The sequence below is a fragment of the Eupeodes corollae genome, chromosome 2, assembly GCF_945859685.1.
Source record: "Eupeodes corollae chromosome 2, idEupCoro1.1, whole genome shotgun sequence".
Taxonomy (NCBI): Eukaryota; Metazoa; Arthropoda; class Insecta; order Diptera; family Syrphidae; genus Eupeodes; species Eupeodes corollae.
This window is the reverse complement of record NC_079148.1, coordinates 147,721,422-148,009,779: the sequence shown is the minus strand read 5'-3', so window position 1 is coordinate 148,009,779 and position 288,358 is coordinate 147,721,422. Positions and strand designations below refer to the sequence as shown.

Here is a 288,358-nt window from a genome sequence, read left to right as displayed (position 1 = left end):
CCATAATAACTTCCAATTCCAACTCCCAACAACGTATACATTCGAGTTAACGCAAATATGACAACTCCAAAAGTGCATCTGCTGCCGATCTACTCACTACACTCCTCATATCCATATAAACCTTTAATTCGAGGCAGCTGACTCATTTTTAGTTGACCACAGAAAAGACTCCCAAGAGCTAAAATGTAGTCAAATTTTATTACCAATTTCTTGGTTCAATTTAACGCCACTTAGCTTTGTTCGTAGACAAACAGTGCACCCACTCGATTGTGGAGTTTATTAAGTTTGCTTATGCCCGAACCACCACCGTAGAGCCTGATCTGGCCGCCCGCCCCATAAGCGTTTGGTAAAAACCATCGATCGTAATAAAAATAAAATGCGCCAGCAATTACCAGCGCGTTTATTTGCCTCCATGCCACGAATAATAACCGAAAACAAATTATTGTATCCACCCACGCGTTCGAGTTTTGCACACTATCCCGTGCGATCAGTCCTCCCGGGCTGGAAATCCGTATATTTCGTGGTGTGCCTTAATGCCAGCCATTCAGTAGTTGAATCGGAGTTGAATTTGCCCGATTGGCAGGCAATTTTCATAAATCGCCACACGCGTCAAAATATTCCATTTTTTTTTTCACCACAGAAGTCCAAGATCCAAGATCGAAGTGGCGCGATGGAGCGATGAAGAGATGGAGACTTCAATACCAAAGATTGCTTGGCTGGCCTATCGCACCTCAGCTTCGCGCTTGGTCTCTTGTCGAGTACGAGTTAGTAGCTCGCTAGAGGTCTCTGATCATGCGAAGAAGCGTGCCCACTTCTGAATACACAAAGTTATATACTCATATGAATCTATACATGTAAAATCGATGCGTGCATAATTCATATCATGGTATCTTTGCGATTGGATCTACATGTCGGAGGTTTTGCGGTTGTGGCTGCAACTGGGAATTGCAACGATCCGAACGATCGACGATGACGACAACGATACCAATTGATTGTATTTGCAAGTCTAGCTTCAACTTTAGCTTCAGAGAGCTTGCCAAGCTACAATACGGACACTCCTTTGGAATAGTGTTGGCGGCTGTGGGCTGACAGGTGAAAATAATAGATCGGGCTTAAATTATTACATTTGTAAGTACGCGCCGAATTGGTGTTTTTGCAAGTTGCTTCTGTCTTCCATCTAAAATAACACCTATAAGCATCCAATCTAATATCATGTTGTAGTGTTGCCGCACTGTAATGATTCATCAACAACTTGTTGAATAAACAACTTTTTTTTATAAACGTCAAAATTTGACGTATTCATTTTTCTTTTCGGAATCTTTTTGAAGCTAGCTAGACGTAGCACCTAAAAAATATTAATTCGGTAACAGTGTTGCCACTGCAATGCTTCTTCGACAACTTAAAAAAAATATTATTTTTATCAAAACGTCAAAATTTGACGTATTCTTTTTCTTTTTCAGAATCTTTATGAGTTTGACAGTACTGCAAATCACGCAGTGGTAGTTTTTAGTTTAACCAGCGACAAGATAATTTGAGTATAATTCGGTAACAGTATTGCCACTGTTATCCTTTTTTATTATAAACGTCAGAATTTGGCGTATTCTCTCCTTTTCAGTCTCTTTATGAAGCAAGAGGTGAGTTTGACATACCACCGTCAAAATATTGTGCATCTTATCCGGTAACAGTGTTGTCAATGTAATGCTTCATCGACAACTTAAACAAACATTTTTGTTTTTACCATAAATGTCAAAATTTGACATATCCTTTTTTGGTCAGAATTATAATGAAGCTGGAGTGAGTTTGACAATACCACAAACCACATAGTGATACCCAAACAACCGACAAAATAATCTGAGTCTAATCCTAGTATGAGTGTTGCCACTTAAATGCTTTATCCGCAACTTAAAAAAAAAGTTGTTCTTTTTATCATAAACGTCAGAATTTGACATATTCTCCTTCGTTTCCAGTATCTTTATGAAGCTAGAGGTGAATTTTTGAATACAACTTTTAAATAAACATTTTATTCTTTATTAACGTTAGACATTATCTTTGTCTTTCAGATTCTAGAGCTAGAGGTGGTCTTTACAACTACGACAAAAGGTGTTGTAGGAGATACCCAACTTTTAACAACTTCGCAACAATCCTGGCTATGTCTTGCCTTGGGCTGCATAGAAGATCGTTTGTATGGGTTTTATTATAAGTGGGCAATATCTTCCTAGATATAATGCAGTTGGGTAAATTGCTCCACCTTCGGTTTGATTTAGTTTGGTAGATAGAAAATATTTTATCCTTCATAGCACCAAGAGGAATGTTAATCATTTCAGCAAGTGAGCTATGAAGGGCCGATCCTTGCCTGGCTAGCTCGTCAGCCCGTTCATTTTCCACAATACCACTATGGCCCGGAACCCAGATCAGGGTGACACCGAGGTTAATATTCAGGCTCGCAAGCTCATCGGGACATTGCTGGACCAATTTAGATGAGGATATGACCGAGTAAATGGCTTTGATAGCTGCCTGACTGTCTGTAAAGATAGCCGCATTTCGGTTTTAGTTTTTGTTTTGTTAAAGTATCTTACATGCCTCCATTATTGCCAGCAGTTCAGCCTGAAAAACGCTAGCAAAGTCAGGAGCCTAAAGGCTATATTTAGGGACTCAGAAAAGATCCCAGAACCAACTCCGCACTCCATCTTTGCGCCGTCAGTAAAGATGGTTGTGTCGAAACCTATCGACACGATGTCATCCTCCCAATCTCCTCTGAATGGGAAAATAAACTTAAAACCCTTACTAAGGCTCAAAGTAGGTGTGAAGTAGTCTATGTACTTAATAAAAAGGTCGATTAGTAGAAGATCCAAAATAACGTTTAAGGCGTCTGTTGGGCAAGTACTCATGGCCCCTGTGGTGCCCACGCAAGCTGTTCTCTGAACCTTCTTTAGCTTATCAATATTATAGGCTTTGTTAAGAGCAGTCCCCCACAAAATCGAACAATGTGTTAAGATTGGACGTACTACGGCTGTGTACGTCCATAAAATTATTTTCGACTGAAGTCCCCACTTTTTGCCGAAAGCTTTGCTGCAGGCGTAGAAGGCAACACAGGCCTTCTAAACCCGTACTTCAATATTTAGTTTCCAGTTTAGCGGCTCGGGGTTATCATCCTCGCAACCCGGAAAGTGCGTCTTCATCAGGAGCTCAAGAGATTCGGCTCGAGAGGCTTCATCCATCAGGCTTTTTTAGAAATGAAGGATTACATTGTTCCTTCGATAAAACTTTGCGGAGTCCTTTATGTCTTCGATTGATTGACAGTATTCTCTCCAGCCTTGTCTTTTGGCTGATGATAGGGCTTGCTTGTAAATTTTAAGAGAATCTTTATACGATTGGTAAAACTTATGTTTGTGGCAGATATTGAAAATTGTCCTCGTCATTTTCCTAAGACTGGACAGTTCTTCATTCCACCAAGAAGGAAGGGTTTTACGGCTATATTTAACTAGGCAAGAGACTCTTAAAGCTTTACTTATAGAACTTTCAAAGGTTTTTACCTTTGATTCAAGGTCTCATATCGATTCAGTGAGTGACACATCACACAGTCTAGTGTGTCTTGTCCGGTAACAGTGTTAATAAACGCCTGTACACAATTTAAAATAAGTTTTGGTGTTGTACTTATCGTTCGATGGATTTGACGTGGCTTAAAGAGGAAAACAAATATTTTCCATGGAATACTGTTAAAAGGAAAGTTTGGCAACACTGCAAATCATTAAGTGCTAACCACACCGTCGACAAAATAATGGAAGTCTTGTTTTGAATAATTTTTTTAATACTTACCAATGAACGTTTTAACGGTTGATTTATTTAAAAAATTATTTATCTATTTATTATTGACGGGTCGATGTATTGTTGTGGGCAGGATAGATGGCGCTGTTTTATAGGTTCTACTTAATTAAATGGTAAGATGTGTTCTGACTGATATCTAAGATATGATTTGAGAAGATATCAAGTAACTTCTTGATCCATTGGCAAAATCAAAATCAAAAACAAAATCTTGAATAGATTGAAAGTTTATTTAGGATGCAGGAACGAAGGAACAACGAAGGATCGACTACGTCGAAAGTCATAAAAAATCCTCACATCATTGATTGAGACTAATTCGTTTTGAATTTATGTATGTCTTCCTTAAAAACCAATCCGACAGACACCACCGTCTGTCTATCCGTCGCCGTCGTCCGCTGCAATCGATGGATGATTGCCATCTTATGACCACCACCGGTGGTGAAGCTGTTCTCTGGACCAAAACTGCTTTTGAAATCCCTTCTGGGTGTTGTCGTGTTGTGTATACAATTCTGAGGCTGATGGTGCTTCTTCTGGATTCGGGGTCTAAGTCCATCCCCAACCAAATGAATGATAAACCAAGTCGAGTGTGGTATTTTATCTTTGTTTAATGTTAAACACTTGAGTGCTGATGCTGATGGTGCTTGGGCTTGGGCTTGAGGAATGGAAATAAGAAAGATTCAAGATTGGAGTCTTGATATAACTAAAGTTAATAAAATTGTATTTCGATTTTTTATATTTAAAATTCTTTATCGAGTTTTTATATACCTGAAGTTTTTTTTATTTGAATACATTTTTGGGTGGGCCCGAGCCATATCAATTGTGTTAAAGGGATTGGATTTTTTTGTAAGGTTCTGACTTTGATGAAGTTCGAATAACGATACAGATTTGAATTTAAAATTGCTTTAATCATTAATCTTCATTTGATATTTGGAAATAGTCTTTTTTTGTTTGTTTGTTGTTGTTTATAGTGATATAAATATCAAATTAGAATGGGTGGCCTTTGAGAAGGAATGTTTTATTCGATTATTTGCCCTTTGGGTTAACACACGATATGTGAGGTCAAAACCTTTTAAAAATGCATTAAATGATAATAAAGAAAAGAAGCAACCAACAAGACAGTAATAAATTTGTGTATTTTGTTCTTGGACTTTTGATAGTTTGAATATATTGTATAGGAAGTTTATTATGAATGATATTCTTTTTATATTTAGAAAATTTATTTATAGCAGATTTTAAATGGTCACAAATTAGGGAGGCTTACTGAATTTTGTGTTTTCTCTATGAACTCTTTTTGGAAGCATTCTTTACGTAATACAAATTTTGTAATTAAATTAGTTTGTTTTTAATTTATTCAAACAAAGGTTTTTTAAAGCTGCACGTTAAATGCTTACGTTAAAAATATTAACTTAAGTCTAATCTTAAAACTAGCCTATTCAAATTAAATTTAAAGCTAGCAGATTTGGCACTTGTAAAGCTAAGAAGTATAGGGAATTTACTGATTAATTGATTAAGAGGACTGTTAGCGCCATGGTTGGATCTGCTAAAAATAGTTCATTTTTTCTAAAGGTAAATTGTAAAAGATTGTAATTCAATCGACAGAGAATAGATGGACATGAAATCGGTCCAGAAAAACAACTGAAGCCTTTAAGTGTATTAAGGCAATAATGGCTGAAATACAAAAACGCTTCGGCTTCGTCTGCGTTACGTTGGGCCTGCTTCGCGGTTGCTTTAAATAACACTTCCAATATGACATTTTAAAAATGGCACTTCTGCATTAGCATCTGTTATTTTTTCTCAAAATGAAAAAATATGAGTTTTGAAATTGAAAAAATTAAATTTATGGCGGAAGTAGCTTACATAGCCTATAATAACCATTGGGAATCCCTCACAAAGTAAATGCATTGTGTTTGTTGACTTTTTTACAGCTATTGAGCTGTCATACAAAGCAAATGTTCAGAAAATTTGAACTAGAGCTTTCGTTTGGAGTCACATAACGTAACATTACGTTATTTCCTTACGATTGTCAAATGAAACGTAAGGTCGAAGCTTTATTGTGATAGCATGCATTGAATTCCTATATGGCTTAACTCGTAAACGTCAGGCGAAGCCGAAGCTGATGCGTGTTTGTGTTTCAGCCGTAAAAGTCTATCAGGCCAGAAGAAAAAACCTTAAAAATACGTTGAATACTTTCTATTCTTTCAATATGGAAGGAATAGTATATCACCAATAAAACTCAAGCGTGTTCAAGAATTGCCCTGACATCGATCTTTCGGGGAAATATTTTGACTAAGTGTAGTTCCCGTGACATGATGGTTAGTGCGTTGGATACCAGAGGTAACCATCTTTTTAATTTGATGAATCCTTACAGCTTTGAATATGGCGTCGACCTGCTGGCTACTGAAAAGCCATCGTATCAATGAAGTGACTCCTTTCTTGATCTTTTGCTGTACGACAACAGACTGACAGTTACAGACAAAGTGGGTAATCATCCTCCAAACTACAGTCGAGTACGACAGTGATCGCTGCGAACTGGCTGCTGTAATGCAGCTTCCAAACGAACGCGTGAAGTTGGAGGAATACGTTGCAACGCATTCTTACAATTACAGTAAGATGTGTTGGTCTCGTTCCATCAATGACCTAGCGAGAGAACTTCGTTCGAGTGACATAGCCCACCAAACAAAAGAAACCTGACAAATACAGAAATTGACCAAAAACTTGTACAGACGACCTACAGACCCACACGACTTGGAGGTTAGGACACTGAAGTTGTCAATAAAAAATGACAATCTGTTGATTATGAAACTTCTACGACGAGTATTTTGAAAGTGCACGCTTGAGCGGCTTCATTCCACAAGAGGTATTCCTCTTCTTAGATAGATGCGGTCTGATACAGGATAGATTGTCAGTTTCGCTAATCTACCACCTCAGACGACGATAGGAGACTCCTGTACAATCTGGACGTCAGGCGGAGCATTGCTCCTTCGGTTCAGTAGGGCTGTGTCCGAACGGGACGGACTGTTGAACCACCTTATTTATTTATTTATTAAGCGTCTTGTAAACTTTTCTCATAACATAATCATAGTGATCAGTAAAAATTAATTTTGAGTCTAGTACACCAAGGTCATAAAAACTGAATTCTCTTTTCGAACGTGACGTTGACTCGTAGTAATAATTTATTATATTATTTTTTTGTTATTGAGATCTTCGTGTAGCTCTTTAAAATCCTTGACTAAGTTATATATGTATATTTAAAACAGAAGGCAATTCATTAATAAAAATTAGGCTTTGATACGATCAATTGAATGTCAATATCTTCTATATTGTCCACGAGATATCGAGAACCGAACAACAGTTTTTACCAAATTTTCGTAGATTTGTATACAAAAATTAATAAATGTCGAAAACAATATTAATAGTTTGAAGCCAATATTTTTAATTTGTCAAAAGATATTTGAATCAAAAGTAAATTGTTACCAAGTTTTCGTATTGTTTTGTTTAGGTTTCTATTTTTTGTAAGCAAACTATCAACTCGATTTTTCTTAAATTTTACCGAATGCTGAAAACAATGTTTCTTATATATATATTAAATTAGTTTGAAGCCATTATCTCAAATTTTTTGACAATATATTTGAGTCAAAAATCAATATTTTTATATGTTTTTATTTTTTGAAATAAAAAAAAAAACATAAAATATTCGAGATAGCAAATTTTTTTTTGTTTTTTTATAAAAAAAAACACCAATACGATTATTTTTATTAAAATTTAATTCAAGCCTCTAGAGTAAATGGTTCGTGAGATATTTTGCGTTAACCAAAATTTTCAATTTTTTTAAAATTGTTATGATAAAAAAAGCACTCACTTCATGTTTTTAAAAGCCTGTTCCGCATCTTTCTGCATTATTATCTGTACAACAAAATTTATTTGAAGTCAATATCTCTACTGGATCTTGAACTATTGTCGTTGTTGACTAAAATAACTTCGCGAACGCACTGACGTGCGAACGTACGTGCACACGCACTCACTGAAATCTCTCCACAAATCTTTTTTTCGACTCTAGGGAAACATCGAGAAATTTTAAAATTTTTAATTCGACAAATCTGATCGATTATATCCTATTTGAAATTTATAATATAAACAGCAATGAACCAACGTAACTCCCTTGAGGTACACCAGAATCGACTTTAAATTGACATGAACATGACGCTAGAAAATCCATCTTCAAGATATGTCGAAATTCACATAACGAAAAGGTCTACAAGTCCAACTTTGCTACATTAATTATAGAAGAATTTAATGACTTAATTTGTCAAATGCATTGATAAAGTCTGGAAAGATGCAATCGATTTAAGTGTTTCACAAAACATCGAAACAAAAAGTATAGAATTATAATAGATTTGTAACTGTAGAGATTTTTACACAAACCCATGCCGATTTTTAGATCTAACAGAAGAACAATTAAAAGAAATTATGTCACATACGATTTAGGAATAATTGACAGACAATGGAAACAAGACATAAGACACACATTTGTTCAACATAAATGAGGGTATTCTCTTAGGACCAAGACTGAAACATTGTTTAGCTTTAAAATATTGTCACGTATAGAGCCTTCAAAAATCGAAAAATTTAATGATGTGTTAGGATTAATAAGAAAAGAAGTATTTGCAGAAGAAAAATATTCAAAAGCAATATTGAAATAATCATTTTTGAAATTGAAATTGAGTCTTTGATTAATTCTGACAAACCAGCAACACTTGAATAATTGGAGACCATACGGTCAGGTTTAATGGACAAAATAATTCAAAATTGGACTGTTAGAAAGGACTTTCTTTTTCGTAGCCTCAGCGTTAGTATACAGGAAATCATATATAAAAAAACTAAATGTCAAGACATTATATGCCAGAAAACTCATTACAATAATATTTCTTTCTTGCATTCATTATTATTTGTAGTTCTAGGTTAGGTTAGGTTGGAGTGGCTGTCCAGATGTCATTGACTCACCTAGACCTGAGGTTACTCATGGGAGAGTAATGAACTTAAAAACAATTTTGTACTTTTATGAAGTTAGAGACACATTTTGTGTCAATCGTTGCCAGTTCACTGGTATTATCGACGAAGGGATTTGCGAGAAAGTTATTCCTTCTAATGGAGAGTGCTGGCCATGTACATAGAAGGTGTTGGACTGTTTCCTCTTCCTCCTCGTCCATACAGTTTCTACAGAAGTCATTTGTGTAGACCCCTAGCCTCAGAGCATGTCTTCCTATTAGTCAGTGTCCTGTTATTACTCCAATAGAGCTTATACTTTGTCAGCTCAGGGATATCAAGCTTTTTGACCGTTTTAAGTATATGCTTGGTTACTAGGCAGGTGGTACTCTGTGACCATATAGCATTTGTTTTTTCTAGAGCATATTCTTTGAGAAGATATTTGCATGTAGCAAGTGGTGTTCCTATGTTATGTTTTTGTCTAACATTAGGCAGAAGTGTTCCGTTTTTTTTGTAGTTCTAAAGCTCTTAAAAAAACGCTCCTTTTTCAGGAATACTTAAAAGGACAGTTGTCTTCTATGTAAACAATTTTAAGAAAGTCTCTTTTTGTTTTTCAAATCAGAAGAACTAAAAGAAGACCTGTCAGAATATTAACAAAAAAAACACAAATTGAAAAAAGTTTTGTCAAAATCAAAATTAACTTCAACAAAAAAAACGAAAAACTAATAAAATGGACAATTTTCAAGAAAAAATGGTAAGAAAACATTTGAAAATTGGGGTTCTATAAAAAAGAAGGGGGTTTGTTCGTAGACCACTACATTAACATGTGGTGTTGAAGCGAGCTTGAAGGTCTCCTCAATTCTGTATATACGTGTATCGAGTTGAAATGAGCTTGATTCCCGGCCGGAATCGATTCAGAATTTGTGAAGAAAAACCTGTGTGGAGGAGTTGGTTTTACAGATAATGCATAATGGTCTAATACAAATGTTTGTGTACAAAAAAAAAGTTTTGTTTTAATCAAATAAAAAAAAATTGCACATGGAGTAGGTAGCATATTCTTTTATGGTCTTGAACTAATCAGTCCTTCATTGTTTAACACGAATCAAACTATTTTAATTGCACTTCATAAGAAACATCAAAAAACCATTTTTTTTTAAATCTTCTTGCGCAGTGGAAACACCAACAAAATTTATTTAATCTAAACTGAGATAAACCTTTGGTGGAAACATAGCAAAACTTAATTATCCTTTCTATTGTTTTCTCTTGCAAAATAATCCCAGTCAGTCCATTTTCATTAACAAAACTAAATAATATCAACAGTAACAGATTGATTTTTTTCCGAATGGAAAAAACATACATAATTCCAAATGCACAACTACTCAACGAACACAGCTATTGAGATACAAATGCAATATTAATCGTGCCGACATTTGAGAACGAGATCACATAAGATCCATACGAGACTCGTATACCGCAGATATTGTTTCTATAATGTGTGTAAAATCCAACTATACTATTGATAGATTTTCCAACGAAACACGGGTAATGCGCCCTAGGAACTTAGTTTGCACGAAACAGTGCGCCGATTGTCTCTTCGACTTTGAAGAAACAAGACTTAGATTTCAGTGCTTGCTTTTGGTATATATTGAATCAAACCTACAATTGCACTGGATGAAGGTTCAGAACTGTGTTTTTTAAATTAAAAAAGGACAGAAAAAAAGCGGTGTTATTCATGGTGATGGCTCAGCTTGTACAATAATCTATCACGTCCTTTTAGTCCTCCTTTTTACATGTTATTCATATATACATGAACTTGCAATTTTGAAGAGCTTGAAAATTGGTAACACGCTGGAAAAATATCGTATTTCAAAACAAAAAAAAATATGAAGCTTCTCCCAACCAAAAAACAACAACTTGATATAATGTTGATGCTTAAAGCCTTTTATTAAATGTTAGGTGGCAAGAATGTCAAAGATTTCTTGTAACGATACCGAAAATACCGACAACGTGACGCTTTTGAAGCTCCTGCAAGATTAAAATCCAATCAGGCAATTAATACTCCATGCATTTCTTAAGCAAAAGGTCAAAAAACTCTTATTTTTTCATTTTATCAGAAAGAAATATCTTAATAACTTTATCCATTTTATAAATCTTCGAATTCCAGTTAATCAAAATTCTTAATCGTATCGTAATTCTTTTGCGGAGTACATTTTTCTTCAAAATCCTTTCCTCGAACTATACGTCAACAGGAGGATCAGATCTTTCTGAAAAGTATATTTAAAAAAAACGGACCCAACGACCTCTTTAACTGATCGACCGATTAATTAACACAAACATTTCCCAAATGAGCGGAAAACATTATCCACTCCTTTTTTGCTTCAAGGCACAGCTTTTAATCTGAAACACTTTTTCTACCTGATTTCATGCATTTTATTAAACCATATATAAAAGATACATAAAAAGGACACCAGCCGTTAACACCGATCATCGTCATCATGATGGTTATTTGGTAATTGTCCTTCAAAGTGAATAGCAAACAGGATTATCGTGATCAAAACAAAGCGTTAAATTAAGGAGGACGACTTAAGGAACAGCAACAGCGGCATGTCGACTTTAATCATTGCTTTTTCTTTTGCTCCAAGTACAAAGAAGGGATTCTTCGTCAATCAGGATAGTAACTTCACAATCTGACCTGAGGACATAAGGGTTAGGGTATAGGGATATATTTATTCCGGGCACGTATGGTGTGAAGTGAGCTCATCATCACCCCAGGTATAGGGTCACATCTCGGGAACAAAATCTTCATCCAATACAGAAGAATATCTGGGAACTGCTGCTGAATGTTGATGAACTTTCTCACTTGCACTGTTCTGTTGATGTCGTTCTGTTCCGCAAAGATGCATCCAACTACAAGCAAAAGCAAGTAAGGTATCCAATCCATCCATCCAGCGTGTTGCGTAGGCCCAGCAAGTCAGATTCAGAGTCGGAGTCAGAGTCAGAGTCAACCCATCCATAACAAAACGACTCTAACAAAGTGCTATTGAGATGGCAAACGGAAGATAAATCGCTGCAAATGGATTCACAGTCCTGTAATAGTACGCGATGATGGTGATGGCTGGGGTTGGAGCTGCCGATGTCGATGGCGATGCCGCCTACCGCCTACCGCCTGCCGCCTCAGGTATATGTAGGTACATAACGAGCAAAGCAGCAAAAGAGATAAGCTTAGGTGAAGCACCACCAAGAAAACATTCTCAGGTGTTCGTTCGTGACGTGAAAAGAGCTCTGCTGCGCTGATTCACTGATTTACTCCCGATTGAGATTCCAAAAGCGTTTTCAAAAAGGAGAATGTGGGTATCTGAATGTATGTCTAGATATAGTAGAAGTATAACCCACACGTCTCGCTCTGTCTGTCTCTTCTTTTTTGAATTGAGTTTCGCTTTTTGGAACTCGCCTACCATTGATCCTCTTTAACGTCTTTTTAGTCTTCCCTCTTTCGCTTGATGATGGTAAAGTGAATTCCAGGTATTCGCGCAAAAGATATGATGAAGTGAAAAGATGAGTTAAGTTGATTTCCAAGAAACTCATGAATGCTGATCGCGGTCAAGGGAATATAATATTGAATTAGTTAGAGGTAGAAAATACACACATTTTTCGGTGATGGTTTCATTTCATGGTTTCTATTCAGAATATTCCCTTTATTGGGCCTTGAGCTGAAATATTATCTCAATTTGTTTAAAAAAAATAAAAACAAAAACAAATGAAACATCATTTCGGGCATTTAAAGGATCTCATGTTGCTTTTTCGAATTCTTAGACCGTGTTCACATTGAACTCATTTGCACGATTCATTTTGACATTTCAGCAGTTAAATCTCTTTTTCACTTGACAGTTAAAAAGGGTCAGGGAAGTGAGGCAGGAATTTTTGATTTAAAAAAATGGTGAATGTCAAAGTGCGTTACCTCACCTTGTAAACGAGTTCTTAAATTTTAGTTCTGACATTTGGGTGGAGAGACAATGGATGTGTTCAATATCAGATAGATAATTCAAATATGGCATTTCTAATATAGGTCTGTTTACGAAAGGCGACATCTAGGTCGCATTTTGTTAAACAGTTAGTTAAAAACAAACTGTCACCTGTTTTAAGGTGACGTTACACATATATGTATTTGGGCAGTTCATATTCCTAAGACTTTCGAGAATTTTCTCTTTCAGAATGACAGAGCGGGAGAATGAAATATAAACACAATTGACTTCTCATTCACACTTAGCAATCAATCAATTGTTATTAAATTTCTTTATTTTTGAATTGCGCGATAGAAAATGATTGAATAAAAAACCAAATTGTACAAATTCTGTTTTCAAATTTTTGACAGCAAAAGTGAGACACATTTAATACTCGTGAGAGAAAACAAATATCTGAGATCTTGGAAATATAAACTGGCCAATTAAAAAAAATCTAGATTATGTCAATTTTCACACAAAGATCAACGAACAAAGCTACTTTTTGAAAATTGGTTCACAGCGCTGTCTACCGGAAAACTTATACTTATAACTACTACACATGAATAAAGCTAACGTTATACCAGCATACATATATTATGTAATTTTAAAAATCTTGCTAAGTTCTTACATCAGTTGCCACTCTAAAGTTGTACGACCTCAGCTAATTTTTGTTTTATTGGTTTATAGAGCCATCTACCGAAAAACTATAAATTTAAACCATTTGAGATATCAACGTACTGACACTTATTTAAAGGTGACGTAACACAGACAAACGAGAACATGTATTTTTAATAACCTAAGTGATGGCTTGTCAGTTGCCATTTTCATGTTCTACAAACAAAGCTAATTTTTAAAAAATGATTTTAAGCGCCATCTACCAGAAAATATCATCAGTGGGTTTCTTTTTCAGTTTTAAACGCTATTGTATTTATAAACGGTGTTAAACATAGGATTAAAGTACAACATCTGCTGCAGATGTTGCATCTTTTTGTTTGCCTACCTATAAATCTACAGTTTTAGCGCCCACTAAATTAATATTTCAACATAAAGGCTACGCTACCCACATCAATTCGTGACAACACTCGCCACCACTGCCCCACCTCCGGCAGACAACGCCGCCACCGTCGCTTGGTTTGTTTTGATAACTTCCTTTAAAATTTGCACCCACGCAGCTTAAACACACAACTCCTGACCAGGTTCTAATTGCAGACAAACCAAGAAAAGACTTCCCATCAGAACCGTTTTTAGGGTTTTAGAGGGATCCTTCTCCGATCCGCCCTGCCACGTCCTCCCTCTGCAGTTATAATGCGGTTGTTATTGTGGAGCAGAAGTCTCCTCAGATTATATGAAGCTCACCGAAAACGCCATATGCCAATGATATTCATTAATAATTCAATCTCGACGGGCGAGCACAAAGCTCAAGTCGCCTTTGTCTTCGTTCGTTATGGACGACGACGACGACCACAAGATTCTTAACAACTAACTAAAAATATAAAAGGAAGCGGAGCTGCGCAAAGAGTATAACATCGCTCCTCTGACAAACATATAAATAATAGTTAGCTTAGGTGGTGGCTTCGGCTGCGACTTGGCTGCATCTTGGCGGACAAGAGCTCAGAATTGGAATGCCGTCTGGCGCCATTGAGTCTGGAGAACACCTGCACGATCCAGTTGGTTCTAGCAACAGAGTCTCTGCAGTCTCCAGCCTCCGCACATGCGATAATTTCTGTGTCATGTTCTATGTTGCTGGCAGTGCAGATCGAGTGGAGTTCTTGTTGTTTGCTTGCTCTTCCGTCCTGGAGCCACAGAGCTCTGTTTGTTTCTTCATTGCGATCCGTGGCACACGGATGGCATAGAACCAAGTGTTTCATTTAAGACCAACTGCTTGCAGTTGTACTTAGATATATCCTTACAGCCGTCTTCGACGTCTTTGGCAACGATATGCGACGCGACGCGACACTGGCCCTTTGCTTTTACGTCCCCTTGAATGCTTATAGATTTTGTTTCTACTGCCCACACATGGCACAAGGATTTTAATCAGGAATCTTATACTCCTCGTCGTTGCTTGGTCGTAGGATGCGCGTCCGCTTTGGACGTATGGAACCACAAGAGTACCGCCCGCATGCTGATACAGCACCAGAATGCAACATCAAACGTATGTAGGTGTTGTTGCGAATGCGCTCCAAACGTCCACATGGGATAATCCGATTTTGCCATCTACAGACGCCTGGCTGACCATATACAGCACCAATAAGGCTATGAAGCCTGCTGAGCAGTCTCGGAGAGCTAGAGCTGTAACAGGAGGCGAGATACCTTCTACCACTGGATTTTATAAACGTCTCAAGCCATGTCCAAAGAAGCAAATGAAAACACCTGCAACAAGGATGATGGCAACCGAACCGCGCTCTGCAGCTTTTCGTTGCCTGCTTCAGCATCGGCATAACATCAGCAATCGCCACATATTGAAAGCAGTAATCTTGTCGAACGATTCTAGGAGCTATCCGGCCTTATCCCCAGCCAATTTAAGGAGGCATAGGCGGGCACTCCTCCTCCAGTCAGCAACAGCAAAAGCAACCAGCAGCAGCAGCCGCATCAGCGGAATAACTAATGGACCGAACACGTCTGTATAGTTTTCGACGGTTTTTTCCACTTTTATCACCGACATGGAAATGTAATTACGCGCATTCGGATCCTTTATTGAGAGTGCCTAATGGCAGTTGGCAATTTGGGGAGGAGAAATTGTTGGTCATGTTTAGTTTTAGTTCATTGCATGCAACGCAGCGCTTCTGCGTTTCCAGCGAGTATGGAATGGATATGGTTTTTTCTGTTTCACATCGTCATCGCGGTACATGATTGCTGAGCGCACAATAATGCGGAAGATAATAATTGTACGAGAGTAATCTTATATAGGGGAAGGCTTTGGACTTTTTTTGTGTGCCTTGATTGGAAGTAAGCTTTGCTCTATGATATATCCTACCTTACCTACCGGGCGCTGCTGTCTATAAATTATTTCTACCTTGTTAGATTGTGGAGTGATTTATGGATTTCGTTGTATTTAAGATTAAATTGCTACCATCAGCAACTTGCAACTTACCCTGATGATGCACAGAGCGGTGGAGTATTGCATTAAAAATGAAAATAAGGTATACTGCAACCTTAATGCCGATTGAGTTCGTTTAAGTTGCAAATAAATTCAAATCGTTTTTCTATATGGTGTTAAGATGTCTGTCAAGTTTTGATGTCTATGGTCTGACAGTTAAAAATGTCAAACTATGTTGACATTTCTGTTCAAGGGAGTTTGACAATTCATCAAGAATCGTTTAACGGCAGTACAATTTCTGAAAATTTGCTTTGAAAACAAAAAGTTCCGTTCAAAAATCTCAGCGACCACTTCTTCCATTTTACGTACGAATAAAAGTTTGTAAAATAATTTACAATTTGGGATTTAAATAAAAGGTATTACAAATCATGTGCAACTGTCACTTTTGAAACTGTCATCTTTTGCCTTTTTACATGGCAAGTAAACAGTACGCAAGTGTTTGAACTCACTTAATGTAACAACATTTTAAAGAACGTGTTATTTCTTGGAGAGGTATTCAAAATTGCAACTTTAAACTTTTTTGTTGGGTTGAAAGATAAGGTAGAGGGTGTTTTTTAAGAGGTATATAATTTTAAAATGAAATAAAACAAAAGATGTTTAAAAGTTGACATGAAATTTACTTTAATCAGAAGATTATCTTTTGGCATTATACTTTCAATATGCTTGTTTCAGACTAGCGACTTCAGAGCTGTCTTAATTTATATCAAAATAAACTTGCACATGGGCTGCGTTCAATCTCGTGTTGGATAGGGTATCTTGGATAGGTGGATTTTTAGATACCTTGTTGAACGAGTTGGATAGCTGTATTGAGATAGCTGTCAAAAAATAAAAACAACTTTCAGCTGTTCACAAAAAGCAGAGAAACATAAGACCTAGCAAATTGGTCATCTACAAAAAAAGAACAAAATAAGTCAATTTTGAAATACAAAAAAAATACCTTCTAAAATTTGGAGGCAAATAGCTTCTTCATTGTCTATTATGTACAGAACATCCTCAAATACAATTTCAACATTTTGTATATTTTTGTTTACCAACAAATACAAAAAGCTGAAATCAATTTTCAAGTTTCTTGAAATTCAACCATGTGTTGAAACAGCTGTTCTGTCAGATACCTACACACACCAGCCATTCGTGTATACCTTTGGATTCCTTTTTTGACATCTCCGTTTTTTTGGTCAGCTGTTATTTTACACGTAAAACACTAACAAAAAGGTATCCGGATACCCTATCTGTCTGAGATTGAACGCAGCCATTTTGGAAGACTTATTCAGACGTCAACCTATTCATGTTGAAATGTCAAACGAAACTATTAATAAATCAATTGACAGCTAACAAAATGGCCGCCAGTGAAAATATTGTTGCTGACTTAAAGTCAAAAATACTCCATTACCAAGATCGGAATCTTACACTGACATTTCGGTTTGCGTGCGTGAAATAATGAAAAACCAAACACATTCTCACATTTAGTGTTCAGGCCCATCAGAAAGCTTCATTTTAGTCACATCTAAATGCTTCATTTTGGCCTTTGTTCAAAAACGAAACAATCCGAGCCAACAGAATCTGAAGTGCTGACATGGTCTTAAATTGGAAGATTAGTATAGCTTTTTAATTTTAACCCAAATAAATGTTGTAAATGTATATTGAATAAAATAAGATTGACCAAATACATATTTAATGATTTATTAGTGTTGTTTTGTGTTCATTTTAATTATTTGGGAACGCAATATGAGCTGCAACTGGTTAAGTATAATTGGAAATGGAAAAAAATGTAACTCAATATTTTGTAAAACAACAAAACAGAACATTCTTTCAGCTGTAATTTGCTTAGAGCAGCTTATAGCTTTTTTGTTGACGAAGTTAGAAGTTCAGGTGGAAACAATAGGCGGGTGAACTTCCATTGCCAACTTTAGCTAGTTCAGATAATCAATTAGATTAGTATTTTCATCAAGACCAAATTTTAGTTTTGATTGTTGTAGAAATATTCCTGAAAATTTCTTTCTGAGGGACTATTTTAGAGAATTTAGTTTGTAGTTAGATTTTGGAATACAAATTTGAGGGAACCAAGTCTTAAAAATAAGTTCCTTTGTGTAAAGCATCTTTAAGAAATAGGCAATATGGTTACACACAATACCAACTAAATGAGTGCAATAAATAGAATTAAGTAACATTTTTTCTTCCAATATGAGGAAACCGAAAACCCAATAATTGGCTGCAATTAATGCTAAATTTTTTTCTAAAAAGTTGATAAAGTTGTCCGAAGCGGAAATTTCTTTAATTAACATACATACCTTAAATATTATTGGCTTTCTTAAAAATATTTTTCTAAGCTGCTTTATATCTGAAAACAATTGTTTATGTGTATTTTTTCTATGTTCTGCATTTATAAAAAGTAATCTACGGTAGTATTTATTATATTAAGAAAAACAAAAAACATATATACGTAAAACTCATTAATTTGTTTTCATTATTAGCAGAGTTTTTACTAAACATACCCTTCAAACAATAATAAGTAAACTTGAACTTTGGTAACTAAACATTTTTAAGGAATGAATGAATATTGTATTTTGCGTTAAACTGTGGGAATTCACTTAAAGAAAGTTCTGTGCGTCAACATAAACATTCAAGTCTATTGAATGAGTTGTGCATGAATTCAGACCGATTTTTTGACGTTTTCATTTAGTGATAAACGTCAAAATTTGCATTTTATTTACTCTGCATTTATTCAACAAGTTCGCTATAATCGTTCTGGTTTTTTTTTTTAAATATTGGTGTTCCTTTAAAGCATAATTTTTTTTCGATATCAAATACATGTATGCTTCCATCAATCAAGAATGTTTTGGATGAGATATTTTTCGATTGCTCTTTTTTTAAATTTAATATTTATTAATCAAAATGGAATTGAAAAATTAATTAAATTGATACAGATTTTAATTACTTGCAAAAAAAAAATTGAATTCAATAAATTGCGCTCGCACCCTTAACTTGATGGTTCTTCGAACGCATCTTTGATACAATAATTCGAAGTTAATTATTTGTTTTTTTTTTCACATCTATTCATGGACTAATTGTCAAAATTACAAATATTTACAACAATGTAAACAAACGGGTTTTGGAGAGTGAAACGTACGAAAGATTCCGACCTTGGTAAATGGAGGATTTTTACTTAAAGTCCTAAATTGACTATGTTTATTTTACACTCATTCCACTTTAAGAGGAAATTTATATCTATATCAATGGTTTTCATCATTGGAACCAATAATTTAAATTTGTTTGACAGATCGGTTATAGCGATCATTGAAAGTATCTGCCATTAATAAAATCCTGATTGAAACATGACATTTGAAAACAAAACTGACAGGGTGGGATATTAGAGAAATTGGAAAGCCTTTAGTTAAACGATTTTTACTGCAACTCAATACCTTTTATTTTGATACCAAATAAAACAATTTTAACTTACTTTTTCGCTCTCGAATCTCGAAACAAAATGTTCAATGGTAAAAACCAATCAAGCTAAAACTGGCCACTTTCCACATTAGAATCGAAGCGTGTAAATTTCGACTTTGCCTTACAGCTTACAAAATTAGCTGCATAAAATTGTGAAAATATATAATTTATTATTGACCTTTATTTTAAAAATATCATTTAAAAGATTGAAAACAAAATCTTAAACAATTTTGATCAACCATCGAAAAAGCTCAAATCACACGTTTAAACTTCTTCTAAGACCCATTCGAGTCTTTTTTTAACACATTAGGTTGTTAACATCATTTATTGCTGTTAAAAAAAAGCAATAAGACAAATTAAACATACTTCATCATAGCAGCTTGTTGATGAAATAAGTTAGAAGAAAAACTACCATCCTATCAGGTAAGGAAAATCATGATTAGCAACCTCCTACTTTACAAATTCTCGAACACTTGTTTCGGGATATTCCTGTTTCTATAAGCTATGGTTAGCCTCCAGCTGAGAGTGTTAAATTCTAATTTCTTGATTAATGATAGGCATGCTTCAGAGTGTAGTCCGCCTTCAGGTTTCGTGTGAGTCGGGACGGGATGCGTTCATAAAAGTATATAACACACACAAATTATACCCATCATATAGCGTTTTAGTGTCGGAAGAAGCCTACATCACCACACCGAGGTGTTCAGAGCTGGAAGAAACGATACCTACATATCCAACGCCATATATCCACAAAAGAAGTCGTAAAAGAAGAAACGATGCGAAATCTTCTGGGAACAAGGAAGAATACATCCGTGGAGTAGGTATGTCTGATTCTTGAAAGAATCCCGAGAAACTAAAAGTACACAATATCCTCTCTTGCAACATTCTCAGACAGAACTCAACGGGGTGTGGCGCCATAGATCCCATCCCCACCATCTCCACAAAAACAAAAACAAATCTCAAACACCTGCAACAATTTCAGAGGGAGCTCCACGAAAACGCGTCGGCGTGAGTTGAAGGTTGAGAAAGGCAGCCCTTGGTAGGAGCTTGAGCTTGTGTTCTACTTGATAAAAATCTGAAAAGTCATGAACACACCTTTCAAAATTTTGTGTTAAAGTTGGATCGGATCAATAAAAAGCTGCGATTTCTAGGTTAATTCATTTTTATTCAAAAACCAATTTTTATTTTAGATCTGTAAGTAGAGATTGATCGTTTGAACGCACGCGCGTATTTAATTGCTCGATCTGAGTCATAAAGCAAGCGATGGTGTGATGGAAATGAAAATTCATTATAATGTCTTTAATTTATTGCTTTGGGAATAGGTATCGCCGCAGCGCCGCCGGCCGCCGCCGCCGTGAGAAAACATGACCATTCCAACTCCTGCTGCATGGTCTGTACAACACTCTCAGCTCAGCTCAGCACAAAAACATTATATTTTATGGCCAAAGATTAAAGTTGGCTAAGCGAACTCTGGCTTATCAGATCGGGCACGCAATGTTAACGCAAATCGATCGACACTGCCTGCCGCTTGAATGTGACTCTGCTCCGGAGACTGTGACTCCGGTGTTATGGTCACATAAATAAAATTGTCTTGAAAATTGTTACTGATATGGAATTACGAGGCTTTTAATTATATATATATGCACACTGGAGTCTTGTGTCATTGTGATAAGGATCACTAGGGACATTTTTTATTGCAAGCGATATAAAAGTATAAAGTGCTTTAATAATGATCATACCTTTTGTAAAAAAAACAAGAAACTTTGTGGATTTATAAATTATCACGTTGTAACTTATATTTATTTTTGGTGAAAGGCCTTAAAGTACAAGTATTGGCAAGTGTTGTTACTTTAACTATACATACTCGCCTTATTTACGAAATCCAGGCCAACAGGTGCTTAAATCGAAAAAACACGAACAACGAAGATTACTTGAGATTTATTAAATTGAACTTTAAAAGTACGATACTATATTTTTATCAGCTTAGGGTGATGTACGGGAACATAAGCCCATGAATTTCAAAATTTTGTAATAAATTAAGATTATCAAAATAATATTGAATTCCAAATAATGTCAAAAAAGGGATTTTTATACTGCTATTTTTGTGTAGGTAGTACTCACTTTTTGACAACTGGTCGACGTACCGGAAACTAATGGAGATTTCCATTGGTAAATATTGATATCAATAAAATTGTTCATGACCAATGGTACACAACTAAAAATTGATTTATTTTTGCTTTGCATTGGTGATGTGTCAGTGGACTTGTCAACTTTTTAATTCATGTTCATCATTAGTTTTAACGGGCCAGTTATAGTTATCATAGGTTTTTATCACTAAAAGAATCATCGGAAATTCATTGTCATTGAAAATGTCTGTCATTGTTAAAAAATTCCCGATTTTAATCCACTACAATTTTTTTTATGACAGAAATCTGAGATTGGAACAGTGTGAAATTGAAACACAAACCAGAAGAACTATTTGTTTCATTTTTGGACATGAACTAATCAGCTGCTCAGTAAAATAAGATTGTACCAGAAAAATAGAAACATTAGTTCTTAACGCAAAATAATTACGTAATTAAACTTTTTTTTCTTAAAACAAATTTTGTGCATTACATAATTTGGATTTCTACACAAAATTAAACTTCTTATTGGAAACCTTGTACAATATTCTCAATCAAATTAAATAAATTGTACCACGAGTGAAATACATCCTTTTGAGTTTTTAAATTAAAATCAAAATTGAAAACTTTTTTATTAGTTTATTTTTATTTAGATCTGTCAAAACACTTTCCTTTGTTTTTGAATTCCTTGGGGCAAAATAAATTGATTTAAGATCAAATCTGCAAGTTAAAAACAAAAAAAAAACAATTAATATTTGATCTATATCTGTGAAAACATCAATTTTCCCTGTTTTTGTATTCCATGCAGCAAAATAAATTGATTTATTTTTTGATTTAAGATCAAATCTTTGAACTAATAATAAACATATATTATAAAAAATCTTGTTGCTGTGAATTAAAAAGCTCTATTGCATTTGTTTAGACGTACGAATTTATACTAATACAATGACTAAAAAGAAAAAAATTCCAATCGTGTTCCATGCGCCACAAAAAAGTCAGAGTTTGACATAAATTTACCCATGAAAACCCAATTAATATATATAACTACCAATCCAATTTCTGTAACTTTGGTAAATGACGTTTATGATAAGTTTAATTGACATAATATGGAAAACTTTTAAATGGTGACATATATCACGCTCATGTTTTACGGTGTATCAAGTTAAAATAATACCAAATGAAAATTTGACAGCTATGTTCTACTTTCGAGAAAGAAAAACAACATAAAATCAATTAAAAATCTTGTTCCATTCCCCACTGAAAAACACATTTTTCTTCTTAAAATTTACAAATGGGACCATTTTTTGCTTTTAAGGAAAAAGTGTTTCAAGATTTCAACTTCCTCAAAAAATATTTCTAACACATTTTTGTTACTTTGAGGAAATTAACTCGATCGATCTCAACTCGAAAAATACGTATTTTTGCTTTAACGTACAATTTTCATCTGTCACTTTGAATAAACTCGCATAGCTTTAATGTGAAAATTGTTTCCACTATATGCACTTTGCAACTAGTTATTTGATATACATACGTCAAGCTCATCATTTAAGTTATATCCAGTAAAAATAAATTCAAATGAGGATTTGACAGCTACACCTAACAATGAGATAAAAAACTTCCAGTTTAAATCAAAATTGTATTCTATTTTTCTATCCACTTTGTTGACTGTTAAATACAACATTTCATTCTTCAAAATGTACAATAAACTCACGATGTCTTTATGGCGTGACAACTAAAGTGCCTGTTCAACACTTTATAAACCTCGACCATGATTGATAACCAAACATAGCCAAAAGGTTGAAGAGATCAAATTTGTTCAACATGTACGCCAATCGTTTTCATTGTTCATTTTACATACTCTTGAAAAATAAAACGCAACCGTATCCACTCGATAATACAAACAAAAAACGCAACCAATCGTCCTACTCAAGTCCACTTCATAAAACGTCATATATTCTATGTGCATGCAGTTGTGAATATGTAAACTCTGACAGCATTGACAAGGAAGGCGATTTGCTGACAGCGAGTGCAATATGACAAAGAAAAAGAACTGAAATAGGAACTGGATTTCCTCCTACTTGTATTCTTGTATGAATTGCTGATCTAAAGATCAAAAGTTGTTTAGAGCAAAATGACAGTTAAATTCTAAATGTAACGAAGTTTCATTTCAAGTTTTTCCATTATTAAATTTGGAATTTAACAAACAAAATTGATTTTTTGGTGCCAAATAAAACAAGTTTGTTGGTGTTGCTGTCAAATTTATATTAAGATTTGTTTTCGATTTATGTACATAGCTCATAATTACAACAGAAAGAGATGAGCTTGACATATCAATACATTAATTTCAAAGAGCTTCAATTAAAATCAAACTTTAAACATACTTTTTGTGGATTGACAAATCAAAAATCATTAAACTGACACATGAAAACTTTGTTCTATTGGAGTAGATTTATATTTTCATCTGCAAATTTGATCTCAAATTAAAACGTAAAAAAAGATAATTTATCGTTTTGACGTTTTAAATAAAAAAATAGATAAATTGAAGCAGTGAAAAATCTCGTAACTGGTATTGAGTTACGTTTTGGAGACGGAATTCTAGAGAGATGTCAAAAAAACAGAAAAAGATTATCAATTAAATGTCATATTCCAACTGACTGATAGCTTTTAGTACTCTTTGACAGCACCTCAAAATCACTTCCTAGTAAAAACGTCTTATGTCATTAATTTTATTTTCTTCTTGTGAGAACTTCTGCAAGTAAACTATGTACATATATCTAGCGAAAAAAATCAAAGTAAAAAAATTAAGGCTTTAACATATATGGTGCCGCTTTTGCAACAAACATACCTCTTATGGAATTGCCTACATCATGGTTAATTGCTTATATAGTTTTCCAAGAACAGAAGTTCAGATTGTCCCTACAGTCTCTATACATATATTTGTGAAATACAATAACAACAACAACAAAAAAAGCCACTAAGCAGCCAAGCAAAAGCCTCCTCATTCTCGATTTAATCTAAAGACTTGTTGGAAATTAATTAAAAGCGGTTATGTAGCATAAGTTAAGTCGCTTCTTCTTCGTTTGTCGGCTCATCGGTTTTTGCACACAAAGTACCTTACCTATCTTCCTTTTCCTTTGCCAACATTCAACCAACAACATACCTAAATGAAGTCTTCGTATATCGCGATATGTGCTTCTGAATATGCTATGCAATTAACATGCAAGGCGGTGACGCTGTCATCAATTAGTCAGAATCTGAAGTTGTGAGTAATGATGTTTTGCGTCACTCAAGTTAACTAAATCGGAAATGCAATAGTTTGGTGTGGATGTAATTTAACACAATAAGACTCCCAGGCTTGATTCGCAAAAGAAGCAAAGATCTATGTTCTGATGAGTGAAAATCTAACATTTTTCGCATTTATATGTCCAACATAAAAAGCTGTCTAACAAATCTGCAGAAAAGCTGTCAAAAAGATCTTCTGTCAAATTTGTAAATCATTTAATTTTACGAATTTTTTAATTGCTAAAATACATCAATTTATTCTTAATTTTAAATCTGTCAATGTGACATTTCGCACTTATGTATGTTCCACTGTTCAAAATAAATTGATTTATTTTTGCAGATCCAAATTTTTCTTAACTTAAGAACTTAGTTTTGCACATAAACAACTTTCATCTGTCAATTGTGAATTCTTTGGTTTACATGACTTCTATTTCCTCGTTCTGTCAATTTCATTATTTTATTCATTACTTGACAGATTTTTAACACAGACATTTAGAGAACACATGACATATGATTTGATGTATAAAAATTGTGTGTTTAAAAATAGTTCCGCTTAAACTATGGAAGCACAGAAAACTAATATTTATACAAAATTGACATCGTGACAGAAATTCAATTTTAAATAGTATTTCTGACAGTAAAAATGATTGGCAAGTGTCAAATCATTATTAAACTCAAATAATTGCGAAAGCTGAAACAAAATCTTCGAATCAACCGTCAAATACATAGTACTAAAATTTGATGTACTATTTGGAACAGTTTTCATCTGTCAGTTTAATGAACTTTTATTTATTTAATGAACATAGGCCTGTTTATTAGCAATTAATTATATATATTTAACTATAATTTTTTAAATAACATAACTTTGACCAAAAAGCACTAAAAATCACAGACATTTTTGGTAACGTGCATCAAGCGAAAACAAATATGAGTGAAAGTTTGACACATTGGAAAAAAATCAATTTTCAATTATATTTTATTCGCAACAAAAATTACTTTTTGGAAATCTGATTAAATCAATCATATTCCATTCTTCACGAATAAATCATTTTGTTCGTTGGACATCTTGTCAAATGACAGCTGTCAAATATTCTGAGGTACGATGAACTTTATAAGAACAGACTTACACTGCAGAAAAATCCTGATCTAAGTTCACTCACTGAGAAAGCACAACGTCAAGATACTTAAATATTAAGACTTTCAATAACTTAGAAATAAAAAATAACATTTATTTTTTGTCTTTGTAAGTCTAGAGCCTTAGGAAAGAATATAATTTTCTTGTTTATTCTTTTCGTGCCTCAAGAGACTTAAATGCCACTTGTGTCTTCCTGAAAAATAAATCAATTCAATTGGCAAAAGGTCTCTATTAAAGTCTTAGACCCGGTTTTTGGAATTGCTGTAGCACCACCCACTAAACGCGAATTTAATTGTTATCTAACAACCGCTTTGCCTAGAGGCTGACTTTAACTCTAACTCCGACTCCATGAAGTAGAGAACACTCTTGTCGTGTTGCATGAGCTCTGCTGCAAGACCCGCTAAAAGAAATTATTACCAATTCAATGAGTGAGGAGACGGTGAGGCAGCGGCCGGCGTTGGTGGCGATGGCGATGGAACACGTCTCTGTTACCAGACTGTACAAAACACTAAATTTGAGTCTGGCTGTAACTCAGATAGGTCTACAAAGCGGGTGCCCATTAAACAAACTGCAACCATTCAAATAACATGCATTGCTGCACACCTTAACTTGCTACCAACTTTAGCAGACTACATAAAATCTATGCTTCAGCAAACCAAACCAAACCAAGCCAGAACCAGCTTCAGCTTCAGAGCAGGCTCCATAGTCCATACTACAAAATTCGACTAATGTTTGGCTAATAAATATCAATTGGTAATAAACGGGTTTCGGTTGTCGGCAATAATAAAATAAAAAATCTCAAAACACTATCGCTGCGGCAGATCTACCTCGCGGAAATCGCTTTTCAATATCCATTTTCTGGCCCTGGATGGTGCAAAGTGGATATAGTTGGAGGTGGCGATGGTGGTGCTCCAAGTGGCGGGGTGCGAAAGCGCATGATACTTTGATAATCGAGTGATTTCGTTGTTTTTTGCTTTCAATGACAGCGATCAAATTTTTACTAATTAATTTACAATGTGTCCCATTACGGGTAATGGACTGTATGCATACAACAACTACAGCAGCACTGGCAGTAGCCCTGTCCCGGCCCGGTGCGGCCGGCGCGCGCGGCGTCTATCGGCATAGCGTCGCTTTTGTCGATCGCTTCGTCACCTCTCTGCCACCGCTGCTGCAAAACGCTTCGTCAGAGGAGAACTTGGTGACCATATTATTATTACATTGATCTGGCTGGTGTTTGCGCTTAAAGCGACCTCGTTCGGCAGTGCGCAGGAGCTGCAATGGAAATTATTTCTTTACCACTGTTGTGACGTTTTGTTTGGATTTGGATTTAGAGTTGGATTCGGATTCGGATTCCAATTCGAATTTTATACTCTATAAAGTGACTGGCAACATGGGTGTGAGGAGAACTTTATGTTTCAGCTTATCGGCTTTTTTTATTTGAATGTTAATTTGCCAACAAGCTTATATGAGAGCGTTTGGCGCGGCTTTATGGGTGGAGTTTATACTCGTACTTCGGACAATGATCATTACTTTGCTATGGAATTAATGTTAGTTTGTAAAATAGGAGTTGTAACTTGCTAATTGCTTCGAATAAAATAAGATACCAGGAAGAGTTGTAGGACAGATAATTTTTGTGTAAGTGGCCATTAGGTCTATTAAATGTTTTAAGATTGTTATAGGATTGTTAAGGGTCATAATATAGGAGAGTGAAAATATATTGTAACGAAAATACTTATTATGTACATCAACTTGTTTTTGAGTACTTTTGGCAGCGGTTTTGATTTAATTATTTGGTTAATTTCGGAAAAAACATAAAATATATACAAATATTTTAGCTTTAAATTTGAAAAAACAAATCAAAATCATCGCTTACGGAATACACCAAAAAGTAATACTTGTTGTAAACTGAAATCAATTGGTTGAGGACAAAAAGAAACTTGTCTTCTAATACTTTGTACGGCTATAAATAAAGCCGTACAAAGTATTAGATTGTTCCAAAATTGATGGTGATATGACTGACCCATTGATTAATTTTATAAAAAAGCACAGCTAAATGTACTCTCTGTATTTAGAAAGCGATGGAAGATTTATGAGCGTGAGCCTATGATTATACGTTGGAAGTTCGAGCCTATTGGACCATGAAAAGAAACGGAGTCAGAAGCGTATGAATCTTCTTTGTACTCCTTCTATTCTGTTCATATGGACTGAATAAAAGGGAGCCCATATTATGCAGCATTATCCCAAAATTGGTCTTACAAATGATATATACAAAAGTTTAAGAATATAAGGGTCACGAAAATCATGCGCAAATCGTTTTATAAATTCGAGTGAATTATTTGCTTATTTTTATAATAGAGTCATTTTTAAAAGTTAATTTTGAGTCAAGAATAATACCTAGGCCAGGGAAAGTAGAGAGATTAGTCAAATAAGAAGAGTCTAATTGATAATTGAAAGTGAAAACATTTTGTTTACGTGTAAAACATATTGATTGTACAAAATAAACAGTAGAGGTTATAAGTGGCTACCTTGTGGTACGCCAGAGTTGGTATAAAAATATGATGACCGCTCATTCCTAAAAACTACGCTGTATGATCTATTATGTAAGTACGACAACTAACAAGTTTATCTTTAAGGCATTGGGATTTAAGTTTGGAAGTCAATGTTTTATGGCACAATTTATCAAAGGCCTTACTGAGGCATAATCAACTTGTTTCCGTTTTTCAAACGAATCTAAACAAAAAGAACTGAAATGAAAGAGGTTAGTAACTGTTGACTTGTTTTGAACAAAACCATGTTGACTTTCACAAATTAGAGACTTACAATTAAACGATATGGCTTTACAAAAAATGGTATCAAATAACTTAGGGATGAGGGACAGTTTTGTAACGGGACGATAATTTTGTATTTTATTTTTACTACCCTTTTTATGTATCGGTGTTATAAACGAAGTTTTCCAAATTTCAGGAAAAATTGAAGAGGATAGGATAAATAGGATGCGCATTTTTACAAAATATAAGAAAGTACACCATCTGGACCAGGGCTATAACAAACATTAAGTTCTGAAGCTTTGCGAACGATTTCATCTTCAGAGATCCAAAAACTAATTGAATTTAAATGAGGGATATTTTTTGAAAGGGCCAATAACTCAGGCGTTTGACAGGAGTTCGCTACTTCGAAAGCATCTTTGAAGAAAATTACAAACATAGTTGAAATTTGTTCAGAGTCATGGCTAAGTTCGTTGTTTAAAAAATACATGCAGTTTGAATACCAAAAATGTTTTGGGTTGTTTTTTATGTCGGTTTCAGTATTTAAAGTAAAGTCATTATAAAGAATATCTGAATGGTCGTTAAACATATTGAGATTTAAATCTTCTAAGACTAGTAACTCTTCTTGTGGCTCAATTTAATCGTTTGTTTTGTCTATACCAATAATTAAGTTTTCATAAACGTTGTTAGGAGTGCTTGGAGGTACGAGTATATATGTGGCGATAATGTATAGAAGGCCTGTCTCAGTTTCAACTTTTATGCAAATCATATCTACATCAGATTGATGAAAGTCGTCAACCAAAGTGTATATCAAGCAATTTTTAACCGCAAGCAAAAGTCCACCTCCTACAGTACTGATGTCATTTAAGCAGTGTCTATCACGTCTGTACACTTGATAATTCGAATCCAAGAGTTCCGTATATAAGAATGTATTGTTTAGCCAATTTTCAATCACTTTTTGTAGACCTTATGGCTGAATCACAAATACTCTTTAGCTCTGGCTTCATCTGCGTTACAGTGGGCCGCTCTCGAGGAAGCTTTGAATGACATTTTTATTATTTCATCCTTCCAAAGGGCAAATATTTTGTTTGTTGACATTTTTTTACAGCTGTTGAGCTGTCAGGCAGTCACATTACGTTTTTTTCCTTACGATTGTCAAACGAAACGTGAGGTCGAAGCTCCATTGTGATAGCATGCATCTAATTCCTATGGTTGAACTCGTAAACATCAGGTGAATCCGAAGCTGAAGCGCGTTTGTGATTCAGCCATTATTGATCTTTGTCCGTAGTCCGTTGACATTTTGATAACAGATTAGAAAGTTATGAAGATTTTGTTTGTAAATTTGAATTCCAACAAAAAGAAGATTGATTTTTTGAAGCTCATGGAATTTGATTAAAAACTGAACTGTTTGCCACTATACTGGCGTTCTTTATTGTCAATGATTTAGACATCAGTTCTGCTGTCAAATATATTTGTTTTGTCTTGATGCGCCTTAAAAGTGGAATAAATGAACAAATTGAAAGTACTTTCATATTGCAATCAGAATTGTTTCTTTGAATATAATATTGACAGTCAAATCACATATACAACAAAATGACAGATTAATGCCCATGATCTGCATTTCACTTATTGTGAATACACTTTACGAAAGTCAATTTGGGTGTTCAACAGTTCGTTATTGTGAATTGTATTTTCGAACATGCAAATGGATGTTCTGTATTTCGGTTTGTTTCATTTTTTGAACGCATTCAAATCACATTTTTTATTTCTGTGAATTGATCTTTGATAGCTTCCTTCTGCTACAAGTTGGAGGGTTGCAGCAAGTTTTTGAATTGAATTAATCGATAAAGGTATTATAAAAGGTTCTATTTCCCTTAGAAAATATAAAAATGAGTCTTTGCTTAATCTAAAAAACAATAAAAGCTTAAAAGAGAAAATCAAGAATTTACTTTATTTATCAGAACAATTCTAAATAATTTGTTATGAATTTTTTGTTCTAGATGTAAGCTACCCCTATTATAATTTGTTGTTCTTAATGTAAGCTACTCCTCAATGTTCGAAACGTCAAACAATCGACGATTGTTTGACGTTTGGGACAGACAGTATTCCCCACGATAAACAGATATAAGGTATGCTCATTGTGTTTTGACAGATGTAATGTGACGTCATCGTCATCTGGTTCGGATATACGATGGAAGAAAAGAATACCATTTCATTGTATTGTTTTTATTATTTTTCTATCCTTACAGTTAATTTGAGTTAAAAATAATTTGTTTAAATGCTTAATTCTAAAATACAGTCTACACTTAAAAAATAGTTTTTTTACACTTATATCTAGAGGCACAGCTTCAGCTTTTTTTAAATGTTTTTCCATGAACTTCCCTTCTGTGTACAGATGTTCCTTATTGTATTTCATAAAAATACTTTCCAAAATTGTAACATTTTTAAGGAATGTTTCGTTGGGTTTCTTAAGTCCACCTTCCGACTTTTGATCCACCCAAGTAAAGCTGCAAGATGTATAAGGATCGTTCGGCACTTTACATTTTTTTATAAGAAATCCTGCGAGGTATTCAATAGCGTCTTCTTTCAACTCGTCGAATTCAAGTGATGAAATTTCTTCCTCTTCTGTTGGCGATTCGTCTTCTTCAACATCAGCAGCTTCTGGATTCATTTTTGATTCCAACACTTTAGAAAGCATTTGTGCTATTAGTTGATTATCGTCGTAGTGGTCCTCGTCTCTTCTTTCGACGTTGCTGTAGTCACTCACTTGTTGCGTGGCATCCGACCTTCCTGAAAAGATAAGTTAACTTTATGTTAGAGAATAGCAATTGTTTGTTTATTTTGTTAGTAAGTTATATTATAAGGTACATCATTTTGTTAATAAAACTTCCACCAACTAATAACTAAAGACAGCACGAACATATATGTTTTATTGAATATAAAATGCTTACCCAAAATGCAGGAACGTAACCTATACTTAAATTCTAATGGTGTTGGATGGTCATGAAGACCACCCTTAGATCTAATAACTCCAAAAAAGAGCTCTAAATCATCCTTATTAAGTCTATTAGTAATTATATATTTTAAACTATGATTAAAACTTACGTAATCTAATAGAAGAGGCAGAGATGCATTGCTTAGCAAAATTCCCTTTTGAAAAGGGAGAAGTGAGCGTCGAGTCGGTGTTCGCATATTGCGTATATTTTCAGTCATAGTGTTAATTATTACCCGCTGGTCATCTAAGGCTTATCCAAAAGCTCTCATCCTTGGCCTAGAGTCAATGGATGGACATTTTGAATTGAAAATATCAAACCAGTCATTAGTAGCCTTCAGAAAATCAGCACACTCTAAGGAATTAGGTGGAAATGATTTTCCCAAAGTTATACATCGTCTTATGGATGCGGAAACTGAATGTGAAAACAGCTGAGTGGCAAATTTAACTTTCTGCCGGTCACTACGTCGTACCTCAAGGTGCTTATTAGAAATTTTGAAGCAAATTTTTAAATCATCTTTTTCTAAGCCAAGGAGTTTTTTAACTGGTTCGACGTTAATTATTTTTCCGTTAAGGACAAACCCAGTATCAATGAAATGATTCCTTAAAAGTTTTATCATATATGGAATATCTGCAAAGAAAAATATCTTTTTCATAGGGTTGCATGGATGAAAAATAAAAGGCTGGTTTTCCGAAATGGAAAGTTCTCTCCACAAAGAAACATTTGTTGGCCCCATGTCTGAAACTACAGCTATGACTGTAAAACATATTTCTTCTAGCTTAGAAATAATAAATTTTAAAATAGTTGCAGTCATGGGTGCATCAAGATCATAGTAGACCACTTGCTTTCAGTTTTTGACCAGCCCTCTTACCATAACAACTTGTGCATATTTTTTCGGACACATCGCAATGTCATTAGCCTTGTCGTATTCATAAGTTGATTTGATTTTAACTTCGTCAAATGAGAGCACGCATAGCCGCTCATTTTGGTCATAGTCCCACTTAGACATCAATTGAATTATTTTGTTTAAAATACCTGGTTTTATTTCGATTTGTTTGGCCCATCTACGCAAAGTTGAAGGGGCGGGCAGGGGGAAATTTCGTTTGCGGAGTAGCCTGTAGGATCTGGCACCAGCTGAATATAAGGACATTGCTGAAGAAATATCCTCAGCTTTCCAGCGTGCCTTCTTATTGGGATGCTCCAATTGATCTGATTGGGTAGATGTAAATATCCTTTTTAAAGATGTCCTCATAGCCGTTCTCATAGCCTCATCTTTTTGTGCCTGCTGGTTCTTCCGCTTTAGACTGTTCTTCAATCTGCGGACTTGTCTTTCCAGTTCCATAATTTTGAGTTCCTTGCTGCAGTTGTATTCAACTCTTTTTTTAAAAAACAGAATAAAATAAAATAATATTTTAGGTAACTTAAAATTATTCCCAAGTATATCTTACTCTGTCTGAGTGCTACCATTTGTGTAATACAAGCAATTTTCCTGATCTTGCTCTTCACAAAATTCTTCCTTTTGTGGACTTCCCGGGACAAAGTTACTTGTCGAGGGGTTTTGACAACTGTATTGAACATGATTAAATAAATAATAGCGATAAGAGTTTATTTCAAATTACTTTTCGAAAGCAGATAGACAGTCATTAACGATCCTTTTGCTTTCTCGTATTTCTTGTCTCTTGTCCCTCGCAGATAGCTCAAGTTCATTAGGCAATTTTTTTGACGGCACAGATTCTTTCCTTAAAGCTCTCTTATGCATAGGAACATTTAAAAGTATATCTTTAAGTGTATAGTCACTCTCAATAAAATGCTCGGAACAAACACGACTGTTTTTTAAAGAATATTCTTTTTTGTTCCCACAAGCACTAATCCACAATTTGCACATTTTAGCGTCTCTCGGGAAATAGTGATATTTCAATGTTTTTTCATTGTTTTTTCTGTCTGGTGTATTATTACACCCAAACACAGCACAAACAACCATTTTTAAATTTTAAAATTCAATTTTAAACCGGAAAACAAATAAAATAGTAAAAACCAATTGAAAATTTCCAATAAACGTACTCGCTTGTCAAACTAGCAGATGACGATGACGTCACAGCATAGGCAAGATGGCGAATTCGGTGTATCTAATGAGCATACCTTTTTGTTTTTGTTTATCGTGGTATTCCCTCCTTTTACACATTCTTATTCTTCTTTTCAACGAGACTTGACACGCCAATAAATTGTTAAAGAGATAAAAATTCAATTAAAAAAATTAAAATAAACCTTAACCAAAAGTAATATCGTTTTAATAAATTATTGAATATATTTGATTTTTCTCGCAAAATTCCTCCTCTTATTTTTTCTCTTGAATTCTGCTTCTTTTTTCACTTAAAATTGCCTATAATATTGCATCCATCTTCAAAACAGCAAATATTTTACTTCAGAAACAAAATAAAAATAAATGAGCCTTCCGTTCTGACAGTTTGAAGCAATTTCGAAATTTTTGAAATCGATCGAATTCAATTTCATTTCATGTGAAATGGAAAAGCGGTTCCAATTCACTTTCGATCGAAATTCAGAACATGGGGGTAAAATTCAATTCAGATTTATTTTTGTTTCAAGTACCGAAACAAAAGAAATTATTTATAATAATTAATTTGAAAATGCTTTTATATTGTAATCGGAATTATTTTTTAGTTATTAAAATCAAATTATGTTCACTGAACTAATTACGAGGGGCATATATCAAACTGACAGATCAAAATATAGGAGTTGGTGATTTATGATTTAGGGGCCAGTTATAGCTCACATTGGTTTTTATCATTGGAACCAATCTTTGGAATTTTTTTTATCAGGTTGTTAATAGTGATCATTTTAAATGTCTGTCATAGAAAAGAGTGTCTTGACTTTTCTGACAGCAGTTCTGCATTATTTTATTTTAAGTCTTACCAACAATGTATTTATTCATTAAATTTCATTTGACTGGTCTTATTAGCACTTTGGTGGCGTTGTATAGCGAAGACATATGGTTAAGTTCTCTTCGTTATCATTATATCCCAGAGGAAAAACACATCCATTTCAACCTATAGAGGTATTAGTCCATAATAAAATTTATTACACTGCGATAATCAGTCTCATCATTCCAGAGTCTCAATCGGAACCATCTTCTCCATGCTCAAAATACCATAAGCTCTGTGGCTCTGCCTTCAATATGTTCGTTTGTTTCGTTCGATGAGAAGGAGATATCTTCAACTAGACATGCACTGCACAACATTTCCACAAACAACGTCGGTCGTCGTCGTCGTAATTCAGCGATAACCTTATTCGAAACGAAAGGATTGAAGTAAAGTGTCTGTGCACCGGCTACATGCATTCAAAACATAAATTTAAATCCCAATCCAAATGATCGCAACTCCATGCAATATTCTGAGGCTGATACTCGATGTTTTGAGATGCTCTAAAGCTGCTAGCGCAAACCTCAATTAATTACCAAGGCAAAGGAGTAGCATGCGCCGATCTCGTATCTTTTGGAAAATCTTTGTTCGTTTCATTTGCCGCGCGCACTATGTTTGGATTTTTTTGTTGTTTTTCTTACGCTGGAGAAATAAGGATTCACCATCAGTCCTGCTTTGTCCCGGGAGAGTTATTTTATGGACCGCAGTGTAATTAAACAATTATAATTTATGGTGTTTTTATTACCGAGTTCTGATATGAGCTCCAGTCGACGACGAGACGGCCAGCGCGTTGCTGTTTTTGTTGAGTGTATATCTCTTTCTCTAGTTGAGCATAAGATGCACTTGAGGTTAAGATTTTGTTAATGAACAACTTGAATCACGCACGCACAACACATACTCGTACCTATAAATTTTTGTATATTGTGCATCATGTTTTAGCCAAAATAACATGATGCGATGCAGTTGAAGAACGCTTCAAGCGTAGATCATTTGCAAACGAAAACATTCACTGATTGCATCCAGAATGCAACCCTAAGGGTTTCTCTCTCTCTTCAAGCTTCTTATAGTATCTTTCTTCTTGTATAATTTTTCTCGGACATAAATTGCTGCGTTAAACGTTTTAATTTTGGCCATAAAATTAAATGGCTCTTCTGATGATGGTTTTTCTTTTTTGTTTTCTTTATATATATATGTACAATTTGTATGATGAATGATATAGCATATTTGTCTACCCTTCCTCCTTAAAGGAGTGTTCCTGTGCGTTGTACTTTAATTTTCAGCTAAATTAAGGGTTTTATTTTATTTTGTGCCAAAATGCAGCAATTATATTTTTTTTTCTCTGTTTTAAAAATCATAAAACAAAAGAGGTTTAATGTAGTTAATTGTTTTATGTTTTTGTAGCCCTAATGATTGATAATGAATGTATAACGACATAGGGGTCATGATCATGCGAAACAAATCATTTTAATAATATCATCAACATTAAGTAAATTGGTTTAAGTTTTTTTTATTTATAAACTTTAAAAAGGAAAACAACAAAGAAGAAGACAAGAAACATTTTATCTTAAGTTGGGTTTAATAAAAATTGAAAGAAATTTTTGATTAACACCTTTTTAACTATAAAAACACTGACCCAACCAGGATCCAGGAGATTATAAGCTCTTATAATGAAAAATGTCGATTTTAAAAATGATCATTTATGAGACATCGACTTGAACTTGACAATTTTAGACATGAATGAATATGAAACATCGATTTTTGTTAATTTTAAGATTAATTAGAACTTCAATTTTCAGTTTATGTTTAATATTTTAAGAATTGGGCTGAAAAAAATCAACATTCCGATCCATTTATGTGCAAAACTAACCTAAACAAAAGAGCTGAGGTTCGAACCTTTTTTTTTTGTTAAGGAAATTTTTACTTGTTTGCCTCTTCTTATGGCAAATTTTCAATATTAGAACGTATAAAACATTTTAAAAGGAAGAATCTTTTAAAGTAAAGTTGCAATTTTCTTTCTACACAATTAATATTAACTCGCTTTTCTCAAATTTCATTCTTAGATAAAATGTAACGTAATATGCGAAGAACTGCTGTTATTAGCACGTGTTCCGTTGATACTTTCTTCCAAAACAGAAGGTCTATCGAGCTTCCAGAAGTTTACCAATCTCTAATTACTATACCAACCCATCCTACAATGAGAAATTAAGTCCTGTTGAGTATGCTTCCGTTAACGATTTTAATATAAGCAGCAAAGAAGCAGGAGAACTTCTTGTATTACATTATTATCCTCGTCGTCGTCGTTGATATATCAAATTTCTTTTAACTACTGCCCGCCAAAAAATCTCTGCCGTTTAATTAAGACATCATCATTGGAATTCCATTAGCACCTTGCATCGTTCATCATATTTATGTATATACTTATGTACGTTGATAGTAAAAAAAATATAAACTGGTCATCAACTGGTTTTTCTATAATGTCTGAATTCTTATAGTTATATCTTTTCCATTCCAACAACTTGCTTGATTCTCAAATTACCGAGAAGGATGTGGTTGGTGGTGAGCGCCGAATAAAGATTCGCTTTAAAGTTGAGTTGAGAAAAACAAAAAAATAATCGATATGAATTTTTTTGGCAGAAGATGAGCATCCAGAATACCAAAAAAGGACATGTCTCTTCACGCAGGCATTTCCAATAACAAGAGATGCTCGAAGAATACAAAAAAATATCCAAAACCAAAACCAAAACCAAAGCCCAAAGCCTATCTTAGGACGAACAACAACGCAACGACAATCACGAATGGAATGCTATTCGTATATTGGATGCAGGTGTTCAGCCGACATTCAGTCGCCATTGACGTCATCATACTTCGCTAACATACCTATAAGAAGACCACGACGACAACAACGACGACGAGCGACGATCACGGCGGCGATGGCGATGATGGCGGCGGCGGTGGCGATGGTGGCTAAAGCGACGCGACATTCACTGACAATAACGAGAACGACGACGCTAGCGACGGTCATTTTGCTAGAGGCTATGGTCCAGAATCGATGAGTCTTTAAATTGATACCAAATATGACTTTACTATGAGCCATTTAATGTGCAGAAAGCTTCATGTATATGCAACCATAATATTTATATATAGTAAGAAAATATATATATCGTATCTAATTTATGCTTCAGCACTTTTAACTGCCAACTAACTCTTTGTGACTTCATAACACACCACGGAGGACAGCTGGGGATTTTGCTTTTGCAGCAATTGCCATTTTGCGGACACCTAGCGATATAATAGTCATCGGCTCATTGAAGTTAAAATTAATCTGAATGCAAATAGTATAACGGGACAGCAACATATGCTAGCTGGGGCGCAATTACTTGACATATAAAATGAGACGCTTTAAAGTTAGACACTTACTCAAAAGATGTATAAAGCAACAATGTATGTGCTCCATGGTAGAGTAAGGCACGAGTTTAAAACAGATCGAACCGAGTAGGTGGTCTTTTCCGCACAAACTTCAAAAATGAACATATTTCATATCACGATGATGGGTTTCGGACATCAAAGAAAAACGAATTATTTCCTTAACAGCCAGATGTCCTAAGTGTAAAGAAAGTTGAAGGTGGGAGATTTAATCCAATGGTTGGATACCGTCATATAAAATTTATTGATTTTCATTTTGTCACTGTGGCGTATACGTAACTTTTTTGAATAAATTCTTTCTGGGAAGGAAGAAAAATAGCAAGAGTTAAAAAAAAACATTAAAACAAGTTTTTTTAAATCTATGTTTTTGAAGTCTTTAAGGTTCAAACACTTTTGTCATTGATTAGAAGAAGCGAGATAGGGGAGAGAAGAATTAATAAATTAATACAAAACAAATGTGTAGGTTCAAATATATTGCATTGCTTTTTAGTTTGTGGAGATTATGCCAAGTAACTAAAACTTAACTTTAATTTATCAAGCCTTCGATCCATCAATCTTCTCTGCTGAAAATACGATGGTCTTCCATCCTTTGCTGTCCCGAGCACGTTTCAATCAATATCAACACATTATATCAAAATAACACAAAGAACAACAAATACCTTCCAAGATGAATGGTAATTTTATATTTGTTGAAACTAGTTTAAATTAGCGGGAAGTCTAAACGAAGCTCATAGAAAGCTTTCAGTTTGTTAAACCTAGCTTATATTGCAGATAAATGCGAGGTATAAAGTACTCTTCACTCAATCAGCATATCTTTGGTTTAAGTCCCAGAAAATGAATTAAGTATGTAAAATGTTTTTTAGATAACAGAAAAAAAAATTAATTAAATTTTAGAAGAAACAAAAATTGATTGGAACTTTGATTTATAAAAAAAAAATATACCTATATATATATTAAATTTTTGTGTTTAAATGTATTGCCTGTTAATTGCAATGGGAAGTATAATCTAACTGCATTTGTATTGTGTTTAAACATTGTTTGATACTGCTTTAACAAAGCTTATTTACCTTTTATTAACTTTAAAAGCCTTTTAAGCTTGTCCGAAGACCATTTCGTTAGAACCTAATTTAAGTAAAATTATTACTGATGGTTTGATGGTTCGTTCTTTAAACTAGAGATTGGATCTCGAGAACCTTGACGCTTGGATTTGAGGATTTTCTTAGTTGGATTATTTAATAAATTTCGTGATATAATTATTTGAAAGAGATTCAAATCATTGTACAGCTCATAGAGCTCGTAGTTATATCCTCTTTTCCAAAATATATTACGAAAAATTGTTCTTTTTAAAGAACTCAGCAACAGAACTTTACATCCTATCAAGACTAATGACGATATGAAGTTTTTTTTAGAGCATGGGCTTTGTCTTTCAGGTGAGGAGTTCCTAAACCTACTTTTTGCAGATATTTCATCTCATCCTATACAAGCCGCCCGTCCCTGCTTCGCACGGGTAGACATAAATAGGTACAGATATTTAAGTTATAAGCATACTAATTAAAACAACCATGAATCACTTAATTAGAATAAAATTGTATGCTTATCTGAAAGCCTCAATTTATACTACGTTGGCTGTGGTATTTGTAGGTGGCAACAAAACGTATTGATTTGCAGGTGATCCTTCTCGAGAAAGAGCCACATACAATTGCCCGTGGGAAAATCACTCTTTCTTTAAATCGAGACCAACTATGGAAAAAGTTTGTCCTTGGGATTTATATATAATTAGGGTAATGGATATTTTTAAAGGGAACTGTAACCTTTAAAAAGAAGTAGGCTATCTGGATCAGCGGAACATGTGCGAGCTGACCGGCCGCGGGACCCGTAATGATAGTTGCTACAATCACATTATCTCTTAATTCATTGGTCAATAGTCTTGTACCATATCACACATATTGGGAGGGCTTAAATTTCTTACAGGCGTATCTATTTTTATTTTAGTTCATGAGGTGGCAAGCCAGCCAGATTGAGGGAATTTAAAAATTCCTGTGGGTAGTCTACTTTATCTTCGATGTTGCATACATGACAACAGATTTGTTACATTTAAAATCACCTGGTACTTTTTCAATAATAATTTTGTTTATCTCATTTAATGAGTCGTTTCTGGGTGACAATATCGCTCTCGAACAGAGCCAATGGTAATTTCTTACTGTAAGATTGTTGATGTCGGGATAGATTATGTCTATAAGAATTTCTAGGCAATGAACAGTTTGAGCCAATTTAATATCCAACAGTACTTGGGAGCTGTTTGCAATTGGAATAGTAAATTTTGTGTCTCCTAATTTAAGTATGTTTTCGGAGAAATAACCACCGCAGTTATTGCATAAATATGCTCTCATATTCGTGAGCAAATTGAGCGTTTTAATTGATAGCCACAAAGATGATGATTTGAGGCACGCTTTAATAACGTCGGCACGTGTACCTTTTGTTACAACTGGTAGAGTTTGGCAAAAATCTCTAGCGAAAAAAAAACTTACGCAACTCATCATATTGCATGAGTTTCTTATATCTTAATGCTCATGGTGCACTCATCCCAAATATTAGCGACGTGTCCTGTAAGAGCTTTCCCAGTGGACCATTTTTATGAATTGAACATACAGACTGTTGATCTAAAGAAACAACCAACGGTAATTGTAACGTAGAGTGAGCCGTTTTCCCATCATTTAATAGGATTGCAGCAATTCCTAACGATACCAGTGATTTTCTTTCGGATAATCGTACTTTTTACAATACTAAATTGGCAGGAAAGGTTTTACCCGTGCCAACGGGCGCGTCCGAAAAAATAGTTGACCACTGTTTTTTTCCAAACTTTCTATATATATTCTATAATATTGTCGAACATTTGTTCGTCCTATCATTAATACTCTTCGCACCTTCAGTTGGTTTTAATGGGAATTTCTAAAGATTGTTATAATAATCTAGTACTAAATATAGCCTATTTTACTCAATAATAATGTAGCTTTCTAATAAAAAAAAGAATTATTAAAATCGGTCAAGTACTTTTTGAGTTTATTTGTTATATCCAAAAATACAAATCCTTCCTCTTTATAAAATAAGTCCTATATAATTTCATGACCAACTAGATTTGCTTTTTCTTTAATCATCGTGAAGGACTCTGATGATGTCTATGTTAACAGCATATTGTAATAGATGGATGAATCGGTTGAGCTTAGTATGCCTTCTCTATCAACCATTGGCCTATTTCCTAATTGCGCCTTGCATCTAGTGATTACTCGACACAACTAGATTCGTTTTTCTGGGATCCAGTCTTTGGCTATTCCATTAAAAAAAATGTAGGCGTAGTGGCATAAAACTACTTCGAACCATTCTCATGTTGAAAGAAGTGTCAGCGATGGAAACGACCTATCTATTTGTATGCTGGTTCTAAAAGCTTAATTTAAGATATAACTTTTCAGGACAGGTATAAGTATTGGATGATTTGTCAATTCCTCGCAAAAGACAGCCCGTAGCATGACCAGACATAGGCAGGAATTTAATCCAGACCTCTCTCAGTTTCACCACAGAAACTCCAATAAAAAATATGAAACAAAGTATGTTAAAAAATGATGACTAATCCTTGCATTGAAAAAAATAAAGCATGAAAAGCCCAAAATGTTGATCAGTTATATGTAAAACTAATCTAAACAAAAGAGCTGACGTACGAACCTTTTCTTTTGTAATAATTCAATTTGCACTTCTTTAAGGAACGCACTTACTTAAGGTGGCACTACAGTCCGGGGCGAACCCGGGCCTCAACCAACCTGCATCTTCAGCCAACTCAGTCCCTAGCTAGCTGTTTCCAGTTTCGCACGCCAAGTTGGTTGAGGTCTTCACCCACCGGCGCGCCGCGGCGTGCGCCACCTGAGTCACGATCTTCCTCTACTGCACTGTCCCTCGGGATTGGTATCGAAGAACTTCCGGGCTGTTAGGTTGATGTCCATTCGTTCTACATGACCTGCCATCTAATCCGTTGGACTTTAACTCTCTTAACTTTGTCAGTGTCGCTGTACAGCCTGTACAGTTCGTCGTTATATCTTCTCCTCCATTCTCCATCTATGCGTACGGGACCAAAAATCACCCGAAGAATTTTTCTCTCGAAGCATCCTAAAACGCTCTCATCTTTCTTTGACAGGGTGCAGGCCTCAGCGCCATAAATGAGAACCGGGATGATGAGTGTCTTATAGATGGTGATTTTAGATGCTCGAGAGAGGACTTTACTACTCAATTGCCTTCTAAGTCCAAAGAAGTAGCGATTTGCAAGAGTTATTCTTCGTTTGATTTCAGCACTGGTGTCGTTGTCTGTGTTTATAGCGGTACCTAGGTAGACAAAGTCCTTAACTACCTTAAAGTTATACGTTTTGTGCAAGACGTCGTCGCTCAGTGTCCTTTTTTGATGACAGCATATACTTGGTCTTGCCCTCATTGACCACTAAACCCATCTTCTTCGCTTCCTTCACAATGCTCAAAAACGGTCCACTGACATAACGCTTTGATCTTCTAATTATGTCAATATCATCTGCGAATCCGAGTAATTGGATGGACCTTTGGAAGATTGTGCCTCTAGTGTTGACGGTTGAGTTTTGCACAGTTCTTTTTAGAACGATATTAAAGAAGTCGCATGACAGTGCATTGCCTTGTCTAAAACCTTTTTTGACATCAAATGCATCGCTAAGATCTTTTCCGACCTTGATAAAGCAGCGTGCATTCTCTATCGTCATTCTGCACAAATGGATAAGTTTGACAGGGATGCCAAAACTAGACATTGCTCGGTACAGCTCTTCCCTCTTTATGCTTTCATACGCGGCTTTAAAATCGATAAAGAGATGGTGGGTTTCGATTTTAAGCTCCTGGGTTTTTTCCAAGATCTGCCGTAGTGTGAATATTTGGTCAATAGTGGACTTTCCTGCTCTGAAGCCACACTGATAAGGACCAATCAGGTTGTTGACGAATGGCTTCAGACGTTCACATAATACGGCAGAGAGGATCTTATACGCAATGTTAAGGAGACTGATGCCTCTGTAGTTGGCGCAGTTTAGAGGGTCTCCTTTCTTATGTATCGGGCAAACTATGCTGAGATTCCATTGGGCATACTTTCTTCTAACCATATTTTGCAGATGAGTTGGTGCATGCTCCGTACCAAGTCATCGCCTGCTGCTTTAAATAGTTCAGCAGGGATGCCGTCAGCTCCAGCAGCTTTGTTTGACTTAAGTTAAGATATAGCTATCTTCACTTCGTCAAGGTCGGGTAGGCGAAATTGTTGATCTGCGTCGCCGAGGTTGAGTGGTTCTATCTCCTTTACAGCGGAATCCGGTTCGTCATCGGCGTTATATAATTTGGAGAAATGATCTTTCCATATTCTCAGCATCGACTGCGGTTCTACTACGATGTTCCCCTGATCGTCTTTACAGTCTTCGGTTCGTGGCTGGTACCCTTGGCTAGGAGGTTTTTTTGCCTTTTGGTAAAATTTAAGAACCTCATTCCTGTTGTGACATCCCTCTATCTCCTCGATCGCGCGCTTCTCATGCTCTCTTTTTTTCCGTCTAAAAAACCGGTGTTCCTCTCTCCTCTTCTGCTCGTAGAGCTCGCGAGCAGCTCTAGTCCTTTTGTGCAGCGCCGTTTTGTATGCCTCTTGTTTCGCTGCGTGAGCTTGCCGACATTCGTCGTCAAACCAGGGGTTTCGCTGTGGTGGCCGTGTGAAACCTAGCACTTCAGAGGCGGCATCTCTAAAGGCTGCAAGGCAATGTTGCCACTGGTTTTCAATGCTTAATGCAGGCAGCATAGGACTCCTTAAGAGGTTATTAGAGACTCGATCGGAAAAGGACATGGCAGTCTCTTGCGATTGTAGCCGTCTAACGTCGAATCTTCTCACTGTACTTCCTTGTTTTGGCTTGGATCGGGATATCCAATACAACGAGGTAGTGGTCCTAGTCAATGTTGGCCCCTCGGAAAGTTCGGACATCCTGTACACTGGAGAAGTGTCATGCGTCGATCGCAATGTGGTCAATCTGGTTGACAGTTGATTGATCATGAGATTTCCATGTTCACTTTGCTTAAATCTGGAGCCCTGCAAAGAACAAAAAATTATTTGTTTTTATTCTGAAAAATTACAAAATTGTAAAAAAAAACTTATATTTTCCTCGGAACTGCACAACTTTAACCAGTTTCCACACAGATCGATCCGAAATTGGAGATCGAGGACCATCGACTGATTAATCGAAGCCTTTCAATTATAATCAACACTCGCAATATGAAATAATGTAATCGACAATCGACAAAAGTCGATCATCGACCAGATAATCGACACTCTCAATTAGAGCCTATATTTCAATTTATTTTCCTGCTCTTCTAACCCGCTGAGCAAATTCTCTGATATCTTAGAAATATAAGTTGATAAATGTGGACAAGCTATCAGCAACTCTTGAAGGATCGGAAGCCAATATTCAAACCATCAATTATGCCATATTGGAAAAGTAGTTAAGGCTCGGATTGATTGAATAGGCTATGTTACTTGTAGTATAGCAGCGGACATACGCTGAAAATAAACATATTTTAAAAATAAATCTCTTGGAATCATCAACCAGATTATAATAATTCATTCCAACAATATTTTCGTCGTGTATTATAATTTTAAGTATTCAATTAAAACAAAAAACACCCGATACTATCATACCCGATATTAAAAACAAGCAATTTAAATACCTCAGCAGCATGTTGCTTACGCCCAAACACCTAACCTGAGCTTAATAACCTCAAACTCAATTAATTTGTCTTATCAATAATTTCAAGACCTGTTCGTTTTCCACCTCAAAAGCTTGCTACTGCCATTTAAAAACTTCTGAAATGCCATTCAAATGTAAAGCGCTTCTGAATATTTTGTCTTGTTGGTTTTTTCCTTTTTATTCGGCAATTAATTACCTTCCATAACTCTACACTGCTTGTCATCAACGTTACTATTTAATTACATTTGATTTTCTCGATACTCGTGTAATTATCTGCTGTTGGTCATAAAATGTTACCAATGCATGTTGGACTGTGGCAACTTTGACAACGAATTCCATCGCCAATCAGGATTTGATCTGCAAGAGTAAAAACAAAATCATAAAACAAAAAATTGGAAACAATCTTGGTAGCAACAATTCTGACACTTAAATCTGTTGAATGCAACATATAACCAGTTGCATGCGTTGTGTTGTCGCATTGTCACATTGAATTCAATTCAATGCAAGATTCAGTGACCTTCGAATCTGGTTAAACTTAGAACAAGCATCAGCAAGTTCGAAGTGCTTCCAGTGTTTTATACATGACTTAGCCTCAGCCTTAGCCATCATATAAAACCGGATGTTGATGGGAATGGTTTTATATTAATCACCTTGATTCTCCAGTTTTTGTGGATGTTTTCTTTGAGTGTCAATTTAGGGTACCCTGCACCCCTGAACTCGCCTGCCTTGGCGAGATATCTTTTCCTTTCCACACCGGATAAAAATAATTAAAAATTAAAAAAAAGCTAAATATAAGCACAGTCCAGAAGTAATGATGGTGAGAAAAAGAGCAATCCCATGCGGAGTACTGCTGGAATATATGAACTAAACTGCGAACAGGTGCTACATATCCAGTTCTGATTTCTCTAGCCCTGAAGATAGATCAATGAATATAGAATGACTTGCATATATAGTGACTGTTAATTATGATGACGGGTTATAGCATATAGGGAATATATAAGAATATTAAATGACTATGACTATGACTGCAAAAGCATCCCCCTTCCCCATCTCTTCCTCTGTCTCTGATGTGAAGTTCTTATTGCTAAATTCCATTCGGAAATTGATCTACGAACAGGTGCAAGTGGTAACGATGCTCTAATTCGTATAAGACTATAAAAAAAGATTGAGTCGAGGGAACGAGCTCTCTTCTGAGCCCAGATTTGATGATATGAGTTTCCTGTGAACTGAACATGTTTTCTAGAATATGTCTCTGATGATGATGCTCATAAGAGGATGCGAATATGTTTATAGCTAGCAAATATAACCAGATGCATAACTAATTTACGCATTAATATCAAACAGAAGGGTGTACCTGTACCCCTCTTGTACCACAGGTAATTTTTGCTGCTTACGCACCCAGAAAAGCGTAAGAGAGTTAATATGTTTTTTTAAAGATGTTTATCTGGTTTAAGCATACGTATCTTCAAGCGTGTATATCGGTAGCCTGACTGCTGTAGATATTATTTATGTTCAAAAGAAATATACTTTGCATGTCATATCTTTTATATATCAGCATCAGTCCTCGGAACAGAACACACAGGAGTATGATCCCAAGACAAAGGAATGTTGTTTTTCTATTCGAATGATTCCAATTAATTATTTGTTTAAAACGAAATAAGAACTAAACATCTTAAGTTTTTAGCCCAGTAGAAATAAGTGAGGGTTTTGAAATCTATAGTGCGTCCTTTAAATTAACTTCAAAGCGATACCAACCATCTCTTTTTCGATTTTAAAGCCGCGTATCACAGCATATATAGGGTAGATCTCTATAGAGAAATGTATAGTTTTGGCATCACTGTCAAACTTATCCGTTTGTGCAGAATGTCGATGGAGAATGCACGCTGCTCTATCAAGGTCGGAAAAGATTTTACCGATGCATTTGATGTCAACAAATGTTTTAGACAAGGCGATGCACTGTCATGCAACTTCTTCAACATCGTTTTGAAAAGAATTGTACAAAATTCAACCGTCAACACTAGAGTCACAATCTTCCAAAGGTCCATCCAATTACTCGGATACGCAGATTATATTGACATCTCTAAGACACTCATCATGGCGGTTCTAATTTAGGGCGCTGAGGCCTGGACCCTGTCAAAGAAAGATGAGAGCGTTTTAGGATGCTTCGAGAGAAAAATTCTTCGGGTGATTGTTGGTCCCGTATGCATAAATGGAGAATGGAGTTAACAGAATTAAAGTCCAACGGCGTAGATGGCAGGTCATGTAGAGCGAATGGACATCAACCTTCCAGCCCGGAAGGTCTTCGAATCCAATCATGAGGGACGGCGCAGGTGGGTGAAGACCCCAACCAACTTGGCGTGCGAAACTGGAGACAGCAAGCTAGAGACCGAGCTGGCTGGAGACGCATGTTGGTTGAGGCCCAGGTCCGCCCCGGGCTGTAGCGCCACCTTAAGTAAGTACGTAAGATTTAGGCAAATCTCGACATCGCCAAGGGTATCTGTGTGAAATACCAGGCTCGGCAAAGGTTGGAAATGTTCGCCCTGGAACTTATTGGCTAAGGTCCTCCAATGCGAATATGGGAGAAGTTGCTGAAAGTTTTGATAGACTTTAAATTTTATGTAAAAAAGAAATTGTCCCAAAAAAAGCCACTGGTGGTGGACTAAATAAACTGCATAGTTTCAGCCCATTTGGAGAAGCACTTGTTAACATGTTGAATATAGAGACCGTAGCGGACCCACTGAGAGTCCAAAGTTGTGCGTCGACGCACGCAAGAAAATCTAAAGCTTAGTGTACACGATTGCCAGATCTGCAAATATTGACAGATCTGCCACTGAAAAATTTGTCTCGAATGGCTGACAATCGTGTACACACCAAATTAATTTGCAGACAAATGGTTTGGCTCCTAATTTGCAGACAAATATCTGCCAATTAATTTGTAGATTTCTGGCAATCGTGTACACGCAAGCTGACAACCGTGTACACACCAAATTGATTTGCAGAAAAATTTGTTCATCAATCATTTTGAAGACAAATGAATTTGCAGATGTGGCAATCGTGTGTACACAAAATTCATTGGGAGATCACCAATTTTTTTTAATTTTCTGACGTTTCTGCAAACGTCTGAGGAACATTTGCAAATTTATTCATTGGCAGACAAATTTGGAGAAAACTACAAGGTAAATTTTGAGTTGTTTTTTTTTCATTTCAAAGAAAATGTATAAAAACGTTAACATTTATTTAAAATTATATTGAAAATGAGAGTGCTGAACATGTACAGCCCATTACGGTTGAGGCATTTACACGGTCACCGTCGCCTGAAAACTTGCCCAAAAAAATTAAGAAGTCGTATCGGAAGAGGGTAGAGAAGGAGTGGACCCATGAAGATACGATGAAGCTTATTGAAGAAATTGATATGAGGCGGAGTTTGTGGGATGTCGGATGTCCAGAATATAAACTGCCAAAGAATTATTATGGCAAGAGGTCGCCGACGCCACAAATATGACGCCAAACAATTGTAAAGGCAAGTGGTCTAATTTAAGAATAACATTTAATGCCAACCTGGAAAACCAAGAAAAAAAAATCAGGTCAGAGCATCAGTGAAGGAATACCTATCACCTAGAAAAATTTCCAACCAATGTTGTTTTTGGAGTCAAATAATGTTCTAAAATCAACAAAATCAACGTCCTCATATGAACTTGTAAGAATCCCCAAGTTCACAATATCTAAAATTGTTGTATAAATGCACTTTTCTTTTTTTTAGAACTCTGCCATTGACGACGCGTCGTTTTTAACGAATCTCGAGGAGGAACTGCCTGTTCAACAGCCAAACAGGCGTAGGACTAACGTCTCTACGTCTTTTGATAGTGACACCAGCAAACCGTGTACACACAAATTAAAATTTTCAGCTCATTGTCACACATTGTCAGACGTTTGTAGATCTGACAATGATTATCAGACCTGGCAATCGTGTACACTAAGCTTAACAGAGCTTACTACGAACACCACCAAAGCCAGAATTCGATATTCATTCTTACTTGTTCTCAAATTTCTAATTGCTAAAGTAAGAAATTCGGGTAAGTAGTTTTGATTATATTTCTGAGAAAATGGAGATCTTAGAAACATATACTTTAAACGCATTCTGTAACTAATGCGATAACTTTTTGCATAGTTAAAAAATGAACCATCTCATTCCTCCCTGAACCTCCATCTGCAGATTTGATCTTAAATGGGAAATAAATCAATTTATTTTGTCCCATGGAATTTAAAAAAAGGGGAAATTTGTGTGTTACACGGGTCCAGACCCATGGAAAACTTCATTAATAATAATAATTATCAAACCACAAACAATACCATAAAAAGTTTCCATGCTGTTAACAAAAAAAACTTCTATTAAAAAAAAGCTCTCCAAAAAAAAACTAAATTTTATTAAAATTAAAAAATCACAGATTTGAAAGTGTCCAACACTCGTTGCATTCAATGGTGCCGCTTAGATACAATTTATGACCATAGATCAAGCGCATTTGATTTTGGATAGCGTCTATGATGGCATTGTAAGCCGTATGCCAATCGCAGCTTCCAAAGCGATTAATTATTCTGCAATGGAAAAAATATGAAAAAATGAAAACTTGTAAATTGCTTTTTGAATGAAAACTATTAACCTGCACAGGTACATCAAAGGATCATAGAGATCGTGAATCTTCTTGGCTCGAATAAATTCCGCAGCGTGTTCACATATCAATTCGATGTCATAGTTGTCTGGTACCGATGAGCTCTTCACCCACTCAAGAAGCAACTGAATTGTTTCCGCCTGATCGAAGATGTTTTCAGGGGAAATTAGAACGGCAGCTGAAGTAGATGGTTTCTGTTGGTCTGTGGAGGCAAACGATTTCCCCAATTGCATTCCAACTTCCTTTTGAAGCTCTGGTGGCATTGCCTTGAGAAATTCTTCTTCCATTTTTCGAGAGGTATTTGCTTGACACTTCTTTTTTGGTGATGTCTGTTCCTTAGCTACTCTGGTCTGTTTCCGAGCATGATCACGCAGGATTTCATTGCGAATGTCATCAGGTAACTCGGCGAATACTGTGGGATCAATATCGTCGGGAAGATCCGATGCCGATTGAGCAGCTCGTTTAGAAGTTGTAGCTGCATTTTTCAACATTCCCATGACATCGGGCATCTTGGCAGGCTTTTTACGAGGACGACCTTTGGATTTACCCTTCGGAACTGCTCCAGTTGACTTCTTCTCATTGACACTACATTCAGGTACTTTCGTTTGCTTTTCATCTAGTTTCGCGACAGCGACGGTGGTTTCTGGATCCTTTCGTGGCTTTTCCAATTGTTTTTCAGCCACCTTGCTGAACATGTTCTTTATGACATTCTCTTTCTTTTCCTTGGGCTCGTTTGGCTCATCCAGTTTGTTAATTTGGATACCAATTCCTCTGAGCTCATGGGGAGGAACATTCAAGGCCTTTGTTGTGGCAAGAACTGTCCGTGTTATGACCTCGAGATCACAGGTGTAATCTGAAAGTGACACAGCTTTTGTGAGGTTATCACAAACTCCATGGCCCATAAACTTGGAGGTCTCCACAGGTGCTTCCTTGGCTCGTACCATCATTTTCAAGGTTATACATTTGCCTTTGCGCTTGATATTGGTAAGGCGACTGTGAACCTCCGTGCAGAGCTGCAGCAAAAACGTCTCGAGCTCGGTTTGTGTCTTGAACCGGATGCCATAGTTCACTTCAGCCGAAACTGACTTCCTAACCTGACCATAAACCAAAGGACGAGGGTCGATCCCCCGACAGAATTGGTGTAGAGTTTCGCCAAACTTTTTGCCAACTGCTGTCTGAAGTTTTGCGAGTGAAACCATTTGAAGATCTCCGCACGTAACCAAGTGCATCTCCTTCAATGTGTACATGGTGCTGCTGCCGACACCTGGGAGGTCCCTTATAGGAATATTCGACATGTACTCTTCGACCTTATCGGAGCCAAGGAAGAACTGACCATCGGGCTTAGCCTTCTTGGTTGCCATTCGTGCCTGGAGTCTATAATTTATGAAGGAAATGAATTTTCAAGAATCCAAACAAGGGTGAAAACTTACTTATTTTCTCCAACCCCTGCCGAACAGGGACATGACGTCTTATCACGCACCTCCTGCCTAACATAGGTTACAAAATCCATAGGATCCACTTGAAGCTCATTGATGAGGTCAGTTAGGTTGACAAACATCTCATCGCAACTGACAGCCTCGATGTCCAGAGTGTACTTGGCGATGGTGTTGTACAAAGTGTACGCAACTTCTTTGTACCCCTCGAAATCGTAAGGAATCGTTTTCAGGTTTGGACAAAGCTTCAAAGCGTGACCCACAAACATACCGTTGCGGATGCCCTTCTCTCGGGCTTCATAGCTGCACGAGGCGATCTCAGACAGCGACTGTTTGCCTTCGAAAGCCCCACGCACCTTATCCGAGAGGATGTTGTTGTGAAGCTGGTTTTCGAATTTCTTCGTGAACAGATCCATTTCGACTTTTCGATCGGCACCTGGATGGACAGGCACGTCACCACCTCCTCCTTTGGAATGTGTCACTGCAATGGGTTGACCTCGCAGGTGTGGATGGGAACGGAGGCCAACCGATACAAAGAAGCAATCCATATCGATGTGCATGATTATTTGTCCCCTTTTCATGAAGTTCTCCAATCGATGGAGATTTTCCGATAGTTCTTTTCGGTCTGGAAAGAGCCCCGAGTGAGCCTCACGGAGATCGGATACATATTGCTTAAAACCTGCTCCCAACGTGGCTATATGATGGAGTCTGGAGTTATTGTAAAACTCAGAGAGAAACTTTGGATCCACAGCAGTCATTGCCACACCGCGGGAAGTCGAGGCAATCGATGTGTCAGGCTTGACCGTTTTTGGTTCAACAGGTTGTTGCTTCATCTTTGCATTTAGATTTTCAAGATCCTTGAGTATACTAGAAACTTCACTTTCCTCAGATTCAGCTGTTTCCACCTTCTCCTTGACTTCTTTAGGCTTTGAAACAGCACCAAAGGATATCTTTGGTTGTGCTCTGTTCTGATTGTTGTAGAGCAAATATTTGGTGTAGTCTACAATTTTCTGCTCCTTCAAACAATCCACAACCCATTGAGCACTTATAATCTTCGATGTGTCCATATTTCGGATCTTTACATCGGGAAGATTCGAGGCAATGATGTAGGTTGTGTGCGACCGTTGGTATGTATGATAGGTGCCTCCGTGCACCATCATTATTCTCTTTAATTCATCCGACGAGGGATTCGTATGACCATTGACAAAGATCGAAATTCCAGCAAAGAGATTCGTCACACGAAATGGATCACTGGCAGCCGCGAATTGTTCCTCCAATTTCGTAATTTTGGCATCCATATAGCCTCCCTTTTTTTGGAGGGACAATTAAAAGTGATTCAAATAATTGACATGATGATTTAAGGAGACTTACCCATTCCTCAAAACCATTATTTGGCATTTTTGTTAATGTTTTAACTTATTTATCTTTTTAATTCGAATTTTTGGGACGGATTTTGTTTTCAAATTTCAATTAGAGCGTATTCTAAAAATCCAAATAAACAACAAAAATGCCGAAAGATGAATCAGCTGACGAAGAGCTTTTAAAAGTGATGCCATAATTACTAATTTGACAAGAGTTAGGCCCCGTTCACATGAAGAAAGTAGTTACTGGAGATTATTTAACATTTTTCTTTTATGAAGTTTTCCAATAAGAGTTTTAATGTAATGTAATGTAAAAAAAACAATCAATCTCAAAAGAAATTAATTAATTTGTATTTCATTTAAGAAAGGAAAGTACTCCATTTACAATGTAAAACAATTTCAGCCAATGGATGTCATCACAGCCATTTAACTTAATTTTCCATGAAAATTCCCAAGAAAAACAATCGGCAGTAGCCAGTTTTTTGTATTTAAAAATTGGTACAACTGAAAGAAGATCTGTCAGAATAATAATTAAAAAACATAAATAGAGGAACATTTTGTGAAAATCAAAAGTTAAAAATAACTTCAGCAAAAAAAACTTACTAAAACTAGTAAAATGGAAAATGTTCAAGAAGAAATGGTGAGAAAACATCTGGAAATTGAGATTCTATAAAAAAAAAGTTCATTTAACAATTGCTTCAAGGAGGGGGTTTGTTTGTAGACTACTAGACTAATATGTGGTTTCGAAGCGAGCTGGAAGCACACCTCAATTCTTTATATACCTGAATCGCGTTGAAATGAGAACTTGATTCGAGTCAATTCCGGTCGGAGATTGGAGTCAAGTCAAAATTTGAGAAGAAAAACCTATGGGGGGAGTTGGTTTAACAGATAATGCATTATTGTCTGTTTATTTGCATGTTTGTGTACAAAAAATATAGTTTTATTTTATTAAAATAAAAAAAATTTACATGGAGTAGGTAGCATATTCTTATATGGTGCTGAACTAATCAGTTCTTCATTGTTTAACACGAATCAAACTATCTCACTTGCACTTCACATTTCTAAAACATCGAAACATCATTTGTATTTTAGAAAGTGCTGTCATACTTAATCATTTTTAAATCGTCTTGTGTAAAGATTTATTTAATCTAAACTGAGATAAACCTTTGGTGAAAACATAGCAAAACTTAATTATCTTTTGTACTGTTTTTTCTTGCAAAATAAGCAAAGTTAGTCCATTTTCATTAACGAAACTCAATAATATCAACAGTAATAGATTGATTTTTTGTCCAATGGAAAACACAAATGTTTCCAATTGCACAACTACTCAACGAACACAGCCATCGAGATACAAATGCAATATCAATCATACCAACGTTTAAAACGAAATCAAATAAAGGTCTTGAATCGATTGTGGAGAGTAGGCATAGACCTTATCTTATCACGTGGCTCTAAAGAAAGAAGTGTATAGCTAAGATCTTGGTGTAAAATTTTCATGCAAAACTTCAAATTGTGAATACAATTTTTGCCCATTTTTGTAATGTATTTAAACAATTTAAAAATGTAATCGTACCGTGCATCATTTCATTTTTTTTAATGTTGCAGATCTTGAATTTCAAAATGTGACAGTTTCAAAAGTGACAGCTACCTTAATAGCAGGCTATTATAAATGAAAGCTATAAATAAATAATTAAGTGGTGCAACAGTCCATGACGAACCAGGGCCTGGTGACTTACAACTCTCAACCATTCCTGTGTGCGAGTAATGCTGTTAGAGATCCCGTAACGTGATGGTTAGTGCGTTGAACTGTCATGCAAGGGGTCTTGGGTTCAATCGCTGCTGGTGCAACCTAACTTTTTTCACAGGTACTGCCTCCTGCAAGGAATTGACAAATCATCCAAGAGTAATTCTTGTCATGAAAAACTGCTTCGCAAAAAAAAATAGACGAAAGCTCTTATTGGAAATAGTCACTGCATAGTAACAAACAGTTGGCAGTTGTTGTAACTAAACTAATGTAATAAATTGATAGTTTAAAGCGTTTAATGAAAAGTTGCGCCGTTTTGTTGGAACCAAATGTTGTAGATGTAAAGATTTTTAGTTTTGGAAAAAAAAAAACAATCACACCACGTAAACCAACACGAGCTGTCAATTTTAATGGATGTAATGGAAATTGGTTGATAATATGGTGTCTTGTGATATGGGTCTAAATGTCACGTCTTACACTAAGGTAGACGTCCGAGGTGTTCAAAATCCAAAGTGGAGTCAGACAGGGTTGTATACTGTTACCTGATTGTTCATATTGGGTATCAGTGATATGCTGTGCCAACCTTGAAAGGAAAAGGAGGAATAACATGAATTCCGACAATAAACCGGCAGGCTTAAATCAGATGTGGCATTTGCTGCAATTGAATAGAAAGGTGGCTGGCTTAAAGATTAACACAAATAAGACCAAAATAATGACCACGGGCCAAAGCACACAAGTTATTCTAAGGCACGGGACCATAGAGGAGATTGAGCAGTTTAATTATCTGGAAAGTTTTATAGCTCTCGATGGCGGAACGGATGGATGTTAACACTAGAATAAACAAAGCCCGTAGTGCATTTGGAATCCTTTCTCCTGTGTGGAACTCTAGCAAAATATCACAAAGCACCAAGTTAAAACTCTTCGAATCCAACGTCAAATCAGTGCTGTTATATGCTTTTGAAACATGGAAATGCTCTGCCAACATCTCTAGCAGACTACAAGCTTTCGTTAATCATTGTCTGCGCTCTATTCTGAAGATCCGGTGGCCACAAACCATATCTAACGTTGAGCTGTGGAATAGGACCGGGCAGAAAAAATTTACCGTAGACATCATGCAACGGAAATGGCGTTAGATAGGCCATACACTGAGGAAACCGGACGACAATATAGCAAAACAATCGGTCCAATGGAATCCCCAGGGTAATAGACGCGTGGGAAGACCAAAGTCAACTTAAAGGTCATCAGTTTTGACGAAGGCTCGGTCTCAAGGTATTCAATCGTGGCCAAAGCTGAGGTCAGTTGCGTTGAATCGAGATAGGTGGTAGGATCTTGTTGCTGCCCTATGCTCCAGGAGGAGTTAAAGCACTGCTGTACTTGCAGCCGGACAACATATATATTTGTCCGTAATTTAAAGTAGAAAGAAATAAAAAGCCTTTCCATTTGTCCTCCTTTTTAAATGCTGTTAATGATTCTTCAAAGAGTTGTGTTTTCTTAGAAAGTGACACACAGCTGATTTCATGACGGTTAAATAATTAGATTTCCCTATTTTGGTACTTTCTTTTGACGTAAGCAAAATGTTTTATGGATACGAATTTATGTTAAACTAAATAGAAAATACCTACAAACGTTTACACATAATTTTTTGCCTTTATAACAAATTTTATTAAATAAAACTCTACCGGAAACATGATTGGTGCTATTTCGAAGTGAACCTACTGAAAAGTGCTCAATGTGGTCACTTACCTAATGAAAATTTAACAAAACTCAAATTTATTCTGACATCCCTGCTCAAAAAGCAAAGCTCTTTTCTCCCATCTGTCAAATATTTGTCATTTTGACATTTCTCTCAAATAAAAACAACTTGCGCAAAATTTGTAAACAAAACCACGATTTTTGGAGGCGATTTCAAAATTTCATTTAAAAAACCGTAAAATTTCTAAATTTCATCGTTGGCAATGAATCTTCAAGTCTTGCCTCTTTCTGATTTACAATCGTTCGCCTATCAAAAATGCCTCATACCTCAAGAACTTTTTCCAAAACGTACTTTGCCCGGTGCATTGGCCAAGTGCAAGTTATCCTCGGGAGCAGAATATATTTGTAATATTTACCCCATGACCAACCAAGCACCTCCATATTTCTGTTGGCTAGACGATAACCTCAAAGTAGGAGCCATAAAGAACACCATTTCCAGCAGGTTAACCTCATTGGAAGTCCTCAATAATAGTCTCCAACCTGCTTCCCGGATAAATCTTGCCTTCACCATAAACGAGAAACTATTTGAGATCGATAATATCAACAGAGAGTTCCTGATTGACATAGCCAAGAAAATTCTACAACCATATAACTTCGTGAATAACAGTTTCATTGTTTTAAAGGAACTCCAAGAAATTGGAATCGCTGAAATTCACGTCCAATCGAAGGATTCCAATGTCTTCAAATTCACCGACACCACGGAGGTCATAGTTTCGAATGTGAGATTACAGACCTCGGGAGAGGAATGCCAATTTAGTAACTTGGTTGCAATGGAAGAACCTCAAGAGGAACTCCAACAACTAATAGAGAACATGTCAGTCTATGAGAATCTCACGTGGAAGATGAAGCCGTCTTTGAATGCTCTCGTAATCGGTCCAACGGGCTCTGGAAAAACTTCGATATGCATGAACTTTGTGGTGGAGAATAATTCAAGTTGTTACATAATCCGATCGGGAAATATTCTTGGACAATATCCTGGTGAAACCGAAGCCGAACTGAGGAGGATTTTCCAATCAGTGAAGCTCTTTATTGAACGATTTCAACCAAATGGTATTTTCAGTGCAAGAATTGTAAGGTTTTCTTTTGAACTATGAATTTTTTACAGATCCAGTGGTGATCCTCATTGAAGATCTTGACTTAATCTGCCCAGGAATCATTAAAAACTCCACCGACTCTGGGAATTCAATGCGAGTTTCAGGACAATTGATTTCCCTACTCGATGACCTACGAAATTCCATGAAATCCTCGAAGGTTATCGTCCTTGCAACAAGCTCTAGACCAGAGGCAATTCTGTCGACTTTAAGACGTCCCGGTCGCTTTGGAATCGAGATAAATATTCCTGCACTTAACGAGAATCACAGACAAGCCATATTTGCATCGATGGTGAAGAATTCATTCTATGGAAGAAACTTTGCGCTCAGCGATGAACTTCTACACACTGTAGCTAAACAGACTCAAGGTTTTGTTGCCGCAGACTTGGAACTTCTTATTAATTCAATTGGTCAGGAATTATTACGCTCTGATATGACACTTGAAAAATTCACAGAGATTCTTGGAAGATCCTTAAAAACAGTTAAAACACCTTACATTCATTTTTTGTACACCTTCAATTGATTTGGAATCATTTTAGATGAAGCCAGCATCATTCCAAGGAACCGATGTGAAAGTCTTCAAAACTGATGAAACATTCAATTCCATCGGGGGAATGGAACATCTCAAGAAAACCCTCGAAATTTCTGTTCTTGCGGGTCTCAAGCAGAAAGCTGCATTTGATCGATTTGGATTGTGTCTGCCGAAAGGAATCCTCCTATATGGTCCTCCAGGATGTGCAAAAACCACCGTAGCCAAGTGCTTAGCCACCGAAGCCAAAATGACCTTCATCCCGACATCAGCCGCTGAGGTGTACTCTCCATATGTGGGAAACTCTGAGAAATACATATCGAAAATTTTCGACACCGCAAGGAAGAACTCTCCTTGTTTGGTGTTCCTCGATGAGATTGGTAAGAGTATTCCCCTTTTTTTAAGAATCCTTTAAAGAACCTTGAATTTCTTCAGATTCTTTGGTTGGGAAGCGAGCTGCTGATGCTAAAAGCGACGTCCAAACTCGAATCCTCTCGACCCTTCTCACTGAAATGGACGGTATTGGGGTTAAGTTGTTTTCTTCGACTCCTGGGGGCAACAGTATTCTAGTAGTTGCTGCCACCAATCGCCCTGAAATGATTGATGACGCTTTGATGAGACCCGGACGTTTTGATAGGCTTATTCATGTCCCAGCGCCCGATAGAGATTCTCGTTTGGAAATCCTACAAATTCATGCTCAAAAGATGCCCTTCCATGGAGATGTTGAGCTCGAGGAGATTGCTGACGCCACTGAGCTGTATTCGGGAGCAGATATGTGCAATTTGTGTAATGAAGCGGCTATGTACGCCTTCACACAAAATATCGACGTGGAAGACATAAAAATGGAGGACTTCCAAAGAGTTTTGAAATGCCAAAAGTCTTCATTGACTCAGACACAAATTGATTGGTATAAGAACTTTGAGGGTTGCCATAGAAGGTGATGAAAAAAAAAGCTTTATACAATTATAACGAATTTTAATAACAAAATAACAGAGTTTTATTTTTATTGTGATGTTTGGTCTCTGGGATTCTGAAGGTGATTTTAATCAATCATCTGGATCTCCAAAAGTCTCCAGTAACAGCTTGTATCGCTCGAAAACTTCGTCCACCATGTCCTCCGATAATTCTCGACCCTCTTCCAAAATATCTGAAAATATCGAATTGAGCAATGCGTCCGAGCTCGAAAAGCCCATAGCGTCTTCTTCCTTGCAGAAGAGGGTCTTATCGGGTTTTTCTTGAAGTTTATCCTTCTCGACTTGGACTGTGCCAACTATTTCGCCGGCCCTTCCAAATACAAACAATTCTGTTAGTTGTGACTTTTTTTGGGGACTTGAAACATTTTTAGTTTGTGTTTTTTTGGTGGGTGTTGGGGGTTCTTTTGCTTGCTTCACTTCTTGTATATTTTCTTGTTCTTGTTCTTTGCCCTCTTCTTGCATTTCTCTATCTTCTTTATTCTCTTGGAAGATATCTTTTTCTTTCTCCTCTTCTTGTATATTTTCTTGTTCCTTTCCATCTTCTTGCATATCTTCTTCTTCTTTATCCTCTTCTTGTATATCTTCTTCTCCTTTATCCTCTTCTTGAATATTTTGTTCTTCCTCAAGGGAATCCACGGAACTCACAGTCACAATCTGCCCGACTTCCTCAGAATCCTCGCATGTTTTTGACATGAACATTGTGTAATTGCATGCGGAAGAAGCAGCTTTGGCATTTTTCCCTTGATCTTTTGTTTGTTTGGAGCGCGCAAGGATCTGCCTGCATGTGTCGCATGTGTAAATGTTTTTAGATATTTTATCTCGGCCGCATTTGTTATGCACTCCTGAGGCTCCACACGTACAACAGACAATCAGTTTCCATGGACCCCGAAAGAATTCGCGACCTTGTGGGCATTGACAAACTTTGGCATCACACTGAGAGTAGCCTCGATGGAGATCGGTGTAGCGAAGAGTTTCGTTGTTGTCCCAGATCGCCTCCCGATCGGGGACAAACACTCCATGCTTCCGGACGTCATCGCGAAACGCCTTACTTGTGCACCATAGACATGCCAAATGATAGCCTGCGGTGAGGGCGTATTTACGCAGACAATGACGATGGACATAGCCATTCTTACAGCAGTACGATCGGAGAGTTTGGGTGGGGCTGAATTCGCCCAAGGCATCGTGGCAAATCCAGCAAGTTGAGGTATTTTGTTGAGGGAGCATTTTTTCGTTCCCAAAGGGAACGTGTTTGTGGCAATAGGAGTGGAATTCATTGATAAATTCAGAGACGCAGCCGTTATTGTTGGCGCAAATGTTGTGGAAGTATGTTTTGCATTTGAAGCATGAGATGGAAGCATTTGGTTCCTTGCAATAGCAACAGATCTGTGAGGATTTTAGTAGAGGGAACTTGTTAAATGTGGAAAATTAGTTTCGGCTAAACTTACCTTCTCTGCACATTTCTTTATTTCTATACGGATGTCACGTAGAAGGAAGCCTAGAATCCCAGAATAGTCCAACCCCTTTTGAGGTAGATTGGTGGAGAGAAGCTGCGTTTTTTTTTTGAAATTCGAAAATAAAGCATTTCGGGGACAAGGAGCAGAGACCCTAACTTACCAGGCAGTAATAGTGGACACAGATATCGGATCTCTTCATAAACTCGCCATAATCTGTGGGATTGTCGTCTTCCTTTTTACAAACAGAACAAACTTGCATCTTTATTTTTAATTAGATTCTTTTTTATGGAGAGAAAATAATGAAAAAGTTTACGACTGGCAACTGATCTATTTATTAATTCGTTTAAAAAACTCTTAACATAACTGCATTTTTGTTTTCTTTTCGAATTTGATTTCTCTAGATTTTGAAGTATTTTATTTGAGTGATGCCAAAACTAACTTTTCTATTTTGTGCAATAAAAAGTGGATGTGTTCAGCGATTAACTCACAATTATCATTATTTTGACAGTTGTTGTAGTTCTGAACAGTGCATTGAGGCCGAAAAGAGGTGCCTTATAAAGCCTTAATAAGAGCCTATAAACAGGATAGCTATTCCCACATGGAGGTTAGGTTTTGTAAAAGTGGTTGTCCGTGATGGAAATGAATACAATTAGGCCAGTTTAATGGCTCATTGTGATACCACATGAATCTTGAGGCTTTATTCTTAGCTTAATGTAACCAGTTTAAATTCCTTACGAAACGTGAGAGGCTGATTATGCTGATATGATTTAGATCGCTTAGATAGTTAAAGAAGAATTCTCCAATATAATTCTTGCGTTTTTGAGTTAGAGCATGGCATGTACAGTTTATTAGACAGTGTCCGGTTATGACACCTATTATCGAGCTTATATGCAATCTGCTAAGAGAAAGCAAGTACCTTGAACGGAAAAAAATCCTCTTTCCCTGTTTTTATTTTTTTCTGGGTCAGTTGCAAACCTTTTTTATGGGGTTACCATTTTCGGACATGTTTTTTTGTAATTACAAGATTTTTTCTGAACAAACGGCTGGAAATGTTTATTTTTTTTATTAAAACCCTTTTTTATGTTGATTGCCATCCAGATAAACATATTTTAAATGTATTTTTAGAAAAACATACAAATATTAAAAAAAAATTGAATCGTTTACAATTGGATTGGTTCCCAAAGGCTCTGATCCAATTGAATTGGTCGTGAATGTCCTGGCTTAGACTTGTTGAAGCTATAAATGTTCATGGATTTGTTTTGTTTCGTTTAAATTCAGGGTGATTTTACAAATTACATAATTCCTTATTTCAATATTCAGTTAAATTACTCATTAAGTGTTTTCCAACATGGATGGGCCTATTTTGAAAACTTATGGTGGCTATATTATTGTCTTAATTATATCAATGACTAAAGTCAAATCATCATGACAAGTTACAGCGTCGAGCATAAAATGCAAATGATAAAACTTTATAATAAAAATAGGAGTTCTCTAGAAGCCCTTTTTATGGGGTACATTTTCGACTTTCCAAGTCTTCTGTTCAACGGTTGGTGCCTATTTTCAATTCCACCAGCTCAGTGAACAATCAGCCAATACTCGTACGTCAACGAAGTGGTAGATCTGCCGTAAACATCACCACTGTTTGTGAAGGTGTGCAGCAGATCTCCGTGTTGCTCAAAAGAACTTGGTCTTTCGCAGAAAACAACAGGGTAAATTGTATGTCGTGATGTGGGCCTGCACCCATACAAAATCCAATTGACCTAAGAGCTGAAACAAGTTATTTCCAATTTTAGTCAAAAATTATATTTTAACGATGGGGCCCATTTTTATTTTTGGATGAAAGGATACGTGAATAAGCAAAATTTCCGGATTTGGGACGACATACACTAAGCCACGTCACATTCAAGAGGTGCCAAATGAGAATGCATCCAAACAAAGCTACATTTGTTATAGGTCGATGACCACCATCTTCTTGTGGCCAGAATTGGATGATATGAAAACCGAAGAAGATGGACATTCAAGAAGATGGAGCTACGTGCCACATAGCTCGAAACACAATAGATATTCTGAGCGGTTTCATGGCATTGTTATCTTGCTCCGATTTGTGATTTGACACCCTTTGAATTTTTAATGTGGGGATTTTTTAAATCACAAGTCTGTGCAAATAAGGCACAAATTACGACGGTGCTCAAAGACAACATAACCGATGACATCGGTAAAATTCAGTTTGATTTATGCACCAAAGTTATCGAAAACTCAAATAGAGATAAAACCCTGTTGATATTTCATATAAAACTTGTTTTATTTAATTTTAAAATCGACTTGCTTTTAATAATCTTACAAAATTCACTACATTCTAGTCGTTGACTTTTCAAAAAGAAGTCATCATAGCAAAAACGTTGCACAGTCGACATTTTGGAAAAAAATTGTTCAAAAATATAATCATAAGTTAATAAGTATTTTAAAGTCATTTTCTGTAATCTCGATTTATTTTGTAGTATTTCTGTAAAATAAATATCTAAAAGGTCTATTATTCAGCCTCTAGGGTGGCCTAGACCTTTAAGAATCTGCAGCTTTAATAAAATACATTATTTTATTGTAAGCATTTATCCTTTTTTATTTTCTCACAAATTTTTCAAAACAAAAAAACTTTTCTTAACTGAACTCTGTCATTTCCATTTCGTTCCTCATTTTTAATTTTTGGCATCACTTTTCATTGACATGACAGACAGCGGCGGCTACTTTTTCATTTCTCCTCCTTCTACAAAAACTCACAAAAAAAAAACCAAAACCACAGAGAAAAAAATCTCTGAATCTATTGTGAAGTGTGTGGCGTGTGCGGGGTAATTTTTCTTAATTTTAAACGTGTAAATTGTCCCAAAAATCATTGAAAAACAAATCAAATTTATTGAAAATTAATGTAGCATCAATTAGAAAGTTGAAAGGTATTTCTTTCGAATATTTTCTTACGATTTTTTTGATATTTATTTGCAAAACCAATTCCCATTCAATTTTTTGCCACAGCGTACACAAAAGAAGTGAGTGGAGAAGGAAACAGAAAAAAAGAAAAGAAAAACCGACAAAAAATGGCCGATCTCGATGCCGTCAATCTCGGCCTCGACGAAAATGAAGCCGACATAGCCGAGGAACTTCAAGATTTTGAGGATTCATTTGATACACGGAGTGAAGCGTCTGCAGCCAGCTCAAGCAGTTCGGCATCTCAGCCCAGTATAAGTTCAGTGAGCACTGCCGATTCGTCTGTAGGTGGACCGAAAAGCAGGCGTGGTACCGGAGCCGGAGCAGGAGGTAGAGGAGGAGGCGCACGTAGTAAAGGTGGTAATGCAAAAGTTGGCGTCCGTCAGAAACGCGAACGTTCCAAAGGCAAGTCATCGTCAGCAGCTTCCAATCCGAAGGCTAAAAAACTTAAAACGAGCGAAACTGCAGCAGCAGCAGCAGTCAAGTCTAAAGAACAGTCGGACAAGAAGACAGCAACGATTGAGAAGAAAACTAGTATCACCCTGAAGAAGCCAAAAATCGAACCGGCTAGCAGCGACAGCGACAGTGACCACCATGACAAACTGGACAAGCGGAATGGACGCAAAGCACCAAGCAAGAGCAAGAGTAAGAGCAAGAGTCGCTCTCGGAGTGCCAGTAAAAGCAAGAGTCGCAGTCGTTCCGGTAGTCCGTCGGCTAGTAGTGACAGTGACACTGGCAAACGCAGGAAACGAAGCACTAGCAATGCGAATAACACGAGTGGCAGCAGTGCCGGCGACGGCAAGCCAGCCAAGACATCATCCAAGTCCTACGACTACATGACGAAACTGAATTATCTTTTCAGGGACACGAGATTCTTTTTGATAAAATCAAATAATGCTGACAACGTAACTCTGTCCAAGTCGAAGAACGTTTGGTCCACACTGCCGCAGAATGAAGCGAATTTGAATCAGGCATTCAAGGAGTCGCGCAATGTTTTGTTGATATTCTCTGTAAATGAGAGTGGTAAGTGAGAGTCTGAATACTTATATAGTTCTATGTCATTGCATTTAAATACCTGTTATGCTTGAAAGTACATAATTTGTAAGTTCTAACAAAAGAGCTTTCTTTTTCTTCTTTGTTAATATGTTTATACGTGTGTAGCATAACAAAGTTTCAAGGGCTTCATATTTATTATACATTTTTGTTCAGAAAGAGCTTTTTACTTTCATCCTGACAAAAGAACTTTAAAGATGTTGATAAGAGGTGTAGGTATTTTTGCAGGTACATTTCACCTTAATAGTGGCCTTACTGCAATTTTACTGAAAATGATTTTAAAAGAATTAGAAACTAACCAATTTTTTTGCATTAATTTCTTTTAAATTTTGGAATCGAGCCTGTAAATGTGGCTATCTCTTTTAAACTTTCTCTTAAACTAGGCTAAATACAATTAAATTAAATAATTGAGTGCAACAGTGGCCTATTAACCATTTATCGCTCGAATCTTTGATTTTGTGTTTGAAACTTTGAGTTAGGCCAATTTGCAATTTCCTATTTACTTAAAAAGTTGCATTGAAAAGGAATTGACTACGAAAAAATTACCACACAAAAATTTGTCGACTTTAAGTGACGCTAGGGTAAAATGGCTTTTTTTGTGGAGTAATAACTGTGAAGCCCACTGTAAACTAAGATCCTTTTTAAGTTCGTTTCCCGCTAAAATTTTGTTAGAAATTTGTTAAAAATGATTCCCTGAAAACGTCAACAATAAATAACTCCCATTATAGAATTCGGTGAAAAAGCTAAAGTGAAAAAATTTTCAAACTTGCTATTACCAAATCCGACGAAAGAAAGTTAAACAAAAATGTTGGTAACATGCCCTGCCGCCTGATTATGGGATTCGTGGCGAATCGTTTAGATAGTAGAGTTTGCCATTTTTTCGATAACTGCTTTCGCTTTCGCCTTCTTTGTTTCGAATTCGACCAATTAACGAATTCGAAGGCGAATTTGAAATGTCATAATGTGACGGATTCATAGGCGAAAAGTTGATTATTATTATTTACTGTTCGATTTCGTGGATTCTTTCTTGATTGTAATTATAGAAAAATGTGACACCCTTAATCTTGAGGATTCCTCCCTTTCAGAATAAATACACCATAATTGATTCCATTTTTTTAAATTTAATACTGTTTATTTAATAAATTTCACAAATTCAATTAAAACAAAACAAAATTTGTGGAAAGCTGTCGAACCAAAAGTAAGAACTATTTTAGCTTCGCCGCGATTTCGTTGTTATTATTCATATTACATGGGGACTGAATCCGTATATGGGTACAATCTAAAGCTGCAATAACTCGAGGAAACTTTGCAAATTGATTTTCCTTTTATTTTATTTTTCCCGAAGGAGGACAATGTGATGAGAGACTTTTACAAATTCTGCGAGGGGATGATTTCGATACACCACAAAAATCTCCGGCAGATATTGAATGGTCCCTGCAATCCAAAATAATGTAGGCAGAATTCTTCGACATTCGAAATCTTTCAAAGAACTCCAAATCGTCCCAATAATTAAAGTGATCTCTTCTCCGATGAATGCATCTTTCTCTTCTTATATTGACAATTAATATAAAGTTATTCTCGTCGCTGATATCTTCAAAATCGCTTTCACAACTCGATAACATTTTTAAAGCACAATCAATATTTAATAAATAATATTTCCTGAAAAAAAAACTAATATTTCGCGACGTTGTAAATACTTTCTTTACAAACGCAATTTATCAAATGGCAGCTGCCAAATTAAAATGTCACCTTGGAAAAGAGTTCCAAACGCTGAACTGAAGTTTAAACGGCATAATACTTTCGGTTAACTTGAACTGCAAATTGAACTGAGTTTAAGGGGTAAATGAAACTGTGAAACCGAATAAGTTCTTGAACTGAAGTTTAAACCGAAAGTGGAGTTTAAGCTTCCACTGTAAATCTGGGGGTAATTGTTTTACAAAAGGTATACCACATTTCCGTACGATTTACCATTGCAACTTCTTCGTAAAGCTAATACTGAGGAAAACCCATGTGTTTAATTCGAACGTAAAAAAAAAGGCCAGAAATGTTGTCTATCAAACTTCTCCATCTATCTCGGTCTCTAGCTAGAGGTCTCCAGTTTTGCGCTCCTAGTTGGGTGAAGTCACTTTCCACTTGTGAGCGCCACCTGATCCGCGGTCTTCCTCCTGTCTTGGCTCAAAGAAAACGTGATATCAACATCTGATATCCGTATTTTCTCTGACAGTCAGGCCGCTATCAAATCTCTGGACTCTGTCTCTACAAACTCTATAACAGTCCATAACTGTCGATCATCTCTAATGGCCAGGCCATAGAGACATTCCAGGTAACTGTAAGGCAGATGAACTTGCCAGGAACGGTACAGTACAGCCCATCCTACCACGTTTGGCAAGTACTGGCATACCAATCGCTACTTGTAAACTGCTACTAATGCAAGACGCTGCGAGGAGGGCAGGCACCAGGTGGACCAACATCACCACGTGTCAAGCCACAAAAATATCTGGCCAACACTGGGTTTAAAACGTTCAAGGTGCTTGCTCTCTCTAAGCAGATCGCATATAAGCTCGATAATAGGTGTCATAACCGGACACTGTCTAATAGGAAAGCACGCCACGAGACTAGGCGTATTCTCAAATGACTTTTGCAGAAGCTGTATAGACGAGGAAGAGGAAGAAACGGTTATTCATCTTCTCTGCACATGCCCTGCTCTAGCTCGAAAACGCAAGGATTACCTAGGAGAATTCTTCTTTAACGATCTAAATCATATCGGTATAATCAGCCTCTCACGTTTCGTAAGGGACTCAAGCTGGTTCCATTGAGCTTAGGAGGAAGCCTCAAGATTCATGTGGTATCACAATGGGCCATTAAACTGGCCTAAGTGTGTCCGTTTCCATCTTGGACAGCCACTATAACCTAACTTAACATAACCCTTCTGGCTAAGTCTACGTCGCTGTACAGCACGTCGTTCCATCTTCTCCTCCACTCCCCTTCGATGCATACGGGACCTTAGATCACACGAAGAACTTTTCACTCGAAACGACCCAAGGTGCTTTCATCCGCTTTTGTCATAGTCCATGCTTTTGCAAAAAAAAATTGAAACTGAGAATAACGTTTTTGACATTTAGAAACATTTTTGGGAAAAATCAAATCGACAGTACCGAAAATAATACCCCTATTACCATTAGCAAGGCGAATGAATAAACGTCTGAGTGTGAGAAAATTGTATTACCGTTGGCGAATTGAGAACCGTTGATTCAACTTAAATGTCATATATTTTTCGAAGATTGGTCTGACTCTATTGTTGCTATCGAATGTTGGTTCATTTGAACGTCATTCGTGTTATTATTTGTCGAACGTTCATATTGTGTGAGAAAAGGTCGAAGTTTATGTAAAAGAAATGTTGGAAAATAAAACAATATACATACATAAGTTCATATGTATATTTCATTTCTTTTATAAAATAACATGAATCAATGTATTTTTATTCAGCTGCAAGAGAACTAATTAAAATCAGTACGAAAAGGTAGTCGAACTGATGGAATCGAACCCGAATGTATCGCAAGGTGTTGAAGAGTTTGGTTCTTGAATATTGGGACCAATTTGCTACAACCATCAACTCACTTGGGCCACCTACTCGCAATGGAAATGAAAAATTATTGAACGACGAAATAAAAATATAAATACTACCAAGGAACATTTAACGTTCTCCTCTTTGGTACCACGTTTCAAAAACTGACTTAAGATTACTGGAGTTCCATACAAAGGAATCATGGGTTGATCCAGGATATCTTGAGTCAACATAACGAATACACATTTTATGGTCACACGCCTTGAAAACTTGCACTGAAAATCAAAAGCTACTCTCGGGGAAAAAACTTTTTATTATGTTTTATTAGGCTCTTTTGGTCTTTTTGTTTTTGGAATGCGAATGAATAAAAAACTTTATTCCATTCTTTTACTCAACGTTTCGTAAGAATTCCTTACTTCCTCAGGGGATTTTTATTCTTTATTCAATACTTGTATTAAATCACATTATAATTGTTAAAAACTCCGTATTGCATCCTCCCGACAGCACTGACACAAATTTAAAATAAATAACAAATACAATATAAAATAAAACAAGCAAAACAAAAATATAAATTATTAAACTAGACGAGAAAGACATTTATATCACAGCTTAATTTTCAGGTACTTGATGTTAAAATAATGATGTAAAGATGATGTCTAATTGAACAATGGAGATCGAATTGTTGTTGTACCACTTCTATTATTCAAAATCGAAAATTAATTTTTAAAATTTTGCTTACAACTTTTACTAAATCCACTTTTCATAAACAAACATTTGCAAAAAATTAAAGTAAAATTATTGCACTCGATATTTCAAAAACATTTGATAGAGTTTGGCATCAAGCCCTCTTATCAAAAATGTGTGCTTTTGGTATTGATGAATCTTTTCATTCTTAGAAATTACCTTTCGGACCGTTGAATTCAAGTAGTATTGGACGGTTTCATTTCTGATATTCACAATATAAACGCTGGTGTGCCCAGGGCTCCGTTTTGTGTCCAACTCTCTTCCTTATATTCATAAATCATCTTTTGTCTCAAACTTCTAACCCACTACATTGTTTCGCTGACGACATTACCCTCCGCTTCTCATATTCGTTTTTAGATTTGCATTCTGTTCTTCGGATGTGGACTACCAACGGCAGCTTATGATTGTTCAATGGGGAATCAAAAACCGTGTAGAATTTAATGCTTCGAAAACACAATGCTGTCTACTTTCACAAAAGCGTAACCCTCCCCCAATGCCACAATCCATGAGTGGTACTTGCATCGAGGAGAATGAACAGGTTTCAGTCCTAGGTATGTGCATTACAAACCACTTGTTAAGTGTTTAGGTTTTCTCCAACGATGCAAGAATTTTTTACCCCTTCTGATCTGGCTATAATTTGCAAAGCTTTTATTCGTCCAAAACTTAAGTATAACTCTGATATTTGGGCTGATAACGTACTTGAGCCTTCTGGATAGAATTGAAAAAAAAAGCACTAAAAATGATTGAAATCTTACCGAGACATTTGCTTTTCTTGAACACCGCCGGAAGATCTCACATCTGTCATTGTTTTATCGTTATTTTTATAAACAATGATCTATTGAAGTAACCAGTTGCATTCCTCCCCTTAAACAATTCAACCGTAATACCCGTACTGCTAGGAATGCCCATCAGTTTAGCCTAGAGCCCAACTTCGGACGTACTGTTAAGTAGAGAAATTTTTTCTTTAGCTGCACTACACGAATGTGGAATGCTTTACCAGGCTCAATATTTCACACTCATTGCAATGTGCGGACATTCAAAACCAATGTTCTTCGGTTTCTCCTTTCTAATCCTATCCTCCTTTCCTAATTATTTGCACTGTGTTTAATCATTATAAGGGTATTCATAACCCCTTTAGTGTGCGCGTAATATAAAAAAATGCAATGGAACATACACTTTTAAGTGTCTAGTACAGTTAACAGTTCTTGCCCTAGGTATAAAGGGACATCTTAATTTTCGTAATGATTTAAACGAAATAGAACTTTTCTCCAACTTTTTTTTCAACTATAAAAAGTTGCGTCTTATTAGCCCAAACATTTTAACTGAGTTACACGCTTTTAAAATAAAAGTAATATGGAAATACCAATTTCATTCAACAATATTCACAAAAAAATTATAAATAAAATATTATGTTTTAATATTATTCTTATATCAGTTATTATTATTATTATTTTTCCAGGAAAATTTGCTGGTTTTGCTCGTATGAGCGGTCAATCTCGTCGTGATATCCCCCAAGTGGCTTGGGTTCTGCCACCCAGCATTTCTGTTAAAGCTCTTGGTGGTGTCTTTGAATTAGATTGGATATGTCGCAAAGAATTGTCGTTCACATGTACAGCGCATTTGTACAACATTTGGAATGATGGAAAACCCGTGAAAATCGGACGAGATGGTCAGGAAATCGAACCAAAAGTTGGAGCAGAATTGTGTCGACTCTTTCCCGAAGATGAAAATATTGAGATGACTCCAATATTGCGTAAGTCTAAGGAGATGGCTAAAACAATGCGCGAAAAAGGTATCCGAATGCAGTACAAGCCACCAACGCGCGGTCTTTCGTCGATGCGTGGTGGTGGCCGTGGCAATCATTCGAATAGCTACGGTGGTGGTGGTCCAATGCGTGGAAAGCGACCGAACATCTCGAGTGGCCCTCGTCACCATAATAAAATGAGTGGTGGCGTTCTCCCCTCGGGTGGCGGAAGCTTTAAACGCTCATCGTCGCCGTACAACCGCTCAGATCGTGTGCCTCCATGGGAGAGGTACATGACATCTGCTGCCGCAGCGGAAGCATACGTCGCTGATTATATGCGCACCATGCACGGTCAATTGCCACCGTTGCCTTTTGTTCCTCCATTTTCGAATATGATGCCCGGTGCACCCGCTATGCCCGCATCACTACCACCACCCAATATGCCGCCACCCATGTACGAGCAGACACCGCCGCCAGTGCGATACTACGATGGTCCTCCGCTGCCGGACTATCCACCGCCGCAGCAAGCTCGTCCTCCCCCACCGGGGGGCTACGAGAAACACTCGCCCTACGACGAATCCGTTCCCATGTGGAAGGGTGGAGTCGGAGAGCGAAACAGCATGCCCATGGGCGTTTCCCCCTCAGTTCATCCCTTCTCGATGGGTTCCAGCGGAATGCAGTTCCCCGGCGTCAATCACAAAAACAACAGTAGCAACGGCAACGGTCCTCCACCCATGCCACCCAACTATCGTAATCGCGAATTCACAAACAGAAACCGCGAACGCGGCGGCCGCGATTACCACCGCGGTGGCGGCGGCGGTGGACGTGGAAGCGATCGGGATCGCCAATTCCGTGATCGTAATAATCGCAGTAGCTATAGAGAACGTCGTTAACTGCCCTAACTGTTGACAATGGCCTCCAACCATCGACAGTGTCGTCCCTTTTTACAAATTTTTTGTTTCATTTCAGCTAATTCAGTAGTTGTAAACGAAAACAAAACCTAAAATTATAAATAATGTGTGTGCGTACCGATCTTCAGTACTAAAGTGGTTAATAACAAACTACTCTCCCAACATTTTTTTTTTGTTACAAATTTACCAATTTAAAAATTTTAAAATTTAAAATTTTTATTCTACTAAACGATGCAGTGACCATGCTTCATCTTATACCTATACCTACCTAATTAATTATTCAAAACTTTTAAAATGTAGTTTGACCATAATCATAGTGACAAAAGAGCAAGCAAGCGAAAAAATAATGTAATCCTTTATTAAAAATACATAAAAAAAAACTTATTTAAAATATATAAGATTATTAAAATAATTAAACAAAAAAAAATATTAAAAATATAAAAAAAAATACATGAACTTTGTTCTTTTGTAAATCGATGTGTTGTGGAGAGAGAAGAAAGAGAAGAAGATGAAGAAAAGAAGAGAGTCGATTTATTGAGGGGGTTGAAAAATTTGGACTGACGGACTTTTCTCTAGATCCCATATTGAACTTCAAGTTCTGTGTTTTTTTGATTTAAAAAAAAATCCTAGTGCTCCAAAAAATGTGATTATATTTTAAATTGAAAAAAGAAGATAAATTCAAAAGTGAAAGTGATAAAAAGGAGATGAAGAGAAAAATAATATTTCTATATTCAATTCCCTCTCTGGACAATATACAAATGGACAGTTTACTCTCTCTTAAAAGTGTGTTATTAACCCAACAACAACAAAAAAAGAACATTCCCTTAAAAAAAATAACAAAAATAGTTTCTCTTTCAAAATTTGTTGACTGTGGATTCAAGCTCTTAACTTATTTCATTTATCATCAAGAGCTTTTGAGTCTACTCTCTTTGTTTGTTGTTTTTTTTTGATAATCTCTTTTTTTATAATTAATTGTTCTATTCTTTCAGACCTGACCAGCAATGGCAGCTTAAACAAAAAAGAAAAAAGAAAACATAAACAATTGTTTGCTTCACTGCTTTTTATGTGCGGTGGAGACTTATTTACATACTTGTATTTAATGTGCGCTCATTCAAGCTTACACCTCTCATATATTTATGTTTATAAATGTTGTAGATACAAAACTTTTCTAACAGTTCCTTAATTTTTGTATGGTGTTCAAGCAAAGTGAGTTGGAGAGCAGCAAAATGCCAAAAGCCAAAAGAAAACACACTGACAGATGAGTCTCTTTTTTTTTACAAAAAAAAAGCTATGATATTTAAATTATTTTAAAATTTTATGTCTGTGATGTCAAAACTTAACTTTGTGGACAAGAATATAACCATTTCGACCTTTTTTTCTTGTAGGAAATGGCAGAAACAGAAGATGCAAGAAGGTAATCTTTTTGGTATGAAATGAATTCAAGAAAAAAATACAAGATTATTCTTTTATCAGTTAACTGATGAACCCAACGTTCATACTGTCGTACCAGGGGGAATCGCATTGGACTTAAAGTCACAAAATATTGTGTGTATACAATGAAAACAGATTCATCATAAGAATTATTTTTTTTTTTCATTTTAAGAGTAAATTTTGAAAGCGGAGTACTGTGTTCAATTTCATATTCGTACCCCTTTTATTAAAACTTTGAATGTTCCCCTGATCCTAAATGTGTATTCATGGTTGATACATTTTATCAAATTTTCTTAGTTGGTAAAATCATTTACTAAGTAAATGCTAAAATGATAAAAACAACTGTAAAACTAGATCAATTTCGTAGTCGTACGTTAAGTTGCATTTTTAATCAAGTATTGTGAAGTTATTTAGAATTTTTAAAAGCGTTTTGTACAAATTGTCTCCGAATTTAACAATATAGGGCAGAAAAGCAAGTGAAACCTCTAAAGAACTTCGAGAACTCATCGTAAAATACCACCAAGAAGGTAAATCTTATAAATAGATTTGATCTTTAGTTAATCGAGCTAAATCAACGGTTCATAGTATTGTTAACTGGTTTATCAAGAAAAAAATGATTGAAAACTTGCCTCACAATACGACAAGAAGTATTTTCAACACGCAGGACAAGAGGATTATTGTGCGTGAAATAAATAAAAATCCAAAGATAATTCCATAAAAATTGGCACAGAATCTTGGCCAATCCCTGGAAAAACACCGAAACATTTTTTTCAGCGGAAGAGTACCGGGCAAAAAAACATTTATTAGTCATTTCAACAGGCTTAAACGGCTTGAATTCGCCAAAGAATACCAAGCAAAATGCTTTAACTTCTGGAATACTATTATTTTCTCAGATGAATCAAAGTTCAATATTCATGGCTCGGATGGCAGACAAATAGTTTGATGCAAAGTGAATACTAAATAACTTCCGCAAAACACTCAAGGGACCGTTTTTTAGTAGCTGGAGTTGGAAAACTGCACATAGTTGAAGGAATTACGGATCACAAAATGTGCATCGATATCCGGAAGACCAATTTAAAAGATAGTGCTGCACAAATTGGTACAGAAAACAACTTACTTACTTTTTATCAGGATAACGACCCAAACCATAAGGCGAATGCAACCCGAATGTGGCTTCACTTTAATTGCAGTAAGGTTTTAGAACCCCCCACAATCACCAGACATTAATCCGATAGAGAATTTATGGGACGAACTGGGCCGTAGAGTCCGCAAATGCACCATTAAGGACAAAAACGGGCTTAAGGAGAAAATTCTCTATTAATAGACACAAATAACATCGGAAACAACTGAAAAATTGTTAAGGTCAATGCCAAGACGATCGAAAGCTGTAATTACTTCCAAAGGTTATGCCACAAGATATTAGAGCCAAATTTTTTGACTGATTAAAATAGGGTACGAATACGAATTGACCGAGTATTATTGTCGTTTTTTCTTTTCTTTTTTCATTTTTTTTTCACATTTTTCAAGAGATATGAACTATAACAATTCTATTTAATAAATCAACAATGAACTTACTTAAATTGCACTTTGTTATTACTTTTGTATCTGAAGTCATTTTAGATCAAGAAAACATTCAAACTTTTTATTAAAAGGGTACGAATATTAAATTGATACACTGTATGTCAGAAAATAGTGTCAACCACAAAATTAAAGTGAAGAACCTAATTTGTATACGAACTATTATTTTAGAATTGCAAACCTTAACGACGACAACGTGCGAGCGTTTAGATCATCAAGATGAAATGTTATGAAAAATCAGATTTGGAGAATATCTCCTGTCGTTTGGCATTTATTTTATAAGTTATAGAAAATAAAATTGTCTAAAAGGTTTATTTAGAGCTTTTTTATATGAGAAACCAATGGAGGGCGCAAAGTGTAGTATAAAGGAAAAAAATGCTACTATTTTGTTAGTATTCATTTTATTTAAATATTTAGTTTGTTGTAATGTTAATGATTGTTTTGCAATCTTCTACATAATCCTTAGGAACAAGGATTTGCATGCATTGAATTCCTATGGCTGAACTCGTAAACGTCAGGCGAAGCCGAAGCTGAAGCGTGTTTGTGTTTCAGCCATTAGTCATAAGTAACTTTGTAGACTTTTTTCGGCAAACGGTGTGGTGTTTTGATTCAAAAGCAATCGCGTTATGCACATAAGATACACACTTAACACTTACTCTCCTTAAGTATAGCTTCATTCTCCAGCTCTTTTTGTTACCTACTCTTTAAATTCCAGAGTACTTATACTCTGCATCCTTTATCTCATTACATCGTTTACGAATAGTTTTTTTTAATAAATATTGCAGAAAAGTTATTCTCGAAAACTTTTATAATAAGTTCCAAGAAAATAAGAAAAAAATGATTTTCAAGGCCTTTAAACTTAAAAAGAACCATACTAGGTTTTTTAAAGCAGTATAAATTCAAGAACCAGTATTTCTTTCAATAAAACGTTTGATAATTTTCCAAATCCAAAATACTATCTTCAATTATCATTTTAATTATTTTCAGTATTTCAAAAAATATTTTTAAAATTATAATTAAAAATATTTTCTTTTCTAAATCCTGAAAAAAGCAATGAACCATTGAAATTTTAAAGTGGTTCATATTTATCTAATTTGACTGTCATTTATGAAAAATCAACTTAGCCAATTCCATCCCATTTTTCTGAACAAGGATATCAAATCAAGTTTTTGAAATATATTGAAACAAATTTAAAACAATGTTAAGAAATGGCATTTTCTAAATATAGACACATAACTAAATAAAAGTTTAGATTCGATATCAGCACCAACAATTAAGAAAAAAACTATTTTTTTAAAACCATTAAAGCATGATTCGAGTTTTTTTCAAAACCTCATTTGTTTTATAAGGAATCATAACTTATTTTCGGAAACAAAGTAAAACACTAATTAAACATTTGTACTTCGGCAAAATCATAAAACGAATTGTTGTTAATAACTGTGTCTTGTCAAAAAGCAAAATTTATTTGCCAAGCGCAATTGTTCCTTAAAAGGTTTAAACAAGCCAGGAAGGCCTGCAACGCCCAAGGGACCAAATTTTTGCATGACCAAACAATGCAATGTCCCAAAGGCAGTAAGAATTTTTGGTCATTTTTAAAAAAATACATGAGGAATTCTTCCTCTTCCTCGGTTCCTACGCTTGTTGTCAATGACATTCCTTTAATTAGCTCTATTGATAAAGCCAACTTGTTTGCAAGACCGTCCGCCGAAAATTCCACCTTACCAGAAATTGTCATGGCTCCCCCAGTTCTTGAACGCTTAAATGATTCTATTGCACCGATCTTTTTTCGTACTCGTACTGTGGCGAGAGTTCTTAAAGATCTCAACATTCATAAATCCGCTGGTCCGGATAGTATATCCGCTATTATTCTGAAGAGGTGTTCTTCCACGCTAGGAAAACCACTGCGTAAGCTTTACCATCAATCCTATTCTTTTGGGCTCGTTCCGAGTGGTTCGAAAACTGCATTTGTTCACACAATCCCAAATTACACAATCCCTTTCTAAAGTCATGGAAACGCTGATTAATTATTAGCTTAAGAAATATCTTGAGGAACGGAAACTTCTTAACGACCGACAATACGGCTTTCTTAGCAATAGGTCCACTGGTGATCTCATGGTTCATCTCACCGAACAGTGGAACAAATCTTTACATCGTTTTGGAGAAAGTAAGATGATTGCACTTGATATTTCAAAGGCATTTGATAAAGTCTGGCATCTTGCTCTTTTATTGAAAATGTGTGCTTATAGTATTGACGAATCTCTTCTTCGTTGGGTTAGATATTACCTTTCAGACCGTTCCTTTCAAGTAGTATTGGACGTGTTCAAATCAGGGCTCCGTTCTGTCTCCGACCCTATTCCTCATTTTTATACATGTTCTCCTGTCTGCTACTTCCTATCCATTTGTTTCGCTGACGATAGCAATCTCAGCTTTTCAAATTCGTTTCCAGACTCACAATTCGGATGTGGAACTGCAACGAAAAAACCTACACAGCATTGTACAATGGGGAATACAAAATCGTGTGGAATGTAATGCTTCGAAAACGCAATGCTGTCTTGTATCGTTAAAGCGACATAAACCCTCTTTGCCACTATCTATGAGTTCCATTTGCATCAACGAAACTGAAAATCTAGACATCCTTTGAAAAATGTGCATCAGGAACCACGCGATGTCGCCAAAAATGCCGCTAGATGTCTAGTTTTTTTGAGACGATGCAAGAAATGTTTCTCTGCTTCTGATCTGGCTACAATCTACAAAACCTATATACGTCCGAAACTTGAATATAACTCTCATGGGCCTGTGCTCCAGTAACTTATTTAAGGTTCTTGGGCAGTGTTCAAAGAAGAGCTTTTAAATTGATTGGTGACATGAACATCCTCAACTCGATTGCGGAATTAGGAATGCCCATCACCCTTGAGCCCAACTTCGGCCGTAAAATTATTTTTTTAACCGTACTACGCGAATGTGGAACGCTTTATCTTTCCCTGTCATTTCAATGTTCAGAAATTTAAAATCAATGTACACCGAAACCTCCTATTCAACCCTCCCCTCTTTTCCTAACCACTGAGTCCATAAATATGTATATTTATTAACCAAAAAAAATAGACCTGTGAAATGTAAAAACTAATAAGTTTCTAGTATCAAAAAACACAATCATTTAGACGCTGCTGTTTTATATTTTTTTTGTATTCTTTTAAAACATTTCAAAATATTGCTCTTCAAAAATGTTATGATATACATACATTATATGCACATATTTCTATTTTTTTAATTTATTAATTTGTTTAATAAATTTTGTACTTCAAAATGCTTAAAAGAAGAATATTTTAAATCAAACCGATTTTTCTCTTTGAGTCTATTTAACAAATAACGAAGTTAAAAATTTTTACCATACACAATATTGAAATACGTATTTTTGACTGTTCAGTGTTTTGTACATACAGAATTTTGAAATACAGTATTATGACATAAAGTATTATGAATACATTTTATTATTATTTTTATTTTTATGATCCATACTGTGCAAGGAACTGGTCAAGTGGTTTGATTTCAGCTTCTTCGTAGACTCTTCGATTGCTATAGTGCTTCGGTCGTTGACGGTCAAATCGTAGATCAGTTCATATCCTTAGTATCTTCCTCTCGAAGACTTTAAGTTTTTCCATTGCAGTTTTGGGTGTGGTGAACCATATCAAAAAAATGTTGATGATAGCCAGTCTTAGTAGCTGTTTGTATATCAACAGTTTCGTTGGTTTACTCAATCCTGTTTACTTCTTCAAGAGAGGATAAACTCGGTGGAGTGCAATGTTACTCTCGTTTTTACAGCCTTAGAGTGTGGGTTGCAGCGCAGCAGCTTATTGAAGTGTATTCCCTGGTATTTGGCGTTCTTCTTGGCTTTAATCCTTGATCCGTCCGAAAACGTCAAAACAAAGTTTCGGACCACTGCCGCCGATCTACAGCGGCTGATGTTGGTGACGGGTCTCCGGAAGCACACCAGTTCCGATTTGGAGGTGTTTATCCTTATTTCCCATTTCTGGTAGTACTCGTAGAGTCGGTTTTTGTGTGCTTCTACTCTTCGGGCTGCGATCGTAGGAAACATGGAAAACCAAAAAAGCAGGTTCTCACAATCCGCTAGCACTGACTAGTCAAATGTCATCAGGCTGTAGAAGAAACAAGTTTTGATCCTTGCTCCAGCCTTTAAGTCTCTAATTTTTGACTTGCAAAGGTCGATTTCTACGAAGATGTTTCGGAAAGAAAGAAAAGAAAACAAAATTTTTATTATTGGCTGTGGAATATTAAAAATGCGGAGCTTATGGATCCATACGCTATCGAAAGCTTTCTCGACACCCAGAAAGCAACCAACTGTGGCTCGGTGGCTATTAAGAGCGGCGGTGACGTCGGACTGAATCTTAAGAAGTGAATGGATTGTTGAGTGAGCTTTTCAGAATCCAAACTGCATGTCGGGGAGAAATATATTTTTAAATAAAAAAATGTAAATGTAAAAATGCGACGACGCGATATTTGTAGACGTTTGTATTACTCTTCCATATTAGGACAAACAATTTTCTCAAAAAAAAAATTCTAATTATTGTTCTCTTTTTATACCAAAAGTTACTTCTTGCATCTTAGTGTTCCCTGCAGACTTTTCAAACAGTGCAGACAGTTTACTACAAAAAATAACTACTTCACTTACGATAATCAAATCTTGGGTTTTTAACGAATAAACTTGATGAACTGGCAATTTTGATTGTCCGTTAATTCATATGATAATTTGTATCGTTTTATCATAAAACAAAAATCGACATGACCATTTTTTGTATATTTTACTACGTACCACCTCAAAACTATACGAGTAAACTACTTACATAAATAATAATCTAAAGACTGATTAAGAGAACGAACTGACGACGACTAAATAACTTATTTCTCATTTTCATGAGTTGTTTGCGTCCTTTTCAAAGAAAGCACTAGAGATAAAAACAAAACGGGATATATTGTTGTATTTTGTATTGTTAAATAAAATATTTCTTTTAGTATATTTTTATTTACAGAGAACGAAAATCCAAACCATAAGATGTGGATGAAAGTACCGAAAGGATTTTGAAGCTGTAAAACATTAAAACCAAATTAAAAAAAAAATCGAATAAATATAAAAAGCTAATTTATTTTGTTGTTGATTTATTCGGAACTTAAAACAAGGAGAAATTTGGACAAGAACCCAGAATTGTTGAAATTTAAAACAAATATACTCAGACTTAATATGTCAATTTTGAAAGCATTTCATAAATTAAGAGGAACTTCGGGACAAGTATAGGAAACATTTGTGTTTTCTAAAAAATGTTTAATAATGCATTAAAAAAAGTCGAAAAGTTTCAAATTTTAAGAGATGACTGTTATTTGAGCATATAATTAAAACAGTTTATTTAAGTTTTCTTATACTTCCAAATAAAAGTAAACAAATATAATTGCATAAATTTGGAACATAGTCAATGCAATGTTGGAGACAACGAAAGCCTCTCGAAATCACCAAATATTAAACGGTTTCAAAGTAAAAACGCTATCATATCAAGTTTTTGAAATAGTATATTCAAAAATATAATCTTGAAAATGGGAAAAATCGGAGTTCGTTTTCGAAATGAACTTCAAAACTTATTTTTCAAAACCATAAAAGTTTCTCAAAAATTTATTGTGAGTCAAATGATTTTCGAGAAAATATTAAAATACTAAGCGATTTAAACAGCATTGTAGATAAAATAAAAAATCTATACTTTGTAAAATCATCATACGGTATATTGTTCATAAATATGTTGCGTTCTACTTTAAATTCAAAATCACCGTTTTTGATTGTTTTTAGCATTTTGAAAAGGGCATATTTTAAAAATCTGATGTGACAGCAAAATTATAAGGAATTCAGGACATTGTAAAAAACTATTGTTTTGCTTTTTTGTTGAAATGAGCAAAATTGTCATTTATCTTCCGAAAGTACATATGTAACCAAAGATTGAGTATGGAATACTGTTTTGTTTTTTGAAAAGAAAGTTAATACCAATATTTTGTATATGTAATTTTGGAGTCTCTACCTATCCTTATTTTCGGTAACTTCTTCTGAAAATTATTTTTTTAATTTTAAGTATTTTCTGCAGTTTTTTATTTTTGCAAAAAAAATCTTAGGTAGATATTCCTGAAAATTGTACCATATGGAATTAACACTGGAGTACACGCGCCCTATTTTTGTACACCAATGCATGCGTGGTCTACTATGGTAGACCATTTAATAATGTTAATAAAACCTACTACAGCCTGGTGGTCGGGACAAATCCATTTGTGGTAAGTCTTGCACCATTTTTTGGTGGATCTATTTCGGGCCCTGGGACATTCAGCGCATCTGCCCACTCGTCCCATCTTTGGTGGTAGCTCGTGCTGTACCTGTTGAGATTTCCCTAAAAGCATCCCATTTCTAGTCCTTAGTTGCCTAGGAACTGTTTCAATCTATAGCCTGTTATTTAGTAACGGTTTTATCAGATTGTATGACAAGTCCTTCAAAAAGATACGCCTCATAGTTTTTTCATGGCTAACGTTCATTTCGTTGATAACAAGAGCGTTGATACCAGCAATATTCGTCAAATCAAAAAATACTGTAAGTGGCCATCGGCGGCAGTTCCGTAGAACACTGAACATCTTGCACATTTTATCAACAACGTCAACACCACACTTCGTACTATTATAAAAAGTAATTATTTCTGGTTTGCATTCTTCATGCGTATCAAGATCAATTGCTGCATCGTAATGAATTATTGAGAGTAATGTAACCGACTTGTTCCTTTTCGGGACAAGTGTCGCGTCTTTCTGAAAGCCAAAAATTGAACTCTTGATTTCTCTAGCTTTAGAAGCCTTAAATTCCTTAGGTATTGCAGGTCTATTAGCTTTCATTGTACCCACAACAATGATTTTCTTCTGCAACAATTCCTTAGCTAGAGGTAGGTTTGTAAAATAATTATCCATTGTAACATTACAACTCAAACCGTAAAGTGGCTCCAGAAGTCTATGGACAACATCATTCACCCTGTTGGACTTTCAAAACGGGTGTGGTCGAAGCTAGATTTCAAAGTTGTACAACAACAAGGTTCCGTACCTTGTATCCACTACCATGATATTATCTGCTTTGTTCGGTATATCCATGATAAATCCGCAACGACCTCGAAAACACACAAGTGAACAAAATTATTGCGGCAATTAACAGTGAATAAATCTACAACTTTTCTTATTGGGGCCAATTTATCAAATTATCGGTGTTGAGCTCTGTCAGTGACGTCATCAAATCTTATAGTTCTCAAAAGAAAACGAAATCTATTTATTGACATCGCCGTGTATACTATTTCTAATCCCGTGCCTTGAGATTTATTCCAAAAATTTTTGGGTTCCGACAGCCATTTTTGGATACTCCAATAGCATACAACAAGACCAGAAAAGCTCTCATTTCAATAGAATCGGTGGGTTTAGCATCCCAGTTTCTTTGAAAGTTGTCTTTTATTATGCCAATATATATTTTAGTGCAACTTACAAGAATATTCATAATGTCCTATGTAAAAAATAATTCAAAACTCGACACCGTATCCTTGGCTTTCCTAGCTGCTTCTCCATTTGGGCCTGATCCTATTACCCGAATGTTATGGGCTCGAATTCGAGTAGCAGGTGGTACTATTTTTGATCAAATTGTACCATTTGGACATATGTAGGCTGATGGGCTTCTACCAAACAATTCCGCGGGATTTATATTATCTGATTCCGAAAATTCGTCAGAGTCGTCCAATCCAGTTTCGAATTCTTGAATGTCCGCCTCACGCTCACGCACCAGGTTTACAAAATCCGGTAACGGTCCAAGTTCCTTTTCTTCACTGTCAATTGGATCATCAAAGACATCATCAGTCTCCATCTCCAAAAACCATCTATCTAGGTCTGAATTACTCATGATGAAAAACCTTTATTTTCTAAGAAAACAGAAATCAAAACAAATTGGTATACGAAAACTCGCGCGGACTGCTTAAGCTTACCTAAATTTGTACACGTATATTCGCGCGGACTACTATTGTACACAAGTGACTAGCATTTAATTACATAACAATGCAATCGCGAACACGTGAAGTGAAATACTGAACTGTTGACAAATTTAGTTGATGAGGCTTCAAAACTAAATTTGTCAAAAACCGAAAATGTCACTGTGGTCTACTAAAGTAGGCCACGCGTGCACTCCAGTGTTAATAGCTGTAACATTTTCCCCTAGCTTTTATACATTCGGCTCATCGCACAATAGTTAGGTCCAGACAACATAAGGGTCTTCATTTGCAGTCAACTTCATTCTTTGAACGTACATTTTGACCAAGTTTACTAGTTTGTTTTTGTAAAAAACTATTGTGTTTTATTGTGTCAGAAATTTCATACTTCGAACTTTACTAACTTCTACTTTTATTTCACCGTATAAAAACTACTAAAAACATAATCTTCTAAACACCTAAAAGAAAAACTACTTATATCTTTTCCAAATTAACAAGGTACCTTTTACAGAAAGCATTTAATGAAGTTGTGCATGAATAAATAAATCATAGAGTAATAAAGTTCAGCTTTCAGTTAAATGAAAAACCTTGATCAACTGTCATTTTGACAGAAGTGGACTTTTATTGATAGTTAGGGAGATTTTTCTTGGCTAACTTTCCAGTCTACTTTCATTAAAAGTTGCCTGCATTTGGAAAGCAATTTTTGGCAGCTGGCCAATCAGATATTAGAAACTTGCTTAACTTTCAAGTCGTCTGAGCCTGCCAAATGTCTCTTACATTTAAGACGGTGTCCATTTCGGATTTGGTATGACTGCAGTCGATGATTATGTGATGCAGCGTGTTTTTAACACTTCTGTAACCATTTCAATTTAAATGTACTATTTCTTATCAAGGAGCATTTATTATATCGCGAAGGGTTTAGTTTTGATGTTGTTGGTTAAGTTCAGCATTTGTTTTTTTTGTACGCCTTTTTGGTTGGATCTCATAAATCTTCAAAACGTTTCAGTACTTGCTTTGTTCTGAATAGATAGGTCAGAGTTCTTTTCTATAAACCAGTACATTCTTCCGTTTAGCTTTTTTGAGTTTTTGGATTTATAATATAGAATAAAACAGAGAACAAAAATGTCTTTCAGCTCTTCTTTTTGGTTTGAACGGAGGGATAATATTTTTAACAGAAAATAGATTTTAACTTTTCGTTGCCATCAGAAAAAAAGACCAGGCTAGTAAAATTAGGGAGAGTACGACAAAGTTTAATGACGGATTTTTATAGAACACTTAAAAACAAGCATTTTTTACTATGGGAGTAGATAATCTTGAAGTATTGAAAAATTAAACTTTAAACCTTTTTATAACTTTTTTTACTCAAATTTTGAGTTTAAAAATACTTTTTCAAAAACTACACATAGTTTTGATTTGATTTAAAAACTGGCTAATAGAACAGAATGTTGGCTTTAAAAAAATTGTATTATAGGGGAAACTGGGGCACATTTGACACTCAATTTTTAAAATTCTGTTTTCCCAAGATTATATATGAATTTCAATACTTTTTTATTTATAAGATGCATTGACTATTCTAGATAAGACTCACAGGTACTTGTTTACTGTTATAACAACTGCATCAATTTTTTTTTAAATTAAAAAAAAAAAATTGATTTTGTCAAAAGTGCCCGGGTATGGGGGACCTTTGACTTTACGCGGGGAACATTTGACAATTACAGTTTTATCTCATGATCGTATGCATAAAAAGGATTAGCGGGTCTATTCCGCCTAGTGTTTGAATGGAAAGAAAAGTCGAAAATTGTTTTAACGATTTATTTTAACAATATAACATAAATCAAAATAACACGTTATGAAACTTCATTTTAAAAACGATCAGTCCATATGGTCGTTAAGAATTATTCATAAGAACATTTATAAATATCTTATTTAATATAGAGATTGCGAAGTCAACGCCAAATAAATATTTTTAACGACATCGAGAAGTTAAGACTTGATTTGTGGGTTGTGGCAGTTTGAATTTGATTTCACTCCTTAAAGTCAAAGAAATATCTTCAACTGCTGGTTCAGTAAAAAACCAACCTACCAGTGATGTTTTTCTTAGATAGTTAACAGTGTAAGTAGAGTCACTGTGGACCTCTGCTTCTTAGAATTTTCAACGAATTTCACAAGAACATAATGTACGCCGACTTCCAATTTCTCATCAACTGTGAGCTTATAATCAAAAAGCTCTGTTTTTTCCATTTCAAAATTATCTTGGTGAGAAATGAAACCGTTAGATTTATCAGATTCGGCATAGGAAACGCTTTTATCGCTCCCATTCGACGAGTCTAATTCAAGCTGTCGGGCTTTTTTAATGATTTTTTTTGTTGAAATTTTCCAAGTTGGTTAGCCTTAATAAAGCCATACACAAATTTCTTGAAAGAATCGTTTGACAAGCCGTACGCGTGAAAAGAGCATTTGTTCACATATTCTACCAGTTCTTTTTCTTGCAGCTTTGTAACGATTTGGCGCGGCGTATATTTCGATTGAAAAGTGAAACCTTCGTCAGGCCTACTTTCATTACTCCGAATCTGACCAATATTTTAAGGGATCCTGTCCGCATGATCAATGTGGTTCTATTTATCCCATATTTTTCAGCAACTGATGTTCGCGTTTCAAGTTTTTGTCCGTATGTCTGCAATAGCCCTCTTCACCTTTTCTTCGTCGATTGCATCCTATTTATCTTTCTCTTATAGTTTCTCACCATTTCTTCAAAATAAACATGAAAACAAAATAAAACACAAATAGTAGAATAACAAATTATGTTAGGGCACATTTAACAAATGTTAAATGTACCCCTACTATCAGTCATATGTGCCCCCTTTGCAAAAGTCAAAGGTGCCCCAAAGGTTTTTCATAACATTTGTAATGTTTTTTTTATACTAATGTTTTGATTTAACAAAATTGGCTTTAAAATATTAATAATTTAGGAACAATGCTATCATAATATTATTTCACAATAACAAAAACTTTTTTATTTTGTTCACAAATCTCTTACAAACCTGTAGTTACTCGAAAACGAGTCGAAGCAAAACTACCGAAGTTCATAACGTTTCTTTATATTAATTGAGGCTTCGTTCACCATCCCAAATTTTCTTCTTAAAGGATGTGTTCACACCAAAAATCACAGAGTCAAATGTGCCCGGCTTCAGTTTACCATACTTAATTGTAAGTATTACCGTTATTTTTCAACTATTTTTTCCATTTTGTATAATATTTTTTTTTAAATTGTCCCTCCAGTCTGAACGGGAGGAGATAGACCCCCCTCCCATAATAAAAAATGCTTGTTTTTAACTATACTAATCTGTTATAATGTTTTGTCGCCTGAGTTATCGTACTCTTGACTGTTTTAAAGATGGATTTTGGTAAAGAACAATACATTCGTGTATTTGACAGTAAGACCGAAGTTGGGTTCAAAGGTAACTGGTGTTCCCATAAGAGAACCTGATGCCAAACCTAATCAAATACTTTGAAATATCAAGTGCTCTAATTTTTTTTTATTTTTAAAGATGTAAGATTTGCTCCACTGTTTATAGTGATATGAGCCATGAGATCACCATTAAGAAGCTTTCGATCTTCAATATAGTCATTTTTATAAACCGATACTTAATAGAAGGTTAATTTTTAAAGTTTTCATACTGTAAAATTAAATATGACTTTAGTACGTGTTGACTACACCCCAATATTTTTAGACGGTTTTCTCCTAATCCAGCAACTTTAAAATAAATAAATTGGGTGGCGCGACAGTCCGTTGAGAACCAAGGCCTAGTGACTTACAACTCTCAACCATTCCTGTTTGCGAGTAATGTTGTCAGGAATGGAGGGGACCTAAAGTTTATATGCCGACTCCGAACGGCTAATTTTTGAGAAAGCACTTTTTCATGACAAGAGATACTCTTGGAGAATTTGGCAATTCCTCGCAAGAGGCAATACCCTTGAAAAGACCTTAGATGGCATAGGCAGGGATCGAACCCAAGACCTCTAGCATGACAGTCTAACGCACTAACCATCATGCCACGGGTCTACAATCCAGCAACTTTAGGAAGAAAAAAATCCTCATTTTTTGTGTCTACAAGGTTTTTGGAAGAAACCTACTATTTTATTTTATAGTAATTATCAGAAATCCTTTTTTACCCGGCCCTCCCAAAATTGTTGATTATTTCTAAGTAAACTTACTTATTTAAAATAAGAATAATATTTTCATCATCGAGTGTAAATCATATCCAATGCAAACATACCTTTGAAATTCTTAAAGCAAACAAATGCTTAATTCTACCGTCCGCTAGAGGCCAACCGAATCGCATCCATTTGTCAAAATCCAGATTTCTCCTCCACTATCCCCAATTGGAATGTTGTATTTCTCCAATTAGACGGCGAAATCAAAATCAACACTTCTACAAAATATAAAATTTAAAAACACTATTAATTCAAATTTACAATGTTAAACAAAATATTGAATTTACAGTTCACAACGCCAAACAGTACCAAAAATGTTGAAATTCAAGCAGAATGTCATTTTATGTCACCATTCTCAAATCCACCACACAGCCGGTCCGGTCAGTCAGTTAGTAGAGGCGAATTCCAATTTGCGTTCTTCGCTCGTATTTTTGTTGTTTTTCATCGCTTTGCTTTGTCTAACTTCTTCTTCTTGGTTATTTTGTACTCTTTCTTTTGTGTTACACCTTATTCTTTCTCCTTCGTCATCATCTCACCTTCGGCTTCACCGTTTTCGTTCTTTATATTCTCCGTTATTTCTATCCATTTTTTCGTTTATTACTTCATTTTCATATTCTTTCATTTCCAAAACACTTTTCCCCACCCCGAACCATCGTTTTTTTTGCGCTTGTATTTTGTATTTGTATTCCACTCCACGAGCGGAGCGACGACAACGAGCGCTGCCGGAACTTCGCCAGTTCGCCTCAATGTTGTGAATCGACGTGGTGTCTGCGTTGCGTCTCGCGAGGTTTTTTCTTTCATCTCCCGAAAAGGATGTTAAATGTGAAATTTTGCATTTTTTCAATGTGATTTTCTGATCGAAATTGGAAAATATTTCTAAATAAATTACAAGGAAAATATACCAACAAACAAACAAGGGATTTTCTCTATGACCAAATCTACAATATAGTCTACAATTAATCCATTATAAAATCTATACACAGCAGAGATAGTGTGTATAATTTTTGTTTTTTTTTTTTTTTAAATCAAAAAAGTAAAGTAAAAAGAAAAATCCCTACCCATTTTTGTGTTTTTGAAAAATAAGAAGAAAAAGAGTATACAAGTGCATAAATGAAGTTTTACAAGTGCCGCACAATTTGTCAAGCTTTTTGCTTTTTGTTCGCGTTGCAAAATCCATAAAGTGCGAAAAGAAAGTTAAAAAGAAGAAAATAGCAATTATTCTGAAGTCTTTTTTGTTGTGTACTTCAACTTCGACTTCCGCATCGACCCTGCTCCCGGGAGTCTCGATTCCAGAATATTGATGTATAGCAGGAGTTTTGCATTTGGAATACAATTTTATTGGATTATTGGAAAAAAATATAACTTAACAGATAAAAACTCTACAAAACTCTACAAAATCTATGTAAGTTTATTGTTGTTTAACTTTTTGTTTTAAGTTTGGAAATTGAAAAGTAGAAAAACTCTGACTTTGAAGAATGTGAAAAATAACTTTGCTTTAGGGTGGGACACAATACCTACTTATTTTTCTTTTGGCTCATATTCTTGGTCTTCTTCATTCAGCACCCGCCCGACCCCAACTTTACTATTAACCACCCACTCACCCACTCCGTTGGTTTTGGCTTCAATGGCAAAAACAGAAACAGAAAACACCACATACCCCAACTAAAACCAACCCGAAACCACCTTCATGGAGCATGTCCCATCCTTCTAGCTTCTAGCCTTCTCAGTTCTCATATATCTCCCAACTATCATCGTCGTTGTCGTCGTCGTCAACACCCAATGGGAATATTTTCCCGTTTTTAATACACCATTTACAAAAGTGTATTTATACAGTGGGTCAAAAACTATTTATTGAAAATATCTAAACTTATTCAAAATTCTAAGTAGAATATTTTAAAAATGTTTGACATGTTCTAATTCGCCAAAAGCTTTGTATATTCTATAGCACATGGAAGAAAAGTTTTTTAATACTACAAAAGAACCAAACACTTAGTACCACAAATAAAGGAATCTTATGATTTTTGTAATATTCAAACCCTTATAATGTTCTAGACATGAGCCCGGTCATTGCTCACACGTCACTTATTTCAATAATTATTATTGTTTGAAATCATGATGTTAAATAAATTTGTATTGCGTTGACTCTAACCGGTCCCCACATAATAAAACAGAACCATGATTTTGGGTGTTTGAACAAGTGTTTTTCCAACCTTGTGGATTTTAATTTTTTGACACATTAGGTCGGTATTTCATTCGGTACATCAACACTGCAGGTTTTTAAATTTAATTCGATTGTGCAATAAGATAAACATTAATGTTTATGTTTTTAGTACTTTAATGCAGCTTAGTCCATTTTTCTCTTCAAAAATGATACAAAAATAAGTGAACTGTCAAAAAATGTATCAAACATTGTCTAATTGAAACATAGAACATTCAAATTATTAAACGGGTATAGTTCCAAGCTTGCGTAGCGTAATCTAAACATGAACAGTGATCTTTTCTTTTTCTTAGGACAGTTTAATATTGTTGTTATGTCAAACAAAATTGTTCAAGTGTCATTGATAGAATTATTTGAGATTTTTTTTTGAATTTTTTCGCAACGACAATTTTTAGAAATTGTTAATCTGTCAAGGTCACAATTTTAAAAATACAAATTGTTTTTAAATGATTAAATCACAGTACCCGTGGCATGATGGCTAGTGCGATGGACTGTCATTCGAGAGGTCTTGAGTTCGATCCCTGCCTATGCCATCTAAAGTTTTTGAGAGGAATTGACAAATTCTCCAAGAGTAATTCTTGTCATGAAAAGTGCTTTCTCAAATTTGCCCTTCGGATTCGGCTTAAAACTGTAGGTCCCTTCCATCCCTGACAACAGTACTCGCACACAGGAATGGTTGAGAGTTGTCAGTCACTAGGTCCTAGTTCTCAAACGGACCGTTGCGCCACCCAATTTATTATTTATTATTATAAATCACGAAAAGAATAACGAAAGGTAAATTAAAGTTACTCTTAATTTGCTAGAGAATTTTGATGCTTAAAAAGATATGCATGTTTCAAAACATATCCTAATTCAATTTTTTTATTTTTTTTCAAGAAATTATGAGAATCAAAGTTAAGGAAAAATGATATAACTTCACATTGTTTTAAATCGTAACAAATGTGTACTTCAGGAACAACAAAAGTTGACCATTGTTAACAACAGTTAATCTTAGTTGATATAAACAAAAATTCAAAGCTTTGGATAATGATGCCAGTTCGAAATTCTATGTAAATCTATTTCTATGGCACTTTATTTGTCTTAATTTGAATTTTAAGAAAAACATCAATAGATCAAAAAATGTTTTTAAACATTAGTATTTTTCAATTTAAATAAAGAAAAATGCTCTACTTTAAGTATTTGTTGTGGTTTTAATTTGAAAACCCAATAAATAATGCAAAAACAGTGATTTTGACGTTTGACCAACAATGTGTAGCTGACAATGTGTAACTGTCAATGTACATACTCGTAGATGTCATTATTATAATTATTTCAAAATAGAAATTCAATTTTCTTGGGCTCAATACCTTACCGTGAGTTCAATCAGCGAACTCATATCTAAAATATGTGTACAAAAACAGATAAAACATTGTGATTTCACACAAATGAAGTTCAAACATTTTGGCAACAAAAATGTGTCCCAAAAATATTATTAAGGACATTTTACTGTGCTTCGTTTTGGTTAGAAATTCAAGTTATAAACTGATTTATTGAAAATCACCACCACTACCAAAAAATCTTATCTTGAATATTTTTTGTTTTCTTTTTGGACATTTATTTTTCTGAACAGCTGATTCTTTTATGTCAAAAAATTAATGGAATCATTTCACGGATTTGTGTTCCAATTAAATACAATTTCAAAGACAGATTTTTGATTAAAAAAAATGTGAAGTGAAAAAGAATTTTTTTTTGACATCACAAAAATATGAAGTGATCGCTTAACCAAAGTGTAAAAAAATTCTAATGATAGAAATCAATTGAAATGAGCAAATTTGTTCACAGTCAGTTCTATATATTATTTCCAGGACTATTTTCAATTTTTTCAATAGACTTGACCACCTGTAGGTCAATAAATAACAAAGTATGATCAGAATTCTCTATACAACTTCTCCACTCTTATTTGAACTGTGCAATGGAGAACAATCCTAGAATATCTAATAAATCATAAAAATTCAAAAAATTAGTTTAAAAATATGTTAGAAAATACGGAGATCTCATAGATATCAAAAAAGTGTATAAACTTGCCTCATTTTTTGACGCCTCATTATTTGTATTACGTTCACACTTGACAGATTTGATTGAAATAGAAAAGTTGAAAAGTAAGTCATAAATTACAAAAATAATAATAGAGAAACGTCAAAGAACTCTCTTAAATCAGAGTTTGTTGCGAATTTTGACACAATGACAAAAATCTTCTTAAAATTTCACTTCAGCTTAATACCTTCATCTTTTTATTCTTAAATGATTTTGAAGTTTTACTTAGTATCTTAGCCAGTGTTTGATTAAAAAATGAAACACAAAAACAAACAATTTTGACGTTTGTATTTTGATTTAGTTAGTAAGTATGCTTTTATAATACTAAGATAGAATTTTGTGACTTTTTTAGTATTTAGCCAGGTATGACATTAGTTATTTTTAAATTTAAAATGTATTCCTAAGAAAGGACAAAGCTGTCAATTAAGAGAAAACTCATCTAACTCTAAAAATATTTATTTAACACACTGTATTATATTTTTTTTGCTGCAAAATAAAGGAATACAAACGGAACCAATATGCTACAAATACAATCAAACAAAACGGGCAAACGAGGAAAATTGGGGAACACACTTTGTTCTCTCTCCCTCTGGCTCTCCAAAGCGCATGCATTCAAAAGAAAATATTTCTCTCTTTAGTTAGATCCATTCCATGAATTACCCTACTAAAAATCTTGAATCAAAAAAGGGAATAAAAGCAAAAAAACACTAACAACAAATACAAAAATTCTTCTACATAAACTTCACTTCCTGGTTTCATCCCAAAGGGGGGTGGGGGTGTTCGGTGGTTGAAGGTTGATAGGGGTTGGTGTTACGTTATGTTCTACTACAATTATTTCGTGTTCTACTAAAATATTATTCTTCCTAATGTGAATCCCCCCTAAAACAGGAGTACAGTGCATCCCGTACTTAATCATTTTTAAATCCCATTCATGTTCCCGATATCTATGTCGTTGGTTTCGTTACACCAAATGCGGGTTGGGCTCATTTTATTATGATGAGTTAGGTTTTTATTTTTATTTTTAGATTTCAACCCCATTTTTTGTGGGTTTTTCTTGTCATTTGATGGAAGTGTTTTGATGTTTTGCAGCCAAAAAAAAAAATAAATAAAACTTAACGAGCGTTGAAAATTAAATCCAGACATTCTTCTTTGATCAAGTGTAGATTTTTTTTCATATAGCCTGTCGTATACCTAGAAAAGGAATCAAGACCGACCAATCTATTATTATTATTCAGCAAATACAAATTTTAGTGACGGTCGGTGTTAGGTTGTGGGTTGTTAATATGCAACGAATGTTGTCTGCCAATTGGCGTGTAAATTATTCTTCCAAATAAAAACCTATACCGGCCGAGGTGTATTTCATTAGCTTCACTCTAAAGGTGCCTTAAGCCTACTTAATAGTGCGAAATTGTTAATAATGTGAACTGTGTAATTGCTGCGTAGCGAATTGAATGTGTATGTCAAATGTGGTAGCAAATTATTTTGCTATTTTTTTTTAAAATGTAATTAAGAATTCAACAGTCTGGAGGTCTGTACGTAAATTACAACGTATCTAACATTTGTAGACAAGGTTTTTGCTCATGAGTTAAGATGAACTAAGTTCAAATCTCATTTAAAAATCAATTTACCACGTCACATTTTTGAGATGTTACTTTTTAAAGTAATGTGTCTTTTTTTAGAGGTATTGAACTTTAAGCTGGTAATACTATTTTAATTGACGGCCATTTTGTCAGCTGTCAAGTAATTGTTGGATTGGAATTTCGACACGAATCGATTGATACTGACATTGTGTTCATTTATTTTGAAAATTGAAAGAAAAGTTTGGTAATCGCATATTTTCACTTTAACGACGTGTCTATTCACCTTTAAAATTGTGCGATTTAAAGCCGCTTGACTATTTCTGGAGATATGTAAAGTCGCTAGCTTACGCCGATTGGACATCATTTGCCTAGTTTTTGGAGATAAGCCCCAAATGTTCAAAAAAGGCATAAAAAATTGGACCATCAGATTAGACTACGTTCGAGTCAGCCGTGGTACTTATGAGCCAGAAATCATATTCATATTATAATTCCCGAAAATTATACCTCTAAAAAACACCCTATAATTTAAAAAAATAATGTTGAAAATGTATATTTTTTAAATTTCGATCAGATAGTTAAAATGTATGTCTAAACTTTAAACAGGACTTAAAAGTTTACTCAAACATATTTTTTCAAAACCATGAAATCATCAAATTCAAGGTTTCTCGAAGCTTCATAAAGATAGAAATAAAAACTAATTACAATTTCCAGAAATTAAGTAAAATAATATATTGGTTTCTACTGTATCTTGAAGACAAAGATTGTACTCTGCAAACGTGTCGTTTTCAATCTGACAATACTTTTTTCGGAGTTAGCCTTTTTGACAGTTGTCACTTGATTTATTCTCAGTGTGTTCTGCGATTTCAAAATGAAAAGACTAAAGACAGGGCCTGTTATAGCTTTCATTAGTTTATTATTTAAATTTTTTTGACAGGTTGGCTATAATGGCTGAAACACAAACATGCTTCAGCTTCGGCTTCGCCTGCGTTACGATGGGCATGCTCGAGTTTGCTTTGAATAAAATTTCTAATATGTCATTTCTTAAATGACCCTTCTGTCTTCAGCAGCTATTTTTTTTTTCTCAAAAGTTTGTTTTGATTTTTCGTGCAGTGAAAAATATGAACTTTTAAATCGAAAAAAAAAACGAATTTATCAGCTCATGGAGCAAGAAGTCGCGCAGACGGAGAGACGTTGGTAGGTCCGGGAGCTCGATCTTTTGAGTTCTTCTTCATTTTCTAATAAACAATGGTTATCCCTACAAATGCAAATGTATTTTGTTTGTTGACTTTTTTACAGCTGTTGAGCTGTCAGACAAAGCTAATGTTCAACAAAAACATTACGTTTTTTTGCTTACGATTGTCAAACGAAACGGAAGTCAAAGTTTCACTGTGATAACATTTTTTTTTATAATTAGCGAACACTAAAAGGGTTTTGTATACCTTTTATATGCCAAAGACAGTGTGAGTGTTAGGAAAAGAGGGAAGGGCTGGATAGGAGTTGTCGGTGTACATTGGTTATGAATTCCTGAACATTGCAATGATAGGGAAAAATTAGAGCGTGGCAAGGCGTTCCACATTCGCGTAGTACGGCTAAAAAAAGAATCTCTGTAGTTTATAGTACGGCCGAAGTTGGGCTCAAGGGAAACTGATGGGCATTCCTAGAAGCGCTGGTATTACGGTTAAATTGTTTAAGGGGAGGAATGCAACTGGATATTTTCAGTAGAGCATATCCCGTTAAAATAACGGCGTAAACGAGTTGATGATGTTTATGTCACCAATCATTTTAAAAGCTCTTTTTTGAATAAAGTCCAAAAGGTTTAAATAAGTTACTAGAGCTCAAGCCCACAGATGAGATTTATATTCACGTTTCGGACGTATATAGGCCTGGAAGATTGTAGCCAGATCAGACGGAGAGAAAAAATTCTTGCAAGGTCTCAAAAAACATAAACATCTTGCGGCATTTTTGGCGACATCGCGTATGTAATCGCTCGACAAAAGGTGGTTGCTGATGCACATCCCGATGCAAGTGCCACTCATAGATAGTGGCAAGGAGGGTATATCTCGCTTTAACGATACAAGACAGCATTGCGTAAAAGTCCACACGATTTTTTATTCCCAATTAAACATTGCTGTGTAGGTCGAATTTTTTTGAGCTAATCATATTTTGCCGTTGCAGTTCCACATCCGAAGAGGAGGGTTGTGAGTCTGGAAACGAATATAAAAAGCTGAGAGTGCTATTGTCAGCGAAACAACGTATTTTATTAGAAGTAGCAGACAGGAGATCATCTATAAAAATGAGAAAGACGATCGGAGACAAAACGGAGCTCTGGGGCACACCAGCGTTTATTTTATGAGCTTCAGACTTGAATCCGTCCAAAGCAACTTGAATTGAACGGTCCGAAAAGTAATTTCTAACCCAATGAAGAAAAGATTCGTCAATACCAAAAGCACGCATTTGCGATAAGAGAGCAAGATGCCAGACTTTATCAAATGCCTTTGAAATATCAAGTGCATTAATCTTACTTTCTCAAAAGCGATGTCGATGTAAAGATTTGTTCCACTGTTCGGTAAGATGAACCAAGGGATAACCAGTGGACCTATTGCTACGAAAGCCGTATTGCCGGTCATTAAGAAGCTTTCGTTCCTCAAGATATTTCTTAAGCTGATAATTAATCAGCGTTTCTATGACCTTAGAAAGAAGGGACGTTAGCGCTATCGGTCGGTAGTTTGTGGGAGAAGAAGATTCGCCTTTTTTTCGAATTGGCTGAACAAATGCAGTTTTCCAACTACTCGGAACGAGCCCAGAAGAATAGGATAGATGGAAAAGCTTACTCAGTGGTTTTGCTAGCGTGGAAGAACACCTCTTCAGAATAATAGCGGGATACCATCTGGGCCAGGGGATTTATAAATGTTGAGATCTTTAATAACTATCGCCATAGTCCGAGTACGAAAAAAGATTTTTCCGCGTTCAATAACTGGGGGAGCCATGACGCTATCTGGTAAGGTGGAATTTTCGGCGAAATGCCTTGCAAATAAGTTGGCTTTATCAATAGAGCTAATTAAAGGAGTGTCATTGACGACAAGCGTAGGAATCGATTAAGAAGAAAAATTTCTCAGTTTTTAACGAATGACCAAAAATTCTTACTGCCTTTGCGACATTGCAATATTTTTGACCTTATATTTATCTGTAAAATGTCTTAAAACAACAGGTATAAAACTGGCAGCTGCTCAACTAGTGGGCACATCAACATGTAGCTTCTAATTGGAAAACCCTATAAACTTCTATTTATAAACCCATATTCCTTCAAACTACCTACCACAAAATATGAAACGTTGTCGTGTCCTAAAAAATTCTTGACACATTTTAGATTAAGTGTTAATGGACAACTTAAGACAAACCCTCATTGATTTTAAGATGATTATATTTTTTCAAGAAAAAAACAGAAGTAATTACATACCTCTATCATTCTAATGGAACACCAAGTGGCGTTAAAATATAAAAACTCTTTTTTTTATTCTGTTTTTTTTTTTTTGGTAATCAAAAATAACTACTATATGTTTTTCCGTTTTCAGTGGCACGCAAAATAAAGGCACATTATAGCTTTTGTAGCCTGCCTTAAATGTTAAAGCTTACAGTACCTAAATATGTAGGTACATATTTTTATTTAAGTAAACAGCTTGTCTCATTTTCTGCTTATTATATGGAAGTGATATAAAAATACATAACAATAAAATGTAACACCCACTTCAAAAACATAAAATATAAATCACTAAATATGAAACCCCAACCTACAAAAATAATAATACGTTAGATATTAACATGGGAGCTGTTTGCGTTTGATAATTTTATAGCTAAAATATTGTCGCCAGGGAATTTTTTTGTCCACCCCCAAAGGAGTTGTAAACGGTGATTTTTTAAGAGCTTGAGAACTTGTTAAAAAAAAAACGCATAAAATTTGCAAAATCTCATCGATTCTTTATTTGAAACGTTAGATTGGTCCATGACATTTACTTTTTGAAGATAATTTCATTTAAATGTTGACCGCGGCTGCGTCTTAGGTGGTCCATTCGGAAAGTCCAATTTTGGGTAACTTTTTCGAGCATTTCGGCCGGAATAGCCCGAATTTCTTCGGAAATGTTGTCTTCCAAAGCTGGAATAGTTGCTGGCTTATTTGTGTAGACTTTAGACTTGACGTAGCCCCACAAAAAATAGTCTAAAGGCGTCAAATCGCATGATCTTGGTGGCCAACTTACCGGTCCATTCCTTGAGATGAATTGTTCTCCGAAGTTTTCCCTCAAAATGGGCATAGAATCGCGAGCTGTGTGGCATGTAGCGCCATCTTGTTGAAACCACATGTCAACCAAGTTCAGTTTTTTCATTTTTGGCAACAAAAAGTTTGTTAGCATTGAACGATAGCGATCGCCATTCAGCGTAACGTTGCGTCCAACAGCATCTTTGAAAAAATACGGTCCAATGATTCCACCAGCGTCCAAACCACACTAAACAGTGCATTTTTCGGGATGCATGGGCAGTTCTTGAACGGCTTCTGGTTCCTCTTCACTCCAAATGCGGCAATTTTGCTTATTTATGTAGCCATTCAACCAGAAATGAGCCTCATCGCTGAACAAAATTTGTCGATAAAAAAGCGGATTTTCTGCCAACTTTTCTAGGGCCCATTCACTGAAAATTCCACGTTGTGGCAGATCATTCGGCTTCAGTTCTTGCACGAGCTGTATTTTATACGGTCTTACACCAAGATCTTTGCGTAAAATCTTCCATGTGGTCGAATAACACAAACCCAATTGCTGCGAACGGCGACGAATCGACATTTCACGGTCTTCAGCAACACTCTCAGAAACAGACGCAATATTCTCTTCTGTACGCACTGTACGCATTCGTGTGGTTGGTTTAATGTCCAATAAAGTAAACTGAGTGCGAAACTTGGTCACAATCGCATTAATTGTTTGCTCACTTGGTCGATTATGTAGACCATAAATCGGACGTAAACCGCGAAACACATTTCGAACCGAACACTGATTTTGGTAATAAAATTCAATGATTTGCAAGCGTTGCTCGTTAGTAAGTCTATTCATGATGAAATGTCAAAGCATACTGAGCATCTTTCTCTTTGACACCATGTCTGAAATCCCGCGTGATCTGTCAAATACTAATGCATGAAAATCCTAACCTCAAAAAAATCACCCTTTATTTACAAAAAAAAAAACAGTTAAGAACCTCTTAGTCGAAAAAGCTTTGTCAGAATATTCTTTTCAGAAAACTTTAATAGCTGAGAAGGTAAAGAGTCATTTCTTCCAATTGCTTAAACACTATTAAGAATAATAATTCTAATATTAGTGTTCTTCAGGATATCAAAGAAATACTAAAAGGAGTTTTGAGATATGGAAGCTGTGGGATGTTAATTTGTTTAAATTTACGTAAATCCTTGAAGTTGGTAATGCGGGCTCCGACTGTTCATTTACATATGAAATAATTTATATATTCAAAGACAGAGACAAATAAAAAATAATAATTTAAAAGCTTACCGATTCTTTAAAAACTAACATTAGACCGTACATAACCATCATTTGTTTTTTTAAGAGCTTGAGGATTTAAAATAATAGTAAAGGGTTTCCCAATTTGGACGGGTATAATAAAACTTTATTATTGAAATGAGTGTTTTCTGCCATTTCTAGTTAAAGTCCACCGACTTAGACTTTTTCTTGTGGGGTTATCTAAGTCACAGGTCTATCCGAATAAGCAGCAAATCATTACACCCCTCAAAGACACAATAATCAATCTCCATCGGTCAAAATCAGTTTGATATTTCGCCAAAGTCTTTGAAGACTGGGAACTTTCGAAAACCTTTGATAACACCGTTACTTGGAAGTTTTCAAAAATTAAGGAATTTGTTCCAATTTCTGACTCACCCAACATAAATTGAATTTTCTTGTGTATGGTACCTTAAGCAAGAATAACTTGAGCTGAAAATGAAGAACACTTAAAGTTTTACTTTGTTCATCAAACACAAAAAAAGGGCTGGGATGCGACCCACACTGATAACTTCCCATCGATTTGTCTTGCTGAAAACTTTGTAGGTTTTCCTGTTTTGTAAAAAAAAAGGTGTCAGATGAATTATTCTTACAAATTTAAAAACTACCAACAATACTTTGCATATAATGAAATAAAAATAAAAAATTGTATTTCTTATTTAAACAAATACAAATTGGATGAATGAAATCAATTTGAAGTCAATATCTTCTATTGTTCAAGAGATATCGAGAACCAAACATCAATGTTTACCAAATTTGCGTACTATTTTTTGTAGATTTTATTTTTTTTTATAAAAAAGCGGACTATTGGATTTTTATAAAAAGAATTTATAGTCCGGTCAATTTAGACAATTGAAATAAAAAAAATTCCGACAGAGCCAAATTTCGGTGGAGACCTTGGGTTTACCCTAAGGAATAAAAATTGAAAAGTCCCCATCAATCTCATGCGAGCTTAAAATTCGGGGTCAAAGGTCAACATTTTAGGTTTTTTGGATTTTTCTCAAAAACGGTAAGTTTTATGACAAAAATATTTCAGACCGAATTTGTAAATCTTAAAATTCTCTACAAAAATGGTCCTAATGATTTTTTTTTTAAGTATCACCGTTGCTGAGACATCGCGATTGTAAGAGTTATGTTCAAAATAATATGATATGTTCAAATGAATAAGTTGTTTCTTCATCAAAATCACATGAATCTCCCTCTGTTGTATTCAATTGAACATTTGAGCAAGACAGACCTTGGCAATTGGTACACGCTAGAGAACACTCTTACCCGACTTTTCTACAGCCGCATTTGGCACTACAACCTTTCTTGCAATTGCAAAAAATAGCATTAAAAAGTTTTTCTGGAGCAGGGTGGTGTAAAGTTCGAATCGGTTCCAAAATATTATTTATAAATTTCCAACCCCAGTCTTCAGGGTTCAGTTGATTGCCTTGCCACGTCTGAACTTGATAGTACACTCGATACAAGTGTTGAATAGCAGATGCAGATTCAGGAATATCGTTATTTACATCCTCGAACATTCTACCAGGTGCGGGTACATAGAATTATCAAATACACAAGATTGAATATCTTCTCGAAGGATTTTTGCCGCAGCTTTCAAAGTTATCAGTCGTTTTTCTTTTTCATCCAAGTTTTTATTAGACCAAGCTTGACTTAAACTGTCTTGACAATTGTCTACAAAACAGATAAATGTTAATTTTCCAGGCTTCTCAGTAATAATAATTCTACGACCATACTTTGACTTCAATCGTACTTTTATAATTTTGTTATCTAAAGCTACATTTTGACAAACATTCTTTAATTCGTCAATCGTAAACTGGAAGTCGTCACTACTTTCGATGAATTTAAAAATTTCCTCCATCGCAGAGTTCACATCCTTGTTTTGGGGATGCCCAATTTTACCGCCAGTATTAGGTCTCAGGAAAGATTTGTAACAACTGTCATGGTATTTAGCATCAGAAGCTATTAAATCACACTCAAAATTAATACGTGCAATGACAGCTTTTGATACGTCATCAGAACGATCTATAGCTAATTTCAAAAGGGATTCTTTAAAGTTAAGTGCAGAAACTTTGTAATTTTTTCTTTTTCTTTCTCTCAGCCTTTTCATCTGCTTCATCACCACAAAATAAACAGTTCTCTTTAAAACAAAAGCTGGATTCGCTTACTCGCGCTCTAGTACGAGGTGGACTTACTTTTGAACTACTGGCTTCTTCATTTTCCCGTTGTCTTTTTGCTGCAGAGATTGAACTTTTCTGGGTGTATGCTTTTCTGCAATCCACGTGTATTGTGACGGACTTTTCACTTCTTAAATACTCAATAAACTCATCATTTCTCGCAACACTTGCATCGATTAAAGTTTGCATTCCACGACTAACCACAACAGTTTCATCTTCAGACAAAAGTTACTTGCAAATAAAACAAAATTGTGACATTTTTTTTAAAATATTGATCAACACAGACTCTAATAGTCAACGCTTCTAATAAATACGGTATATTCACTAGAACAGAACGTTTAACAATAAAAGAAGCAGGTATAAGAACGACACGAATATTTATGTATATATGGGGCAAATATGTGCATATTATTTTGAACATAACTATTACAATCGCGATATCTCAGGAACGGTGATACTTAAAAAAAAAATCATTAGGACCATTTTTGTAGAGAATTTTAAGATTTACAAATTCAGTCTAAGGTATTTTTGTCATAAAACTTACCGTTTATGGAAAAAACTAAAAAAACCTAAAACGTTGCCCTTTGACCCCGAATAACTTTTTAAGCTCGCATGGGATTAATGGGTCTCCAACAAAATTTGGCTCTGTTGGAATTTTTGTTATTTGACCACTATTTTTATGTCTGAATTGACCGGACTATTACAGAATTTCGAAAACAATATTTTCTGTGAGATGAGATCACTTTCAATAAACTATTTTTAGTTTTTAAAAACATGTTAGTAAATTTTTACAAAATTTTGTATTGTTTTTTTTTTTAAGGTTTATATTTATTTTTTTTTAGGAAAACTGTCAATTCAATTTTTGTCAAAATTTTCCCGAATGTTTTTTTGTAAGATAGAATTAGTTTGAAACCAATATTTTTTATTTTATATTTGAGTCGAAAACCAATTTTTACAAACTTTTATAAAAAAAACTGCTAATTCAATTTTTTTAAAAAATTTTCCGAATATTGGCAACAATAGTTATTATAAGATAAAATTAAGAAGAAGCCATATTCTAAAATTTTTGTAAAGATATTTGAGTCAAAAATCAATTTTTACCAACTTTTGTGAATTTTTGTTAGATTTTTATTTTTTATAAAAAAACTATCTATTCGATTTTTCTTAAAATATTATTGAATGTTGACAACAATATTCTTTAAAAAATAAAATTAGTTTAAAGAAAATGTCTCAAAGTTTTGAAAAGATATTTAAATCGAAAATCAATTTTTATCAATTTTTTTTTTGGGTTTTTAATTGTTTGTAAAAAAATCTGTCAATTCGATTTTTCTCAAATTTTATTGAATGTTGACAATATTTTTTTTTTTAATAGAATCAGTTTAAAGACAATATCTGAAAGTTTTGAAAAGATACTTGAGTCAAAAATCAATTTTTACCAACTTTTATTAATTTTTAAGGTTTTTTTGTGTACAAAAAAAACTCCCAATTCAATTTTTCTCAAAATTTGACCAGATGTTGAAAACGTTATTCTTCGTTACACAGATTTTTTGGAGATAAAACCATTTTTTGTTCGTAAAATTTTCGAGGTGACAAATTTTTTTTATTGTATTTATAAAAAATCGTTAATTGGAATTTTGAGGCGACTTTGCATTACCGCAGCACGAATCATCTTCTGAGTTTTTTTGTACAGTTAGCTAGAAGTCTCCATAGAACATGTTTTAAATATTAAGGCGAGGGAAACAACTTTAAGTCATAGAAAAAAATATTTTCTTTTTCGGACTTAACCCTACTTTGTTTGAGCCTAAAACAAGTTGTTTTGAAGTGCTAACACGGCGCGGCGTACTAACAACTAGGTATGTAAGGGCAACCCCCCTCCTTGGGTTCACTATAGGATTTGGGGTGGCGTTCTGATATAGAAAACCACACACTCAATTTGTTTGAGAGTCCTTACTGCATCTTTTTGCATTATTATCAGTGTAAAAAAAATATTTGAAGTCGATATCTCTAAAGGGGACCAAAAAACGTTGCGAACGTACGGACGTACAAACACACGCACGCACAGATATCTCTCTAAAAATCTTTTATTTTGACTAAATAAATAAATAAATTGGTTGGCGCAACAGTCCGTTGAAAACTAGGGCCTAGTGACTTACAACTCTCAACCATTCCTGTGTGTGAGTACTGTTGTCAGCGATGGAGGGGAACTACAGTTTTAAAGCCGATTCCGAACGGCAAATTTGAGAAAGCACTTCTTCATGAGAAGAACTACTCTTGGAGAATTTGTCAATTCCTCGCAAGAGGCAGTACCCGTGAAAAAACTTTAGATGGCGTAGGTAGGGATCGAAACCAAGACCTCTGGCATGACAGTCCAAGGCGCTAACCATCATGCCACGGGTACTACTTATTTTGACTCTAGGGACCTTGAAACGTCGAGATGTGTCAAAATTTTCAAATTGACAAATCAGACCGATTACAATAACTTCATATGGGAGGTAAAAAAATCAAGACTACATTTTGGTCTAAGGTTTAAGGTCTAAACATGAATAATATTTTAATTTACAACCACGAATTAGGTTGGTGTACTTTTACATATTTTTAAAAATGAGTAAGCCTATAAAATTACATTTAAATGTTATCGTTTAGTCTTAAAAAAATTAATATTTTTTACTTTGTTGGGCTTATTTTTAATGAACCTATTCTAGGAGTATTCACAAAAAGCACGTCTTTAGTTACACAAAGGGTTTTAATTGCGTTTCTACTTAGTACATGTAAGACTACAAACAAACATACACGTGATCATCATGATTGTATGGGACGTATTTATGTACGTATAATAAAAATGAATCATTTCGCTTATCATAGAACCTTGGAATAACGTACATAGGTACCCTACGTAGCTATACTTGAACGCATGAAGTTTTTGCTATAAAACTACAAGATTCATAAAGGTTTCTATAGCTGTTTGAAAAGAACTTATTTAAAGTAATCCGATTGCATTAAGAAGGTTGCTACATATTTGAAACTTGTATTAATTCACTAGTTAACAAAATTAAGTTTTTTTTTGTTTGTTGCTAATTCGAAACTAGTTTTTAAAATATACCTCTTTAAAAAATATTGAAGACATCCAAAGACGGTATTTTTGGCTTTTAACAATGAATTGTAAAGGGTGCTTTTTTAGACTTGTGGTTTCAAAGTTGAAATAAAACGTGTATAGGCAAATGTTATGGCCAAGATTTTATTATTAAGGTTTGTCATTATATTTTTTAAATGATTTGGGCAAGTTGCCGCCGCCGCGGTTGGCTTAAATAAATTTCAGCCAAAAGGTACAATTTTCGACTACTTTTTGCAGCAATACGGCCCGTATGTCAGCAATAACGCACCGATAATTCTCTTCTAAGTCGTCGAAACCCGTCTCGGGATTTCCTGCGTAGACGATCTTGAAAGCTCAAATCGAGATATTGAGCTCACTAAAAGTTTTTTTTCAACAATTGATTGTTTCGCTCGAAACGAATTATTATTTTGGTAAAAAAATTGAACGATTTGCAAACGATGTTCAGAATTAAAAACGCCAGTTATTGCTGTTATTGGTTTTCATCATTGAACATTTGTTTAGGAGATTTTTAATATGAATTAGAGAAATTTTGTATACTAACAAAAATACATAATTTAATCCAGAACTTTTCTTTAAGTTCATTGTTTATTTTTTTAATGATGGAATCATTTTCAGTAAAAACAGCTGATTGTTGATTTCATATCTGGGAACAAATGTAATTGTTTCACTGAAAGCCATGTACTTTTCTTGTATTCATACCTGTCAGTTTGAATTTCAATGATCATCGACTCTAACCTGAAATCAGAAAACATTTGTCCAATGACAGAAATTTTGAATAAATGTTATGGCCGAAACACAAACACGCTTTAGTTTCGGCTTCGCCTGACGTTTACGAGTTCAGGCATAGTAATTCATTGTACCAACTCGCTTTTTAATTTCATGTGGTTAAAACTTTCCGTGAATAAGCACATCATTTACTATTGTTTTCTTTATCGGACAGAGTTTCAACTTCTCAGGAATTTGATGCTCTGCCTGACTTCATTCAAAGAATTGTCTCCCTGTATTCTTACACTGAAACCGTTATTACGGGCGATTTCAATGTTCACAATTCTTTGTGGCTTCGCCATTCGGACCAGAAAACGCCCGAAGTAATGTGTGCTGAGATTTTTGCTGAGTTTAACCATCTTACTCAGCTTGTCAATGAGCCTACTCGTATATCAGACGTTAACGGCCGAGCAGGAAATACACTTGACTTGCTTCTCACTTCTGATCCTGATGAGTGCAGATATGATTTCTAGTATGATTCCGGAAAAGTTTAAGTAAGCCAGGAAGACCTGCAACGCCTATATTCGAAGGAAATTTGTACATGACCAAAAATTACAGCGAAAAATACTACAATATCCCAAAGGCAGCAAGAATTTTTGGTCTTTTGTAAAAAACATAAGGAATTTTTCCTCTTCGTAAATGATTCTATGGGACAAATCTTTTTTCGTAGTCGAACTATGGCGATAGTTATTAAAGATCTCAACATTCATAAATCCCCTGGCCCAGATGGTATCCCGCTATTATTCTGAAAAGGTATTCTTCTGGGCTAGTTTCGAGTAGTTGGAAAACTGCATTTGTGTAGCCAATCCCAAAAAAAGGCGAATCTTCTTCCCCCACAAATTATCTTTAGCTTTTCACAACCCTGTTCTTTGAGTTTGGATTTTCAATGGCAAAGTACGATAATCTTACTAAATTCTGACCTAGGTTTCCTTACTTTACTTTAGTTGGCGCTACAGCGCATTGTACTCCTGGGGCTCAAGTAATAACTTTCCTCAGCTTACTCGATCTCTAGCTTGTTTCCTCCAGTTTCGAATACCAAGGTGACGTGCATAGGTCTCAACTTGATCACTCCACATGAGGCCTGCCTCTGCTTATTGTTCCCTCAGGCTTGGCGTTAAATACCTTACGGGCTGGAGCTTCGATGTTCATTCGCTTTCTTCTTCATTTTCTTCGCCTCAGACTTGACATTACAGTAAGCACCCTTTACTGCTCGTTTGGTTCTTCCCATAATGTAGATGTCATCTGCATATCCAAGATATTGGTTGAATTTTTGAAAAATGAGGCCACTTGTATTGGCGTATCTTTCAAGAACAATATTGAAGCAGCTACATGACAGCGCATCGCCTTGTCGAAGTCTCTTCCAATCCTGATAAGTCGTATCAGTTTGGTAGGGATACCAAAACTCAACATGGCACGTAATAGTACGTTCCTGTCTACACTGTCATAAGCTGCTTTAAAATCGATAAAAAGATGGTGTGTTTCGATGTTACGTTCTTGGTTCTTTTCTAGGTTTTGGCGTAGATTGAAAATTTGATCGATGATAGATTTTCCAGGCCTGAAGCCACACTGGTAAGGGCCAATTAGTTCGTCAGTAAATGGCTTCAGGCGTTCACATAATACGCTGGACAAGATGTTGTACGCGATGTTTAAAAGGCTAATGCCTCTGTAGTTGGCGCAGAGAAGGCGGTCATCTTTTTTATAGATCGGGCCGATGGTGCTTAAGTTCCGCTCGTCGGACATGCTTTCTTCCACCAAATTTTAGTAACTAGCTGGTGCATTGCATGCACTTACCAGAACTGCTCCAGCGGACTTAAAAAGCTCCGACTGCAGACCGTCACCGGCCGCTTTGTTTGACTTCAGCCTGGTGATGGCTTGTTTGGTCTCACTCTGGTCGGGTGGGTGGAACTCTAGATCGTCAACCAAATGGATTTGAGGTGCCTGCTCGCTGGCGGAATCGTTGACTTCATCACTACTAAGCAGCTGGTTGGCTTTGTTTGCCTGAGCACATTCATAGTCAAACTAGGGGTTCCTTGGTGGAGGCTGTGAGAAACTTAGCACCTCTTCTGCAGCATGATGGATTGTTTGCAAAGCTGCTAGTGGGTCGTCCGTTGTAGGCTTTCTCGGAAGCTCTAGGAATACTCGTCCTGCTGCAGTCTTACAACGTTGAATCTTCTCCTCCAGGTTGTTGTTCGCATAAGAGCTTCCACGGATATTCGTACCCTCAGTTTAGCACCAACTAGGTAGTGGTCGAAATCTATGTTGGCTGATCTGTACGTACGAATGCCAAGTATGCTAGAGGAGTGTCTTCCGTCATTAGCACCATGACCGATTTGGTTGCATGTTCGATCATCGGGGGACCGCCTAGTACCTTTGTGGATATCTGGGCTAGAGAATCTGGTGCTACTCAACACCATTTCTCGGCTAGGAAGTCGATAAGCCTGAGTCCGTTTCCAGAAGTGATGTCGTGTAGGCTATGTCTTCCGATTGACCTACCAGAGACGCCTTCTTTACCAGTTTTGGCGTTAAAATCTCCCAGTAGAGTTCTAACATCGTTTTTGGGACATTGCTCAAACGTTTTGACGTGGAGCTCATAGAATTCTTCTTTGGTATTGTCATCCTTCTCTTCCGTCGGGGCATGCGCGCTGATAAGGCTCAGGTGGTGGAATTTGGCCTTAATGCGGATTGTCGTTACTCTTTCGCTTACTTCCCGAAAGCTTAAAAACTCTTTGCCTTAGTTTCCCTCTGACAGCAAAACCACATCCAAATAAGCGCTTCCTCCTATCGAGTAGACACTTTCCATAGTAGATATCACAGGCTTCAATCTTCCTACTGCCTGGTCCATTCCATCGCATTACCTGGAAGGCTGTCACATCAACTTTGATTTCGTTGAGGGCATCGGCAAGCTGCTCTGTTTTGCGTGGTCGGTTGATTGTACGCACATTCCATGTACATACACGTAAATCGTTGTCCGTTTTTCGTTTGCGGTGCGGTTGGGGGGGGGGGGGGGGTAAACATTATAACTCCGTTCATCCGAAGCTTTCATCACACTTTTAAATTTCCTTTCATGACCGGCTTGTGAGGCCTGCGCATGATCGTTAGAGCTGGTTCTTTAAAGCGATATCTTTCGCACCTACTTCCTTAGAAGGAAACGCAGGTGAAAAAGCTCTGGATCCAATGTTCGTCGTTAGTTCACCTTTCGGTTATCCAGCGGGCACCACTAGGAAGTGACGAAACGATTTCGCACCACCTGACCTAGACAATATTATTAAATGCGGAATCAAAAATCTAGTACAATTTAATACATCGACAAATCAATGCTGCCTACTGTTGTAATGGCATAATTTACCACCTTTGCCACTATCCATCAGGTGGCACTCGCATCAAGGAGTCCTTCCATAAAAGGTGATTTGCCAAAACCGCCTCTTTAGATCTTTGGGTTTCCTAAAGCGATCTGGCTATTGTAAATAAGACTTTTATACGTCCTAAGCTTGAGTATAATTTCCATCTCTGGGCTGTGGGTCCTGCAACATCCTTAAGTCTCTTGGACAATTTTGAACGTAGAGCATTCAAATTGATTGGTGATAATATCATCGTGGTATCATTTACGTCCCTTGAACACCGTCGTTAAATTCCTTATCTCACCATTTTTTACCGTTACTTTTATGGTTTATGCTCCAGAGGAATAAATGTATTCTTCCTCTCAAGAAATTCAACCGTAAGGCTCGTTTCACACTACACGGTTTTGACCGTACGGAAAAAAACCGGCGACATTTTGTTAGAGGCGCGAACAAGACCATATATGCTTTCATATTATACGGTCACGGCAAAATGCCGGCGCCGCTCCGGGTAGCAATCGTCTACTTCCACTACAGTATACGGCTGCCGGACGGCTCGATAAGCTTAGTGGCGTACATGACGAAATGCATGTTTTCACATCGTGCGGCAGAGTTCGATCAGCCACTTCAAGACGCGATTACTTGTGATAATAAGCACTATAACCCAGCATATATCTTGTTTTACCGTACAGTTAAAACCGGATCAATGGCTAATTACACATTGATCCGGTTTACGCCGTCCGGATTTTTGTACGGTCAAAACAGTGGAGTGTGAAACGAGCATAATACTCGCGCCTCCAGGAATGTTAATGAGTTTACCCTCGAGTCCAATTGCGGTCGAAGTGTCAAGTAAAAAGAGATCTGTTCTTTAGCCGTACTACGCGAATGTGGAATGCTTTATCATACTCCATATTTTCCAATCATTGCAATATTAAGGAGTTTAAAGCTAATGTTTATCGACACCTCTATTTAAAGCCTCCCTCCATATTTTAATGCATAATAACGGTACTATTTCCTATTATTTTACTCACAAAATTACAACTTTAACATTTATTATTTTGTGAAATCCATATGACTTCTGAACTTCTGACATTTTAAAGTGATTGGCCAGTTTATATTTCCGTGATTTCTAAGAATATTCTGAGAAGGCTAACAAAAAGGAGAATAAAATGCAAACAAAGTTCTACGTCTTGAAGTCAAATGAGCTTTGTTTTACTTTTGGAGAATAATTTAGAAATTTAATCTTTAAAATTCTATTCTCAAATTTCGCTAATGTTATAATTAGAAATATAAACTTGCCAAATAGGTCCGTTCTGCAGATTAAGGTTTGTTTGTATTGATTTTTTTTTCACCAACTGTCACTTTTAAGACGTGTTCAGACGCATCGCTGTTAATAAAAGAGACTAAAAACTTTACCACTAATGAATTTTTAGAAGATTTCTATTTTAGTGTTAAGTTCTTCCAGTTTTCGGAAATTTGTTATTCCTCTCTGAAAGTAGGAAAATACGACATCGATTTGTTCTTTAAGGAATAAAATCAAACAAAAGAATGAAAACTCCAAAAAATTAAGTCCATGTTGTTTGTGAACTCTCTTTAGTAAAAAACTTATTTAAATTAAGAACTTCCTAGAAATCCACAAATAAACCGAAGAGGTAACTTGAAAACAATGACGATTGCATTAGTAACTCCTTTTATAGTCTTTTCGACACAATCCTACTCATTTTAAAAGCAGGCTGGGCACCTATTTCCATTATGGATAACTATAATCTTATCTCATTTCAATAAACAAGAAATAAAATTCAATTCAAAAATATATCCTCACAAACGTCTGCACGAATGCAGCTGTGAAAAAAAGAAGAACTTCTCGAATATTGACCATGGTAAGTTGTATATTCATTCAAAAATAAAACAAAATCTGCCACAACAACAAAATAATAAACAGAATCCCACAAATCTAGTCCAATGACTTGAAACTGCCCCAACAAAAAGATTCGTGCCTCTCCTGGTGCTGGATGCTGGTGTGTTTGTGTGATGCATAAGCATCAGCATCACCATCAGCATTATTACGATACCCTGTGAGCTATTCAATTCATGTCGAGAGCAACGATTAAAAACGACGACGGCGAACGACGACCGACCGACGCACAGTGGGGCAGAAGCACCTTACGAACGGCGATAATTGTAAATGTTTTTTGTAGATTAAACTAAAATATATTTTTCGAAAAGTTTTTGATGTGTTTAATTTAAATTAAAGTTAAAAACTAATTTAAAACATTCTTACATAATTTTTGGGTCAAAGTTATATAAAGTTGAAGTTTTGAGAGCATTTGTACAGCATCATTTTGATTTAAGATAAAGCAGATTTTAATATCTAAAAAAAAATAAGATAACAAAAATATTTTGCATGAATTGTTGCATATATATGTGCATATGTATATAAATATATATATGTGTATGTATATATATATATACATATATACATACATATATGTATATATATGTACATATACACAGAAGTGAGCATAACTGTCGAACTCTTTGAGGTGGTAGGTGGACCCAGGGTTTGTTCCAGAAATTCTGCAGTTTTTTTGTCACCTGCAGCTCTAAAATTCATTTGAGCAGCGAAAACAAGCTCTTCTGCAGATTTATCTCGAAGATCAGCTACTCTTTCGCGTTTTCTTCGCTTACTCAAAAGATCAAAACTAGTCTGAGGGCGTCCAGGGGGTAGTGAATACATTTTAAATTTAATGTTTTGACGAAGCCAGTGTGATTCTTTTTTATCAAACACTGTCCTCGTACTGTGGCTTTTCTTCCACTTAGATTTAAGATCAAATTTAAATCTAACTAATTCTTTTTTTAGATCTGACACGTGATTTTCAGAGCAATTTGTCTTTGATATTCAGAATGTCTCAATATCTTCAAACTTTTTGACAATACTCTTAAATTTACTATTAAAAAAGATTTCGCAGAGTTCCTGCTTTTTGCAGGAGAAAATATCCATGTTGAGACCTTAAATACGATTGAACTGAGTTAAGAGAACCATACTTATAAACACAAAAAAATTAAAAAAAAATATTTTAGGCAAACATTTTTTACTTTTAAATTCAGTCCCGAAAAATAAAAAAATTAAACTAAGAAAAACACTTTAAATTTTGTTTTAATGTTTGCCTAATAAAAAATTACCGTTATTTAAAAAATAAAACGACTTTCTATTGTTCATATTACATTTTCTTTTTAATTTTATTTGATAATCGAGTAAAAACTAATGTTATTCAAAGAACATACCTGGTTTAACAAAATCTTTGCAAAAAAATTGTATACACAATTAATTTTCACTTTAATAATAAATGCAACTTATTTTGATGTATTTAGTACAGATCACTATTTAAGCTAAACTTTCAACTTTGATGCCGAGCAGTACAGTGATAGAACAGCTAATTGAACAAAAAATCCTATATCATATGAGGCATATTATCAGTTAATATAACAGTTATTTTTATTGAAGTTTTTCACACATAAGAAACATGACTTCTCGCCGCTCTCGCCAATGAAACAGCCCCACAGTGCGACGCACGGCAGAAGTAGGCACAGTTCAATCTGCATCTGCACTCGCACTGGCACTCCACAGCCCCATAGCGCATATTGCATTTCTTTTATATACGACGAAGACTTGGGGTTCTAGTTTTTGAAAGGTAAACATCGGCATCCAAATGCTCCCTTTATTTTTATATAAACATTTTTTTATAAATCTATAAGTACAAGAGTATGTACAGTTTCATATGGAGTCGAAGGCTCAGAAACAAACACTAGGAGCACCAGCACAGCATCAACTTCATGTCTGGGGTCTTTGGTTTGTTGGTGTCATTGATTGCAGAGGCTGAGGCTGAGTGTAAGACTAGTTCAGTTCGAGCTATTTCAAAAGCTAAAACATGCTATGTATAGGTTAGGTACCTACATAAACAGTATCTCTATATTTCTGCTTGGCCGGATCGACTTCACTAGAATCTCGGCTGCTGCGTCGTTGTTGCAACAAACCCACTTTAAGATCGCATGTATATGACAGCAGCAACAACAGCAGCAGCAGCGCAGTGACAGCAAACGGTGGCTCCACTTCAACCAGACAACTTCAACGTAACAACGTAACGTGCGAATAGAGCAATGGCATTTAGTTGTCAAACAGTTAAAACCTCGTATTACATTTTTGGAAGGGTTTTAAATTGAATGATTTTCTTTCTTCATTTACTGTTGTAAAACATGGAATTTCGAATGAGATTTCATAAATAGCATGATTTTTATAATTCGAATTCTCAAATATTTTCTAAAATTATCAAATAATAGGTCCGTTCGCGTACTTTCTGCACTAAAATTCGTAAAAAGAGATGAAAAACTTGATTAAACTGAAACTTAAAATTTGCAATATTGTTGCTGTTCTTTGGGAAAAGAATTTTTAATTTTGTAAGTGACAGTGAAAAAAAAAGTGAAAAGCGAGCAGTTTATTTGAATTTCTATCATACTTGACACTTTTTACAAACCAGCCCAAAGAAATTTCTTGGGCTATAATTCGTAGGTTGGGGAAATATTTTACTCTCACGTGATCGCTCTCTTTTGAGTACGCGAACAGTTTTTGATTTTTTGAATAGGATTAGGTCAAATTTCGCATTTTTTCGGAAAATTGGACTGTTTTAGGAGGGTACGCGAACGGACCTAATATTCGAATGTTGTGAATAAATAGTGAATTCTTATATTTCATTCTCCTGCTATTTCAATGTTATTGAAACAAATGTCAAAAATCTTAGACACATAAACTGGTCAACTCATTTAATGGTTGTAAAACATGAATTGTCAAACAAGTGTCAAATAAAATGTGCAACAAAATGTCAAGTGAAGTTAAATTTAAAAGTGAAATTGGCTTTTGATTTCTATGAACGGACAGCTTTTACATGGCTTTAAAACATGAATTGTCAAAAAAATGTAACATGAAATGTCAAATGAAATTGAATTAAAATTAATATATCGTTTGACATATGAACATGAATTTTCTACGAAGTTTGACTTATGAACATGAATTTTCTACGAAGTGACAGTGAAATTTGTCGGGTGTTAAGTGTCAGAATGACAGTTCTTGTTCCGTCAAGAGAAGACATTTTTTTAAACAAAAACCAATGATGTGTATACAGTTTGACAGTTTGAAAGTAAATATGTGATTTTGACTGTTCTTAGATGACTTGGTGTTGGATTAGGATAGATCTGAAAACTGAAAAAGTGTAGAACAAGTTTTAGAGTTGTTGGTTTATTTTGTTTTTTAATTTAAATTTGTATGTCTTCTTGTATTCTTGTATTCTTGTAGTTTGTTATTTTGTTTCTCTGTTTGTTTGTTATTAATTTCCTGTAAATTACGTTGATGCCACATGCAAATGCAGCCAGCAGCCCCAACAAATCCACAAAACACATTGAGATAAAAGTATGTTGCAACAACGTGAGTTCAAGCAATTGTCTGTTGAAGTTACAAAGCATTGGTTAGTAACAATAACCAGCACCAGACGTCTTCGTTGTCGTCGTGGGTCTAATAACAGACCGGACGAAGACCAGCCAGAAGCTATGGTGGTAGCAACTTTGACGACGGACGACTACGGCGACCGACGACGACGACGAACAACGCCGACAACGACGACGGGTTATGTAAAAATTGCAAATTAATACGTTTGGAGGAGGAGAATTTTCGCTGCCGCTGGTCAACAACGAGATATCCAAAGTAGCAGCAGTACCACCACCAACAATATGGCCTTTGTGTTAACAAATGATTTGAATGCCAACAATGTTGTAAATTGCATTGTATAGAGATACTACCTATTACGCTAACGGGGATAAATAAAATTTTGAACGATTTATTGATATGATTAATTATAAGCTATAAGTTGAATAATGAATGTTAAATTATTGTTACGGAAATTGGTATAGGTTTAGGTTTCAAAATTTCTAACCTACAAACAATTCAAGTACATACATATATAAAAATGGTGTGTTTTTAAATTCCTTCTTTATAAGATCATGCGATTTCTTAATTTTTATTAAGTTGTCTCTCAATTCTATACCCAAAACATAAAACCTTCAAAAGGTGTTATTCTTTTATCTGTGATGGACATATTAAATGTCTAAAACACCTCGTTCATTATGTTTACGATCTTACGTTTTGACAGGAGTTGCGTGTAAACTATCATATGGTTGTTCCACGAATTTTAAATCCAAATCAAATTTGAAAGAAAAAGAAAAATAATAAAATAATAATAATTAAACACGAGAAGTTAATTTTAGAATAGTGTTGTTCTTGAAATGAAGAAATTCAGGTTATGTGGTGATGATTTACATTTCAATTTAATTATAACCTATCTAAATTTCATTTAGTTTAAAATAGGAGTTTCAGTTAAGTTGAAATAACGCAGATAAAGGTTAAAAACAGTTTTTTCTGATGAGAGATTTAATTTCGACATTAAAGAAAAATCAATTTACTTGTCAAATTTCAACAAATGACAGCTTCAAAATCCAGAACTCTCCAAAATGCTCCATTTTTGTGGTGGATATTTACAATTTTTAAAATTGGTGTAGTTTTTACTCATTAAATGTCAAAAAATGACAGCTGTGTGAAGACAAAATACTTACCATTTTGTGGTGAATTGTAACAATTTATTGGCGTTATTCAAGGGTATATTTCTTCATTTACGGTGAGGGCGTAGTTTTCACTTGTCAAATGTCAACAAATGAAAGCTTCAAAATTGACACCTTCCCAAATATTACACTTACTCACTATTTATGGAGCGTTTTCTTTTTATTTTTATTACAATTTCTATGCGTTCAGAAGTGCCAGCTGTCCCAATAGAAAAATATTCACCACTTACTCAGCGAATTTAACAATTGAAATGCGTTGTTAAAGTTTGTTCCTTAAGTTTTTAGTAGCAGTTTTTACTTTTGAAATGTCAAAATTGACAACTTCAAAATTGACATCTTCCCAAATAGCAAAATACTCACTATTTTTGGAGCGTTTTCGTTTTATTTTTATTAATGTAGTATTTTGAACACAAAAATGACAGCTGTGTGAAAGACAAAATACTCACCATTTTTGTGGTGAATTGTAAGAATTTATTTGCATTGTTGAAGCGTATATTTCTCCATTTACGGTAAGGGCTTAGTTTTTACTTGCCAAATGTCAACAAATGACAGCTTCAAAACTGACACCAAATACTCACTATTTTTGGAGCGTTTTCTTTTCATTTTTATTAATGGGGTATTTTGAGCACAAAAATGACTGCTATTTGATTGACAAAATGATCACCATTTTTGTGGTGAATTGTAACATTTTTTTGCGTTATTGAAGGGTATATTTCTTCATTTACAGTGAGCGCGTAGTTTTTACTTGTTTAATGTCAACAAATGACAACTTCAAAATTGACACCTATTTTTGGAGCGTTTTCTTTTCATTTTTATTAATATGGTATTTTGAACTTACACCTTCAAAAGCGATAGCTGCCCAAGTAGCATAATTTTCACCATTTTTGCAGCAAATTTTTACAATTTCAATGCGTTCAGAAGTGACAGCTGCCCAAATAGAAAAATATTCACCACTTACGTAGCGAATTCAATAATTGCAATGCGTTGTTAAAGTGCGTTCCTTAAATTTTTAGTAGCAGTTTTTACTTGTCAAATGTCAAAAAATGACAACTACAAAATTGACACCTTCTCGCGTTTTCTTTTCATTTTATTAATGACCTGTGCGAATGAAAAAATACTCACCATTTTTGTGGTGAATTGTAATAATTTATTTGCGTTATTCAAGCGTATATTTCTTCATTTACGGTGAGGGCGTAGTTTTTACTTGTGAAATGTCAACAAATGACAACTTAAAAATTGGCACCTTCCCAAATAGCAATATACTCACTCTTTTTGGAGCGTTTTCTTTTCAAAAGCGACAGCTGCCCAAGTAGCATAATTTTCACCATTTTTGTAGCAATTTTTTTTACAATTTTTATGCATTCAGAAGTGACAGCTGCCCAAATAGAAAAATATTCACCACTTACGTAGCGAATTTAACAATTGCAATGCTTTGTTAAAGTGTGTTTCTAAGGTTTTTAGTAGCAGTTTTTACTTTTTAAATGTCAAAATTGACAACTTTAAAATTGACACCTTTCCAAATAGTAAAATACTCACTATTTTTGGAGCGTTTTCCTTTCATTTTTATTAATGTGGTATTTTGAATACAAAAATGACAGCTGTGTGAATGACAAAATACTCACCATTTTTGTGGTGAATTGTAACAATGTTTTTGCGTTACAAATATTCGCCACTTACTTAGCGAATTTAACAATTACAATGCTTTGTTAAAGTGTGTTCGTTAGGTTTTAAGCAGCAGTTTTTACTTTTTATATGTCAAAATTGACAGCTTCAAGAATGACAGTTGCTTAAATATTGGCCTATTCACAATGGAACCTCTTCGAAATCCTTCTAAAAGAAGATAAAATACTTTGCGAGTAATAATTTGTAACGGTAATAACAAAAATACCGTATAACTTTTTCATTGTACTTTTGACATTTCGAAATGTTATAAAACATAAACAACCCATTGATTCGTTCTCTAATTTCACATTCGTCTTATTGCTTAAATGAGACAAACGAATGACATAATATTTCTCCAAAAATGTAGGCGTCCCATATATAAATTTATCCAAAACAACCGTTTCTTATCATCCGTCCATATATCTACAAATTAAATGACATAAAAAGTACAGTGTGTCTAATCTGATCTAGCTGTCACAAATCGACCTTGACTAAACATGAGAAACCATGAGAGAATCACGCTGAGCTGTTAGATTTGTATATACACGGTATACATGTTGCTGTCAAACCTCTTTGTCACTTGCAATCTAAAGATAGATTTATACAAAACCTAACCATAAAGTCAAGTAAGCCCGGCGAAGGCGACTAACGACGACACACGTTGCGGCGTCGGGAGGTGGCGGCGACGACTCAGGCTAGAATAGAGGAGATTAATTCAAAAAGATTTCTTCATTTAATTTCAAATTCAGTAATTTTGTTTGTTTATTTTATTTCGTATTAATATCAACATCAAGCAACTGTTTCGGCCATGCTGCGTCGTCGCCGGCCAACATACACCGCCATCTAGCTGCCGAGCTGCTGCGTCGCCTTTCAGACAACTTTTATCCACGCTACATTTATAATTTGAGTTACTTACAAAAATGAAAACAACAAAAAAAAATAACAAACATACGAGACTCACTTTCAAGGTTCGTTGACTTTGTGCTCGGTTTGGTGCTTGACAGCTTCAATGCAGCACACTCTTTGGGTTGTAGTACGAGTACGTTGTGCGCTTGCGGCAAATGTTGTTTCATTTTTTTTTTTGTTGTTGTACGTTTTAATTGAATAATTATTTTGCTCTCGCATTGCAATTGAGATGAGATATTTTTAGTTTTGAATTTGCCTATTAAAGGGTGTTTTTTTCTGCTGTCATGTGAATTCGTTAAGAATGGAAATGTTTAGGTTTGTTTGTTTTGGTTTGAAATGTCAGTTTTGTTCTTCGAAATATTATTTTCAAGTGTCAACATTTAAGGTTTATGACATGACTAAAAAAGACCAAATGACAGTTGAACTGTCAAAAATATAAGGTTAAGAACAAAAATAGATATTCAATCACACACTTTTTTTTAAAAACACCCTTTGATGTATTTCTTTTCCAATTTATGTATGCAAAATTGAAATCAAAACCGTATATGTGTCAGAGGTCTTGAAAGCTATGATTTCTTTGGTTAGATAAATAGGCTGGGGCTTGGGGATGAGTTTCATCATCATCATTCAAACCACCGCCACCGCCGTGAAACACGCGCCCGCCGTGGTTTTTGATTACAAAAAATATACCGTCGCATAAAAAACATGATTTTTGTTGCTCTAGATTTATATTTCTGAATTGATGTTGTGTCTTGTTTATACGTTAAACCGTTTATCTGTTGTAGCCTTCGCCCACCTCTTTAGATGTCACATTGTTTTGCATGTAAATTTTGACATTAATTGCAAGTTGTCATTGTGTTTACACTACACAAAACCGTTATGCTATGCTTCAACAAAAATAAAAACGAGATCTATGAATATTTATAAATAAAGAAAATAAATTAAGAAAAAGAAAATGTTACTTCCAATCCAATTAATCGGCAAAATGTTTCTCTGTTATTATTTATTTTTTGAACGTAAGCAAGGCACACTCTCGGCTCATGTAAACAGGAAATCTAACCAGGTGGTTGCTTGTTTTGATATTTTTTTCTTTTTGATTTGTTTTTATATTTTATTTCAATACGAATTCTAACCAAAGACGAATAACGAGTGTCTTACAATTTCGAGATCAAATTTGAACTTGATTCAAACAAATCTCAAACACTTCCTATTCTAATTTATTCTAAAACTTAAATAAATTTTAACAAAACTGAACGTTTTTCATACATACAAATCTCTTGAAACACTGCACAATTACAGACTTCTTCATCATTTTTTATCTATTTTTTAAAGAAAATTCTAAGGAATTTAAACGATTTCAAACAAATTCTTCTAGAAAGAATTTGATGCATACTTCAAAATATCACTTAAGCTTTAAGAGAAATTTAAAAATTCAATAAAAACATTTTTGAAACAAGTCTTTAAAAATTTTGAATTTCTTGAGAATTGAGGCGTCGCATAGTGTGGTATTTTGAAATGAAACGTGGCCATAAATCAATTTTGTCAACTTTCACTTTCAGGGTTAGGCATGTGTCCCATATAAGGTCTACTGTTTAGTAAAGTCGTGGAATCGCTTGAAACCACAGAGCTAAACGTAGCTCATGTGATGCAAGTCAATTCCGTTATAAGCAGAGAAAATATTTTTTGGGCCATCAATACTTTTTCTCCATATAAATCCCCAGGCATTGATGGCATACTGAGAGTTATGCTTCAAAAGTTGCATGATGTGGCAGCTCCATGGCTGGAACAAATTTTCAAAGGATGCCTCCTTCTCAAACATGTGCCCATGTCAAACTAGTTTTTATCCCGAAATTAGGTAGGCGAGGTCACGAATCCGCGAAGGATTTCAGACCAATAAGCATAACATCTTTTGTGCTTAAAACCTTGGATCGCATTCTTGATTACAATACTAGAGAAATCCTAGTTGGGCGACCTCTCGAAAGCTGTCAGCATGCTTATCTTAAGGGCAAATCTACGGAGACTGCCCTCCATGAGGTAGTGCGTACTGTAGAACAAACAATTCATTATAAAGAATTTACTCTTGCCACCTTCCTAGACAAAGAAGGTGCTTTTAACAACGTCCTTACAGAATCCATAGAAGAATCGCTCGCTAAGTTCGGTGTAGAAGACTTCATTCGAAAATGGATTATTTCCATGCTCAGTGGTAGGAAGATTCGAGCCACTCTAGGCAATACAATCGCAACAAAACACGTGAGTAGGGGAACACCCCAGGGTGGTGTCCTTTCGCCTCTTCTATGGCGATACATGGATACAATTCTCGTTAAATTAGAGAGATGTGGAGTTAAGGCGGATGATTTGGTGGTATTGGTGTCAGGAAAGTACACCTCTGTGATTAGTGAAATCACGGAGTCAGCTTTGAAGAAAGTTAGCAGCTGGGCCGCGAGTTGTGGACTAGGAGTTAACCAAAGTAAAACTGAACTGTTGCTCTTTACCACCAAAACTAAAGTACGGCCTTCACGCTACCTCGACTCAACGGTCAAATCTTATCATTGTCTTCCAGTGCAAAATATTTGGGAGTTATACTCGACTAAACTAAACTGGAAACTAAATATAAGAAGGCCTATGTTGCCTTCTAAGCCTGCAGCAAAACTTTCGGCAAAAAGTAGGAACTTCAGTCGAAGATGAATTTATTTACGTACACAGCCGTAGTACGTCCAATCTTAACAAATGGTTTGATTGTGTGGTGGCCTGCTCTTAGCAAAGCCTATAATATTGATAAGCTAAAGAAGGTTTAGAGAACAGCTTGCGTGGGCACCACAGGGTCATGCGTACTTGCTAAACGGGCGCCTTAGACGCCTTGGATCTTCTACCAATCGACCTTTTTATTAAATACATAGTTTCCTGCAGCGTTATTAGGCTGAAGGAATCAAACAGCTGGTTGTCAAAACCTTATGGTCACAACAACACAACGAAATTGATTCCCTCAAATATTATCTCGGTAGACACTCACTACTGCACTCCTACTTTGAGCCTTAGTAAGGGTTTTAAGGTTATTTTTCCATACAGAGAAGATTGGGAGGATGACATCGTGTCGATAGGTTTCGACACAACCATCTTTACTGACGGCTCAAATATGGAGTGCGGAGTTGGTTCTGGGATCTTTTCTGAGTCCCTAAATGTAGCCATGTAGTAGTACCCGTAGCAGAGTGGTTAGTGCGTTGGACTGTCATGCAAGGGGTCATGGGTTCAATCCCTGCCTGTGCCACCTTAATTTAAAAAAATAATTTTCGCGGGTACTGCCTCTTGCAAGGAATTGACAAATCCTTCAAGAGTAATTCTTGTCATGAAAAAGTGCTTTCTCAAACTAGCCGTTCGGATTCGGCCTAAAATTGTAGGTCCCTTCCATTCCTGACAACAGTACTCGCACACAGGAATGGTTGAGAGTTGTAAGTCACTAGGCCCTGGTTCACAACGGACTGTTGCGCCACACCATTTGATTTTGAAATGTAGTCAAATCCTTTAAGCTTCCTGACTTTGCTAGCGTTTTTCAGGCTGAACTGCTGGCAATAAGGGAGGCATGTAAGATACTTAAACAAAACCAAAACCGAAATGCGGTTATCTTTACAGACAGTCAGGCAGCTGTCAAAGCCATTAACTCGGCCATATCCTCATCTTAATTCAAGGCGTTCAAAGCAAACTATAAACGGAGATGGCAACTCTGCAATCCACAGAAAAGCGTTGCTAGGATAAGAATAAATAGTGACTTAGCAAGAAGTAACACTACCTTTTGGCATACTTCCCGGAAAGCCCAAGCAAAGAGTTCGGGGAATCAAGTGACTGAGCAAAACGTCGAAAAACAGAGGAACTTTGTAAGAGTGTGTCTTTTGATGAACTGACATACGCAGCACAGCGGGAAATATTTATGTCGCAAAAGTGATGGAGATTGCGACCCAAACTCCAACCAGGGCTATGAAGTTCCGGAAAGCAGCTGCGATTGGCAGTAAAACCCTGAAAACTGAGAAACACACTCCTGAAAACGATTTGAGGATATTCGTCGAAGCTAATTTTACTGCTAGTCAATACGAAGTGATCCATCAGGCCAACAAAGATATATATCCGTGCTACGTGTGTAAAGCTAAACAGGATTGTTAACCACCAAAAAGCGTAAATAAGACAGTTGCCGAAGTGAAGCTCCAAGATTAGTGGATCACACAACATCACGTTTATATAAATATTTGGAACCAGAACTCCAACAGTGCTTTGAGACCAGTGAAACAGATTTACATCTCATATACAAGTGGGGATGCGATGGGTCTACTTAAAGCCAGTATAAGCAGAAATTCGAAGATGACGATAATAGTGATGCGAATATATTTTTTAGTTCCCTTGTACCTCTTCGTCTCAAGTATTGGAGTCAAATCTTATGGCAAAACATTCACTCTTCATCAACGAACGTAAGAATGTAAGGACATAACATACTTTGAAAACCAGGCCCAAAATCTTCAACCAACAAAAGTAAGCAACAATATAAGAGTCAACCATGTACTGCTTCCAAGAATGGTTGATGGAAAAGTGTGTAATACACTTACGAATACTGCATCTACATTACGTCGTTACATATGTGGAGAAACTTCAAAAATTATGAACGACTTGGATTCTACAGAACCGGAGAATCCAGATTCTTTCAGATTTGGACTATCAATATTACATGCCAGGATTAGGTTTTTTGAATTTTTACTGCGGAAGTGGATAAGGGTCGCGTAACAGAAAAAAATGACCTTGAAAAAATGAAAGCACCCAAGAGAAAAATACAAAAAGAGTTCCACGATAAAATGGGCTTACTGGTGGACTTTCCAAAGGCTGGGTATGGCAACACTAATGACGGCAACACCTCGCGCAGATTTTTGAATAGTCTAGAAGAAGAAGCTTCCATTACAAGCGTGGATTTATCATTTATACAAAAATTCAATATTATATTAGAGGTGATATTCTCTGGTTATGATTTAGATCTTCAAAAATTCGCAAAAATTACGATGGATACTGCTAAATATTACGTAAACTTGTATCCATGGCAGCCTATGTCTCCTACAGTGCATAAGATTTTAGTCCACTCTCCCAGTTTCATATCCCATACATTGTTGCCAATCAGCCAGTTGTTCGAAGAAGCTGCTGAAGCTAGAAAGAAGTATTTCCGCTAATACATGGAAAAATTTTCACGGAAATTCTCCAGTACTAAATGCAACGAGGATGTGCTTAAATGACTTTTATTGATGTCAGACAAAAAAACTCTCGAAGTTTTGATTGCAAATACCACTTTTTTTTCTTTGGGCTAATCTGGATGAGCATTTAAGTGGTCTTTACTGTACCTAAAAAATGAAAATTTATCCTTCCTAATAACTTTTTAGTCATTTGGTACCTCCAAATATTTTTGACCAGGTTTTCGACCAAAATACCCCACTGTGCGTAGTTATTTTTAACAAATTTGATTAGCATTAAAAGTGCTATAGTGAGCCAACTTTTAAACAAAGACATATGCTGCCGTGGATTATTTTTTAAAACTATTAAAGAGAAAAATTCTGTTATACATTATTTTAGCAATATTTAAACCGTTTTGGCAGCGCACGCAGTAAAAGCTCTCAATAGGGGAAACGATTCCCCATTTTGTAACATTCCTTATCAGTGCTACGCTCGTATTTGTCTTTGCGTGATGTTATATACCATTTAGCCTTCCTCAATAAATGGGCCATCTAACACTGAAAGAATTTTTCAAATTGGACCAGTAGTTCCTGAGATTAGACCGTTCAAACAAACAAACAAACAAACAAGCGAACAAACAAACAAATACACCTTCGATTCTAAAACAAGCACACAAACGAACAATTAAGTTTAAGTCGATGGAAACATTTACATAAACTTTGAAACAATTAAACAAAAGCAAACAAATACAGGAAGACCATATTTTCTTAACATTTAGAGAGTTCACAAGTCGTTGAATTAAAGATATCAGTTCTCCCCTTTTATATGCATACTTCTATTTATATTTTATGTAATGCTCTCTTCTAGCTTAATCCTACCAAAATCCTTCTTCACAACTTAACCTAATCGGATTAAAGAGTTTCTTTTTCCGTTATCTTTTCTTCCACGGAATAAAAATGAAAGAAAACTTCTAAGACTTCTTGGGACTACGACGATGGACGTGTTCCTCGGTAGAATTGATGTGGTGTTCCATCTCCATTTTTGTTGTTTGTTTGTTTGTGTAAGTCTAAGTACCCTTTACGGACGGCTTTTTACAGATTCCTTGCGCGAACTTAACACCTTGGACTTCGGTAAATATAGAAAACTAGATACGAGATTTGTACATACATAGGTACCTCTAAAGTATGGATTTTTGTTTGGCCGTTTTTCCTTGTGATGCGCTCCGGGAAACGTTTGGATTCCAGAGCTGCTGTCTATAATCATATGCAATTTTTCATTCTCAGGTTCAAGAGGTATATCTTTCCTACTTTTTTTTTATCCTGAGGGAAATTTCCATATCCTTTTTTAGTATTCTGGAGTTGTACGCTTTGTAAAACCGTTTGCACGTTTGTTTGGAGGGAAGGTAGTTGCAAGATAGAGGGTGTAAACTGTCAGACAGGTTCATTGCGATAAGAAAAAAGCAAGCCTTTCTAGCCTCTTAGCCTGTATGCTGTGTGTTGGCTTCTCAGGAATTTTGTATTCCTTTACCTACCTATAAAAAAAAATAAAAATGCAAAATATAGAAGAACAAGAAAGGGTTGTCTGCAAGAAAACAAAATGAATCCTATTAGAAATGGCTGCCGGTGTTTTGAATTTGAACATCATGTGAAGAACAAAAGACGTGTTTTTTGTGTTTTGTTTTTTTCTTCTCCTGCTTTCTTTTTGTTGTTTTTCTTGTTTTGTGTGTAAAGTGTATGAAGGTGCTCTTATGTAAGGTGTTTTTATTTTGTCACATTTTTATTTGTTTTTATTTTTTCGAATTTTCAATGGGAAACAGAAGATGATGAAAATTCAGCTTTTTTCATCAATTCAATTTTGTTGTAAATTTGTATATTTTTTTATGTTTTTATGGTTAACAAAACAAACATCTACATACAAGGATTGAACAATTTCATTTATTCAATAAAGGGTTTCAAAGCAGTGCCTCTGAAATTTGATTACATTTGTTGTTTTTTCTTTTTCAATTTTGAATGTCGAACTATATTTGGGAAGGCTTCCTTTTTCACTATGTTTGCCTTGTCGATTTTCCTACACAGCTGGTTGTTTTTATTTTGATATTAATAACTAAACAATCTAACATATCTGAATTTGAATAGTATATCTTAAAAAACATGCAAATACGAAATATCTATCAAATATTTATAGAGTTTCGGGAACCTAAAACCTAACTTTCTGTACTTAAGGCAGATTACATCATCCAACAAAAAAGGCTATTGTTTATATCCTTATCTTTATTTAAAAGAGAAATAATTAAACTTATCTTAAGCTTAAATTAATATTAAGTTAAACCTAACTTAAACTTAATTTAAACTTAATGTAAACATAACTTAAACTTAGCTTAAACTTAACTTAAAGTTAACTTAAACGTAACTTAAACTTAACTTAAAGTAAACTTAACTTAAACTTAACGTAAACTTAACTAAAACTTACCTTAAACTTAACTTAAACTAAACTTAAACTTAACTTAAACTTAACTTAAACTTAACTTAAACTTAACTTAAACTTAACTTGAACTTAACTTAAACTTAACTTAAACTTAAACTTAACTTAGACTTAAACTTAACTTAAACTTAACTTAAACTTAACTTAAACTTAACTTAAACTTAACTTAAACTTAACTTAAACTTAACTTAAACTTAACTTAAACTTAACTTAAACTTAACTTAAACTTAACTTAAACTTAACTTAAACTTAACTTAAACTTAACTTAAACTTAACTTAAACTTAACTTAAACTTAACATAAACTTAATGTTCATAAATGAACATGATCCTTACAAAGGTGCAGCTGCGCATTTCCACAAGACAGATAAAATATAATATTGTGTAAGTGCGTAGCATCATAGGAAAGGATACAGTAGGATAGGAACACGTGTACACACAATTGCCCAAATATAGCTTAGGGTGGAAATGTGTATTCTATTTTTATCAGTATCTTATCTCATGTTCCTTAGATTTAAGTAGGTATAAATAGTTGTAAGTAGGTTAAGAACAATTGAGTCGAAATAAACATTCACAAGAATTGAGACGTGTCTTTTATTTCCCTCCATAATTATTTTCACTTTACTTAAACTTAACTTAAACTTAACTTAAACTTATCTTAAGCTTAACTTAAACTTATCTTAAACTTAACTTAAACTTAACTTAAACTTAACTTAAACTTAACTTAAACTTAACTTAAACTTAACTTAAACTTAACTTAAACTTAACTTAAACTTAACTTAAACTTAAATTCAACTTTGCTTAAAGTTAACTTAAACTTAACTCAAACTGAACTCAAACTTCACTTAAACTACTCTGATGTGAATCTAAATCAAAATTGAAATTAAAATGGAACTGAACAACAACTAAGATTAGACCCAAGATTGCACGTATATGTGTATTTCATTTTACATACGCACATATAATTAAATCTAGTACAAAATTCCACCTACGAAATCTCAAAATCTCAAAACTCGTCTAGAATTACATTTTTAGCAAAATACAATTTTTGCTATAAAACTTATCAGTTAACTAATATTTTTGTTAAATATGTGGAAAAACAAAATTAGCATTATTTTTTGTTTCGGTTTTTAAAATTCATGATCATAAAATTTGATTCTACAAAAACAACAATATTACATAAACAAAAAAGTGACGTATATTTTAAAAAAACGACGTATTTTTTTTTTGAATAAGTTATTTTCAATGTCATTTTGTTATTCGAATTAATTCAAAAATGTAGCTCAAGAAATATTTCACCTACATACTTATGCTTTAGTATTAATTTATTAATAAAAACAGAGTTAAGAAAACCGGAAATCCAATAAGAACACAAAGAATGTGATATCAAGTTAATAATCAGGTATAGTAGAATTTGCAAATCTACTTCAGCTAACATTATTTGTTTTTCAGACCTTTAGATAAAAAGCTGATATACCTAATTGACTTAAAAAAAATATCTAACTGAACTCAATAAATAGGTTAGGAGCCATTTTATTCACTTTTTGTTCAACTTGATAAGTGTTGTCAAAACTTCAAGTTGAAAGTGAAGTTGAAGATCGTTTTTCTTTACATTCTTACCTTTCAACTTTTGAAGCTAATCTACTTCAAATTTTTAACCTATTCCATATTTCGTGACTAATTTGAAACTATTATTTTCCATGGTTCGAAAATTACTATTTTAAAATATAAACTCTTTTTTTAAATAATGGGCTGATCAATTAGAAGTTTCTTTAAAAAATTAATTAAAATGAATGAGAATAAAGTTTTTAGCCGGTGAATTGACATCGTCAAGACAACTGTTAACAAAACCGTAACGTAGGAACTGAAGATTGAAAGATGGGAGTGCGGGTTTTCCGGGCAATAGATAATTCAATTTTGTTTATTTACAGCAGCCGAATTGAAAATTGCGCCTCGTGATTAAGGATAATATTTTAATGTCGTAGAATTTTAAAGTCGAAATCTGTTAGCAAAGTCCTGGTCGTCATGTAAATGAAGTCAAATCCGAACGTGGTATCATTTTGAACTGCTTTTTTTATTCGTTTTGAGATCATTTAGAGTGTTATAGAAAAATTCTCCTAGATATGCCTTACGTTTTTGAGCTGCAGCAGGTCATGTACAGAGAGAGGTAAAGAACTATTTCTTCCTTTTCCTTGTCCATACAACTTATTCCAAAGTCATTAGCGAATACGCCTAGCCGCGTGGCGTGCTTTTTATTTTCATAAGTGTCCAGTTATGACATCAAATATCAAGCCTTTATATAATCTGCTAGGAGATATCAAGCTTCAAACATAGGGTAGGCCAAACGGTTGGTGATGTTATTTTACCTGTAGTTTATAGTGCCTTGTTTTAGCTGAAGCCTAAACGTAGCGATTGGTACGCCAGCGTTAGACAAACGTGTAAGAATGGGTATTACCATGTTTGGCGAGTTCATCAGTTTGCTAGAATGTCTCTATGGCCCAAAACCCATAAAAGGTGCATGTTTAACTACTGTTTATCATCTTTATTAGAAATGATCAACATTTATAAACTTGTATAGAAAGTGTAGAGATAGATTGCAAGGATTCAATGGCAGTCTGATTGTTTGACCAAATTTGGGTATCAGATGTTCTTATCATGTTTTCTTTAAGTCAGGACAAGACTTCTTTTATAGACAAAAATTCTGCCTGGAACACGATTCAATGTACATATGTCTATAGATTAGAATAGAATAGAATAGAATAGAATAGAATAGAATAGAATAGAATAGAATAGAATAGAATAGAATAGAATAGAATAGAATAGAATAGAATAGAATAGAATAAAATAGAATAGAATAGAATAGAATAGAATAGAATAGAATAGAATAGAATAGAATAGAATAGAATAGAATAGAATAGAATAGAATAGAATAGAATAGAATAGAATAGAATAGAATAGAATAGAATAGAATAGAATAGAATAGAATAGAATAGAATAGAATAGAATAGAATAGAATAGAATAGAATAGAATAGAATAGAATAGAATAGAATAGAATAGAATAGAATAGAATAGAATAGAATAGAATAGAATAGAATAGAATAGAATAGAATAGAATAGAATAGAATAGAATAGAATAGAATAGAATAGAATAGAATAGAATAGAATAGAATAGAATAGAATAGAATAGAATAGAATAGAATAGAATAGAATAGAATAGAATAGAATAGAATAGAATAGAATAGAATAGAATAGAATAGAATAGAATAGAATAGAATAGAATAGAATAGAATAGAATAGAATAGAATAGAATAGAATAGAATAGAATAGAATAGAATAGAATAGAATAGAATAGAATAGAATAGAATAGAATAGAATAGAATAGAATAGAATAGAATAGAATAGAATAGAATAGAATAGAATAGAATAGAATAGAATAGAATAGAATAGAATAGAATAGAATAGAATAGAATAGAATAGAATAGAATAGAATAGAATAGAATAGAATAGAATAGAATAGAATAGAATAGAATAGAATAGAATAGAATAGAATAGAATAGAATAGAATAGAATAGAATAGAATAGAATAGAATAGAATAGAATAGAATAGAATAGAATAGAATAGAATAGAATAGAATAGAATAGAATAGAATAGAATAGAATAGAATAGAATAGAATAGAATAGAATAGAATAGAATAGAATAGAATAGAATAGAATAGAATAGAATAGAATAGAATAGAATAGAATAGAATAGAATAGAATAGAATAGAATAGAATAGAATAGAATAGAATAGAATAGAATAGAATAGAATAGAATAGAATAGAATAGAATAGAATAGAATAGAATAGAATAGAATAGAATAGAATAGAATAGAATAGAATAGAATAGAATAGAATAGAATAGAATAGAATAGAATAGAATAGAATAGAATAGAATAGAATAGAATAGAATAGAATAGAATAGAATAGAATAGAATAGAATAGAATAGAATAGAATAGAATAGAATAGAATAGAATAGAATAGAATAGAATAGAATAGAATAGAATAGAATAGAATAGAATAGAATAGAATAGAATAGAATAGAATAGAATAGAATAGAATAGAATAGAATAGAATAGAATAGAATAGAATAGAATAGAATAGAATAGAATAGAATAGAATAGAATAGAATAGAATAGAATAGAATAGAATAGAATAGAATAGAATAGAATAGAATAGAATAGAATAGAATAGAATAGAATAGAATAGAATAGAATAGAATAGAATAGAATAGAATAGAATAGAATAGAATAGAATAGAATAGAATAGAATAGAATAGAATAGAATAGAATAGAATAGAATAGAATAGTAAAGTACGATATCATCAGCAATAAGGTATATAGGACTTATTAGTTTTTTATCCATCTGTAGAGAAATGGAATGTCTAGTCTTCTAGGAATGCCCTATCCTTCCAGAAAGATCGGTAAGGTATGGAAATTCTTCAACGTGACATTTTGATATGTATCAAAAATGTCACATTTTATCAGAATTCATACGAACACCAAATTTTATCAACTTCACAATCTTCAAGTCTTCTTTTCACATATGAATATTTTTCTTCTAACACAATAAGAAATCTCCTTTCAAAACATCACCGGAAATCATTAATTCTTTAAGAGCAGAAGAGGAAAACATATTTCATAAAACAAAGAACAAAATAAAGCTCGATAGGATAGAATAGCTAATCTACAACAATACTCTAAAGGCTGTTGACGTTGAAGCACCTTAAACAATGAACAAAAATTCTCTAAATTCGCACGACACATCGGCAACTCTCTTTTAACAGCTCAAAGCTAATTGCAAACAATAATCACGACGACGCGACGATTCGAATGGACTACCCCCCCCCCCCCCCGCACTATTGCTGGCTTAGAATGATTTTCATTTTTGTTGTTTCTGTCCATATTTGCGATTCTGTGTGATGTTTAGAAGGTTTTTCAGAACACCAGGGGGAGGACTGGAAAAAAGGAGAAGAAAGTTATCGTGAAAAGTGGAATTGTTGAGTTCCCATTAAAAATTCAAACATAGGTACACAATGTTTGTCATAAAATAAGGGGATAACATTAAAGCGTACATACCTCCCCTTAAGTCGAAACGCAAATATTTTATTTAAAAAAAAAGAAAATTATATGAAGAGAGGGGAGGTGAGGCTTGCTTAAAACAAAGCGCAGCTAGTAATAAACACACACTACATTTACTCGTATACGTTCCTATACCCACTCCACTGCACCGTCAAGTCCGCCATGCCACCATTCCATGCTTCATGGTGCTAGTCTAGTGCTAGACGTGCGCTGCGCAATGCCCTCAAGTGGCATGTCTGACGACACGACATATTGAGAGCTCCTGCTGTCGCCCTGGGGCGCCTATTCACATATTATAATATGCACATCAAGGTATTCCTGGAAGTCAGTTTTCATTCACGAACTAAACTAAAAGCGAAAACCTACAGGGCCACAAATGCAGTGCCAGTTGACAGTGCCTTGCCTCCTGGAGTAGTTATGAAACTATGTATAGGAAAGGTAGGTATATACTATTTGTCTTTGGGAATTGGTTGCACGTGCAACACAACAAAAACAACAACAACGATAACGACATCCTTCACCCCCTGAATAACGTATCAGCAATCAAACTGGGAATATAATCCATTCCGTAGGTAGGTACATTTATGTCAGACACTAATAACTCCTAACATCTTATCCTGGAATTAATTAAGAAAAAGTAGAAGAAAGAAAAACAAAATTCTCGCGAATTACGTGATTTTTCTTCAATTCGCAGTGCCAAAGAGTTTTCCTTTTCGCATCTTGGTTCACGTTATTCGTCGGTCGTAATGTGTATGTGGCCGTTCCATGCTGCATTATGTTGTTTTACCATTCGTTGCACTACAAACAACAACAACAACAATAATAAAGAGAAAAAGAAAATGAAAATGATATGAAGACAACAAAAATAAACGTCAGAAAGGTCAAACACCAGCAATAAGAAGACCATTGAGGAAAGCGAATACTTGACGAAAGGAAAGGAGAGGAGACAAAACATAAAGCATAGATACACTGTTAATGCACAACATCAGAGAAGATAACTTGAAAACAGAAGCTGGAAAAACTGAAGTTTTATATCTTGTAGATACTTTTTTTTGCCAAGGATATGATATGAGCAGAGCATAAAGGCACGGAAAATATAGGGATACGAGAAACGGATAGATACTGTAATCTTTGAGTGTTTAGTTTCATTTCAATCCTTTTAATTATAAGTTATAAGTCATCCTGCTAAAGCTTCTTTGGAGGTGCGTAGAGATAAGTAGATAGATTAAAAATATGAGATTAGAAACTGATAACTGATTGTATCATTTAATCTATTTTTGTTTTGAATTTAGGAAAAAGACTCAGTTCTTTCAACCGAAATTTAAGTTAAACTTTGGAGAGATAAACAATTTTTGAAGGATTTTCCCGATCAAAATTCCTAACTTAGATTTTCTTAAAAAGTTATTAAAAGCTTATGGAACTTTTAAGAAGAATTAATGAATGTGAAAGTCAATTTAATTATTTAGGAGAGGATTGATACATTTGGAAAATTCACTACCAAAAGTATCCTTAAAAAATAATAGCTTTTACGATTGCAGTCCAAGTTCGACAAATATATGAATGTAATTCATTGCGCACCCCAAAAAGATTATTGAAATGGCATCAAAATACTGTTTTTCTGACTTTTTTATTATCAAAATTCTCTATAGTAAAGTACAAATGAACAAAACACTGCATGCCATAATAAATGTATATTTAATTTTTATATCACACATTTCAATATCTTTAAAAATGGTATTTTTAATAATTTTAATTTTTAACAAACTGATGTTATGCTGTAACATTGAGGCCCTAATAAATGGGCTATCTAAGACTAAAGGAATTGTTCAAATCGGATCAATAGTTCCTAAGATCAGCGCGTACAAACAAACAAACAAATAAACAAACAAACAAACAAACAAGCAAACTCTTCAGCTTTATAATATTTGTATAGATGATAAATACCAATTTACATTAGATGTGGGCTTACTTCCTTACTAACTCAAGGTGGCGCTACAGTCCGTGGGCGGACCTAGGCCTCAACCAACATGCGTCTCCAGCCAGCTCGATCCCTAGCTAGCTGTCTCCAGTTTCGCACACCAAGTAGCTTGAGGTCTTCACCCACCTGAGTCGCGGTCTTTCTCAACTGCGCCGTCCCTCGGGATTGGATTCGAAGACCTTCCGGGCTATAGCGTTGATGTCCATTCGCTCAACATGACCTCGCCATTTAAGCCGTTGGACTTTATTCTGTTAGTCAGTGTCGCTGTACAGCTCGTACAGTTCGTCGTTATATCTTGTCCTCCAGTCTCCATCTATGCATACGGGACATAAAATCAACCGAAGAATTTTTCTCTCGAACCATCCTTAAACGCTCTCATCTTTCTTTGACAGGGTCCAGGTCTCGGCGCCAGAAATGAGAACCGGGAAGATGGGTGTCTTATAGATGGTGATTTTAGATGTTCGAGAGAGGACTTTACTACTCAATTGCCTTCTAAGTCCAAAGAAGCAGCGATTTGCAAGAGTTATTCTTCGTTTGATTTCAGCACTGGTGTCGTTGTCTGTGTTTATAGCGGTGCCTAGGTAGACAAAGTCCTTAACTACCTCTGACGTTTTGGCCAAGACGTCATCGTCGTTCAGTGTCCTTTTTTGATGACAGGTCTTGCCCTCATTTACCACTAAACCCATCTTCTTCGCTTCCGTCGCAATGCTCAAAAACGCTCCACTGACATAACGCTTTGATCTTCCAATTATGTCAATATCATCCGCGTATCCGAGTAATTGGATGGACCTTTGGAAGATTGTGCTTCTAGTGTTGACGCTGGAGTTTTTCCAATTCTTTCCAGAACGATATTAAAGAAGTCGCATGGCAGTGCATCGCCTAGTCTAAAACCTTTTTTGACATCAAATGCAATGGTAAGATCTTTTCCGACCTTGATAGAGCAGCATGCATTCTCCATCGTTATTATGCAAAAAAGGATAAGTTTGACAGCGATGCCAAAACTAGACATTGCTCGGTAGAGCTCTTCCCTATATAGATGCTGTCATACGCGGCTTTAAAATCTGTAAAGAGATGGTGGGTATCGATTTGAAGCACCTGGGTTTTTTCTAAGATCTGCCGTAGTGTGAATATTTGGTCGATAGTGGACTTTCCTGGTCTGAAGCCACACTGATAAGGACCTATCAGGTTGTTGACGAACGGATTCAGACGTTCACATAATACGGCAGAGAGGATCTTATATGCAATGTTAAGGAGACTGATGCCTCTGTAGCAGGCGCAATTTAGAGGGCCTCCTTTCTTATGTATCGGGTAAACTATGCTGAGATTCTCAGCTTCGTTTAACTTAAGTTTAGATATAGCTATCTTCACTTCGTCAACCTCCTTAAGAGGTTACTAAAGACTCGATCGGAAAAGCACATGGCAGTCTCTTGTGATTTTAGCCGTCTAATGTCGAAACTTCTCACAGTACTTCCTTGTTTTGGCTTGGACCAGAATATCCGTAGCCGTACCTTGGCTACAACGAGGTAATGGTCCGAGTCAATGTTGGCCCCTCGGAAAGTTCGGACATCCTGTTTATTGGAGAAGTGTCGTGCGTCGATCGCAATATGATCAATCTGGTTGACAGTTAATTGATCAGGAGATTTCCATGCCCCCTTGTGGATATTGAGATGTGTGAACTGCGTACTAGCTACCAAAACGTCTCGCCCCGCAGCGAAATCGATCAGACTGAATCCGTTGTCGGAGGTGGTGTCGTGCAGGCTGTGTCTCCCGATTATGCCACCAAAGATGTCTTCTCTTCCTAGCTTGGCATTAAAATCTCTCGAAGAATATGTATTTGGTGTTTTCATCTTTCTTCTTCTCTGTTGGGGCATGCGCGCATATTAGGCTGATGTTGGCGAATTTAGCCTTGATGCGGATTGTCGTGATACGCTCGCTCACATGTTTAAACTTAAGACTTTTTGCCTGAGTCTGGTTGCAACAAAAAATTCACTCACAAATAGACGCTTTCTTTGTTCTCGGTAGCAGTCGCCGCAGTCTTTCAGTTTGCGTTTTCCCGGTCCATCCCATTGCACTTCTTGGATTTACTTTTGGGTTATCAACAGTAAATCCGTCCGTACCCGAGGCTTGGTTGTATTTCGCAACTAACGTATTTTTAACGTGGTCAGGAAGTCACCCCGACGCGGCACAACCCCCGACCTGGAGGGCCAGATCCTTAGTATAACTCCAAGTACGGGCAGCTCCTTATAGGCCTGGGCTCTGAAAAAGTCATAGAAGCCCTATAAGGTGTTCACTAAGTAGTTCAACCTTACTGGAACTGTAGACGCCAGCGTTGATTCCATATCGGGAATTCGTCCGCTGCCGTCTGGATAAGGAGAGCTGCGTTAGTGGAAACACCTCTCCCCCTTCTCTCGTTTGTTGCCTCCAACAACTCTTCATTGGGATTGGAACCCAATCTCCGGTTGAAGTACTAGGCACCCGATGTTCAACACGCTGATCTGCTCGTATTATTTAGTTATATATCCTATAGCCTTCCTCTAAAAGAATTTTTTAAAGCGGATTAATAGTTCCTGAGATTAGCGCTCACTCTTAAGCTTTATAATAACAGTTTAATAGTTATGCCAAGCTACATAAAATGCAAATAGGATTATACGAATTTACAAAAATACTCAAAAAGTCTGAATATGGTATACATCTATGTTTTATTATCATTTGGACACTCATCTTTATATATGAAAATTAATTGAAATGAGAAAGTAGATAAAAACCGCTTTAAGAAAATTGAGGTTTTTAAGGTCTAAGAAAGCTTTGATGTGATCATTTTAATTTTCACATACTTCACAATAATTTTTCAGAACATTCAAAAATGTTTTCTCAATATCCTCACTGTTGCATGTTTAAATGCTTCTAAGATAAGTTGGACGATATTCGTATATTTCAATTTGATTTTTGTTGCATTTCTTACCAGACTTGGAACGCTGAAATCCCAATATGAATTTTTGAATTTCAATTAGATTTTTCGAGTGTCAAGATGATTTTAGAACCCACAAATTTTGGTTTTATTTTCAAGAAAATCAAGTTCTTGTTTTAGTTTATGTTTGCTGCAGTAATTAAATATTAACAATTTAATATCTTTTAATTTACTTCAACTATTATTGCTAAATATTTAAAGTTTAAATATTTATTGTATTGCATTTTTGTATTTGTTAGTGGAGGATGCAATCGTTGGGACTTGACAGAGAGATTATATCACAACCTCTTAAAATGCCAAAATGCCATACGTATGAATAATATATGACAGACATAAACTAGACTGAACTCAATTAATGACGACATTTCAACACAAACCATTAAAAACAAAACAAACAAAAAAATAAAAATTGGCTACAAGCCATTTTAAAAGCACCTTTTTTATTAATCTGATTTCCTCTTATTTATATTATAAAACGAAACAATAATAAAGAGTGGCTAGACATTCTATATCTAGAACAACATTTCACACGTCATACAAGTTCTGAAAAAAAAAACACTTATAAAAATAAGGTTCAGAGTTGGGGTCGCATATACTTGTGATTCCCTCTGAATTGGAATATCATCGAATTGTTTAAATCAGTATTAGAATATATTGTAATGATCACATTTTGAGGAAAACAAATTATTCTGACATTTTTTAAATGGTGAAAAACTTCCGTTTTATTTTTTTAAATGAAGGAATAATTTTGTTTTGTTTTTAAATGAATAAATGTTAGATTTAATGCTACCATGAGTTATATCTGCCCACTGTCACGCCCATTTATTTTGACTTTTTGCTTTATTAGAAGAATACTTAAATTATATGTAATTAATCTCACTTAAAACTGAAGTATAAAGATGGAGTCTTACCGTTTGTTTTACAAATGTATGAACTTACAATGCTTTGTTTGACAATATTGATAAAGACGTCAATGGCTGCTTTTAATCGCAGACAGTTAGGGTATCTGCAGTTTTTGCAGTGTTCTACGTGTAAAATAACAGCTGATCAAAAACAGCTGAGATGTCAAAAAAGGAATCCAAAGGTATCAAAGAAATTCTGGGGTATGTAGGTATCTGACAGAACAGCTGATTCAAGACATGGTTGAATTTAAAAAACTTGCAAATTTATTTCAGCAAAAAAGAGCAGAACTCGTAACTAAATTGAAGCTGTCTCCAGCTGATAATTAAATTTCTTGCGTTTCTTCACTTTAAAAGTTATTTTATTTTGCTGCACCTTGTGCAAAAGATCCTAATAGTTTGAAATCGTTAATAAGCAATTTATTATAGATATCAAGAATAGTTTGTTCACATTTTATTGGATATTCTAGTTGATGGTGCCACTTGAATGGTTTTTTAAAGAAGCGTTGAATAACAAAAATTCTTGCGTTGGTTCCACCATTAAGTTAAAACTTAATCTACTGTGAACAAACCAACTCAAAACCTTACCGCAAAGCAAGTTCTGCTTATTCGGAAATGAGATCGAAATTCTTCCAAACTATATCTACGTATTGTAACTTCATAATAGTCCTCGTTTCTGTTAGGATAGTTTTCTGTTAAACATAAGTCGTTTAAAACCGGAGATTTCGCAAGTAAATTGTTAATCGTATAGAATTCCAATTGAGCTAAGAGGAGATTTAGCATAGATTACGAATAAAGGTTATCTATTTTTTATTAAATTGTTAGGTACCTATCAATTCATCATATCGTCCGACGAATCAGTCGAATTATCCAACAATTTTCACTTCGAAGCTTAAATGTTTCTCTGCTTTTTGTGAACAGCAGAAAATTGGTTTTATTTTTTGACAGCTATCTCAATACAGCTATCCAACTCGTTCTAAAAATCCACCTATCCAAGATACCCTATCCAACAGGAGATTGAACGCAGCCAATGTCATTCATTGTTCCAGACGACCATTAACTTTGACAGTTGTAAGACATCGAATCAGCTAAGCACTTGACATTTAAATTAAGGGGCACATTTTGACATCCGTGGCTTATGCTATTCTCTTTGTTTCTAAGCCTAACATTCACTTCAACAGGGTTATCCATTTTGCGGTTTCAAAAGTAAACGTAAATAAAAAACATACAATATTTTCTTTTCATGATATTTCTTTTTTTTTATAAAGTTTGAACGTTGACATTATGTGTGAAACACTACATCATTTAAATGACCACCACGCGAATTGTTACAGGCCTCGATTCTTTTGAGGTAATTTTTTACTACTTTTTGAAACATGTTGGGCGGTAACTCAGTCTTAACATGGCGAATGTTGGTTTTTAAGTGCTCAAGAGTTAAAGGTTTATCTGCATAAACACGGTCTTTCGCGGACTTCTTTCCTCCCATAAAAAAGTCCAGCGGTTTGAAATTACATGATTTAGGTGGCCAATTGATATCGAAATCACGAGAAATTGTGCGTCCAGGAAATGTCTCTTGCAATAAATTCATATTCGCTCAAGTTGTGTGGCATGTGGCAACGTCTTTTTGAAACCAAATATTCTCCAAGTCTTGTTCTTTAATAGCAGGCAAAAAGTCTGTTATCGTAAGGCCATAACGCTCCGAATCGACGGTTACAGTAATTCCTTCGTCGTTTTCAAAGAAGAAAGGTCCAATCACACCTCAGCTTCGGACGAAAGACCGCACTAAGCATTTACTTTTTGTGGATGTAATGACCTCTCTTCAATTACTTGAGGATTTCAGAACCTTAAATACGACAATTTAATATATGATCTGCTGGCTTCAGTTGTTGCGTGAGCTGAATGTTGTTGTTGTTTATATGGATGTTGGTGTAGATCAAAATGCAAAATACGAATTAATGTGCCGTGAGACAGTCCTAATTCCTGAGAACGATACGCGATGAAGATTCGACACATTCGAGTCTTCGGCAACACTTACACTTACAGCAGCGATATTTTCAGTGGTATGAGCAAAACGATGATGCCCAGGCCTTACAATATCTATAACCGATCCAGTTTTTACAAATGTCCTTACAATTTTGCCAATTGCTTTCGTAGTTGAACTCTTTTAAAGCACGATATGTAACTGTAGCAGATAATCACAATTTTTGTAGTAGGTTTCAACAAATTGTATGTGCGATAGTTACTTATTTATTTAAGGTGGCGCTACAGTCCGGGACCTGGGCCTCAACCAACATGCGTCTCCAGCAGCTCGGTCCCTAACTAGCAGTCTCCAGTTTCTCACGCCGAGTTGGTTGAGGTCTTCAACAACCTGAGTGCGCCACCTGAGTCGCGGTCTTCCCTCCTGCGCCATCCCTCGGGATTGGACTGGAAGAACTTCCGGGCTGGAGCGTTGATGTCCATTCGCTCTACATGATCTGCCATCTAAGGCGTTGGACTTTAATTCTGCTAACTAGGTCAGTGTCGCGGTACATCCCGTACAGTTTGTCGTTATATCTTCTCCTCCATTCTCCATCTATGCGTACGGGACCAAAAATCCCCCGAAGAATTTTCCATAATAAGACGTTCTCATCTTTCTTTGTAGGGTCCAAGCCTCTGCGCCATAAATGAGAACCGGGATGATGAGTGTCTTATGGATGGTGATTTTAGATGCTCGAGATAGGACTTTACTACTCAATTGCCTTCTAAGTCCAAAGAAGCAGCGATTTTCAAGAGTTATTCTTCGTTTGATTTCAGCGCTGGTGTTGTTGTCTGTGTTAATAGCGGTGCCTAGGTAGACAAAGTCCTTAACTACCTCAAAGTTATAGCTGTCCATGGTGACGTTTTGTCCAAGACGTCGTTGTTCAGTGTCCTTTTTTGATGACAGCATATACTTGGTCTTGCCCTCATTGACCACTAAACCCATCTTCTTCGCTTCCGTCGCAATGCTCAAAAACGCTCCACTGACATCCCGCTTTGATCTTTCAATTATGTCAATACCATCTGCGTATCCGAGTAATTGGATGGACCTTTAGAAGATTGTGCTCTAGTGTTGACGCTTGAGTTTTGCCAATTCTTTCCAGAATGATATTAAAGAAGTCGCATGACAGTGCATCGCCTTTACTAAAACCTTTTTTGACATCAAATGCTTCGGTGTGATCTCTTCCGACCTTGACAGAGCACCGTGCATTCTCCATCGTCATTCTGCACAAACGGATAAGTTTGACAGGAATGCCAAAACTAGACATTGCTCTGTAGAGCTCTTCCCTATGGATGTTGTCGTACCCGGCTTTAAAATCGATAAAGAGATGGTGGGTATCGATTTGAAGCTCCTGTGGTTCTTCCAAGAACTACCGTAGTGTGAATATTTGGTCGATAGTGGACTTTCCTGGTCTGAAGCCACACTGATAAGGACCTATCAGGTTGTTGACAAGCTGCTTCAGACGTTCACATAATACGGCAGAAAGGAACTTATAGGCAATGTTAAGGAGACTGATGCCTCTGTAGTTGCCGCAATTTAGAAGTTCTCCTTTTTTATGTATCGGGCACACAATGCTGATATTCCACTCATCGGGCATGCTTTCTTCCGACTATATTTTGCAGATGAGATGATGCATGCTCCGTACCAAGTCAGCGCCTGCTGCTTTAAATAGTTCGGCAGCGATGCCGTCAGCTCCAGCAGCTTTGTTTGACTTCAGTTTAGATATAGCTATCTTCACTTCGTCTAGGTCGGGTAGGCGGAATTGTTGATCTGCGTCGCCTATGTTGAGTGGTTCTATCTTCCCTGCAGCGAAATTCGGTTCGTCATCGCCGTTATATAATATGGAGAAGTGGTTGGCCATCACAATCACCTGACCTTAACCTATCTTCTTATAAGATGGCGCGACAGTCCGTTCAGAAAGCTAACACCAAGTGATTTAAGACTCTCAACAATTCCTGTATGCGAGTCATGCCAGGGGTGAAAGGGACTTACAGTACGAACGGCTTATTTGAGAAAGAACTTTTCATGACAAGAATTGCTCTTGGAAGATCTGTCATTTAGTCGCAAGAGGCAGTGCACCTGAAAAAAACTTACGGTGGCACAGGCAGGTATTGCATCCATGACCTATAGCATAACAGTTTTTTTTAAAACAAGTTCTTCAAACAAATTCTATTTTAGATGTTAAATTATTAAGTTCCGAGTTAAATTGATTTCATTATTTTAAACATCCGCTTAACACAATATTGCTTCCATTTTAAATTTAAAAAATCAATCTCGTAATAACTGCTTTTCCTATGCAGCTATTATTTTTGAAGTAAGCTGTCAAAAAATTGTTTTTTTTTTTATGTGGAGTTTTCCATTGGTAAAAAAATCAATTTATTTCTTATATCAGTCTGTCAAAAAGTGAATTGACTCCATTGGGCAAAGTATATTTAATTATTCTTGATTTAAAATATCTCCTTGGAATACACACAACTCTGTTTATCACCAGTTAGTTTTCAATACGTATGTTTTTGGTTGTTAAATTGTGAAAATTGCATTCCAAATATTGTTTTTGACGTTCTCTTAAAAAATACTAGTCCCTTATTAGAGAATCCTCTGTTTTTGACAGAAGAACGTCTACTGTACTATGAGTCGGCTAGTATATTTAATAAATATGCCTTATAGTTTTAAAATAAAACAATAATTCCGGTATCTAATCTAATGGTTTAAGTTAGACAGCTCTTAGACAACAATAATTAATGTTTATTAATAACGTTTTGATACTTTTGACAGCTGTCTTAAGTTTAAAACTATCTATGACTGATTATCTTCTTCAACAACTTGAACTTTACCAGCTACCAACTATATTCGATTTATTCTAGTATTTTCTTCTTGTTTCTTTTTTTTTTCCTTTTTAATGTGTTCAGGTTCAAAACACATTCGAACTTTAATAATAATTATAATAAAAGCCTGTCTGCTATCAATAGATTCACATGACACATTTTCTTTCTGTAAACACTACAGATACACTCATTAACCAAACCCATATCAGCTTCAGTATTCATTCAAACTACACTATAATAAAATTAGCAATTAATTTTGTGATTAATTATTTAACGCCAATAATAAATAAATGAACTTCTTCTTCTTCTTTGTAGATTCTTTGTAAACAAACAATAATCATAATAATAACATTATTATTATTATCAGTTGGGTTTTGTTTAATGGGAGTTGAGAAGTCTCTTGCTGACTTCTTGATGATGGTTTTAATTTGTTTTGATTATGGCAGGGCGGCGGCGATTTGTGAATTAAATGCTATTGCCTTAGACTCTGTTCATATCAATAAATGATGAATCGCTTCAAAAATTACCAAAGTTATGTTCTCTCTTATGATTTGATAGTTCGTTTTTTCGGGCATGACGATTTTGATGGTAGGCTTAGATACAGTGGGACATCATATGTATCAATTTCGGAAATTATCGATTTATTTTTCAGTTCACAGATATTTTTGTGTAATAATACTTGTCCAAAACATTGTTGCTCTGAATTCGACTTTGATTCTCTAATTTCTCTATAAGTTTAAGCTATTGAAATAATCCATTTTGAAAATATTGAAAAAATCCATAAAACGGTGTTTTTAAGACTAAGTTTAAACCAGACATAGGTAAATAGTTTCAATATCTCACTTAATTTCCAGATATTGATCCTTCATTTTCCATGCCTTTGAAAAAGTATGTTTTAGAGTTAATTTTCTAAGCTGAAGTTCGATGTAAGTTGGAAGAGTACCCGCTTACTTTATTTTTGTATTTTTAATATTTAAAAAATTCAATGTTTGGATATCTGATGATACTTTCAATCAGTGTTTCTTCAGTTTCCAAAATCGTTTTAGTATAATTGAGTCAGTCGCCCATGTTCCGAATTTCGTTCGAAAGTGAATCGTAATCACTTTTCAATTTTACTTGAAATTAAATTGCATGTTCTTCAATGCGATCGATTTCGAAAACTTCCAACTGCTTCGAACTGTCAGAACTGAAGGATCATTCATTTTTATTTGTTTCTGAAGTACATTTTTTGCTGTTTTAAAGATGGAAGCAATATTATTGGCAATTTTAAGTGAAAAAAGGAAGCAGAATTCAAGAGAAAAAATAAGAAGACGAATTTTTCGAGACAAATTAAATATATTGGATTCAACTTACACAATGTAAGTTTGTGAAAATGAAGCAAATTCTTGATTTCCTCATTTAAGCTTTCATTGTTATTTTAGCAAAGACGTTTTTATTTCTATGTCATAAGAGAAATAGAACCTTATCGATTCCTTCCATTCAAAAACTTGCTGCAACCCTCCGATTCCTAGCAAAGGGAAGCTATCAAAGATCAATTCACAGAAATAAAAATGTAATTTGAATGCGTTCAAAAAATGGAACATATTGAAATACAGAACATCCATTTGCATGTTCGAAAATGCAATTCACGATAACGAATTGTGGAACACCCTAATTCACTTTCGCAAAGTGTGTTCACAATAAGTGAAACATGGGAAATTGTTTTTTAAATTATTATTTAAAATACCTGCAAACTAACATCTAATGAGGACTTTTCGAATTTTTTTGAAATACTGAAAGAAATAAAAAAAACAATAAAGATTTGGAAAACCATCAAATATTTTACAAGCCTTTTATGTTATTTTTCAGAATTTTTAAAGTCGCACCTCAAAGACATGACGTTTGGCTAACAAAAATATGTATTAATTACATTTTTTGTATACATTTTCACTATTTTTAAAATTCAGAAATTTTAATGCTGTTTGTCTTAAGAAATTCTTTTGTTTCAGATACCTTCTACTTTCAACGATGTCTCAATATCAAACAGAAATTTTTGGCACGAAATTTTTAACGATTTGGATTTGTTGGTTTTTCATTTAAATAAATAATAAATCACCTAATTTTAACTTCTGAGTCTGAGTATCCGACAATTAAATTAAAAGGTTTGGTTGCTGTCTTTTTTTCACGAACTTTTATTATTTATTCCAGCGTTCAGAAGCAGCGTTTTTACCTAATGGAAATTCGAATTTTACAAATTAACCAAATGGTTAACATTTTCTAAAAAGTTTGATAATGCTACTATTTGTTTCCACCAAACAGATATACATTTTATCATCTCTGATTCGTATACGGGTCGAAAAATTCCTTAAAATTTCGTGAAATGTAAATAAGTAAGGAATTTGTTTTCACAATAATAAAATCAATGTGAAGGCTAAATGTTAGCTTAGAATCAAAGATGACACGTATGTAGGTCTTTTTTGGCATTAACATTTTGCACTGAAAATCATCAATGTTATTAACATAGTTTATGGGTGAAAAATTTCTTTTTTCAAAGGATTAAAAATCACATTTGGCAACATTTAGAAAAAATTGGTTTGAGTTACACTTACACGAATCAGCTAAAGGTCATTCTGAAGGAGAAGGATATTAATCGAAGGCGCACATAATTCAATGAGAAGATTTCATAAAATCGGAAATATCATTATTAAAGAATAAAAAGAGAAGTGGACCTAAATAGTTACCTTGATTTACTCCAGAAATCAATTCCCGAACAATGAAGGATAACTTTTCGTAAACTAAAAAGTTTGTTATTCGACGATAATTAAAAACATTTTGCTTAATATCGGAAAAACACACAATAACTTTGAGGCATTTAAAAAAGTCCCATGTTTAAAGACATATTAAAGAGTTCAGTTAACGGATTTAAAGAGGAAGGTTATACAAGATTTGTTGTGCTTAATTATTTTTTTTACAAAATTTTTAATTGAATCAGACTGGTCTGGAAAATTGTAAAATGTTTTTAATCTTCAAGTCAAGTTAACCATTTGAAAAATGGTCGTGAATTTTCCGTGAAGAATTTGTCGTGAATTTTTCGTAAATTTGTGGCGTTTATTTTTTAAATCCTGGCAATGCTAACCTTAAAGTCAAGTTACTATTAAAATAGTACCGAAAGGAACCATTTTTTGAAAAAATGCTAATTTTAGGTCGTTTTTTGATTATTGCACAACTTATTTTTTGATATTTAATGGTAAATGCTGTTAAATGCGCATATAGTAAAGGTTAAGCATAGTTCTATCTTGAAAACATTATTTTTGTGAAGTTTTTTAGTTAAAAGGCAACATTTTTAGAAAATAAGTACGCGAGAATTATATATCCATACTAGCTGACCTGACAAACGTTGTATTGTCATATAAATAATTTCTAGAAAAAAATTTGCTAGAAATAAATAACTAATTTTTTGTAAGTGTGTAAGGATGTGGTATGTAAAGGTTAGGGTTTTGAGGTATGGAACACTGTTAACGGGGATAAAATATTAAAACAACAAATCACCAAACAAATTTTTTGAATTTATTAAATTAACTATTTAAAAGTGCTCAAATTTAAGCCGCAGACAGACATCGTTTGGCCTTCAGACTCATTGCAAATGCCAATCTAATAGGGATTCGTGGTAATAATAGATTTTCACATCGGAATTTTCAATTTAGAATTACGGCTTCGATAAAATTTTCTATTAATTTTTAATTACCAATCGCGTTCCGTTGCACGACCGTGGTGGGTTCAAATTAGGAATCAAAATTACCGGGGATCCAACCTTAAGTTGTAAATAATGCTGTATGGCATGCCTGATAAATCCAATGAGTTCAAAAACTCAGTTGGATAATTTACAGCTTCGTAGCATTACAAACTTTATTAATAGATTTGTATGTCACCAAGTCTCTTAAGATTTGATATGTTGACATCCAAATTTTTTGCTGCTATAATTGCTCTTTCTGCCAGCCACTCAAGATCTGTTTATTTTCTGTGAAGATGCATTTCGATTTGGTAAATGCATACCGAAAAGACTGAGTGGTAAGTTGGCAATGATAAGGCAAAAATCCTCCATAGCAATCAATGCTTCATTGTACGTAGCGTAACTGAATACTAACGTAAGATCGTTGCACCGTGTACAATGTTGTACAATTTAACAATACCACTTAGAAATTTAAAAAAATATATAAAAAGCTATTTTCAGACCTACCGAATGTATATTCAAAATTTCATGGAAATTGGTTAAGCCGTTTCAGATTAGTATTGCAACTAATACTGTGGAGAATTGTATATATTAGATATTATGTATTTATGACAATCAATTCAACCTTTTAAAATACACTTTTTGATATTTTGTATGTGACAGTTTTCTTTTTTATAAAAAAGGGCCACTAAAGTTAACAGTGAGGATTATTGCACATACATTTTTGCTTCTACTTTGAAGTTCTCTTGCACCACTGTGCTTTTTATTGCCGTTTACTTCCTCAACATTGCATTTTACTTTACAGTATCATAAATATTAATAATTAAAATGAAAAATAAACAACGTGCGAATAGAATGAATTACACTTTGGGGAATGAAACGAAAAGTAACGAGAGTCATAAAATATTGAAAGCCGCTACTTTTCATCATCATTCAAAACCGTTCCATTATTTTATTATTATAATACAGAAATTGTACCAGAATTCTTCTTAATACCACAAAGGGTAGTATTTAAATCGACCAAGCAGTTATCGACTTTTGAAAAAAAAAAATAACCTTTGATGTTTTTCTAAATGAACCAAATAGGCTTTTAAATAAAAGGGTGAGTTCAGAGAAAAGAGAGCATATCTTTTTTAAATCAAAATGCAGGTGTCTATATTTAAGGCTTATTGTAATAGCTTTAAAAAACAACACAAAACACATATTTAGGTGCAAAATGTTAATAGCGTGTAATTGCATTAAATATTCTCTAGACATACACTTTAACAAACTTAGCTGTAGGCTGTTTTATGCATTATTGCACATTCATTGATTCTAGGTCGATATTTTTTTTGTACATAGGTTAATTTCAGGTCAGTGAGATATTTTTTTTAAAATTATGTGTTTAAGTCTGTTTTTGAAATAAATTTAGTTCATAAAACAAAAACAACAAGAAAATTTTATTACTATACCAGGTTTTGATCCTTTTGTCCAAACTAACTCGAAAACAATTTGAAATACGACTTGAAAAAGAACATCAAATTTTATTTGCAGTTTTTAAATGACTTAATTTTGTTTGTTCTGGATGCTTTTGAAATTTTCATAATGAAAAAGACTATAAACAGAAACTAAAAAGGATTAATTTGCACTCGCAAAAACATAAAAGTTTCCTCCCCATATTCTTTTGCCCTTTGAACCATCATCGCACCCAAGAAGTGTCAATGTCAGAGCCTGAAATTATTTCCTTCTATAAACGTAGATATAGAGAAAAGCCTTTTCCGTATGTTTCTAACAGATAAGCTATTCGGTCTACATCATCTCACAGTCTGCACCCAAGACCGCCGAACTTATGTTCGTATTTAGCCACAACCTCCTGGAGGATAAAGTTATGCACGAAAGTCGATTTTCAAAATAGGATCTCTATTTTATTTTTTCTTCTTCTTAGTTGTTATGTGGGAGAGTCGGAAGAGACATCAGGAAAAAAGGATAAAATACTATGTGCAGTGCATACTTATCCTTATATAAAATATAAGGAAATCCCCTGCTTAAGGAAAACTTTAGTTCAACTGCTGTTCCTGACACTGAAGACTATTTTTATAGCCAATTTAATAGATGAACAGATGATACTCGTACCTTCCCTTTTTGGATGTGGCCATCATTTGACAAAGAAGATGATGCAAGGATTATGATGAGTATCTACAGGATGGGTCAAAAGTTACTTTGTTATTTAGAGTGATAACTTTTTTACAGGTTTTAAGAATGAGTTATGGGGGTTTTTTGAGACAAAGTATGAAATATAATATCCCTTAAATGAGGATTGTCTTCATGCTCCTGAAATGCAGACTTGGGAACATTTATTTTAAGAAAATTCAATTCCAATCTCTTTCAATTGAATTTTCCATTACTTTTAAATTTAATTTATAATTTCAATTACTATTTACATGTAATGACACAAAAATGTAATTAAATATTATTAATTATTAATTGCAATTTAAGCGTTATTAAATATTTGCCTACAATGCTTAGTTCTTTTGTGTATTAAATAAGCAAAGAAATCAATTACTTGGACTGCAGTGCCTTCCCTCAACAACTTAACAAACTTATTCAAATTTTGTGTAGTGCATTTTTTTTCAATTACAATTACAAGTAATTGAAATTTATATTTTTTTCAATTACATGTAATCGCAATGTCAATTACTAATTACTTATGATTGAAATGAAAATTTAAACTAAGTACAAAAAATAATGATTAGATATTAACGTAACCCTACTGAAATAGACAATTTATAGAGCGTTTTCAATAACACTTCGAAAAATATCTCTGTGTTCAGCACCTGTAGTTCAGCACGAGGGCTCCCCTTTCTATGTGGGAAATTATGGTAGTTTCATTTAAGAACTCTCTACCTTTCCAATATACTCACAGAAAATATCTGGTAGAGTCAAAGCCTCTTAAGACAAATGAAATCCTGAAATTTTGGAAATTAGTGTGGTAAGGAATTCCACATTCTCGTAGTACGGCTAAAGAACCAATCTCTGAACATCAAGTTTTTTTTGATTACATTTATCTATTTTTTCGGTTATAAATTTTTGAATTTTTCCCTTCTGGTAACAGTTGAAACGTCGTTTCCATGGTAGTTTGAAGCCAACAGTACCGTTCTGGTATCTTTCCATTCATAAAAACTGATCCCATCTTTCGAAGATCGATAGTCGAAGTCTCCTCTTTTCTTTTTATTATCTTCTTTTAATTTTCTTCGGTTGTCTTTCCTATTTGCCCGAATCGTTCCACAAGCTAGAGTTTTTTCTGTTTTCAGTTTTTCTAATAATCTCACTGACGCAAACCTTTTCAGTCATTGCCAAGACTACTCTTTCGCCGAGACCGAAATTTTCATATTTACTTTCAAGCTGCTCGTCCTTTCCCTGGTAAATTAAAAATTTCTTTATGTAGCCATGTTGGTCCGCTAAGCACTATAATTTGTAACCTCTCTTTATTGGCTTCATGGGATTGTACTGCTTCATAGAGTTCCTGGCCTTGAAAAGAATCATCGACTCGTTATCAGAAAGCTGCCTTGTCCTATGGTAGGAAGTGCTGAATTTTTCATTCAACGAATCTATCATTGGACGAAGCTTGAAAAGTCGATCTTTGTTATTTCTTGGAATTAGGCTGTTGTCGTTTATCTGCAAGCTACCCAGAATCGTATCGAATTTATTCCAACTCATCGTTTTACTCACTAAAGACACTCCTAAATTCTCACTTTCACTCCAAAAGTGCTTCCAGCTGGGTAGTTTATGATATCCCATAAGGAAGTTTATTCCTCCAGCTGGGTAGTTTATGATATTCCATAAGGAAGTTTATTCCTATAAAAGCTAGTAGCTCACCCTCCTTCAAATCCACAACCTTACTTATCTGAACGGCTCAGAGATTAGATTGGTACACAATATTTTCGAGCACACTTTCAAGGAGAGAGACGAAAAAATCGGTTAGACTGACGCAGCTTTTATCCGATTATCCGAAATTTCCTCTCCACCACCCAACAACTCATCAAGCTCTTCTTGAAGTACAGCTTCATCTGGTTCCTCATTTAATCCGGCAGCAGCTCTTATTCTAGAACGAATTATAAGTAGATCCAATTCATCTTCGGATTCTAGATCGGTATCTTCATTATTATCCAAAGGTAGTTCCTCAAGCATAGCCAAAATCTCATCATCCTTCAACAAAACATTTTGCACAGCCGACATAATGCACTTTATAAATAAACACCGAGTTGACCATAGTGCCTTTGTGTCGAAGTTTCTGGACTTTTTTCAACACTTGCAAGGATTCGTTCCACTTTGCGGAATCTTTCAGCTCGAGAAAGAGCTACTACAACTCCTTGTTGATGAAATAGTGTCAAAAGTGTCGCAATCACGAGAGTGGACCTTGAACTCTATACATTTTTGCCTAGAATCAAATCAGAAATTAGATAAGAAGTTCCTCAGGGTTGTCACTTAGGACCATATCTTTTTAATCATTTATTATTACTTAATTATTATTCAATTAGATAAGTCCTTTCTAAAATGCTGTAGTTCATTTAAATAATGTCCCAAATTTGTTTTCTAAGTACCTTGAAAAAATTAAAAAGAAGACTTATGTTATTTTGCAAATCAGGAAGAAACTTTTGACACACCCTGTATACATATGTTTGCCTAAGTTGAGATTGGTGCGGTCGGTGTTTGTTGGTCTCGATGATGATGATGGTCGGCACTTTATTTTTGTTATCATCATCATCATCATCATCGTCGCTTCGGTCGTCTTCGTAGTCTTCCCATTTTATCATCTCGTCATGTTTACCCACAAACTCAAAGCTTCAGCTCTCAAAGAATGTCAACATTGACAGTTGAAGTGCTGCAACTAAAAGAGTATTTAGTTTCCTTTTTTTTGCAATAAAATCTAATCGAACAAGGTTTTGGCATCTAAATTTACCTTAAAGGTATATGTATACCATTATTTTATAGACTGATGATGCATGTGTACGCATACGGGTTTATCTGGTCAGAGACATGACGAACCCGAAGACTTAAACCCGTAGATCCTAATGTAATGAGCTTTGAGAGCATCACACGACAAATTGCTGACTATGGTAATTCCATAAACAAACTAGACTGGACATTTGCATATAATTTTGTTTTTGTAACGTTTACATTTTTCTTGAAAATCACAGTCAGTCAAAAAGATTTGTCTTAGAGACTTAGCGAGAGTGATGAGAAAAATCACAAAGATGATTGACGGACAGTGATATAAACGTCATAACAATCCGAGATTATTTTTAATTGGGTTGACATTGTCTCGAGTCAGTTAATACAAAATGTCTTAGACAGTCCAAACAAAAAAGAATCAAAATTTGAATAAGTTGAGAAAGTCTATTTCTGCATAGTTGAAAAAAAAAATGGAAATAATTCATTAAATTTGCAAGTCTAAAAAAACCGACAAAGATGAGACCGATATAAGATGTGATTACGGTTTAAGTTGAACAATTTAATTTGCATAAGATTTTAGTCATCATGATGTTATTCGTAAGAGAGACATGATTGATGGTTTGTTAAATCTTTTTGAATATTAAATAATCATTAAATACGAATTACTTATGTAAGAATACTTAAAGGTTAGATTAAGTGATTTTATATGTGACCTTTAAAAAAATGTCTAATTTTAGAAAAGAAGTAATGTTGGTTATATTTTTGTTGTTAAAAAACAAACATCAAAAGAGTTTTTGATAACTAACGCAGCTATCAATATTTTGTTAAACAAAATGATTTCTTCTAAGATGAATTAATAGAAATTTTCAACTTGCTATGGGGTAAATATACAGCTGTGGACAACTAAATAGAAACATTACTTGCTTCTCATTTCCATTTTCACTTTATCAAGTGTGACTAAAATAGTGGTTTCCAAAACGGTGTAATGCAAGCGTTATTAAATAATTGTTTGCAAAAACATCATTTGTGCATAAGTCTTTGCAAAGTACACAATAAAATAAAGGTAGAGTGTAAAACGTGTTCGTTTCAACTCGTCACCTAATTAGAATCAGTTAAATTACATTTGATTTGGGTGAAATAAAAATAATCTTTTTATTTTGTATTGGTAAGTAGAAAATTCTAAATTGTCTGCAAACGTTTTTAAAGAATAATTTTTAAGTCTTGGAGGTAATTACAATGGGAAAAAGTAAAGAGTTTTGATCCTCCCCCAAGGAAAGCGATTCTTGAGCTTTGGAAGTTTAAAATGTCCTATAGAGCAAATGCATATCAAATGAACTGTTCTGTAAAGAAAGTTTTCAATGTAATTAAGAATTTTCGAAACTTCGAGACTGCTGAAAATGTACCTCGTAAAAAACGGGCCCGTAAGACAAGCTGCCAAATAGATCGAGCAATTAGTAGGCTGGCCAAAAATTACCCAAAAATAAGCAACTTTCGGTTGCATACGATGTCCCGATAGGGCCACGCACAATCAGAAGAAGTGCAAGTCGGGTCGTGTTTCTCGGAAGAAACCATTAGTAACCGCAAGGTAACGTAGACTTAGAATAGAGTTCGCAAGATCACACGCCAACTGCACAACAAACGAATGGAAGTACACAGTGTGGAGTGACGAAACTATAATGAATAGGATCGGCCAAGATGGTGCACGTTATGTCCGAAGGCGAAAAGGAACAGCGTTCCACCCTAAATACCTTTTGCGCATAATTAAGCATGGAGGCGGCTCGCTTAACGTTTGGGGTTGTTTCTCGGGGTCTGGAGTTGGCCCAATCCATCGAATCGATGGAACGCTGACAGCCGTTAAATACATTGACATTCTTAAGGAACGATTAGTGGACTGGGCCGATGAAAACATGCCAGTGATATGAAAGTTTCAGCAAGACAACGACCCCAAGCACACTGCTGGAATTACGAAACAGTTCTTTAGGGACCAATCGATAACAGTTCTGGAATGGGCATCATCAAGTGCAGACCTACATCCGATAGAGCATCTTGGGGCAGATGTTAAAAGAGCTGTTCCTCTCAAAAATAACTCCAACAATGATGTTCTTTCGAAAGTATTAAAGATAATAATAAGATGCTTGGAAGGCTATACCCGTAGAGCAGTGCAGGCGGCTTATTTCATCAATGGAACGAAGATATCGGGAAGTTTTGAAGCAAAAAGGTTTCGCAACAAGGTATTAAAGATAAATATAAGGTAAATGATATTATAAAGTTATAAATTTTATAATAAGATATGATTTTTTTCTTTGTTTCTAATTAGTTGTCCACCAATAAACGCTGTGTTTTCGCAAAAACTGCCATACGAAATAAATGTTATGTTTGGGAAACATTGTTTTAAGTTTAAAAAATATATTTTAAAAACAAAAAATACAGATACTGCTTTAAAAGTGAATTCAACTTTTGTTTCTAATTAGTTGTCCACAGCTGTATGTACAAAAGAGAAAAAATATTTTTCAATTTTTGAAAGTTTGCAAAATTTGAATGCTTAAATTGCACACTAATTTGGGTGCATTGGTTGTGCTTCGTTAACAGTTATTTTTTTTAATACCAAAAAAAAATATTTAACAACTAAAACGTTTGTTACAATAACCAGACCAGACAGAAATCAGAAGTACCTCAAGGTAGTCACTTAGGACCATTTCTTTTTTACTGTTTATATTTTTGATGATACTATTCACAATACAAAATTTATAGGGACTATTAAATCTGGTAATGTCTTTTGATACATTTTTGAACAAGATGATTAAACTAACAAATATAATTAACTAAATTTAACTTACTCAAAGAAATGTATAAACAAACTGTATTTATTCAAAATATCTATCTATACTAATAAAGGGTGTCCCAAAATTAATGCAAGATTTGAATTAAATAGAAAACGCCGTTTTTAGTCTTTTGATAGTTATATTTTTATTGACTAAAGTACATAGGATGGGGTTATGTATGGAATAACACATCGGACAAATGGCCTCCACGGCTTTGCATGTACATGCGCACTCTTTTGTTGAAATTTTCCATGACCATTCTGCATAAATGCCTGAATTTCGTTGATGCAGCGTTGAATCTCCTCCTTTAATGCACGGGTGGTTGTGGGCTTGTTGACATAGACTTGTGATTTCAAATAACCCCATAAAAAGAAGTCTAATGGTGTTAAATCACACGATCACCGAAACGAGAGAGTACACGACCTGGAAATGTCTCATGCAGTAATTGAATTGTTTCACGGGCTGTATGACATGTGGCACCATCTTGTTGAAATCACATATTTGACACATCAATATCATCCAATTTTGGCAGAAAGAACTGTGTAATCATGCCGCGATATCGAGCACCAGTAACATACACTGCTTGACCAGCATCATTTTCAAAAAAATATGGCCCAATTATGCCTCCAGCCCAAAATCCACACCATACAGTCACGCGTTGTGGATGCATTTGTTTTTCGACAATCACATATGGGTTCTCCGAACCCCGAATGCGGCAATTTTGGCGATTGACAAAGCCATCAAGATGAAAATGTGCTTCATCGCTTAGGATGATTTTGCTCGAAAAATCAGGGTCCATTTGTTGATGTTCAATAATCCATTCAACGAACTCTCTTCTCGGTCCATGGTCATTAGGCTTCAATTGTTGTGTTAATTGAATTTTGTAAGCATGAAGACACAGATCTTTGGTGAGTATACGCTGTAGAGAGGTTCTTGAAATTTGCAATTCTTGTCCACGACGTCGAATTGAGGTTCCTGGATTGTCAGAAACACTCTCACGCACTGCTTCGACATTCACATTTGAACGGCTTGTTTTTGGAAGACCAGGGTGTTTAGCGTCTCCAACGGATCCAGTCTCCATGAATTTTTCAATTAATCTCATCACAGTTGACGAAGTTAAAACACTATTCCGACCATATTTTGTATGAAATTTTCGAACTGCAGCCGCCAAGCTTTCACTATTTTTGAAATATTCTTTAATAATGATGACACGTTGTTCTATCATGTAACGCTCCATTTTAAATAACCCTATACTGTTAGCTGTCAAATTGCTTTTTTTTCACGGTTGCCAACACTTCACTGCACAAATGGCGGCAAATTCAAATCTTTCGTTAATTTTGGGACACCCTATATTTTATTTTATAACCAGAACTACTGGTTTGATTTGAAAATAATTTCGGTATTTGATAGCCTATTTATTAAGGAAGGCTAAAGGCTGACATCACACTAAAAAATCATAGCTTTTTTTTAATTTTAAGGGCTTTCACTGAGCATGATGCGGAAATGGTTAATGTTTTGCTAAGATCATGTATGGCATAATTGTTCTGCTTTAATAGTTCTAAATGTCCGAAACAGCCGAAACAGCCGAAACAGCACGTGTCTATCTTTTAAAGTTGGCCAATGCTAACCAAATTTATTCTTAAATAAAGCATGGGTGTAAAACAGAGCTACTTCATAATATTGTTAATTAAGATTAATTAAACTGTCATATTGCTCTAAAGTCTTAAAAATAGCATTTCCGAATTCAATTTTTCTCATTCATTACTGTAGACGTTGTTGCAGATATTAAATTATGGATAAATGTTAATTTCCATTGACGTACTTCACCCATTATAGCCGGAAGATAGGATCTTGACTATTGATGTAAATTCAATCCAATTCTTCAATTAAATTCCCTTTTATAATAAAAGTTATCAATTACAAATGCGATACTAATTGAAGAATTGAGCTACCTATTAGCATTCAACTACCTTCCCACTTCTATCCCTTAAAAGCTTAATATCAAAAAACATGACTTGGCACTTTTATAGTCCTGCGATTATCTATTTTTATAACATACAACTTGCTATAAAACAACAACAACCATCGAAACAAACAAACAAAATAAATAAACCAATTATGTATAATGTATATGTATGTGAAAAAGTTTTGTTAATTTGATTATGATATTGTAGCATATTAAATTTTCTGTCATGGATATCACCATCATCAATAAATCTAAAAATACGTGACCTACTATCATTATTGCATATATAAGTTATAATTTTACTTAATTGCCATAACAGATGTGTTCTATTTATATAAAATAAAATAAAAGAATAGAAAGAGAAATAAATACCCGCAATATTGTTTTATACAAATGTGACAACAACAATACAATGAAATAAGGCTTTTTCAATTAAATAAAGAATCTGTCATTAAGTGACACTACTGACATAGTTACAAAAATAAATGAAACGTCATTGAATCCATTAGACAATGAACGAGTATATGTAATGGGTGTTTTTTATTGTAGAGGTAGAAAACTTTAAGTTGGCAACACTATTTAAAATGGCGGTTAGTTTGACAGCTGTCAAACAATGAAGCTTACTTTTGAATGAATGGAAACGTCAATGAACAAAACTGCCGTATTTGGAGCGATGATAATCCTCAAGTATGTATTGAAACACTGATCCAGAAAAAATGACGTTTCGTACTTTTTTAAACACGATGTTGGCCAGAATGTTACAGTCAATGATAACCGCTATAGAGCCATGATTATTGTTTTTTCGCATATCAATTAAAAACCATGATGTACAGGAGCTGAATTTTCTTTAATATATTTATTAAAGGTAACCTCATATTTTCACGGTCTTCAAACTTGTGTGGTTTAAAGCCCCGCGGTTTATCTATTTACTAGGGGAATATGTGAAGTCTTGTTCCTAGGTTAACTATTTGAAGGATAACATTCGCAACTTATTTTTAATAAAAATGCCGTCAGCCACGTTTACACTAGACATGTTCTAATGCTAAGTTGTATAATAATATATCTTTTAAAATTTGTTCATATAATATTACAGGCCTAGGAAACAAGTTGATATTTAAAAAAAAAATTTGAAACCATTATAGATAATGATATTTTTGTATTATTCGAAACTTTTATTGAGGAAAACACGACATATTATGACACATACTATTATGCCACGGATACTACTACTAACGTGCATAGAAAGATCTTATCTGGATAAGGGCACGAAATTATATGCTTTATTGATTTCAAAGCAGCTTTCGATTCGATGAACAGGGATGCATCGTTCTACAAGCTCAGTTGCCCGAGAATATCCACAAAAATGTTGAAAATAATAAAATTCCTGTACGAAAACAATAAAACGGCAATATAGGACGGAAACGAAGGATCACCGTGGTTTCAAACGACTTCGGGGGTTAAGCAAGGCTGCCTTTTAAGCCTCTTCTGTTTTCTATCCTCCTAGATGATTTGACATTAGCTCTGCCAGGTGGAATTAATTTTGCTGGTGTCGACATCAAAGCGTTGATGTATGCAGACGATATCGTCATTTTCTCTGAAACCCCGGAAATGATGCAAATAATGATAAATAAACTACAAGCATATTGTCGTTTCTGAAGCCTCACCGTTAATACAAATAAATTAAAAGTCATGATCTTTAGAAATGGTACAGGCAGATTTGCAAGAAACGAAAAGTGGAAATGGGAAAATGTGAACTTAGTGGTGGTTAAGGAGTATAAGTATCTTGGATTTACTATAACACCAAAGCTTTCATTCTCAATGCAAAACTAACAGAATCGAAAAAAGCTATCAATTGCAATTGGAAGGGGGCCCTCAGCAAAAAATATGTAGCTCATACAGCCAAATATAAGCTCTTTGAAGCGGTGATGAGATCGATAATGTGCTACGCTGCCCAGGTGTGGGGATTTCTTCAATATGACCAAGTAGAAAAGCTTTTGAGATACTTCATCAAAAAATATTCTGGCTTCCAGAAAACACCCCTAACTACATGCCGACTTTTTCCGCTGTACATCTTTACTCTAAAAATGCATTTTTAAGTCACCGTCTACCCAGGAGCATTGCACGGCATTTTCTTAACCGAGAGTGGATGCTCCTAGAGCAGTCACATAATATTGAATTGCTAGAAAGTGAGACCGATACTTGGATCTGTAGCTTCGAAACACTGCTCGCAAGGATTGAAGAAGACAATGCCTGTAAGTTCACCGAGATGGCAGAACGAAGCAACACGCGAAGTATGTACAAGGGTCTGCAGCACAACCTCCACGTCAGCAACTATTTTGATGACCGCTACACGTTGGAGACAATCTCTACTATCTTTAAAACGAGAGGAGAGTTACTACATCTGAATTACCGACCAGATTGTGCAGATGAAAACACAGAGTGTACCCTATTCAACCACAGAGTTAGAGAAGACGTACTGCACTTCCTAGCAATGGCCTATTTTTGCTGCAATCAGAAGAGGACACTGGGGAAAGAACGTCTTAACTTTAGATGAAGCCAAAGGAATCCTTAATGGACAGGAGTGGAACGTGTTGAGCAGTTACGTCAAAACAGCGCTAAAATACCGAAACCAAATCCTGAATGAAGCCAATTTCTTTTCATCAAGCGCCGATCGATATATTTGTTCACCAGAACAGTTATACAGATTTTGGTTGTGGTACTCGTACTCAAACGGGATGTGAGTCAGACTTGAAGTCTTTTCAGTATTCTACTATCATCGTCAGCAGAATTACCGTCTATATATGAAAATTCCTCAATGACTTTGCCAACCTGAATAACGAAACAGAACCAGCAAATTCCGGTAAGGAATTTCTCCACCCACTTCTTCCAAGCCACAAATCAAAAACCAAACCATCAGCATAAATAATCTTAAGGTGAAATTCGTGGTATAATAAAAAAAGACTTCACTTTGAAGCGAAAATCAAATAAAACACCCATCATATCCAATGCAAAAGTCATCCACACTTGATCACGTCAGTTGAACGCGCTGCTGAAATATCAGCAAGCTTGTATCAAATGACAACTATACTCGATTCCTACTTGTACCGTCGCGTCGTCGTCGTAGTAGAACGGTGACGGCGGTAAAGACAACAAATACAACAACGACGACGTTTGGTATCAAGGCCGTTGTTTCAATTCAAAGTCTCTTTCTTTCTCCCAGTCTTTTCCTTATACGAAAAGGTACTGTGTATGTCTTTTTATGGCAGAAACTACTTTTGCCAACGATCTTTTTTATTTCAGTTAAGAAGAAGTTTCTGAAGTTTGTCCACAACTTAAAGTAGGTAGACGGCGACAACTAGCAGTAGCACTTAATCTGCAACAACGCAACGACGACGATGACGCGACGAATGGCGAAGTCGAGACGTTTGTTTGGCTTTGGGTGGTGCTCGTTTTGTTGTTTTTATGTCAGACCGGTATTCTGCTTCTTTTGCAGAAAATGTGGCTAGAGACCTTAAGTGACGATTGTGTGTTATTCCGTTCACGGTAATCCGATCGTTATGACCGATTTACAGTGAATTTGGAGTTTGAAACAAAAACAAGTCAAAGTCTCGACTAGACTCGGATTCAACAATCGGCTTCGGTGCCGCCGCTGAAGTCATATCACATCATCAAAGTTTCAGGTGTTATTGCACGTTGAAATTGAGAGCCAAGCTGATGCTAGAGCTTAGGTTAGTTAGTAACATAGGTAAGTTATACCTTAACTAGTGTGGTGAATATAATAGTTCAAGACTGCAAGTAGGTAATTCAATAAGCTTTATTATTGCAACCAAGCGTAAACTATTGGTGGTTATTTTGATATGTAAAAAATCAGTGAAAAGAACGAGAGCTCTGTTTTAAATGTCGAAATTTTCAAGAGCAGAACCTACTAAAATTTAATTTTTCTTTTAAAATTTTAAAAATATTTAAGTCATAATAAAGATGGTCAATTCTTGTTAAGGTTTAAAGGTTATAAAGTATCTGGAGCTTTGTGTTTCTAAATCTTTGAAAGAGGATCTTTATCCCGAAATAAAGGCGGAATAGATAGAAGTGATGTTTTCAAAAACACGGATTACTATATTTTGGCTCAAAAAGCTTTAAAAAGTTTGAAGTCTGTTTATAACGATCTCTTCTTGGCATTAGAGTATCTTATAAATTTGTCCAGCTCTGACAACAATATTTTACTTCTAGGTGATTTTAATTTACCACACATTGACTGGATTCCATCCGAAGACGAATCCTGCCTTGAAGCCTCTCCTTCTTCTTCACAAATGGAACTATCTCTTCTCGATAAAGTCCTTCTTACTGACTTACAGCAAACAAGCTGTATTAAAAAATCAAAAAATCTAATTCTCAATTTAGTCTTTTCTTCTGACGCTATTAATACTCTTGTTCTAGAATCTAGAAGAGCTTATTTCCAGTTGTTGTCTGAAGATTTAACCATTTCTGGAATTGCTGAAACTTTAGCATTTTCTAATATTGACGAAGCAGTTTTAATTTTTTATGAGATCCTTAATAATTGTTTAAAAACAATCTTCCTTTTAAAAAATCAAGAAATACTGACTTTAACCACCTTTGGAACACGAAAGAATTGTGTTTACTTCGTAACTAAAGAAATAAGGCATGGAAAACTTATCTCAAAACTCTGTCTCCAAACAAACTCTATCTCAAAACTCTGTCTCGCTTATGTTGACTTATTTAATAAATTTTAGTATCTTTATAAGTTTGTATACGCTTGTTATGTTACTGATATGGGCACCTCTTTGAAAGAGAATCCTAAACAATTTTGGAAACTTGTAAACTTAAAGAAAAAATCAGATGGCTTTCCAGTTAACCTCACTTACAAGAACTTTTTGTAAGATAAAACTGTTGATATCTGTAACGCTTTCGCAACGAATTTCCGTGAGTCATTGGCTAATAGCTCTCAAGAAGTTGATGAAGTATATTTTCATAATCTTCATTCCTTTTCGCAAACTAGCTGTATCCACATACCTGTGCTACAGAGTACGGTCCTTAATCTTTTATCCGCGTTTAATGATGACTGCTCAGCCAGTCCTGATGGTAATTCCCCGATAGTACTAAAAAGTGTAGTAATGCTTTAGTTGAACCCCTTACGTTCTTATTCAAACTTTTTCTAAAAACAGGCAAATTTCCCAGCAAATGGAAGAAATCATTTCTAACATCAATTTTCAAGAAAGGTAACAAGGCAGATATAACAAACTACAGGCCCATTGCAAAGCTTTCTTGCATTACTAAATTGTTTGAACAAGTTGTTTGTGAAAGTGTAGCATTTTTTGGTAAAAATATCATTTCCGAACAGCAACATGGTTTTGTGAAAAAAAGATCAACCGTTACTAATCTCCTCACATTCTCAAACATATGTTCAAACTACACACTATTGAAAAGTGGTCCTTAAAAAACTTATTTTTTTGAAAGAAAATACCGATAAACATTGGTTTTGAATGTCTGCACATTGTAATGAGTGGGAAATATTTAGCCTGGTAAAACGTTCCACATTCGTGTGGTGCGGCTAAGGAAAGAATCCTTAACTTGACAATACGTCCAAAATTGGGCACAAGGTTTAACTGATAACCATTCCTTGAAAATGGGAGAAATGCAATGATAACGAAGGTAGGCATGACACTTTTCTATGGTGTTCAAGAGTAGCAAATGTTTTAGTATGGAACGGCCTATCATTTTTAAAACTTTTTGCTTCTCGTCTGAAAAAACCTAAACAGTATTTTTAATTGGATTTTCGAAGCATTAAAGTCTACCCGTTTTTTGATTTGTCATAAGAATTTAATGAGCTTATACTACGCTGTCGTCATTGAAAGAGAAAGACAATGATGATAATAGAAAAACCAATATGAAAAGTTGAGGGTACTATCAGCAAAATAAGTTTGAAGTTTCAGTCAAAAATCATTTATAAAAATAAGAAAGAGTTTCGGAGATAAAATGGAACCCTGGGGCACACCAGCATTTATTTTGTAGAATCAGTTTTGAGCCCGTTCAATACTACTTGAGTTGAATGGTCCGAAAAGCTTACCTATAATTCAACTCATAATTGAAGATTCAAAAACATTTAATAATAAAATGCCCAAATGCATCGCACAAACTTCTTCCTGTGCCGAAAGAGGGTGTTTAAAAAATGTGTATATTTTAAAATTTACAAACATACCTGCAAAATAAGTTTTTATTCCAAATTTAACTAACATTTAATATCTCAAAAACTTAAATTGAAATTCGTTAAAATATCTTGACCCTTTTCGATATTTTGAAAATGTATGTACATTTTTTTAAACCCAAAAAAAAATGTTTTTTTTTCAGAAAATAAAAATTATTTAAATCAGTTCATTAGTTTCTGAGAAAAAGAACAAAATGACGATTCTATGGGGATATCCTTTTAGAGCAATACATAATTATATTTTCTATATTGAAAGAACTCAAGTTAAGTAAATACAATTTTAAAGAAAATTTCATAAAAATCAATCGAGTAATTTTTGAGAAATTTTATTGTCGTTTCGTTATTTTTTTTAAAGAAATAGAAAGTCTACCATTTCTGAACTATGCTTTTCTAAGAGATGTGTTTAAAAAAAATGACCTTCAACATTTTTTGTGTGGAGTAAAAAATCAGCCCTATCATGAATTCCATCGTAATCGGAAAATTTTACGAATCCCGAAAAATTGTATCATGAAATCCGTTCGTAGTGGAAAATCTCATACAATTTTGCATTGCGAACGGATTTCATGATACAGTTTTTCGGGATTCGTAAAAATATCCGATTACGTTGGAATTCGTGATAGGGCTGAATGCTTGTATTGTTTCCCCAAGAATTTTTCTAGATACCATTCCTGGTTCTGTATGCTTCTTTTGAAGTCAACTTTCTTTATATTTTCGGAGGCTTGTAATTATACGAGTAATTTATTCGGATAATTCGGTAGCTATAGCTGCGCCCCTCCCTTTCTACAATTTAGTCGTTGATTGTGAGTAATAACATCCTTACAACATTTCGATACAAATGTCTAATTTTATTTCCAGATGTCAATTTGTTTTTTCCTTTTCATACCAAAAGGGGAATTTAATATTGTTTATAAAAGAAAAACAAGATTTCCTTCTGAATCTTGACTCCTTTAAATTGTATACGTAGATATGCGACAATATTATTTTGTTTTTAATTCCCTTTTATTTGATGGAGAGACTGGCAATGGCGCCATATATACCCTCAAGGAACTCTACAGAATTTGTCATTAAGATGAAGATAAATTTGTTTTGATACATAAATAAAATGGATATACACACATTTTTATACAAACATATCTGAATGATTCCGGAAATTTTGAATTTATATAAAACTTTGCAGGAAGAAGAAGCTTGATATTTTGTGTGTGTTTTTGTAATTTATTGAACATTTGACGACTCTATCATTCAAATGAAACAGAGTAGAGTAAGCAGGATGGGAAATAAAATAACTTAATTCATAAATAAGTCAAACTGTGAAGTAATCGGTAATAAAAGTGTTGACATACACCACTTGACTTAATATTTTTTCTTTTTCTTTATATAAAGTAAATATGTGCAAAAATACATACAAACACATAACTTAAATGAAAAGGAAAAAATAAAATAAATAAAACCACTTAAGTCCCCTTTTGTATATAGTGACTTAGTATAGATCCCTTTTTGTAAGGCAGTAAAAGTCCTTTTTGGGTAAATAAGCTTTTAACCTCCACCCTCACTCATCACAAAAAAAAATTAAGTATTGTTATACAGTAAAACCCGGATAAGTGCTTCACCCTAAATATGCCCCGTTTTAATGTGCTAGTTTGAGAATAATGCAATGTAAGATATAAGAAACCCGCTTAATTGCACATAGTCTCGAATCTTTACATTTTAAACAGATTTTGTAAAAATTGAATACTAAGGCATTATACACAGAAAGTCCAATATCATGGAGAGCTCTGGAAACAAGTTTGAGTAAGTCGAAGAATAACAAAGCTCCAGCCATAGACGGGATTCCTGTCGAGTTTTACAAAAACAGCACTGATCAATTTAAAAACTATCTTGTGGAGTACTTTAACAGGTTATATAATGGTGCTTAAGTGCCAAAAAACTTTAATAAATCAGTTATTTTTGCCATTTTCAAGAAGAGGAATTTCTATTCTTAACATTATTATTAAAATTCTGACTTCAATTTTGTACGAAAGGCTCACTAAGTGGATCGGGAACAATTATCCTCTAAGCAAGTTTCAAGCTAGTTTTCCGTCAGGTTTTTTAACGATGGATCACATTTTTGCACTTACTAGTATTTCCAGGAAGTCTATTGAAAAGAAAAAGAAATTGTATGCTTCTGTTGTAGATTTCAAAGGAGTATTTGATAACGTCAACAGACAGGCTTTGATGTATAAGCTCTCATTACTAATTTTCTCCCGAAAATTCCTGATGATGTATTTTAAATTTTTGGAGTCATCAAGCGACTCTGTATTGGATGGTTCAGAATTTTCGGATTGGTTTCAAACAACAGTTGGTGTTCCATAAGGCTGCAATTTTGAGCCCAATAATGTTTGCTTTGTTTATCGACGATATCTGTGATGAACTTCCAGGAGGAATAATCTTCGCCGATATCCAAGTGAAAGTTTGCTTTATGCGGACAAACTATCTGAAAATACTTTTACTTTAAACAAATTGAACTCCTTCTGCAAAAGGTGGGGCTTGCATCTAAACATAAACAAAACCTCGTCAAAAAAGTAGGCTGCCGGGAATTGATCAATTGATAATGAACGTATTGAAGTAGTACAGTACAAGAGTTTAAATATCTTGGAATTTTGCTAACGCATAATTAAAATTCTTCTTATCATGTCAAACAAAAAGTCAATGAGGCTAAAATTACGTTGAGTTTATTATGGCTTAAGTTTTTTGCCAATCCGAAAATCGATCTTGTGTCAAAATATCGGGTCTTTCAAGCAACTGTCAAAACTTATATGTGCTACGGTACTCAAGTTTTTGGATATTTGGCTCTCGACGAGTTTGAAAAAATTCAAAGAAATTTTTTCAAACGCTTGTTTAGATTACTAAATTCAACACCAAATAATGCTATTTACGTGGAGTCTGGCGTAATGCTAATATATACTCAAAACCTTAAAATGAACTAGTATTATTTAATAAGAGTGATGAAGAGTGACGAAAGAAGTCTTCATAAAACCATCTTGCTAAACCAACTGCAATCTAATGCCACCTTTTTCAAAGGATGGAGTCAGCTAGCTATCTCATATGAAGCTGACTTAACTTTATTGGAAACAAATGTAGATGAATGGAGCTCTATGTTTGCAAATGTTACTGCTAAAATTGATGAAAGAAATTACAATCCGCATCTCTCTAAAGTATCGTCAACATCCTCCAGGAACACCTATAGGAACCCTAATCACCAATTACTATCAGAATCTTACTATTTCAATAAAGAATTATTATCGACCGAAGCTATAATTTATATCTTTAGAGCACGAGTTGAAATTTTAAATCTTAATTATTTGCCTCTTCGAGCTGTTCTTCCACAAATTTGTAATTTATGTAACAGAAGAGAAATAGAAGATATACATCATTTTATTGCGGTATGCCCGATATTACAGGAAATTCGTCGATCACATTTAAATGAAAGCCATCTCACTGTAAGCAGATTTCATGAGATATTAAATGTTTCGCTAGGATGGTCCACCCTAAAGGTTAGTGTGATGTATTCCTTGCACTTGTCATCGGTAGTAAGCCCCATTTTCTTTTGTATGGTAACCCAGAAGATTGCAACCAATTCGTTCCTGTCAGGAAAATTGCTTTGTCTGTGCTTACGTTGTTTTCTATGTATCCCTGAAGAATCATCACCTGTCCGATGTGCTTGGTTTTTCAGCATTGGTACCCATTGTCTGCTGAAGATTCTATTGTATGGAATGCTATATGAGCTTTTTATTTACGATTTCTCCTAGAAACTTGACCAGGTCTGATATTTTGAGTGTGGTTCAATTGTTACTGGGAATTTCATAGTCTGAGATTTCCTTCCATTTGTATAAAGTACTGAGTCTTTTTAAGGGGGTTAATCGTCAAGCCACCACTTTGTCTAGGGGATCCTAGATAAGGATAAGTTCGTTTATAGTAGTAAGGAATGGTTCTATGGACAATAGAGCTACGTCATCGGCGTAAGCAACTTTTAAGACTTCACTTAATTCAAGATTTTGCGGTACCCGTGGTATGATGGTTAGTGCGTTGGCCTGTCATGCCAGAGGTCTTGGATTCGATCCCTGTCTATGTCATCTAGAGATTTTCCACGGGTACTGCTTCTTTCGAGAAATTGACAAATTCTCCAAATTTGCCATTCGGGTTCGGCTTAAAACTGTAGGCCCCCACCATCCCTGTTAACATTACTCGCACACAGGAATGGTTGATAGTTATAACTTATAAGACACTAGGTGCTAGTTCTCAACGGGCTGTTGCGGATTTCTTTTATGACAAGAATTTATAGAATTGGTGATAGTACCTTTCCTTGAGGCATTCCTCTGGTTGATGTTCTCTTTCAAGAGTTTTGAAGTCTTTTTTGACGCTTCTATTTTGCACATTCGATATTCCACGCTTTTGACCTTCGAATTGACATGTTTCAGGCCTAAGATTACTTCTGATGTGAATGTCTAATATTCTCTCTAAGGTTTTAAGAATAAACGATGTGAGACTTATGGGTCGGTTTACCAGCTTTAGGTATAAAAACTACTACGATCTCTAAAGCTTCAATTTCGTGACATATCCCCATCCCAGTCTGTTGTGGATAGGTTATTAAGGTGTGAGATTACGAGATCGAAACTTTTTTTGTAGAGTCATAGGAAAGATTTCTTCAGGGCCTGGCGATTTGAATGGTGAAAAGAAGCTTATAGCACATCTTTTCCTCTCTACCGATTATCGGAACTATGTTTTCGCATCAGTTCTCGACTTTTTCGACATGATTCTGTCCATTGACAAATGGGTTTTCTTAGTGAACCCATTGGCGTAAGTTATTTGGCTAATAGAATCTTCTCAGTCTCGTTGACTTATTGTAACATTCTATTTCGTCACAAGTTTTCACCAAGAGCTTCGTTGGACTCATTAAGACTCTGTTTTGAATTTTCTTTGTCTTGATTTTAAAGAGTTCCAGTCGCTATTTAGTCTTGTGCGTTTGGCACCACTGAAAAGCCTTTTTATTTCTTTCCTTGTGTTGCCAAGCTCATAAGTCCAATAAAAATTCTTTTTGCATGCACTGGAAAGTGGTTTAAGAAGTCAGCTTTCTTCTAAATCGTCCTGTAAATTTGTTATTTGAAGCTATGCCAGTAAGTAATACGGTGATTTCTAAAAGGTTTTTTCAAGTTCTTAATTTTTGTTCCTAAATTAGGAATTCAATCAATTAATGGCTATTCTTTTAACACTCTCCATCGGCGTACTAAGTCAGTTTTCGAAGTACTGGTTACAGTGCCAGTGATGTCAAGCACCTCATTGAGCTTAAGTAAAAGAAATGTTTATATTTTATAGTGTACAAAATGAAAGGCAGAGACGGTCCTTAAACGAAAGGTACTTAAAAGATTAGATTTATAAGGAAAATTTAGTTACAATTTTAGTTCTTAGAAATAAAAGGTTAATATGCGGGTTAGACACTTAAGCGAGATGCACTCATCTGGGCTTTACTGTACATCAATACATTTTGCTCCGGTCCTCCTTAAAAGCTCCATATACATTTTGTTTTTGTTTAAATTATTGATGTCCTTGAAAGGGAAATATAGTTTTCGAATGTCAATGTTATTTTTGTAGCCATTTGAGTTTTGAACAACTTTGTTCTTATAGTCACAAGATGTATAGTGTCGGAAACTGATGTTCATACATTATGCACGTGTCACTTCTTATTTTACTTACATATATGACACAAAATATTGATTAAGATGTCTCGCATCCATATTCTATAGCAGTCAACCACTTTGACATTCAACTCGCACTTGATGCAGAATAAAACTAAAAAAAAAGAAGAAAACTCAAGAACTTTCCTTCATCAATGCACAAAGGTTCATGTCATTTTTGTACAACTATATGTACTGTAGGTTCATACCATAAATACCTACTTTAAATTGTAAAGGTAGTGTATAAGGTGTTTAAAGTAGGCTTATGCAAATATCAAAAGGATGTTCTTATAAGTAGGTATGTAAGGTAAAGTCTGCATTCATTAAGGGGGTATGTGCTCTTGATTTCTCTTTTTTTTTGAAACGTCTTATTCTTAATTCTTATGAAAAATTTGTTGACGACAGTAATCAGACATTTGAATCAACATTATAATCGATTGGTTAAAGTGGTGTTCAGTGAGGTGCTTTGACGTGCATTTTTGTATCAACTTAAATCCTGTAGAGTGGCAATTCTGGTCAATAAAAATACTATTTTTATTAGAGATGTATGTTTTCCAATAAGAGGTTTCATTTTGCTAGTTAAAGAAACACAACTTTTTCAAAGAGGAATCAATGGTTGATTATTTCATTGCTAAGAGGAAATTGTACCATTTAAAATATATATCAATATAAGTCAAAATGTCCGCACGGCTATGGTTGCTGCTATGACCAATTCGTTCAATTGTGGCTTTAATTCATTGATAACTTCACTTTCTTGTGGTGCATTGGCATATGACTCATGTTAAAAGGGGTCCTTAAGAAAATGTCTTAAGCTGTTGTTTATTAAATATCACAGTCAGGAAATATTTCTTGCAAAATTGACACCGCCAACCCAAAAACGGCATCAAACAGTGGGACCTTGAAGATGGAGAGACTTTTTAACAATAAATTATGAATTTTTTGAACCTCAAATGCAAAAATTCGGCCTATAAAAAAAGCCTCTGAAATTTAAATAGATGTTCTCATCACTAGATCACATACACTTCAAGGACTTTATATATACGAAGATATGACGTTGTTGGAGATCGTCAGCCTTGAGTTCTTGTGTTAACTGAACATTTCAAAGCCTTAAGACTTAAGTCTTTATAAAAAATATGTTGCGATCCTTGTGGAATACTTACTTACTTACTTAGGTCCTCAGACCTGTTAAGCTCGTTGGGAACCTCTTAACTCTTGTCTAGTGACGCTGATTCAGCCTCGACTGTACTGCGCCATTTGCTTCTCGGTCGTCCAGCTCTTCTTCCTTCTTGTGTAAGCGGATTCCACTGCATTGCTCTGCCTGCAATGCAGTCGTTACCTATTCGAAGCGTATGTCCAATCAATTGCCACTTACGTCTTTGTATTATAGATTCTATAGGTTCCTGACCTGTCCTTCTATGAGGGACCTCATTTGATATGTGATTTGGCCAGAAAATCCTTAAGATGTTACGAAGACATCTATTCACGGATGTTTGCAGCATTCTTGTTATCTCTGAAGTAACCTTCCAAGTACTGTACCCATAAAGAAGCACAGATTCGACATTTGTGCGAAACAGTAGTAGCTTTGTTCTTAAGCTAATAGAGTTATTTCTCCAAATTGTTGAACGCCGCTTTTGCTTATGCGGCAGATGACGTCTTGTTCGGTTCAGCCTTCGATGGAAACGATGCTTCCAAGGTATTGAAAGCTCTTCACTTTTCCACCGGTTGCGAGAAAATATTTATTTGAGAGGATGGTCAGATTCCGAGGCTGATCATTTTTGTTTTGCCGGAATTAATTTTCAGCCCTACAACTTCTGCTTCTCTCTCCATACTTGTTGTCATTTGATGGAAATCCATGACCCTATGAGAGAGTAAGCAAACATCGGCCGCGTAATCCAAGTGCTTTAAATAGGTTATCAAAGTGCATTGGATCCCTCCGCTACCTGACAGAGCTGAGCGCAGTACATCGCTTGTCACCAACAAAAACAATATTGGCTATAGAATACAGCCCTGTCTGACTCCTCTTCGGATTTCTAAATCTTCTGGCAACCTACCATCGTGCAGAACGTGACACTTACTTAAATAATAGCAATAAGTTTTTCTGGGATGCCTTTCCTCCGCAAAGCTAACCAGATAAACTCCCTGTTAACGCTATCAAAGAACTTCTCGAAGTCGATTAACAGCAGGTGTAGTGGTGATCGATTTTCAACGCACTGTTCAATAATGATCCGCAAAGTTTTAATATCAATACAGGAGGATCCAGCGCGGAATCCTGCTTGTTCGGCATCGAGTGTGGTCTCAAGGTGTTATCCGATGCGTTCCAGTATGACTTTTGCTACTATTTTGGCAACGGTAGATAGAACGCAAATGCCTCTCCAGTTTTCGCAAGTTGTAAGATCTAATTTTTTTGTTAACTTGACGATGGGAAGCTTTCGCTGCTTGTAAAAGCTCTGCGGAAATTAAATCAAGTCCTACTGCTTTGTTGTTCTTAAGCGCTTTAATTGCGCCAGCGATCTCATCTTTACTGGGAGGTGCGTTGCATATTCGAGGATTAGTTTCTTCAGGCGCTTCAGAAGGTATCGGCTCACGTCGTTTGCAAACACCCAGGAAAAGATTCTTTCCACCTATCACTGTACCGTCTAATTCTTTCACCAGGTTTTACTTTGAGCTGTGTGCACCGGTCAGCTCTTTGATTATTCCGTAAACGGTCCTGTCGCACCTGTTTGCCGCATCTTCTGCTTCTTGCATAAATGCGTTGATGTAGTTACGCTTGTCGCGGTGCACACTGCTAATGCCTAATGATGGACAGAAAATCTACAAACCTAAGTTTTTGCTAACATTACAGACTATAATAAATATTATCAGTTATCCCAAAAGATCAAATTTGTCCACCAATTTGAATGTTTTTAGTCTTGCGAACTAGCATGCCACTAAATTTGTCATCATTCTTGCAGTGATTTTTTGACAATTTTAGTGCGTTCTTGAAGCATGTAGTATATCGTTACATATTGACACTTATTTAACTTGTTAAATGTCAAAATATGTTTGCTTCAAAAGTGACAGCTGCTCAAAAAGCCATTGATGAAATTGAAATGCGTATTGATCCATTTTTCGTAACTGGCGTAGTTTTCACTAGACAAATGTCAAAAGATGACAGCTTTCAAATTGTCCATCAAAATAACTTATTATTCAAAATGCAACTCAAATGTCAGAAAAGGTCTAAAAGTGTAGAATTAATGTCATTATTTTAAAAGTGGAAATGCAAACAAAATATTTTGATTTAAAAAAATCCAAAACGACATTATTAATTCTTAAACTCAAATTAATTGTCACTGTGTGTATTTGAATGTTTTTGTAAAATGTAGTAGATCTTTTGAAAAGTGCAGTAAAGTGACAGGAATTCTGTTTTTTACAAAAAGGTTTGTTTTATTTTATATTTCCATCTTGACTTGAAGCAAAAACAAACTTTTCCAGTGACAGCTTATTCTCAAATGTCAAATTACTCCTAGAAATGTCAATAATCTTGATTGATAAGTCTTAGATTTGTACATGATTGATTTAATCAAATCATTTTGTTTCCCTACGATTCATTGTTAAGCTATGTTGAGCACTTCATTATTTTCCACCACAATATAATATCTACTATTAACACTTTCATACCTCACCAGTCATGCCAAGTAGGTGGTATATTATTATGGTCTAAAGCGTGCTTGAAGGACCGTAAAATTTTGCCTTCAATAAATTATACATAAAGTGCAGTACTAAACAAACATCAAGTACGAGTAAAACAAAGAGGTGGGCTGGTATAGCAACGGACAGTAGCAGCCAGAAGCGTTACAAAACCCCATCATAATCATCCTCGCCAAAACGAAAGTGAATCTCTGACAATATTATGTGTTTTGAAAAATTCAAACTAAGAGAGTGAAAGTTACATAAAAATATCTGTATAAATAGAAAAAGTAGTTTGTTGTGGAAGAAAACAAAAATCAAGGAAGGAAAACCAAAGCCGGCAAAATTTAAATTTACGTACACTATCCGGCGGACTCGAAACGAACAGAGCTAGAGCGTTCTTCAACCATCATCGTCAACAATTAGTTGCATGAATACCAAGGCGAGGCGATTCCGCAAGTCACGTTTTTTTTTCTTTTTTTTTTTTTTTGTTGTTAATGTTTAACTATTTTTCAATTTTGTGTTGTATTTTTCTGGTATTTGTTTTTTTATTTCCATTTGCAATTATTTTTCTGCTGGCTAATTATTTTCCGTTTTTTCTTCTTTTTCTTTTATGAACTTTTGAGTAGAGGAATACAAATGTTTAAATGTGTATAGGGCCTTAAGCAGGAGAGGACGTATGCAGGTAACGTAACGTTAAGCAAAATGGTGCTAAATGAGAAAATGGTTATTTATGATTAAGCTTTTAGCACAAGGTAGATTCAATTACGTTGTATACTTAATGTACTGAATATATGCGCAAAGGAGATCAGAAAACTACTAAACGAAACAAAATACTCGCAAAAAGAAAAAAAAAAACAAGAAGAACGAAGAAGAAAAAGATTAACAGCGGAAATGGGTTAATGCATTTCAGGTGTACAAGGTTCATTAAAACAAACAAAGCTAATTATAGTTTTATCTCTAGTTACTTCGTTTGTGTATAGCATAGATAAATAGAAATATCCATAAGATACTATGGAAAACTAAAATACGAATTTTATGTAATTATAATTACGATGAAAACTAGTTACGTTATTTCATTAAGGTCATAGTAGTTTCCTATAAATTTATAGCATTACGAGTTTATTGTGTTTCTACCTTAACTATTCAAAAACAGAAGCATAAAATGTAGAAAACAAATAATACGGTTTTAGGGTTCCGACCCTTGAAACATAAAAGTTTAGAGCCTTAGAAAATTCTGGTAAAAATGACCCGAGAAACAACATAATTTAAATAAGTTTTATGTGTTTGTTTTTTAACGGTGATAAAACTACATTATGAACAATTTTCTCCTATCGTTTTATATTTCCTTAGAACCATATCAAGACCCATTTATTTTAGTGAAATTAAACTATAATAATTTCAGTTTAACGTTAACATTTTTATGAAGTTTTTTTTTTATATGAGGCTGTCAATTAAAAAAGAAAATAGGTGAGTCTTGCCATAGGTAAATTTAAGGGTTATTATATACTAAAAATATGAAACTTTTGAATAATGTGAAATGATATCAATTTGCAAGGGCAAACAATGTAAACGGGGTTTGTTCCAAAGGAAGATATAGCTCAATTTAATAGAGACATACCACAAATATTTTGACGGTAAGAGTCTTAAGCCACCCTAGAAAAGCGTTGGTAAAGCTTAATGGCTAAAACACAAACACGCTTTAGCTTCGGCTTCGTCTGCGTTACGTTGGACCTGCTTCGAGGTTGATTTGAATGATACTTCAAATATAACTTTTTTAAAATAGCACTGCTGTCACTAGCAGCTGTTATTTTTTCTCCAAAAGCAAATGTTTTTTGTTTGTTCACTTTTTTACAGCTGTTGAGCTGTCAGACAAAGCAAATGTTTAGCAAATTTGAACTAGAGCTTCCGTTTGGAGTCACATTACGTTCTTTTCGTTACGGTTGTCAAATTAAACGTGAGGTCGAAGCTTCATTGTGATAGCATGCATTGAATTCCTATGGCTGAACTCGTAAAAGTCAGGCGAAGCCGAAGTTGAAGTTTGTTTGTGATTCAGCCATAAGTCTCTATCTAGCTTTAGCTTGACTTTAATTCACAAGCTATACTTAGTGACTGAGTTAGGGGAAATGTAATCCATAAGTTCTGATTAGAAAGAGTAAGACTATTATTTTGAATTTGGAAGCCAATAATCTCATTAAATTTTCCAAGCAGGTACTAAAACTTTTAAAGCACTTATTTAAGAAGACGGACTTAAGGCTCCTGTTATTTTATAGTCTTAAATGAACCACTTAAAGTTTTCAGTAATAGAAAATCAGAATAGTTTTTAAATCATTAATATTTAAATTCATAACCCGAATATCTAAAGGTTTTTCTAGTCATAATATGTTGCCAAAATTTTGTGGAGGTTATTGACAATTTAAAATTTGGTCGTCAATGCAAATACCTCAGTAGCAAGTCAAATCTCCTGCATTGTCCATTATGGACTGGAATTGTCGGGCTTACTTTCCACTAGTTCTTCTGCATATTCTACCGAATATTTCGAATTTGTAGAGAAAGTTGATCTAAATTACATGGCTTGCGTCTGCGAAGCTGCATTTTCATTAGAGCCCACACATTTTCTATAGGATTTGCATCCGGTGACTGAGATGTCCAATTTAAAGTGAGAACTCCGTTTTGCGCCCTCCACTCGCTACATGATCGACTCCGATGTTTTCTATCGTTGTCCTCTTGAAGGATCCTGCTTTCATTTTTCTTGATATACCATTGCTTAGCAGATGGTAACAATGCCTTTTGATAAATTTTATTCATTTTTTGGGCATTTAAGTACCGAAACCCTTGTTTCAGAAGCACCCCCAAACATGGACCTTGACAGTCCGTTGAATCATCCTACCGTTAGAGGTTGTCCAGTCGTGTTTGATGCTCGGAAATGCCCAGAAGGATGATTCATCAGAAAAAAATACGTTACTCCAATCGCGGTCCAAGTGTTCCTTCGCCCATTCCACTCTTTTTTCAACGTGTTTTGCACTCAACATTGGTTTTTCCAAAGTACTGCGATATTTCAGGTTATTGACAAGCAAATCGTTCCGTAAGATATGTCAACACCTTTTGCTTTCTATTTCACAGCAGCTTCACGTAAAGTCAAAGTTAGATCTTTCGAGAACAATAAGACTTTGCTTGCACTTCCGCTATCAGGAAAATCATCAACGTTACCGACCTTTTTATAGCGATTTATTCACTTGCTAACGAACTGGTTCGACTTTCCCATATATTTCGCAGAAGCGGTTTTCGTTAATCTGGGTCCTTTTTCATGCAAACATAGAAAAATTGCCTCAAAAATTGAGAGGTGTTAACAGCACTCATTTCGAAAAATCACTCAATTGAAAAATAAATTTGACAGACAGCTGACTTTTTACAAAAAGCATGAATGACTCTATGTCATAGAAAAAGAAACAGAACTCTGATTTTTTATCTACGTGTAGCAGTGGCCACGCCCTTATGTAACAGACTGTAAAATAAAATAAGTTAAATAAATGATTTCACAATTTTTAAAAAAGATGGAAATTTATGATATTTTTGAAACTGGAAATCCAAACAAAAAAATCGATACTTTACACTTGAAATGACATTTCGACTCACTAAAATGAGTTAATAGATGTATTTTTTTTGAATTTATGTGATTTTCCATGGTTTTAGTTTATCGTCTGTTAAGTTAACATAAAAAATCTAATTGTTTGACAGTCACTGAAATTCACATTAAATTCTAAAAATTCCAAAAATAAATGAAAATACCATAAAATTATAAAAACAGCAGTAATTATCAGAAAAGCTAAGAAAAGTGGAAATCGAATAAAAATAGCAGAAAATTACAGAAACTTACATAAGATGAAATCATAGAAAATTGCAGACAAATAAATAACATCACAGAAAATTACATAAATTCGCAGAAAATTAAATAAACAAACAGTAAATTATAGGGATTCAAAAAGTTTACAGAAATTCACAAAAGTTCACAAAAATTTCAAAATTAAATAGAATTTCATAGAACTTCACAGAATTTAAAATAATTGCAGAGAATTTAAAAGAATTCACAGAATTTCAAAGGATTCACAGAATTTTAAAAAATTTTAAATAATTGACAGAATTTTAAGAATTCACAGAATTTCACAAAACGTCAGAGAATAAAAAATGACAGAAAATTTACAGCTTAACCATATTACATAGAATTTCACAGCATTTCACACAATTTTACACATTTCCACAAAAATTAACAAAATTTCAAATATTTTTCTATTTATTCAATTTCACTCAATTTTAAAGAATTGTACAAGAATGCACCAAATTTCATCAATATTCAACAAATTTTACAAAATTTCACAGAAATCCATAGGATTCCACAAAATTGCTCTGAACTCCACAGAATTTTACAGAATTTCGGAGAATTTCAAAGAATTTCACAGAATTGAAAATGACAAAAAATTAGAAAAATTCACAACCATATATAGTTTGACAACATTTCATACAATTTCAGACAATTTTACACATTTCCACAGAAATTAACAAGATTTTGAAGACTTTCACAACATTCAAACATTTTTATATTTATTCAATGTCACCTAATTTTAAAGAATTCACCAAATTTCATTTATTTTCAACAAATTTTACAACATTGCACAGAATTCCATAGGATTCCATAGAATTGCAGTGAATATCCCAGAATTTTACAGAATTTGGCAAAATATCACAGAATTTCACAGAATGTCACGAATTTCAAAGAATTTCACAGAATGTCACAGAATGTAACAGAATTTCACATAGTTTCACTAAATTTTACAGAGATTGACATAATGTCACAAAATTTCAAAATATCAACAAATTTCACAGAATTTTACATAATTTCAAATAATTTCATAAAATGTGACAGAATTCCACAAAACTTAACAGAACGTCACAGAATTTCAAATAATTTTACAGCATTTCAAGAGATTGACATAATTTCACAAAATTTTACAAAATATCAAAGATCTTAAGATAATATCACAGAATTTCAGATAATTGAACAGAAAATTATGGAATTTCACAGAAATGAAAAGAATCTCGTATAATTTAATAGAATTTCGCAAAATATCACCAAATTGCAGATTTTACAAAATTTCATAAATCTTAACAGAATTGTAAATTTTAAGTAATTCCACAAACCTTAACAGAATATCAAAAACTTCAAAGAATTTCAAAAAATTTCGAAGAGTTTCAAAAAATTTCATATAGATTCGGAAAATGTCAAAAAAATTACCATATTTCAAAGAAATTTAAAGTTTGTTATAGAATTTTAAAGATTTCCCCGAAATCTTACAGATTTTCACCGAATTTTATAGATTTTTACAAAATTTCGTAAATTTTCAAAAAGTATCATAGAACATAAAAAATTATAGTAAATCACATAAAATCGTAATCAAAGAAATCTCAAACACGTCAATAAAAATCACAAAATTAGATTAAAATCACAGAAAGCGAAATAAAATTACAGAAATTAAAAAAAGAACACTGGAAATCAGTGATTAACACAAAAAGTAACAAAAACTTTTGAATGTCATACAAAATATCATACATTAACTGAAAATGACAAAAAATCATAGCAATGTTTTAGAAAACCAGAAAAAATTATAAAAGTTTATTAAAATTAAGACACAAAGCAAATTGACAAAAACCGTTTAAGTTTTAGGGAAACATTGTACAAATAAAAATTCAGCTTGGATCTTATATATAAGCAATAAAAGTCTACTGAAGATCCCGTAAAAAGTCAGAAATTAAATTGAAAATCTAATATTCTAGACAAAAATTTGATGCTGGAATTAGAGGAAACAACTGATCCCTTCTCCACACAACAAAGAAAATTCTAACTGTTCATCAAAAAACCACCTTTTAAAACTTTGTAATTTTACATAATTTCGCATAATTTTACATAATTTCACAAAATATCACAGAATTTTATATAATTTAACAAAACTTCACAGAATTTTACAGAATTTCACAGAATTTCCTAGAATTTCTCAGAATTTCTCAGAATTTCTCAGAATTTCCCAGAATTTCACAGAATTTCACAAAATTCCACATGATTTCAAAAAATTTGACAGAATTTCCAAGATCTTAAAAAAATATCACATAATTTTACAGAATTTCAAAAAATTTAATAGAAAATTATAGATTTTCACGGAAATGAACCGAATAGACTTTTCGAATATTACAGAACTTCTGACAATATACAAACTTGAAAAAAAATCTAATTATGCACGGACTGGAAGTTATTTAAGAGCTTCACTATAAACTGTCATACATCAATTGAAATAAGAGTTTGAACAATTGACACTTCATAAGGATTTTAAGTCTTGGAACTAAGTTTTTATTAAAGAAGGACCAATTAAAGAAATACATTTTTGATTAATGGTTAATGTTTTTCAAGCTGACCGGTGTTATTTTAACATCTGAGTCCTTTGATTAAATAGTCTTAAAGTAATTTTCACACAAAACTACAATATTACTTGATTTTTTTACTTAAAACGACCTAATTTATTTATGTTTTTTCTTTTTTCTCCAAGGTCTTATCCTCAACAACTTAGATTACTAAACATAGCATTTTTTATTGCTTTGATTTTCCTATTAAGTGCGTCTTTTTTATCCAGCTGTGACCTACTCGTAGGATCATGCTGTCATGTTCCTTGCCTGCCCACGTCATGTGATACACAGTAACGCACTCTAATAATATGTATTTATTTCTTATTCAGGTCAAGAGCAATAACTATAACCTTTCCCGATTTACCAATGTCAAACATTTTTTCCTCCCTCATGAGAATCACAAAAAACAAGGCCATCACTATGATGTCGTCGGCTAACGTCTTTCGAATTTTAAGTACCTATCCTATCCACTTTGTGCAAAAAGAATCCAAAGGACACATAAGCATTTTTCTGTTTTATGGTACAACGAATTCCTCTCCAAGTATAGCTTTAGCTGATGAAGATGCTTGCCTCTGAGGAATATTATGACATTGAAAAACATTCCATCAAAGACTACAAAAAGGACATCAAAAACTTCATGGTCATGCGTTTATATTTTTTCATGACTAATGCAATATGAATAATACGAACCCACTAATCTTTAAGCTATGATTGATGCATGCCAACTACTTGTATATTCATCAATATTTGTATTTATTCATCTTAAGCTGGTTTCTAAAAAGCCTCATTTGTCCCACGTCTGAAGTCTGTCCAAGTCCAAGATCCAAGCTCCGGATTCTATTTTGTGGCATCGTATCGTACACAATCTTAACTGCATTCTTACTGCATTATATGCGTGCGTGTCTGTCCTATTTTAAGAAAGAAACACCATCGACATCGGCCACACGCCATCAAAACCCATTTAGCTTAATTGCCCACATTAAGGTAATAAGCTAGCACTAGCATCAGTTTGTTATGGCAATCCCTCTCTAGAATCAACGAGACAACGACACATAACAAACTAACTTAACAATGTCCAACGCCATCTATAGTTGCATTAAGGCAATACCAATGTCATTTATCTACGCCTTTGGCGTTTGTTTGGTTTTGCGAAAGTGGAAAGTCATCAATCGACGATGACTTTACGACGACGAACAACGACCGGCGCGGCGACGGGTTTTCTAGAAAATTGGATTAAAAATTAAAATAACAAAAAAAAGCAACAAAATAAAATCAAAAGAGTGAAAGAAGAAGGCTTTTCCACCAGGTAGGTTAAGACTTGAGATACCACTCTTGGGAGTTAGAGAATGGACCATCCGTCAGTCTTTATATAGATACATTTATATCGACTGCCGTTGACCGATGATGATAATTGCAGTGGATGGCTGTAGTTGGGTCTATTGGCATCTCCCCTAGGCTTATAAAGGGTGTCTTTTTTGGAGGCACATAACTTTAAAATACGACCGCCACGGATCACACGTAGTATAAGTATAATTTGGAGGTCTAATTTTTGATGGATTTTTCCAACTTTTGTAGCCTTGTATTGGCAATAACGCTGCGAATGTTGTCCTCCAAGTGGACAATTGTTTCGGCGTAAAATAATGACTTCCAATATCCCTACAAAAAAGTCAAGCCGTACGGTTCTTAATCGTCCGATCTTAAATGCCAATTTACGGATCCGTGTTCGTAACGTAAAGTTATGCAATTACCAAACGTTTCCTTCAATAAATCAATTGTGTTACGAGCTGTGTAACTTGTTGCGCCAGCCGTCATCTGGAAAGCACAGCTCCTGTAAATACGGATTAATTATTGGACCAGCCCAAAAATTACACCAAACAGTCAGGTTTTGTGAATGTAACGGTAGCTGACACATAGTGGCCTGTTTTGACTGATTTTCTTGCCAAAATCCAATTTTCAAAAAGAATGAAGGTGTCGCCATAAGGGGCGTGGCGTCTTTACATACTTTAGCTTCATCGTTTAATAAGATTAGCCCGATACGTATTTCGAAAAGAACCACGACTTTCAGGTCTCTTATTGTTGAAATGTTAAATCAGACTTGACAGCTGTCAAAATAGATGTCAGTTTAAATAGTATTGCAAACTTTAAGTTCTATAACTCTTTAAAAAAAACACCCGTTGTAATCTAAGCAAGACTGCATAAGGCTAGGCAAAGGCTGCAAAGCAAGCATCCAAGTTGATGGGATATGCCAATGAACTTGACATTGATAAGGTTTCTTCTTCATTGGCTTGGGCTGAACTGATGGAGCGAAGTCTTGTGAAGATGGATTTTCTTTCTTTCTTCGTTCGTTTTTTTTTTTTTCATTTTTGTTGGTTTTAAGTTTTCTTGACAGTTTCTTAACATTTTGTTTCGCTTTTTTTCATTTTCCTTTATTCATGCATGAGATGATCAATGTTTGAAGTGTTTTTTCTTTAATTCTTTTTTCGTCCACTTTCCACTTCTCTTTTCATTGTTTCTTCACTTTAAATTTTGTATCTTCTTTACATACTCTCGTACTTCTCTCGAGGGAGCTTTATCGTATCTTGTTTGCATTTACATTTTTATGCGGACACAATTTGTTGTAACGAAGAAGATGGTCGTGATGATGAAGTTGATGATGACGGTGATGGTAATGATGAGATGAGGATGGCAATGATGATGAGGATGACAATGATACATGTCCGCCATTAAAAAAAAGTAAAGGCTGTTTTTTTTGTTGTATAAATGAATTTACAAAAATGAGGATGGATATACAAAGATACTTATTTGTTAAGTGGAGACCTCTAGCTACCTTACCTACTTCTTGTCATTTAAGTTACTTAATAAGTTGTACACAGCTTTTTCATTTACACAATTACCGTCTGAATTTTTAATGTGGATGTTTTAAAAAAGTTGTTTAAGTTAAATTTATATAGAAAAAGTAAACCTCAAGTACGTTTCTTGCATAATTAATTTGTGTCAAATTGAAAGTATACCTCGAAGTGCTATGGACTTGCTTGGCAAAAGAGGTAAAAGAAACAAAAAATATACAGAACCGCTATATTTATTATGAAATACTCTTTCTTGGCTCATCTAGTCAAATGGTGCTTGAAATTTGCGCCACAAGAAATTACGTCAGAATTTTGTTTGAATCTTCTATACATTATTCTGATTTATTTCGTAAGACAAAAGATTAAAATTTTCTGTTTTATTTTTCTATAAAGTTTCTGTAAAATGCCTTTATTTTTTTTTGTGAATATTCTGTAAATTTTCTAAAGTTTTTTCCGTTTTCGGAAACAGCAAGTAGACCAAAAAAAAATGAAAAAAATGAACGTTAAATTTGTTCTAACAGTAAAGTGCAAAGTTGACTAATTACAAAGTCTTAAAATTTGTGTTCGAAGTTGTGAAATAAATAGAAATGAATAGACGGTTTAAAAAAACGAAAACTTTCATTGATTTTCAATAAAAAATTTCGTTAGAGCTTGGCGAAATAATAAAATTTCAGCTTTTTGGATTGATATTTATAAGTCGCTCATCACATTTTCCTTCGTTTAATAACTAAGGAACATGTTATATGAAAATCATGAGTTTTACTTTTTCCCTAAATGAATTTGAGTGTCCTTTAAGAAAGATGTTGATACATTTTATAATTTCAGCTTGAGTTGAGTTGAGCTTGTTCTAAACGGTGATTTTTTAAGAGCTTGAGAACTTTTTTTTTAAAAAAAAACGCATAAAATTTGCAAAATCTCATCGATTCTTTATTTGAAACGTTAGATTGGTCCATGACATTTACTTTTTGAAGATAATTTCATTTAAATGTTGACCGCGGCTGCGTCTTAGGTGGTCCATTCGGAAAGTCCAATTTTGGGTAACTTTTTCGAGCATTTCGGCCGGAATAGCCCGAATTTCTTCGGAAATGTTGTCTTCCAAAGCTGGAATAGTTGCTGGCTTATTTGTGTAGACTTTAGACTTGACGTAGCCCCACAAAAAATAGTCCAAAGGCGTCAAATCGCATGATCTTGGTGGCCAACTTACCGGTCCATTCCTTGAGATGAATTGTTCTCCGAAGTTTTCCCTCAAAATGGCCATAGAATCGCGAGCTGTGTGGCATGTAGCGCCATCTTGTTGAAACCACATGTCAACCAAGTTCAGTTCTTCCATTTTTGGCAACAAAAAGTTTGTTAGCATTGAACGATAGCGATCGCCATTCACCGTAACGTTGCGTCCAACAGCATCTTTGAAAAAATACGGTCCAATGATTCCACCAGCGTACAAACCACACCAAACAGTGCATTTTTCGGGATGCATGGGCAGTTCTTGAACGGCTTCTGGTTGCTCTTCACTCCAAATGCGGTAATTTTGCTTCTTTACGTAGCCATTCACACAGAAATGAGCCTCATCGCTGAACAAAATTTGTCGATAAAACAAATTTCGAACCGAACACTGATTTTGGTAATAAAATTCAATGATTTGCAAGCGTTGCTCGTTAGTAAGTCTATTCATGATGAAATGTCAAATCATACTGAGCATCTTTCTCTTTGACACCATGTCTGAAATCCCGCGTGATCTGTCAAATACTAATGCATGAAAATCCTAACCTCAAAAAAATCACCCTTTATATACTAAAAATATGAAACTTTTGAATAATGTGAAATGATATCAATTTGCAAGGGCTAACTTCATATGTAAACGGGGTGTGTTCCAAATCAAGATATAGCTCAATTTCATAAAGACATACCACAAATATTTTGACGGTAAGAGTCTTAAGCCACCCTAGAAAAGCGTTGCAAAAGCTTAATGGCTGAAACACAAACACGCTTTAGCTTCGGCTTCGTCTGCGTTACGTTGGTCCTGCTTCGAGGTTGATTTGAATGATACTTCAAACATGAGATTTTTATAATAGCACTGTTGTCACTAGCAGCTGTTATTTTTTCTCAAAAAATAACAGCAAATGTATCTTATTTCTTGACTTTTTTACAGCTGTTGAGCTGTCAGACAAAACAAATGTTCAGCAAATTTGAACTAGAGCTTCCGTTTGGAGTCACATTACGTAACATTACGTTCTTTTCGTTACGATTGTCAAATAGCATACATTGAATTCCTATGTTGAACTCGTAAACGTCAGGCGAAGCCGAAGTTGAAGTTTGTTTGTGATTCAGCCATAAGTCTCTATCTAGTTTTAGATTGACTTTAATTCACAAGCTACTTCGTGACTTATGAATTAAGAGAAATGTAATCCATAAGTTCTGATTAGAAAGAGTAAGATTATTATTTATTTTATTATTGACAAACCTGATTTGGAAGCCAATAATCTCATTAAATTTTCCAAGCAGGTACTAAAACTTTTAAAGTACTTATTTAAGAAGACGGACTTAAGGCTCCTGTTATTTTATAGTCTTAAATGAACCACTTAAAGTTTTCAGTAATAGAAAATCAGAATAGTTTTTAAATCATTAATACTTAAATTCATAACCCGAATATCTAAAGGTTTTTCTAGTCATAATATGTTGCCAAAATTTTGTGGAGGTTATTGACAATTTAAAATTTGGTCGTCAATGCAAATACCTCAGTAGCAAGTCAAATCTCCTGCATTGTCCATTATGGACTGGAATTGTCGGGCTTACTTTCCACTAGTTCTTCTGCATATTCTACCGAATATTTCGAATTTGTAGAGAAAGTTGATCTAAATTACATGGCTTGCGTCTGCGAAGCTGCATTTTCATTAGAGCCCACACATTTTCTATAGGATTTGCATCCGGTGACTGAGATGTCCAATTTAAAGTGAGAACTCCGTTTTGCGCCCTCCACTCGCTACATGATCGACTCCGATGTTTTCTATCGTTGTCCTCTTGAAGGATCCTGCTTTCATTTTTCTTGATATACCATTGCTTAGCAGATGGTAACAATGCCTTTTGATAAATTTTATTCATTTTTTGGGCATTTAAGTACCGAAACCCTTGTTTCAGAAGCACCCCCAAACATGGACCTTGACAGTCCGTTGAATCATCCTACCGTTAGAGGTTGTCCAGTCGTGTTTGATGCTCGGAAATGCCCAGAAGGATGATTCATCAGAAAAAAATACGTTACTCCAATCGCGGTCCAAGTGTTCCTTCGCCCATTCCACTCTTTTTTCAACGTGTTTTGCACTCAACATTGGTTTTTCCAAAGTACTGCGATATTTCAGTTTATTGGCAAGCTAGTGCCTGCAAATTGTTCCGTAAGCACAGCAGCTTCAAGTAAAGTCAAAGTAAGATCTTTCGAGAACAATGCGAGAATCTTTGTTTTGTCTTTTTTTTTGAGACTTTGCTTGCACTTCCGCGATCAGGAAAATCATCAACGTTACCGACCTTTTTATAGCGATTTATTCACTTGCTAACGAACTGGTTCGACTTTCCCATATATTTCGCAGAAGCGGTTTGCGTTAATTTAAATAAATGATTTCACAATTTTTAAAAAAAGATGGAAATTTATGATATTTTTGAAACTGGAAATCCAAACAAAAAAATCGAAACTTTACACTTGAAATGACATTTCGATTCACTAAAATGAGTTAATAGATGTATTTTTTTGAATTTATGTGATTTTCCATTGTTTTTAATTTATCGTCTGTAAAGTTAACATAAAAATCTAATTGTTTGACAGTCACTGAAATTCACATTAAATTCTAAAAATTCCAAAAATAAATGAAAATACCATAAAATTATAAAAACAGCAGTAATTATCAGAAAAGCTAAGAAAAGTGGAAATCGAATAAAAATCGCAGAAAATTACAGAAACTTACATAAGATGAAATCATAGAAAATTGCAGACAAATAAATAACATCACAGAAAATTACATAAATTCGCGGAAAATTAAATAAACAAACATTAAATTATAGGGATTCAAAAAGTTTTCAGAAATTCACAAAAGTTCACAAAAATTTCAAAATTAAATAGAATTTCATAGAACTTCACAGAATTTAAAATAATTCCAGAGAATTTCAAAGAATTCGCAGAATTTCAAAGGGTTCACAGAATTTTAAAGAATTTCAAATAATTGACAGAATTTTAAGAATTCACAGAACGTCAGAGAATAAAAAACGACAGAGAATTGAGAAAATTTACAGCTTGACCACATTACATACAATTTCACAGCATTTCAGACAATTTTACACATTTCCACAAAAATTTACAAAATTTCAAATATTTTTTTATTTATTCAATTTCACTCAATTTTAAAGAATTGTACAAGAATGCACCAAATTTCATCAATATTCAACAAATTTTACAATATTTCACAAAAATCCATAGGATTCCACAGAATTTCACAAAATTTCGAAGAATTTTTTTCACAGAATTTCGCCTAATTTAACATAATTTACAAAATATCACCAACTTCACAGAATTTCACATAATTTCGCATAATTTCACATAATTTAACGAAATATCACAGAATTTTAAAAAAAATTAATAGAATATAGAAGAACTTCACAGAATTTTACAGAATTTCACAGAATTCCGCAGAACTTACAGAATTTTACAAATAATTGCAAAGAATTCACAGAATTTCACTAAAACTTCACAGTTTATAAAATGACAAAAAATTAGGAGAATTCACAACCTTATAGAGTTTGACCACATTATATACAATTTCACAGCATTTCAGACAATTTTACACATCTCCACAGAAAATAAACAATATTTCGAACTTTCAAATATTTTTATAGAATTTCATACAATTTCACCTAATTTTAAAGAATTGTACAGGAATTCACCAAATTTCATTAATTTTCAACAAATTTTACAAGATTTCACAAAAATCCATAGGATTCCATAGAGTTGCACAGAATTACACAGAATTTTAAATAATTTCGCATAATTTTACATAATTTCGCATAGTTTTACATAATTTCATACAATTTCATAAAATATGACAGAATTTCACAAAATTTAACAGAATGTCACATAACTTCACAGAATTTTAAAAAATTTCACAGAATTTCATAGAATTTCTCAGAATTTCACAGAATTTCACAGAATTTCACAGGATTCCACAGAATTCTACAGAATTTCAAAGAGTTTCGCATTATTTTAGAATTTCAAAAAATTTCACATGATTTCACAAAGGTTGACATAATTTCACAGAACTCCACAGAATTTTAAAGAACATTAAAAATCTTAAGAAAATATCGCAGAATTTTACAGAATTTCAGAAAATTTAACAGAAAATTATAGAATTTCACAGAAATGAACATTTAATAGAATTTCGCAAAATATCACATAATTTCAAATTTTAAAAAATTCCACAAAATTTCATAAATTTCAACAGAATCTCAAATTAAAAAATTCCACAAATCTTAACATAAGCATTTAAAAACATATCAAAGAATTTCATAGAAATTCGGAAAATGTCAAAAAAAAAATTACAATATTTCAAAAATTTCACAGAATTTTAAAGATTTCCAGATAATCTTACAGATTTTCACAGAATTTTACAGATTTTCACAGAATTTTACAGATTTTCGCAGAATTTTACAGATTTTCACAGAATTTTATAGATTTTCACAGAATTTTACAGATTTTAACAAAATTTCATAAATTTTCAAAAAGTTTCATAGAACATAAAAAATTATAGCAAATCACAAAAAATCGTAAATAATCATTAAAAACAAAAAATAAAACAGAAAATCAAAGACAAACATGCCAATGAAAAGCACAAAATAAGATTAAAATCACAGAAAGCGAAATAAAATCACAGAAATTAAAAAAGAAAACTGGAAATCAGTGATTAACACAAAACAAAAACTTTTGAATGTCATACAAAATCACATAAATTCACAGAAAATACATTGGAATTTAATAAAAACCATGACAAATTTAAGAAAACCAGAAAAAAATCTTCTCAGAAAATTATGAGAGTTCATGACAATTTAGAGTAAAGAATGAAACCTAGAAACTTAAAATTTTCTCGTTCAGACCCAATATTCTTTTGATCGCATTGCCAAATAATTACAAATTGACAAAAACTGTTTAAGTTTTAAGGAAACATTGTACAAATAAAAATTCAGCTCAGATCCTATATTTAAGCATTAAAAGTCTACCAAAGAAAAAGTCAGAAATTAAATTGAAAATCTAATATTCTACACAAAAATTTGATGCTGGAAACAAACTGATCCCTTCTCCACACAATAAAGAACTCCCGACTGTTCATCAAAAAACCACCTTCCAAAACTTCGTAATTTTACATAATTTCGCATACTTTTACATAATTTCACGTAATTTCACAAAATATCGCAGAATTTTAGATAATTTAACAGAATTTCAAAGATTTCGGAGAGCTTGACACAAAATTTCACACTATTTCAAATAATTTCACAGAATTTTACATAATATCAAAGATCTTAAGAAAATATCACAGAATTTTACAGAATTTCAAAAAATTGAATAGAAAATTATAGAACTTCAGACAAATGAACCGAATAGACTTTTCGAATATTACAGAACTTCTGACAATATTCAAACTTGAAAAAAAATCTAATGATGCAGGGACTGAAAGTTATTTTACAGCTTAACTATAAACTGTGATACATCAATTGAAATACGAGTTTGAACAATTGACCAATTAAATAAATACATTTTTGATTAAAGGTTAACGTTTTTCAAGCCCAACGATAATACGTTTCATCTAAGTTCTGGGATTAAATAGTCTTAAAGTAATTTTCGCACAAAACTACAATATTACTTGATTTTTAGAACATCTTTTTTTTTACTTAAAACGACCTAATTTATTTATGTTTTTTCTTTTTTCTCCAAGGTCTTATCCTCAACAACTTAGATTACTAGACATAGCACTTTTTATTGCTTTGATTTTCCTATTAAGTGCGTCTTTTTTAATCCAGCTGTGACCTACTCGTAGGATCATGCTGTCATGTTCCTTGCCTGCCCACGTCATGTGATACACAGTAACGCACTCTAATAGTATGTATTTATTTCTTATTCAGGTCAAGAGCAATAACTATAACCTTTCCCGATTTACCAATGTCAAACATTTTTTCCTCCCTCATGAGAATCACAAAAAACAAGGCCATCACTATGATGTCGTCGGCTAACGTCTTTCGAATTTTAAGTACCTATCCTATCCACTTTGTGCAAAAAGAATCCAAAGGACACATAAGCATTTTTCTGTTTTATGGTACAACGAATTCCTCTCCAAGTATAGCTTTAGCTGATGAAGATGGTTGCCTCTGAGGAACATTATGACATTGAAAAACATTCCATCAAAGACTACAAAAAGGACATCAAAAACTTCATGGTCATGCGTTTAAATTTTTTCATGACTAATGCAATATGAATAGTACCAACCCACTAATCTTTAAACTATGATTGATGCATGCCAACTACTTGTATATTCTTCAATATTTGTATTTATTCATCTTAAGCTAGTTTCTAAAAAGCCTCATTTGTCCCACGTCTGAAGTCTGTCCAAGTCCAAGTCCAAGATCCAAGCTCCGGATTCTATTCTGTGGCATCGTATCGTACACAATCTTAACTGCATTCTTACTGCATTATGTGTGCGTGTCTGTCCTATTTTAAGAAAGAAACACCATCGACATCGGCCACACGCCATCAAAACCCATTTAGCTTAATTGCCCACATTAAGGTAATAAGCTAGCACTAGCATTAGTTTGTTATGGCAATCCCTCTCTAGAATCAACGAGACAACACAAGACACATAACAAACTAACTTAACAATGTCCAACGCCATCTATAGTTGCATTAAGGCAATACCAATGTCATTTATCTACGCCTTTGGCGTTTGTTTGGTTTTGCGAAAGTGGAAAGTCATCAATCGACGATGACTTTACGACAACGAACAACGACACGGCGACGGGTTTTCTGGAAAATTGGATTAAAAATTAAAATAACAAAAAAAAAGCAACAAAATAAAATCAAAAGAGTGAAAGAAGAAGACTTTTCCATCAGGTAGGTTAAGACTTGAGATACCACTCTTGGGAGTTAGAGAATGGACCATCCGTCAGTCTTTATATAGATACATTTATATCGACTGCCGTTGACCGATGATGATAATTGCAGTGGATGGCTGTAGTTGGGTCTATTGGCATCTCCCCTAGGCTTATAAAGGGTGTCTTTTTTGGAGGCACATAACTTTAAAATACGTCCGCCACGGCTCACACGAAGTATTATTTGGAGGTCCAATTTTTGATGGATTTTTCAAACTTTTTTAGCCTTATATTGGCAAAAACGCTGCGAATGTTGTCCTCCAAGTGGACAATTGTTTCGGGCTTATCGGCGTAAAATAATGACTTCCAACATCCCCACAAAAAAGTCAAGCCGTACGGTCCTTAATTGTCCAATCTTAAAGGCCAATTTACGGGTCCGTGTTCGTAACGTAAAGCTATGCGGTAACCAAACGTTTCCTTTAATAAACCAATTGTGTTACGAGCTGTGTAACTTGTTGCGCGTCATCTGGAAAGCACAGTAAATACGGATCAATTATTACACCAATCCAAAAATCTGACGTTTTGGCTATCTTCTAAATGAAAGCTTCATCGCTGAAAAAATTCGCGCAGTGTGTATTTCAAACAGAATCATAATTTCAAAGACTACTTATGTTGAGATGTCGAACCAAACTGTCATAATTAACTTGACAGCTGTCAAAATGTCTATAAGTTTAAATAGTGTTGCCAACTTTAAGTTCTAAATCTCCTTTAAAAAAATAAAACACCCGTTTTAATCTAAGCAAGACTGCATACGGCTGGGCAAAGGCTGCAAAGCAAGCATCCAAGTTGATGGGATATGCCAATGAACTTGACATTGATAAGGTTTCTTCTTCATTGGCTTGGGCTGAACTGATGGAGCGAAGTCTTGTGAAGATGGATTTTCTTTCTTTCTTCGTTCGTTTTTTTTTTTTTTTCATTTTTGTTGGTTTTAAGTTTTCTTGACAGTTTCTTAACATTTTGTTTCGATTTTTTTCATTTTCCTTTATTCATGCATGAGATGATCAATGTTTGAAGTGTTTTTCTTTAATTCTTTTTTCGTCCACTTTCCACTTCTCTTTTCATTGTTTCTTCACTTTAAATTTTGTATCTCCTTTACATACTCTCGTACTTCTCTCGAGGGAGCTTTATCGTATCTTGTTTGCATTTACATTTTTATGCGGGCACAATTTGTTGTAACGAAGAAAAGATGGTCGTGATGATGAAGTTGATGATGACGGTGATGGTAATGATGAGATGAGGATGGCAATGATGATGAAGATGACAATGATACATGTCCGCCATTAAAAAAAGTAAAGTGTGTTTTTTTTTTTTTGTATAAATGAACTTACAAAAATGAGGATGGTTATACAAAGAGACTTATTTGTTAAGTGGAGACCTCTAGCTACCTTACCTACTTCTTGTCATTTAAGTTACTTAATAAATTGTACACAGCTTTTTCATTTACACAATTACCGTCTGAATTTTTAATGTGGATGTTTTAAAAAAGTTGTTTAAGTTAAATTTATATAGAAAAAGTAAACCTCAAGTACGTTCCTTGCATAATTAATTTGTGTCAAATTGAAAGTATACCTCGAAGTGCTATGGACTTGCTTGGCAAAAGAGGTAAAAGAAACAAAAAATATACAGAACCGCTATGATTATTATGAAATACTCTTTTTTTGGCCCATCTAGTCAAATGGTGCTTGAAATTTGCGCCACAAGAAATTACGTCAGAATTTTGTTTGAATCTTCCATACATTATTCTGATTTCTTTCGTAAGACAAAAGATTAAAATTATCTGTTTTATTTTTCTGTAAAGTTTCTGTAAATTGCCTGTAATTTTTTTGTGAATATTCTGTAAATTTTCTAAAGTTTTTTCCATTTTCGGAAACAGCAAGTAGACCAAAAAAAAATGAACGTTAAATTTGTTCTAACAGTAAAGTGCAAAGTTGACTAATTACAAAGTCTTAAAATTTGTATTCGAAGTTCTGAAGTAAATAAAAATAAACAGACTGTATAAAAAAATTGATTGATTTTCAATACAAAATTACTTTTCGTTAGAGCTTGGCGAAATAATAAAATTTCAGCTTTTTGGATTGATATTTAGAAGTCGCTCATCACATTTTTCTTCGTTTAATAACTCAGGAACAAGTTATATGAAAATCATGAGTTTTACTTTTTCCTTAAACGAATTTGAGTGTCCTTTAAGAAAGATGTTGTTACATTTTATAATTTAAGCTTTGAGTATCTTTAAAATGTATACATAGCTTATTCTATGCGTATGGAAAAAAGCTTTAGTTGATTCTGTCAATAGTTTAATTTAAAAAACTTCTTTTTCGATAAAAATTGGTGTGAAAAGCAAGTACTTTATTTAATTACTGTGCATATTGAGCCTTTGTGTCATTTTATCGTAAGTGACATTTTAAATAAAAAACAACTTAATTATTAAAATTAGATAGTGACGGAAAGAACCTTGAAGGCTTTTGTCATGTCTTAACTTAGGCGTAATTAATAATTTCTAATACTGACTATAGGTACAAGTTGTTTCAAGGACCTTTTAATTCGTCGTTTACGATACAATTTATTTTGGCGCTTGCGATAAATTGGCGGGAAGGACTCTATATGCTCCAAATTTTAATAATTGGTACACAAATCAAAAGAATCATCCATGAATTTTAAGCGATAAAAACTTTGAAAGGAACACTTTTATTAGAACATATATTACCAAATTCAAAATCCTTATAAAGGAAAAACTTCACTCCTGATTTAAATTAAGAGAGTTTAATTATTTGGCCAAGCAGTAACCAAAAAGCTAATGGCATTGCAAAGTCAATCGTTTATTAGTTTGGACAATAAATCGGTCATTTTTTTAAGGCTTTATGAAGAATATGAAAGTGATATTTGTGTGACTAAAAAAATTCAAATCTTTTCAAAACTATTCCCCTGAATAGAACTGAAAAAGAAAAAAACTAAAACTTTTTTCAAGCCATGAATAACTTCTGAAGGATTAACCATTAAATTTTGTTGCCAAAAATGTTTAAAAACTTATTCTATAATTGTTTTTCTGAAATTCTGAAATTTTTCTTTTTTTTTATGTTGTGGAAAATATTAAAAACAATTTCAAAGTAGGAACAATATCAAAACGGCGCACTACAGCGCTAATTGGATCTCAGGCTAGGTTGCCTTGAGATCGCCATTTCTACCATTTCTGGGAACAATAAATAATAAAAAAATACTTTTTGAAATCCTGATGTTAATCATTGTCGGAACATTTTAAGAAAGACTTTAGAACATTAAATTCCTTGCAAAAATATGTACCGATATATTTGACATTCAATATTTTCGATATTTTGCTGTAAAAATTTAAAACGTCTATTTTTTAAGCTAGTCTTACCAATATGTCTGTTTTAAGCATTTTGAAAAGTAGTAATTATTGTTTATTTTGCAACTCGTTAAACCAACTAAAAAATTCAATTCCACTGCAATCTCTTTTTAAAGTCATTATTAAATTTTACTTAATTTAAGTTTTAAGATCAGTAAATCATTTGACTTAAATTTATTTTCGTAAAGTGCCTTAGGAATTAAACAATAAATATAATACAATAATTTTGTTCTAAGTGAAAAAGGATGTAAAACATTATTAAAAGAACCCAGAAGTCTTTTAAAACAAAATAAAATTCACTCAAATGACTTACTGACTTTAAAAATGGATTTTAATTTAATAAGACGTTTTGAATGACTTGGCAATGAAACAAATAACAAAATCTTTGATATTAACAATGGTCTTACACAGGGAGCGGTTAACTCGCCGATCTTATTCAGCATTTACACCAGTGATCTGATAGCAAGTCTGACTCAGGCAATAGCGTACGCCGACGACTTAATTGCTTACAGAACGGTCCCAAAAATTGAGGATATCAAGACACTTTTGCAGGGTGACTTCGACAAGATTCAGCAATATTGCGAAGACTGGAAGTTGAAAATCTACTTTCAGAAATGTGAAGCTATTCTGTTCAGGACTGGAGCGTCAAGGGATACGAGAAAGAACTGGAAAAATCTAGTGATCGTTAGACCAAATCGACAGCCACTGGAGAATACAAGTGTAGTAAAGTACCTTGACATCTGATTGGATCAGTACTTGTATTTTGACTGACATATGAGTGCTGCTCTGGCCAGAGCTAGGGAAGCCTTTGCCCTGAGAAAACGGTTGTTTTTTAGCAGCCGTCTTGACAGCAGGGTGAAGGTGATTTGCTACATGGCCCTTACCCGACCGATGATTACCTATGGGTGCTCGGTATGGTTCAACGTTGCCCCATCTCAAATGGAAAAGATTCGAGTGTTTAAGAGACAATATCTGCGACGTTGCCTTGGACTACACAGAACACCAGAGTCGGAGTACAAAAATTACAATTCCAAGCAGATTCTATACAACAGAGCCAACTTAAACAGAATAGATAATTTCTTGCTGAAGCTTCATAGGGGTCACATTGCGAGAGCGATGTCGTCGACTAACAGCTTAATTTTTGGAGCTTTCTACCCCAACAATGAGTACTACGAAAGTGCACGTTTAAGAGGCAACATTCCGCCAGAAGCTTTTCTCTATTTGGACAATCGAGGGTTGATACATGATAGGGAGGCAGTTCTGCTAATCTACCACGTCAGCCGTAAAACTGTAAAAAGGGACTTTTTTACAGTTGAGACGTTCTCGCACTGGACGGATCTGAGCGCCTTCGGTTCAGTAGGACTGTTTCCGAAAAGGATTTTTGATTGGAGCAAATTATACATACGAATTTTCTTTGTATTGACTGTAAAACATTTCCAGTGCTACCAACCATTAATGATTGCCACTTGCAGTGTACCTTTAGTTCTACTTACAAATGTCAGATTTGCAATGGTCAAAACATTAAGAGTGCTGTGTAGAATTGCATTATTTGTGGTCTTTTTCACATTCGATCGCAATTTGTTTATTAAATTTAGCAATTGACTTGTCCTTAAGCGTTTAAAGTGTATTTATTTTTTAAATTATGGGAAGCAGAAGGCATTTCTGTGAGAAAAAACGCCATTTGATTCTCATACTAAGAGATCAAAACAAACAGTTTCATTTCAGATGCTCTTCACTGATCTCAATGTGTTGTTGCTAGGGTGCTTAAGGAGCGAAATCTACCAACAAGTTTCACCGAAAAAAGAGGACGCCAAAAAAAACAATAGCTTTGCTGGACAAAAGAATTGTTAGAGAGGTGCTTAAAAATCCTTTTACAACATCAAACAGTATAAAAGCAAATCTATCATTTGATATCAGCTCTCGCACAATCCGCAGACGTTTGCAGGATAAAAATGTACATGGTCGAATTGCGAGGAAGGTTCCGTTACTCAGTTCTAAGAACATAAGGCAGCCTATAAGATTTGCAAAAGTGAATCTTTCACAATCGACTCGCAGAAATTGGCGAAATGTTCTTTTTAGTGACGAAACCAAAATAGATTTATTTCGTTCTGATGGCAAACTTTATGTGAGAAGGAAGACCAATGTAGAGCTGAATCCTAAGAACATGATAAAAACAGATAAGCTCGGTAGATTCAAATCTGGGGTTGTTTTTCTTATGCTGCAGTAGGTTCCATCTATTGGATAAAAAATAATATGACCAAGGAAACCTATTTATACATTTTAGAGAATGTAATGCTTCCATATGCCGAAGAAAATATGCCTTTAGTGTTGACTTACCAGCAAAACAATGACCCCAAGCACACGGCTAAGGTGGTTTCAGCAAAATAGTCTGCGGATATTGCAAAGACCTTCTCAGTCTCCGGATCTTAATCCTATCGAGAATCTTTGGAAAGATTTGAAAAATAGGGTCTCAACAAAAAAAATCACTAATTAAGAGGCGTTATGAAAAGAGATATAGGAAGCATGGTATTCTACCCCTGTGGAAACATGCCGAAAACTCATCTAAAAACTTATTGAGCAGCATATTGTAACTAAAGGTTATCTTATTGTGAACAGAATTTATAATTCAGCTGGAAGAAGATTTCAGAAAAATATATGTATTATTTTCATTGAAACTAAAACAAATAAAGCCTTTTTAGAAAGAAACTTAAATCTTCAATTCAATTCTGGACGTATTTTCTTTTTTGTAAATACCAATTCTCCTATCAAAGTAAATCTAAGATCTAGAAAATATAAACTCCTCAAAAATTTGTGAAAGCGCATGCTGTCCCGAAGTTCTTCAATTTCCTTTGAATTTCTATGTTATAAGATATCGAAATAAAAAAAACAAAGACATTTGGTAAGCTAAATTAACATTGAGTCCAATATATTTATTTGACCGCACATATCATCACAAAACCACCAACTTCTAATAAGATTCATATCGTATCTAATTAACGAAAAGTCCATCACACCAAAACAAAACCAAAAAAAAAGGTTAATTTTTGTGGCATTATTCATGGGTGGAGAGCATGCCCCGACCACGACTTCTTAGGCGTCCATCCATAGAGCTCCACCTTCATCATCGCCATCACCTTCGTTCGTTCCAAGTTTCAACCGAACGACCGCGTGTATCTCTTTAGAAGGAAAACTTTGAATTCCTCAGGCTCCGGTTTTAAGGTTTAAACATATTTTCAGACACAATTGCTGCACTACCGTTAGTTAGATAGTTAGTTATCTATCTGCGGTTCGTTAATTCTTCTCAGTTAATTGCTTTGTTGGTTGACTTTCTAAGAAATAGTGTCGATTATTCGGTCATATTTTTTTTCTTTCTTTTCTCAATAAAAGTAGAAATTCAACAACAACAATAATAATAATTGTATTTTTATTATTTTCAGATACTCATCTCAAAATGAAGACTTGAAATCATACACCAACAAAAAAAAATTACAATTCCGCATCGTCATAATAATTCAAACACCAGGAACCAATCTTTTTATAACATTTTAATATAATTATTATATTATCATAGTTGGTAAGTAAGTCAAATAGTTGTATAATGATTTTTTATTTATCTCTTTGCAAATATCTATTCCAAAACACCTCTTGTTTCATAATAAATGTATTTAGAACAGTCTGGTAAAATATCTGTTTCCACTGGATCGGAAACAGCAAAACCATCACCATCCACGCAAAATATTTTCCCATTAATATCTTGAATGGATTCATAATTACCATTGCCACTGCATGTCAGGCGATGTATCATTCCGGCTTCGCTGAATATTTTCTGATCACGTGCACAGTCTTGAGTTATGTTTATGTATATATTTTTGTTCCAGAGGAAAAATGGAAAAAATATAAGAATGTTATTAATTCAAAAGAAAAATTTGATTTGATAATAATTGACTTACAGCAATTCATTGATGTCACTTTGTTGGATTGAACTTGGAATGAACCCAGTCTTGTGCCATCTCGCCAATAACAGGAAGCTCTAAACAAAAGAAATGGACAGTTTTATATTAATATTGAAATGAATACAAAATTGTATGTCTTTGATTTAGTTTTTGTCAATTTTTAGAATTTATTCAAGTTTAGGATTCTAATAAAAATTAAATCTAAAAAAACGTCGATCCCATGTCAAATGCAATTTAACAGTAGACAAATTCTCACTTAAGGTTTTTAAACAATCTGGTCGAAAAAATAGTTTTTTTAGTGTTTGACAATAAAAATATATATTAACAATACTTTCTTAACGAATTAAGTTGTTCTGAATTGGAACCTCGCCGTGTGGATTAAAAAGAAAGAAAAGAAAGTTGTCACAGGCGATTTCAATGTACACAATTCTTTTGGTCAGAGGACACCCGAAGGAATGTGTGCTGAGATCTTCGTTCAGTTGAACCACCTAACTCAGCTGCTCAACAAGCCCAACTGAAAATCGGACAGTGAAGGTCGAGCAGAAAACACTCTTGACTTGTTTCTTACTTCTGACCCTGATGAGTACACTACTGGAGTTCTATCTCCTCTAGGCATCAGATGAGCCATTATTTAAGGTCTGCACATTTTTTCTATTAAAGCACTCCAGTTTAAGGAAGCGCTCCCAACAGAAACTTTTTTTCTCAATAGTTATTGAACGACTGAAATCAAGTCTCTCATTCTGCCTTCCCACTTATTGTAGCGTGTTGGCGATATAACAAGTCTTGTCCCGCCTTAAAGAAAACGTGGTATCAACAACTGATATCCGTATTTTCTCAGATAGTCAGACCGCTATCAAATCTCTGGACTCTGGACTCTGTCTCTACAAACTTTATACCAGTTCATAACTGTCGATGATCTCTAATGGAGATGGCACAACAGTTTAATTTCCACCTTTGTTGGGTGCCAGGCCCTAGAGACATTCCAGGTAACTGTAAAGCAGATAAACTCGCTACTGTACTGTACTGTACAACCCATTCTACCACGTTTGGAAAATGCTGGCATACCAATCGCTACTTGTAAACTGTTACTAATGCAAGACGCTTTGAAGAAGGCAAACACAAGGTGGAACAACATCACCATGTGTCAGGTCACAAAAAACATCTGGCCAACACTAGATTGAAAGCTTTCAAGGTGTTTTCTGTCTCTAAGCAGATCGCATATAAGCTCGATAATAGGTGTCATAACCGGACATTGTCTAATAGGAAAGCACGCCACGCGACTAGGTGTATTCTCAAATGATTTGCAGAAGTTGTATATGAACTAGGAAAAGGAAAAAACAGTTCTTCACTTTCTCTGTACATGTCCTGCTCTGGCTCGAAACACAATAAATTCCTAGGAGAATTCTTCTCACGTTTAGTAAGGGATTAAAACAGGTTCCAGTGACCTTAAGAGGAAGCGTAAACATTCATAAGTGGTATCACAGTGGGCCATTATACTGGCCTAAGGGTGTCCTATTCCATCACGGACAGTACCTTTAATCTAACCTAACTGGTCACTATGCTTGCCGATAATAACGTTGAAGACAGCGTTGATGTGATTATTTATGCGACCTATTATTCCGAACAGAGTTAAAAGTATCAGACCTAAAAAAACTCATAATTTGATTCGAGCTGTAAAGAGGTTATACTTACTTACTTACGCTACAGTCCTGTGTGAACTAGGGCCTCACCCAACAAACTTCTCCATCTAGCTCGGTCCCTAGCTAGATGTCTCCAGTTTCGCGCTCCAAGTTGGGTGAGGTCACCTTCCACTTGTGCACGCCACCTGATCCGCGGTCTTCCTCTACTGCGCTGTCCTGTGGGTGCGGATTCGAAGACTTTCCGGGCCGGAGCATTGGTTTCCATGCGCTCTACGTGACCCAGCCCTCTTAGTCGTTGGACTTTTACTCTTCTTGGGTCGTTCCATCTTCTCCTCCACTCCCCTTCGATGCATACGGGACCGTAGATCACACGAAGAACTTTTCTCTCGAAGCGACCCAAGGTGCTTTCATCCGCTTTTGTCATGGTCCATGCTTCTGCACCGTATAGAAGGTCGGGGATGATAAGGGTCTTATATAGCAACACTTTGGTCCCTCGAGAGAGGACATTACCACTCAATTGCTTTCTTAGTCCAAAGAAACAGCGGTTAGCAAGAGTTATTCTGCGTTTTATCTCAGCGCTGGTGTTGTTTTCTGCGTTTACAGTGGAGCCTAGGTAGACGAAGTCCTTGACTACCTCAAAGTTACGTCTGTCGATTGTGACGTTTTGACCAAAACGTCGGTGTTGTATGTCCTTTCTAGACGACATGTACTTTGTTTTGCCCTCATTAACCGTTAAACCCATTTTTGCCGCCTCTGCCTCAATACTCACTAAAAGCCCCATTGACATCACGCTGAGTTCTTCCGATTATGTCAATGTCATCAGCATATGCCAGTAATTGGACAGACTTTTGAAAGATAGTGCCTCTAGTGTTGACGTGTGAGCTCTGCACTATTCTTTCAAGCACGATGTTAAAAAAATCGCATGACAGCGCATCACCTTGTCTAAAACCTTTTTTGACATCAAAAGGTTCTGTTAAGTTGTTTCCAACCTTTATGGAGCAGCGTGAATTCTCCATGGTCATCCTGCACAAACGGACGAGTTTGGCAGGGATGCCAAAACTAGACATGGCTCTATACAGCTCGTCCCTGTAGATGCTGTCATATGCGGCTTTGAAATCGATGAAAAGATGGTGGGTGTCGATTTGGTGCTCTTGAGTTTTTTCCAGGATCTGCCGTAATGTGAATATTTGATCAACTGTGGACTTTCCTGGTCTAAAACCACACTGATAAGGACCTATCAGGTTGTTGACGATGGGCTTTAGACGTTCACATATTATGGCAAAGAAGATTTTATAGGCGATGTTAAGTAGACTTATTCCTCTATAGTTGGTGCAGTTTAGAGGGTCTCCTTTTTTCAGGATCGGGCAAACAATACTGAGGTTCCATTCATCGGGCATGTTTTCTTCCGACCATATCTTACAGATAAGTTGGTGCATGCTCCTAACCAACTTATCTCCAGCTGCTTTAAAGAGCTCGGCATTCAAGCCATCTGCCCCAGCGGCTTTATTAGACTTCAGCTTAGATATGGCAATCTTTACTTCGTCTAATTCGGGAGGACGGGATTGTTGGCTTTCGTCGTCTATATTGAATGGATCATCCTGCCTGACAGCGGAATTCAGTTCTTCGTCGCCGTTATACAGTCTGCAGAAGTGGTCCTTCCATATCCTAAGCATTGACTGCGGTTCCACTATGATGTTTCCACTTTCGTCTTTGCACCCTTCGGTTCTAGGTTTATGTACCTGTGAATTTCGTTTCACCTGTTCATAAAACTTTCGAACCTCATTCCTGCTTTTATGCCTCTCAACATCTTCGACCGTACGCTTCTCATGCCCTCTCTTTTTCCTTCTGAATAGTCGGCGTTCCTCTCGCCTCTTCTGCTCATAGAGCTAATGAGCAGCTCCCGTCCTTTTATGCAGCGCCGCTTTGCCGACATTCCTCATCAAACCAGTGGTTCCTTGTTGGAGGCTGTTTGAAACCCAGCACATCAGAGGCGGCTTCTCTGATTGCATCTTGGCAATGTTGCTACTGGTTTTCGATACATTGTATTGGCGGCAGAGAACTTCGAGACAGGTTACTTGTCACTCGGTCGGAAAAGGATTTGGCGATCTCTGGCGATTGTAGCCGTTCGACGTTGTATCTTCTCCCAGCACCTCCCTGTTTTGCCTTGGGTCTGGAGATCCGAAGTGCTACCCTGGCTACAACGAGGTAGTGGTCCGAGTCGATGTTAGCTCCTCGGAAAGTTCGTACATCCATAATGCTGGAAGCGTGTCTGGCGTCGATCGCAATATGGTCAATCTGGTTGACGGTAGATTGATCTGGAGAAGTCCAAGTTCCTTTGTGGATGTTGAGGTGTGGAAAACGCGTACTGGCTACCAATACGTTTCGCCCCGCAGCAAAATCTATGAGTCTGAATGGCTCCAATCACGAATCCGCATCCAAATAAGCGCTGTTGGTTTTCGTGGTAGCAGTCACCATACTAAATATCGCAGTTTTTCATCCTCTTTTTATAAGGCCCATCCCATCGTATTTCCTGGATGGTGGTGATATCTGCTTTATATCGTTCTAGGGCCTCCGCTAATTCTTCGGCCGCACGTGGTCTGTTAAGGGACCTAACATTCCACGTGCATATCCGAAGTTCATTGTCCTTTATTCGTTTGCGTTGGTTGTCAACAGTAAATCCGTCCGTATCCGAGGCTTGTTGGTGCTTCGCAACTTTGAAAGCTTTTACGTGGCCAGGAAGTCACCCCGACGCACAACCTTCAACCTGGAGGGCCAGATCCTAAGTATAACTCCAAGGATGGGGAGCCGGATAAAACCGCTCCTTACAGGCCTGGGCTTCGAATAAGTCGAAGAAGCCCTATAAGGTGTTCACTAAGTAGTTCAACCTTACTGGAACTGTAAACGCCATCGTTGATTCCATCTCGGGAATTCCTCCGCTGCCGTCTGGATAAGGAGAGGTGCCTTAGTGGAAACACCTCTCCCCACCTCTCTCGTTTGCTACCCCCAACAACTTTCCACTGGGGTTGGAACCCAATCTCCAGTTGAGGTACTAGGCACCCGATGTTCACCACGTGGAGGTGAGAGTAGGAGTTGATAGACAGAGGTTGGTTTTAAGAAAAACCTGTGGACGCTTGTGTCCTCTTGAATGCACATGTCTACCATTTGAAGAGGTTATAAGGGAGAAAATTCCCGGCAAAAAATACTGCAATATCCCAAAGGCAGTAAAAATAATTGGTCATTCGTTATAAAAAAACATGAAGTATTCTTCCTCTTTCTCGGTTCCTGCGCTCTTCATTAATGAAATTCCATTTGTTAGCTCTTTAGATAAAGCAATATAACCTCTGGTGATCTGATGATGATCACCGAACAGTGAAGCAAATCTTTAAATCGTGTTGGAGAAAGTAAGATTATTGCACTTAATATTTCAAAAACATTTTAAAGGTTTTGGCATCAGACTCTCTTATCAAAAATGCGTGCCTTCGGCTTTCATGGATCGTTCAATTCGAAATGGGAATGGTTCAGGGCCCTACTATGTAACCCGATTCTAATATTGATGCTATATAAACTCACTTCCGATTCTACTTTCAAATCGTACCAACCTGTTTTCAAAAAAAAAGTTTTACTTGTAAAAGAGTATCGAGTTGACAGTTAAAAAAAACTTTTTGGACAAGAATAATTATTGCAAAAATGATCACCGTTGTAATTTGGTTTAATTTTCAAGAAAATGGAGAACGGTTTAAGAAAATTGAACGCAGCATGCTTCAATGGCCACTGAATGCAGTGGTGACAAGAACGCTGTAATTGCACAGCAAACCACTTCAAAAATACTTGCCAAAGTTTTGACTTCAATCTAAAGAGTCATGTGCCCGCTGATGATGAATTTTGAAATAAATGAGGAAGAGAAACTGAAAAAGCCATCTGAGTTTTTCCTTATGTTGAAAATCTTACAAAAAAATTTTAAAGTATTTTTTTAAAGAGGTGTACATCAGTATCAGAGTCTTAAATTCATTAAGTAGGTAAACATAAGAAGAGAATTTAATTGGAGACAGAGTAAATTTTTCAGAAAAGAACGCAGTTCTTTCGTGTATCAAGGGCTGCTGAAGTTTGAATTTCTTATATAGATTTTTTACCGAACTGCTTCGTCAGTATTAGAAAATCTTAATGAATCAGCAATTCCAGAAATGGTTCAGTCTTCAGACAACAACTGGAAAACAGCTTTTCTGAAATCTAATTTATATCAAAGAAATCAAAAGAATTACTATGTTCAGTAAGGTGATTACTCAAGTCAAGAAAAATGCCCAAAGACTGGTGGTAGTTATTAATGGTAATGATTCCTGTTCAATGAGACACCTTGAATTAAAATAAGTTTTGAAGTTAATTTCAAGTGTTGGTTTCGAATGTGAACTACGTTTTTGACAAGAATAACAACGCCATTACTAAAAGGGGAAATGAACTTGCTTCTTGTAATGGCGTTGTTATTCTTGTCAAAGGTCAAATGATGACAGCTTCAAGAGTGACATCTGCTCAAATAACATGCTATTCAAAATAAAACTTCCTATTGAAAAACCTTTTAGATAGAATTTCTATCCCAAGCCTACATTTTTTGTATTTTCGTAGATTAAAAATATCTTATAAGGGAGAAAGCACAAAATGTTTTGAAAATGTAGTCGTTCAGGAGCAAAAACAAACCACTTTTGGATCATAGTGAGACTGGCTACAAATTCTGGACTGTTGGGAATTTCACTGTATATTGAATTAAGACTTAGGTCTAAAGTTTTTTAAAGTTCAGTTAACACAAAAACTCAAATCAAACGATCACCAAATGTTCACCAGCAACGTCATATCTTAGTTGATTGGTACATCTACATGAGTGAAGAGGCTTATTGAAACCTCGGACGCTTCGTTAACAAGCAGACTTATGACTTATTGGATTTGGGGCTCAAGAAATCCAAAGATGATTGTTTAAAATCCTCTTTATTGCTTAAAGCTGTTTTTTCCTAAAGTTTTATTCACTGGTTCTGCCTCTTGCGAGGAATTGACAAATTCTCCAAGAGTAATTCTTGTCATGAAAAAGTGCTTTCTCAAATTAGCCGTTCGGATTCGGCATAAAATCTGTAGGTCCCCTCCATCGCTGACAACAATACTCGCACACAGGAATGGTTGAGAGTAGTAAGTCACTAGGCCCTGGTTCGCTACGGACTGTTGCGCCACCTAATTTATTATATTAACTTCCCATACGAAGTAATCGTAATGGGTCGGTTTTGTCAAATTGAAAATTTTGACATTTCTCGACGTTTTAAGGTCCCTAGAGTCCAAATAAAAGATTAATAGAAAGAGATCTGTGCGCGCTTGTGTACGTACGTTCGTTCGTTCGCGATGTTTTTTTCATCGTCCAAACAATTTTGTGCAACGAAGAATAATGTTTTTGACATCTGATAAATTTTTGAAGAAAAACCGAATTGACAGTTTTTTTTTATAAAAAAATAAAAATCTAAAAAACATTACTTAAAGTTGGTAAAAATTGAATATCGATTCAAATATCTTTTTAAAAACTTGAAATTCAGGCTTCAACTTATAAGAAATATTGTTTTCAACATTCTGAAAAATGTTGAGAAAAATCGAATACTTTTATCTTTCAAAAAATATTGTTGCCAACATTCAGTAAAATTTTGAAAAAAAATCAGTTTTTTTTATAAAAAATTAAAAACCGAAAAAAATTAACAAAAATTGGTAAAAAATTATTTTCGACTCAAATATCTTTTTAAAAATTTGAGATAATAGCTTCTTACTAAGTTTCGCTTATAAGAATAATTGTTTTCAACATTATGACAAATTTTGAGAAAAATCGAATTGGCAATTTTTTTACAAAAAGTAAAAACCTAAAAAAAATGTATAAAAGTTGGTAAAAATTGATTTTCGACTCAAATATCTTTTCAAAAATTGTAGATATTGGCTTTAAACTACTTTTATCTTTCAAAAAATAATGTTGTTAACATTCAGTAAAATTTAAAAAAAATCGAATTGACAGTTTTTGTACAAAAAAATCAAAACCTAAAAAAAATTAACAAAAGTTGGTAAAAATTGATTTTCGACTCAAATATCTTTTCAAAAATTTAAAATATTGGCTTAAAACTAATAATCTTATAAGAAATATTGTTTTCAACATTCGGTAAAATTTTGAAATAAATCGAATAGACAGTTTTTTTTACAAAAAATAAAATTCTAAAAAAAAAACAATACTAAAACTTGGTATAAATTTACTATCGACTCAAATAGCTTTTTAAAAATTAAAAATATTGGCTTCAAACTTATTTTATTTCACAGAAAATATTGTTTTCGATAATCAGTAATTTTTATATAAAAATCCAACAGTCCGTTTTTCATAAAAAATAAAATCTACAAAAAATAGAGCGCAAATTTGGTAAAAATTGATACGAGTACATATAGACAAACTTTTAAGCAAGACAAATCGACAGACGGAATGGGAAGTTATCAGTGTGGGTCGCATCCCAGCCTATTTTTTTAATTTTAATTCAAAAATTAAGCTATCGCAAATGTTAATGTGAAATTTTTTGTCTAAAAAGAAGTTTTTATGGCCAAAACAAGAAGATTTTTGACAAGCCAATGCCACAGAAGCAACGAAGAGCTGATCACAATTAGTCACCGAAATCTTCTAATAAAAGACTAAAAGCCTTTTTCTTTTTCTTTGGGTCAACGTGAAAGGTTAGGTCCTTTCCAATGCTCTACAATTTGTTCAAGACCTTTAAAATGGAAATCGTAAAGTTGTCGACGAAATGCGAATTGGTCATGAACAATTTCTTAAAAAGGGTAGGAGCATGATTTTGCAACCGTACAAATACTAACCATTTGGCTAATATCGATTTGCAATGATGGATATCAGCCAAATCCTCGTTGGATGAACGATGACATAGCTTCTTCTTCACAAAAAAAATTAACATCCATGGATTTCTCTCTTAAATTACTTGTTCTTTTTAAATATTAAAATGAAACTTCTTATTGGAAACACCAGCATTTTTAAAAAATGTGTTTTTAAAATAATTAAAAAATAATCAAAAATGTGCTCTTACATGCCATTGGAAATAGAATATCTTCCATAAGAACCATCGTAATCACACAAGATGTTATTGAACTCAATCTCCGTAGTGCCATGCGCTGCATAAGCTTTCTTCAATAAATTCTGTGCATATGCTGAACTCTCACATTGTCTCAAATATGTTGATCCAAATTTGCTAAAATCGTCTGTGTTTTTTAATTTTATTTTTTTAATCAAACCGAAAAGAAAAGTACATAATAAATAAAACATTAGCCAAGAAATATAAATAAATATAAATGCATCCAAGTCTTAAGTATGTTCCTATGATTGCAACTTCCAGAATAATGAAAAACCACAAATGAATGCATAACATAGAAGGTATGGTGTCAATGTTTTGGAATTTTGAATTTATACAATGCCAACCTTAAACAATAAAACCAAACCACCAACCAAACAGTCCCAGGCCCAGCCCTAGCTCCAGCTCCAGCCCGACATTACCAAAGAGACTACACTGAAGTGCTGTGGAACAAAACTACAAAAACTATACTTTGTGTCATCTTTTGTTGCTTTTTGTTTGTGTCTTTGCAAATGTTTACCCTGAATGAAGTGGTAAGCGATGACGATGAAGCGGGTGGTGTCGGGCGATAAGACGGGAACACAAAAAGCGAAAAAAACACAAAACAAACAAACACAAAAAAACTGTCAACAAAAACAGCAAAAATGAGGCCAACACTCGACATGAGCTGAGCTGATTGTATTTTTGTATCTTTGCGTTTTTTTTTTTTTGTATCTTTGCATCTTTGTGTATTTCTTCTTTCCATTCATAGGTTATTGGACTTACAACACGGCAAAAACTTCCACATTGCTTCTGGAACGGCTCGTGTCCCACTTAGTATTTGGCCAGTTGTTGGTTCGGCACACCAACAGACACCGCCAGTGCATTGGAGTGCCTCGAAATTGCCCATTGAATCGCAGTGTAGAGTGTTATCGGCCATCAGGCCGTCTTGAATCATTTTGTACTTCATTCGACTGCAGGCACACGTCATGTCTTGGGAGGTTCGCCACCATGACCAGCCATGGATTCGTTTTCCTGTTTCTGAATAGCAGAAGCATCTTTAAGAGAAAATACAAAAAATTGATAAAATTGACAAATCATGAGGAATCTCTACACGCTGTGCAGGGTGTTTTTTTTCTTCCTTCTGTTGTGTACCTACTTCTTGAACAACAACAACAAAAAAATACAATTTTCTATACCTTCCACTTAATCGATCGCCTTTACATTGAACCGCTGCAAAGCTTCCATCCACTTCACAAGTCGGAAGTCGGGTTACTCCTGCCAAGTGATACGAATATGCACATGTATCTATGTATATCCAGTTTTGGAAGAAAAGAGAAAGAGAAGAAAAAAAAAACGAATAAGAGAATCACTTTAATCCTGTGATAAGTTGAAATGGCACCTCCGGCCGCCACCAGGCGGCCTGTCAAACATACTTTTATCCAACTGGCAAGTCATTGTTTTGTCACACTTTAAGCCCATAGCACAAGGACTTTGTTCGTTGCACTCTTCGTGAAGTCCTATAAAAGAAAGAAAAAATTCTCAAGACTTTGTGATGTGCGATGCACATTTTTGTATGAATGAAAGAACTTTTAAACTTTTATAAAAATGAACTTACCTCCCAAACCTCCAACACATAACGGGCAACAATTACAGATGCCTGCATTCGGAGTTATATACTCATTGGGAGCACAATCTTCTTGTGTCAAAGATGACAGGCACAAGTTATCCTTTCCTCCGCATATAGCAGGACAGTTGTTATAGTTGTTGTCATTTTCAGCGCCATCTATGTTGTCGTTGTTCTCGTAGTTTGTGTTGGCATTGACGTTGGCGTTGGTGTTATTGCCATTGTCAGCCTTAAGTTGTCTAATGGAAATTGTTAGAATTATTGGAAATACGTAAAACCAATAACGTAATATCTTCATGATGAGCGGCTGATGTTACATCGATACTGAAGTTCTTGAAAGAAGTTTTGTTCTTTTCTTTTCTCGTCGATGGAGATATCTTTTATTATGTTATCTTATTTTTGTTTTCTGATAAATCGATTGATGTCAATATTGTTAAGTGGGTTTTATGTATAGGTACCTCCTTACACTCGTTATATTGTTTTTATTGATTGTGTGAAGAATTCCAAGTTAAAAATAAAAATTGACTCAAGTTAAGTTGCGTGAAGTCGAATGTTTTTTATTTTTAAACTATTTTATAGAAAGGTGTGCCCCTTTTTGGTCGTAAAATAGAATTCCATAAATGAAATAAAAAAGTATTTTTATAGAACGAACGAACACTGTTCGTTGTTTTATATTAAAGAAGATTCTTAAAACTGATAATATGTATGTACATATTTGAGATCATGTAAGCCAAGTCAAAACCTATGTTTAAACTATTGTTTTTATTACAAACATTCTTTTTTTACTTCAAAATATCTTCAATACTGACATTCTTGCAGTCGTGAAAATACCAAGACTCTGTCCCAAGATTTTGTTCACCGCGGTTTTGGACGACGGTGGATTCAATTGGGATGATGAACTTGGTTTTGTGGACAGGATTTTGTCTTTGAAAAGATCCTTAGAAACTTTTGGACCTTTAAAATTCTGGGCCTTTTTTCTACGCGTTGCTGTTTTGTTGATCTTTAGATTCTCTATCCAAAGAGTTGTATCCTATTTTCCGCACAGTGAGATCGTTGTTACGGGCGATTTCGATGTACACAATTCTTGGTGGCTGCGCTATTCTGGTCAGACACATCCAAAGGAAGGTATGTCCAGATTTTTGCTGAGTTAAACCTTCTTACTCAGTTAGTTGACGAGCAAACTCGGATTCCTCACGTTGTAGGCCAATCCGCCAACACTCTAGACTTGTTTCTTACTTTTGATCCTAATCGGATTCTGTCAGGGTATAATCGCCTCTAGGACATCAAACTATTGTGTCATGCAAAAAAATCCCAGTACAAGTTAAAAAAAAACTATGAGAACCGTTTGGCAATATGAGAAAGCCAAATGGGACGGTCTCAATGAATTCGTGACGTACAGATATGATAACAAAGTTGATTCTTTGTGGAATGAGAAATTTTTCCCCAATCTATTGAACCCAAAGAAAACTTCTTGTTTGATTCGAGTTGTAAAGAGGTTATTAGGACCAAAAATGTAAGTTTCCACCATTACAAAGACAACCCAACTGAGGAAAACCGAAATAAGTTCAAACAAGCTAGAAAGGCCTGTAACGGACATAAACGACGCATTCAATTTTTGCATGATCCGAAATTACGGCATGTCCCATTGGTAGTAAACATTTCTGGTCATTTGTAAAACTTGTGCGCAACACTACGTCGCGGTCGTCGTCAGTTCCTACGCTCGTTTCCAATGGCACTCCCTACGTAAGCTCGATTGATAAAGCCTTGCTGTTAATTCGATGCTGTCAATGAGTGACATGACTCCGCCTGTACTTGAAAGCGTAAACAAATCCGCTGGCCCGGATAGTATTCCCGCTATTGTTTTGAAGAGGTGTTTTTCAACGCTGGCAAAACTACTGCGTAAGCTTTTCCATCTGTCCTATTCTACAGGTCTCTTTCCGAGTGGATGGAAAACTACATTTGTCCAACAAGTCCCTAAAAAAGGCGAATCCTCCTCACCATCTAACTATTGTCCAATTGCACTTACGTCCCTTCTTTCCAAGGCCATGAAAACGCTGATTACTTTTCAGCTTAAGAAATATCTTGAAGAACGGAAGCTTCTTAATGACTTTCGTTGCAATAGATCCACTGGTGATCTCGTGGTTTATCTTACCGAACAGTGAAGACAAAATTTGTATGTGTGAAATTATTGCACTTGATATTTCAAAGGTATTTGAAAGAGGTTGGCACCAAGCTCTCTTATAGAAAATGCGTGCTTTTGGTATTGATGAATCTCTTCTTCGTTGGGTTAGAAATTACCTTTCTGACCGTTCAATTCAAGTAGTCTTGGACGGGTTCAAATCTGATATCCACAAAATAAACGCTGGTGTGCTCCAGGGCGCCGTTTTGTCTCCGACACTTTTTCTTATTTTTATAAATGATCTTTCGTCTAAAACTTCTAGCCCACTTAATTGTTTCTCTGATGACAATACCCTCAGTTTCTCATATTGTTCTTCGGATATGGACTACCAACGACGGCAGCTCGTTAAATTCTGGTCTTAACAGCATTGTCCAATGGGGAATCAAAAACCGTGTAGGATTTAATGCTTCGAAAACTCAATACTGTCTACTGTCACAATATCGTTACCTTCTCCCAATGCCTCTATCCATGAGTGGTACTTGCATCGGGGAGACCGAACAGCTTTCAGTCCTAGGAATGTGCATTACAAACCATTGTTCTTCGGATGTGGACTACCAACGACGGAAGCTCGTTAAATTCTGGTCTTAACAGCATTGTCCAATGGGGAATCAAAAACCGTGTAGAATTTAATGCTGCGAAAACTCAATACTGTCTACTGTCACAAAATCGTTACCTTCTCCCAATGCCTCTATCCATGAGTGGTACTTACATCGGGGAGACCGAACAGCTTTCAGTCCTAGGAATGTGCATTACAAGCCACTTGTTGTGGAGTGATCACATATTTGACATCGCCAAAAATGCTGCTAACTGTTTAGGTTTTCTCCGACGATGCAAGAAGTTTTTTACTCCTTCTGATCTGGCTATAATTTATAAAGCCTATATTCGTCCAAAACTTGAGAACAATTTCAATATTTGGGCAGGTGGTCGTATAACCCACTTGCATCAATTGGACACAATTCAAAAGAGAGCTCTAAAAATGATAAGTGACCGTTGTCTAACTGAAACTTTTGTTTTTTTCGAGCACAGTCGGTCGTAAGGTTTCATGCCTGTTATTATTTTATCACTACTTTCATTAAAAATGCTGTAATGAAATAGCCAGTTGCATTTCTCCTCTCAAACAATTCAGCCCTAATACCCGTTCTTCTAGGAATGCTCATCAGTTGGCCCTTGAGCCCAATTTCGGACGTACTTAAAGTACAGAGATTCTTTCTTTAGTCGCACCACACGAATGTGGAATGCTTAACCAGGCTCAATGTTTCCGACTCATTACAGTGTGCAGACATTTAAAACCAATGTCTGCACCGGTATCTCCTTTCTAATCCTATCCTCCTTTCCTAATTGCTCTCACTGTGATTAATCATGACAAGGGTATTCATATCCCCTTCAGTTCGTGTATATATATAAAAAAAAAGAACTATTTTCTTTCTCTTTCTCCATCTGCTCCAATGCTCCAATGTTCTGGTTCAATTTCGACAGCGATTTTAGAGGTTGGAATTAAAGCAGAGAAAGAGACTTTATCTTAATTTGGACCAGAACTATTAAGATCTGGTTTCTTTGTAAAGCCAATGCGTTTTCCATGTTGTCTGAATGTGGTTATTCGGAAAGAAGCGATAAAGCGAATGCTATTCCTTGAATAAAGTTAAGATTGAAAAGATGCAATCTCGTTGATGGAAAGCCCGCAGTTAAATTATTGTGCGTCATACATTTTGACCAAATACTAGAAAGAATGACTTTGAAGCCTGTTTTATTTAATTTCACTATGTTCAAATACAAGAAGACGAGGTCCTCTAGTCTTGTAGTATTTACTTAAATGGCCTATAAAGTCTGCAAAAATTAAGTGGTCCATGTATCGTTTGGGTGTCAGCTCCACTATAGAACGTGTTGGCCATGAACTTTGTCGTTTATAAACAAAGTTTCTGGCACTTCTGAGAATATTCCAGAAACTAGTTGTCTTTAATGGTTTTAAAGATCCATATTTTAAAAACTTGATGTGATAGAAAAAAAACTAATTTTAAATTCTCCTGTCTGTTTTTCGGACAGAAAGATAACTCAATTTTGCTGACCAATGTTTTGTGGGGGTGTACATTTTTATTTTGCTTTTATAGGTTTTTATCTAATAATTTCTTTGATTTTCTTATCAGGAATGAAAACAATTAAAATCTCCAATTAATAAATAAACATTATCTTTTCCGCAAAGCAAAAAATTCAGGTCAGTTTTTATCAATGAATACAATTTTATCTACGTGCCGACGTCAAGAAACAATAAATTGTTATTATTTATAATTTGTCCCCAATCAGAACAAGAGTTCTATGCTTCCAGAAAAAAAAAATAAAAATATAAAATCCATTTTCATAACAATTTCTTTCCCAATTCTATTGTCAAAATTCTAGAGTACGCAATCTCCCGAAATCATAGAAGTTGGGCTTTCGGAAAATTGAGATTGTATCCAAAGTTGAGAAACCCTTTACTAATCTTTACCATTATTCTGAGCTTACACATATCGAAGATGAAATTGTGTGAAAAACTTGAAGTTTTAAAAAAAGTTTATCTTTATATAAAAAAAGTCTATGATATCAAAACCATTTTCGCTTCACTTTTCACAGGAAGTGTTTTTAACATGCAACTCTTTCTCCTGTACTATATCTGAAAACCGCATCAGTACTTTACACGTTCTTGATAGATTATCAAAAAATCGCTTACGATAACAAAGACAATTTTTTCAAATTTTGAAATTGCAAAACAATCAGATTGTCTGTTGTTCTCTCAAGTCTCAAATCCAGAGCAGAAAGGGTAAATCTAGAAATTCCAATGGAAAACAAAAGAAAATCCCCGCTTATCTTTTGTATATTTGTACTTTTTTGTCACCGTCGCCGTTTCGTTCATCGGCGTGTCGTGCACTCATCCCTTATAATAATAAAAACTTTGCCTTATCATTGATAAGATAATGAAAAATTTAACATTCATTTAATTACCAAATCAGTGTGAACGGTCCCATCAATCTAAAAAGGTTGGGGTTCTTTACAATTCCAAAAAAGTCTTTTTTTTTGTTGTTTCGGTTGTCTAATATTTTGGAGAATAAAATAAGTGTACGTAACGTATAGAAAAGGAAGTTCTTGAAAAAAAAGATTAGAACTTCGTCTTATCACTAAGGTTCTTTTAAAGGTGTTTGATAACGCTTTCCCATGAAAGTTGTTATTCTGGCAACTCCTCTCCCTCGAAGTGAAAATAATTGATTAAAAATTGAAATTGTTATCAATACCTTTTTCTTCAAAATATGCGTGTAAAGTTCTGATAAAGAAATTCGAAGAAAAAAAAACAACACCGCTCCCTAGAACTCTCGCACCTTGTCAATTTAGCAGTTTGGGAGTGATTTCGAGTGAAGTAATACTTAACGAACTTTGAAGACAAACTATTGACAAAATGGTGAAGTTTTATTGTTTTGGAATTTCTTCAGAATTGTTCGTAATAACGCAAGTGACAAACTTAAACAGATAAGCCCTCATAAAGTTGTAGATAATGAAGATAGAAATATTTGTTTTCTTTGAAAGATTGTGACGAAAAATACAAAGCGAAACCAGTGAATTTCGAAACCAAAGACTTTTGTGATTTTACGTATCAAATGTGTTAAAATATATCAGTTAAACAATTGTTAAATAGTAACGTTAAACAGTTCTCTCAGCTTTTTCTAACTTTTAGTCATTGTATAAATATAATTTCTTCTATTTCTGTCCGTAATTCTGCAAACGAAGAAATCAACAGGAAAATGTGATGTTTCTTCTTCTAGATTTCGTGTTTCAATTTTGTTTATTTCAAAATTAAAAAGTTGTTTTTATCAGCAGCTATTGTTAAAATGTTGACATTAAGATATCTCTTATTTAACATTGAATTCGGCTCAATAATAATAACTGCTTCGATAAGATCTTCAACTTTTCTAAGAAAATCAACAAAATAATCCTCCAATAATCAAAATTTGTCATATATTGTTAATGACTTCATCGATTTTTATCAAACATTTTTTTTTTCAAGAATGCGGATTTTATAAAAGTTATTTTCTTTTTCTTTCCATTTTAGGCATCTCTAAAATCATCCACATCAAAACTTCTACGTAATCATGGAGAAGCCGATACACCCATCGGCCGTTGGGCCTAAGGTTTCGCAAATAGCCAATCTATTCCAGCGAAAACAACCCATCGAAATAGCAAATCCCGTTGAAGTAACAACAATTGCCCCACCAACAAAAGAACCCCAAATGCCCCAGGCACCAACTGTTACCGTCGTTCGCACTGAATCCCATTCGACGCGTTTCAATCACGCTCGATCCCTGTTCGAAAAATTATCGGTGGAAAATAATTCGAACAATCCAGCAGCGTTGAGTGTTAAAATGTCCAGATCGGGCAGTCGAGAAGATAATCTCTGTAGTGACATAAATTACATCGATCGACGTTCACCATCGCCAGCAAAACATCGTAACAGTAGTCCATTCCCGCCTGGACAGCAGGCATCATTGATGAACAATAATTGCCCATCAGCAGCATCTGGTCAAATAAACGGAACAAAGTTCATTGAACAACAATCTAAATTACATCATAATATTTCGCGCATTAAGTCCGAGGAGACATCTAGCGGTGGTGAGAAACCGGAGAAACCCGAGCGAAAGTTCAATTCACGGGAATTGATTGAGAAACAAAAGAAGTGGACTTCTCACTTCACCAAGACAAAGACGAATCGATCGCATAGCGATCCAAATCGTTGCGATATTATTCGCACGGGTCCCGGTACCGCTTTGATACCTGGCAGTATTATCCAAATGAAAGATCCTGTTCTCTTGAATAATAAGAACGCTAACGCCAACAGCAACAGCAACTCCAACGCTAACGTAAATAGTAATAATCTAAGTAATAATAGCGTTAGTAGTAATAATATTTTCACGGGAGTCTCCAAATCACTGGATATGTCTCTGGACGAGGATATGCCACCGAGTCCACCGGTGCGTCATTCAGTTCATCCGCCCGAAATAAAACCTCGCAGTACCGTGAAAATTGGTAGCCCTGTCAAGAGTCCTCCCTTGCCGCCCATTCCGTCATCCAAGCCAAAAATTATAAGCCCCGTGAAGTTCCATCCGGAACGCATAAGATCTCCAACAAAAGTTTCCGAACCGCCACCACCACCGCCAACGTTACCAACATCTCCTCCACCACCACCGGCTAAGTTGGTCAGCAAATCATCGATAGAAGATATACCGCCCGAATTGCCGCGCAAAAGATCTATGGACATCTTGGAGGATCAATTGCAAATGATCGGCAGTGGGTTGGAGCGAAAACGTTCATCCGTGGATAAGGATAGCGGCATGTTTTCGCCAGCTCATGCGGTCAGTTCGTCACCGAGCCCAGCACCGAGTGCTTCGTCAGGTCCATCGAGCCCCGTTCACACCGAGGATGAGAAGCAGGAAAACGAATCCACGGAGAAATCTGAATACTTTAGTATGCCGAGTGAAAATGAAGGTAAGTTTAAAAATCCCTCAAGACCCGTAAAAAGGTAAAAAAAACCAATTGTGTGCATAAAGCGATATCTAGTCCTTATAAATAACTTCTTCAGAAACAAAGTGAGGCTTATGAACTTTGTTAAACTCCAAAGTAAAACTCAAACAAACTTTATAGCCATTAGGGTTGGGGGAAGCTATATAAAAAGTTAAAAATAGATTTGAATTCAGTAATCCAATTAAGAAAGGAAGACATCACTTTGTGCTATATGAACTCTCTTATAACAAGACTTGTACCGATGTATACCGTGTTTCATTTGTGTCCGCATAGTGTGCCGGAAGATACAATTATCATCGATTGTTTTTCAGATAAACAAAGAACACACAGTTATATGTAGTCCTGGTTGGTTTGCCTTTGCCTGGAAGCTACTTGCTGCCTGATGCTACCTCTGCCTTAGCTTCAGCACCATCCGTTGCTGCTGTATGATGTTAAAAATGTAAACAAACAAATCAAAGACGACGCACGGTGATGGCTAAGGCGAATGCGACGTTACTATATGTTTGCCTGAACAAAACTTACTTTCCAGCTTGTTTTGGAAGAAGAACATGTGTTCGTCCCTCTGACTCTGACACACCCAACCTGTGCTCCTTTATGTAACCGTTTATACCAATGTATTGCCTTATGGATGCCCCACTTCTACACAGCAGCCATTCGTTTTCATATGTTATAGTTTTTTTTGTTTGTCATTATATGCGCTTTTCCGTATCAGATAGAGTCTTAAGCGTCCATTGCGATCAGGGTTGCCAGAACCCAATTTAAAAATATTTGTAGCCCAAAGTCGCAGCCGAAAAGGCAGCCCAATTCCAATAAAAAAATGTTATATTTTTTTAAATAGAACACAGTTCATGAAAGAAACATGCCTTGTCTTATAATTTAAAAATATTTGTTCCCCAATATCCGAACCCAAAAATTAGCCCAATATTAACCCAAAAATAGCCCTATTCCAATAGAAAGTCCTATAGCTAAAATTTTAATGTATTCCTTTTTGAACACAGTTTATGAATGAACAATTGTCTTTTCTAACAATTCAAAAATATTTGTGACCCAAATTCGGATCTAAAAAAAGTAGCCTAAAAATAGCCCAATTTCAATGAAGATCTGGAAGTTTCAATAAAAAATTTTAGTATCTGTAGTCAACTTTTTTTCAACACAGTTTGTAAAAGAATATTGGCTTTTCTTACAATTCAAAAATACTAATAGCCCAAAGTCACAAGTCGAAAAAGTTGCCCAAAAATAGCTTAATTTTAACAAATTAAAAAAAAAAAAAAAACAGATTCAATTAGAAATTATTTCTACTTAAAAACATTTTACGCCCAATGCGCAGCTAAAAACGAAGCCATGTCATGAACTAGCTGAATAGCCCAATTCTAAAATATTTGTAGCCCAAAGTCGCAGCCGAAAAGGCAGCCCAGTTCATGAAAGAAACATGTCGTATCTTAAAATTTAAAAATATTTGTGGCCCAATATCCGAGCCCAAAAATTAGCCCAATAGTAGCCCTGTTCCAATAGAAAGTCCTATAGCTAAAATTTGAATGTATTCCCGACCCAAAGTCGGATCTAAAAAAAGTAGCCTAAAAATAGCCCAATTTCAATGAAGATCTGGTAGTTTCAATAAAAAAATTTTAGTATCCGTAGTCAACTTTTTTTCAACACAGTTTGTAAAAGAATATTAATAATAATAATATATAGCCCAAAGGCACAGTCGAAAAAGTTGCCCAAAATAGCTCAATTTTAACATAAAATCTAGCAGCTTTAACTAGAATTGATTTCCATTCGAGCACAATACATGAAAGAAAAGTTTCTTTTATTACAATTTTAAAACATTTTTAGCCCAACGTCGCAGCTAAAACGCAGCCTAAAAAATAGCTTGATTTCAATAAGAAATATTTAAAATACATATTATTTTGAACACAGTCCATGAATAAAAAATGTCTTTCTTACAGTTCAAAAATAATTTTAGCCCAAAGTTGGAACGAAAAAGTTGCACACATAATTTTTTTTGAACACAGATTCTTAAAGAACAATGTCTTTCTTATAATTTAAAAATATCTATAGCACTAAGTCGAAGCCGAAAAATTAGCCCAAAAAAGCCAAATTTCTATAACAAATGCCATTTATTACAATTTATAAAATATAAAAAGTCAGAAACGTTAAAGTATCCCAAAAGTTGTAAAGCATCCTTCTTATAATTTAAAAATATTTCTAGCACTAAGTCGAAGCCGAAAAATTAGCCCAAAAATTGCCAAATTTATAACAATTGTCAATTATTACAATTCATAAAATATAAAAAGTCAGAATCAAAAGTAGCCCAATTTCAATATTAACTCTGACAGCTGCAATATGAATTTTATTTTTACAATTAAAAAAAACCTGTAGCCCAAAGTGACAGACGAAAAGTAGCCCAAATTATAGCCCAATTTCAATACCAAATGTGAGTTACCCAAAAAATAGCCCAATTTTAATCGAAAATCTGGTACTTTCTATTGGATTTTTTAAAATTTGAACACATTTCATGAAAGAATTTTAATTCTTTTTATTCTATTAAACATTTTTAGCCCAAAGTAGGAGACACAAAAATAACCCAAAAATAGCCGAATGTATTTCTATTTGAGTACAGTTCATAAAAGAACAATGTCTTTTCTTTTAATTTATACAAATTTGAACCCCAAAGTCGCAACTAAAAAAGTTGCCCAAATAATGGCTCAATGTAAGTACAAAATCCTGTACATTTAATTAGAATTTATGACTATTGGAACACAGTTTATGAATGCAAAATGTATTTTCTCAAGATTGAAAAATATTTGTAGCCCAAAGGCTCATATAATAGAAAAACAAATCTGGTAGCTTTAATAAGAATTAATTTATATTTCAAGGCAGTTCAGAAAAGGCAAATGTCTTTTTCTACAATTTATTAATATTTGCAGGCCAAAATCGGAGTAGGAAAAGTAGCCCAAATAATAGACCAATATCAATAAAAACTCTGTTAGCTTCAATTAGTATTTATTTGTATTTAAAAACCGTTGATGACAGAAAAAATTCTTTTCTTACAATTCAAAAAAAGAATTGTAGCTCAAAGTCGAAGCCGGAAAAGTAGCCCAATTATTAGCCCAGTTTTATTTATAATAAATTAGTTGCTTTATTTGGAATGTTTTTCAATTTTTCTATGTTTGTAAAAAAATGAGTGATACAAAAATGCTTAACTTTAAGTCGGATCCTAAAAAGTACCCCAAAATATCACAATTTCAATAAAAATCTGCAATTAGAATGTATCATTTTTACAATTCAAAAATACTGGTAACCCAAATAATAGCCCAGTTTTAATAATATTCGAACACAGTTCATTAAAGAAAAATGTATTTTATTAAAAATATATACAAGATTTGTAGCCCAAATTTAGTGACGAAAAAGTAGCCCAAAAATAGTCCAATTTTAATGAAATTTCTCTTTTCTTAATAATTTTTAATTTCATATAAAATTATTTGTTTGAACTAAGACTAGGTTTGGGCTATTTCTAGAAAAATTATAATTAAATTGTCGTTATACGTTTTCAGTCAACAGTTTTTGCGAAATTATAGCCCAATTTCCGATAAATAGCTCAGTCTGGCAAGCCTGAGTTTCATGGGATCTGATTATGTACTGATTTAGCAGGGTGCATTCAGGAGCTGTGTATATCTGAATTCTCGTACTCTTGTCATGATGCAAATTTCAAATTCAACTCCTCCGCTTTGTTGAGGAATATCTTTTTCTGATTCAAAAGCGGGCTGTGAAGATGCAGCTGCAAATCTGTGTATAAAAGACACCATAAGGAAGCTGATACGATATGATGTCGAATGTAGGGCACTTTTATTATGGTTTATTTTTAATGAATGAGAAGATTCCTTTCATCGAATTTTCCTATACAATTCTATCATCGTTATCGTTTTACTAGTCGTTATAAATTTGGAAAATGATTTAAAGTATACAAAAATTAACTCGCAACTGATTCAAATATGACCAAACACTCAATACTCAAACATGTTTGAGAGAAATAAAAGCTTATCCAACGAACAAAAAGAGCTTTTGAGAAACAATTAAAACACAATAAAAAGGGGTGAATTTCGGTTGGTGAAAGTTTATATTGAAAGCTTTGTGTTTTTTAATAATAGGATGCTTTTTTTAATTATTATTTTTTTTATTGTTTAAAATGGTCAAAAGTTTCCGGAGTTGGCCGTCATTTTCATTTGAATTAAAAGTTCGAAGACGGAAGTACCTTTTAATGTCTCGACACAGGAAATATTTTCCAAAATAAAATTGAACAGGAAAATGTCAATTTTCGAAAACACTAAAGATATTGAATTAAGTTTGTAATTTTAAACATATATTTACTGAAAAGCATTTTATACCATACCAAATAATTTTCTCAAGGCTGTATTTACATTGATTGGACTCATGACTTATTTTGATGCCTCTTCATTGTATCTTGCTCCCTTCTGATGATGCAAAAGGTTTAGAGAAGCTTAGCAGACATTCTTGAGTTTTGCTGTCAAAAGAAAAGGCATGAAATCCGGTTATACAATTCCTCAAAAGTGACATTCCATTCCAAAAACTGACAAACAAAGTTTTTTTTTGACATTTTTAAGTGTCAGACAATCTTTCAAAGAAAGATACATTTGTTATGTCTGGTATAAAATTGAAGCTTATGAGATATTTAAGGCCAAAAATTGACAAGCAAAGCTTTTTTGACATCTTTAACTGTCAGAGTGACAGATTTCAATTGTAATTCGAAAATATATTTTTTATTATGCTGTATTGAAATTTAATAGACATTTTTGGTTTTATATTTTCAAAATCAATTAATTTGATTTTAGCAATGTTATATTCAAAAATTTGATTGTCATTTCCCATCAAAAATGACGTTAATGTCTCAATATGAATAAAAGGGTGGAGCGAAAATGGCAACAACAAAAATCAAAATTTTGTTGTTCCTGTCTTGTTAACTGGTGACCCTTTATTTGGACATCATTGAAAGATCAACGAAATGCTCGTAAAATGTATATTGGATCTGTTGATCAGATCATCGTAAGGATCTTAGGAAACGAAAATATCAAGAATTTTTAAAAACTACGGCCGATACTCCAACCAGTAGCACTTATACTACTGATGCAGTTGTGGAATATTTGTCCGACAATACTTCTACTGAAACTGAAGAAACCCTGCAAACAAAAGAAAGAAACGCTTCAAATGAGAAACAAGCTAAAGAATTTGGCTACAGCTTTCGCGATAGAACTGGGGTTTCAGTAAGATATGTTGGATTCAAACGTCATAAGTAGAGAAAATTCATCGAAAGTGATAGATCGGATTAAATTACGGCGAGAGCTTCAAAAAGTCCGTGTAGGTTTACAATATGGAGCTGCAGGTTTAAGAAAACCCATATCCTCACTTTATTTTGACGGCCGTAAGGACAAAACATTATTCATCGCTAAGACTGACAACATTTTACAGCGAAAGACTGTTACTGAAGAACATATATCACTTATATCGGAGCCACATTTAGAATAGGACACCTTTCAATTGATTCGGGAAAAGCAGTTACTATTGGAAGAAGTATAGTTGACTTTCTAGAAACAAATTTTGAACTTCGTACGTCTTTGGTAGCAATTGGTTGTGAAGGCACTGCTGTAAATAAAGGACATAAGAACGGAGTCATTGCATTGTTAGAAAAAGATTTCAGTCGTCCTTTACAACGGTTTGTGTGCTTATTACATGCAAATAAGCTACCGCTTCGTCATCTGCTTGCAAGTCTCGATGGACCCTAATAGTTTTTCTGGAAGCATTCTGAAAATACTTGAAAAGTGTCTAAGCTTCAAAGTAGTGAATTTTGAAGCAGTAAATGCAGCACTTCCGGATGAGGATGCTGAGTCCTTAAGCACAAAGGCAAGACAACTTAGAAACGGCAATGAAGTTCGTGAGTTTCAACTTCCTAAGCTACAAATTAATAGACTAATTACTACGAATTAATAGACTGGTCGAAGGAAAAAGTAACCGAACCACCAATGACAATGAAATACAGCGATACAGAAATATCGAACATGATTTCTTCAAAGGGCAATTTAATGTTTTTCAGAAGTTGCCTTGTCACACTCAAGCAGTAGAACGTTGCGTTAAGCTTGTTACAGAACCCTCATTATCTGTTTGTGGACAGGAGGCACGAGATGGCTTCATTAGAGCAAAGATCAAATCCAGGCAAGAACTACCGTTTTTTGAAACAAAATCGGAATATTTCAACCGTACCGGAGGCCCAACAACTTCTACTGGAAGCACTTACATTTATTTCTTGTTCTTTTATCTATTTGAAATGTCTTTTTTTACAAGAATCGTTAACGACATTTTTTTTTAAATTCGTTTAAAAAACTAATATCAAAATCTTAACATAATTAAGTCCATTGATAAAATTCGAGAGCTAAAACGTTTTTCTGAAAGCTAGTTCAGGAATATTAAAATAAAACGTATATGCCTCTGCAAAAAAAATCAATTTTGGCAACACTGTCCAATGCATGACACATGAAATGACGTTTATTCTGTCAAAATCTGTTGTAAAAAAAATTCAGAATGTTAAAAAAGAAGACATCAAACGTAACTACGACAAGTGTCAAATGAATGGCCCAATATTTGTCTATCCATTCCAAAAAAATCTTTGAGATGTGGGAGGTGTCTTGTGAATAATTAAAACAAAATCTCAAGTGTAATAATTCATGTCATGTAAAATGCTTCGCAAAGCCGTACGAGTTCGGCGTAAAATTGTAGGTCCCCTATCCTTGCCATTACATGGGTAACTAGGCCCACAGTGCGATTGCTAAAAAAATAGCATGTAAGTATATTCATTTGTAATTGTTTAAATGGGAGAGAAAAACGGTAAAGCATTCCACATTCTTGATGTGCGGCTGGAAGAAGATGCTCTTTACTTCACATTGCATTTGAAATTGAGCTAAGAGGTAAACTGATGGGCATTTGTAGAAGTATTACCGCAAAATTATTTGAGGGGCAGGATAAAACCTCCAATCTGTATTTACCTTGTCCTTAATAGTTCCTTGGAATACTACTCTTAGAATATGAATTAAGGTAAAACACAGCTTGTGAAATGTGTAAAGCCTGATTTTGTGCTAAACCAAAAGTTAACCAAAGAATTTTGTCTTAAAAAGAAGACATAATGGAGTTCTTCAAAATACCATTCTTATTTTTTTGTACAAGTGAAACAAACATAATATAGCTACTCATATCCGTCCTTGTCTTATCATTTTTAATTCTATCTATGACTGTCAAGAGAGCCTTGAAGTGTATTTCACTTGAAAGTTGTTTTATTTGTTTCATTTTTGGACAGCGCAGTGATGTACATATTCAATTGCCCGTCATGGAGATGAAGAATAACAACTTAGTTGGGGTGTCGTCCGTCCACGTTGTTGACGTCGATGTCGACGTCTCCAAAAAAAGAACATTTTTATAGTCCCCAGAATGCATTCTTCTTCTTCAAAATTCAATCCTTTCGATTCTGGCTTTCAATGCAAGTAGACGTAGATATTCTGAGAAAAATGCATGCCATTGCACAGGCATACTGCGAAGGCACACTACCGGGAAGAACCGTCCACTTGAATTAGTAATGTCATCCACATAGCGGCTGTGGCGGTGGCGGCGGCAGCGTTCGCGTCCGCGTCTATGGTAGACCAGCAGGCCGGCAGACCAACAGACCACTCATGCAGTGATATTAAATTATTATTTATGGTGTAGGACTATATCGAGGATCATTGTCCCACCATATTCCTTCCAATCCAATATAGGAACATAACGACAACGTCAACGACGACGAGAACGATGAGCGACGATGCGCCGCACTGGGCTGGTCAGGCCTTTTTCCACATTCAGATCCATATGTACAAACTACGTGACGTGACGAGTACTGAATTGAATTGCACACGCACTCATCATGATGGCAATGTCGTCTGCACTGAACCAAATTTGGTAGTGATATTGATGAAAAAGCAAGTAGATTTGAAGAAAGGGTGATCAATATACGGTCAACACCTCCTATCCGTCAATTTGACGAATATATTCTTAGATTCAAGAAGTTTCGTTATTTCGAAGAAATGATTAAAATTTTTCGTTACGCAGTAAAATCTACAAAATTTTGTCAAATTGACTAATATCCATCATTGTTTCATGAAATTTAGTGAATAATAATTCTTCAATTTAACTAATAATTCTTCATTTTAACTTACCCATTTCTTTATAATAAAGAAACTTTCTTCCAATTGACGGGTCAAGCTTTTTAAATTAATGAATATTTAGTCATTTGAACGGTTTTATTTCTTTAAATTGAAGAAAAATTGTTATTTTAACCTCCATGTTTCTTCAATATAAGGCATTATATTCTTCAAATTAATGATTTTTTTTGAATTGTTTGTTTTCATTTAACGCTAATTCGCTTTAAAGTAGAAAATATTTTTTTACTTTAAACAAATGTATTTACTGAAAAATAATTTTACTGAAAGGTATCCTAAAAATGTAAGTTAGTAGCCATACAATCTAAATAAGTAAAACAGACAAACAAATATTTTTTGTTTTAAATACAAGAATATGTTTATATTTTATTCTCTTATGCATGTACTTACATACCTATTATATTATATAAATATTGTACTTAAGATTTATTTAACTTATTTATGAGTGAGTTTACTTTTGGATGGTGCTTAAATTAACTAGTTTCAATTTTATAAAAAAAGTTTTGAATAAAGGCCCAAACCAAACTTGAATCAGTAGGATATTCCAAATTAAACATTTTGAAACACAGATCGATTGCTAAAATAAATGAATTTTGTTTGAACTTTATACCATCGATAAATACAACGATGTCCTTAGGATCCAAAATTGTTCCAGTAACAATGACCAGTGGTTGAATGTTTTTTTTTGTCTCCGGAGAATCTTCTTCTTTCTTCGTCGCATGCCGCTACAGTTGATCCAACTAAAAGAAAGCTAGCTTGGGAGTCCCGAATAGAAAAACGAGTAATGGCCTTCTGTGATCCACTGCCAGTGATGAGTTTAGCTGTTGGTATAAGAAGGCTGTGAATTAAATAAAAAATACCACAGGCACGTCCATCTGAAAAAGAAATATAACTTTTAGGTATGTCTAAAGAAATTCGAAAATTGGTTAATTTAATCTTTTATGTTAAACTACTCAATGATTAAAAGTAAACTTACTTTCGGGTACAGTTTTTTCATTATTCATCATTTCGCTTAAGGTCTGGCGACTAGTTGGATCCTTTATTTCGTCTTCAAAAATGGGTACAATTTTTACAGGAAAATCATCATATTTTAATAATAAACTCTCAGCTTTAGGATATAGGTTTTTGAAATCCATATTGATCTGAAAGAAATTATGTAAGTGCATTATTATCAGTCGTACTCATCAACGCATTTTAGTGACTGCAATGCTTAAGGTTACATTGCCTCGAAAAGCGAAAATGTTTTTATATTGTTTCTTGTTTTAGCTCTTAAAAATACAATTAAAATTAACTTACCAATTTAAAGCCAATCGGGTTCTTACACTGCTTCCATTTGGCTAGGATATTTGTTGATTTGGCTTTGGTGATCTCAAATAGTCTATAGTTTTTTGAAGCATCCCAATGCCTTTCCATTTCCGCCCAAGTACAATTGTCCCTTATAATGAATGACATACAACAAACATGTACAAATTGTGTATTGTGAAAATAGTTAGGTTAAAGAAAAACAAACTTCGCCTTAAGGATAGAGCATTAGGAAAATATTTAATTAAATGCACATATTATTCATGTATTTATATTGACAATTTAAGAAAATTTAATTAATTGAGATGTTATTAAACTTTCAATTACTTTAATAAAAAAAAGCTCTTGTTTTTGTACATACACGGATTATAATTGTTTGTTTTCTTTTGTTGGATTCATATTATAATTGAATATGGATTTATTCAATTACTTACATGTTTATTTAAGGTATTTATTTCCACAAGTTTTGTATTTTTATCTGTATTTAATTAGGAATTAATTTTAAATTTTCCAAAACGCGATTGAACTTTTCGACACAACTTCACTAACAAAAATAAAACTTATCATTTAATAAACAGTTAACGTCAAAATATTGGACAAACTTCTTCAAATTGAATAATATCTTTAATCTGAAGAAAATATTTTCCTCTATTTGAAAAATTTTCTTCAATTTAAAGAAAATGGAACGAAAAATGCGAATAATAATGAAAATTCTTCGGTTTGAAGAAAATTTCGTCAATTTGAATAAAAAGCATTCCGACATTTGAATAAATTTATTCAATTTGAAGAAAAATCTATGGAAATTCCGTTAGTTTGCAGTAATTATTTTGTTTACAAAAGATTTCATATTTGTAGGCATATAAGCTATCGCTAACATATTGAGGAATATTCTTCAAGTTGATAAATTTTGTCAACATGAAGAAATCAGTTATTAGGTACCTACCGGAGATTTGAGTTACTCAACGATTTCTGATTGTCAAAATAAAAAAAATTTGTTAAGTTGAATAAAATACTAAATCTATTAGCAGTTGAAGAAATTTTTGTGATTTGAATATTTAATATTCATTATGACGAAAATTTTAATGAAATTTTGTGGATTTGAATAAATTATTCTTCAAAAGTTAACAAAATATTTCCGTCAATATGACCTACCTGATTTGGTTCAGTGTGCCATGCCATACCATGCCATGCCATAAGAGTGCTGAATTTTTAGATGAAGAGATCACCGATCATGTGCGCACTTGTTACGAACTTGTCACGGGGCCATTGAGGGCGTGCGCTAAGCGCTGAGCTGCGCGGCCAAACTCTATGCATTCCTTTACTTCACTTTTTCTATACCTACAGCATATGGTTTGTCCTGCGTGAAGTATTTTCTACTCCTGTCAATTCATAGAGCTTCAGTGACGGTGATGGTGATGTTGATGGCGATGGTTCTGCGTGCTGCTTGGTGCTTGCTCGTCTCCTTGTACTCGCCCTCGCCATAACCCTCTTTGTCACCTTTTTGCTTTAAATTCTATGCTCTTGGCCAAAAGACAGGCGGACAGGGACAGCGACAGCTAGCCAAGCCAAGCAGACCAAATGACAGCTCTAGCGTACGTAGTAAAGAACCATGGTTCCGTCCCTGTCGTTGCCGCCACCGCAATGCCCTCCCTTTATCGCCTCTGAATGTTGATGGCTGATGGTCTTGAGATTGAGATTCCACTTTTATTTTTTTATTTTGTAAAAATTTCATTTTCAATTGAGACGAGCGTCGTCGTCGTAGACGACTCCACCGACTGCGAAGACCGAAGACGACAGCAGCGACAAGCCAAAGAGACTATGAGCAGTTAAGCGAACAAATTTCGCATGCGCATTTTGTAGACGCTCTTGCGCCAAACGAGGCATCGCGTAGCGTAATAGTCTTCGTTGTTTTTCTGTGGCTGTTTGTTTTTGTGATTTTTCTTGGGGGTCTCTATATTTGAGGCAAAAGATCCGAGAGTACTCGAAAGCGACACTGCTGGCCGCCAAGCACAGAGTATAGAGCACAGAACAGAGATGTGTTTTTCTTGAAAAATAGTTGAGATCGGTCGGGAAACGATTACGGGCGTGTGAGATACTCGTCTTGTCTTATCATCATTGTCGTTTGCCTTCGCAGCATCATCATCATCAACATCATAAACACTCCACATGTGTTGAGATTCCTTTGATTCTAAAGTCTCGTTTTTATAGATTTTCGAGAATTCGGTGTCGTTTACGTTTCGTCGTTTCTGTTTCCAAAGATCATCAATTGATTTGAAATCAATTTGAAATTTAACCAATTTAGCAAAAAAATAAAGTAATGCAAAAATTTACTTAAAAATAAATTGTTTAGTTAAGAGGTTAGAGGTCACCAAACTCTAATGACTCTCGCATCTTAAGACGCTCATGAATATTTTGAAAATGCAAAAGATCTATACTCGAGTTTATTGGAATACTTTTGCTTTCGGTGCGTGGCGCGCGAATTTTTCAACTTAACGACCGGAATGTGAATTTATAAATAAAACATAAAGTTTCGAAATGCTAAATAAGTTTCAAATACATTTAAGTGCATTCGGCGAGGAATGCGTGTGTGTTTTGAGAAAGTTTTAGAATATCTCTGCAGCACGAATTCCAGAAAAATTAAATGCAAAAAGCTGTAAAATCAAATAAAAAAAAGTCTTAAGTATTTAAATCACCCTGAAACGGACCCATGAATAGAATGAATGTGGATGGTGTTGAATTTAGTGCAATATAAGTTTCTTATTCTTCCGGTCTAGCATCTACATAAACTGCGATAAACGCTGGAAACTGTTTAAATTGCATCTGTTGCATTGCATAGAGTTTGAAAGTGGGTTAAAGCTTTCAGACAGTATCAATGAACGTTTTATTTATTAGCTTTTCTTAAATTTTTGCTGGAAGAGTTTATTGTAGCTTTCAAATGATACAATTACACACTACAAGTACAAAATAATACTTTTTTAAAGGTTTAAGTTGTCTTGAATCAAAATATTGTGTTGTAATTTTGTTTATCACATCAAGTTTTTAAATGTGCCACTTTAAATATTTTAAAGACTGGCAAAGGCGGTATTTTTAATGGCAAGTTAGAACACACAACAGTAAATTGTATACTGATTTTGAAAAGTACTTACATACTTGGATTCTGAAAATTTTCATTTGACTCTTTAGGAAAGTTTTGAGAAATCCTTCAAGTTAATGCTTTCATGGGTTTTGGAAAATAGATTTTGGGGTTAATTTTAAGTTCTGCTTTCGAATACGAACTTCGATTAAAATTAAAAATTAAAAATACCTGTTTTCAATATTTTTTTAAAAAAATATTTCAATACATTTCAAGAACTTGATCTGACGACGGATTCATTAAAAACAAAAATTATTCTCAAACCGTATATATTGTCTATTTCTGTTAAAAATCGTTTCAGCATAAATGGTTTAGCGTTTGTTTTAAATTTATCTAAAAATAGGTGAACTCTGACAACTTATGAAGAATGTTCAAAAATTTTAGGAAATACTATAGATTTAAAAACTGAATATTGAAGATATGGACTATAGATTTAGAAAACCACCAATCCGTCAATTAATATAACCTCAAAAAGCTTTCTATATTATTTTGTTCTTGAAATGAATTTCTCGAATTTTTACCAACGTTTATTAATTTTCTTGTTCAAGTTTTTATTTTTTGTAAAAAAAACTGTCAATTCGATTTTTCTCAAAATTTTACTGAATGTTAACAACAATATTTTTTAAAAGATAAAATAGTTTAAAGCCAATATCTCACGGTTTTGCAAAGATATTTGAGTCGAAAATCAATTTTTACCAACTTTTGTTGCATTTTCTTTTAAGTTTTTAATGTTTTATAAAAAAACTGTTCGAATGTTGAAAACAATATTTTTTATAAGTTAAAATTAGTTGGAAGCCATAATCTAAATTTTTTAAAAGATATTTTAGTGGAAATTCAATTTTTACCAACTTAGTAGTAGTTTTTTTAATTTTTTATGTTTTATAAAAAAAAACTGTCAATTCGATTTTTCGTACAACTTTCGAGGTGATAATTTTTTTTTCAGTTAAACCGTTAATTGGATTTCTTTTTCAAAAAATATACTATAATATAATATAAAACCACCCACGCAAGTTCTTGAGAGCCCTTTCTGCATCTTTCTGCCTTATTATTTGTATAACAACATTTATTTGAAGTCGATACCTCTTCTGGTACTTGAGCTATGGACGAGGAAATGTCAAAATTTTCAATTTGACAAATCGGACCCATTACAATAACTTCCTATGGGAAGTTAACAAACAAACCTAAATCAGTAAAATGACACTAATTATTTGAAATGTCAGAAATAAGTAGGAGTTAAAGTAGCCATTTTGTTATCCCAACTTAAGTTAAATGTAGCAATATTTAAGTATTAAAATCATATAAAATAAGCAAAATTATCTTTTTTCTTCATTAAAGTATTAAATTGGCTGTTAAGTGTTGCTAAAACGCTTACAATGTTTTGTGCCTCATTGTTTTCTTTTTGTCCAAGCAAAAATTAATATTTTGTTTTCCTAGCGTAAAAGATGAAAGAGACTCAAAAACTTAAGAGAAATATCAAATACTATAAATTTGTGATGCTAATGTAAAAAAATATTCCTTCTATTTGTTTTCAGTTTAAAAATGGAACGTTTTCTAGGAACATCTAAATCTCCTGTTATGTTTGACTTTTGAAATCATCACTTCTCTTGCATTTGCGTTAAAAACCCAACTACACTTAATCTAAAAAGTCTCCGTACAGCTGGAATATTTTCAATTTTTTCTTAGAATATCGAATTTAAAATATCAAAACTTTTTGTCAAGTCCCAGGAAAAAAGAAATTATATCAACAAATAATTTTTCAACAAAATATATAGCTTTTTATTTAAAAAACTTACAATAACAAAAATCCACATTACAAAAAGAAAAAATAAGGAACAAATAAGTCTCCGTACAGTCATTTGCTGATTACTTTTCCTTGAAAAAAAAAACGTAACAAAAATCATTTCACTTAAGAAAAAAAGTAGCTTAATATTGAATAGGTCCTCCTTTACTCTGGATAACTTCCTCCAATTTGTTTCTAATCGAATAGAAAAGCTTGGCTGTCGTATCTGGAGAAATTTTGTTCCATTCGTCAAGTAGGATCGTTTTAAGGTCATTCTTGTTGGCGATTGTATGCTGACGAATCTTTTTTCTAGGTGATCCCACTGGTGCTAAATAAGACTGAGATCTGGAGACTGAGTGGGGTGTTTCACTTGCGTACCAACATTGGACAACAACGATTTGGCCGTATGTTTAGGATCATTGTCCTGTTGAAAAGTAAAGTTGCTGCCAAGACCCAATTTTTAGGCACTAGATATCAATTTTTTTGGATTCAGTTCAGTGTTATGCTTTCTCCACACCATTCGCCGTTCATCTGAATCACAGATGTTAAATTGACTTTCGTCACCTAAATATAACCCTACTTGTGAGACTGCAACCTCCAGCCTAGCTTTTTTATTAGCCTTTCGAATGAATGGCTTCTTCCGGCACACTCTACCATTAAAACCATTTCTGATTATAAGGTTCTTAATTGTTTGGGGTGAGACATCAATTCAATCACTAGTTTTCAACTTTCCTGCTAAAACTGGGGCACTTTGCTTGGGATCCTCTGCAATACTCCTCAACAATCTTCTCTCCGTACGTTGATCAATCTTGTTTGGACGGCCTGATCTTTGTTGGTTTGCTATTGTTTCCGTTTTTTGTTTTTTGTAATTGTCCAATACATATTGGATTGAAGACCGTGGTTTTTTGACTATTTTAGAAATTTCACCCAAAAATGTTCCCTCATTTCTCAAGTCAATTATGATTTGTTTAGTGGTTAAGTGCATTTCTTTTTGTTTCCTTGAATCAAAAAGGAAGTTTTTCAGCTGAAATATTATGTAAAATACAAAAACTTACTAAAAAAATAAAAAAAAACGTGATCAAGAACCTTTCAACGCCAATTATAACACGATAATAAGATCTGTACGGAAACTTTTTTGTTGTTGTTTTGCATTATAAAATTCTTAACGGTATTCTTTGTTTATAAAAATTCTTTTTAATTTTGTTTAAAAGTGAGAAGAAAAGATGTGCTATCATCAGTGTTCCCTCTTTAGCTTTATTATTGGACATTACTATTTGTTCTGCAGTTATGAAACAAAAATGATCTCCTGTACGGGGGCTTTTTGGACTATGTTCCAAGTGTTTAAGTTTTTAACAGCTATCTTTTCCTTACCACTTGCAACACAAAATAGACACCTATCGGCCACAGTGAAAATTATTAAAAACGAGAATTCCAAACTCTGGGTTATTTTCAATAATACAGCACATCTTTTATTTTCTTGTGTAAAAGAAGTGAAATATTTTTAAGTAAATTTCAAAAAAAAAATATAAATTACTAACAACATTTTTGGAGAACATAGAAATCTCGTGTAAAACGTCAAACGTCAAAAAAGTATAAATTATTAACAATATTTTTGGGGAACATAGAAATCTCGTTAAAACGTCAAACGTCAAAAAAAGTATAAATTTTGGGGAACATAGAAAGCTCGTGTTATGTTTGACGTTTTAACAAATTCACTTCGCTTGACTTTATTCGATAGAACTGTCATTGAGACGAATCATTACCTTCAACAATCTCGTTTGTCCGACTTAATTTTCGTAGTCAGTGAAAAATAGTATTTAACTAAGTGAAATATCTTTTTTGACTAATTTAAACACTTTTTCTTTCGAATTCATAGTTTGAAGTTAGAAATTGAAAGAAATTTACAGTTACGTTTTTCCTCCATAAAATATTGTATTTAGGAACTATCGTGAATAAAAGTTTCCCAGGAATGTTTTTCGTCTGCAAACGCTGGGAAAAAATTTAAGGCAATAAGTTTTTCAGAGAGTTTTGTACTTATTTTAATACCATGAACACAATTTAGCTCAAAATTTGTTCCCATCGTCAAAAATTGGTAAAAAAAATTAGTTTTTCATCTAAATACCGTGAACAAAATTTCTCCCTGAATGTTTCCCGTCTTAGGAAATCCATTAAAAATAAAATCCAAATTGAAAAAATAAAAAAACAAAAATTCAATTCAAAGCGATTCAATAATCGTTTTTTAAGACTGAAAAGTTACTTTTTTATTTGAACTATTGTGAATAAATTTCCTCTCGGAAAGTTTTCCCGCCTTCAAGAATTGGGAACAAATTGAAGTCATTGAGTTCTTAGAAGATTTTGGTTCTTATTTTAATACCTTCAAACAAAGATTCCCTATGAATTTTTCTTTTTCGGAAATCTACTTGAAATGAAATCCAAATTGAAAAACAAGTGACAAAATTTTCCTCTAAATTTGTCCCGTCTTCAGAAATTCACTTAAAATAAAATCCAAATTGGAATGTAATAGACCGAAATTCACGAGATTAAAGTAAGGTCTTTTAAAACGGAAAAAAGCTTCTTTAGATTTGACTTGCTTCTATGATTTTGGAAAGTTTTTTGAAACTATAGAAATATGTGAACTTTAAATATAACTTAACTGGTTTTTAAAAATGATAATATTTTAATTTGAAGCTTTAAAGAAACTGTGAAAAAATTTTTACGTTTCACAATTACGTCTATTTCGTGGGACTTTTTATTCACGATGTTTTCCACTGCTCTTGGATCTTCTCTTTTATTCCTTTTGCACAATGGTTGGTTAAAAATTACAAAATTTTTTCAGTTTGCCATAATTCAATACAAAATTAACACGTTTCCTGTTTAAAATGTCAAAAGTTATTTTGAAAATGTTTTTGTAATTCAGTTTCATAACGACACTAATGAAGACCGTAAAATTGAATTTGGTTTTCACTGCTGAAACATTCAAATCAGAAACTAAAAATACTTCATAAAAATATAATTAGAATTATTTTTACTTGGCGGTTCCGCCGTTCTTCAAAAAAAAAAAATAAACGATACTTCCTCAGTAAAGCGATGCAGATATAACATTTCTTAAGTCATCATCTCAACAAGAAATTAATTGACCCTAATTCACTGAACTCTTCTTCTTATAAGTTCAAATTTATTTGCATGCGATGTAGACAAAAGTTAATTTTCTTAAAATGTATAATTAAATAATTTGTTTATTTAAAGAACACACATAAACAATTAGCAAAAAGAAGTTGACTAAGACATTTAATAGCTTTCTTGTTTTTATTTCTTCTTCACTCAAAGCTCATTAATTAACTACAAACGATGTGTTTTCGTCAAGGACATCACGTCATTCACTCACTCACCCGCTCGTCACTCCTCAAACATCGAACATTTGGTTTTATTTTCCTCTGTCCAATCCATTTCCAGTAACTCAATTCCACCAGAAATCCCAAACAAGCAATTCCAATGCCAATGAGCCATAGATAGAAAGCTCCCTGTAAAATGTCCATGGTCAGGACAATGGCATTCTTCTCACTGACATCATCATCTTCCGAATCATAATAATCATCCTCATTAGTGTCATAGTAATCGTCACTCTCGGTCCTGCTGATAGGTGGTTCAGTGTCGATTTCCTCGGACTTGGCTATGACCTCCCAATGCTTCATCAGTCCATGTTCGTAGCATCTCATTACCAGTCTTTCGAATTTCTCCACAAACGGCGAACCCTTGGTGACTATGTATGTCATTAGCATCGATATGAGATACTCTTTGACCAGATGGTACATTGGACGTTTAGCATCATTGTCATATGTCCTGGAGATTAGGGCAGCTGCCCGTTCCCGACGAAGAAGGAAGGCATACTTGTTACTCGTACTTCTTGTCATTGTTTGAATGTGAGCCTCGTAGTTTTGAGGGAGGAAACGATGTTTGGAAATAATCGTTTCGAATAATTGCGCGTTAACTGCGGGTTTGAGAATTTTGAGAAAATTGGTATGCGAATAAATGGGTGTTTTGAGTCGCCAGAGTTCATCAAGACTGTCTATGTCGTTTTCGAACTCGGGATTGATGAAAACACTCTCCATTTTGGCCACATAGATGGAACTGATGATGTAGCAAAAGAGGATCCATGAAATCAGGAACTGTCGCAGAGAACTGTATCGATGAAATCCATCGATAGGATTTCCTATGGCAGTCTTGAAGAACATATCCAAGATGTTCCAGAATCGAATCTTAGCACTTCTATTGGCATTTGGAAGTCTAAGAGCGAGTCTCTGGATTACCGCGAAAACAACTGCGACGAGGATAAAATTGAGCAGAAGCAACCACCATGTTGGGTTTTCAAAAACTCTTATGAAATTTGAGTATTGTGGAACCGTTTTGGCCTTGGGCACCACCAAATGCAAGAAAAACCTCTTTCCGATGGGATATAAGTACTCATAGAACTTAGCCTGACTCGGCACCAGATAACGAATATTCCAGCTGACATTTGTGTCACCTCGAGCGACGTACTTCAGGGCTCCACTCAGCACTCCATTTGTTTCTGATCCATAGAGTTCGTCGTTGGGTGGTTCGATGATCTGCATGGTGGCGTTCAGGTGTTCGACTATAGTCTGTCCAAGAATCCCATCCACACCTCGAAATCCAGAGTGATTTGGTATCGGAATCGATCTGATTGGATCGAAGAATTGCGACACTCGCAGTTGGTAGTGATGGAAGTTTTTCAATTTGTCATAAAAAAGTTCGCTAGCTTTTGACAGTTGGACAACTTTGAACCCAGTTTTTGTGAAAGGTTCATATGTGTATACTTTTTGACTGGGGCTGCACAGAGCGTTGACATTCAAAAATCCATGTTTCCAAAATAATTTAAATGTCTCTTCGAGGAGAAAGTGCTCGCAGGAATCTTCCTTGAAAATAAGAACATACTTTGAGAGTTTCTTGTTCATATTTACCAATCCTAACATCAAGTCTAAGTTTTCTAATCGTTTTCGGATGTCTCGAGCAAATGTCAAAATTTGTGTTGTGGTGCAGCTTCGATTTTGGGCGATTCCAATTGATTTGATAGTAAAAACCGGAATAGAAGATTCCGAAAGACAGCGTAAAAGTTCGACATCTGTGTCGTTTAGATACACAATTGTAATTCTTGCATCATTTGCAATTGCAATTCTACACGCAAAGTCATTGTTCAAGTCGAAAGGTTGAGTTCCAATGGAAATATTTCCTTTTACTTCTGTGACAGATAGAACAATTAGGATAGAGTAAACTATAAATGACATTGTAGACACCGTTAGCTAACTCAAAACGAAGAGTTTTTAAATTTACTGAATAGTTCAACTCTGCTGGCGAAGCATTTTATACCCCGACGAAGTGTTTGCTCAGTAATTAAAATTCTGTTTGTTTTGTTAATGAAACAACGTTTAATTAATTAATGTTTATTGTTTACAATGCGCTTCTCATAAATCACTCAACATAAAAGTCCTGCGAAGCCATAGTCTAAGTCCTTAATTCCTAGTAATAGAAGAAATTATTGTTATAAAGCATTCTCTATTTATTCTAACGGTTATTCCATCAACGTCGTCGGCCATTTTTTAGTTGAAAACAGTGACATTAGACACTGTGGAAAAAAGTGACAGTAGTTAGCCGTTTTGTTTAAGAAAAATTTGACAGCAGGAATGTAAAATATTTATGTTTTTTAGTTTGAAAATGTTTAATCGCAAAAGATTTTGTAATGTCAAATTGACACATGTTCGTTTTGACTTCTTATAGTGTCAGATCATTTGCGGCTTCCTACAAGGCCCATGATCAATTTGTCAATTACTAAAGGCTTATGGTTTAAAGTTGTTGCTACTACATTCTTATATCAAGTTCCCACTGACACTATGCAATGCAACTCGTTCGTGAATTTCAATTTTAATAAAAATAAAGTTGATTTGTTTTTGTGGCCAATAGAACACAATTAATAATAGAGTAATTGAAAAAACTCAAGTTGGCTGTCAAATTTGTTTTTCATTTTGTATGCATTTTATAGGAAAAAATTGCATTTATTTCAACAAACTTTGACACTATTTTGACAGTCTTCACAAAGGAATACCGCGTTATTAAACTGACATTTCACCGTACTACTTGGCATAGCAAATGGCACTTTAGGTTTTCATGTTTGATATTAAATTAAAAAACAATTCACTATGTTCGATAAAGAAAATGTGCGGTTTGACAGATTAAAATCTAAAGTAATTGATTCTTTTTTGCCCATGAAAATTCCCATAAAACTAAAGAAGTTTTTGACATCCGCATAGAATTAGCATTCATTTCAACATTTCTTGTTGTTAGTGAAATGTTCAAAATGCAAGCAACTGTTTTAAAAATCTTTAGGTAATTTAATTCAATTTAGCGTTGAAATTTGTATGATCTTCTCTGTCAAGTGACAGAATTTACAGGGCCCATTTTTATAAAAACATTGTCACACAATGACAGTTACGATTATATACGATTATTTCGTTGAATTTAAAAAACACGATTATTTTTCGAGAGAAATCATACTTGTCAAATGTCAAAAGATGACAGCTTCAAAAGTGATATCCTCCCAAATTGTGAACTATTTAAAATGAGAACTATTTATAATCAGAAAACCCCTTACTGTCAAAATAAGAATCAAATTAGTTAATGGCAAGATCCGAAGTGTCAATTTTGATATTTTAAAGTATAGGTTTTCCATTAAAAGCGGTCGGGAATTAAAAAAAATACGAGTATTTTTCGAGATAAATCATACTTGTCAAATGTCAATAGATGACAGCTTCAACAATTATATCCGCCCAAAATTTGGGCTATTTAAAATGAGAACTATTTATAACTAGAAAACCCCTTACTGTCAAAATAAGAATCAAATTAGTAAATGCGAGCTCCGAAGTGTCAATTTTGAGTTTTTAAAGTAAAAGGTTTTCCATTAAAAGCGGTCGTGAATTTAAAAAAAAACGAGTATTTTTCGAGAGAAGCATACTTGTCAAATAGATAGATAGATAGATAAAAAAAGATGACAGCTTCAAAAGCGATATCCGCTCAAATTGTGGCCAATTTAAAATAAGACCTATTTATTATTAGAAAACCACTGACTGTCAAAGAAAGAATAAAATTAGTAAATGACAAGCTCAGAAGTGTCAATTTTGACTTTTTGAAGTATAGGGTTTTCCATTAAAAGCGGTCGGGAATTAAAAAAAATACAAGTATTTTTCGAGACAATTCATACTTGTCAAATGTCAATAGATGACAGCTTCAAAAGTGACATCCGCCCAAATTGTGGCTTATTTAAAATGACACATATTTATAATTAAAAAACCCCTTACTGTCAAAATAAGAATCGAATTAGCTCCGAAATGTCAATTTTGACTTTTCTAAGTATAGGGTTTTCTATTAAAAGCAGGTCGACCTAAAAAGTGAATATAACAAGTTGTATGTTACATATTTACATATATTACTCATAAGGTCTTTATTTTAGAACCCTGTCAAAACTATAATGTGTGAAATATATTAACGACGCTAGGTGACGCATTCAAAATGTTCAGTTTTCGATGACATTGGCGATTAAATCGGGCCGATGGCTTCAATTCACACCAAACAGTAACTTTATTTGGATGCATTGGCACCTCGTGAACCTCGCGTCGATTGGTTTCGTCTTAAGTACGCCATTTTGCGTGTTCACATACATATTCATCAATAACTGGGCCTCATCGCTAAATATGATTTTTCGACGAAAACTGTGTTCAACTTCCAATTGTTTTAAAATCGAATTAGCGTACGTACGTTTGATTTCAGCACCTGGTTCAGTTGGATTTTGTATTGGTACAACGGTACGCAAAATTTGACATGTTGAGGCCTACGACAGGCCAAGTTATAATCGACACAGAATTGACTGCCTTGGATTGTGCCGCAAACTTTCACAAACAATTTTCACTAATAAAGTCTTATCATTATTTGACCGATTAAAAAAAGATACTTTGACAAAAAGTAAAAGATAGAATGTGGCCACCACGAGCTGTCATAACCAACCCGTTCCTATTTTGTATCGGATACTTTCAATTACCCGTGTTTTGTTGGAAAATCTATCTATAGTATAGTAGGATTTTACATGAATAACAAAAACAATATCCGCAGTGTGAATACTACCGATAAAAGTTAAAGTAGAATCTTACTACGGATAGGTTTTTGACATTCATACGAGTCTCGAATGGATCTTATGTGATTTCGTTCTCAAATGTTGGTACGATTAATATTGTATTTGTATCTCGATGGCTGTGTTCGTTGAGTAGTTGTGCATTGGGAATTATGTGTTTTTCATTGGGGGAAAAAATCAATCTGTTACTGTTGATATTATTTAGTTTTGTTAATGAAAATGGACTAACTGGGCTTATTTTGCAAGAGAAAACAATAGAAAAGATAATTAAGTTTGCTATGTTTCCAAGTAGGGTTTTTGGTGTTTCCACCGCACAAGAAGATTTAAAAATGATTAAGTTTGACAGCACTTTCTAAAATGCAAATGGTGTTTTATGATGTGGAAGTGAGATAGTATGATTCGTGTTAAACAACACAGAAACCATATAAGAATATACTACCTACTCCATTTACATGACCGGAATCGAGTCGAATCAAGCTCACTTCAACTCGATTCAGGTATATTAAGAATTGAGACGAGCTTCAGGCTCGTTTCAACAACATATGTTAATGCAGTAGTCTACGAACAAACCCCCTTCTTGAATTTTTTATTTTATGTCAAAGCTGCAATTGTTTAATAAACTTTTTTAAAAGAATCTCAATTTCCAGAAGTTTCATAACCATTTCTTCTTGAAAGTTGTCCACTTTTAACTTTTGACTTTCACAAATGTGTTTTTGTTTTTTTAATTATTATTCTGACAGTTCTTTTTTCAGTTGTACCAATTTGTAAATACATTAAAATTAAATTGAAAGAGGCCGGGTTCTAGAACTCTTAAAAAAATGTAAATACTGATTAAAGATTTGTTAAAAGTCAATGATTTTGAGCTGTCATTTTTATAAGAGCGTTGGCAGAATACATTTTTTTAAACATTTGATGAGATTTTTAATTACAAGTGCCTAAAATTAAATTACAAACGTTTTTCAAAAGACTATCCCGTTGCTAATGTATAAAGTCTTTCGCATAGCAATAAAATCACTATGTACAACTTTTAATAGCATTTGCAAAAAAAGTAGACGATGTCTTAACTTAAAAATTAAATCTACTTTAAATAGAAAATAAATTTTAAAGAAAACAATCAAATCAACAAAAAAAAAAAATTAAAAATATACTCAATTCTTCTAACCATGCGTATTTAGTCTATCTAAAAATATATAAAAGTTTTTTTTACTTTCAAGTTCACATGTTAAACCAACTTGGCTTTAGAGAAATTTTCGAACAACCTTGGAAACGGAAACTGTCTATGGTTTTTTGTTTTTCTTTTGTATACATACATAAATATCTATGTACATATAAATTTAGGAAGTACAAATATATGTAAAAATATACTTAGGATTATTTCAAAAACTGAATCGGTTTTTGTTTTCATTGCTGAAACGAGTAGTGTCGTTTTTTGCACATGAATGATGCTGATAAATGGGGGTATTTTCAACAGAATAGGCAATTAGATTGAAAGATACGTCTGACGCAGAAAATATAAGAAAACTCTTAGAAAATCGTGCTTCTTTTTATTTTTACTTGCCAATGCTTTTACACATATAGCTTCACAAGTGCGCCTTTAAGAGTTGTTGTTTTTGTTTAGGGTGAAGATGGTCAATGATGCACAACGCTCCCATTTTGAGAATTGTATAATGTAAGTAGAGTGTGGGACTGGCCACAGTAAAGTTGGGATTTAGTTAGAGAATATGGTTTAAAAAAAAAAACAGGGATTGAGATGGTGGAACCATGGAATCCTGTTGTTGTCTCTATAAAGATAGTCTCTAATGCACCGCAACCGAGAAGAAGGGGATAGAAATAAATTTTATCATCTCAAGACATTCATGATGCACCACATTCCCAATGAAGATGTGAAGGAGGAGGATGAGATGGAGGAGGTTGAGGAGGTTGAGGAAAAAATAAGAGACAATGACCGACCATTGATGAATTCAATGCTCGCAGAATGTCATGTTGAATGTTTTCCATTTCAGTTGACACTGCATGGTTGGCTTGAGAAAAAGATGTGATGTGTGGTTCTGGTTGTTTGGTTGTTGGTTGGATGTTCTTATGTTGATGTTCCTTTCGTTGATGGTCGCCTTCATCGTCGTCGCTGTCGTTGTAGTCGTCTTCGTGATATTGCATCTTAGAATTTTTATTGTTTAATGAGATGTTCTTCTTCGTTTTTATTTCTTCTCTCTTAAAACTGAGGTTATTTTTATAGAGATTCGTTAAGATAAAAATATTTTGCATACATTTTCTTTGATGGGAGTAATTTCAATTATTTGTAGCAAATTGTAAAAGGGGGAAGAGGGTGGCGGTACAAGAAGAGTTTAATGTGTATGATTTTTTATTGTACATACATTATATATACTGCATTTATAGGTGACGTAAAATAACGCCAATTAATTGTATCTTTTTGTTTTTCTTTGAAATATCCTCAATTTTGCAACATTTCTAAAACTTATGAAATAAAACCAAAAAGCATAAAGGCAAAATTCCCAAACGTTTGCAGTTAATAATATTTTCTATAATTTTATGCGACAGTCAATACAAATTCCCTCAACGACTGATATCTATATAATAAAAATATATATATTAAAAAAATATATTTAAGCTAAAATATTGACTTTAAACTTATTTTATCGCACAGAAAATATTGTTTACGACATTCAGTAATTTTTTTTTTATAAAAATCAAACAGTCTACAATTTTTGAAAAGATATTTGATTCGAAAGTACATTTTTACCAAGTTTTAGCATTGTTTTTTGTTAGGTTTTTATTTTTTTTGTCAAAAAAAACTTTCAATTAGATTTTTCTCAAAATTTTATGGAATGTTGAAAACAATATTTCTTATAAAATAAAATTAGGTTGAAGCCGTAATCTAAAACTTTTAAAAAAGAAATATGAGTCGAAAATAACTTAAGCCTTACCAACTTTTGTTAATGATTTGTATGGGTTCTTATTTAAAAAAAAACTGTCAATTTAATTTTTCTCAAAATTTAACTAAATGTTAACAAAAATATTTTTTTATTAGATAAAATTAGTTTAAAGCTAATATATCCAAGTTTTGAAAGTTATTTGAGTCGAAAATCAATTTTTAACAATTCGGAGTAATATTTTTGTTTAGGTTATTATTTTTTTATAAAAAAAACTGTCAATTCGATTTTTCTCAAAATTTTTCAGAATGTTGTAAACAATATTTCCTATAAAATAAAATAAGTTTTAAACCATAATCTCAAGTTTTTGAAAAGTCCAGAAATATCAAAAGTTCAATTCGATAAATCAGACCAATAACTTCCTATGAAGTTAATAATCTTAGAACTTATTTGAGGGAGTTGAAAGTATTGTGTACTGAGAAAAGCGTAATCTAAGCATCTCATTCCTCTTCCCTAATCGTTGTAGCGTCTTCCAAGCGGATATTTTAGCGATCTAAGAGGCTCTCTTCTGGCTAAGAGAAAACGTGATATCTTCTGATATCCGCATCTTCTATGACAGTCAGGTTGCTATTAAATCTCTTGACGGCGGTCTCAAACAAATCTCAAACGGCCCTCGATTGTCTATCGTGTCCAATTAACATTCACCAATATGGGGAATTGTAGAGCCGATGAACTCGCTAAAAATGGAACCGTCATACCTATTTCATCTGAAAGGGAGATGATAGGTATACCGGTAGCTACATGTAAACTTCTGCTAAAAGAAACAGCTTTTGCGATAACAAGCTCTAGGTGGCACAATTTATCAACATGCGCAGCCACAAAATTCATATGGCCTTCATTAGACCTAAAGCACTCTAAAGGGTTGTTATCTCAAAGCTGACTTCATATTAGCTCCCTTATAGGTGTCCTTACGGGACACTGTCTTATAGGCAGACACGCAATACGACTTGGTGTAGCCTCAAATGACTTCTGCAAGAGCTGTATGGACGAGGAAGAAGAGGAAACAATGTCTCTCCTTCTCTGCACTTGCCCTGCTCTTTCACTAAGACACAAACTTCATCTGAGAGAATACTCTTTTGATAATAATAAGTGTGTGGATTCTGAATCTGCAGCCACTTTAACCTAACCTAACCTATAACTTTTTTGAAGGAAATTCAATATTGTTTAAAACTGTTCCATAAATTGTTTCTGTAATTTTTGCGAGATATTGATTTTTTTCAAGATTTAGTTAAACACTGTTATGGGCCATTGCTAGAGAAGAGGATACTATCAAAGACCGCTAAGCTAAAGACATTTTAAGTACAATTATAAAAACTCATGGGTACAGTAATATTAAAGCTGTAGTTTTCAGGGCATTACTTTGACATTTCGAAAAAAAAGAATCAGCCAAAAAATAACACTGGTAAAAAAATTACGTTTTTTTTCTGTCACACAAACGAAATAGCACATTTGTAAAGTATTAAGATGTCCTGAATTCGAATCACGCCTTAAATTTTGTATAACATCAGGTTTTTAAATGATGAAACTTTAAAAATGTTAAAGATAACCAAAAACTAGCTTTTTTAGGCTAAATTAGAGCACAACTTATCCTTTAACGTTCAATTGAATGATGAATTTGTAAAGTCTTCTTCTGGAAATTCCCATTAGATATGCCTTTTTTTGACTCTAGGTTTATGAAGTTTTGAGCAAACTTTGAATTTAATGCTTTCATAGTTTAAAAAAAAAAGTTTTGGAATTAATCTTCTTCTTCTTCAATGTTAATTATATACTCAAATTTTAAAAAACCCATTTTCGAAACAAATTTTTAAATTTTTTTTATATTTTTCCAAATCTTGATATAGAATTGTTTAGAGGACGGATGTGTGACGAGAACAAATATAACTTTCAATCTATCTTGGCTTTTTATGTGGAAAACCTTTATACTAAAAATGTTTCAAAGTTTCTTGAGACACATGATATCCAAAAACTTATGAACATTTTTATAAAACAGAAGAAAGGCATTATAGATTTGGAAAAATTTCATCACAAATTTTGTATGCAAAAATTCTAGTTTATGAATTAATTCTCAAAAACCTTACGTGATTAAGTCATTTTGAAGTCGAATATGAACTAGAAAACCATGCAAGAAATGCATTTCATGTTTTTTGTTGTGTTCGATTCAGAGTATTGATATCAAAAATGAGTGTTTTTGACGCCTGTACAAAATAAAAATGGTTATGAGTTTTATTCATTCAAATTATCGTTCTTTTTTCAATTTTTATTCTGGTGACTTTTGGTTAGTATTCAAGAATTGTTAAAACCAATGTTTGTCTTTTTTCGTTTTTGAAAAAGCAATAGGCCCAAATTTTTAAAATGTCATCATATTTCGTTTGTCGAGTTTTTATGTCACCGTATAATACCGTTCATATGCATGTCACTTTAATACAAAAATTAAGAATCTAATAAATGGATAAAAAATGGTACTTTTGACGTGAAAAAATTTACTAGAAAGTAAAACCAACCCCTTTACAAATTTTTCAAAAAGTGATTTCCTTTATGGAATATAAATTTCCTTAAAATAAGACCAACATTAAATTTTTCTGCGTTTTCTTTTGAAAACTTAAATGATTCAAAAAAAATTGATATTCACTTCAAAAAATATTCAGGCAAATGCCTTTGTCATTATAAGTACAAAGGTTTGCCATTATGTTTTCAAAATGATTTCTGGTGAGTGGCCCTGTTGTCAGGGATAGAGGAGACCTACAGTTTTAAGCCGAATCCGAACGGCTGATTTGAGAAAGCACTGTTCATGACAAGAATTACTCTTAGACAGTTTGTCAATTCCTCGCAAGAGGCAGTTCCCATGAAAGAAACTTTAGATGGACAGAATATTCTCTTCCAAACCGTCAATCGTCTAGGACTTGTCCGCAATTTTAAAAATGCACGATTGAATTGTGAAATGGCAAGTTAAACAGACCATTAATCAAGTGACAGCTGTCAAAAAGACATACTGCGTAAAAGTATTGCCAGATTGAAAGCCACACGTCTAAAAAACAAGCACTTGTTATATGTTCTCAAAACCCTCTTAAGAATTCCTCTTATTTTTATTTAAGTCGGGTTGAAAGGAAGTCAAGTTAATTTTTTTTGCAAATCACACCAAAACTTCTTATTTGAAAAAATTTGTAGGAAAACATTGAGCTCGTCCAATTCGGCCCAAAAAAGAATATAGCTTTTTTTTACTGGTCTGGGCTTAGTGTTGTTCTCGTCAAAAATAAAAGGAATTAAGCTCTACAATGAAAATACAACTTTGTCGAAAAAAGTATGGCTATTCTTTTTTTGGGAATACAATTGTGAGGAGATATATTTTTTAAAATGTTTAAACTATAGCTTTTTTTTAAAGTTCCATGTTGTTATTAAAAATTTATTTTCTTTGAAAACTAAACTTTCTTAAAAAACAAACATTGCCCTTTAAAATTATATTTGTTTTTGCAAAATCCATTTTTTAAAAACATTTTTTGAAATCACTTTTTATACATACATACATTTGAAAGTAACAAATTGAAAACCGGTACACAAACTTCTTATTTAAAAGAATAAAATTCAACATTTTTTTGACACATGATCTTTTAATTGAAGGTAACTGTGTGACTAAGAAATTGTAAATGTAAATTCCTTTAGATTTGTCACAATGAGAACACTTTTGACTGTTTTTTTTGACCAGTGCAGCTTTGCCTTAAAGCTTTGCTCAGTCCAACTTTACTTAAAATAGCAATTATTTGCAAACATTTTTGACAGCTGTCAAATTAAGCTCAATTTTTTTCTATTTTTTATAAAAAACCCGCACAAAGAACAAGTGTCAAACTGACCTTGAGCCTTGTACAAGTGTAGAATGTAAACAAAAAGGAACATTTTAAAATTATAGTAAACCCTAGTTGTTTTTTTTTTCCAAAACTAAAGAGGAACAACCTAATTTTCGATTTGAACGTAATAAAGCTAGGCGCCAATATTGAAAAGTCTACAAGCCATCTACAAAATAAACAAACACAAAACAAAATTACACAAACAGATCGCGCTGTGTTCAAGTAGCTGTGTTCTTAGACTACCGAAATCATTTTGAAATAAAAAATGTGTTCTCATTCATTTAAGAGTTGTGTTCGTTTATCTGTTTACGTTAGATTTGTTTTTCTTTAAGCACAAAAATAAATAAACAAACATATTTCTAAACAAAAACGGATATTGATCTATTTTGTCGTGTTACGTGTTAAGAGTACGTACATTTCTTTAAAATAATATTTTTCTAAACTTTGTTGCTTTGTAGTACTTTAAAAATTTTATGTTTAAGAAAATTGGCCTGATTGCTGTCAATCTTCTTGTTATTCCGATTTTAACTGTCACTTCTTCACTCTACATTTTATGGTTTTGAATTGTCTTTTGGGGACGTTTATGGGCAATAAAATGCATTCAAGTGTCATACAGCAAAAAACTATCTATAATAACACAATTAAAATCACGCAATAGGTATACAAAGTTCCAACATCAAAACAACTTATAAAATAATTTACTAAGTCATCAACACCATCCACTGCCACATGCAACATGCAAAGAAAAAAGTGCGTTCTTAGAAAATAAAAAAATATAAATTGCATTTCCTTGTGTCATTTAGATAATATAAAATGTGCCATAAAAACGTGCTATAAAAAATGAATTCGCTTTATATTTATTATGCATTGCGCGATTCACAGTACAAGATACTGTAAGTGTATTTTTTAAAATTTGCTTAAAATGAATATTCTATTGTACAATAAATTGAGATAAAAATAAAAGTGGGAAAAAGTGACTACACAAAAAAAAAAACACCCTGCAATGTGCATTTACCTCCATCTTTTGTCACTTATCAACAAAAGAATCACCAGTGGTTGCATCATAATTATTTGAGAAATAATCTCCCCTCTATAAAGTAAAACGGTTTAGAAATTAAAAAAAAATATACTACACTTCTTGAACGCGCCTTGAAGAACAAAATAAAAACATCATCATGTGCCTGAGTATTCGCAATTTGTGCAGCAGTTGCCGAGGTTTGTATGCAATTTCCTGAGCCTTTGAATTTTATTTCAAAATGATGCACATTTTTATTCTTTTTGGTTTGATTTGTTTGGTGCTATCTTCTAGACTCTCGAGGCATAGAGATTAAGATCATCATTATGAGTTCTAATTGCATTACGTGTGGTTACCTTTATAGTTGCTCACGCTCGTCATCAAAAATCACATCACATCACTTGGATACTTCTCGACGAACGACTAACGACATCAGGGCATTTCCACCAAAAAACTGAACAAAACTAAATTTTTTTAAATAGCATAATTTTGTAGAAAATGCTTACATTTCTTTGAAACTTTTTTATGGCGCAATTAAAAAATTATGTAAAATGAAAATTTAACTTTAATTTTTTAAAAATTACCATACTGAAAACATTGAAGAGTTTTAAGATATTGAAGTATCTGGGGACAAAAAACCATCTATGAGTATACTTTAGGGAAGAAGTAAATGGTCTTCCACCTAGAAGTTCCATTTTAAATAGCCTCCCATTTGGAATAGTCGAAATTACTTATTTACTTACTTAAGGTGGCGCTACAGTTCTTTGTGAACGAGAGCTTTGCTTGGTCCCAAGTTCCAAGTTTGGTGAGGTCACTAGTGCGTGCCACCTGATCCGCAATCTTCCTCTGCTGCGCTGTCCTGCGGATGTGGATTTAAAAACTTTTCAGGGCGGAACATTTGTTTTCATGCACTCTACATGTCTAAGCCGTGTCAGTCGATGGACTTCTATTCTTTTCGCTAAGTCTATGTCACTGTATTATTATTATTATTCCTTTATTTCATTAAAAACACATTTTTTTTTTACAATTTGAAAACCAAAATAATATATGAACATGGCAAGATTGCCAGAAAATAACGTTTCAAAATCAAATGGGGTGGCGCAACAGTCCGTTGTGAACCAGGGCCTAGTGACTTACAACTCTCAACCATTCCTGTGTGCGAGAACTGTTCTCAGGAATGGAAGGGACCTACAATTTAAGGCCGAATCCGAACGGCTAATTTTTGAGAAAGCACTTTTTCATGACAAGAATTACTCTTGAAGGATTTGTCAAATCCTCGCAAGAGGCAGTACCCGCGAAAATTATTTTTTTTTTTTTAAATTAAGGTGGCACAGCCAGGGATTGAACCCAAGACCCCTTGCATGACAGTCCAACGCACTAACCATCATGCTACGGGTACTACCATAAAAAAAAATAACGTTTGCTTTAATAAAATAAATAGGTTGTAGGCTTTCATTAGATTTCCGTTATACAAACAAGAATAATTTGTTGTTTTGCATTCGCTCAAACAGAAAAAAGTTAATGATCTTTCGATAACTATTGATTTTTGCGTTTAAGTTTAAATTGTTTTAGAAATTTGTAAATTACTATTTTTAGGAAAACAGAATTTAAAGAAAAATTAAAAGGTTGAAAAGCTTCTTCGAAAATTTAAAGCATGGTCACAGAACATAAAGAGATTTTTCTTCCCAACTTTGTTCTCTAGAGAGGACACTATGTTGAAAATAGAGCCTTCGAATTTTGTGTAGTATCGAACTAAAAGCTATGAAGTCTTTAATATCGTCGCGCTCAAATCTGTTACAATTATTGCTAAGGAGAGATAGATCTGACCGATGTGGAATATATTTCAAGTTCAATATTTCAACCCTTGCTCTGAAAATTGTATCATAGCTCTCACAGAAAGTCTATTATTGAAATAATTTGCATTCGTATTTAAGAAGTGGCTTAGATTTTTATAAATTTCTCTTGTTAAAAATGATGATACTCTATTTAGATGTTGAAGATTACATTTCCAATCGAAAAGATATCTTGCCAGTTATCTATGTTAAACTCATTCATTTCAAGATAAACATTATGCAATCGGGCAAGTTGAGCCCATTCCTTAAATGGCGATGCTTCTGTTCGCAAAAGAACCTTCATGATAGATGTGTGAAGATTCGAACTTGGTTTACTAATAACTCTTGTTAGAAAATCTGCATGCAATTTTTAATATAAATCGGCGCAATTCCGGACTTAACATGAATTGCATAGGTTGGAGTCGAATTAGGTAACCGAAATAATCTTTTTAAAAAGAGGCGTTGTATCAACTCAAATTCTTGAAAATAGGTGTGACCCAAAACTTGAATACCGTAAGACAAGCAAGTGTTAATGGTTGCTTGGAAAACTCGGTATTTAGATCCTAAGTCTATGTTTTTGTTTGAGAAGAAAGTTGGCCACATTATGTTGAGAGCTACTTTAGCTTCTTTAACCTTACGATGAACATTTTTATTGAAGATACTGTTAGCAGACATCAACACTCCCAGATATTTAAATTCCTGTACTATTTCAATAGGTTGGTTGTTAAGGAACCATCTTTCTTCTCTCAACCTTCTACAACTCCGCGCCTCAAACACCATTATCTTTGTTTTCTCTGAGTTTATTTTAAGGTCCCAGATGTTGCACTACGTTTGGAGCCTATTGATTTGGAGCTGGAGAGAAAATGGGTTATCTGCTAGCATAACCAAGTCATTCGCGTAAAGAAGCACTTTTATACGAATATCAGAAAAACAAACTGCACAGGGTAAATTATTTGAAATATCATCAATGTAGAGTGCAAACAAGATTGGGCTGAGTATACATCCTTGGGGAACACCTGCTCTCATTTGAAACCAAACTCATCCCAAATTGTAGAATTAGTTTTATATAAACATTTTTCGTAGATATTTAGAAATTTTCTAGATATACCAAGTTAGGACATTTTGTAAATGAGAGCTTGTTGATTGGCGGTATCAAATGCAGCTTTTAAGTCGATAAGGCAAGTAAACATATTCTTTTTCTTTTTGATAAATTTGTTAGCAGTACTCGGTAAAGCAAAAATATGGTCAATTGTTGAAAAGCCCTCACGGAAACCACCTTGAAACATACTTAAGCGATTGTTTGATTCTACCCAATTGATAAGTCTTTTCTAGCAAATACTTTTCTTATAGAATTTAATATTGAAATACCTCTGTAATTCTCAGGTAAGATAGCATCACCTTTCTTATATATTCAAAATAAAACAGCCATCTTGACATGTCAACAAAGATCGGAAATGGGATGCCAGAACTTCAGTTTGTATTACACTTGAAAACATACGATTCTTTCCACCCAGAAAACATACGATTCTTTCCACCCAACCGCCTTACATTATACTATAAATTCTTTTAACTTTGTAGCCTCGCAGACCTGTTAGTATATTTTTTAGCTTCTATATATGCAGACTTAAAATGGTCTAGATTAAATCTTTTAAACAGCTTAAGGAAAGCGAATGATTTTTTTCTGAGCCTCATACATTCGGAATCAAACCATTTATTTCTGGGTTGCAGTTGCTTGGGACTACTAATACGGGAAGCAGATAATCTAAAAATGTCGCTTATTTGTTCTCCTAATTGATTAATTGCCGAGGGGCTTGGGGGTTGTAGCGACCCAACGTGAAGGTTTAATCTTTCTCGGAATCTCTCTCCCTCCTGAGGTAAACATTGACAGCCTGTAGCCAATCATCATTGTCATTGTATAGCTTGCTCTTCATTCAGTCTTCTCCTTCACACACATTAGATGATTACGGGACCGGAAACGACCCAAATTGTTTCATCGGCTTTTGTCATAGTCCAATCTTCTCTACCGTATAGCAGGACAGGGATGACAAGGGTCGTATATAGCTACACTTTGGTTGCTCGAGAAAGGGCTTTACTACTGAATGACTCTCTAAGCCTAAATAAACAGTGGTTAGCAAGAGTATTTCTTCGTTTAATCTCAGGGCTGGTGTTGTTTTCTGCATCTATAGCAGAGCACAGGTAGACAAATTCATTAACTATCTTAAAGTTTTGACCGAGGCGTCGCGTTGGTTTTGTAGGTCCCTTCTTAATGACAGCAATTAACCACTTTTGTATGCCCTAATTAACCGCTAAACCCCTCTGTTTCGATAGTCACAAAAGTCCCCATTAACATCACGCAAAATACTAAAAATAGAATGATACATACTTAAAATTGTTCAAATTCACTTCAAAAATGGTTCAGTTCTTAAAACTGAAAAAAAGAAGAAAAGTTTCCTGAACATTTCATTTCTCGAAGATGTGATCACAATCAGCTCTCTCTCTTTTCTTTAAGCTCACTTGAAAAATAAGGTCTATGTTGATACTTTACAATTCCATTCACCTTATTAGTTGAAGTTATTGAGAATATACGGTGTTGCATATGTGAGAAATATCTCAATATTTCATAAAAACTATATGGTTCTGCAACAGTATCCATAAGGACCATTTGACCATTTTTCCATTGATAATATCTTAAAACCCACTTAAAAGTGAAATGAACGTCCCTTGATTTCTCCTAAAAAATACTATCTTTGTTTTAACATCAAAGTGAAACTTCTTATTGGAATACCCTAATGTACACAATTATATTACCTATGGAAAAAATGTTCTCATTTAAAAAAAATTATTCATTTTCTTATAAGGATTTTTAAAACAAATTTTGTCCAAGACTTTCATACAAATACCCCAATGTGCGACGGTCGATTAAATAAATGAATGAAATTCTTTATTTTCTTTACTTTTGAACTTTTCTCATTTTCTGAGTTAGAACTTTTTTGTTTGTTATAAAAATAAAACCAACGGATTCAATAGTTTTTCAATGCATTCATCAACGTTGCTGCCTCGCTGCACTGCCCCTCCCCCTTAGTGTATTTTTTGTTTTTGCTTTTAGAAAAAATATTTTGCTGTTTGGCATTTTGTGGCTTACAAAGGGTATAATATCAACGTATTGTTTATAATGATTGGGGGAAATGTAAATATTAAAAATATAGCTGGAGATAGATTTTATTTGAGAACTGTAAAACTGTGAAATAGTAGTGTTTCATCCTGCCCTTGTAATACTCGTTTACATGGGAATGTTTGAATTGAAAAGATGAGCAAAGAAAGAAAGTTAAAACAATCTAAATATCGAATTTTTAACCGGGCAAGCCAAACAGATTTTCTCAAATTTGATGAGACATTAAATAAATGCGTTCCTTTTTTAAAAAAGTATAACTTTTTAATTTTTCGTAACAAGTTAACTTAACTTAAAAGAAGCTTTGAAAACCTTTAAAAATATTAAATTATTATTGTTTTATTAAACATTTTTTGACTTTTCATTCCATTATAATTTATACATTTGAAGCTTCATCACATCGATTTAGTATGTTCAAGAAACTAAAGCACTTAACAATTTCAAACCATAAAAGGGAACTTAGTTTGTATTTCAATTATTAATTTATTTATATTTAGTTCTAAAAAGGTTTTATTTTATAAAAACATATTTGGTCAGATTTTTGTTGCAAATACCCCGATGTGCGTCTGGAAATATATAGAAATGAAATAAGGTCATTTATTAAAAATAATGAACTCACACATGTTAACCCATAAATTAAAGGGATTATTTTTAAATTTAAAGAGTGTTTGTTTTGGAAGACCTAAAGTATGACAAGATAAGTATCTTAGCTTTCAAGTTGTTTCTTGTAGGTGTCAAAAATGAACATGATAAAAATTTGTTTGAACAGATAGTGTAATGTCATGGAAGCAATTTATTCTTAATTTTCTGTATTTCAAAATTGGTTTATTTTATTTTTAAAACTTTGTTTTTTGTTTTTAATAATTGGAAGTAGTTTTTCGAATGAAAATTAATTTGACAGCTGACAGATCATATCTGATGGGATTTATGTTTTTGACAAGAGTTGAAGTCTCCTATGTTTTATAATTGACAATACTGTTTCAAGTGACAGTAGTTTTAAGAAGAAAAACTGATTAATGGTTCGTGTTCGGAGTGTTTTGCTTATTTGGCAATTAAGTATTAATTATTTCGGTTTATTCGGTGTAATTTGACATTTATTTCGATGTATTTAAAATATTTTCAAAAACCTTAATATCCCATTTTCTGAACAAAAACATTATTTTGTCTGTGAAAAACAAAATCAACATTTGTAAACCGTTTTTAATTCATCAAGATAACAGTCATTCCCCAATGGAATTTGACAGTTAACGGCTTGACAGAGACTAGCCTCTCACTGGGACTCTTACAAAGGATGCCTAAGAATTTACAAGAAGGCACTTAGGAAATCTAAGCGATCCTTCTGTGGCACGATAGAAGAAAATTTTGAATCCTCTATGTTACGGAAAATTCCGCCAACTAATCCAGCAATTCCAAGCTGCTTGAAAAATGCAGATGGCTCCTGGACAAATTCAAGTAATGAATCGCTGAACTTACTACTGTATACTCATTTTCCTGGTAGTTCTCTTACCGAGACTTGCAACGGTTATATACGTTCAAGTCCAAATAGAACATATCCACAAGGTCTGATCACAAGGGACAAGCTACAAAGAGCACTCAACAGCTTCAAACCATTTAAATCTGCAGGACCAGATGGGATAATACCAGCCGAGCTACAAAAGACTTCTGACATAATTGCACCAATCCTTGAGGCAATTTTTTCCAGCTGTCTTTACCTAGTCCATGTCCCCTTGGCATGGAGGGAAGTTAAAGTTGTTTTTATACCCAAAGCAGGTAAATGCTCGCAAGTCAATCCTAAAGGTCTACGGCCCATAAGTCTATCATCATTCCTTCTTAAGACCTTGGAAAGATTGATTGATATCCATATCCGTCTATATATCCGTCTCAACATGCCTATTGTAAAGGTAAATCGGTGGAAATAGCGTTACACACCTTAGTCGAATATTCCCTCCATCATAAAAGTTCACTATGGTTGATTTCCTTGACATTGAAGGTGCCTTTAACAACGAAGACAGATCTGCAATCACATCTGCACTAAAATCTCTAAAGGTAGAGAGTTCGCTTCGAGAGTTTATTCATTTAATGCTTGCCAGCAGATTAATTAACTGAAAACTGGGCAACTCTTCTGTTAAACGATTCGTTATTAGACACCGTAAGGTGGTGTTCTATCCCCGGTTTTCTGGAACCTAGTGGTGAACGAAATCCTAACTAGTCTGAAGGTGGAGGGCTTCAGCGTGATAGCCTATGCAGACGATGTTGCTATAGCAGTTTCAGGAATGCATCTTAACACCTTTAAAGAATTCTTACAAAATTCAATTAAAATTCTCAGACGAGGCCAAATACCTGGGTCTTGTCTTGGATAAAAAAGTAAATTGAAAACGCAACGTACAGGAAAGAGTCAAAAAAGCTACTGTTGCTGTCTTTTCTTGCAAAAAAGCTATCGGTAATAAATGTGGCTTAAAACCCAGAATCACACATTAGCTTTAAACATCGGTAATCAGACCGAGTTTAATGTACAGTGTGGCAGTATGGTGGACTGCTTTAGAGAAAGGTATAAACCGGGATAAATTAAATAAAGTCCAACGTTCAGTTTGCCTATGTATAAGCGGATCCCTTCGCACGACCCCATTTGCGGCACTGGACACCTTACTCTACCTAACACCTCTTGACATTTTTAGCAAAAAAATAGCTGCAAGCTCTGCTATTCGCCTCAAAGCTTCGTCGCTTCCGCCTTCCCCTTCATTGTAGCGTTTTCCAGGCGGAACTTTTGGCGATAAAAGAAGTCTTGTCCTGGCTTAAGCAAAACGTGATATCAACATCTGATATCAAATCTCTGGACTCTCTACAAACTCTTTAACAGTCCATAACTGTCGATCATCTCTAATGGAGATGGCACAACAGTTTAATATTCACCTTTGCTGGGTGCCGGGCCATAGAGACATTCCAGGTAACTGCAAGGCAGATGAACTCGCCAAGAACAATACAATACAGCCCATTCTACCACGTTTGGCAAGTACTGGGGTACCAATCGCTACTTGTAAATTGTTGCTAATGCAGGACGCTGCTGTGAGGAGGGCAGGCACCAGGTGGAACAACATCACCACGTGTCAAGTCACAAAGAACATCTGGCCAACACTGGATTTAAAACGTTCAAAGTGCTTGCTATCTCTAAGCAGATCGCATATACGCTCGGTAAAAGGTGTCACAAGCGGACACTGTCTAATAGAAAAGCACGCCACGCGACTAGGCGTATTCTCAAATCACTTTTACAGAAGCTGTATTAACGAGGAAGAGGTGGACACTACTCTTCATCTTCTATGTACATGCCCTGCTCTGGCTCAAAAACGCAAGAATTACCTATTAGAATTCTTCTTTAACGATCTAAATGATTTTAATCACATCAGAATAATCCGCTTCTCACGTTTCGTAAGTGACTCAAACTGGTTCCGTTGAGCTAAGGAGGAAGCCTAAAGATTTATGTGGTATCACAACAGGCCATTAAACTGGCCTAATTGTGTCCGTTTCCATCTTGGACAGCCACTTTAACCTAACCTAGCCTGGCTTGACAGATGAAAAATAAACTATATTTTAAACTATTTAAAATATTTCTTTCCATATGCTCGTGGAAAGCCCTAAAATCGCAATTTCTTCATTTTGTTCTGCACTCGCATGAAGCGCCATCTAAATCTCAACATATCAACCATTTTTATTCTAATAAATGATTGACCAAATTATATCTACTCTTGGTGTTTTTATTTGTTAATGTAAAATTTTGCTAATTTTGACCATTAACTTTAATAAAACACGGCTATTGTCAAAGACGCCACTGTCAATAATTTACAGACGACGACGTTTGAAATTGTCATTGATTAAGGCATCTGTCAAGTGCTGCCATTTTTGTTTGCTATCACCTGATCCGATAATAAAATTCTTTAAGATTTTGAAATACTATCTTAGTTATTATTAGCTCATTCACAGGATTGACCTTAGCGTTCGTTCAATATCAAAAAACGTCAACTTTCTCCTGTGTTCAAAATACTTCAGATCAAAATTCCAATTATTTCCAAGTAACAGTTGAGTGTCAATTTTTAGTTCTTTTAAATATATTTTTCACTGTCTACATTTCTCTATTAAAACAATAGAGACTTCTATTGTCAAAACGATCGTTTTCGTTGAATGCAAAACGGGCCCAGAATTACCAATGGAAAACCTTATTATTACTCTCAGATTAATATTAAAGAATTCTTTAAAAAAGTGAACAGGTATTTGATGTCAAAAAAAAAGGTTAATAGTTTTGTTTGCATATTTTAGGGACCGAAAAAATCTCCTTTGTTTTTCGCATAAGTCTCGAAAATATGTAAATTGTTGCTATTTTATTTAAGTTTACCTTCCTCAACGTCCAATTTAATTTAGAAGAAGGGCAATTCCATCGCCAATGGAAAAGAATTTGATCTATTTCTGTCCCCATCTTTTTTTTTAAGTGAAAGAATTTACTCACCGTTTTATTTTTGTATCCCGCCGCTGCTGTTTGAATTTAAAACACATTCCTCGTATTTTTAAATAATTCAATATTCTAATGTGATGAATACAAAATTTAAATTGTTTTGTTTATTTTTGACACTTGTACGTATTTATGTATGTATATTTTTCTAAGCGTATCTAAGCTAAAATTTATGACTCCATTTATAATTAAATTTTATAGTTTTTATACACAAAGTCAGTTGGGAATTAAAAATACTTTTTTTTTTGAAAATCTTTGATTTTCAGAATTCTCGAATAAGAAAAAAAACTCTAGTGTTTTTAATAAATCAAATTCTCGGCTGATTCATTTGACAGTTTCGTGACGCGTATCTGGTTATTGAGTTTTGAGTTTTTTGTTTTTTTTTTAGAAGGTTTTCACACCATGTAACCATTTATTTTTATTTTCAAAAATTTAAGCTGTCAATAATTAAAACTACGATATTTTTTAAATTTAGAAAACATATTCATAGAATTTTGGTCAAGGTTGTAAACATGTCTAGACGGAGGATTTTAGTAAAAAATAAAAGAATAAATGTGTGTGTTGATTGATGTTTATTAATAAAGTCCAAAGGCCAAGAACTTAATCCAGCGGTATTAATGTTTGTCACGGATTTGAAATTATTAGTCTGTCTGAAAACATAACTCAATCAACAACCAGAAACACATTTTATGTAAACATTTTTATTGTAAATTTCCCTCGACTGAAAATTTAGTAAAAACACAACGTTTTCTTAATTAAGACTTTTCTACTTTTTTCTATGAAATGCATGGACCAAATCGGTTTGGAAATTTATTAACAAAAATGTTCTCAAATCTCTTTCATTTAAGTTTCTTGCTTCGTTTCCACTGTCATAGTTTCGAATAAACTTTTCATAAAGCTTCAATTGATGATCGAGTAATGGACATTCACCGGGCTGTGTTTGGCCTGATAACTCCTTAGCAGTTTCTTCCAGACATTGTTGTAGAAACTCCTCATTAACTTCTTCATCATCTTCATAATCCTCACAAAAGGAGTCATCAAAATCCTCTTCTTTTTTGATATTTTCCAATGTGTCCTTATATCCCATTTTCATCCAGATCGGTCCATCCCTCGGATCGCCCAGGGATACAGCAATGTATGTGCAAGCTCCACGATTATCATCAAATAATTTCGAACTCATGTGGGTTTGATAGTTCCTTGGAGTCACTGGAGGGACTAGTTCAGCAGCAGCAGCTTGCATTTCTTCAATAATTGTGTTAGGGTCGATTTTGACTTTCAAATCCATTTCGAGAGGTTGAAGTTTACCTTTGGGAGGAGGTGTTTGAAAGTGTTTCGCAAGTCTTCTCTGATCGATGCATTTCGATAGTTCGAGCAAATAAAGGTTTCTTAATTGTTTATCCTCGTTGCTAGGATAGATGTCGCCACAAAGCTTCATTAACCAAGCCGAAGCTAAAGCTTTTTGCATGGGGCTGTCGTTAAAGGCCACATCGGGGTCTTGACATTGTTCCAGAATCGAAAAGTAATCTTTTGTCAGTTGAGGATTAGTCATTTTATTTCTTTCATCAAGAAATATTTTAATATCTTGACATTAAAAGTTGATTTTTATTTTTTGATTTATTTTCAGGACGAGCTCAAAAATCATCAGAACGAAGTGAAAACGATCCCTCGATACAGTCTGTGCAACAAGAAGTCGTGGTACCCAGAATCAAGAAAGTTTCAAGCATTTGTCTTAATTTGCCTGCGGCTGGATTGGGTTCTCGTCCAGCGAGTATTATAAGCTCGGTTAGTACCGATGAAGGAGGATTCAATGAGCCATCGCCAGAAATTAAGGCCAAACTTAAGCCTGCCTATGATTTCGAGCCACAAAATTTCGTAGGATTAGGAGGAGGAGGAGCTCCCGATCAGCAACAGCATCACAATCCTCTATTAGAGGATGAGATTGACAAATCAATGGTATCGCCAATTGTGGATAACAACCCATTGCATCAATATAACAACGAAGACGAAGAGAAACCATCTCTGAATTATGTAGACGTTGGCTATAGGTTAAATCCCGATGGAAGCGAGAGTCGAGAGGTCTTCGGAGAATCAGAACTCTATGAGACTGCCAAGATCGATTTGCACAAAAGTTTCCATGCCAATGGCTTTGCCCAAGAAACTACGACAGTGTATGCCGTGATTAAACCCGATGTTCCACCACCGGCTGAACTCTTTTACCATGGAGAACCGGTGGTGCATCAAGAGATAACGTCGTCGCCAGCCCATTCTCCACCAAAAATTCCGCCAAGTCCGTTGCGACGCAGAAGTTCCGACATAAGCGGAAGTGTTGGCAGCTCATCGAAATCACCACCACCGCCACCACCATTGATTCCCAGTGTCACTACATCACCAATCAAGAAACCACCATGCGCAGCACCATTAGAGACTCAAGATGAATTCGAAAGTCCCGAACTGCCGGCCTTGCCACAAAGACCGCCACCACTGCCCGAAGGACCACCACTCGATATGCAGGATATAGAATATGCCGATATGAGTGGTGGTGAAGATAATGACATTTTAGAAGACGACCAAGAAGATGAAGAAATTGAGGAAGAAGAAGAAGTTTTGAATCGTAATAAAAGAACGAATGAATCACTTGAAATGGGACGTGAAGATAGCCTGCCAGATGATATGACTGCCGATGAGGCTGAGCGGTTGTTGAGCTCAAGGTATGTTTCTTTTTGTAATTGTTTTTTTTTTTTAATTCAAATTAAGCTTGAATAGATATTTTTGTTGATGCATGATAGATTGTTTTTGTCTTGTCATTTTGATTGTTTTATTTTTTAGTAAAAGTTGTTTAAGAGTGTTTTTTAAGCTTTATTTATTTTTAACTTTAGACACATATTTAAGGATTAATATCAAAAACATAATTTCTAAAAGTTTTTTTTAATCAGAGAGTTGTATAAAAATGTCATTTTGCTGTCAAAAATCATAAGTAATTAAACGTCAAAACGCATGCATCTGTCCTACATGTCAAAATGAACAGATGAGTTGTTTTATAGGAACTAAGTGACGTTTTAGGTAATACAATATTTGTGGCCAACCAAATTTACGGCTCTATTGTTCTGTCAGAAAAATTGGAAAAAACATACGGCCAACCAAATTTATATCACTTGTTCTGCTGTCAGACACAATTAAACGTCACAAAAATATAAATACATACATCTGACTCAAACGTCAAATTTAACAAAATTATCTCAAAGTAAAATATTTTAGGACAGTCAAATTTACAGCTCTATTTTCCTGTCAAAAAAAGATGAAACGTCACACACGTCAAAATAAACAAATGCGCTGTTTTTAAGGAATTAATATCTCAAGTCCCAACAAAATATTTTAAGTTAATCAGATTTACAGGTCTATTGTTCTGTCAAAAACATAGGGTCCGTTAAATTCACATCTTTTCCCCTGCTGTCAAAAATACTTACTTCAAAACTGATAGATGAGCTTTTTTTAAAGGAATGTAGCGGCATTTAAGCTCAAAATAAAATATATTTCACAGTAAATTCTTAGACCTTTTCATCTGTCAAAAACAAAGCCAAAAAAACACAAATGTCAAAACGAAACGTGCATACATCAATCACACACGTCAAAAATTACAGCTACATTTAAGGAACGTGAAGTTTAAAGACCCAATAAAATATTTAAAGCTAATCAAAGTAACATCTCTGATTCATGTTGAATTATTTGTTTTTTTTTTAGAAACATATTGACGTTTTACAAATTTAAATCTTATTCTGCTTTCAAAAGACGTCAAAAAAATCTACGTACATCTGACACCTACGTCAAACTTAATCGATGATAATCAAAACAAAATATTTTAGGACAATCAATAATTTACAGCTCAATTCTAATGTAAAAAGCAGGAAATAAAAATCACTTGAATGTCAAAAAATGCATGCAACCGTCACATATTTCAATATCAGCAAATGTGCTGTTTTTAAGGAACTTAGTGAAGTTTTAGATTTCCGAAGTTGATTAAGATTATTCCTTGAATTTTTACAATTCTTCAAATCTTTAACATTTTTTTGGTACTTATGATATTCTAGGAAAATCATATCATAAAGCTTTACTTTATGTCAAAGTTTCTACCAATTTTATATCATTAATTTTCCTTTGTCCGTATTACTGTCCAAGTTTTCATATATAGATGGCAGCAATATCTATTCGAATGTGCGTATAAATCTATCAGTGACGTGTCTAATACCTTTTAAAATTCATAATCAACTCCCAAAATAAAACAATATTGTAGATATTTATCATTTTATAGTGTTCCATAAAGTATCCCAAAAACTTTATCTTCCATCAGCTGACCATAAATGTGTTTCGAACAACAAAAAAAATAGCCATTATCTATATTGAAGCTCTTTAAAACGACCAAAACCACTCAATTTTGTTCCATTTCAAAAGTATAGACAGACAAACTTTGAAAATGAACTCATTAAAAAACCCACCAGGAAGTTTTTCAAAAGTTGTGTATTCTGTTTTTAACATTTAACCTATCTCTCTGTCTCTGTCTCTGTTTAGCCAAAGTGTGATCGCATATCTTTTATTTAACTAAAAATGTAAACCAACGAACGAAAAACCCGACCGACGATGATGATGAAATATTTATGATTCTCTAAACCTCAAGTCCACAACCCTCGTCCCTTTAGATGCCAATTTCTCTCACTTTTACTCTTGATTTTTTTCCACTTTTGTTTTCTCCCGGGCGCCATCCACCTAAACCTCTGTCCAACTTTTTCAATTGACAATCACAGCTTGACGTCGCGTCGGTTGGTCGTTGGCCGTTTGGTAGGATCTGAAAAGATGATTAACAAAACACACTGTCCCACTGAACGTTTTCTCGTGGAAGAAATAACGATACATTTTCATTCTCATAAAATATTCATCGATTTTAAAAACAAGAAACTGTTGGTTCATAAACGATAAAGCCACACGTAAAAAGAAATGTTATAATATACATATATTTATAGATGTGTTGGGGATATGATGGTTGAAAATATATAAATACGGACATAATCATCTCATAGTGGCCTCGGGCTATCTTAGCATTTCCGTGTTTTCCTCCAAGTAATCATCTTGTGGGTTATCCTTTTTTCCTCTATTTTTAACTCATTCTAAAGTTGCATCAGTTCACAGTTAAGTCTCCAAACCAAACCAAACGACCGAACAACCAAACGACCAACCTGCAGAACCAACCAACCAACCATCCAACCAACCAACCTAGACTCTAGAGCGATGTAATGCTTAAAAATTATTTCAGAGTGCTTACGTGCAGAATCACAAGTGATTCAGACTTAGAGTGGGTGGTTAAATGAGGTAACCGCAAACATTACGATACACTATGGCAAAATGTTTTGTCAAAACTGACATAAAATCAGGAGTGATGGAATGTTTAATAACATACAAGTCTTAACTAATTTTTTGGAGAACAATCAAATAATTCGAAAATCTTTATATACATTTCAGAAAACATCACTTCACTCCGTATAAAAGGTTTTTTTAGGTTTGGCATTTGGTTTCTAAGGTTTGACAGTTAAGAATGTCAAATGCAACATTGACATTTCTGTTCAGTAAGGTTTAAAAATTCATCATGAATCGTTTAACTCCAGAACACTACTTCCAAATTTTGGAAATTTGCTTTGAACAAAATAAGTTTGTTAGCGATGCTCATAAAGAGAACTTCGTCCTGGACCCTTAACGCCATTAACAAATTCGACTTTTTGGCAATGTTTTCACGCTTGCGTCATCCTTATTCCTGTCGAATTGAGGAAGAGCTGCCGTTTCGGTGACTGATAATCGCTTTTGAGCCATGCTGACTGATGTTTTGTTTCTAAAAACTAACTAATTAAAAAATTATGACATTTAGTTATGTTACGTTACGTTACGTTACGTTACAACTTGTCATCCAGCAATATTTGGTCTATTATTACTACTTAAAATTCTCAAGCTCTTAAAAAACTCCAGATATTTTAATATATTTGATTTTTTAACTTCGATTAAAATAATTCTTCCAGTTTTTCTACATAGCTTACTCCACTGTACCCTATTCGTATGTTATAATATATGAACTCGTCTGTCAGTGGAATATGTTTTTAACCCGCAAGGGACCAGCTGAGCAGATATTTTTGTTACATTTTTCTAGCACATACTTTGAGGCATAACTCTATAAAAAAAAAACTACACATAATAATATGTCTGGAGAGGGAGCTCTGGAATGAGAATTTCTCGAAGCTGTCTCCTACTCCAAACCATCTTGGACACCACAAATGTGGTGTTTTGGAATGTTTTCTTTGTGTTTTTTTTTATATTTTGAAACACTATGTTGTGGTTTTTTACACATTACACAATTATGGTTGTTTTTTTTTTTTGTTTTTAATTAAAAGTTAAAAAATATTTTTAGAAAATTGAAACTTCTTAATTTTACAAGTAAATATTATACAATACAATAAAAATTCTCGCTTACGTTACGGAGTTATAAGAAAATAACCAAATGCCAAATAATTTCCCTTTGGAATCAATTGGCATCTTGGGAAAATATTACGGCGAAATCTGGCTGTCATTGCATTGGATTTTTGTTCGAGGGAAACTCTTATATTCAGGTAGATTCCGAGGGAAAAGAATTTTGAAAATTTTGATAGGGTCCATTTAATCCATACAAACAATGAAGGCTTGGTCTATCGTGAGAATACATTTTCCCTCGAATTTCTGCCCATAATTGCAGTTCCCTTACTGTTTTTTGTAAATTTGAATTTAACCTATTGAAATAAAAAGTCTCCTCGAGACATAATTCCCAAAATCAGTAAATTCCATAGGATACGTTCGACATTCGACACAAAAACGTATAAGCATTTCTAAATACTTTAAAAATCAGTGTTTTAGATCCTTTTAAAAGCATCATTTAATTAATGACTTGAGAAACTGGCTTATAGTTAAAGAAATAGGTACCTTAGCTAAAGTTTAACTTTGATGTAATAAATTAAAGATTGATATTTGCTTTGAAAGGCTACCATCTAAAGAAATAGAGGGTTTTCAAGAAAGGACTTGAAAACTTTTTTTTTTAGTAAAACTCAAACCGTTTGAAATATTTCAAAAACTTGTACTCAAAAAACATTTATGAAAAGAGATCGACTTCGTTCAATTGGCCACTGCAGGCACGTTTGCAGCGGTCAATTCATTGGACACAATTTTCGATAATTCGGTCGCTATTTCAAATTTGTTTTCCGTCGACTTGTTGGAAAAAGGAAATGACTTAAAGTACCACCAAAAACAGTTTAGAGGGGTTAAATCGCACGAACTTGGCGGCCAATCGACTGGACCATTTCTCGAGATTTCACGCTCATCAAACTTAATATTCAAAAAATTGATTATTAGGTGTACTGTGTGGTTTGTGGCACCCTCCTGTTGAAACCACATGTAGTTCAAGTTTAAATTTGAGCCATAAATACGATAGTAATCGATAATCATGGCGATATAACACTTAAATTAAATTAAAATGGGTGGCGCAACAGTCCGTTTGAGAACTAGGGCCTAGTGACTGACAACTCTCAACCATTCCTGTGTGCGAGTACTGTTGTCATTGATGGAAGGGACCTACAGTTTTTTAGCCGAATCCGAACGGCAAATTTGAGAAAGCACTTTTCATGACAAGAATTACTCTTGGAGAATTTGTCAATTCCTCGCAAGCGGCAGTACCCGTGAAAAAAATTTTAGGTGGCATGGGCAGGGATCGAACCCCAAACCTCTCGCATGACAGTCCAAAGCACTAACCATCATGCCACGGGTACTGCGATATAACACTGGATGTTCAAAATAATGTGACGAACTTTATTGTCGATGATTTTCGCCCTACCAATAACGCATATTTAGCTTATTTTTGAATTCATTAAGTCAACAATGAGCTTCGTCACTGAAGATGGTTTTGTGATAAAATGTATCATCTTGGGAAATCTTCAATCGGAGAACATACGTTCCATTTAAATGGTCAATCGTTTCAATTCTTGAGTCAGCTTGATTTCGTAGGGAAGTTACCTAAGATCCTTACGCATCCTTATGACCATTGTGTCATATCAGCAAAATTTCTCGTGTAAAAAAAAGAAAGAGCTCCTAAGCGAACCGTTTGGTAATACGAAAAAGGCAACTAGGACGGTCTCAATACTTACTTCAGGATCTTTAACTGGTCACTATGCTTCCTCGATAGTGACGTTGACGCCAGCGCTGATATGATCACAAGTTTGATTCTCTTAGAAATAAGAACTTTTACCCCGAATAGGGCTAAAAGCATCAGACCTAAGGAAAACGCATGGTTCGATGCGAGCTGTAAAGAGGTTATTAGGGTCAAGAAGGTAAGTTTCCGTTGTTTTAAAGCCAATCCAACTGAGAAAAACCGGAATAAGTTCAAGCAAGCCAGAAAAGCCTGCAACGCCCATATTCGACGGTCCAAATTTTTACATGACTTACGTGAGCTTTTTCATCTGTCGTACTCCTCAGGCTCGTTCCGAGCGGATGGAAAACCGCGTTTGTCCACCCTATTCCCAAAAAAGGCGAATCTTCTTTCCCGTCTAATTACAGACCGATTGCACTTACGTCCTTTTTTCCAAGGTCATGGAAACGCTGATTATTAATCAGCTCAAGAAATATCTCCAAGATCGAAAGCTTCTTAATGACCGACAAGGCGACAATACGTCTTTCGTAGCAATAGGTCCACTGGTGATCTCATGGTTCATCTCACCGAACAGTGGAACAAATCTTTACATAGTTTTGGAGAAAGTAAGATTATTGCATTTGATATTTCAAAAGCATTTTATAGGGTTTGGCATCAGGCTCTCTTATCGAAAATGCGTGCTTTTGGTATTGACAAAAGTCTTCTTCATTGGATTAGTAATTTTCTTTCGAATCGTTCAATACAAGTTGTATTGGATGGATTTAAGTCTGAAAACCACAAAATAAATGCTGGTGTGTCGCAGGGCTCTGTTCTATCTCCAACGCTCTTTCTCATTTTTATTAATGATCTCCTATCTGCAACTTCCAATCCAATACATTGTTTCGCTGACGATAGTACTCTTAGCTTTTTATATTCGTTTTCAGGCTCACATCCCTCTTCTTCGAATGTGGAACTGTAACGACAAAATATGATAAGCTCATTAAATTCTTACCTAAACAGCATTCTACAATGGGAAATAAGCAACCGCGTCTAATTTAATGCTTCGAAAACTCAATGCTGTCTTGTATCGTTAAAGCGAAATATGCCACCCTTGCCATTATCCATAAATGGCACTTGCATCGCGGAGACTGAAAATCTCGATATTCTCGGTATGTGTATCACCATTGATTGTGGAACAATCACATACGCGATGTCGCCAAATATGGCACAAGATGTTTGGGTTTTCTAAGGCGATGCAAGAAGTTTTTCTCCACCTTTGACAAGACTTATATACATCCAAAGCTTGAGCATAAATCCCATATCTGGGCTGGTGATGCAGCAACTTACTTAAACCTCTTGGACAGTATTGAACGTAGAGCATTTAGATTGATTGTTAATAATACCATCATAAGTTCATTTACGTCGCTTGAACACCGCCGAAATGTTTCTTATCTCACCCTCTTTTAACGTTATTTTAATGTTGTATGCTCTAGAGAAATGGCCAATTGCATAACTCTCCTTAAACAGTTCAACCGTAATACTCGCGCTTCTAGCAATGCTCAGTATACTCTTGAGCCCAATTTCGGCCGTACTGTCAAATACAGTGATTCGTTATTTAGCCGTACTATGCGAATGTGGATTGCCTTGCCATACTCTGTCTTTCCAAGCCATTGCAATATTCAGAAATTCAAAACCAAGGTGCACCGACACCTCCTTTCAACCCCTTTCTCCCTTTCCTAGTGCTCACACTGTGTCTACATAATAAGGAAGGGTAGTATTATCCCTTTGAGTGTGCGCTTATAATAAAAAAAAAATAAAAAAAATACTCCATAATCTAAACCGAGCAGTATCCAATTCTTGAGAACGCAGTGATATTGACTTACTTGGATCGTATGCTAGGAACGCCTGAATAACAGTTACATTTTCAACACTTCGATGAAGCCATTGTCTCACTGACACGGAAAAGTCACACAACGAATATGTAGACTCCAAATTGCATCTCGAATAAAGCGGGAATTACCAACAAACATTGGAGTCAACCCTCTAAAAGTTGCGGTCGCCTGCCCGAATTTCGCTTGATAATTTTTATAATTTGCAGATGTTGCTAGTTCGTGTACTTTACCATGATAAAACTAACAGTGACAGTTTGATGATTAAAGTTAAAGGTCGCGTTTACGTTGTCCAGTATCCTTTAAACATCTCTTTTTAGAAGAACGAACTCACGAGATTTTCAAACCCGTTTTAACTTTCCAATCAATAAAGTTAGAAACTTCGAATTCCCAAATATTCTTTAAGCTAGTTGAGAACAGACAACTCACCAATTTTCCACATTTATAGCAGAAGTTGTTCCTGAGGTACTAGATTTCGAACATAATTGACTCATTGATAAAATATTGAAATTTGTGGCTGAAATAAAAAAATACGCTATTTTCGATTAAGGGGTGTGGCATCTGCCCACTTTTTCATAATTTGTATTAACTCTTGATTCGTAGTGGTTTTTGGGACTTTTCGAAAGTTTATAAATATAATGAGAACTAACAAATACTTATAAATACCAATTATGACAAAGAAGTTGACATTAACTGGACAGCACTTCTTTTTTGTCACTTTTCCAGGATGTAAAATTGGCTTTAGGCAACGCAGCTGCTGATGGGAAACGAAATATGGTTTTCGCCGGTCATTTTGATTTCCTTTCCCAACAATTCTTTTTGATCAAAAATTTAAAAAAATAAAAGTAAATATTAAAAAATCTGTGAACAGTTTTTTTTTCATTTTATTATTTAAAAAAGCTTAACTTTTCCTCAACTAAAAGTCAAAAGTAAAATATTAAAATCTGTACAAATCTTTTTTTCTTTTTTTTTTTATTTTTCGGAAACGTTTAACTTTCAATTTTTTCCACTGCGACGCTCTATCCAAAGAATAAAAAATCAACATTAAGTCCAGATGCAACGTGCAAGGATATACAAAAAGCGGTGTAAAAATTCAGTCCTTTTGATAGAACCTATAACAGATTTTTATGTTTTGTGTCCATACACGAAAAGTATACGTAAAGTTGGTGCTCCAGAAGAGCCTTTAATTTCGCCTCACATTTTTCCATCCTCATGATGACGACGATGATGGTGATGGTGATGGTGCTGGCTGGCTTGACTGGAGGTGTTGGAGATGGTGGTGGTTCGCGTCCTTCGGTTCGTTTTGTCCTTCTTTTTTTTCTGATTTTTATTTCTGTTTGCATGTCACGCTTTTCTCTTCTTATTATTATTAATATTTTTTCCTTTGGAAATAATTTTCTCTCCCTGTGGGAGAATATGTCTATATACGAACGAACGAACTAAACGAACAGAACTAGGCACAGAACAGGGTTGGTCTTAGGATGGGGATGAAGATGATGATGGCTTTGCGGGCTATAGTTGTGATGATTTTGATGGCTGGCTATAAAAGGAAAGCGATATACCATATTGGTGAGGAGGGAAAGAGATTAAGAAGTTTGTTTTTGTTCTAACTCCGAGTCTAAATCACAACAAACTAGAGCGAAATGTAGACTTTCAAAGGAGTGCAGTGAAGGGTGTGGCAAGGGGGTGGGAATGGTTAGGGGAGACGGGACGGTGAATGCAGAGATATATGACATATAAATGAAAACTTTGCCTAAGCGCATTTCTATACCTCCTCACCCCTTTTGTGTATGCAATTCAAATTGCTCTCACCAATCAGTGCTGCCAAATGCTATGTATTCATTTCGTAAGTGACATAGGGCAATGACAGATCAATTGCATGTCATTTTTTCTATAATAGCCGTGTTTTCATAGAAAATGGACATAATAGTCACTTTTAAATTTAGCTCCTCTTAAATTTTGATTTTAAATTGGGTGATTTTGAGGGTTCATTCAATTTCACTTTAACATGAATTGAAGTGTGATTTGACATTTATTTTGACGTATTAAGAATATTTCTTCTCAGTTATTTGCCACAAATATCAATTTTTCGGTCAACAAATTTAGACTATGTGTAATCCTTCGAGATCTCAGCCATTCTTCAATGAAATGGAATGGAAACAGTTTATGACTTGACGGATAGAAAATAAACTGACCTATTTAGAATTCTTTTATAAAGATGGCAATTTTTCAGAATAGACAAAAATACAATTTTTTTATTTTTCGGTGTAAAAATTCAGATTTTTTTTTATACAGGTTTCCTACTACGAAAACAAGAAAAATTATTAGTTTTTAGATATTCAGATATAGAAACAAAACTATATTTTGCTTTAATATGAAAAATTCGGAATTTTCATTAAAAAAAATTATATTTTTTTTGGGGTCTTACAATCGCTCGAGATTTGAGATTTTATGTAACTTTTTAATTTGTCTTTACATACAACTCATTGTAAGATGAAATTTCATTTCTAAATGTCTTGACATTATAAAAATCTTTGAGAAAAAAAAACATTACACAAGACTTCTCAGTACCAACCTTTCCAAAACAAATACATACATTTCTGCATTTGAATTAAGCGGCGTCTACATCTCACCATAGTTATCATTTTTATTCACTCTGTATTATAATCACTTTGGCTTTTCGCTTTTTTTAAAACACGGCCAATATAAAAAATGCCTGCTTTATTGTAGAAGGTTTGCTGCGCTCCGCGGCGTTACTCCCATCCTTTATTTCAGAAAAAATTTCCTTATCATAAAAAAGGTTATAGTGAGCTATCTTTTTTTTAGAACCATTAAAACGGAACAATAGGAACAACCTTAACCGTTTCCGCATCGTACGCAGTAGAAGCTCTCAAAATAAAATAAAAGCCCCAATTTTGAAACATTTTTATTGGTGCTTCACTTAGTTTTAGCCTGATATTGTATAGCCTTTAGCCTTCCTAAATAAATGGGCTATCTAACATTGAAAGAATTTTTCAAGTCGGATCAGTAGTTCCTGAGATAAGTCTGTTCAAACAAACAAACAAACAAGCAAACAAACAGACAAGCAAACAAACTTTTCAGCTGTGTAAAATTAGCTTAGATTAACTTTCATCACAAAAGTGTAGTTGTCTATTTCTTTTAATCATCTGTCATAATCCATCCTTCAATTGCTTTTTTAATTAAATTTCGAAAAATTGAATACCGTTAAAAAAGTACTGGAATTTAAAGTAAAGTGGCAACATTTCCTCACTCACTTGTCAGTAGATTCCGATTCTGACGGTCGGTCGTCGTCGTTTGGTTTGTTGGGTGTACTGCCTGCTCTCACTCTCTTCCAACTTGGAGCGTGCAACTTTTGCGACGTTATTTTCATTTTTCCAAACTTGCATGACACATGCAACTGTGTGTATCATTCGATGCTGCTGCTGCTGCTCCTACCCTTACAGTGCTAGAACCTGGAAGTGCGAGGGTGGTTGGTTGGTGGTGGTTGGTTGGTTGGTTGGCTGTCGGACCATAGAAGTATTCCAAAATAGTTTTTCACTGGCTTTTCCTTAGCAGATGTCGCCTGCATCCGCGATATTTGTGGTGCGTGGGTGTTTTCTTTACTATAAATGATTTTAGTCTCTGTTAACTATATTTGGATTTTATCGTATAAAAGTCTCATTAACTGGTCCTCGTCGTTTTTATAGTCGTCAATTGCATCCTTTAGTTTTCTAAAAACAAGAATCAAAGAAAATTACAACCGACTGTCACTCTCGAAAAGTGTTATCATCGACGCGTTGAAGTTTTTCTTTTACAATTTAACGTCGTCGTCGTAGTCATCGTCATCGTCACCGTCGAGTCGTCCTCGTTATTGGTGGCGGTAGTGGTTGAGGTATCGGCGATAGCAGCGCCAGGCAGTGTGGTGGCATTGCCACCATCATCGTGTTGAAGTGATGTTCAGTCGAGGGTGCTCCTCTGAAAATGTGCATTGAGTTTTGAGTAGTTCTTAAGTGGCGGTGACAACTAGAGGCGCCTTTTTTTGTGTCATCTTCAGTGTTTATAGTTTGGTGACATCATGAGTGGAAATTAATTTATCGGTGGTAAGAAAAATGGCGCGGTGATAATTTGTTTGTGTGGTTGTTTTTTTTTTTTTGCAAAAGGATAAAATGTTTATCTTTCGCTTAAATAAATCATAACCCTTTGTTTTATTCTTCTACACCCTAAAATATGGATGACATATAAACCAAACCCAACCCTTCTGACTTCACCCCCAAAATAACACGAAAAAAAAGAATAAACCAAAAATAGTCCTTGGCACAGTTTAAATTAAATTTCTATTTTTGGTATGAAAAAGAGTCCTTGATGAAAAGTTGGTGGCGGCGAAAAGAAAAACTTTTTCATTTTCTATATTTTTTCTCTCGTTGAAAATTATTCGTTCGTTTATTGGGTTCGTTTCGTAGTCGTCGTCGTTGTGTTGTTGTTTTTTTATTGTTATTTTGTCTATGGCTATTTTTTAAATTTTTGGGAGGAAGGATTGTCCTTTTAGTTTAGTGTATGTAAAGTTAGTGTATTTTAAACAATGAACCATTGTGATGTGGCATAGATGATGAGTGAAAAGTGCATTTTGTGTTGTTGTTTTTTCTCCTGCCATTGATGTCATTTGAATGCTGAGTGTGTGTAAGGATATTTTGTTCTTGTTCGTTATTTTAAAATGTGGAAACACTGAGTTTTTTAAGCTGAAAAAAAGTGTTTTCAAAAAAATAGTACACATACGCCATAGTGTACCATCAGTGATTTTTTGTTATATTTTAAAAGTAAGTTCCTCATTGTTTTGTTTGTACAACTTAATCACAGTAACATTGTTTAAGGAAGTTTTTTGTTGTTGTTTAGATGGGAATTTGAATACGCAATCGTTTGAATTTTAGATGTTTGTGAGTTTAGATAATAGACTTAAACACCAAAAATTACTTTGAGCAAATATCTGTTACTAAATATTCTCAGCTTTATTAAGAGATTTGTGATTTAATTATAGAATTATAACAAATGTGAGAATAAAGCAAAAATGTACGGTAGAGGGGTTTCCATTAAATGTGGGTCGATTTTAAAATTGAATGAAACCAGTTGTTTTTAAGATATCAATTTTTATTATTTATTATTACTATAACCAATCAAAATATGTGTAAAATATAACATCGTTTAAATGAGCGCCTCGGCTTCGCTGGTTGACGCGCTTTCGAAAAGTCTAGTTTTCTATTACTTTGGCGGAAAAATTAGATTGAATTTTACAGATGGCGTCGATTATGTTGTCTTTGAAGACCCGCGATAGTTTGCGAGTTATTCGAATAGATCTGTGACTTTAGAAAGCTTTACAAGACAAAGTCTAAAGGCTTTAAATCAAATCACCTGAGCGCCAGATGACCATGTAATGAAACGGCATGCAGCGCCACCTTGTTAAATCCGTATGTCTACGGTGCCCATATTATCCAATTTAGGCCTCGTGCAGGCTCAAATCACGACCCAAAACTCGACAAGCCAAGTTCCTGTGAAGGACACTGCTGCGGAATTGACAGCCTCGTATTCTGCTTCACACTTTGACGAACAACCGCGATATTTTTGACAGATCTTGTTAGCCGTAGACATAGGCTACGTTCAGGCGGCGACTATTCGATTCGATTTTTTCACGTATGCTGTTTTATCGAATACGAAATGGCATTTCACACGAGAAATATTCGATTCAAATTTTTCACGTACGGATTTTGAAGCGTGTCAGGGGACACAGCACTGTCGGCAGTCAACCTACCATCATCATCATGGATCGACGTAATGAACGCAATGAAAGAATTCGATGTAATTTTGTTCATGTGATTGACACAATATAAAGATAAGCGCTACTAATCATGTATACGATAAACATACATTCGAGATTTATTCAATAGTAGTGACAAGTTCGTACGGTATACGGAAAAAATTATTTCACGAATATGGGATTTTCACGCATGGGCTTCGTGTGAACGTACAAATATAACACTCGCTGCCACTGCTCTATTTGATAAAATCTCGTATACGGTATACGAGAAAAATATGGTCGTCTAAACGTAGCCTTACGGGTGTGGTATCGACTTTCACCACTAAACGTTGAATAGTCGAGCTGGAAAGAACAAACATTTACCCCATTAAAAGGGCGCAACACGCCCATCGTTGTTGCTAAGAAACATCCATTTTTAAAATAAAATTTTATAATTTGGAAGTTTTGCTTGCGTTGTAACAAAACATAATGATTTTTATTCAGTGACTGATTAAAAGAAGATATTTTAATAGAAAGTACAAGAAAACAATATGGCTGCCACTTGCTTTGAAATTCAAACCGGCCCTTTTGGAAAACCAAAGATGTCTATTCTTTTTTGAATTATTGTGAACTATTGTTGTTATATGTCAAAAAAAAATTTCAAGTGTCATTGTTAAGACTTGTTGGAATTTGTTAGTCATTTAAGAACGACAATTGTTAGAAATTGTAAATCTGTCAAACTATCAATATCAAAAACAAAAAATTTGTTGTGATAACCTTAAATAGCAAGTCTCTGTACAGCATCCTTCTATTCGATAATTCAAGATAAAATATTTACTATTTTTTTGTTTGAATAATAAACACACACTCAAGGGGATATTACTACCCTTATTATGCAGAGGCACAGTGTGAGCACTAGGAAGAGTAGAGAGGATTTAAAAGAAGATGTCAGTGCAGTGAATTCCTGAATATTGCAATGACTAGGAAAGACAAAGTGTGGTAAGGCATTATACATTCGCGTAGTACGGCTAAAGAACGAATCTCTGTACTTGACGGTACTACCGAAGTTATGCTCGAGGGTATATTGACCATTCCTAGAAGCGCGAGTATTACGGTTGAACTGTTTAAGGGAAGAAATGCATCTGGTTATTTCACTAGAGCATAAGCCGTTAAAATAACGGTAAAAAAGGGTCAGACAAGAGACCTTACGACGATGTTCAAGCGAAGTAAATGAACTCATGATGATATTATCATCTATCAATTTAAATGCTCTACGTTCAATAATATCCAAGAGGCTTAAGTAAGTTGCAGGAGCACCAGCCCAGAGACGGCAGTTATACTTAAGCTTTGGACGTACATAAGTCTTGTAGATAATAGCCAGATCAGAAGGTGGTTGGTGACACACATACCGAGAATATCGAGGTGTTCAGTCTAAAGACAGCATTTTTTAATCCCCATTAAACAATGCTGTTAGGGTCGGAATTTAATGAACTTATCATTTTGTCGGTGCAGTTCCACATCCGAAGAAGAGGAATGTGAGTCTGAAAACGAATATAAAAAGCTAAAAGTACTATCGTCAGCAAAACAATGTATTTGAGATAGAACAGAGCCCTGGGGCACACCAGCATTTATTTTATGATTTTCAGACTTGAATTCATCCTGAGCCTGATGCCACACCCTATCAAATGCTTTTGAAATATCAAGTGCAATAATGTTACTTTCTCCAAAGCGATGTAAAGTTTTGCTCCACTGTTCGGTGAGATGAACCATGAGATCACCAGTGGACGAAAGCCGTACTGCTGGTCATTAAGAAGCTTTCGATTTTCAAGATATTTCTTGAGCTGATTATTAATCAGCGTTTCCATGAACTTGGAAAGAAGGAACGTAAGTGCAATTGGGTTTTTGAAAATCACCATCACATTCTTTTTTAATTTGATAAAATGGTGAAGTTGCAACTAACTTTTTTTCAATGTTACCTCTTTGGTTTTTAAATTTATTCGTAGTACTTTTTTCAAAAAAAAAACACTAAAATTAGGCTGCAGTACGGTAAATTTTTGTTTTAAGTGCACACGCAAATGAAAAACAAGAAAATTGTGAACTTGATGGGCGTAGTATCCACCCATTTTTCCAGAATATGTTTTCATTTAAAACAAACACTATGATTCTTGAATTTCGCAGTCGAAGGATATGTATACCAAGGAAAAAAAGATCCTGGAATGCGACCCACATTCATAACTTCCTATACCGTCTGTCTATTTGTCTTGCTTAAAAGTTTGTAGGTTTTCGTGTTGGGTTAAAAAAGTTGTTAGTTGAATTATTCTTAAAAATTTTAAAGTTACCAACAATATTTTTCATATAAAGAAATAGCTGAGTTTGAAAATCTAGTTTTGTTAAATAGATTTTCAGTCCAAAATTTTGTTTACCAATTTAATTAGCATTTCTTAAAACTACTGAATATCGAAAACAATATTTTCCGTGAAATAAAAAAAGTTTGAAGACGATATTTTTAATCTTTGAAAAGCTATTTGCGTCTAAAGTAAATGTTTACCAAGTTTTAATATTGTTTTTTTCAGGATTTAATTTTTTGTAAAAAAACTTTCAATTCTATTTTTGTCAAAATTTGTCCGAATGTTGAAAACAATATTTCTTATAAGTTTAAATTAGTTGGAAGCCATAATCTCAAATTTATTATTATTATTTATTTTATATTTATTATATTTGAATCGAAAATCAATTTTTACCAACTTCTGTTAAATATTTTTTAGGTTTTTTTCAAAATTTTACCAGATGTTGAAAACGTTCTTTTTCTTTGCACAAAATTTTTTTGGTGATAAAATAATTTTGTATTCGTAAAATTTTCGAGGGGACACATTTGTTTCCAGTTTTTTTGATTTATAAAAAAACGTTCATTGGATTTTTTTTTAAATATACTTGTTTGGTATCTATCACGTTACAATATGTTATATAAAATTTGATTCAAGTCTCTAGCGTTTTTGGTTCATAAGATATTTAGGGTTAACCAACCTTTTTTTAAACTACTATGGAAAAAAAACCACTCACGCAATTTTCTTGAGAGCCCTTTCTGCATCTTTCTGCCTTATTATCTGTATAACAAAATTTATTTGATGTCGATATCTCTTCTGGCTCTTGAGCTATGGACGACGAAAAAAACGTCGTGAACATACGAGCGTACGAAAGTACGTACACACGCAAGCACAGACATCTTTCTTAAAATCTTTTATTTCGACTTTAGGGACGTCGAAAAATGTCAAAATTTTCAATTTGACAAATTGGACCAATTACAATAACTTCCTAAGGGATGTTAATAAACAGATCTGAGACAATAAACTGAAAGGCGGAGTATCCACCCACTATTCATGTATGTCTAATAATTTGTATGGAATGGTTCTGGTTTTTGCAAATGACAAGAGTGAGCAGTGGATTTTGGAAGTATTTGATGCGTATTCGAAGACAAAAAATAAAAATCTGAGTAAACAAAATTCTGCAGTGAAAAGTAAAGGTCAAGCTCAAAATTTTGTAGGGTAGTTTTTATTTATTTATTTAAAGCAGTTTGATATCGAAGCAACTCATATTCGGTAGTTAAATTATTAAATTACGGGTCAAAATGTTTTAAATTAACTTGGAAAATTTTTTGTTACTTCATTATCCAAAATTTTTTGGGTTGCAAAAAAGTTTGGAGATGACAAATATCTCACAAGTTAGCAAGGGACATTTTGCTGAATATCTAGAAATTTGATAACTAACTAAATGATAAGCTCTTGAAATAAGCTTGTTTAAAATTACACTCCAAAGTCTATACGTATTTTAAAAACTTATGACCGTTGACGTTTTTCAATAAGTTTTTGTAAAGGGCAGTGAAATTTTTAAACTATAAAGAAAAAGATTTGTAAAGCCTTTTAGAATCTATGGGATTGTGTTTGGTTTCGGTTACACCCTGAAAAACATAATTACCTATAGTTTTATTTTTAAGGAAGCCAATATTTGGCTATCAGTGTTATAAATTTATAAGGAAACAGATAAGCAAATATTGTCTCACGATATTTAGTTTTCCTATTCCTATCCATCGAAATTCTTCCATAAAAACTGTTGAGTTATGTGTTTCTCTGAAATACAAAAAAAGTTCAGTTTCAGTTTCTATCCACTTTTGGTGTTTTAAGTCTAAAAATGACATCATAATCGTGCAAATAAAAAGCACACCCTTAACTCACTAATTGGTATTCATTCCACCAAAAAAAAAAGGAATTCCGACTTTTTTTCGTCTAAATATATAAAAGTTCAAAGATTACTAACTTAAGTTTCTTAAATTAAGTTTGAAGGAATGCAATGTATTTCTCACTGTGAAGAAAAATAGAAAAACCGTCACCCTGCAGCTGACCAGACTAACCCTGAACTTTATTTCAAGCCCCTCCCTACAAACCTCTGGTGCATCATCACCTACAACACAAAATTGTGTCTTCTTGCGTTCAAGAGCTAACATTTATCCTCTCTGTACCATTACCCCACCCGGCCATTTCTATAGCTAGTGAAAATGTTGGCCAACAAAACACTCGTTAAAAATAAATTATTTATCTAACAACTGCTTGTTTGAATACGTACCGCTATGGCCAAAATAATAGGGACACACTTAAAGGGTTTTATACGCCCTTAATATACCAATGACACTGTGTGAGAATTAGAAAAAGGGAAGCGTTGAAAAGGAGTTGTCATTGGTGTATATTGGTTGTGAAAGATTAAACATTGCAATGACAGGGAAAGCTAGAGCTTGGTAAGGCATTCCACATTCGCGTAGTACGGCTAAAGAACGAATCTCTGTACAAACAAAGTTTGACTCAAGGGTACACGGTTAAACTGAAAGGAATACAATAGACAGGCTTAAACATTACAATGGCAGGGAAAGCTAGAGTTTGGTAAGGCATTCCACATTCGCGTAGTACGGCTAAAGAACGAATCCCTGTACGAATAAAGTTGGATTCAAGGGTGCAACTGACATCAGATGGCATTTGCTAGCAGGATTACGACCCCAAGTGTATAGTAATCGACACCAAAAATTAAAATTAACAAAATGCATGTTTTCGAGTGGTGGAGGAGATATAAGCCTCAGACATGTTTTGTCGAAGTGTTTCTAATTTTATGACCACAGCTGTATGAATTTGTGTGTTACAATTTTTCATTGTGTATAAATTGTCTGTTTGGGTTAAGTCAAACAAAACGTGAACACGGTTGGACGGACAAGCGAGCGACAATAATTCCGTGTTTGTAATTTAATGTTTCATTTTTGTGTGTTTAATTATTTTTAAACTGCATTCATGTGAATTTAGTATATTCGTTCAAATGAGGGTGGAGGGGGTGTGGCAGGAGCAAAGTAAAAAGAACCAACCAACCAACCAAGAGTCATATATTATAAATCTCATTTTTTGTTCTTCGTTTGTGCAGTCGTTTTGTTCCGGAGCTGTATCCTTTTTGCTATTTGATCACAATTTCAGGAGTTTTTCCCTGCACCGTTGAACTACCACTGCTGCCTCTACGGCTGTCGCTGCCCTGAGTGTAGGCATGCATGCAGGTGCGGTTTTTCTTTTTTTTGTGGACTTTTGTGATATAGTTTTTTGTGTCATGCCTATTATAGTTCCTTTCTGTGAACTTGCACGAATTGAGGGAGGCATAGAAATGTAAGAGAAGGATTATTATTATTGTGTTTGACAAGGTGGTGGAGGGCTTGAAGGACGAGTGGTTTGGAAAAGTTTTTGCTTTTGTGACTTTTGCACGCCCAACAAGTGCAATTAGTGAGATTTAGCTGAAAAGTGAGTTAAACATTTTCGATGACATCGAAATGAAAATAATTATAAAAAAGAAATTAAATTTCCGACTCGGTCGCATGGAGTTCATTTAATGATCTCTAGTAAGCCGCTATTAATATTTTATATTTTAATTTATACTAAAATTATAAAGCTGAAGAGCTTGTTTGTTTGTTTGCTTGTTTGTTTGACCTATCTTATCTGAGGAACTACTGGTCCGATCTGAAAAATTCTTTCAGTTTTATATAGCTTATTTATTGAGGAAGGCAATAGGCTATATAATATCACGCTGAGACTAATACAAGCACAGCACCAATCAAGAATGTTTCAAAACCCGGATTTTTTATCCTTTTTAGAGTTTCTACTTCGTTCGCTGCGGAAACTTTTATACTTCTAAATGAAAAGAAATTAAATTTCCGGCTCGGTCATGCAGTTCCTTTAATGATCGTTAGTAAGCTGGTAATATTTTATATTTAAATTTATACTAATATTATAAAGCTGAATAGCTTGTTTGTTTGTTTGTTTGTTTGACCTCGCTTATCTGAGGAACTACTGGGATAGTCTGAAAACTTCTTTTAGTGTTATATAGCCTTTTTACTGAGAATGACTATAGGCTATATGATATCACGCTAAGACTAATACAAACAGAGCCCCAATAAAGAATATTTCAAAATCAGGATTTTTTTCCTTTTGAGAGTTTCTACTGCGTGCCCAGCGGAAACCTTTAAACTATTTCTTTAAAAAATGTAAACTTTTTGGTAAAAATTTGTTAAACTTCTAGATTGAATATACAGAAATTGCACATTTCCCAAGTGTTTTGAAATTTAAACGCAGCTGTTTCAGGTTAAACTTTGATTTCGTTTGTAATCATTTGATACATTTTTGAGACCTTCTATTTTTTTTATGTAACACAGTGTAATTGCCCTTAAATGTAAATAACAAATAGAGAATCACAAAAAGTTATTTATAATCTTAATTGTGTTTGTATTTTTGGTTTATTTACTTTTGAAACAAAAACAAAAATAAAAACGAAATTTCATCGTTAATTATGGATAATCTGTAATAATTTGTTTTCACTAAATAAATAATTTAGGTACATATAAATATGTAGATGTACTTTTAGTGGCGGCGGCGTTTAAATTGTTTATTTTTGTTTTGTTTAATGACTTAAACCGAATAAAATAAATAATAAAAGGTGAATATATCCGTTTTCAAATCATATTAACAAAAAATAATGCAATCAAATATGTATTTGAACTCAAAATAAGCTCTTAAATTGAGAGAAATTTAAGGCTTAACCTGGACTGAAAACCTTGTTTTTACTTGTGTCTTTATTGTTTCTTTTAGAAAAAACTACTATCCGGTTGATCCTTAGAGAAGGTTCTCAGTAAAATTATACTCAAAAGATACTATGAAAGTACTTGTAAATAATTGCGGGAACTCCCGCAATCAAATTTTGATAAAAATTTCAAAATTAAAAAAAAAATGTCTCTAGTATTGTGTAGTTAGTCTTAGTTTTTCTTGCTTTTTAAAAGGTTCTCTAATAGGGACAAGTTGATTTTGACAGCTCGGAGTGGCCTTGCTTACTTTCTGTCAAACTATTTTCTTTTTATCTGTCACTAATGACAAATTACCACGATAAGTTAAGAATCCGAGGTAGTCATTCCCGCACTGCTCACAAGAATTCGACCTGTCGAAATTTGCGCTTTTTGATTAGGGCCTGCAACCATACTAAATCCAACTGCCCCAGGAGCTGAAACTAAACGAACTAAACGTCGCGTCATGTCAAGCTGTTGGAAATCTATCACAATTTTGGAAAATCATCTTTTACGATGAGCCCGATTTTTGGATAAATAGTTACGCTAATAATCAATTGCCGGGTTTAAGACAACGTTGAAACTGCGGTGAACTTTGGGCTGGAGGCGTCTTAAAACCGTACTTCTTCGAAAATGTTGCTAACCAGGCCATCATCCTAAACGGCAATCGCTATAGGTGATCACCAACTTCTTGTTGCCTGAATCGGATGATACGGACACCGAAGACATATGAAACCATATGGATGGAGGCTACGTGCCACGCAGCTCAAGATATATAGATATTCTACGCGATCGATTTCATGGCAAGTTTATCTCCCGCCCGAGGTGACGTAAATTGGCCACCAAGTTTATGTAATTTGACCCCTTCACACTTTTACGTGTGGGACTTTCTTAAGTCGCATATCTATGCGAATAAGCCGCAAGCCATCGCGGTCAAATTAAACCAGACTTCCGCCCCAAAGTCGTCGAAAACTAGACATTTCGAATGCGCGCTTCACAGAGAAGCCGAAGCGGCCTTTTAAACAATGATGTAACATTTTACACATAATGTTAAGGACAGGGCTCTCAAATAAAAATAAAATCAAAGTCAAAAATTATTAGTTTATACAAACTTCAAATGACAGCTGAATTCGACAGATATCAAAAATAAGAGCTACCAAATTGAAACAACGAAATAAATTACCCTACATCTTTAGTTTAGATGAATAGATTGTAAACAGTTATAAGACCTACTAAGGCTCGTTTCACACTACACGTTTTTGACATAAACCGTATCAATGGCTAATTACACATTATACGGTTTTAACCGTACGGTCAACACGATATATTCAGGGTTCCTTTTCGTACTCTGCCGCACGAATAACATGCATTTCGTCACGTACGCCATTAATCTTATCGCGCCGTCCGGCTGCCGTAGTGGCAGTAGACGGTTGCTACATGGCGCGGCCGCGCCGGCGCCGGCATATTGCCGTGACCGTATAATATGAAAGCATATATGCTCTTCTTCGCGCCTCTACAAAAATGTCGCCGTCAGGTTTTTTACCGTGTAGTGTGAAACGAGCGTAAGGACTCTTTCACACTTGACGGTTTCGTCCGTACGGTTAAAATCCTTGTTCCATTGATAGTAAACTAGTAAAATTAACTGAAGCCTTCAAACTGGGCGGAGACGGATTTTTTCCGTACGGACAGCCGTCTCAACGGCCTCTTTCACACGAGACGGTTTCTGCCGTACGGTTAAAATCCGTATGGTTTTCATCCGCGAGCCATTAATGGTAAGCTAATAAAATTAACTAAAGCTTTCATACTGGACGGAGACGGGTTTTTTCCGTAGCCGCCTCAACGGCCTCTATCACACAAGACCGTTTCGTCCGTACGGTTAAAATCCGTATGGTTTTTATCCGCGAGCCATTAATAGTAAACTCATAAAATTAACTAAAGCTTTCATACTGGAGGGAGACGGGTTTTTCCCGTACGGACGATTTAAAACAACCGTCGTCGCAACGACTGAAATATACGGCGACCGTGTCGTCGCCTTCTATCAGTGGCGTACGTGAGTACGCATTCACAAAAGACGATTTTTATTCGTCTGCCGTCCGTTTTTGTGGTCACTTGTACTAAAGAAAAATATCTTAAATATAACCAAACGTAGACGATTTAAGGAGAAAATACGTTATGTGTGAAAACAAAGTCCGTACGGAAAAAAATCGTACTGACGAAACCATCTCGTGTGAAAGCTTGAGAAATCCTTAAAACGAAACAAATTGATTTTAAAATTTTATAAAACTGTAATGTAATTTTTTTTTTGTTGTATAAAGTTCAAGGTCTCCAAATTCAAAGTTCTCAGAAATTGCCTTTTTTTAAGAATCTCAAATACTGTCAATTTATTTTTTTAAAACTGAGTATTCAAGGTCTTATGAGTTAGAATCTATTGAAAAATATTACCCGAAACCTTTATCCTCAAAACAATTACATTTTAAGAGAATTCATAACCTACTAAACTACATTTCTTTAAATACGTTCCCCAAAACCTCCCCCCTCTCCCCTTCATCATCATACACATGAATGTACTTATATATCATCCATATACTCGAATAAATAAAAACAATCAAAATGACAGGACAAATATTAATCACAATGCAAGCTTTTTGTTCTGTTCTTATGCATCTTTATTTCTTAAAGTTTATAAAGATATGACGTATTTTCAAAATACAAAACAAAAACTTATGTACAGTACAATTATATGCTTATTTGTTCATGAAATGCATCTTTTTTATTTTTGTTTCTTTTTTTTTAAATATGTTTTCTAATTATTTATCAACACTTAATTAATGTCCTGCTATATCCTTGCTGCTATAAAATATGTATGTTCCATTCGAACGACGATCTTCTTCTTCTGCTTGATGATGATGTTATGTGCTTTTTGAATAATTCAAAACAAAAAAACTTTGATTCACCTTCAACTTTAACATCTAAAACTCTTTCATACATATTATATATGAAAACTATGACGTCATTCTTATATTGTTCGCGCGCATGAACTCAACTCAACAAACCAACCCCCACCCACCTTTATACACAACACATCCATCCTGCTGATGATGTCCTGATGTGCTCCTGTAAAACTACTATTAATTAAAATTGTATGGCAAAACAATTATATTGCTGGCGCTTTGCTGCTGCTGCTGTTCCTACTACTGTTGGTGCTGGTTCTGGTTCTGGTACTGCTGCTAACTATAACTAAATCCTGTGATGCTTTTGTTGCTTGGTACTGATTGACCTTGTTTTGTGCATGTGCATGCTCATACGACGACGAATCGATGTCCCTTTTTGTGCTTCGACTTCCTCCGATTTTCGCTACAAACACAACACAACACTCCACCTGGGAATGACATTCGGTCGGCACCTGTCGTCGTACACGTTCCATCGTCGTCTTCGTCCTCGTACTCGTCCTCGTCGACATCATCACCATCGTCATCTGCGTCTTTGTGTCCTTGGTGCATCTTGATATAACTTTTTTTTTTGCATTGCATTTATTTGATACTCAACTGCTTGCGAATATTTATTTTGTTTAAATTTAATTTGTTACGTGTTGCTATGTTTTGTCCTGTAGAATTTTGGAAAGCAAAATAAGGTTTGCATGTCCTTAAAGTCCAATGGTTTATAATTCTAACGATATGCATTTCTTTTTTTTTCATAGACAACAACCCCTACTATCGGACGAGCAAGCAAAGGAAGTCGAGCAGATTTTATCTGCACCTGCAGCTGCATCAACTGCAACTCCAGCTACTCCAGTTACTGAAGTTACTCAAATAGTTGCCACAAAAATTGTTGTTTCTAGTCATCATCATCATCACCATCATCATCAGTTAGTGGAAGAAGAGCGTAGAGTAGTAGAGGACGATCCAGAAGAGGAAGGGGAGGAGGAGCTCGAGCCCGAGCCCGAGCCCCAACCCAAGTGTAACAACTACGAAAGGGTCGACGATGAAGACGAACCCGAGTGGTTGCGCGATGTCCTTGAAGCACCAAATCGAAGTCTAGAGAACTCGATCCATAGCGAATCGGCAAGTTTCCTCGATGTCGACAATGAACCTCATCAAGTGGATCTTGGTGTCACTGTAACTGCCAACAAAGTCGAAACAACCTACGACGAGGAAATAAACTGCAACACAACCTTCGACGTTGGTTCCGAGTACAACAAACATGACATCTTCAATCAGACCTATGTCCAAGAGTCACTCCATGATAGTATCGTTTCTGCTGAATCTGCTGATTCCACAACTCACAACAGCCTACAAACCACAACTATCGACGATAGCATTATCTCGAGCAAACACAATTCGAATTACTCCTTGGCAGATCATGAGACCACAGCAACAACCACAACAACACAGCTAGACGAAAACCAATTCTATATACCAGAATATCCGCCAGTCCGGAGCAAAGAAGTCTACGTCGAGGGTGGTGTTCATTACTTTGAGGATGGCAATTTCTGGATGGAAGTACCCGGTCTGCTAGAATCTGATGATGACGATATAACCTATCCGCCCATAGCAGTGAAGAAGAATAATAAGATTCGATTTAGTTCGGGAGCGATTCAGGTGTTTTCGACTTTCTCCGTGACCGATTACGATCGACGCAATGAAGATGTTGATCCGGTTGCCGCTTCGGCGGAATATGAACTTGAGAAGCGTGTCGAGAAGATGCACGTCTTTCCAGTGGAATTAATGAAAGGTCCCGAAGGACTTGGTTTGAGTATTATTGGTATGGGCGTTGGAGCCGATGCTGGTTTAGAGAAATTAGGAATATTTGTTAAAACAATTACTGATAATGGTGCTGCAGCTAGAGATGGACGTATTCAGGTGAGTTTTAATTATTTGAAAATTTCTAAAAGATCTTGAAAATTAATAGATTTGGCTTTCTTTTTTAGGTCAATGATCAAATAATCGAAGTTGATGGAAAAAGTTTAGTGGGCGTTACTCAAGCCTATGCAGCGTCAGTTTTACGCAACACATCTGGTCTAGTCAAATTTCAAATTGGTCGTGAGCGAGATCCAGAAAATTCTGAAGTTGCTCAATTGATACGTTTGAGTCTGCAAGCAGACAAAGAAAAAGAAGAACGATTAAAGAGGTTAGCTCTAAAATACTCAATATTTCAAAAATTCGCTTTAAAAAAATGACTTTTTTCGGTTTGTTTTTAAAGACAACAAGAAGAATATCTACGTCGAACTCTGGATTATTCAGAAGACTCAACACAACCAGCTTCAGCTAATTCAAGTGTATCCGAGGGACCAACAAGTCCCGTTCAAGTTGAACATCCAATGGAGGTCGAAGCAACACACTCCCAAGAAGTGGAGTCTCTAAAGAGACTTCTACAAGAGGTACGAAATTAATTTAAAACCCAACAAAAAAACGAAAAAAAAAACTTTAAAAAAATAGTTTGTTTTTAGAAATTTATACAAATATTTTAAATTTTAAAATACTCTTAATTTAATTTATTGCGTTCTTGGTGGATATGTGCTTAAAACAATATTTAAAAAAACAACAGCATAAAGCGGTAATTAGATGAAATTCGCTGAAACGAAATTTTTTATTAGATATATTTGCACACTTTTTTGCTGGCGTTTTGTTATTTAACCATTCTTCATCCACTTGTATATATTTTTTAATTTTTGTTTAATTGAGTTTTGTATTCATTTGTTTTCGAATTGAGTTTCAAGGGATATCACTTGGTCGATCACATAATATATGACCTTTTTCAAAAAAGAGAACTTATACATATTTTCTATTTTTACTTATCTCATGCTTTTCTTACACCTCAAGAAGTTTTTTAATCACTTCTATTTATTCCTAACTTTTTGATGCACTTTTAAAGCAATTTTATTAAACTAGATTATTCCTTTTTTTGTCACTAAACTTAGTTTTCAAAATAATTTTGAGAAATTCAATAGTTCTAGGCCAAGGAATATTTAATTCTTTTCGAGATTATAGGTTTTGATATTTGATGATGAGTTTTTTGAAGAAGTAATTGTTCACTTAATTTTGATAAAATTCAGGTTAATTAGAGAGTATTTTAAGAAAAACGTTCGTTAAAAAGATAAATTCACACCTCAAGGAAATTCTTTCGAATTTCAAAAACATAAGGCCTCAAATATGTTAAAACCATTTACATTTGAAGATATTTGCAGTAGCTGCACCCTGGATTGGTTATAAAATAAATTTTATCACGTAAAAGACGATTTTGTTAATTTATGGGTGGTCTATAGTATAGGGTTTTTTTTTTTAAATCATGAGAAATTTATACAAATATTTTTGGAATTAATGGCTTTTTCATCTAAAATATTCCTCATCCTCTCGTTTCGAGTAGATAAAAAACTACATTTTTCCAGCCTATACAAAAAAAAAGTAAATGCTCTTTTATTTATAGAATGATTGCACTTACGTAACTTCTTTCTAACATCATGGAAACGCAGATTAATTTTTATCAGCTTAAGAAATATCTTAAGGGCTTCTTAACGACCAGCTGTATGGTTTCCGTAGCAATAGGTCCACTCCGGTTTCCGTAGCAATAGGTCCACTCCACTAATAATCTCATGGTTCATCTCACCAAACAGTGGAAAATATCTTTATATCGCTTTGGAGAGTGTATATTGCCCTTGATATTTCTAAAGCATTCGAAAGGGACTAGCATCAGACTCCCTTACCATAAAATGCATGCCTCAGGTTTAAATAGATCTCTCCTTCGTTGGATTAGATATTGTCTCTCTGAACCTGTATTCAAGTATTATTAGATGGGTTAAAATTTGAAAACCACAAAATAAATATGATGGTGTGACTCAAGGCTCTGTTCTACCTCATTTTTATTAATGATCTGCAACATCTAATCCAATGAATTTCTTTGCTGTCGATAGTAGTATTAATCTTTTGATTTCAGTCCCATATCGCTTCGGATGTGGAACTGGAACGGAAAAATATGATAATTTCATTAAATTCCGACGTGGAGAACATTGTGCAATAGGGAACAAAAAAAACAATTGAAATTTAATGCTCCAAAAACCCAAACATGTGCGCTGTCTTGTTTCCATAAAGTGAGATATACTGCTTGTCATTATCCATAAGTGTCTCTGGCACCAATTAAACTGAACGTCTTGATATTAGCGTCAGCAACTATTTCTTGTGGAAGGATTACACTGACGTGATGTTGATAAAAATGTAGCAAGATGCTTTTTTTCTGAGACGATATAACCCAGAATTTAGTCTCTCCTTCTGATCTGGCTTCAATGTATAAAACCTATATACGTCCAAAACCTGAGTATAACTCAAATCTCTTGGCTGTTGCTTTAGCAATATACTTAAACTTCTTGGGCTGTATTCAAAGAAGAGATTTTTTAAATGGTAGCTCTGACATCAATTAAACTGAACTGAAAATAACAATATGTTTTGTACGGAACACCTCAATAACTAATACACTGCCCGACAACCGATTAGCGCCCCTATGCTTTCCGGACATTTGATTAGAACGCCCACTTAAAAATGCCAAATATCATAAGAAAATGGCAGAGAATATTTTCAAGTTTGTTTTTATTTTAATTCCTACATTTACAACTTATTCTTAAAAAAATAAACGGTTAACTATGAGCTCGTACATCCTGTTGAGTAAAGAATCATATAATTTCTTTATGTAGTCCAGAGAAATAGTCTTCCAGGCACTTTTTATTCCTTCAATGAGTTCTGCTTTAGTTGGATATTGCCTTCCAGACTCGTAAACCATGCATGATAGCCACGCCAAACATTTTCTATTATGTTAGGGTCGGGCGAGTATGGCGGCCATATCAGTTAGGGTACTTTTTGGAGCTCAATCCAATACTTTACAAACATAGAGGTGTTGATATGTGCGTTATCGTGTTGGAATTTCCATTGCCCAAAAATATCCTTGATTGCAGGGAACGCCGTTCTTAGTACACCATTGTATGCTGTGGCATCAATACGACGAGTAAGAAATTGTAATTCAATTGTGCCATAGATCGTTATAGCTCCCTATGCCATGACACCACCAGCACAGTGGTGTAATCGATCTAAAGTATGCTCTTCCTTTCGAAGATCATGAAAGTAGTAAGCATAACCATCGGGACCCTCAAAATTAAATTTTGTCTCATCTGAAAAGACAACAAGCTGGAACCTCCTTCGTCCAGGACATATGCGCTTTGTAGAAATCGAGGCGTTGCGTCTCTCGAAGTTGGTTAAGAGGTGTTTTTTTTTTATTTTGAGACGTTTTCAATGTTCAGCATTGGAAATAATTCTTTGCACAGTCCGCATGCTTGCTCTTACACTGGTTTTTTCTTCAATCTTGGCTGCAGCATCGTCTTCATATTTTTCCAAACCCATGCTTATTTCGTAAGAATGAGGAAAAAACTTTCCCACAAACCCACACTCACTATAAGCCTTTATTTTGGCCTATCGGCTTCATTTAATGGTGTTGCTTTCCCCATTTTTCCTAAATTTAATTGAAAATTATTTGAAATAAACTTATAATAACTTAAAAAAGAAAATCACGACTACTTACTTGAAAAATTATTAGGAAAGAGTAAAGGTGCTAATCGGCTTTAGCACAAAAATACATTAATTTTTGTCACATTTTAAAGTAGTGGTAGCTACGTAACTCACAAAACGTCTTGCAAAGTAAGCCTGGAAAGAAATATTGGAGCATGTCTTAGAGCAACACTAAGGAGTCGCGGTTTCATGATGAATACAGAAACTTATCTTACTGTGTTATACCTATCTACCTTTTGGGTTCGGATTTACAAGACATGATAAGTCTAATAATCAAATCACACAGTGGATTTGAATGCAGGATCCTTCCAAAAACACAATATTGGTCTATACAGGGCCGGATTTAGAGGTCCAGAGGCCTCGGTGCAATAAAGAAGCGGAGGCCCCCTCGCTCCAATTTGTTTGTTTTTAAATAAAGTAAACCATTTTTTTCACTCGAGTTTTTCAATAAATAATTTATTGTGAAACCAAGTAGATTCCTTTAATATTGAAAAAATACATATATGTATATAAACGGAAAAAAGAATTATCTAAAATAAAATTTTAGGGTTAACGAACGGAACCTTTCGAGCTTCGAGAAAGCTTCGATAGACGGTTTTGTCCTATCGTGTTTCGAAGCCTATTTTTTTATAATTTTCATCTTTGAAAATGAGCGCTCTCCAGTGCAATTTGTTACCATCAAAACCAAGTACATTCTCAATGCTATTTCGAGGTTTGAGAATATAAAAAATAGAGAAATGTAAAATAGTTGCTGCGATTAATCTGTTCCATTCCCCTCTTTCTTTTTGTATGAGTGAATCAAAGACACAAATTGAACCTACTCATTGCTAAGACTAGGCTCTAAATCATCCGGGCAAATTTTCAGCATCCATCTTCTCGATGTGATTCAGGAATCCAAATCTCGAACGTACAGCTTCATAGGCGTGCAATCTTTCAGTAAAAGAAACGGAAAGCTGGTCAATCACTAGGATGAAGATGGATACTTTGTATTTTTCCTTGGGTGTAAGATTTAAGTCTTGTGTTTTCATGTAATCGAGCGGATTCACTCTCACATTTCTCGTTCTGGTGAGGGTGCGTGAAATTTTGATATTTTACTAATTGCCTGATTGGAGTGAACAAATATAGATCAATGATTTCTGTTATTTAAGATTTATATAATTAAATAATCATGTACAAAGTACTCAAGGCTGTAGGTAAAGGTAAAAGAGGAAACAAAAAATACATATCAAAGGAAAAGATGTTTACTAGTGCTTAGCAGTTGGAATTTGAAACAAAAATTTTTTCGAAGTCTCTACTGTGGGGCCCCCGTTTGTGGAGGCCCTGGGACTATGTATGATGTGTAACTTCGATGTACCCAAGAATACATACCACTTCGATCGGAGTTTTTCTCATATTTAGGGCATACAGGAAACAAGTGCTCTATGAACTTTGCGAAGAGAAAAATATAATAAATAAAGTAAATTTCGAAGCTTTGTTCTAATTTTAAGAGATTCATAATGAATTGCTACTCAACAGAAATGCCAACACAGTGTGACATTCTAAACTGTTAAACCAAAGACAACAACCTTTGAAAATTCTCAGGCAACTGTAAAAACACCCTATATTTGAGTCATCTATTAGTGAAAAGCATGATGTTAACGGCGTATTTTTGTGATAGGCTGTTTTATTTTTAAATGATTGCTTCTATAATTTCTTGAATTTGCTTGGATTCGTTTTTGCCAGCATAGTGTGTCTAGTGTGCATGATAAGTCAAATAGTTAAAGTTATTACAAAAGTTAGATAGTTTCTCGAGTTTTGTAAATATTTCGGGCTCAAAGCCCAGCTTAGTAAGAATCAAATCAACTGCAGTGTAGCTTATAACTGATAGAGTTGTTATAATGTGAACTGCGATGCTTAGTTAGTTATTCTATTAATCCCCTTTGCAATGTTTATTTATGTATTATTTTTATTTATTTTATTTATTTATTTTTTTCTTATGTTTTTAGAGTGAAATGAGTTGCCTTTTAAAAGAAGACATAATCACTAACTTAAGAAGAAAGGTGGGTGTTGTGTAGTCTTATTTTTGTTCTTATATAATTTATCCCTATATATTTTTTCTCATTTTTTTAAAAATATATTTTGTCTATTTGTTACTTTTTTGAAGCAAGAACAAAATACTATTGATATCTTTGTTTGTTTGTTTTCCAAAAAAAAAAAATAGCTTGTAAAATTAGAAACAACCGGCAATGAAGATGAATTGCTGAACGAACGTTTACGCCAAACCGAACGTGAATTAACTAACATTAAAAAAGAGGCTTCTAACCTGCAAAATATGTTACAACAATCCCAAAGTCAATATATGGCTTTGGATAAGAAATACAACAAAGCCAAACGTTTGGTCCGTGAATTTCAACAACGTGAAGTTGATATGGTCCATCGTGAGGAATTCTATCAGCAGCTATTGCAAGAGAAGGATACCGAATATAATGCCCTGGTGAAAAAGCTCAAAGATCGTGTTATCAATTTGGAACATGAATTGCAAGAGACTCAGCGAAAGGCTGGTTTTCCTGTTGTCCTGCCATATGATAGCACCACGCTTAAGTTAACGCCACAAATGGTTCGTAAGGCACCACCAAAGCCGCTGTTCCACAAATTAGAGACTGAACTTTCTGATACTGAGATTTCTGATTTGTCACCCGATGGGGAGGGTGTTAAGACTGCCACAGTAGAGAGGAAGGTTCCAATTAAGGATGAACTCGATGCAGCTGTTCCACAACATGAATTGCTTGATAATTCAGCTACAAAGACTAAGATCGATTTGGGTAGGGGTAAATAGATTTTTCTCTTTAAGCATTCTTCTTAATAAAATTATAATTTTGTCTATCTTCTTAGCATCACGTGGAGGTTTGGCAAATCGCCAATTACCCACAGGTAAGAAGAGTCTGAGCAATAGCAGCTCCGATTGCGGCCTTGATAGTGAGGATGACATGGGTACAAATGATACATCATCGACGGGAACTACAATGGTATCAAATGGCAACCATCAAAACGGACATCATAATTTGCACAACAGTGACAAATACGTTCGGGAACAACAAATCAATCAGCTTTACGCTCAAGTGCACAAGGACCACAAAACCCATTCCACTATACCAAATATATTCAAGACCACCAGCAGTGATTCATCGTTTGGTGTCAGTAAGGATCTCAATAGCTCATATGACAGTATACTTGGTTCGAATGATAAACTCTCAGAGAACGATCAAACCGAGAACTGGATGTATCCAAGTCGTCGGAGAGGTAACAAAGCACCACCGGCTTCTTTCACCGATCAACTGAATCAAGTTCTATCCGATCGAGAAAGGTAAAATCTTAACTTTAACTTTCGAGAGTAGTTTCTTATTTGCGATTGTTTTATTTTAGACGCCTTGGTGATGGTTCATCTCGACATTCCAGCGATGATTACACCGAAATCAATAAAAGCCAAAGTTCAGCGGCCATAAGTGCCAAGACGTTGATCAATGAAATTCGACAGGCCGTCAACGAAGCCCAACCAAAAGGTAATTTTAAAGTGTATTCTTGCATTCGCTTTGATTGTTTTATTTTTATTTTATATCAAATTGAATGCGTTTAGAAAGAAAAAAATCAGAATTTTTTGAAATTATTATTAAAAAATATTTTGAAAAAAATAGATTACGCGCTTGCTACTTCTTTTTGATGTGGTTTTAGATGTGTTTCTAAGTTTTTGACCGTTTAATTTCTTTTTTTCTTTTTCGTTTCCTGTTCCAATTTAATCGAAAAACATAAACAAAATACACAAAAAAAAACAATGTCAAACACCTAAAAAAATGCCTTATAGTTAAAAACGTTGTTCCTCAATCCCTTTCTCCGCCTGGTACAGTTCCATGGCAGCAACAATCACAGTTGTCGTCGTCGCACCAGCAAGGTCCACCGTCCCCCACAAGCATGTCGTCTGGTTCGACATCGCCCGGCTATTCGCCAAGTCGTTGCATGGATCTATCCGGATCGAGTAGTAGTTTCTCGGAAAGGAAATCCACTCACAATTACAAAGGTGGACCTGTGCACGAGTGGACCAAAGAACAGGTAAGTTCAAGCTAAAGATTCTTCAATGCATGTATGTCAAAAACTCGTCTGTAAAAAAAAAAATTCTTCAAATTTAACACAGGTTGGACACTGGTTAATGGGCATCGATCTTGATCGTTACATTCCAGTATTCAAGGAGCACAACGTCGAAGGCGGTGCTCTGCTCACTCTAGATTCCAAAGATTTCAAAACCCTTGGTGTCTCGGGCGATGATAAACAACGTCTAAAACGGCGATTAAAAGATCTCAAGGCAAGCATTGAGAAGGAACGTAAAGATCAAGAACGTGAGAGACGTGAACGTGAAAAGGCCATACGCAAAGCTGAAAAGAAAGCTGCTAAAAAAAAGTAATTACTCAAAAATTCGACCCTACTGTACTACATTTTGATAGAATGATAGAAAAGAGAAAAACCACACAAAACAAAAAACACACTTACAATGGACTGATTTAATTAATTTATTAAACAAATTAAGAAGAAAAAAATAAGAAAACAAAAGAAAAACAGCAAAGAATTTAATTTTCTATTTTTAAATAAAAATATAATCTTTGAATGTATTTCAAAAAAAAAACATTTTTTTATAAACTAAAATATACTAACTCTTTTTCTTAGTTACAGTAAATTATTAAAATTATAAAAAAACAAAAACAAAAAACAAACGATAAGATATTAACTTAAATTATTCTCTAAGGACACATTTTTAAAGTATCTAGCTATTATTACCACATCATAAAAATATAGTACATTGAAAAAGTAGAAACAAACAAATGATAAAAACAAAATAAAAAATTTACAAAAATTTGTGTAATTGTAGTGAATCCCCTATCTCTATCTCTCTCTCTCTCTCTAGTTGTTTCGTATAAATGTTTGTGCATACAAAAATACTAATTATTAAAATAAAAAAAAAATATTCAAAAAAACTATAAATTAAAAATATTAGAGCTAAATAACAAAAACATTAAGAAAATAAAAGAAAAGTCATAGACACAGTGTCCGCAAAAATAAAATTTCATCTTCGATTGCAATGCATTTAAAAAATGACAAAGTTTGAATAGAATTTTTGTATACCTAACCAAATTTGTTTTATTTTTTCATTTTGTTCTTTAATTATTACTGTTAATTTTGTGTTATGAATAATAAATTATTAATTTATTTTTATTTGTTAGTATTTTCATTATTAATTTAAAAAATTAAGCTTATTTTGTGCAATTTGAAAAAAGAACTCAGATTTATTGCTGATTGCTATTTAATTTATTCGGATGTGAAACCGCTATTTAATTTTGATTTGAAACTAAGTCTTAGTAAATATTCGCTTCTGCTTTTG

General features: G+C 34.5%; 8 protein-coding genes across 15 annotated transcripts; 3 read left to right on the top strand and 5 right to left on the bottom strand.

The window, feature by feature from the left end:
- Positions 1–49,176: 49,176 nt before the first annotated feature.
- On the bottom strand, positions 49,177–52,382 carry LOC129947626 (DNA repair protein Rev1). Its single transcript, XM_056058259.1, has 4 exons — positions 52,243–52,382; positions 50,869–52,178; positions 49,430–50,812; positions 49,177–49,364 (listed from the first exon to the last, which is right to left on the bottom strand). The coding sequence occupies exons 1-4, from the start codon at positions 52,267–52,269 to the stop codon at positions 49,211–49,213; spliced, it is 2,874 nt and encodes a 957-aa protein (XP_055914234.1). The 5' UTR covers positions 52,270–52,382; the 3' UTR covers positions 49,177–49,210.
- A 3,455-nt stretch (positions 52,383–55,837) lies between these two features.
- On the top strand, positions 55,838–58,330 carry LOC129947148 (ribosome biogenesis protein SPATA5L1). The gene is made up of 4 exons (XM_056057594.1): positions 55,838–56,778; positions 56,834–57,300; positions 57,359–57,728; positions 57,784–58,330. The coding sequence occupies exons 1-4, from the start codon at positions 55,932–55,934 to the stop codon at positions 58,287–58,289; spliced, it is 2,190 nt and encodes a 729-aa protein (XP_055913569.1). The 5' UTR covers positions 55,838–55,931; the 3' UTR covers positions 58,290–58,330.
- Positions 58,312–60,153, bottom strand: LOC129947149 (PHD finger protein 7). The gene is made up of 3 exons (XM_056057595.1): positions 59,937–60,153; positions 59,768–59,869; positions 58,312–59,705 (listed from the first exon to the last, which is right to left on the bottom strand). Exons 1-3 carry the CDS (start codon positions 60,033–60,035, stop codon positions 58,395–58,397), a joined length of 1,512 nt encoding a protein of 503 aa, XP_055913570.1. The 5' UTR covers positions 60,036–60,153; the 3' UTR covers positions 58,312–58,394.
- A 2,408-nt stretch (positions 60,154–62,561) lies between these two features.
- Positions 62,562–72,044, top strand: LOC129944533 (YTH domain-containing protein 1). The gene is made up of 3 exons (XM_056054029.1): positions 62,562–62,721; positions 62,801–63,775; positions 69,574–72,044. Exons 2-3 carry the CDS (start codon positions 62,863–62,865, stop codon positions 70,749–70,751), a joined length of 2,091 nt encoding a protein of 696 aa, XP_055910004.1. The 5' UTR covers positions 62,562–62,721; positions 62,801–62,862; the 3' UTR covers positions 70,752–72,044.
- Positions 72,045–86,798: 14,754 nt separating this feature from the next.
- On the top strand, positions 86,799–287,519 carry LOC129948388 (uncharacterized). Of its 8 annotated transcripts, none has more exons than XM_056059377.1 (14): positions 86,799–87,440; positions 192,853–192,989; positions 209,996–211,425; positions 253,048–254,131; positions 278,019–278,039; positions 278,106–279,267; positions 279,336–279,535; positions 279,608–279,785; positions 284,940–284,993; positions 285,155–285,755; positions 285,826–286,297; positions 286,357–286,493; positions 286,835–287,037; positions 287,120–287,519. In XM_056059377.1, exons 3-14 carry the CDS (start codon positions 210,036–210,038, stop codon positions 287,384–287,386), a joined length of 5,769 nt encoding a protein of 1,922 aa, XP_055915352.1. In that variant the 5' UTR covers positions 86,799–87,440; positions 192,853–192,989; positions 209,996–210,035; the 3' UTR covers positions 287,387–287,519. The 8 variants fall into 8 exon arrangements, with proteins under 8 accessions (XP_055915352.1, XP_055915348.1, XP_055915350.1 ...); XM_056059373.1 differs by having other exon boundaries at positions 286,793–287,037; XM_056059375.1 differs by having other exon boundaries at positions 285,155–285,761.
- LOC129948391 (uncharacterized) lies at positions 192,946–204,223 on the bottom strand. The gene is made up of 7 exons (XM_056059379.1): positions 203,736–204,223; positions 203,554–203,637; positions 203,317–203,425; positions 202,904–203,175; positions 202,097–202,268; positions 193,366–193,445; positions 192,946–193,258 (listed from the first exon to the last, which is right to left on the bottom strand). Exons 1-7 carry the CDS (start codon positions 204,040–204,042, stop codon positions 193,044–193,046), a joined length of 1,239 nt encoding a protein of 412 aa, XP_055915354.1. The 5' UTR covers positions 204,043–204,223; the 3' UTR covers positions 192,946–193,043.
- On the bottom strand, positions 220,226–220,853 carry LOC129948393 (uncharacterized). Its single transcript, XM_056059382.1, has 2 exons — positions 220,693–220,853; positions 220,226–220,591 (listed from the first exon to the last, which is right to left on the bottom strand). Exons 1-2 carry the CDS (start codon positions 220,850–220,852, stop codon positions 220,350–220,352), a joined length of 402 nt encoding a protein of 133 aa, XP_055915357.1. The 5' UTR covers position 220,853; the 3' UTR covers positions 220,226–220,349.
- LOC129948392 (uncharacterized) lies at positions 252,129–253,016 on the bottom strand. Its single transcript, XM_056059381.1, has one exon. It carries the CDS (start codon positions 252,970–252,972, stop codon positions 252,190–252,192), a length of 783 nt encoding a protein of 260 aa, XP_055915356.1. The 5' UTR covers positions 252,973–253,016; the 3' UTR covers positions 252,129–252,189.
- Positions 287,520–288,358: the final 839 nt, after the last annotated feature.

Bases quoted from the DNA above. Each gene is read 5' to 3' on its own strand.
- LOC129947149 (XM_056057595.1), bottom strand. From the start codon at position 60,035: ATGCAAGTTTGTTCTGTTTGTAAAAAGGAAGACGACAATCCCACAGAT. The intron at 59,870-59,936 runs GTAAGTTAGGGT...AAAAAAACGCAG, and splicing joins GTGTCCACTATTACTGCCTG to CTTCTCTCCACCAATCTACC. The intron at 59,706-59,767 runs GTAAGTTTAGCC...AAATCCTCACAG, and splicing joins TAAAGAAATGTGCAGAGAAG to ATCTGTTGCTATTGCAAGGA.
- LOC129948392 (XM_056059381.1), bottom strand. From the start codon at position 252,972: ATGACTAATCCTCAACTGACAAAAGATTACTTTTCGATTCTGGAACAA.
- LOC129948391 (XM_056059379.1), bottom strand. From the start codon at position 204,042: ATGAAGATATTACGTTATTGGTTTTACGTATTTCCAATAATTCTAACA. The intron at 203,176-203,316 runs GTATAGAAAATT...TTTCTCTTAAAG, and splicing joins GGCGATCGATTAAGTGGAAG to ATGCTTCTGCTATTCAGAAA. The intron at 193,259-193,365 runs GTAAGTCAATTA...ACATAACTCAAG, and splicing joins AGTGACATCAATGAATTGCT to ACTGTGCACGTGATCAGAAA.
- LOC129948388 (XM_056059371.1), top strand. From the start codon at position 210,036: ATGGAGAAGCCGATACACCCATCGGCCGTTGGGCCTAAGGTTTCGCAA. The intron at 279,268-279,335 runs GTGAGTTTTAAT...TTTCTTTTTTAG, and splicing joins CTAGAGATGGACGTATTCAG to GTCAATGATCAAATAATCGA. The intron at 279,786-284,939 runs GTACGAAATTAA...TTATGTTTTTAG, and splicing joins TAAAGAGACTTCTACAAGAG to AGTGAAATGAGTTGCCTTTT.
- LOC129947626 (XM_056058259.1), bottom strand. From the start codon at position 52,269: ATGCCAAATAATGGTTTTGAGGAATGG. The intron at 50,813-50,868 runs GTAAGTTTTCAC...CATAAATTATAG, and splicing joins GCAGGGGTTGGAGAAAATAA to ACTCCAGGCACGAATGGCAA. The intron at 49,365-49,429 runs GTTAATAGTTTT...TTTCCATTGCAG, and splicing joins CCTTTGATGTACCTGTGCAG to AATAATTAATCGCTTTGGAA.
- LOC129947148 (XM_056057594.1), top strand. From the start codon at position 55,932: ATGAATCTTCAAGTCTTGCCTCTTTCTGATTTACAATCGTTCGCCTAT. The intron at 57,301-57,358 runs GTTAAAACACCT...GAATCATTTTAG, and splicing joins TTGGAAGATCCTTAAAAACA to ATGAAGCCAGCATCATTCCA. The intron at 57,729-57,783 runs GTAAGAGTATTC...GAATTTCTTCAG, and splicing joins GGTGTTCCTCGATGAGATTG to ATTCTTTGGTTGGGAAGCGA.
- LOC129948393 (XM_056059382.1), bottom strand. From the start codon at position 220,852: ATGGATTTCAAAAACCTATATCCTAAAGCTGAGAGTTTATTATTAAAA. The intron at 220,592-220,692 runs GTAAGTTTACTT...TTTCTTTTTCAG, and splicing joins TGAAAAAACTGTACCCGAAA to ATGGACGTGCCTGTGGTATT.
- LOC129944533 (XM_056054029.1), top strand. From the start codon at position 62,863: ATGGCCGATCTCGATGCCGTCAATCTCGGCCTCGACGAAAATGAAGCC. The intron at 63,776-69,573 runs GTAAGTGAGAGT...TTATTTTTCCAG, and splicing joins ATTCTCTGTAAATGAGAGTG to GAAAATTTGCTGGTTTTGCT.